Source organism: Phyllobates terribilis, unplaced genomic scaffold (assembly GCF_046119375.1).
Source record: "Phyllobates terribilis strain yellow unplaced genomic scaffold, ASM4611937v1 Scaffold_2__4_contigs__length_985480577, whole genome shotgun sequence".
Lineage (NCBI taxonomy): Eukaryota > Metazoa > Chordata > Amphibia > Anura > Dendrobatidae > Phyllobates > Phyllobates terribilis.
The window spans coordinates 827,952,274-828,240,631 of NW_027362762.1; the positions used below are offsets into that span (position 1 = coordinate 827,952,274).

Below are 288,358 nucleotides of genomic sequence, written 5' to 3' on the forward strand. Positions count from 1 at the left end.
CCCTTTTATATCTCCCTAACGCTCCCCCTGGTGGTCTGAGGTGGAAGGTGGAGATGTGTGAATGGTTATGGGGGCCTATTGTGGAGGAATCCTTCAATACACCCTTCTAGGATTTGTGATGCCAAGCACAGCTGGGCTTCACAACAGTTTCCACACATACCGGAGACACTGACACACACAGACCCATTCAAATGAATGGGTCTGTGCACATCTCAGTGTGTTTTAAGGGACCATGTGTCCGTGTGCTCCACACGGAGACAAGTCAATTTTTTTTGCGGATACACGGTCCGCAAAACGTACCACACGGATGACATCTGTGTGTCATCTGTGTGGCATGTACAGGCACCTGGGAATGGCACTGTTCCCAAGCGCCAGTGCTGAACGCTGCGATCAGCACCAGCAGGGACCATGATGAGGGTAGTGGTAGTCTGCTCCCGATGTCCCCATCTGTTAAAATAAGAATAAAATAATAAAATCCATATACTCACCTCTCCTAGGTGTCCCCCACTGTAATCCATGCGGCCGCTGCTGCTGAGGAGCCGGGGAGAATAAGTGGCTCCGGCTCATTCTCCCCAGCTCCTTGGCAGCAGCGGTCGCATGCGTTTCCGCAGTGACAATTACGCTGCAGAAACGCTTAAAAAATGCTTGGTAGAAGGTCTGCAATGTTCCCCAATGATAATCCGCATGTGCTGTGCACATGCTGCGGAAATTTGCGCTGCGGATTATCATTTCGGAAAAATCCGCAGCACTACCAATTATTTCGCGGAATCGCGGCAATTTGGCCGCCATAGACTTGCATTGAATCGCTTAATATCCGCATGACTACATGTGCACATGTGGATATTAAGCGATTCAGCGTGCGGATGGTACCTGGGTTTGGAGAAGAGGAGACTCTCCTCCAGACCCGGGTACCATAGTACCTGTAAAAAAAAATAATTTAAAATAAAAAAAACACATTATACTCACCTTCCGATGTCTTCTATCCGGTACGTCTTGGCTCGCGATGGAGTAAAAGGACCTTCCATGACGTCATTCAGTCATGTGACAGGTCACGTGACCTCCGACATCAGTGGTCGCGTGACCTGTCACCTGACTACATGATGTCATGGAAGCTCCTTTCACACCACCGCGAGACACCGGGAAGACCGGAGAAGGAGACCGAGGGCCATCGGAAGGTGAGTATAATGTTTTTTTTTTTTTTTAATTTTTTACCATTTTTTATTCTTTTTTTTAACTAAATTGGTCACACTATATAAAATCTATGACGGTTGCATGGATTTATATAGTGTGACCAAGTTGTCAAGCACTTTCCAAGTGATGCTAAAATCGCTTGAAAAGCGCTTGACAACCCGCATGCGAAATCGCATGCTAAAAACGCCTCACAAACATTTGTCCCTGGCTGAAAAAACGCATGTAAAATCCACATGCGTTTTTTCTGCCAGGGAGATGCAGAAACGCTCAGGAAAATTCCGGAGCATTTCTGCATCGTGGGCACATAGCCTAAGAGAGTCTGCAGGAATCCTTCCTGATCTTCCTGACCTGCAGAGAGCTGGGACCAACGTTACACAGGCTACACAGGCTAGTAACACACTACGCCGCCAGGGACTCAGATCCTGCAGTGCCAGATGTGTCCCCCTGCTTAAGCCATTACATGTCCGGGCCCGTCTGAAGTTTGCTAGAGAACATTTGGATGATCCAAAGGAGTATTGGGAGAATGTCATATGGTCAGATGAAACCAAACGAGAACTGTTTGGTAGAAACACAACTCGTCGTGTTTGGAGGAGAAAGAATGTTGTGTTCCATCCAAAGAACACCATACATACTGTGAAGCATGGGGGTGGCAACATCATGCATTGGGTCTGTTTCTCTGCCAATGGACCAGGACGACTAATCCATGTACATGAAAGAATGAATGGGGCCATGTATCATGAGATTTTGAGTGCAAACCTCCTTCCATCAGCAAGGGCATTGAAGATGAAACGTGGCTGGGTCTTTCAGCATGACAATGATCCCAAGCACACCGCCAGGGCAACAAAGGAGTGGCTTCGTAAGAAGCATTTCAAGGTCCTGGAGTGGCCTATCCAGTCTCCAGATCTAAACCCTATAGAAAACCTTTGGAGGGAGTTGGATGTCCGTGTTGCCCAGCGACAGCCCCAAAACATCACTTCTCTAGAAGACATCTGCATGGAGGAATGGGCCAACATACCAGCAACAGTGTGTGCCAACCTTACTTATTTTCCACCAAAATTTGAAAAAAATTTCTTTCCAAATCAGACAATGTGATTTTAGGATTAGTTTTCTCATTTTGTCTCATAGTTGAGGTCTACCTATGATGTCAATTACAGGCCTCTCTCATCTTTTTAAGTGGGAGAACTTGCACAATTGGTGGCTGACTAAATACTTTTTTTTACCCACTGTACATAATTAGGACAGATTATGGAGTAAGAATTTTTAAGAGACTACTTCTTTAAAATGAAGCAAACCTAGTGACTCATAATATAGTCTTAATATCCAGACACTGAATACAGCATTCTGTCCAGAAGCACTAATATAGGCACAAAGGCTTCTAGAAATATTGAATTACAACGCTGAAGATTTAGGATGATTTCCATGAGTGACGCGATCAGCTGATCTGTACTTTGGTGTTACCGTTTCACTTACACTTCATACAAAACAAAAAGAACATCCCTACTTTTACAGCAGCTGCAAAATATCAAGCAAAGTCAAACTAGTAGAAAGGAAAATAGCAGCAGAACTGATCTATCAGGATTCTGCATTCACAATCATTGTCATCTGAGAGGAAACAGAAATGAACAAAAACAGAACTATTCACCCATAACGTCTCTGACAAACTCCGGGGCGGATCTGGGTGTCCATTCTTTTGGTTTTTCAGGTATTGGAGCAGCCTTATCCTGTAATAAACAGAATTTATTGTAAGCAGTCTGATTAAAACAATCCATTTCTCAATAGGCTGTAGATGTCTTCACTGTTATCTCGCTGCTGCTGCTGCCTGGGTCCACAATGCACCAGTTTATAATTCCTACCATAACTGTTATGTGAGCCGGCACTGATGGAACAGCACTGCACAATCATTGTATTCAGCAGCTATGTGCCCTACATAAAAACATCACCCCTGAGTCAGAGAGACTGACTGCAGCGGTCATATGACATCACTTGCAGGGCTGGTGGCGAACAATAGAGGGGCAATATAGAGGCAGCGTGGAGCATCACGGGTAATAACATTTCTCATTTTTATACATACTACTATATTGTATCATAAGCCTTGAAACTCTATTTAACCCTCATTAGTGACACCTGCCATGCATGGACTTGTATGGAGGGCTCAGAAACTGAGCGGGTGTCGACCCCGTTATACAACTGGCACCCGAGAGTAACTGATGCCATTACACTTAGCTCTGATAGCAAAAGTTTAATCCCTTAAATGCTGTTTTCAAGGGTGACAAAGGCATTTAAAAGTCTTCAACATGGCAGCTATCAGTCCACACAAGACACGATCAGGGTGTCATCTCAGACCTCAGACTCAGACTGTCTGCCGGACTTCATAGGAGATCATCAATTTCACAAGACCGTGCAATACTACAGTATTGTTGTGTATTGTATAGTTGATCACAGGTGCAAGTCCTGTGATCTACTATACAATACACTGCAATACTGTAGTATTAAATTAAATATTGTAGTAATAAAAATCATGTAAAAAACAAATATACATACACATACATACGCGGTTAGGGGGTGATTTTTTGTTTTATGTTGACGTGCAGGTCATTGTAAAGATGTTGATGGATTTCCATTTCATCCTCTGTTGCTACATTTTCGAGTAATTAGCAATTTTATTCATAAGCAAATTAGGGATCAAGTGCTCTGGATGTAACAAAGCACTTCCCAAGCCTCTGCCTCCAGAACTTGTTTCCCCACTCACCACCAGCTTCTTTAACTTGATTGATGGCTCACTGTCTGATTTTGTTGCCTAACATTACCAGAGCTGGGCAAGGAAACAAGCTCTGGAGGCAGAGGCTCGGGAAGTGCTCTGTTAGGCCTCAGACGTCCATGTTTCATCCATTTTTCTCATGAGTATGACTCGCCCACTGGAATATGGGGTGACTCGGTACCCGGGCCTTTACCTTCTTGGGATGTCACGGCGGTCGGCTCCTGGGCCCGTACCCTGGGGTCACTCTTTAAAAGGGGTTGTTGCGTGAAGGGATGGTAAACGGTTTTGTCTCGTGACGCCACCTGTGGCTCCCGGTAATGGGTACCAGCGCTGCTGCAGACCTCTGGAGCAGGTGTTAGGGCAGCTGGGTTGGTGCGGCTCTCCAGAGGCAGAGCACAGCTCCAGGGCAGAGTAGGTGCAGATGGTGATGCTGGGCATTGTAGTGCAGGAGCGATAGCATGGTAGAAAGAACCGACAAACAGTGGGGTGCAGTCATCCGAGTTTACTCACAGTTATTCAGGTTCCTCAGGTAGCACTAGATAGCTGACAGTCTCCCACGTCACGCTGCGCTCACCAGGCAGGGGTTCAGCACTCCCTCAAGTATCTCAAGAGCACTTAGCGGGACCCCTCTCTGTATGTTCCTTTCTTAGCCGACTTCCCGCGCTGGGTCTCTCCCTCCTGCCCTGCGCCCCGCCACACAAAGTCCTGATCGGGTACCTTGAGATCCCTCTGGGCAAGTTGAAGTTCCCGGACCTGGCTTGGTGCCCTTTTCGGCGGCTTAGGTGCGAATGTGGCAACTGCACCTTGAAAGTACAGAAGCCTCCGGTTTTCTAGCTGAGACGTAAAGTAACTCGGCTAGCCCAGGGACCGGTTCCCTTCTTGCGGCCTGATCCCTCTGACGCTTGGCAGATTCAGGCGTAAGGGTGCCATCCTGCACTCACCGTACCCCCTGGGATCCCTTCTGTTACTGGAACCTTTCTCCTCCGCTCCCCTCTCACTCTTGGGCCTCTGTTACTAGGCCCCACTCTGGAGCAGAGCTCCTGAAGAGACTCTGTTCCTCAGACTGCTCCTCTCCTCTTCTCTCTCACTGAATCCACTCCTACACATGATGGCTTCCCTTCTTATAATACTCCTGACAGTGCTCCCCTGTTTTGCGACCTCCACCCACACCCACTACATGGTTCCCCCTCACTTTTGGTTCCCCCCACTCCAGCCAGGGACGGGGCTGCAGAAGAAGTGCATAATGCCCTTCCAGCCGGCCTGGAGTAGTGTAGTGTTGGGGTCCCGGGCAGTACTCCATCCTTACTTGAGAGAAGGAGATGCCACACCTCTGGGTGAGGTGCAGTACCTTTGTGGCGACTGAACCCTCAGGGGCGCCACAGATACAGCAGGTACCCATTATAATCTATGGTGCTATTCACATGTCCAGGTTTTTACACGGATCGCTTGTCTGTGCAAAACTAGTGGAGACAGGTCTGTTTTATTCCAGTATCATGGATGACAAGGGGCAATACAAGTCTATGGGTCCGTGAAACCACGTACAGCTCACGGATGGCATCAGTATGCAGTCAGTGTGCGGTCCATATTTAACATATCAAAATGATAGGAGAAGCTTTGTCAATTATTTATTCATCACACACTGATGCACAACACTCATGAGTCATGACACCAGAACTACACTGCTCAAAAAATAAAGGGAACACTCAAATAGCACATCCTGGATCTGAATGAATGAAACATTCTCATTGAATACTTTGTTCTGTACAAAGTTGAATGTGCTGACAACAAAATCACACAAAAATCATCCGGGGCAACACAGAACAGCACAGAGCGCAGTCATCCCCGGCCCTGCCTCTTTGTAACGTCACTGCAGCGCGCGATCTGGGAGGGAGACCGCCCACTTCTTGATGTCTAGCGTGGACGCAGTGAATTCATGGCGGCGCCCACAAACATGCTGCTGAAGCCGCTCGTTACTGGGTAACTCCACTCCATTGCCACATCCGCTACCACACCACAAAACGGTGAGAAGTATGATTATAATGGGTACATTGGGCCATAAGACACACCCCCTTTCCTCCTCCAAAATTTTTTGGGAAAAAAGTGCATCTTATGGTCCGAAAAATACAGTATATTCAAAAGCATTTTGGTTAAAATTAAGGACTTGCATGATGACAACTTCATGCACTTTCAGTTCATCACCAGGCAAATGGCATCACAACAACCAGACAGAAGTAAATCACACTTTGAAAAAAAACTCAAAACTTTTGGTCACCACTGTATATCTCCATTTATCTAATATGTGTGGTTTTCGGTCTTTGATTTTTGCTTCTTTGTTATATGTATGTAATAAAATGCATGAGGAATATTATACACTGCTCAAAAAAATAAAGGGAACACTCAAATAACACATCCTAGATCTGAATGAATGAAATATTCTCATTGAATACTTTGTTCTGAAATCACACAAAAATCATCAATGGAAATCAAATTTATTAACCAATGGAGGCCTGGATTTGGAGTCACCCCAAAAATGAAAGTGAAAAAACACACTACAGGCTGATCCAACTTTGATGTAATGTCCTTAAAACAAGTCAAAATGAGGCTCAGTATTGTGTGTGGCCTCCATGTGCCTGTATGACCTCCCTACAATGCCTGGGCATGCTCCTGATGAGGTTGTGGATGGTCTCCTGTGGGATCTCCTCCCAGACCTGGACTAAAGCATCCACCAACTCCTGGACAGTCTGTGGTGCAACGTGACGGTGGATGGAGCGAGACATGATGTCCCAGATGTGCTCAATCGGATTCAGTCCATAGCTTCAATGCCTTCATCTTGCAGGAACAGCTGACACACTCCAGTCACATGAGGTCTGGTATTGTCCTGCATTAGGAGGAACCCAGGGCCAACCGCACCAGCATATGGTCTCACAAAGGGTCTGAGGATCTCATCTCGGTACCTAATGGCAGTCAGGCTACCTCTGGCGAGCACATGGAGGGCTTTGTGGCCCTCCAAAGAAATGCCAGCCCACACCATTACTGACCGACTGCCAAACCAGTCATGCTGAAGGATGTTGCAGGCAGAAGATCGCTCTCCATGGCGTCTCCAGACTCTGTCACATGTGCTCAGTGTGAACCTGCTTTCATCTGTGAAGAGCACAGGGTGCCAGTGGCGACTTTGCCAATCCTGGTGTTCTGTGGCAAATGCCAAGAGTCCTGTACGGTGTTGGGCTGTGAGCACAACCCCCATCTGTGGACGTCGGGCCCTCATACCACCCTCATGGAGTCGGTTTCTAACCGTTTGTGCAGACACATGTACATTTGTGGCCTGCTGGAGGTCATTTTGCAGGGCTCTGGCAGTGCTCCTCCTGTTCCTGCTTGCACAAAGGTGGAGGTAGCGGTCCTGCTGCTGGGTTGTTGCCCTCCTACGGCCCCCTCCATGTTTCCTGGTGTACTGGCCTGTCTCCTGGTAGCGCCTCCAGCCTCTGGACACTACACTGACAGACACAGCAAACCTTCTTGCCACAGCTCGCATTGATGTGCCATCCTGGATGAGCTGCACTACCTGAGCAACTTCTGTGGGTTGTAGAGTCCGTCTCATGCTACTAGGAGTGTGAAAGCACAACCAACATTCAAAAGTGACCAAAACATCAGCCAGAAAGCATTGGTACTGAGATGTGGTCAGTGGTCCCCACCTGCAGAACCACTCCTTTATTGAGGGTGTCTTGATAATTGCCAATAATTTATATATATTGTCAACTCCATTTGCACAACAGCATGTGAAATTGATTGTCAATCAGTGTTGCCTCCTAAGTGGACAGTTTGATTTCACAGAAATTTGATTTACTTGGAGTTATATTCTGTTGTTGAAGTGCTCCCTTTATTTTTTGAGCAGTGTATTTTTTTTTACATGTGTTTAAATGGAATCTGTCATGTAAAATAACGTTATTAACCTGCCGATATGGGATTAATCTGCAGGTTAATAGCACTCTGACTCCATGCATCCGCCGCACCGAGAGCCCCACTGCCAGGAGGAAATTACCTTTATTTCCCCCACGGCAGCCTCGCTCTCTGTCACAGAGGTGATGCCAGCACGATTTTGGTCACTGCTCAGTGCATAGAGTGCAATGGCTGTAACCGCGCCCTGCACCGGCTGACTGCGCAGCACAGCACAGCACCGACTGCGCAACACAGCACAGCACCGACTGCGCAGCACAGCACCGACTGCGCAGCACAGCACCGACTGACTGCGCAGCGCAGCACAGCACCGACTGACTGCGCCGCGCAGCACAGCACCGACTGACTGCGCCGCGCAGCACAGCACCGACTGACTGCGCCGCGCAGCACAGCACCGACTGACTGCGCCGCGCAGCACAGCACCGACTGACTGCGCCGCGCAGCACAGCACCGACTGACTGCGCCGCGCAGCACAGCACCGACTGACTGCGCCGCGCAGCACAGCACCGACTGACTACGCAGAGCAGCACAGCACCGACTGACTGCGCAGCGCAGCACAGCACTGACTGACTGCGCAGTACAGCACCGACTGACTGCGCAGCACAGCACCGACTGACTGCGCAGTACAGCACCGACTGACTGACCGCAGGATCAGCAGAGACCCCAGCAGCCGGGCTCTCAGTGCGGCACACACGGTGTCAGGACGCTGTACACCTACAGGTTAATGGTGTTATTCTACATGACAGGTTCCCTTTAAACACGGACGTCTGAATGAGGGACAGGAGACCAGCAGCCCCTGCGCCCTACAGAGGATACTCCCCGGTAACTAGTGTGGGAGCGGAGCCCTGCAGCCGCTGTTGCTCTGTACGGAGCTTGACAGCCCTACATAGTGGCAGCAGCTCACCGGATTCCTCAGCAGCCTCTCCAGCTTCAGCCTCTGCTCGTCGGTGGCATTTTTCGGGATAATGAGCGGCTGCGGTTCCTTCTTCGGTTGCGCCGGCTTTGTCGCCCCAGTCTCCGCCGCCATATCGATAATTTATTTACAGCGACCGGAACTAGTGACGTCATCCACAAGGCGCCTTCTCTCCACGCGCACATTTATTTGTAACAGAGCGCGGCTGCCTCAAGTGGTCAAAAGTATAAACTACAACATGAAGTGTATAGTGTGAGAAGCGGTGACCGAGGGGCCGCTGTGTGCGCAATGCAGAGCCGCTGTGTGCGCAGTGCAGAGCCGCTGTGTACGCAGTGCAGACCCGCTGCTTGCAGAGCCGCTGTGTGTGTACAGTGCAGAGCCGCTGTGTGCAATGCAGAGCCGCTGCTTGCAGAGCCGCTGTGTGTGTACAGTGCAGAGCCGCTGTGTGTGTACAGAGCCGCTATGTGTGTAGAGCCGCTGTGTGTGTACAGAACTGCTGTGTGTGCAGTGCCACTGTGTGTGTAGTACAGAGCTGCAGTGTGTGCAGTGCAGAGCTGCAGTGTGTGCCGCGCAATGCAGAGCCGCTGTGTGCAGTGCAGAGCTGCTGTGTGCGCAGTGTAGAGCCACTGTGTGCAGTGCACAGCCACTGTGTGTGCACAGCCACTGTGTGTGCAGTGCAGAGCCGCTGTGTGTGCACAGCCAGTGTGTGTGCAGTGCAGAGCCGCTGTGTGTGCACAGCCACTGTGTGTGCAGTGCAGAGCCGCTGTGTGTGCACAGCCACTGTGTGTGCAGTGCATAGCCGCTGTGTGTGCACAGCCACTGTGTGTGCAGTGCAGAGCCGCTCTGTGTGTGCAGTGCAGAGCCGCTGTGTGTGCAATGCAGAGCCGCTGTGTGTGCAGTGCAATGCACAGCCACTGTGTGCAATGCAGAGCCACTGTGTGCGCAGTTGACGTGCCCAGGGGATGGGGACGACTCGGCGCCCAGGTCTTGTTGTTGCCTGATCTTGGAGGATGTCGCAGTGGTCGGCTCCCGGGCCCGTACCCTGGGGTCACTCTTAAAAGAAGGGGGGAAGTTGTATGGGATAGGGATGTTCGTGACGCCACCTGTGGTGTCTGGTGAGGATCACCAGCGCTGCGACAGTCCTCTGAAGCCGGTGTTTAGGCAGCTTAGTTGGTACGACTCCCCACAGGTGGAGCGGGGCCTCAGGGCAGTGTAGGTGAAGGATGCAGGACAGAGGAAGAATATGCACACACACAACAGTTCACTTCAGCACCTTTACTGGTGGTGTTTCAGGCACGATCCAGGGCACTTTAGGATGAAGGGTGCATATCAGGACTCTCCCCAGTGAGCGGGTGTGGGTCCTCCTGTTCCTTGCCTTTCCTTGATAAGTTTCTGACCTGCCTGGAGCTAGGCCTAACTTGGTCTCTGTCTTGCACCTGCTGACCTGGTGGTAGGGCCTTCTGTTGGAGTTCACACTCCCCGGTCTCTGGGGCCTCCGTAACTCCTGACCCTGGTATAACAGTCAGCTTCTGGTGAACCTGGGACGTATAGTTCTCCAGGGGTTCCGGTTATTCCTGCCGGGGATATAGGCCCCCTGTAGTCGTGGACCCGGTGTCCGGAAAATGGTTTTGGGGTGAGCTGGTTAAGCTCCTCTGCCCCCTATGTTGCTTGCTTACTCCACTCGCCGTCGGCCACGCTCGGGGCCCTCACACAGGCTTCACACGGGCAGTAGGCCTCGCTACTCTTCGCCGCTCTCTGAGCGTCGGCACGCTCCTGGCTCACTAATCTGAGCTCCTGAGTCTGAACTCTCTCTAGAGGAACTGACTGACCTCTCTCAGGCTCATCTTCTGCAGGAACTGGAACTAACTCTGTCCCCTGAGGAAACTGTTCTCTAGACTGCCTGCCTAACTCCACCCTCCAGTATATATATCCCTATCCAGGCTCCATCTGGTGGTCTGAGGTGGTAGGGTGGAGGTGTGTGAATGCTATGAGGGCCTCTTGTGGAGAAGTCCATCCATGCACCCCACTGGGATCGGTGGCACCAATGTGCAGCAGGGCGCCACACAGTGCAGAGCCGCTGTGTGTGCAGTGCAGAGCCACTGTGTGCAGTGCAGAGCTGCTGTGTGTGCAGAGCCGCTGTGTGCAGTGCAGAGCCACTGTGTGTGCAATGCAGAGCCACTGTGTGTGTAGTGCAGAGCCGCTGTTTGTGCAGTGCAGAGCCGCTCTGTGTGTGCAGTGGAAAGCCGCTGTGTGTGCAGTGCAGAGCCGCTGTGTGTGCAGTGCAGAGCTGCTGTTTGCGCAGTGCAGAGCCACTCTGTGTGTGCAGTACAGAGCCGCTGTTTGCGCAGTGCAGAACCGCTGTGTGTGCAGTGCAAAGCCCCTGTGTGTGCATTGCAGAGCCACTCTGTGTGCAGTGCAGAGCCGCTCTGTGCCGTGCAATGCACAGCCACTGTGTGCAATGCAGAGCCGCTGTGTGTGCAGTGCAGAGCCGCTGTGTGCGCAGTGCAGAGCCGCTGTTTGCGTAGTGCAGAGCCTCTCTGTGTGTGCAGTGCAGAGCCGTTCTGTGTGTGCAGTGCAGAGCCGCTGTTTGCGCAGTGCAGAGCTGCTCTGTGTGTGCAGTGCAGAGCCGCAGTGTGCAGTGCAGAGCCGTTGTGTGCGCAGTGCAGAGCCACTGTGTGTGCAGTGCAGAGCCGCTGTATGTGTACAGTGCAGAGCCGCTATGTGCATGCAGTGCAGAGCTGCTGTGTGTGTGCAGAGCCGCTGTGTGCGCAGTGCAGAGCTGCTGTGTGCAGTGCAGAGCTGTTGTGTGTGTGTGCAGAGAAGCTGTGTGCAGTGCAGTGCAGAGCCGCTACCTGTGCAGAGCCACTGTGTGTGCGCAGAACCGCTGTGTGTGCTGTGCAGAGCCGCTGTGTGTGCAGTGCAGAGCCGCCGTGTGCAGTGCCGCTGTGTGCGCAGTGCAGAGACGCTGTGTGCAGTGCAGAGCTGCTGTGTGCAGAGCCGCTGTGTGCAGTGCAGAGCCGCTGTGTGCAATGCCACTGTGTGCAGTGCAGAGCCGCTGTTTGTGCAGTGCAGAGCCGCTGTTTGTGCAGTGCAGAGCCGCTGTGCGCAGTGTAGAGCTGCTGTTTGTGAAGTGCAGAGCCGCTGTTTGCGCAGTGCAGAGCCGCTCTGTGTGTGCAGTGCAAAGCCACTGTGTGTGTGCAGTGCAGAGCCGCTGTTTGTGTGCAGTGCAGAGCCGCTGTGTGTGTGCAGTGCAGAGCCGCTGGGTGCAGTGCAGAGCGGCTGTGTGTGCAGTGCAGTGCAGAGCCACCCTATCATGGGCTGTACCTCTGCTCCGTGTAACCTTTCCTGGTTCTGTGTCAGTAATAAGCACTGGTATACATATTGGATGTCTGTTGGATGAATGCTCATCCTTCTGATCTCTCCTATCGTTTTATATTGGGAAAATTAAAGGGGTCGTCCACCTCCTGGGACAATTTATTTTTAACTTAACATGTATTTGGGGTAAAAATGATTTGTGTAATTCAGTTTCATAACTATTGCACCGTTTGCTTTTATGGGCTTTTTGATTCTCTGCACATTTAACGCTGATGTGGTCTGCGGTCATAAATCAGATAAAAGACAAATAAAAAAACAACACAGACAAGGCCTTGTGCACACCATGTCTTTAATCTCAGGCGAACCCTGAGTTTTTTGAGCAGAAAATGCTTCAGGAAACTCTTTTTTTTCTGAAGAGTTTCTTGTTTCATTTTTTTTCTGTCATTTCCTGAGAGTTTTTCCCAGCGGTTTTGGCTGCCGACGTTTATTTGGAGGGTTTTCCACTATTTTTGTTATGTCTTTTTTTTTTTTCTGTTGTTCTCCAGTCGTTTTTTTTTCACTCTTGAGAAATTATGAAACTGTTAGTAAAACTTTCCCAAAGATGTCCAGCAGTCTTCCAGACGTCTTTTGAGCTTTTCCATTAATTTGTATTGTAAAGCACAAAATGTTGCTGCTAAGGGCAGCTTCGTCAGGGGTCCCTTAGCAGCGACACATGTAGGGTTCTTACCCTCCACAGGTATATTGCCTTGGTTCATCTTGTAAGACTTGACTTTTCTTCAGCACTGATGACTGCCTTGAACTTGTACTAAATTGTGAGGAGCCTTATGTTCAGGCTCGTATATGTCTAATGTGTTTGCCACTCATATTTTGCATCATGTTTTGTATCTGTTTCAATCAGTCATAGTATATATGATTCTCTTATTATACTAATGGTGAATTATCCAATTTAATATATACCTGCTGAAGAGATAATTTTGTTGGACTATATGTTCTGCAGGACGGGTATCTACCATTATTTGGTTACCATGATGACTGTAGCGGACGTCATGACAACCTTGCAAAACTATGTCAATATACTGTTTGCAATCATGGAGAGTTCCTATCTATATAGAACACTGCAAAATTCATGCAAAGCAATAAAATAAATAAATAAATAAATAGAAATAAATTAATTTAAAAAATCACAGAATTATAACTCCAGACTGTCCCTTTAAATTGCAGTACATGTTCCCAAATTACAACTCCATCATCCCATTCCTGCTAGGAGTTTTAGTCACTGCATTCTATGACATCACTGCATTCTACGACATCACTGCATTCTATGACATCACTGCATTCTACGACATCACTGCATTCTACGACATCACTGCATTCTATGACATCACTGCATTCTATGACATCACTGCATTCTACGACATCACTGCATTCTATGACATCACTGCATTCTACGACATCAGTGCATTCTATGACATCACTGCATTCTACGACATCACAATGACATACTGCATAAGATCATCATACACAGTTGGAACTGCTCATTAGTTCACAAATAGGCTGAAAGCAGATGAAGCAGTAGATCACTTTGTTGGAATAAAGAAAGGAGAGGAATCCACCAGGTATGTAGGACAGCAAAACCACCATTATCTACTGTAGAGAGCTCACATACTGTATGTTTTGCTGGAGAAGCCCAAGGATCTAGTGGAGAAATATCTGAACTTCTTCCAGAATCACAGAATCCAACATCTCCAACGCTCCAAAATAGGGAAAGTCTTGTAATGGATTCTAGAATGTATCATGTGAGGAGCAGAATAATCTCTGTAGATTTCATGGTCAGAGTCCGGACACTGTACATTTCCAATCTCTCCCGTTTGTAGGATCGTTCCTCCTCCATCTTTCTGTACCCGTCACTTCCTTCATGGCTGAATCTGTGATGTCTTTAAGATCTTGTTTTCTTATAAGTTTGGATTTAGTGGATCCTGAGGTTCCTGAACATCCAGTAATACAGAATCTTTTCTTACAGACGCATCAATTGTTGGACCTTTCCTATCTTGTATAAAGCTCGCAAAGCAGGAGGAGGGCTGCAGCAGGTATGTATGGCGACTTCTCCATCAGTATTCCTAGGGCACGGTTATAGATCTTCTTCCAATCTGCTTTTAATAAGCTTCCCATAAATTTCAATGGAAAAAAACATAGTATACATGTATAGTAAGTGATGAGAGCTGCAGATCAGGGGGGCTGATATTGGGGGAAGGCAGGTGGTACCTGGATATATCAGCAAAGCGTGTTAGATATGGTCAGTAACAATATGGCGCCATTATAGTCTTCACTGGAGAGAATAATGATGAAGGAAACTTTGGGAGGTTGAAGACTTATGTTTTAAATAATTGGAGACCCCCCCAGGGGTTGTAATGTCCCAAATCATTATCACCTTTGTGATTTCTCTATATTTGGGAATTTTTGATGTGAAAAGCACTATTTTTCCATCATTCATGTCTCCTAATAAAAATTCTCTGATTTCAGTTCCCTTAATAGCTTTATACGAGCGAAACCACAAACATCGAGTAATTCACCTTCTGACGTCTGAAGAGGAACCAGAAGATTAGAGACATCACAAGATGAAGATAAGGCAAGAGTAAGGCTATGTGCCCACGTTGCGGAAATGAAGCGGAAAATTTGCGCTTCATTTCCACATGTCCTTTCCCGGAAAAACGCATGCGGAATTTCGTAAGCGTTTTTCGCGCGTTTTCGACAATCGATTGTTTCGTCCTGCAAGAACATATGCAGACAACGCTCATTCTGAGTAAGAGGATGTCCGGCGATCTTATTAATAAACTGCTCTAGTCCTTGCCGTCGCTCTTCAATGAAAGACTCTTCAAAAATGCCCTCATCCCCTCGGAACGGAAGCTGTCTCTTCAGTGCTTTTCCTGGCAATGGCGGTACAACAATCTTACTGTCTCTCTCCAGCTCATTCTTCAGCCACTCAAAGTCACTGTTAGTGCAATGAAAAGGCAATTCCGCATGCGGAAACGCAAAATTAATTGACATGCTGCGGATTTTTGTGCGCATCAAAAACGCTGCGGAAAAATCCGCAGCATGGGCATAGAACTTGCGGATTCTCATTGGGGACCATGGGGGGCGGATTAACAAGCGTTTTACTAGCGTTTCCGCTGCGGAAATTCCGCATCAAATACGCTTGTAAAACGCTACGTGGGCACATACCCTTAGAGTATGATCACATTGTGTCTTTTTCCTTCTGTCAAAAACATCCATTTTAAAGTGGAAGATGCTTCATTAATCCCTCATTTCTGGTATTTTCTCAGTGTCTTGTTAATCTGAGCAATTTATGTTCGTTAGCTGAAGTGCTTTGACGTTTTTTTTGCTGGCGTTTTTAGATTTCGTTTTCTCACCGTTTTTTTTGCGACTTTTTATCGGCATTTTGCGCTCAAATAAAGAAACCCAGGCATCTCCCAGGCGTTTTTTAGCCTTCCCATTGATAATCTTTTAGTATAAATTTAATTAACCCCTTTATGTCCTTAGACGTATAGGTACGTCCAAGGTCGCCTCCCTCCCTTTGATGCGGGCTCCGGCGCTGAGTCTGCATCCTTCCCGGCACATGACAGCTGATTTGATCAGCGGTCATGTGCCCCTAACAGCCAATCCACCCATGGCTGTTAACATGTTAAATGCCGCTGTCAATCTCTGACAGTGGCATTTACCTCTCACAAACCGAATGTGCATCATACAGTGCATCATGTGCATCATGACAGGGGTTCCACCCAGCTGACCCTCTGTCACGTGATTGTGGGGCGCCGATGGGTTGGCATGATCTGCAGAAGACCCCCGTGCTTGTCATTGCAGATCCCCTATGAACGCCACCCCCGTGGCCAGCGTTCATGGAAGATGATATCTCGGCGCTTAGAAAATAAGTCCTCATGCGGCCCCAGATCCCAAAAAATGGAGACGCTACAGGTCTCTGAAAATGGTGTCATTTGTGTTTTTTTCATCATTTAATTAAAAATTCTTACAAAACAGTAAAAAAAGTAAAGATTCCGTAGATCTCCTTCCGGTGTTTTTGGAAATGGAAAGTAAAAAAAAAAGTACGGAAAAAGATGCAATACATACCTTAACACACAACAAGACTAAAACATCAAAAAGATATGGCCTTACAACACAAGACAAAGACAGACATTGCAAGACATGCTAAAGACAGAAATCCCAAGACATGATAAAGACTGAAATCCCAAAACGAGATTAAGACAGAAATCCCAAGACGAGATAAAGACAGAAATCCCAAGACGAGGGAAAAGCCAGAAATCCCAAGACATGATAAAGACTGAAATCCCAAAACGAGATTAAGACAGAAATCCCAAGATGAGATAAAGACAGAAATCCCAAGACGAGATAAAGACAGAAATCCCAAGACGAGATAAAGACAGAAATCCCAAGACGAGATAAAGACAGAAATCCCAAGACGAGATAAAGACAGAAATCCCAAGACGAGGTAAAGACAGAAATCCGAAGACGAGATAAAGACAGAAATCCAAAGACGAGGTAAAGACCGAAATCCCAAGAAGGGATAAAGAGAGAAATCCCAAGACGAGGTAAAGACAGAAATCCCAAGACGAGATAAAGACAGACATCGCAAGAAAAGACAAAGACTATAGACCGGGTTCTCCCGTTTCCTCCCCCACTCCAAAGACATACTCAAGGGATTGTTCAGTATTGGAAAAACTTGGTTGTCTGATGTATTTGTTTTAAAATAAAACAGTTCAGATCTATTGGGCAAAGTTCACACCTTGCATATTTGGTGCGAATTTTACTCACATAAAACTCAGCATTTTAGTGTCTCACAATTTATGTTGCGGATTTTACAAAAATCTGCAACATGTGAATGCCACTTAAAACTGAATGTCACAGATCAGCATGCAATCATATTTTTCCAATCCTGGAGAATCGCTTTGATTCATTTTATTTATTTTAATGAATTGCAAGCAATTTATTATATATAACAGCATAACTTATCAGTATTGTATATAGATACATTATTATCATTATTGTTTCACTGCCTATTGCTAATAAAGAATTTTTAACAAGAACCGGTTCCGCTGTCTTTCTTCTCCAGGATTATTATATCACACAGTTAGCAGGATGAATATAGACGATAATTCTCCATATTCCTGACTAGTCCCCCTGTCCATCATTCACTCTCCAGGTCCACCATGTCCGGCCGATAATGTAAGGCTGTGGTGACAGATTATAATATTTCACTACAGCCAGAAATGCAATATCAGAGAAGGAAATGTAAAATTCCTAGTCACACATTGCATTATCCTCCGGGAACAAACGTTGGAAATATCGGAAGTGCCACCATATGAATTAGTAATGGCCTCAGTGACACTTTTAAAGTAATAAAACCACTTCAGTGCCGGCTTAAAAAAATAAATAAAGCCCTTTAATGGGATTGTTCAGTAGTGAAGGGAGTTAAAATCAACCTTTCGTTAATGGTAAGTTGGTTATGGCGAGGAATCGGCTCTTCTCTAAAAATAAAGGATTGGTTTAAATTGGCAAAGTACACTTTCAAAAAGTGAGGTGCTGAGCCAGCCCTCTAAGAATGTAAGGGATATTTTACTGTTAAGCACATGATTTGGGAGGGAAACAAAAAAAAAATGTTTTCGAAAATGACTGCGTGGTAGGAGAACGTGGCTAATATTCTTCTTGGTCTTGGTTTAAATTGGTTTAAAAAAATTAGAAGATGGATCAAATAATAAAAAAAGGAAATGTTTTCAGTGTGGTAGAACGGCTTGCTCAGCAGTACACGGAGGTAGACACCTAACACTGTCTCTTTAAGGTTTGGATTGCTTTATTAAAAGTCATAAACCAACCTAGAGTTCATAAAGTAAACACAGCCCATTCAGCATAAACAGCAAAGCAAAATAAAAGATACAGCACAGTCCGTATATCGGCCCGGGTCCGACCACTCAGGGTTAATGTTACACGCACGCCGCTAGGTTCAAATAGAGCGAGACGGGTTTCATGAATTGTTTGGAATCCTGGGGGAACCATTACTCAGGGCGACCATAGGCGGCAGCTTCTCTCAGACACACGATAGATTCAATTGCTGACCAGACACATCTGACAAGAGTCTTTTAAACAGTTTAACAGTGGAATTTAATCTGAAGCAGGGCCAGTGCAATTCAGGGATATTACAGCAACAATTTTCATTACAGTACAGTCTGAGTTTCTTGAGCAATCGGCTCCAGTAACAATACAGTAGTTTCTTCACAAGGCACATTATTACAGTCTCTTCAGTAGCATAATTCACTATAGATTACATCTCTTAGCAGCACACTTCTATGCATACACAACCACAGGCTTTTCCTTCACAAGGACACAATAGTGCACAGCATTCTTTATCCTGCATGGAGATGGAGAGCGGGATGGTTTGATGAGGGAGATGATCCCTGTGACACAATTCCTTCCAGTCCTTATCTTCCTGCCCGATAATAATCTGCACTCTTAGTTCAGGGAGTTTATCTGTGTTTAGTTTCTCTCCTGATCTGAATCCTGTCCAGTTGCCTTCTGTCAGATACAGATAACACACTACCTTTCTCTTCGTCTTCAGCAAGACTACAATAACAAGTTTGCCACAATCCTACTGGGGCTCTGCTAAAACACTCCCTGTCTCCTATGACTGTGTTAACCACTCTAGTTGCTGGATGATTCTGAAGCAAAACACTTCCTGTCTCCTGTGCTTGTGTTATTTGTAGTGTTGAGCGAGTATGTTCTGTCCGAGTATGCTCGAGCCGAGCTCCGAGTATTTATAGCTGCTCGTGATAAGGTTAAATCGCTCCCGTGTGCATGATTTGCAACTGTTTGACAGTTTTATTACATGTGAGGAATGTGTAAGAAATAGATATTCCTCACATGTAATAAAACTGTCAAACAGTCGCAAATCATGCACACGGGAGCGATTCAACCATATCACCGAGCAGCTATAAATACTCGGAGCTCGGCCCGAGCATACTCGGCAAAAGGGTTAATAGAACATACTCGCTCAACACTAGTTATTTGTAATAGTTGCTGGATACTTTTGAAGCAATGGCACTACTTCTGCATGTCACACTCTTCCCTCCTTTTTGAATGTCGTCCTCGACATTCGTCTTAATTGGTCAATCTGACCAATTCTGAGACAGTGGTGAAAGTTGAGTAACTTTTATAAACAAATTGTCATTGTCAAATTGGCATAACATTTATAAACATTTATAACAACCTATTCTACGACCTTTTTCTTGTAGTACTCCTGTAAGAAATAAACAATTAACACAATCAGCGTCTATTCAGCTGGAGCTTTTCGTACGTCTTCAACCAGCTCTCTCTCTCACTAGGCCTTAACAGTTCTTTGTTTCCACAAAGTCTTTTAAGGAAAATCAAAGCATGAAAACAAGTCTTTCCACCAGGCAACATCTTCCATACTGCCTCTCGGTGGTGAATACCACTCCAGTGGGCTTACCTGGTCCATAGGCAGAGATACCTGTTTGCAGCCGACAGTCCTTGGCACTTGACTCGGTTCACCAAGTGTCTCATACGTCAGCATCACAAGCCTCTTCGCTTCTCGAGTCAACATCCTCCTGGTGGATTGTTCGTTAGATACCACGGGTTCTTCGGTCACAGGAGTTTCTTCCACCGCACTCATTTCCCGTGCTTCCTCAGATGCTCCTGGAACTGCCTCTGTAAGTTCCTGTACTTCTCCGGAATCGCCTGGTTCCACACAGTCTGGTAATTCCGCTTCTCCTGAGTGTCGATTGGTCTCTCCAGTGACCGGTGTTCGATCATCAGATCTGAATTGGACTTTATCTCTACTCCTTGGTACAAACTCTGGAGCCTCGGGACTTAGTTCACTCTCCTGAGGATGGTACATCCCTCTCCTTGTCGGTTCGAGAAATACAACGGTGTTCTCTTCTTCATCGGAACTTTCAAGGTCACTATCCACCACCGGAGCTTCAATCTGTAGTGGTCTCTTAGTCGATCTCGGTCAATATCGGTCTGCTTCTGGGAAGTCGTGTTGTGGTGGGAGATAATCACAAGGTAGTAATAAATTCCGATAGACTATTCTGGTTTTCTTGTCCCCTCTTTCCAATCGTTTTTCATACACTGGACTGTCATCGGCTTTCCTCTTTACGACCACATACACCTTGTCTGCCCAGTACAATCAAACTTTTCCTGGACCACCTTTCTCACGTTCGTTCTTGACTAGCACCTGGCTTCCCAGTACCAATTCTGCTCCATAATATTTTCAATCATAGTACTCCTTACTCTTGCTCTGTCCTTGAGTAACCACTTTGGACGCTATGTTGTATGCCTCTGCCATCCGTTCCTTCCATTTCCGAACGTACTCAGGATACATTCTGTAAGACACCAGAGTATCGAACATGATGTCGATTGACAGTCTTGGCGATCGTCCATACAATGGGAAGAAGGGTGAGTAACCCGTTGCATCGCTCTTTGTACAGTTAGAGGCATGTACCATTTTTGACAGAAAACTCTTCCAGTCTTTCTTCTCGTTAGCTGTTAAAGTGCACAACATCATCAATAATGTCCAGTTAAAATGTTCTACTTGTCCATTACCCTCTGGGTGATAGGGCGTTGTGTGGGATCTCTGAATTCTACAGTACTTTCCTAGCTTGGCAAAGAGATGGTTCTCAAATTCTCTTCCTTGGTCGTGGTGTAACCTCATAGGGAACCCAAACCTCAAAGCAAAATCATTGAAGATCTTCTCTGCCGCTGTTCGACCAGCTTTATTGGTGGTGGCATATGCGTGGGCAAATTGAGTAAAATGGTCCATCACCACCAATATGTATTCGTAACCACCCTTGCATGTAGATGTAGAAAGTCTATTGAGACCATCTCAAATGGATACGTAGTTTGGATGTTACCCATAGGTGCCCGGGTTGATGTGTTGGGACGTTTATCTTTCAGACGTTTATCTTTCAGACACCCACACTCCCTGGTCACATGCCTCTCAATATCTCTCTGCATGTACGGCTATGGCAAGAAAAAACGTTCACGGATCAAGTTGGTTGTCCTGTCCACTCCCAGGTGTCCCATGTTTTCATGGAGTTCTTTGAAGACCAACCTACGGAATACTCTAGGTAGTACCAATTGCTGGTGACATTCTTTAACTAAAACAGATACTGCTGGTGACTCATTATCTCTCTCCCGTTTATGTGGACCAAAATCGGTTTCCAAGTAGAATCATAGAATGGTAGAGTTGGAAGGGACCTCCTGGGTCATCTGGTCCAACCCCCTGCTCAAAGCAGGATTCACTAAATCATCTCAGACAGATGTCTGTCCAGCCTCTGTTTGAAGACGTCCATTGAAGGGGAACTCACCACCTCTCGTGGCAGCCTGTTCCACTCATTAATCACCCTAACTGTCAAAAAGTTTTTTCTAATATCTAATCTGTGTCTCCTCCCATTTAGTTTCATCCCATTGCTTCTAGTCTTTCCTTGTGCAAATGAGAATAAAGATGATCCTTCTACAATGTGACAGCCCTTGACATATTTGTAGACAGCTATTAAGTCTCCTCTCAGTCTTCTTTTTTGCAAGCTAAACATTCCCAAATCCTGCAACCGTTCCTCATAGGACATGGTTTGCAGACCAGTCACCATTCTGGTCGCTCTTCTCTGAACTTGCTCCAGTTTGTCTATGTCTTTTTTAAAATGTGGTGCCCAAAACTGTACACAGTATTCCAGATGAGGTCTGACCAAAGAGGAGTAAAGACCAATAATGACTTCACGTGATCTAGACTGTATGCTTCTGTTAATACATCCCAGAATTGTATTTGCCTTTTTTGCTGCTGCATCACACTGTTGACTCATGTTCAGTCTATGATCTATTAGAATACCTAAATCTTTTTCACATGTACTGTTGCTTAGCTCTATTCCTCCCATTCTGTATATGCTTTTTTCATTTTTATTGCCCAGATGTAGTACTTTGCATTTTTCCCTGTTAAAAACCATTCTGTTGGTTGCTGCCCACTGCTCCAGTTTACTTAGGTCTTTTTGAATCCTCTCTCTCTCTTCTCTAGTATTAGCTATCCCTCCTAGCTTTGTGTCATCAGCAAATTTAATCAGTTTACCCTCAATTCCTTCATCTAAATCATTGATAAAGATGTTGAACAATACAGGTCCCAGGACAGAGCCCTGTGGTACCCCACTTGAGACATTCATCCAGCTGGATGTGAAGCCATTTACAATCACCCTTTGAGTCCGATCACTAAGCCAGTTATGAATCCACCTAACAGTTGCCTGGTCCATTGCATACTTGGTCATTTTTTCAATAAGGATGGTGTGAGATACTTTGTCAAATGCTTTGCTGAAGTCAAGATATACTATATCTACAGCATTTCCCTGATCCACCCAGTCAGTGATTCTGTCATAGAAGGAAATTAAGTTAGTCTGACATGACTTGTTAGTTATAAACCCATGCTGACTCTGGTTAATCACTTCATTCTTATCCAGGTACTTACATACATGTTGTTTAATAATTTGTTCAAAGATCTTTCCTGGTATAGAAGTAAAGTAGTTTTCTACCAATTATCTGATCTTATGCTCTACGGATTTTTCCTTTTGGTAGTTGTTGAATGGACAGGGGGTGATCTTGTTCTCTCGCTTTTATGGTGGTTTCCACCGTCAATGGACACCACAATGGTGTGTCTTCCTCTTGATAAGCTTGCACTGCTTGGGTAGTGCTCTCAATTGCTTCCAGACTGACTTCCTCCAAGCATTCTTGCATGAACTCCTCAGGCTCTAGTGGCATTCTCGACAATCCATCAGCATCCGTATTGCATTTTCCTGGCCTTTACTTGATGCTGAAATTGAAGTCAGCTAGTTCAGCGACCCATCTCTGACCCGTTGCATTCAGTTTGGCTGTAGTGAGGACATAGGTCAAAGGGTTGTTGTCAGTGTATACCTCAAACTCTTTGCTGTAGTAGAGATAATCTCTAAATCGTTGACAGATAACCCATTTCAATGCCAGGAACTCCAATTTTCTGGAATGTAGATGGTAATTCTTCTCGGCGTCTGTCAACGTTCTAGAACCATAACCGATGACTCTCAATTTTCCATCTTGATGCTGATGCAGGTCAGCTCCCAGTTCAACTTGAGAAGCATCACAATGAAGAACAAATGGTAAGTTGAAATCAGGATATCCAAAGATGGGTGGCTTTACCAGGTAGTCTACTAGTTTTTCCAATACCTCCTGGTGGTCTGCTGTCCAGAGAATGCGCTGTTGGGACGAAACAGCGTTGTTTCTTTAAGCCCGGTCCTACCCGCGTTCTTCTTTTTCTCCGTGGGTGTTGTTGACTCTGTCGTCCCCCCCAAGAGGACTTATAGTGGGGCGGCAATCCTGTAGAAGTTCCGAACGTAAGTACAATAGTAGGAGAGGAATCCTAATATCTGCCTCAACTCCCCGACAGTAGAGGGCCACTTGTCTTTTAAGGCCAGTACCGGAGCGATTTCTGCTGGGTCCATGGTATATCCTTCTCCAGACACAATTTTCCCTAGAAATCGAACTTGCCTGTTGAACAGTTCACACTTCCTTGGGGTCAACTTAACTCCGTGTTGTTGATGCCGCTGTAATACGATAATCACATGTTCAACATGCTCTCGGAAGGTTTTGCTGTGTACCACATTGTCATCCAAGTATGGCTGGCAGATATCGTCCCTCAATCCTTCCAAACAGGTCTCCATGCTCCTCTGAAATTCTGCTGGAGCTGAACTGAGCCCAAACGGTATGCGGATCCACTCATATAACCTCCACAGTGTGATGAATGATGTCAAGGGTCTACTGGACTCTTCAACAATCCCTTGATGGTGTGCTTTACCCTGATCGAGGACAGAGAACCAGGTATTTCCTAATATGCTATCCAGCATATCTTGAATCTTCGGTATCGGGTGCCGATCAGGTTCTGACTTTCGGTTTAGTTCCCAGTAATCACAGCAGAGTCTCAAAGTACCGTCCTTCTTCCTAACACAAACAATAGGAGAGGAATAAGACGACTTCGACTTTTGGACCCAACCTCTGTTGATTAGATCTTGTAAATACTCTTTCACTTTATGGTGTAATGGTTTCGGCACAGACATGTAACTTCTGGTTACTGGGGTCGTGTCTTTCAAATTAATTTTCAATTGCAATGACGGGATGCAGCCTATATCAGAGTCATCTTTAGAGAATGCATTACACTCTTCTCTCAGTATCTGTTTTGCTACCACTCGATTTTCAGCACACAAGTGTTCCAGGGATACTGGGGGATCCCAAGAACATGAGGTGGGTCGTGCAATTTCCTCTCCTGTGCAACTCCTGTTCCTTGGTGGGGAGACTGATTTCACGGTAGACCCCTGGACGGGTCTCACACTGGCTGGATATAACATTTTAACGCTTTCGATGTGACTTAACACAGTCTTTGCATCCAGTCTAATTTCGTGTTTCATTGTATTCATCACCGGTACTGTCACTCGAGCAAACCCACCAGTAGGAATCGTAAGCACAGTCTGATCTTGAACTAGGCCTTCCAGAATTTCTGAGGAGTCTTTTGGCACGAACAGTCTTTCCTGGACTTTTCTTCCTGGTTCTACCCAGACCTCACACCTCACCCCCACCATTTGGTTTGCAGGGATGATGGTTGGGCGCTAGCCTATCTTGACTTCTTTTAGGTCCATTGTATTCTGTGCTTCTTTACTCTATGAACCACATTTTCCGCCACGGCGTTGGGTATGGCAAGCAATGTGGCAGTTGCATCCACCACCAGCGTCCCTGACTTGTGTTTCGTGATGACCTCACTGATTACATTATAACCGAGGATAGGATCCTCTGCCACGTTCTGATCACTGGTCATGAGAAAAGGTACCAAAAGCTCAATGGTGTTGCTGTTCTTCGTTGCCCTCAGTTGGAAAGTCACTTCCACCCAGCCTATGAAAGGGATTTTGGTCTGGTTGACAGCTTTCCCGTGGAGTTCCACTGGTCCTAAGAGTTCTTTTAATGACCGAAGGCAGGTATGTAGCAGGTAGCGCCTTCTCCATTCATTTAAAAGGCTCACTTGGGCTCCTGTGTCCCACAGTGCTTTTACCAGGAGTCCATCTAGCTGGCACTGTATAAAGCACCTTTCACCGATTAGGTGGATAAGGCTATCTTTACTGACTGACCTCCTCCATGTCGCAGTTACCAGTCGCCCTGCACTGGCAACCTCCTGTCTTTTAACCCAAACGACCGAGACCATTGGCATTCCTTGGCATAATGTCCTTCCTCACCACATTTTAGACAGTGGACACACACCGTACTCTGATTTGATGAAAGGCACGCTTCACAAGCCAGGTATCTTCTGTTTTGGAACCCTTTCCTAGGTCTGTGGGATACAGGTTCTGGCCTGGAATGAATCAACTTTTTCACCTCAATCAACTTGGCTCGCAGTTCTCCTATTACTTCCTCCCAGGCGGTCCTCTCTTTTGTTGGTGATTTAAGGTTCCCTCTCGGAGATGGTACTGGGGGTCTCAATGATGATCTTCGGACTGGCCACCAGGGGTCTCCAACTGTAGCTGACTAATTTTAGTTTGGTGATTTTAGGAGCAGAGCCTTTCTTTAACTTCTGTTAGCTCTCTGACTCCAAACTAGCTGCCTCATTCAGTTTTTCAATTAGGACTTCGTCCAGAATACCAGAATCTTCTAGGTACTGTTTCATCTGCAACTTGATGTCTTTGCTGATTAATCCCGTTCTCAATGATCTCAAGAACTTCTTCTGGACTTGTCCAGCATCAAACTTCTTCTCCGCTTCTACATCTCTGCATGCAAACAACAGTCTATCCTTCAGTTCAATTGCTCTGAACAAGAAACTTTGGGGTGATTCATTATTTTTCTGCGAGAGGTTAATGAGTCGGTGAAACAATTCTGAAGTACTCTTCTTTATAGTGCCCTTTTAAAATCATCTTCAGCTGTTGCAATGTCAATTGACTTTTCATTTGTAGTATACTACGGAGGTTCAGTCCTGTGCTGATCGTTTTCACCACCCCCTCGACGATCTCATCTGACTAGTAGCCTTTCTGTAAGCCTGCATAAATCTGGTGCAACAAGTTCATATAAGACAGTCTCTCTTTCTGTTCACACTCTCCAATCTGTCCCAGGATCTTGAATTATTTCTTTATGATGATTTGTGGTGTTAGAGAGGACTGTCTTCCTTATTTATCTATCCCAAGCAGTGTAAAAGTTCTGTCTGAGTCTGTCATTTGTTCAGAGATTTTGGATGATTTCTGCAGGGCTGTTGTTAGGGCTTCCTGTAGTTCTGTCTGCGGACTGAGATTTCCGCTTTTGGTAATTGGTGCCGCCCCTCCATCCTCCAGCTTCAACCTGGTTAGAAACTGTGTTAGCTCCTGGAGAAATGTCCCCATGATGTCTTCAGCTCATTTCTCCCCCAGCTCATCCATTTTTACATTAATGGCAACTAACAGTTGCCTGCGGTTGTGTGCTTTAGAAATCTGTTCTTCTGACATCTTTATATGTTCTGCTACTGTTCTCAATTCTTCACAGGTTAACTGAAGAAGCAACTCACTAATTCTGTCCATTTGTATTTCCACATCTATTGCTGCTAGTGAGTTTTCTTTAGGGCTGGTCCCCTTTAACTGGTGTAGCAGAGTTGAATTGAGGTGCTGTGCTGCTGTGTTTTTCCAGGCACTTTTCCTCTTCTCCCTCTACACGCTAATTCCTGCTCAGGATTCCCCGTACGGGCCATCAATGTTACACGCACGCCGCGAGGTTCAGATAGGGCAAGACGGATTTCATGAATTGTTTAGAATCCTGGAGGAACCATGACTCAGGGCGACCATAGGCGGCAGCTTCTCTCAGGCACACGATAGATTCAATTGCTGACCAGACACATCTGACAAGAGTCTTTTTAAACAGTTTAACAGTGGAATTTAATCTGAAGCAGGGCCAGTGAAATTCAGGGATATTACAGCAACAATCTTCATTATAGTAGAGTCTGAGTTTCTTGAACAACTGGCTCCAGTAACAATACAGTAGTTTCTTCACAAGGCACAGTATTACAGTCTCTTCACCATAGATTAGATCTCTTAGCAGCACACTTCCATGCATACACATCCATAGGCTTTTCCTTCACAAGGACACAATAGTACACAGCATTCTTTATCCTGCATGGAGATGGAGGGGGGGGCGGGGTTTGATAAGGGAGATGATCCCTGTGACACAATTCCTTCCAGTCCTTATCTTCCTGCCCTGTGTTTAATTTCTGTTACGCTCATGCCCGGACTGACTGGCGTGAGCTTGGTTAGTGGTCCCACTGGGCCACGAACCGAGGAGTGCCTGGAGGGGTGTGACTAGGGGCCTCGCCAGATCCGACCACAAACACATGGCGGCTTAATCGACTCCGTGGTCCGAGGAGGGACATGGGAGGTGGCCCAGGTGCTATTCCAGGTCAGACCCAGGTCACAGCTGTTGACCCACACCGGGGAATGCAGGAACGGGCAGGTTAGGCTGGTATGCAGACAGGTGGGTACTGACAGGCACGACTGGTATGCAGACAGGTGGGTACTGGCAGGCACGGCTGGTATGCAGACAAGTGGATACTGGCAGGCACGGCTGGTATGCAGACAGGCGGGTACTGGCAGGCACGGCCGGTATGCTGACATGCGGGTATGGGGAGGCACGGCAGGCATGCAGACAGGCCGATACTGGCAGGTAGGAAAGCAGGCTGGATAGGGACCAGTGCAAACTGGGATACAGGAACAGAGGCGCAGGTGCGGTGGACAAGCAGAGCAGAGCAGAACCGCAGGCGCAGAGGACAAGCGGAGCAGAGCAGAATCGCAGGCGCGGAGGACAAGCGGAGCAGAGCAGAGCAGAACCGCAGGCACGGAGGAAAAGCGGAGCAGAGCAGAACCACAGGCGCGGAGGACAAGCGGAGCAGAGCGGAACCACAGGCATGGAGGAGAAGCGCAGCAGAGCAGAGTGGAACCGCAGGCATGGAGGACAAGTGGAGCAGAGCAGAGCAGAAACGCAGGCGCGGAGGACAAGCGGAGCAGAGCAGATCCGCAGGTGCGGAGGACAAGCGGAGCAGAGCAGAACCGCAGGTGCGGAGGACAAGCGGAGCAGAGCGGAACCGCAGGTGCGGAGGACAAGCGGAGCAGAGCAGAGCGGAACCGCAGGTGCAGGCAGACAGGACAGGGCTCTGTTCACATGGAACAGACTGGGAAACACAGGAAGATAGCTAGAACACAGGAGGTAGATACGGAGGCAGGGAAATGGGACAAGCAGAACCAGATACACACAAGGTACTTGCAATGAAGTAGCGAGTGGACACAAAACTCACAAACAGAAGTACAGAGACAACGAGTTGGAGTTAGGGGCAGGTTCAGACACTGCAGGAAAAGGAAAGGATCGGACATAGAGACAAACAGGTAATGGGCTAGGACACAGTTCAGACAGGAACTGAACCTGGAACAAGATACAGGAAAGAGCTTGGGTACTCAGCCCCCAGGGTGGCGGAAACAGACTAAAAGTCACAGATACAGGTAAAGGGGCTGGGTACTCAGCCCCCAGGGTGGTGGAAACAGACAAGATACAGGACAGGACCTGGCAACTCAGTTGCACAGAACACACTCCTGCTGAGTGGAGGGGGTTTAAGTATCCAGTGACTCACAGCAATAGGCTGGGGATGCATTAGGACTGCACACACTGTAACTTTAAGAATCAGGAAGTAACAGGGCCGCCGCCCTAAGCAATCAGGAAACAGACATGCACACAGCAAGTAATGGAGCAAAGTGTGCTGCCTGAACTAATAGGTAAGTTGGCGGTCTTGCATCGTGGGAGATGGTAAGCCATGCCAGCACGTCACCAGGGATGTTACAGTATCCCCCCCCTTTACGCCCCTCTTCTTCAAGCCTGCAAGGATTTTCTGCAGAGATTTTGGAGGCCAGTCCTTCTCTTCAAGAATATTACCTCTTCTGTCCACTAGAGGGAACGAGACTGGTCTCACCATCTTGGTGACTAGGATGCTTCCTCCCATTGAGCCGTCCTCAGCATCAGATGAAGTGGGCGAAGTACCAGGAACAGGACACAGGAAAGTCTCTCTCCATTTGTTAATATCGGGTGGCACCCCAAAGGATTCACGGGACAACTGGAGATCCTCCACCGGGTTGGAGGGGTGCAGAGACTCGGGGGTAACCACCACCTTGACATACACTTTGCCAAGCTTACTGGATGAAGTGGGTGAAGTACCAGGTACAGGGTGTAGGAAAGTCTCTCTCCATTTGTTATCAGGTAGCACCCCGGAGGATTCAAGAGACAACTGGAGGTCCTCCGCCAGGTTGGAGGGGTGCAGAGACTTGGAGGTAGCCACCGCCTTGATGGACTTATTGCCAGATTTATTAGAGATGGAGGATCCTTGCTTTGGGACCATCTTCAGTCTGGTTTCTGAGATGACACGTCTGCAAGGCGTGGCGGTACCTGAAGCCAGATCATTGGTACAATCGTCGAGACTGTGTGGAGACATTGCCTCCGCTTCCCTTCCTTCCGAGACTTCAGCGCACAGCGAGTCAGCGACTAGCAGATCTGGTGAAGAAGAAGAAGACATTGCTGACTGTCCTGAAGGTATGGGGACTGGACACCCCTTGTACCTCAGCAGTCCCCCAGGAAACACCATGCAGGATCTCCAGACCTGAGAGGGCACTAGATCTCTTGGCTCTGGACGACCTGTGGGTAAACCAGACAGCACCTGGAATGTGAACTTCTTCATGTGTAATGCTCCAATCTGGAGCTTAATTTGTACAATCATATTTTGACTGTTTCCGAGTAGGGATCTTCCTTCCGCTGACAATGCCCAAACCGGATTCTGGAGTTGTCGGACGGGAATCAGACACCGACTCTTCAAGGCTTTAAGCCCGAAACTTCCGGTTAATCCGAGGCCTTCACTTGCCACGGAGACAGTCATGGTCATCTGTGGAGAGGAAACACTAATGCCAAGGGCAGCCTCTCCTACAGGCCTAATGTCTTGGTACTCTCCAACCTTCTCTGGACAAAAACCGTCAGGGTGACCCAAGCAACCGCAGCGGGTCCGCAATCCGATTTTATGACTGAATTCCGGCCTCTGCTTTGCCTGACGAACATGGTCAATCTTCATGGATTCTGTGCGGATAGCTGCATCTACAGGCTGGAGAACAGGAAGTCTTTGGGAGGACAGAACCTGACGTGACAGTTTACCTCTACACCTAACACATCTGCACTGCCTCTTGAGGTTGGGAAGAGAAGTATTCTGCCGAGCATTGTCATCCTGTGTGGATTCTGCGTGGGCAGCAGCCTCTTCAGGCTGGGGAACTGGTGGGCTACCTACATGCATCACCCATCGGGACTGCTCCAGGATATTGGGAAGGGAAGCTTTAGCAGAAGCTTCAGGGTTAGGGTCATCGAAGACCATTAGAAAGGCCACCAGGAAGGCCTGCAGGTCAGAGACGATCGGATCCCATGCTTCCCATAGGGGGTGATCCAATTCAAGGCATCACCTGCTAGGTAGGACATCAGAAATGCTACTTTAACTCGATCGGTGGGAAAATAGTGAGCATAGAATTTGAAATGCAGCATGCATTGCTCCACAAATGCACGGCTTTATTTTGGATCCCCATAGTACCGTGGTGGATCCGCAGGAACAAGTGCTGATAACTCCATTTGGACTGGTGCGTAAATCGCCTGGACCTTAACTTGAGAAAAATTCTTTCCTTGGTGCACGTATTTGCCTGACAAGGATTCAAATGTCTCTGAGAGCAAAGGGCCGTGGGGCTCAACGGGGACCATGGCCTGAGCAAACTGTTACACTCACGCCCGGACTGATTGGCATGAGCATGGTTAGTGGTCCCACTGGGCCACGAATCGAGGAGTGCCTGGAGGGGCGTGACTAGGGGCCTCGCCAGATCTGACCACAAACACACGGCGGCTTAATCGACTCCGTGGTCCGAGGAGGGACGTGGGAGGTGGTCCAGGTGCTATTCCAAGTCAGACTTGGGAAGCACAGGAAGATAGCTAGAACACAGGAGGTAGATAGGGAGGCAGGGAAACGGGACAAGCAGAACCAGATACACACAAGGTACTTGCAATGAAGTAGCGAGTGGACACAAAACTCACAAACAGAAGTACAGAGACAACGAGTTGGAGTTAGGTGCAGGTTCAGACACTGCAGGAAAAGGAAAGGATCGGACATAGAGACAAACAGGTAATTGGCTAGGACACAGTTCAGACAGGAACTGAACCTGGAACAAGATACAGGAACGAGCTTGGGTACTCAGCCCCCAGGGTGGCGGAAACAGGCTAGAAGTCACAGATACAGGTAAAGGGGCTGGGTACTCAGCCCCCAGGGTGGCGGAAACAGACAAGATACAGGACAGGACCTGGCAACTCAGTTGCACAGAACACACTGAAAGAAAGCATTGCTGAGGCACCTCCTACTGGGTGGAGGGGGTTTAAGTATCCAGTGACTCACAGCAATAGGCTGGGGATGCATTAGGACTGCACACACTGTAACTTTAAGAATCAGGAAGTAACAGGGCCGCTGCCCTAAGCAATCAGACAACAGACATGCACACAGCAAGTAATGGAGCAAAGTGTGCAGCCAGGACTGATAGGTAAGTTGGCAGTCTTGCATGGTGTGAGATGGTAAGCCATGCCAGCATGCCGCCAGGGATGTTACAGTTTCTCTCCTGATCTGAATCCTGTTCATTTGCCTTCTGTCAGATACAGATAACACCCTACCTTTCTCTTCAGCTTCAGTTAGACTACAATAACAAGTTCCCCACAATCCCCCTGGGGCTATGCTAAAACACTCCCTGTCTCCTGCTGGATACTTTTGAAGCAACAGCACTACTTCTGCATGTCACATTAACAATAGCACACGGTCCAGGTTAGCACAAAACACAAGCTCCTCTCTCTCAGGAGCTAGCTTCCCCATACACTGAACATCACCTGAGTGAAAAGGCTGGCTATTTAAAGCCCAGACCACATACTGGGGTAGAGATATGGTGAATGACCTCCCGCCCACACTATGGCCATTCACCTATAAAACATGCCTGTTTAAATGGCTGATTAACCCCCTCTGCACCTACTATGCAGGAGAAGACTTCCACGTTTCACATCACTGAAGCTAATAGCCTCAGTGAAACATATCTTCCCTCCAGTATTCCGCCAGTGACTTTGCCACATCAGATATAGGCTAGCATGTTTCAAGGAACAATCATTCCCTTAATTATTTATTCTGAAGATCTAAAAGATCTAAAGTTCCTCCCCCCACCCTCCTCTCTCCTGGAGGGTGGGATACTGGGTGGCTTATTATTTGTGACTTTTTCTTTATTTATACAGTCATTCTGTTTAGATAAAGTTTGAAAAAAAAGCCCCTATTAAAATAATTCTCTTATCCACTGCTGAACAACATCTTCTTGAGGCTATGTGCCCACGATGCAGAAATGAAGCAGAAAATTTCTGCAGCATTTCTGCATCTCCCTGGCAGAAAAAACGCATGCAGATTGTGTATGCGTTTTTCCTGCAGAATACATGCGGATCCACATGCGGATTCACATGCGTTTCCGCATGCAGATTGACAAGCGCTTTCCAGGCGATAGCATCACTTGGAAAGTGCTTGACAACTAGGTCACACTATATAAATCCATGCAAACAGCATGGATTTATACAGTGTGAACCGTAAAAATTAAAACAAATAAAGCTATACTCACCCCCGAGGCCCCGGTGTGTGCTGCAGCGCTCGTTCCTGTCTGGTTCCCGGCTGCCGGCATATCGCGAGACAGAGCGGTGAAGGGCCTGCGGTCACATGACTGTGACGTCACTGCAGGTCCTCAAGTGATGCCGGCATTCAGAGAGAAGACGCCGGACAGGTGAATATAAACTTTGTTATTTTATTCTTTTTTTACAGGTACAATGGTACCCAGGTCTGGAAGAGAGTCTCCTCTCCTCCAGAACTGGGTACCATCCGCACATAGAGACGCATAGAAGTCGCTTGTAGAAATGTACAGTCGTGGTTTCTATGCGTTTCAATGCAAGTCAATGGCGGGAGTTCCGCTGCGTTTCCGCAAAATTAAATGACATGCTGCGGATTTTTGTACGCAGCATAAACGCTGCGGAAAAATCCGCAGCATGTGCATAGAACTTGCGGAATCCCCTTGGGGACCATGGGGTGCGGATTACCTAGCGTTTCACAAGCGTTTCCGCTGCGGAAATTCCTCAGCATAAACGCTTGAAAAACGCTACGTGGGCACCCAGCCTAACTGTGGTTTACAAGAAAATCTAGACACCTCTCGGACCGGCAACGCTCCTTTAATTTCTCCACAGTCTCATCATTTTACGTGACTGCTGATCGGCTGCAGCTTTCTTCTTGAGGATGAGAGAAGGCTGCAGCCGATCAGCAGCATTACACCTCGGAGGGAAGATGGGAGGAGTGTCACCAGACTTGGAGGTGGGCATATTTTATTTTACTTTTTGCTGCTATTTAAGTAGGAGTTGTGCAGAAGTAAACAATCCATTTAAGTACATCCTTTAAAAATAAATAATTCCCAGAATTTTTTATCAAGTACCTCAATAAAGTAATAATGGCCATGAGTGCCCTCCTGGGGATGACAATACAGCTGAGAGCAGCACTCACCTGAGCAGACAGCCACGAGCCACTTGTTTGGGACCCCTGATACAGGCTGTAATTCACGATCAGTGCAAGAAAAGTAATAATCCCCCTCCCAATAACTAGGTCTGATTACTAGATGGTGATTAACCCTTCAGCTTCATCCCTTTAGTGAGAGGTCACTGACCAAAACTTCTTGGCCACTGTTTGTTAAAAAAAAAAATACCGTATCTTTTGCACTATTAGATTATTTTTCTTCTATAAACCAGGCTGCAATGTTCTGCTGCGTCTATTAGTCAGTATGCAGCAGGAGAGTAAGGTCCCGTCAGGGCAGTGTGTGGACGCAGCACTGTGCCTGGTAATGCCATGTGGCACTATTGGCCAGTATTGTGTGGGGAAATTTGGCTGATGTCATCTAGGGGTATCGTGATTGGTAGCACGATGGGCACTTTGGGTAATATTATCAGGGAGCACTGTGGGTCCAGTGCGTCTGGATATATGATGGGGCACTAACAGGACGTAAAAGATTTGCTGCGAATGCCTTGTTAGCAGATACCACTGTTCAGAGGTCTTATGGAGTCCGTGACTGTTTTGGCAAAACGAAGGGAACTTACACAATATTTGGATAGTTTAAAAAAAAAAAAAAAAAAATAGGTTGCCATGACAGCCGGGGGTCTGCTGAACACCCCCCGTGTTTGTCATGATGATTCTCCTATGAAACTTTGCCTGTAGCTGGCGTTCATAGGAGATCATTATTTTCTCTATGCATGGTAGTGCTCATGCACAAACGATCAGACGATCATAACTTTAAGTCCTTAAGGGGACTATTAAATACAGTAAAAGATTTTAAAAAAAATAATAACAGTGATAAATAATATATATCAAAAGTGATGCCACGAGCACAATCAAAAAAGGTGAAAAATGTTGAAAACGCAGAGTTAAAAAAAAGCTCCGCAAATAACGCAAAAAAACATTGGTAAGTAGTTGTATTCAACATAGGTAGCTAAATGAATATAGACAAATACATGTGAGAAAAGATATGTGGGGGCAATCTACAAAAATACAAACTGTATTATACATTTATAAAAAAAATTAAAGTACAATAAGAGGTTCAGCGTAGCCATTTTTAAGGTCCCAGGGTCCCCGTATGTGTCTGATACTTTGCTTATGGGAATTTGGGCTGGTCGTGGTCTTTTTAATTCTGCCTTTTTGATTCATGCAGATGGGTCTTTTTTAACTCGTTATCAGTCTTTTAGAAATGATGCGTCTGGTGGCGTGGGTATTTCTCGTTATAGAGGTCATTTGTTCAGGATAGGGGCTGTGACAGAGGCTGCCAGAAGTGGTTTAAGTGATGAGGTTATTAAATGCTTGGGGAGGTGGGAATCTGTGGGGTTTCGTTCCTATGTTCGGCCCCCCCTGCTATGAGGTAGGACCTCTGGCCCAAGGTTATGAGGTTACATGGGGACGTGATGGTGTGCATTTGAATGTAATAGGCTTGGATGTTTGGTCTTTGGCAATCCAAGAAGGGATTGAACTTGGTCTAAAGTTATGGAGGGTGTGGTAGAGCGGCTCACTCGGCTGCACATACAGGTAGGCACAGGAACACTGTCTCTCTAAACCTTCCGTTGGTTTATTAAGAGTACCTGACCGCTGTTCCATCCTTACAGCCGCCATCACTCAGGACATGCAGTCTGTCCACAGCCATCACACTTGCTTCCTGGGGATCTTGTCCGGACTTCTAGCACCAACTGTGGTAGATCGATTCACTCGGCTGCACATAGAGGTAGGCACAGGAACACTGTCTCTTTAAACCTTCTGCTGGTTTATTAAGAGTATTACATAAAACCACGGCAATGTTAGCAAAACAAAAACGGTCTTCCCCACCTAACAGGAAAAACAAAGCATAACATATGGCACAGTCCTTGTTGCTACGGGAAACTGCCCACTCCAGAAACAAACAACTCAAGGTTTAGCTTTCCTTCACATGACAATACAGCTCCGGAGCTTGTGCCTCCAGACCCGCCCCACACACATTGCTCTAGAAAGCTGGGTATTTATCCTCTGGACTCTTCCTACTCTACAGATGTTCAATCATCCTAGCACTAAACATGGCTGATTAACCCCTCGGCAATTTGTGTGCTGGATCATATTTCCTAGGTTTATATTGCTGAAACTACGCTGGTATACTCACTTTAAATGACACGAGAGGTTAAGGAGATAAAAAATATATTTTTATTTTTATTCATACAAAAGCTAGTTAAAATAAGGATAAAATATGAGGCTAAAAATTCCCAGAAGAAGCGAGGTTCGATGGAGGAATATGAGCGATAAATCAGTGGATTATTCTTGGTATGTCCAGGACGTACAGGTACCTGTGAAGGGTATATATACTATGGTAAGTATAGGAATAGTTGGCAGATTATCTTATTAGTATATAGAGATTTTAGTTACCTGAAACGTAATTAGGTGGTGGAAGAGTAATCACATATGGATGCCTCTGGCTAGTTCTCTTGAACCTGTCAGCTGTGAGTAAAAAAAGGGGGGGGGCTAATTATTAAGAGACAGGGTATTGCCACGTTTGGAGTTTGAGTTTGGGTATTTTACCTGTATAGTAGAAATCTTAAATAAATGGAGGGGTCTGTATATATCTGGTAGGATTAGGGGGGGTACTCCCCTGGGTTACTGCAGAGACTATAGAGTACTATAAAGTGGAAATAGAAAATTAAAACGTTAAAACGTATATAAATCTGAATAGCACACTTATCACAGTTTATCTTACCCGTAGGGAAGTAGTTTTGTGGATCTAGAGGGTAGTAGTTGTCCAATGGTGGTGGATGTAGTCACAGTATAGTCATCCAGACTAGTGTAGTCAATCAAGATTAGTTATACCACCTAGGGGAGCTATGTGTCAATTGTGGTTATTATAAATAATAACTATTATAAATACAGTACTCATAGGTAAAAAGAAAAATAAAATGATCTCTTATGTATATATATATATATAGAGTTACGTACTGCTGCAATAAAATGAGAGGTCTTACCACTATTGGCTCTGTGTGATGGAGAAAGATTCAGCTTTGGAGTAGGTTGAGCTGTATAGAAAAAATCCTGGTTTGTAGCAAAAGGTAGAGAGCGCTGGTAAGTGTTTTAAAGCTTTTTCTTTCAACAGTGGTGCTGATAAGGATTCCTTGGGGCGGTGGAGTCTGTAGGAAGTGTGGCCTCTCCTGCTCTCCGTCTCCCAGTCACGTGACTAGTAGGACCTTACGCTACGCAGGTCCTACTGAGATCATCATCTTTCTTTTCTCGGGTGCTGCACGCAGGTGCCGGAGTCTCCGGCCGGGACTCCGACGCCCTCAGCCCTGACATCCAGCAGTCCCGTCCCCCACGAGGACGCCGACAAAGATAACAACTCCAGCAGCACGTGCCCATCCGGGACTACACGTGCACGAACGACAGACTCCACCGCCCCAAGGAATCCTTATCAGCACCACTGTTGAAAGAAAAAGCTTTAAAACACTTACCAGCGCTCTCTACCTTTTGCTACAAACCAGGATTTTTTCTATACAGCTCAACCTACTCCAAAGCTGAATCTTTCTCCATCACACAGAGCCAATAGTGGTAAGACCTCTCATTTTATTGCAGCAGTACGTAACTCTATATATATATATATATACATAAGAGATCATTTTATTTTTCTTTTTACCTATGAGTACTGTATTTATAATAGTTATTATTTATAATAACCACAATTGACACATAGCTCCCCTAGGTGGTATAACTAATCTTGATTGACTACACTAGTCTGGATGACTATACTGTGACTACATCCACCACCATTGGACAACTACTACCCTCTAGATCCACAAAACTACTTCCCTACGGGTAAGATAAACTGTGATAAGTGTGCTATTCAGATTTATATACGTTTTAATTTTCTATTTCCACTTTATAGTACTCTATAGTCTCTGCAGTAACCCAGGGGAGTACCCCCCCTAATCCTACCAGATATATACAGACCCCTCCATTTATTTAAGATTTCTACTATACAGGTAAAATACCCAAACTCAAACTCCAAACGTGGCAATACCCTGTCTCTTAATAATTAGCCCCCCCCCATTTTTTTACTCACAGCTGACAGGTTCAAGAGAACTAGCCAGAGGCATCCATATGTGATTACTCTTCCACCACCTAATTACGTTTCAGGTAACTAAAATCTCTATATACTAATAAGATAATCCGCCAACTATTCCTATACTTACCATAGTATATATACCCTTCACAGGTACCTGTACGTCCTGGACATACCAAGAATAATCCACTGATTTATCGCTCATATTCCTCCATCGAACCTCGCTTCTTCTGGGAATTTTTAGCCTCATATTTTATCCTTATTTTAACTAGCTTTTGTATGAATAAAAATAAAAATATATTTTTTATCTCCTTAACCTCTCGTGTCATTTAAAGTGAGTATACCAGCGCAGTAGATCTCGTTTATTTTAGGTTTTATGCTTATGTGGTATATGGTGCCCCTTACTACGTGCTGCAGGTTAACTTAACTATACCCACCAGCGCCCTTAAGAATTTTTTTATATTGCTGAAACTAACAACCTCAGTGCTACATATCTCCCCTCCAGTACTTTGCCAGTGACTTTGTCACATATCCCCGCCTCTGCCCAAAGTCGGGGGTTTTGGCACCTTCAGTCACCAAACAGGGAAGTCTAGACAGTGCATCTGCGATGCCATGCAGCTTGCCATGCCTGTGTTCCACCTGAAAGTTGAAGTCATGTAGCCCTGAGTTTCAACTATTGGAACGCCATCTCTGCTTCAAGAGACCATTTGGCTATTGCCGTCTTGGTGCCCTTAAGAAGATCGGTCTGGGTGCGGCTGTCATGACGAAATTCTGGATACACCGCTGATAGTATCCCACCATTCCTAGAAATGCACGAACTGCTCCATACAGCGCAATGGGCCCCACCCAGCGCTCCATGCAGCGCAATGGGCCCCACCCAGCGCTCCATGCAGCGCAATGGGCCCCACCCAGCGCTCCACGCAGCACAATGGGCCCCACCCAGCGCTCCACGCAGCACAATGGGCCCCACACAGCATTCCACGCAGCACAGTGGGCCCCACACAGCACTCCACGCAGCTCAAAGGGGTCCCACACAGCGCTCCACACCTTGTAATGGGCCCCACATGGTGCTGCACGCCGTGTAATGGCCCCATATTAAAATAATAATAATGCAACGCTGATCTGGAATTCACATATTACAGTCCTACCTGTGGGCACATGCTCCATCTCCTCACCCTTGTCAGCACTTCACTAGTGCCGCAGCCACTCTCCTAGGCTGCACGCCTGGCTCCCATCAGGTCGCGTGCCTGGCTCCCATCAGGCCGTGGCTCAAGTGAGAGGGGGATGGTGCCCGGGCTGAGAAGAGTGGTAGCAGTGGTGAGGAAATGGCGCACGTACCAACCAGGACGGCTCTGGGTGCCCCCTCTGGCATGCATGCCATAGGTTGGCCACCACTGGACTATTGCATCAAACCTCTTCATGTGTATTTTGCCCATTTTAAAATGTTTTACATTTTTTTGTCTGAGTTGTTTTTCACTGTCAATCATGTTTAATACAATTTTGCATTTTTTGAGATATCTGGGTGTGCACTATGATCCTCCTGCGTCTTTCTCTCTCTATTACATTGCAGGGATCTCTCTGTAGCACCCCTTATTATAAGCTTAGTTGTGCCCACTAGTCCGCTTTTTTTGCAAGTCAGTGAGTATCTCACCACAAACATTTATCACTTGTCCACAGGTGATAGTCGATAAATGTGTTATCACTGGGACCCCCATAGATCACTAGAATAGGCCTCCAAACTCTCTGTTCTGGAAGACTTTGAATTTGGAGGTGGTCACCCACATCTGATAACACACAATGGTAATAGACTTATGGACGGAACTGATGGAAATAGCCGAATACAAAGCTCCATTTATAGTCCTCCAGAATGGCAGGCGAGGGACTGAAATAAATTAACTTTTTGATGATATTCTAATTTTGTGAGAAGCACCTGTTTTACCACCACATAGAGAATGAATAATACCCCATACAAGGGAGAAATACTGCCACACCGTGACCAGACCACATATTACCACTACATAGTGACCGAATAATACAACATACAAGGAACAAATACCATCACACCATGGCCAGATCACATATTACCACCAGATAGTCATTGAATAACACAATACTGATCATTAATAAAAAACACAATACTAATAACACTAATATTACCACTGGTGACATTATACACAGCAGCTCTGTATCTAGTGTGTAGTGTACAGGTAATTGTTATGCACCTGCCCCGGTCCGCTGGATTTTCTTGTGCTCCACGTAGGGCTTTGAAAGTAGCCTGTCGTTCTCAATGTGTTGTATTTCCTAGGCCTATATAAGGCCCCCCAAGACACACATTGTATTTTGGCATTGTAATAAAACTTTCTAGTAACTCTCTTAGTTTGATTGTGCACAGTCTACAGTTTCCAGTAACCTTGCAACCTGCCAGTGGTGTTCAGATCTTCACCTGTTTGCCTGCAGCTTCCATGCTATTTAACTTTCAGGTTACTCTGGAGATCTGTCTGCTACCTGTTCCCGGTCTTCTAGGACCTTTGCTGTTTGTCCAGTGGTTTTCAGGACGCCTCCTATCTGCCTGCGGCTTCCATGGTGTTTAGACTTTCTTGTTACTCTGGAGTTTTGTCTCCTGTGCCCTGAACTCCTTTATGACTTTCAGGTTGCCTCAACATGTTCGCTTGCGGCTTCCAGGATCCCATTCAAACTTTCAGTTCACCTCTACATGTCTGCATGCAGCTTTCAGGTCCCTTTTAAGACTTTTAGTTTGCCTCCAGGAACTCTGCTGTTTTCCATGTGCAACACCCACATGCTGCACTGACGCCCGTGGCCTGTATGCCCACATGGACCTTGGGCTTGGAGGATCCACTTCACCTAACGTGCCCCCTTTCTGTAACAGTAATACAGGGATCACAAGTGACATTATACACAGGAGCTCTATATATAGTATAAAGTGTATAGTGTAAGTGTACAAGTAATAGAGTGACTTACTAGTGATGTTTTTAAGTGAAGTCCTTCATCTTCGCTTTTCTTCTTCATCCGGAGCAAACCACTATGTCTTTTTCCAGCCAGGACTCCTCTCTGCAGAAAGTAACAGGCACTCATCTATAGCTTTTACAGCACATTCCCCACTTTTTCCCCCCCGACTTCTACACTGTGCCAGATGGCGAAAAAAAGCAACATAGTGCCGCCCTGCAAAGTAACAGGACCTCCCTTTTGTCCCCCATATGGAAAACAGTATCCTCAAAAGTAAATTAAATTACAGTAGTAATAATGTCCCCTGATTGGCCCCTACCGTAATTAGGTCTCCAACTTGCCACCACGAACCAATAATCTATGTTCCTCATGATGGCCCCCATACAGTAATTATGTCACCCATCCTGGCTCCATCCTGTAATAATTTCTGCCATACTGGCACCTTCCTGTAATAATGACCCCATCCTGGGCCCCCATGGTCTCTTATCCTGGGCTCCTATGTCTCCCATCCTGGTCTTGTGTCCCCCATATTGCCTCTCTTCTGTAACACACTCACAAATAAAAAAACAAGATCTTTCTTACCTGCCAGCATTCCCATGTCATCCTCTTCCTGCTCCATATACGGTGCGTAAAAGCCGTCAGGTGTCATTGGCGTATGACATTATTGCCCCCAGTCTTCAGTACCGATCAGGGCATTGCTTCTTGCCAGTTTGGGAGGTGGCTAGCAATTTTAACTCAACCGGTTCCCCCAAACCAGGGAGAACCGGCTGAATACCACCCGTGGAGAGTGGAGAAGGTCACTGCAAGACACCTATATTAGAAGCTTATCGTCTCTGAAAACAAAAAGATTTGGCATTGAAATTTAAACTGCCTGATCCTGTGCAGATTTCAGACAACAGCTGCTTATCTTCTCTGAAACCCAAAGGGTCACCTGGTGAAATTCCACCTTCTTGATTTTTGTGTTCTCCGATATCAGCTGTAGATGGGGAGGTACCCAAACACATCACCTGGTTGTTCAGTCTCGCCTAATTTGGCAGATTTTACAGACTTTAGATATTATCTAAGATGTTGCTAAAATTTGCAAAAGAGACTCTTAATATGACAATTCATATTGGATAAAATAATTGGATGATTGACCGATAAATTACGCTGCAGCTCATATTGGCTGTTGCAGTCTTTCAGTCTGGCCATACATATTCAACCAACAATTTTTAAAGGGAAATTATTTCAAGCAAGGGAACGATCTTCCATTCAGCTATCAGACAAAATAATCTAACACGGCCAACTTTAATTCCGATGACAATGGCCTGCGATTGGTCCGCTAAAACGATCATTCGTTGTTACATTTTATCTGACAAATGTTTATTATGATTTATATAGTCTATTCTTGTCAACGTTTATGTGTTGTGTACATGGGCACTTTTATTGAAAGGACTATGAATATTGCATTGTATTGAGTTAACAAATTCAGGTCCAGGCGTTTTCCACATGTTTTTATCAACTCTTCTTGCACGTTACATATGAAATTAACAAGACGTAATTAAGCATCTTTTCTTAACGACTTTAAAAGCAACGAACACTAAGAGAAAGGAAACATAGAAATAGTCATTACCTTACCAAAACCTCTGTTTCTTACATGTGTATTTTGGCAGTTTTTAAATTATGTAACAATTATACAACAACACAAATGTTTACACTTGGTCTACATGTACACAAGGTTCTCTAAAAAATGAAACATAGTAATTATTGACTGTCTTCATTGTGGTAACAGAATTCATATCAAACCAAAGGTGCTTTTATTCTCTTGAATATGTAAAATAAAGCCAAATGATAGAACTAAACACAGAGTCCATCTGACTAGTTAATGCCTACTCTCCATTCACAGTACTAATCCAGTGGGGTCTTATAATGCACAAATAGAGCCGGGCTTCAAATCTACCAAACAATGAATTTCTGAGGTCTGCAGGCTTTTCTTCATAGATGGTGACCACATATGGTCAGAGATCATGGGCTACTGTGGCCACCAGATCATATGGGGAGAAATAACTAAAAACTTTAGATGTCGGACAATACTTTGATCCTTTTTTTGTTACTAGCTAATATAATATATATACTTTGTTTCATAAAAAACTAAAGAACAATACCTTACAGCAGGATTCTGCAGAGATGTTTCTGACATCATTACAGCTATGGCTTTCAACTGTCTTAATGGGGTTTTTCAGGATTTTTATGGCATAGTGATAGGATAATATCAGATCAGTAGGTGTATGACTTCCTCAGCTACCATAATCATAAGAGGCTTCAGATGGTTTACATCATCACAAGTATTGGACCTTTTATGAAAACATATTTGATCATACCAGGAATACCGATCAAACTGATAATTTGCTATGTACACTTAAGGGTTTTGTCCATTATAGACCAATCATTTCTGGCTAAAATGATCCGCCTAATGGTAAAATGCTCCCAGGACATCCCACTGCTGATGGTTGTAGAGCTAGGCTTTAATTGATGAAAGACCCTGGAAGTTAGTGTTCACTTCCCCACCAGCCCTACCACATGGGAAATGAAGCATCGCATGTTTCCCATTGAAGTCCATGTTTTTTCTTACTAAGCAATGCTCTTTGTAGCCTCCTTCCGATCTTCCTAAAAGATGATGCTTCCAAACAGAGTATGCCCCTAAGGGCATTTAAAAATTGGTGATCACAGCCTAACATCCCCTTTAACAAATTGGCAACTAATATTTTTTTTTTTTTAAGTATAAACAACTGATTTCATAGGATAATTTTATCATTGATCTTTGGGCAAATATTTATTTCCACTTATGTTATTGTTGTTAGGAATAGACATTTACCAGTATTATATTTGATAATGTATCATTACAACTCGGAGATCATAAGATAAAAGCTGGACACTTAATGCAACAAATCACAAATAAATAATAAAAAGGGTATCTTTTTAATTAATGGTGCAAGCAATTAATCAAGTTAATTGCAAGTTTGCTTTTCTGCTCTCTTTTTAGCGCTGCAAAATAAAAAGAATATTGTCTTGCAAATCTGAAACGTAATATTTTAAATATTTTCAATTAGAACGTTAGATCAAAACTTTAATGTGGTCATGGTCGCATTATTGATTTATGAATCCGTTTTTTGTGCTGTAACCAAATATTAATATATATAACTAAGCCAAGATGCAATGTAAGAATATTCCTATAATTTGTTTAATGACTAAGGCGACGTTCCCACGATGAGCTTTTGATGCGCAGATTTTTCTGCACCATTTCTGCTCCCATTAAGTAAAATAATGGGAGCATACACAGCTCACCAAAAACTCATTGTGGGAACGTAGTCTCTATGGAAATTTTACCACTGAAATTAGAGTGAATGGGTGAGGAACCTGATAAGTTTATAAATCAGCATTTTATTCTATAAGAAAAATTACAAAATATTTTACCTCCAGTTATACTATTGAGTTATGGAAGGCAGTTTTATAATACGGGGTACACTTTAATAAACATTACCATTCGATAAGCAACATTTATTAAAAAATACATACCGTGCTTTATAAGAACAGCACAGGGGCTACAAGTATATCTGCTCAATTACCCCGGACCCATGTAGACCTACAATTTACTCTGCTGGTGCTAATCTGGCAGACGCTGGAGAGTGGAGCCGCTTGCTGACTAGTTACACAGCACTATGTAACATGATGCATGTGGATGACCTTTGAATGGCCCGATTTCCATAGCAGAGGGTCTGTGTCTCTTCTATGAAAGACTACAATCTACAACATCTTTTATGGGGTTTTTGTGACAATGGCCCAAGTTCATGAAAAGTCAAGGTAAATGGTGATGAACACACTAGATTGCACTTTTAACACAACTTAAAGGGGTATTCCCATCTCCAAGATCCTATCCCAATATGTAGTAGATGTAATAATATTAGTAAATACTTCCAATTAGAAGTATAGTATAGTTCTCCTGATTCACTATGTCACTTACTCCATGTGCAGGGCATTGCAGTAGGTTAGGTATCCATGGTTAAGACCACTAACTAACTGTCACTATATGAGTGGTCATAACCATGGATACCTAAGCTACTGCAATGCCCTGCACATGAGGTAAGCGACATAGCGAATCAGAAGAACTATACTATACTTCTAATTGGAAGTATTTGATAATATTATTACATTTACTACATATTGGGATAGGATCTTGGAGATGGGAATATCCCTTTAAGTGTGTGAGCAGAATGAAATGTAAGTTGTGTCCATAAGCACTGCAGCTGCCAGTGTCAGCAGTATAGTCATACTTGTTGCCTAAACCGTGCAGGAATGAGTTGTGCTGTGCACCTTTGTGCTTTTGCTACAAGAAATGAGGAGGATTAGATTTTAGATGTTCTGAGTCATTGTGTGTGAATCAAAGGAAAAGAAACATGGTGGGGACAGGGGTCTCCAAAGTGCGGCCTGTGGCAGCTGCTGAAGGTCGCTGACACTTCTGTTATATTCCCAAACTTGCAATATACAACTATATATTAGCCTTTCTGATAAGGACTGGAATTAAGCAGTCCTTATCATAATTGAGCAGAACACGTAATCCATGTTCAACACATGATGCACTAATTTACAATATATGTATCCATTTAGACAACTAAGCAAAAGGTTTTGCAGGATCCAGGTACAGAGTCCACATCGATTGTCCGTGGCCACCGGATAAAAACTCTTCAAATTCCTCCTATATGTCCTCATCCCTGGCACCTCTTCTGATTAGTACACCCGGTGCCACATCATGCATGCATTGTGCCACAACCACTGTTGTACTGGGCCTACTATTCAGAAGAAGGGCCAGGGAAGTTGGCATTTCGAAGTTCAAAGGGCTCTAGTACGGTGTCCATCGACTACTGATACGCCGCAGCCTTACCAGTGTCCTCATAATCTTTTTGCTCAACGCTAGTATTCAATAATCTGCAGCCAACTTCAATTACAACTGGACCTCAAACAGGTAAAATGGGGCATTACTACCAGCCTATGCCACTTCCATGGCACCAGTTTCTCATATAACTGGTAATACAGTTTGGGTTCTGTTATTGGTTTGGCTTCTAATAACATCAAATGGCTTACTAATAATTATCGCCCATATTACTCAAATTATAAATGTGGAAAACTATTAGTGCTGTGATTTAAAATGGTATTTTTCAGTAAAAAGAATATTGATTTTCGACAGCTCTTGTCCTACTCCGAGACCCATCAGTTTCATGGTAGTCTTCCGTGCTTCCATTAGATGATTCTAGCAAAAGCTCAGCGCTGTTGCTTCGACTTCTGGTACCAAGAGTCCCTTCCACTCTGTGATATGCTGGGTGGGGAGTGGAAGATGAGTTTTCTGGAGGAGTTACAGGTTGGATGCTTGTTCCACCAGAAGTAGAGAAGTAGTGTTGGGATTGGGTTTCAGTCCTGCAGATTTGTTGCTGGAAACCAACACTAGAAGGTCCAGGTTCTTAAAAAGAATAAAAGACATGATTTATTAACCATCAGTTGCACCGTTGTAATCAAAATTATTGAACCCCCCCATTGTAAGTTAACTAATTAGATTTATTAGAGAAATGTACAAATTTTTTGCTGTTTGCAATAAACTAATGAAACAAGAACAATTTAAATAGCTTGACACAACTAATATAACAAGTGGTTTGTCAAAATGTATCCCAAAATGCTTCTTTTAATGACTGCTGCAGTTTCAGAATTGTTCATCCCCTTTATAAGTGTCTTTAGTACTGAAGGGAAGATGGATGGGGTCATGTATCGCGAGATTTTGGCCAACAACCTCCTTCCCTGAGTAAGAACATTGAAGAAGGGTCATGGCTGGGTCTTCCAGCAAGACAATGACCCAAAACATACAGCCAAGGCAACAAAGGAGTGGCTCAGAAAGAAGCACAGTAAAGTCATGGAGTGACCGAGCCAGTCTCCAGACCTTAATCCCATAGAAAACTTATGAAGGGAGTTGAAGCTCTGCGTTGCCAAGAGACAGCCTCAAAATCTGAATGATTTAGAGATGATCCGCAAAGAGGAGTGGACCAAAATTCCTCCTGACGTGTGCGCAACCCTCATCATCAACTGCAAACAACGTCTGACTGCTGTGCTTGCCAACAAGGGTTTTGCCACCAAGTATTAAGTGTTGTTTGCCAGAGGAATCAAATACTTATTTCTCACTGCAAAATGCAAACAATGTATCTAATTTATACAATGTGATTTTCTTGATTTTTTGGGGGGATATTCTATCTCTTAATGTTAAAATTAACCTACCGTTAAAAGTATAGACTGTTCATGGCTTTGTCAGTGGGCAAACTTACAAAAACATCAAGGGATCAAATACTTATTTCCCCCACGGTATATGACTGCTACTTTGGGAAAAGTGCTGCATCTTAACAATGTATCTACGCCTAAGGGCTGAATATTTTTGGCAAGAGGGCTCATGTGGTCCCCGGGCTGCTAGTTTGATATCACTTGTCTGTACACTGTCCATATTAAACAAAGTGGCATAAGATAGGAGCAGAAATGCAAAGAAAAACCATATAGCAGTTGCACAATGTACGTAAGTAAAGAATAATTTCCTGTACAGGTTCCCATGCAGCTCATGACATCTGCTCTTTGGGACCTGGACAGTCAACTGTGGTGAAGAAGCCGCTCACACTAAAAGTGGTGGTGGGCTCACATTCCTCCGGAGATTTCAACTTTTCTCTAGATGGTTACTGTAAAGCAAACCAGCAAGTCTTACCGGCTGATGGGTTCTGTGCAACAACATAACTGCGCAGAGTGATGTCCGCAGAGCCACCAGATTCCAGAGGTATTGGATGGGAGTGAAAGTGTTTCAGCATATCAAATATGGTCTGGAACCAAAGATGCTGCACATGACACTGACCATTCTCATTCAGCGACAATCGCAGGTGCTGAGAAAAACAAAGGAAGAACACTAAAAACCTGTACAGTTATTATTTCAAAAGCCTTTTCACCGTATTAATAGTACAAACTAAAAACTCATGAAAATATCGACTTTAACATATGGAGTTCTATGATTAGAGTTAAGCGGTTATCCTCATGATCCCCATGTTATAAAGGAATAGCACATTGCTAGGATATACCATCAGTTTATGACCATTAGGTGTCACATGCCAGGGACCTCCCATAGTCGGACCCCCACTGATCATAGAATTATGGCATATCCCAGCAATACGCCATCGCTTGACAGTATTATCCCTTTAACAATGACAGTTACATCTATGAGTGATCAGGCGCCGGCAATCTACATCATGAACACATTTTCTAGATGTACAATTCTCCACACTGCTGCAGCCGTCAGAAAAGTATGGAAAGTGTAGTTGTTAAAGTCAACAATTAAAAAAGACAAACAGAAAAACAGGTTTTGTTATATCACTTGCTAAAGCGGATGTGTGAGCAGATTTCACAGTATAAGATGCATACAGTACATCTTTCAGACCTGATGAAGCTGGTGTACTTCCTTTGAAAATCAATGTCAGATTGGCTGTATAATCCTTAAATTAAAATTTTATGAGTCCAGAAATAGAGTTAGAGAGTTTGAGTTCTAATCTATTCAGTTTCTGCTCTCACCGCCTGACTAACATCTGCAGCTTGTATTTAGCAGTGTGAGATCTCAGCAGCGAGGAGGGACACTGACTTGCAGACATGCACACAATCTGGTACATGTGGGGTGGAATAGCTCCTAACAGCGGCTCATGCAAACAGGATGAGGACTGGTTCTAACAAAGATGAACGTTTTTTCCAAGACCTGATTCGGAGGGCTGGACTTTACTTAGATTGTTCTGCATTTGCTCAGTTCACATGGCGGCACACCCGATGGTGACAAGTACTACAGATTTATTTTGCTCACATTTCTTACTATACATAATAGTAAATTATAATACAGCTATAATAGTTTAGTGTAAGACTGCTAACACGGTATATGACCATAGGCTATCCATGAGGCAGCCAATAACAGAGTCTGGGAGTTACTATCGTATATCATACCGCCAGCTAAAGACATACGGCAGCTGCCAACAAAACTAATGTTAGACCACTTGTTTTCTGCCTTCATTGACTTCACTTTGCTCAATGAAGAAAAAGTGTCCTTGTAGTCTGTTAGAGGAAATGCCACCACTTGTGATAGATCCTCACCTTTTTTTTTCCTAAACAGACCATTTCTCTAGGCCACTGTATAGAACAATTAGTGCCTCAACTTTAACACAACCATGAGGACCACTTGAATAGACATGTTAGGAGATCAGCAGTCGCCACACACCTATGACATGTAGCTTGTCACCAGGAAAACAAAAGAGTTGAGTAGGTTAACTGGGTTTTCCACCTCTCCTCTAGCAGCAGTTGGTTAGAAAAACAAAAATAACCACAAAACTTTCCTTTACTTACCCTTGTTGGATCTCGCAATGAGTCTCCGCCACTGCTCTCAGTGTCTGTTATTGTCTGCAGCGCTGATGTCACCTTGACAGTGCTGCAGCCAATCAGTGATCTCAGTGGCTCGTATCATTAACTTCGGCAGAGCCACTGAGCTCAGTTATTGTCTGCAGCGCTATTGACGTGATGTGTGCACTGCAAACAATCACAGAAACCGGGAGCATCAGCAGAGACTCAGTGCTGGACCCGGTGAGGGTGAGTAAGGCAAAGTTTGTTTTTCTAAACACTGCAGCCAGTGAATGGATTTTCAGGAAACAAAAATCACCATTAAAATCCAAATCTTCGAAACACTTGTTTCTCTTGAAGGTAGAAGTCAAGCAGCGGTAGATTGTGCCCATGCACACAGAAAATACTGGAGGACCATGTACAAAATAGAATGATTTACTGACAGAACTAGAATTTGCATGGTCAGATAGAATAGAAAAAGCTGAAGGGGAGACGGCTTCGCTTTTACGTGGAAGGCCTACAAAATGTGTTTGGTCTTTGAAGGACCAAAAATGTACACAATTGACAGGAGGTACTAGACTTATCCATACCTGGCAACTAAAAGGGCCAGAGACTCAATCATCCGCTAGCTCAGTAGGACGTATGTGTCACTTATGGGAGACAGATTCTGAATCAGAACCAGTACTGGTGGTCAGAATGGATAAATCCAAGTCACAAAATAAAAAATATGACAATATAAAATAAACCTGGTCTTTGATGACAAATTCCCATGAGCTCATGAACAATTCACGTCAATGTAGATTAAGACTACGCTCTAACGCTAAGGATCAGAGTAGGGAAATTCTGTGTGTTTTTTAAAAGAATCAGCAGTAGAAACTGGGATTTCTGTAACGAATCTGCACATTGGTTTTCCATGCGGTATCCGAGGAAATGTTATCCACATTGTAGAATGTAAAACCTGCAACGCTTTTATTATTCTGCACAGAAATAATATATAAAATACTCCATTCATTTGCATTAGTTGTGGAATTTCAAAAAATTGTCTCAGCATTTGGATGTGGAATCCTAACAGAATCCAGAATGTAAGAACTTTCCGCACATTCCTCAGCAAAGACTGCAAAAACACTAGTGCATGCCCTCATCATCTCCAGCCTCGACTACTTCAACCTCCTGCTCTGTGGCCTCCCTTCTAACACTCTCGCACCCCTCCAATCTACCCTAAACTCTGCCGCCCGACTAATCCACCTGTTCCCCCGCTACTCCCCAGCCTCTCCTCTCTGTCAATCCCTTCACTGGCTCCCCATTACCCAGAGACTCCAGTTCAAAACCCTAACCATAGCATATAAAGCCATCCACAACGTGTCTCCTCCATACATGTGACCTCGTCTCCCAGTACTTACCTGCACGCAGCCTCCGATCCTCACAAGATCTTCTCTACTCCCCGCTTATCTCCTCTTCCCACAATCGCATACAAGATTTCTCCCATGCATCCCCCCTACTCTGGAACTCTGTACCCCAACATATCAGACTCTCGCTGACCGTGGAAACCTTCAAAAGGAACCTGAAAACCCACCTCTTTAAAGAAGCCTACAACCTGCAGTAACCCTTGCTCCATTATACCGCTCCACGACCAGCTCTACCCTCACCTACTGTATCCTCACCCATCCCTTGTAGATTGTGAGCCCTCACAGTCAGCGTCCTCGCTCCTCCTGTACCAGTCGCTGACTCGTTTTGTTCAAGATTATTGTAAGTGTATTTGCTATGTATACCCCTTCTAAACATGTAAAGCGCCATGGAATAAATGGTGCTATAATAATAATAATAACTTGGCCTAAGTAGGAAACCTGACCAATTACTTTATGAGGAGCATATTTAAATTGGGATTTAAACAGAAAGTTTTCATCTTGAATGGAGCATACGCAACTTACGGCCTCTCTTGCGATAATTTCAATAGATTGGAAGAATTTTTCCATAGCACACTTGCCTTTGCTTTGCCTTGAAAGTTGAAAGTGAGCACATACTCTCCTGGACGCGTTTCACTTTGCCTGATGACAAACAGACCATGACTCCGACTTCCACCAGCGAGCACAAGCTGAGCGGCCTTTATTCTCGACAGTGTCCCATGGAACCATGGATACTCCAACAGGTTTATCTCTGCGTCTTTCTCCCCTTCTTCATCTAATGCCACAAAGGTTTAAAATACGTTATTTCATCACTAAAATACTACTATCGTTTATTGACTTGCATTATGCATTCTCCAGGGGATTAAGGGGTTCTTTACTTTAAGCAGTACCTATTTGTTAGAAGGGGAAAACACAGAAAGGAAGTGTGACACCCCAGGGGTCTGGTTGCCACAGTGATAGAGATATTACGTCTGAGAGCAGGTGGGAGGTCCTTTGGTCAGGGATCCTGTGCATGCCACACCTCCTGCCCAGTCTTGGGAGGGGAAGGACTTCCCCTATATAAACCCGGGGCTGAGGCAGAGTGAGGGAGAAAGAAGACAGAACAAGAGTAGAGAAGAGAAGCAGCATAGCAAGAAACATCAGGAGCTCTGTGGGGAGCAGTGTTACAACGAGTCAGGGGCTGGCAGCTACAGAGCTCGCCCTGACTGAGAAGATTTCTAACCGGACCCGGAGTCCGAGGCTGTGGGGACTAACTCCTACCCAGCAGCAGAAACCGTCCGGCAGAGGATTTCAGGTCCTCTGGCCCAGAAGCCCGAAGGCACGGTCACACGCGTGGGACCAGCACCGCCATCGTGGAGCGGAAGCCATTAGAAGGCCCCGAGTCACCGGCCATACGGGTGAGCACCACACGGTACACTCAGGGACGTGGGCTACTTATTCCCGCCTCTAGCAAGGTAGCCAGAAGAGTACAGTTAGTTGGGAAGGCCTACAACTCCGCCTGGCCAGGGGAAATCCCATCTGCTCAAGGACTGACCAGGCCCCTATCACTAGCAAGTACTCCGGGAGGGTCTATCTTTGTCACCAGTAAAGACCCTGAACTACACCGCACCGTCTCTGAGTGGTTCCTGCTACCCCCATCATCCACGTCGGCTGCCCTGAGGCCATACCCCTCCCGTTGGGGGTTATACCATCCACGCTGCACCATCCTTCCACCGGCCTCAGCGGTCTGCCCCGCAGCGGCAGCTCCATAGCTGCATTCAACGGGTGGCGTAGTCACCAACCATCTACTGCTAGTACATCGCCGCTCAGTTTGACTCCCTGGGCACGGACCGGGTCGCCGCCACGAGACTACAACCCTCAAGAGATCCGGCTCCGGGTAAGCTCCTGCGTGCGCAACGCAGCGCGACACAGGCCCAGGGGCGCGTCAACTTTGGCGTAGTCGGCAGGATTTCGTGCCCGCAACCACCGGGTACTGCGTGCCTGAAAAGCAAAGACTGTTCAAACTTACCAGTGGTGAAGATTCCCGCTATCCGTGGAGGTTTCCCGCCATCCGGCGCCATCTTCTACCTTCTTCCCGCCATCCGCGAAGTTTTCCCGCCATCCGGCGCCATCTTCGACCTTCTTCCCGCCATCCGTGGAGTTTTCCCGCCATTGGACGCCATCTTGAGGACGCCGCACGGGAAGAAGAGGGGCGTGGACTCCGAAAGCGCGCGAGAACTGAAGCCCCGCCTCACGTCCGGACGTTGCGTAAGGTCCTGGAAGTAGCCCAGCAGACGCCGACGTCACCGGAGCGCGACGGAAGGTCCTCAACCCTGACGATCCACTGCGGAGCCGCGGCCTACGGAACAGGATCATCGCAAGGTAGGCCACGGTCCACTAGGGGGGAGGAAGATGTCGGATACGGAGGAGAGCTTCACTGCCTCAACCCCCGCCAGCGCCACCGCTGCTGCAGTTATGCCCTTCACCATGCCCTATATCCCGGGAGCAGCTTGGCTACCCCAGTACTCAGGGGAGTCACATACCCTGCATGACTTTAGAGAAAAGCTGGATAGCCTCTTCCAGGTGTACCCCCTCACAGAAGAGCAAAAAGTGAGCATCCTGGTGGCCCAACTAACCGGGGCAGCCAAAAGGGAAGTAAAATCCTGGCCACCTGGGAGGAAGACTGTCGCAGGGATACTAACCCGGCTGAAGGACACCTTTGATACCCGCACCTCAGCCGAGATTAAGCTTAGATTCTACGGGTGCAAGCAGCGAGCGCATGAGAGTATAAGGGACTATGCACTAAACCTACAAGAGGCCCTGAGGGCCATAAAGCAGACCGACCCTGATGGGGTGGGAAACGAGGACAGGCTGTTGACTGAACAATTTATAGAGGGTTTATATTGCAATGCCCACCGAACCCAGTTGCGGGCAATGGCCTTACAAGATCCCCATCTGGACTTTGCACAGTTCAAGGACAGAGCCATCCGGGTGCTCCGAGAACCGGCACCGGGTGGCGTTGTGACCCACAGGCGCCCAGCTATCACTTACCACCAGGAGGCGGCGCCCTTGTCGGCAGGGCCTGTGGGAGCTGATGCGCAGGCTTTGGACAATGACCCGGCTCCAGACCTACGCCATCAGGTCCAAGAGCTAGCTAAGAGCGTTGCTGCGCTAACCCGAACTGTGCAGTCTTTACAGGTTTCCACCCCAGGGAAGATCCAGCTGGCATCCGGACCGGAGGACATCCCGTGGCGTCGACCAAGGAGGACCCCACCGGCCAGAGGAAGACCCAGTGACCGATACAGCGAGGACGGACGACCCATCTGCCGCCGCTGCAATCAACCCGGACATATGGAAAGGTACTGTTCTTTAAACGGGCACAACCTGGGGTAGAGGGCCAACCCCCAGGAAAAAGATCACCAGGCCCATCGAACTGGCGCGACAGATATGTGGGAGGACGTCCAGTCTTGCCTGTGGTACTGGATGGCATTCCCATGAGTGCCCTACTGGACACCGGGTCACAGGTCACCACCATCCCGTACGTGCTCTTTAAGCAGTACTGGAATGACTCGGATATTACCCGCTACCCTGACGACGACTTGAGTATCATCGCCAGCAATGGCCAGCCCGTGCCACAAATCGGATTTAAAGAGGTGACCATCAAAATCGGTAGAGTCGAACTGGCAGCACAGGGACTGATCATTGTAGACATTGACAAACATGAGAGCCACCCAAAAATAACTCTAGGAACTAATGTAATTGAGAATTGTCTTGCAGAAGTGATTTTCCTTCTACAGCAGGTTGCCAAGAACGCCAGCTCCGGCGAGCAGCGAGTGCTCCAGAAAGAGATCCGGGCACTGATGCGACGGCAACAGGTGGAACTCTCCGGCGGTGAGATTGGTAGCGTAAGAATGTGTGACCCTTTCCCTATTGCCATGCCCCCAAAAAGTGAAATGATGATTTGGTGCCGGGCAGCTATTGGTCTGAGAGGTAGAGATTACCAGGCAATGGTAGAACCAGTTTACTCAGACAGTAGGCCCACCATTTTGACAGCACGGGGGGTGGTCAATGTACGCCATGGGAGGGTGCCCGTTCGCATAATCAATATCGGGGAGAGGGAAGTGTACCTGCCCCGGTATGCCACGCTAGCAAAATTATATACCATCAACCAAAACTCTATACAGTCTGTGGAACCCTTGCCTCCATCTCACCCGGAGGAAGGTAACGGCTCTAAGAAAGTAATGGAGGATTGGTGTCAGCAACTACACTTGGGAACTGACTCCACTCCCTCCCACCAGAAACAGGGAGTCTACCGGGTGGTTCAAGAGTATGAGAGAGTGTTTAGTAAACACCCGTTAGACTTCGGGCGAGTCAAGGGGGTAGAACACCGCATCCCCACGGGAGATCATCCTCCCATAAAAGAGAGGTATCGACCCGTACCCCCTGCACATTACCAACACGCCAAGGGGATGCTTAGAGACATGAAGGAGGCTGGGGTAATCCGGGATAGCTGTAGCCCCTGGGCAGCCCCGCTAGTTTTAGTCAAAAAGAAAGACAACACCATGAGGATGTGTGTAGATTACCGGAAAATCAACCGTATCACACACAAGGATGCGTACCCCTTACCAAGGATAGAGGAGTCATTGGCTGCTTTAAGGTCTGCTAACTTCTTCTCTACCTTGGATCTCACTAGCGGGTACTGGCAGGTTCCTGTAGCAGAGGCGGACCGGGAGAAGACCGCATTCACCACCCCGATGGGACTTAGCGAGTTCACCTGCATGCCGTTCGGACTCTGCAACGCCCGAGGAACCTTCCAACGATTAATGGAGTGCTGTCTGGGCCACAGAAACTTCGAGACGGTCCTGTTGTACCTGGACGATGTCATTGTATACTCCAAAACTTATGAGGACCACCTGAAACACCTGGCGGAGGTGTTCGAAGCTCTGGCGAGTTACGGCCTAAAGGTGAAACCCTCCAAGTGTCACCTCCTGAAACCAAAGGTGCAGTACCTGGGACACGTGGTGAGCGCTGACGGAGTGGCTCCCGACCCCGATAAGATCACCGCAATTAAGGGATGGCCAAGCCCCTCCAGCGTAAAAGAAGTGCGGCAGTTCCTCGGGTTGGTAGGCTACTACCGAAGGTTTATTCCCGGTTTCACCAAAAAGGCAGCGCCTATGCAGGACCTCCTGATAGGCCAGTCCCGGAAGGCCAAGAACCAAAAGCCGCCCTTCAAATGGGAAGAGCTAGAAGAAGAGTCCTTCCGCCAGCTGAAGATGGCCCTCACGGGGGATGAAATCTTGGCGTACCCGGATTATAGCCAGCCCTTCATCCTCTACACCGACGCCAGTAACATCGGGCTAGGAGCCGTACTGTCCCAGATCCAGCAGGGGAAAGAACGAGTAATCGCCTACGCCAGCCGAAAACTGCGACCCACTGAAAGGAACCCCGAGAATTATAGCTCATTCAAGCTAGAGTTCCTGGCCGTGGTATGGGCAGTCACTGAGCGCTTTAAGCATTACCTTGCTTCTTCCCGGTTCACCGTGTACACGGATAACAACCCGTTGACACACCTGGACACGGCAAGACTCGGTGCCCTGGAGCAGAGGTGGATGGCCCGTCTGTCCAACTACGAGTTCATAATCAAATACCGGGCAGGGCGCTCCAATACTAACGCGGACGCCCTGTCCAGGATGCCCAACCTGCCGGACGAAGGAGAAGATCCGGAGGGACTGGAAGAGATTGAACTCCCTGCGTTCCACCGTCATGGGACTATCCAGTATTCCCACCGGGTAAGGAGTAAGCAGGCTGCTACGTTGAACCCCTTACCTCACTACAACTGGGCGGAAACGCAAGACAGCGACCCTGCCGTCCGACTGGTGAAGGAGATGCTGACTCGGCCGGAGGCTCGCCTTGAACCAGACGCTCCGGAGGAAGCCAAACAACTATGGGCAGAGAAGAGTCGACTGTTCCTTTACAAAGGGAAGTTGTGCCGCAGAATGGTTAACTCCCGGACGCATGAATTACTCTGGCAAGTAGTGGTGCCACGAAGAGACGCAGCCATGGTGATGGAGGCATACCACGACGGAGCTGGACACTTCGGGTGGAAGAAGCTGGAGTTCCTGCTGCGTGAGCGATTCCACTGGGTAGGCATGAGGGGAACCATTGAGAAGTGGTGCAGAGACTGTGGCCCGTGCAACCTGAGAAGGAAGGACCGCGCCAGCCAGAAGACTCCCCTGCAGTCCATCGCCACCCGGCAACCGTTGGAACTGGTAGCCTTGGATCATGTAAAACTGACCCCAAGCAGAAGTGGCTACGTCTACGCGTTAACCATCGTGGATCATTACTCCCGGTTTCTGGTTGTCGTCCCCGTCAAGGACTTAACGGCTCAAACAGCAGCTAGAGCCTTCCAGCAGCACTTTTGCCGTCCACACGGGTACCCGGACCAAGTGCTGACGGACCAGGGACCTGCCTTTGAAGCGGAGGTCTTCCAGGAATTCTGCAATCTATATGGCTGCCGGAAGATAAGGACGACACCCTACCATCCGCAGACTAACGGACTTTGTGAAAAAATGAACCAGGTGGTAATGGATCTTCTAAAAACGTTGCCCCTGGAAGAACGCAGTCTGTGGCCTGAAAAGTTGCCCGATCTGGTGGACCTATACAACCACATCCCGGTAGGTTCCACCAACTGTACCCCGGCTTACCTAATGAGGGCAAGACCTGGTAAGTTACCTGTTGACCTGGAAATGGGAGTCCTGACACCCGAGGACACTTCACCAGAAACAGACTGGGACACAGAGAGGCAGCAGCAGTACCGGAGAGTACAGGAGAGCGTGGAGCGAAGTCTCTGTCAGGCTAGGGAAAGACAAGAGAAAACTTATAACCAGTATGCTCCCGCTGTTCCCCTGGTACCCGGAGAGCAGGTCTTGAAGAGGAAGAGACGGCTCCACAAGTTGGACGACCAGTGGGAGAAGGACCCGTACACCGTACTGCCCTCAAGCCACGAAAGCCCGAAGGTCTGTACCATCAGTAAAGACGGAGGGGAAACCACAGCCATTGTATCCCGGGACCACCTGAAGAAGTGTCCCGAACAACTGAGGAACCCTGAAGAGGAACAAGAAGACCATCGACCCGTAGAGGAAAGGGAAGATATGGTTAGTACCGTGCTCGGGGACTTCCCTCGGTCTTGGACTCAAGTCAATGGTGCAGTTGTGGTACCCGTACTCACCTTCCTCCAACCATCATCCCAAGAACCTACGGAGCAACCGGTAGAGCTGGAAGAACAGCCGGTCCAGGAGGCAGAAGACTCTACACAAGCAGACCCGGAAAGTCAACCCTCTGCTTATAGTGAGCCTGCCATACCCCTAGTGAGCCAGAGGGCCCATAGACAGCTGCCCAGTTTACCCTTGACAGCTCCTACACCCTGTAGTTCAGGGCCAGACAGTCAGCTCCGTAGGTCCACTAGGGCCACTAGAGGCCAGCTACCCGCACGTTGGAGGATCTAAATGTTTAAGCTATCTTATAATGTTTACTTGTTTATAGTTGCTTGTGTATAATTTTGTGTTTCTATTCTTTTTAGGAGTCCTTGGTGGATTTATCGGGAATCCTTGTACATAGTTGGAGCGTAACCCAGGATGGACTAAAGACTGTTAAGGACTCGGGGCAGGACAGGCCCCTACCTGGTTACGTCTCCCTGTTTTGGTGAAATGGACACCTTGCTTTTCAAAACTGCACCCGGTTGCGGACACGCCGTAACCATCTTATGTGTTTTTCTTGTTGTATTGTTATTGCTATACCTTGTTATGTTTTTCTAAAAAATATGTTTAGTCCCGGAGTACTAAATTTCACTAGGGGGGAATGTGACACCCCAGGGGTCTGGTTGCCACAGTGATAGAGATATTACGTCTGAGAGCAGGTGGGAGGTCCTTTGGTCAGGGATCCTGTGCATGCCACACCTCCTGCCCAGTCTTGGGAGGGGAAGGACTTCCCCTATATAAACCCGGGGCTGAGGCAGAGTGAGGGAGAAAGAAGACAGAACAAGAGTAGAGAAGAGAAGCAGCATAGCAAGAAACATCAGGAGCTCTGTGGGGAGCAGTGTTACAACGAGTCAGGGGCTGGCAGCTACAGAGCTCGCCCTGACTGAGAAGATTTCTAACCGGACCCGGAGTCCGAGGCTGTGGGGACTAACTCCTACCCAGCAGCAGAAACCGTCCGGCAGAGGATTTCAGGTCCTCTGGCCCAGAAGCCCGAAGGCACGGTCACACGCGTGGGACCAGCACCGCCATCGTGGAGCGGAAGCCATTAGAAGGCCCCGAGTCACCGGCCATACGGGTGAGCACCACACGGTACACTCAGGGACGTGGGCTACTTATTCCCGCCTCTAGCAAGGTAGCCAGAAGAGTACAGTTAGTTGGGAAGGCCTACAACTCCGCCTGGCCAGGGGAAATCCCATCTGCTCAAGGACTGACCAGGCCCCTATCACTAGCAAGTACTCCGGGAGGGTCTATCTTTGTCACCAGTAAAGACCCTGAACTACACCGCACCGTCTCTGAGTGGTTCCTGCTACCCCCATCATCCACGTCGGCTGCCCTGAGGCCATACCCCTCCCGTTGGGGGTTATACCATCCACGCTGCACCATCCTTCCACCGGCCTCAGCGGTCTGCCCCGCAGCGGCAGCTCCATAGCTGCATTCAACGGGTGGCGTAGTCACCAACCATCTACTGCTAGTACATCGCCGCTCAGTTTGACTCCCTGGGCATGGACCGGGTCGCCGCCACGAGACTACAACCCTCAAGAGATCCGGCTCCGGGTAAGCTCCCGCGTGCGCAACGCAGCGCGACACAGGCCCAGGGGCGCGTCAGAAGTCATTTATAATTTCTCTGAAGCGCCCCCACAGGGAAAATTAGGCACTACACTATGCCCATCCAAATGAATAGGTTGCCTGCTTAATACAGGACAGGTATTACCACTGTGTTTGCTCTGTTCTTCACTGTGATTAAGAAATAAGGATTCTTAACAAATGACCACCGTCTATTATCTTACAATTCCCTAACAGGGAATATGAAAATAGGTTCTAAACTGGATAAGCCCTTTAAGCCAAGGAAACCACTTTACAGATATGACTTAAAGGCCACGGCCCCAATATCAGTATTTGGTCAGTATTCGGTCAGTATTTTTTCTCAGGAGTGGGAGCCAAAACCAGGAGTGGGTGATAAATGCAGAGTTGGTGACTTGTTTCTATTATACCTTTTCTCTGATTGTTCCTCACCTGGTTTTGGCTCCAACTCCTGAGAAAAAATACTGACCGAATACTGACCAAATACTGATAGTGGGGCTGTGGCCAAAGGAGAATTTTATTTGCATGCAGCAGAGAGAAAACCACAATGCCTGATTGAAGAACAAAGATGTGCTGAGATAAGCTGACACTCAGTAAACGAGCGTTTGTAAGAATGCACGATCCTTATTATTGGTTAGCTATTATTATTATTAGTGTAATCATGTTGATCAACTGATAAACTAGCAAAACACTTATTCGTTGGGTGATTGGACCATTGTATGAACCATCAGCAGCAGCAGGAAAGTCCCTTTAACATAAGGTTTGGTACCCGCAGTGTCAGGTCCGAGTCTAAGGATCTCGTATCTACTAAAGATGGAAAAAAACACATTACTCAATCCAAGAAAAATCAGCTATGAAAAGCTTTATTTACCCCAAAACACTGCAATCTTTGTGCCTCAATACTTGGGATGAAATGTTGTGGCATTTTTGGGTGAATAAAGCTGTTCATAGCTGAATTTTTCTTAGTCAGCACTTTTTTCTTCCATTTTTGGCGTAACCATCATCTTTTCTTGGCAGCACGTCATGCAGTGTAAACAGGAAATTTGCTGCCAATGACATGATGCTGTATGGTGACAGAACAATCATATTAACGATCGTTCCATTCCCATCAGCCTGTGTAAATAGGCCAGTAATAGAGAGTTAAATTGAAATTGGTTTTAAATCTGTTGCTCCAAAAAACAACTTTATTGTAATCTACAAACGAGGGTGAAGCAGAAAAAAATACCGTGTATGACTAAGGGCTTCGGCCAGAAATGCGTCAGTAGGACGGCAATACTTTATGTACGGATATCCCTACTTTTGCTTTTAATATGATGGAATAAAGATCAGAATTTTTTAAGAAACTCACGCTCTCTTTTTTCTACAAACGAGCGTGCTCCGTGCAGTCTTGGCATGGCTAAATGCCTCTGTACAACATTCCACCCACTTGTTTAGGTTATGGTCACTCTTGCTATGTTGATTGACAGCACTGGCTTTCCCAGAGCCAGCATTGTCTAAAGATAAAACTTGTGTGCATTGTTACCTGTGCAGAAGTGAAAAGTCACATCACTCTCTCCTCGCTGCAGTCATCGCTTGGGTAGAGCTGTGTAGTGAGCAATGTCAGATGCAAGAAGAGAGTGATCTGTGTGCCCATTCCTACACTGAAGTGATAGCAGAGAAGCAGGGCTGCGCCGGAGAATCCTCAGAGAGCAGTGTGCGCAATGTGAGGATTCACAAATCTGCAGTCACATAGACTACAAGTTTGGAGTCTCTCTAAGGCCGGACAACCCCTTTAATCTGAACAAATTTCTCCAACCTTTACAAAATCACAGACACATCTATTTTTTTTTTTACGGACAGGGGAAAGAACGGCTTTACTTTTATGGAGAGTGTCCAGGAATTTGACAGCTGTCAACCCTGCAGGGAGGTGGAGCGATTTCAGCAGCGAGTAGAGAGTGATGTGTGTCCTCACTCCTGCCTTGAAGGGAAAGCAGTGATGTCAGCAGCAAGGAGAGAGTGAGGTGTCTTCTCGTTTCTGAACAGCGATAGTGATGACATAAAGGAGGTTTATCTTCATCCAGCGCTATCAATTTAGAAGGAGTAGCCATAATCTAAATAAATGGGTGCAACATTGCACAGAGCCATTTAGCCATGCCAAGAGCGCACTGAGCACCTTCATTTGCATATTACAACAAAGTAGTTTTTCGAGGAATAGATAAAAAAAAATAAAAATAAAGATTTTTTTTTTTTGTTGCTGCATGTGCTCTACACAGATCTATTCTCTGATCATCGTTCTAATATTTTAAGAAGAAACTGGGAGCAAGACAAAGATTGCTAGATGTCGGTAAAGTTCGCCACACATGATATGGTACAGTAACTAATTAGATGCTATATTTGCACAAACATTAATTAATTATAACAAGTTAGATCTAAACTAGTTACAACAGTGCAGCAAATCATTTTAGTTCCATAAAACTAGTTATTAATGATCTCATTCTTTCTTTTTGCTGTTTCCATGGTCAGCTCATCTGCTGCAGCTACACACTTCAAGCCAGCTCCAGACAATTATTTTTTCTTTTTAATTAAAAGAACAATCCGGGTGATCGTTATTGAGATGAATCGATTTCTAAATAGCTGCTTAGTGTACCTGCTCCTTGGTTAGATGCAGGGGTCTCCAGGGTCTGCAGAAAGTTCTCTAGAGGGACATGTATCAGGTGGTCTGCTGAGGCATGCTCCCGGCTCCGGATCTGAGGAGTTACAGCAGGTGGCGGATGAGGAATGGCAGACATTGCAGAAACATCCTGACCACACATTTCAAGCGGTCGGTAAGATCCTGATATAAGTAGAAGAATATCTTGCTCAGTGCATAATGCATGCACCACATTTTACATATTTCATTTACTGAAACCCATCATACATTTACAAGGATTGATACAGAACTATAATTGTATGTCAGTGGGACCATCTATTTACTAGAGCTAAATTACTAAACCAAAGTGCAAACAAGGCAAAAGTCAAATCGAAACCACGGAATCAAATATGTAACAATGGCTACTAATAAATCAAAATATATTAGTGCATAAAATTAACAGGTTTTTTCTCATCCCGCTGAATTGTGACTGTGTGGTAACAGCAGAGCACCATCCTGTATCCCATATGTTCTGTTTATGGATCCTGCACATAGAGCTAATAACAGGATCATTAATCTTTCTAAAACATGGCAGAAATGAGAAAAGTTATTGCTTTCCGCCGTGAGGGCCAAAAACTAGACAGATCATATTAATATTCATGGTTAATTACAAATATGGCTGCTGTAAGGTCTGACATGACTCTGGTTAATCATTGATACAAACAGACTAATGATTTTATCTTCCCGCTGTCTGTGCTCTTACTACTGTGTAAAACTGGCAATACACATTACAATCTCTCCTGATCATGTTCTCTATGAGAGAGCCGCTGCCTGGATCATGCTCTCCATGAGAGAGCCGCTGCCTGGGTCATGCTCTCCATGAGAGAGCCGCTGCCTGGGTCATGTTCTCTATGAGAGAGCCGCTGCCTGGATCATGCTCTCCATGAGAGTGCCGCTGCCTGGGTCATGCTCTCCATGAGAGTGCCGCTGCCTGGGTCATGCTCTCCATGAGAGAGCCGCTGCCTGGGTCATGTTCTCTATGAGAGAGCCGCTGCCTGGGTCATGCTCTCCATGAGAGAGCCGCTGCCTGGGTCATGTTCTCTATGAGAGAGCCGCTGCCTGGATCATGTTCTCTATGAGGGAGCCGCTGCCTGGGTCATGTTCTCTATGAGGGAGCCGCTGCCTGGGTCATGTTCTCTATGAGAGAGCCGCTGCCTGGGTCATGTTCTCTATGAGAGAGCCGCTGCCTGGGTCATGTTCTCTATGAGAGTGCCGCTGCCTGGATCATGTTCTCTATGAGAGAGCCGCTACCTGGATCATATTCTCTATGAGAGAGCCGCTACCTGGATCATATTCTCTATGAGAGAGCCGCTGCCTGGGTCATGTTCTCTATGAGAGAGCCGCTGCCTGGGTCATGTTCTCTAGGAGAGAGCCGCTGCCTGGATCATGTTCTCTATGAGAGAGCCGCTGCCTGGGTCATGTTCTCTATGAGAGAACCGCTGCCTGGGTCATCAGGCATGTGAATGCCAACTGTCCAATCATTACATCCCCCAACATCATCTGTTAGAGGACAGTCAGGGTGCACCCTACAAATCAGACGGTCTTCCGATCCTGCTGAAATTGGCAGGTTTGGGCTACTTTTATCTACATTTAATCCAGTTAAAAGATAATGACAGAGATTTTGGTTGTTAGTGACCAATGGTAATTACCGTATTTTTTGGACTTTATGACACAGTATTATAAGAACACCTCAGGTGTAATTATCAGAGAATAGAAAAAACATATTTCCTACTAATTAAAAAACTTACCTGGTGGTGTAAAGAAGTGGAGGGGTCAATATCACTGCATTAGGGTAGAACAGGGAGGTAGTTTATGGCCACAGCCCCACTATCAGTATTCGGTCAGTATTTTTTCTCAGGAGTGGGAGCCAAAACCAGGAGTGGGTGATAAATGCAGAATTGGTGACTTGTTTCAATTATACCTTTTCTCTGATTGTACCTCACCTGGCTTTGTCTTCCACTCCTGAGGAAAAATACTGGCCAAATACTGACCACATACTGATAGTGGGGACGTGTCCTAACAGTGTTTCTCTGCAGCATGTGTATTATACATATAGCTTTACAGCATGCACATTATGTACACTCTCTACAGTGCACACATATACACAACACTGCTGCAAGCATACTGCATGCATACTCAGCTTTGCTGTATATACACGCACATTTCTGCTACATACACACACGGTCCTGCTACATACATACACAACCCTATTACATTCGTATGCACACATACAGCCCTGCTACATAAACAAACAAAAACACACAAATTTTAAGTGAAGTGTATATGTTACCACATTTTGAAGTTCCTTCCAAGTATGTCACTGATCACATGATCAGAAAAGTCTTTAAACTAATCATGTGTGGATGTGCAGGTCCTGAAGGCGGTCTCTCCTGCCCTCAGACGGATCAGTGTCAGGCTGGAGGAGAGAGAACTGCACTACTGCATAGTTCTACTAGTGATTGGGAAGGTCCCTATGTCAGTGTTCTCCTCGATCACAATAAGCAGCCTCTAGGCAATAATACACACACACTTTTTAGCAACAATTTTTCTTGCCAACAGTGCATCTTATAGTCCAAAAAATACAGTATAGAAAATGTGATGATCCAAGGATTGAATTATACAAGGTTATTTTTAAAATAAATCAAATAACCAAAATCTTGGATATGCTGCAGATGCTACGCAGGACACTGCTAATTGTTGTCCTGAATCTATACCTGCATGCTTCAAACTATCTGCAATGACCGGTACACCCTGCGCTCCACCATTGGCTGACCCACACATGTAATGGCGCCCTTATTTTATCTGGGTTTTCATGTCATGGATGCTGTATGATGTGGACACCATGTAAGCATGCAGTGACTAATGGGTGCACGATTTTGAATCGTGCTAATTAGCTGATACATGAAGGTGTGCTTTTTGGCCATATATAAGAGATACAAACTGAAAACCCAACTTTAAATGTACATCCTACCAGAGGAACCTCTTTTTTGACTGAAGAATCACTGGAGAGAACCTGATAGTAACAGGTCTGTTAGCTGTCACCCCCAGCAATCCGCTCAATGACTGGTAGGCTGTCTGCGGCTTCACATTTCCCATGCAGTGCTAGCTGAAGGAAAAATACAGTACTAGGTGTCCATCCAAATAAATAGGCGGCAGTGTATTTACCTTGTTCTTCATTCTACTTTTTGGTTTATAAAGTGTGTTCTGCGTGCGGCACCCCTCCTCTCTTTAGTAAGGAGCAAGGAATAAGTGATGTGAGGAGCAGAAATACCCTGCAGACGTGTATGATGCTAGTCACTACCTAGGTCACTGACTTTACAATGCTTTTTCAGTACTGGCTGCTGGTTCATTTTAATCAGCATCATGAAATAAATCCTTACCTTCAGCAAGAAACTCACAGCTACATGATGAGACGCGACTGGGCAGACATGCGCCCTGCTCACAAGAAGAAAGTTCTATGTCATCTCCACTATCTCTGCAAGGAAAGAAACTATAATTTACCTGCGTTCCTAATGTCATTGGCGATTTATGTATTTTCAGGATCATAAGACGCATTAACTATACAATCTACCATCTTTCCTACGGAAATAATTCTAATGTGACATCCAACATGGCAACATCTCCTATTGTCGCATTGGTTAATATTGCAAGTTCAATAAAACAGAGAAATGCAAATATTTCTGTAAAAGAATTCTAATTATAAAAATGTAAGGACATGTGTCCGAAACGCGCGTCAGGGTTACGCCGCTTGGTGCCGTTCATACATGCTGGACTAGTGTGCAGGTATATACTTTAAACTCTTTTCATGATTTGAGTCAGAATTCTGGAATTATTATGACTATCACATAAATATATATGGGGCACATGAATGGTCATGGATATGGAGCATATGGAATTTTCCTCTCCGTAACATTAAGTATATTTACATGATTTGGCCATTCATATTCTACCTGGAGTTGATTGTTTGGTGATCTAAGCCTATTTATTACTTCTTTTCCATCAATGGTATAACTGATCATCAGTCCTGCATTTACCTACCTCTGGTATTCACTAGCATATTTCATAGTCCAGCACAAATTGTAATATAACAACACTGTACAGAATTTTGTTTGGTCACTGTAATGCGGCTTTCCTTGTGCATGTAGTGCCACTTTAACCATAACTCCAATAAAGGTATTTATTTAAATCAGTATGTTTGATTGGACCTATCATTCGGTGGTTCTCCTTTTTCATGTGTCTTACCGAATGGTCTGCCATTCCACATTGGTCCATATAGCAAGTACACGATTATTGATAGGCCTGTTGAATTGCGGGTCTGAATATGGTCAGTGTCTTATACTGCTACATTCAGTGTTGTGTGTATCTTATAAAAATGTTGCTCTGACTTCTGCTTCATCAGTAGATGGCCATTTTTAGATAAAAGGTGTTTTCCACTTTAAAAACAAGGTGGCCCTCAAAGAATTGCAGACGTGTTTTGAAACATCACCGCTGAAGCCAATCACTGAGCTCAGCAATTCTGCTGATATAGACAACATGAGATGCTGAGCTCAATGATTGCCTGCAGCAGTGATGTGTGCTGTAGTTGTGATGTCATCACTGCCGCCAAAACACAGAGACTGATGTAGCGGCAGAGAGCCAGCTCTGGACCCGACGAGGGAGAGTACTATAGTGGAGGCCAAAAGTATTGGCACCCCTGCAATTCTGTCAGCTAATACTCAGTTTCTTCCTGAAAATGATTGCAAGCACAAATTGTTTGGTATTATCATCTTCATTTAATTTGCTTGCAAGGAAAAAACACAAAAGAGAATGAAGCAAAAATCAAATCATTGATCATTTCACACAAAACTCCAAAAATGGGCTGGACAAAAGTATTGGCACCCTCAGCCTAATACTTGGTTGCACAACCTTTAGCCAAAATAACTGCGAACTACCGCTTCCGGTAATCATCAATGAGTTTCTTACAATGCTCTGCTGGAATTGTAGACCATTCTTCTTTGGCAAACTGCTCCAGGTCCCTGATATTTGAAGGGTGCCTTCTCCAAACTGCCATTTTGAGATCTTTCCACAGGTGTTCTATGGGATTCAGGTCTGAACTCATTGCTGGCCACCTTAGAAGTCTCCAGTGCTTTCTCTCAAACCATTTTATAGTGCTTTTGGAAGTGTGTTTTGGTTCATTGTCCTGTTGGAAGACCCATGACCTCTGAGGGAGACCCAGCTTTCTCACACTGGGCCCTACATTATGCTGCGAAATTTGTTGGTAGTCTTCAGACTTCATAATGCCATGCACACGGTCAAGCAGTCCAGTGCCAGAGGCAGCAAAGCAACCCCAAAACATCAGGGAACCTCCGCCATGTTTGACTGTAGGGACCGTGTTCTTTTCTTTGAATGCCTATTTTTTTTTCCTGTACACTCTATGTTGATGCTTTTTCCCAAAAAGCTCTACTTTTGTCTCATCTGACCAGAGAACATTCTTCCAAAACGTTTTAGGCTTTCTCAGGTAAGTTTTGGCAAACTCCAGCCTGGCTTTTTTATGTCTCGGGGTAAGAAGTGGGGTCTTCCTGGGTATCCTACCATACAGTCCCTTTTCATTCAGGCGCCGACGGATAGTACGGGTTGACACTGTTGTACCCTTGGACTGCAGGGCAGCTTGAACTTGTTTAGATGTTAGTCGAGGTTCTTTATCCACCATCCGCACAATCTTGCGTTGAAATCTCTCGTCAATTTTTCTTTTCCGTCCACATCTAGGGAGGCTAGCCACAGTGCCATGGGCTTTAAACTTCTTGATGACACTGCGCACGGAAGACACAGGAACATTCAGGTCTTTGGAGATGGACTTGTAGCCTTGAGATTGCTCATGCTTCCTCACAATTTGGTTTCTCAAGTCCTCAGACAGTTCTTTGGTCTTCTTTCTTTTCTCCATGCTCAATGTGGTACACACAAGGACACAGGACAGAGGTTGAGTCAACTTTAATCCATGTTAACTGGCTGCAAGTGTGATTTAGTTATTGCCAACACCTGTTAGGTGCCACAGGTAAGTTACAGGTGCTGTTAATTACACGAATTAGAGAAGCATCACATGATTTTTCAAACAGTGCCAATACTTTTGTCCACCCCCTTTTTTAGGTTTAGTGTGGAATTGTATCCAATTTGGCTTTAGGACAATTCTTTTTGTGTTTTTTCATTGAAGACAAATTAAATGAAGATAATAATACCAAAGAATTAGTGATTGCAATCATTTTCAGGAAGAAACTGAGTATTATCTAACAGAATTGCAGGGGTGCCAATACTTTTGGCCACCACTGTATGTGTGTTTGTTCTTTGAGATGTCGGTAATAGTTTGGGGACAGCTTTTTTGAAAGTGGAAACCCCCTTTAGGCTGCGTTCACACATTGCGTATTTCCCTGCGTTTTTTTACGCTGCGTATGTTCCTGCTTTTTTTACCTGCGTTTTTTTATGCAGGTAAAAAAAGCACCTCCATTCACACACTGCGTAAAAAAGCGCAGCAAAAAACGCAGTGTGAAATGAAGGGTGACATGTGTACTGTCTGTGTCTGTGTGTCGTGTGTGTACTGTCTGTGTCTATGTGTCCTGTGTGTCTATGTGTTGTGTGTGTGTGTGTGTGTGTGTGTGTGTGTGTCCCTAGCAGTGTATGTACAGACTATGGATACTCACCTACCCGATGGATGAGAGACGCGTCTGCTCCGTCCCGCGCATGCAGCATCTGCCGTGAAGCGATCAGCAGACTGTCAGCTGACCGGCTTGTAATCAGCTGACCGTCCGGTTACAAGCCGGTTAGCTAACAGCTGATCGGCTCACCGGAAGATGCTGGAAGCGCGGGATTGGAGTGGACCGGACGCCTCTCTCCTGACATCGGGTAGGTGAGTATCCATCCTGCGCCTCCGTAAAAAAGCGATGGAATTACGCAGTGTGTGAACACCGCTGCGTAATTCCATCGCTTATAATGGGCACAATAGTGAGAAAGCGCAGGACGCAGCTGCGTAAAGAATTGACATGCCAATTCTTTACTCAGCTGCGCTTTCCCACTGCGTAAAATTACACAGTGTCTGAACGGCAAAGTGAATTTGTTATGATAGGCTACAAGCACTAAGGAAAGACAGGAGATCTGTCCCTACAATAGAACTAAGCTAGATCCCTACGATGTAACGGGGAACCTGATCCTGCGATCAGACCTGCTAAAGTCCTCAGCTAGTCTGAACGAAGACCTATAGATGTGAGGGAGGGATCCCTACAAGAACTAGGGACTGGGAGAAAGATGGACACCTCCTAGCAGAAATTGTAGCAGTAAAAAGACAAACACACAACATAGAACATAAAGGTCAAAAGACCTAGCTAAACTGACTGAGAAAGGTTACAAAGCACCTGGCTAGCTTAAGAGTAGAAATTACAATGAAGTCCAGCATGGCCAGAAGGGCGGAGCAGGATTAAATAGGCAAAAAGGTCATGTGACCAGCAAAATAGAAAAAAACTAACAGGAGAGTTCTAACAGTACCCCCTCTTCTATGAGGATCCTCCGGATCCCCTAGGCCCAGGCTTATCAGGAAACCTCTTGTGAAACGCTCTGACAAGTCTGGAAGCAGAAACATCATCCGCCCTCACCCATGAGTTATCCTCGGGACCGAAACCCTTCCAAGCGACGAGATACTGCAAACTCCCTCTATAAAGTCTAGAATTAAGGATGCGGGAAATTTCATATTCCCCGTCCTCCACCACCGGAGGAACAGTGGCAGTGGCGTCTCTATCTGATACATCAGCTTTTTTCAATAGAGAAACATGAAACACCGGATTAATCTTCCAGGAGGTAGGAACCTCCAACCTAACAGCAGATTGGTTAACCACCTGAAGCACCTTAAAGGGCCCTACAAACTTGTGACCCAATTTTTTAGAAGGAATCCTCAACCGCAGATTCCTAGAGGACAACCAAACCATGTCACCAACAGTAAACAAAACCTCTTGACGTTTCCTGTCAAAGTACCTCTTAGATTTTTTGTTAGCCTCCTGAAGATTACCACGCACATCCGTCCAAACTCTCTCCAAATCACCGGAAAAACTCTCCTCCTCAGGCACAGCCGATACCAATTTGGAGAATGACCCAAAAGACGGATGTCTCCCAGAACAACAAAAAAAAGGCGAACACCCAGCAGAAGAGGATGTATGGTTGTTAAGAGCAAATTCAGCAAGCGGCAGAAACTCAGACCACCCCTCTTGATTGTCAGGATGATACCCAGATGAAAACGACAAATGAACTCCCAACCTGTCACAAAAGGCACGCCAAAAACTAGCCATGAACTGAGGTCCCCTATCAGAAACAATGTCAGTAGGAACACCATGGAGTCTGACAATTTCCCTGACAAAGCCCTTAGCGAGTGTCTTAGTGCAGGGCAGTTTGATGAAGGGAACCAAGTGACACATCTTGCTAAAACGGTCCACGACCACCCAGATGACCGTGAAACCCTCAGAGGAGGGAAGGTCAGTAATAAAGTCCATAGCCAGATGTGTCCAAGGTGCACTAGGAACCTCCAGAGGGCAAAGCAACCCCGCAGCAGGAGTATGAGAAGACTTAGATCTAGCACACACAGTACATTGACGCACCCACTTAATGACTTCCTTCTGCCATCCAGGCCACCAAAAACTGCGACCCACAAGTCTCTTGGTCTCAGAAATTCCTGGATGACCTGCCAACCGAGACTCATGACACTCAACAAACAAATCTCTCCTAAAGGTCCTAGGCACAAACAACCTCCCATGGGGAGTGTTAGATGGGGCATTCTCCTGAGCTTTAAGAATCTCATCTTCCAAAACGGAGTCCAATGCAGCAATCACAACACCTTCTTGTAAAACGCTCTCCTCCTCCTCAGCACCGACCATGGGAGAAAAGCTGCGAGACAACGCATCAGCTTTAACATTCTTGGTACCCGGGATGTAAGTAACGGAAAAATTAAACCGCGAAAAAAAAAGTGCCCACCTAGCCTGACGGGCATTCAAGCGCTTGGCAGCATCAAGATAGATCAGATTTTTATGATCAGTGAAAACCTGAATGGGAAATTCAGCACCTTCCAAGAGATGACGCCAGTGTTCAAATGCGAGTTTAATAGCCAGCAATTCCCGATTACCAATGTCGTAATTAAGTTCAGTCTCAGAAAATTTTTTTTGAAAAAAAGGCACAGGGATGTACTCCATCCTTGTTTTCCTGAGACAACACCGCACCGACCCCCACAGAAGAAGCATCAACCTCAACCAAAAACGGCTTAGTCACATCAGGCTGCATAAGGATGGGGGCAGAGCTGAACCTCTCCTTTAGAAACACAAACGCTTCAATGGCCTCAGTAGTCCACTGAACCGTATTAGCACCTTTCCTGGTGAGATCGGTCAGTGGTTTAACAATAATAGAAATTTTTTTAATGAATTTTCTGTAATAATTGGCGAAACCTAAAAACCTCTGTATCGATTTCAAACCAATAAGCCTAGGCCATTCCTGCACAGCTTGAACTTTCACCGGGTCCATCTCAAAGCCCTCGCTGGAGATAATGTAGCCCAAAAAACGAATTCTCTGTACAGCGAACTCACATTTCTCCAGCTTAGCAAAAAGCAAATTGTCAATTAATAACTGTAATACCTCACGTACACTCCGCCAATGAGACTCCAGATCAGGCGAATAAATCAAAATGTCATCCAAATACACAACCACATTTTTGCCGATCAAAGGTCTAAGGATGTCATTAATAAGATTCTGAAAAAATGCTGGTGCATTGGTAAGACCAAAAGGCATAACCAGATTCTCAAAATGACCCACAGGAGTGTTAAAAGCAGTCTTCCATTCATCACCCTCCTTCATGTGCAACAAATTGTATGCCCCCCGGAGATCAATCTTAGAGAACCACTTGGCCCCCACTAACTGGCTAAACAAATCAGGAATCAATGGCAGTGGGTAAGGATTACGTACAGTAATTTTATTAATCTCGCGAAAGTCCAGACAAGGACGTAAACCGCCGTCCTTTTTTTTAACAAAAAAAAATCCAACAGCCACAGGTGACTTAGAGGGTCTGATATGACCGGCGGCCAAGCTCGTCTGTATGTATTCCTCCAAAGCCTTTCTCTCAGGAATAGTAAGATTAAATGAACAACTTTTAGGAAGAGTCGCTCCAGGGACAAATTCAATGGTACAATCATAGTCTCTATGGGGAGGCAAAATTTGCGACTCCTCCTCAGAAAAATCTTTCCAAAAATCCTGAATAGGTACAGGTAATTCCCCTTTATCCACAGCAGCAATGCGCCCGTTACAACACTTGTCATAACACTTAGGGCTCCAGGACTTAATTTCATTAGCAGACCAATCCAGTACAGGATTGTGCAATTTTAACCAGGGCAGCCCCAAAATTACTGGAGAAGGCAAATTATTTAATACTACCAAATCCAAATTTTCTTGGTGAATACCATTAATAGTGAGGGGAAATTCAAAAACCTTGTGAGTAACACATTTCAAGGGAGAGCCATCGACAGAAACCACGGCAATAGGGGATGACAAAGGTTTGGGTTTTAATTTAAGTTTTTCCAAGAATCCCCCATCAATCACATTCAGAGTAGAACCACAATCCACAAATACCCGAAATTCAATTAATTCTTCCTGAGCTGCAGTAGTAGCAGAAAGAAATACCCCCTTAGTATTTAAACAGGCTATACGGGCGTAACTGACCTCTTTTTTTTTTTTCTTTGTTTATACGAAGCACACAGTTCTTAATGAAATGGTCAGATTTTCCGCAATAAAAGCACAAACCTTCAGAAAACCTGCGGTCTTTTTCCTGAGAGCGGGGTGACATCACCCCAATCTCCATCGGCTCTCCAATGTCAGTACAGACTCTCAAGACTAGGAGCTGACATGGCAAAGGATTTACTCTCATTAACCCTTGCACGCAGTCTCCTGTCCACCCGTATAGCTAATTGCATTGCCTCCTGCAAGTTTCCAGGTGTAGGATAAGCAATAAGCAGATCCTTAACCCTTTCACCTAGCCCAGCAAGAAACAAACTTTTCAGAGCTGAATCGTTCCACCCCACCTGAGCAGACCACCGACGGAAGTGAGTACAATAATTTTCCACATTATCTGATCCCTGTCTCAAAAGTCTCAATTCCGTCTCAGCTGATGAGACACGATCAGGATCATCATACAACAACCCCAAAGCAGAAAAAAAACTATGCACTGATCTAAAGCATGGATCACTAGGTTGGAGAGAAAAGGCCCATCCCTGAGGTTCTTTGCGCAAAAGTGACATTATGAACCCTATGCGCTGTGATTCATCACCAGAGGATCTGGGTCTCAAACGAAAATACAACAAACAAGCATTTTTAAAGGAAAAAAAATCTTGTTGTTCACCAAAAAATAAATCAGGCAATCGTACCTTTGGCTCCACAAAATGCGCTCCAGAACAGCTACTCACGTGTTGCTGGAGCTCGGCCACCTCCAGAGAGAGTCCCTGCAGGCGTTGAGCCAAATCCTGAACCGACACCATGATGGAAACTGGAGGTCTTTCCTTAGAGATATTTTTGGGCTGGACTTACTGTTATGATAGGCTACAAGCACTAAGGAAAGACAGGAGATCTGTCCCTACAATAGAACTAAGCTAGATCCCTACGATGTAATGGGGAACCTGATCCTGCGATCAGACCCGCTAAAGTCCTCAGCTAGTCTGAACAAAGACCTATAGATGTGAGGGAGGGATCCCTACAAGAACTAGGGATTGGGAGAAAGATGGACACCTCCTAGCAGAAATTGTAGCAGTCAAAAGACAAACACACAACATAGAACATAAAGGTCAAAAGACCTAGCTAAACTGACTGAGAAAGGTTACAAAGCACCTGGCTAGCTTAAGAGTAGAAATTACAATGAAGTCCAGCATGGCCAGAAGGGCGGAGCAGGATTAGATAGGTTTTTTTCTATTTTGTTGGTCACATGACCTTTTTGCCTAACAGGAGAGTTCTAACAGAATTTCCCCATTCACTTTGCTGGCAGACACAAAGCACATTGCGTATTTTCAAAAAGCGCGCGCAAAAAAGCGCGCGAAAATACGCAATGTGTGAACGCAGCCTTAAGCATTTTCTCTGACGAAGTAGTACTTTTATAGAGCAAGCAATATACGGACATCACTGTCAGAAACAATCTATAATACTTGTTTTTCATCACTTTCAGTTACACATAATATCTTGTGACAGTAATATTCATGATATGTAAAATACAGCAGGAAACAAAGAACAGACTCAAGAACACCCAAAACTAAGAGTGTATAGTAAACATACTACTAATGTGCCCATACACATTATATTAACATCAGTTGACCCCACTAATTTCAACAGGACTGGATGAGCATTTAATGTACAACCCAAAGTCTAAAAATGTCAGGACGCTGTGCAAAATGTAAAGAAAACAAGAATACAATGGATTTGAAAACCTCTTACATCAATTTTTTATTCACAGCAGAACATAGGACACAGATCAGAAGGTGAATGTTGGACATTTTTCCATTTTATTTGAATAAATTAACTCAATTAGATATTGACGGCAGCAACACATCTCAAAAAAGTTGGGCCAGGGTGAAGTCTACCATTGTGTAACATCTCCTCTCCTTTTTACAACAGTCTGTAAACGTCTGGGAAGTGAGGAGACCAATTGCTGGAGTTTAGGGAGAGGAACGTTGATTGATATCTGGAAATATTCCTGAACACATGCAGTAATTTGTATCATGTATTTGTATTGTGCCTGTATTATGCCCATTTTTAATGCAATGCCTCCTTAAGGTCTCGTAGATCAAAATTGACGCGCCCCCTGTATATGCTGGCGGTTGTAGTCACCGTGGCGGTGACCCGGTCCGTGACCCAGGTGGTCAATCTAAGGGTAGTTTATCTATAGGTTTATAATGTCCGACTACGCCACCTGTGGAGTGCGGCTAATGAGGCCGCCGCTGCGAAACAGTCCTCTGAAGCTGATGGGTTGGCAGCAAGGGTGATATAGCTCCTCACAGAAGAGTGTAGCTTCAGGGCAGTGTGCGTGGATGATGGTGGTTGTGCAGGGCGTTCCAGTGCAGTGTGTGCTGGCGCAGCAAGGAACACAGAGACAAGATAGTGCAGTCCCAGGGTCTTTACTCACAGTTATTGCAGTTCAAGTTACAGACGCCCAAGCAACTTCCCACGTTGTGCTGCGCGTACTCAGTGAGGGGCTCAGTCCACTCTCAGGTATCTCTGGAGTATTTAGCAGGACCCCCTTCTGTGTGTCCTCTCTCTGGCCTGCTCCCTGCACCTCACACCTAGCGACACTTCTATCCGGTACCCCCGGGCCTTGACGGGCGACGTGTGTTTCGTCCCCTGGGTCCTATGTGGCTACCTTCTTAGTGGGACTGGTGTGGACTTCTGACTTACAGCACATGAAATACTGCAGCCTCCGGTTTCTAGTTGAGCCTTCGTAGTTTTCTCCACTAGTTGAGGGACCAGTTCCCCTTATCTGGCCTGACCCCTCTACCTCCTGGTAGCAGCAGGCGTACGGGTGGCTTGCCGCACGGCCCGTACCCCTAGGGTCCCTTCTCTCCTCATTCCTGGAGCCGTCCTGCTCCCTCTCCTTCTCTTCCCAGACTTGGGCCTCACTGTCCAGGCCCGCCTCTGGAGCAGAGCTCATACAGAGCCTCTGCTCCTGTCACTTCTCCTCCTCTCACTGTCTGACTGAACTAAGATGGTGTCTCTATTTTTATACCTCCTTCTACAAGTGCTCCCAGGATCTAAGTCCTCCACCCCATCCACTACATGATTCCCCCTCTCCAGGTGGTTCCCCCCACTCCAGCCAGGGATCAGGGACTGTGCTCTCCCGTAGGAGCAATCTCGCCCTGTGCCCCGGAAATGTGGTGTAGTGAATGCAGGTGTTAGGGTCCCGAGCCATACTCCTTCCATACCTGAGAGTGAGATACCACACCTCTGGGTGAGATGCAGTACCTTTTTTTTTTTAAATCCCTCAACTTTTTTTTTCAGATGCAGTTATTCATGTGGAGCCCCTGAGGGTTCGGTCGCCACAGAGGTACTGCACCTCACCCAGAGGTGTGGTGCTTCCCTTCACTCAGGTAAGGAGGGAGTGCTGCATGGAACCCCAACACCTGCATCCAACACTACACTACCCCAGGCCGGCTGGAGGGACAACATGTAGAGCACAGCTGCTGAGCCCTGACCCTGGCTGGGGTGGGGGGAACCCAAAGTTAGGGGGAACCAGTAGTGGGTGTGGGTGGAGGAAGTAGTTCATGGGAGCACTCATACAGTAAAGATATAAAATAGGGAAGCCATCTTAGGGTGGGTGAGAACAGAGAGGCTAGTAGTTGGAGTACAGTCAGGGAGCAGAGTCTCTCTAGGAGCTCTGCTCCACTACAAGGGCCCAGGACTGAGGCCCAGGAGGGGAGCAGAGAGTAGGCTCCGATCTTCAGAAGGGATCCTAGAGGGTATGGCGAGTGCGGACGGCACCCGTACATCCCGAACCTGCCAGGTGTCAGGAGGATCTAGGCCGCAAGAAGAGGACCGGCCCCTGGCCCAGTCGTGTAGCTTCAAGCCTCGGCTGGAGAAACCGGAGGCTTCTGACTTCTATAGCAGGAGACAAACTCTCACTTCAATCCAAGAGTAAGGTTGAGCAGGTCTGAGCAACTCCGACGGACAGGGGGGACCTCGCAGCACCCGAATAGGATTCACAGTGAGAAGCGCAGGGCAGGAGGGAGTAAAGACCCAGCGTGAAGTAGGTCTAGGAAGGTACATATGAAAGTGGGGTTCTGCCAGGTACACCCGAGCTGCCTGAGGAAGGACTGAACCCCTGCCTGGTGAACGCAGTGCGACGCGGGAGGATTGCACCAGTACTGTGCACCTGAGGAACTTGAACGGAACTGTGAGTAAACTCGGATGACAGCACTGAACTGCCTCCGCTCCTTCATTTCGCCAGTACCTTTTCCCTCCCTGTACTACAAAGCCCAGCGCACCTCCTCCATATATCTCCTACACTGCCCTGAGGCCTGCTCCACCTGTGGGGAGCCGTTTCATCTTAAGCTGCCCTATCATCTGCCTCAGAGGACTGCCGCAGCGCTGGTGATCCTAACCAGAGACCACAGGTGGTGTCACGACAATTTCCCCCAACCAATAAGTTCCCCTATTCAGTGACCGCCCTGGGCCACGGACCGGGCCAGCCACCGTGATATTCCCCCGGCTACCGGAGGCCCGGCTGCCGAGTACCCCATGGCCCTGGGGGCGCGTCATTCACAGATTGGAGAACCTCTGACCATCTTTGCTTCTGAGAGACTCTGCATCTCTAACATGCCTTTTTTAACACAGTCATGTGACTTAGTTGAAAATTGACCCTCCAGCTGTTTTTCATTAGTACCACTTACTTTTCAAGCCTTTTGTTCACCGTCCCAACTTTTTTGAGGTGTATTGCTGCCATCAACTTCTAGATGGGGTAAGTTTTTTTCAAATAAAATGGAAAATATGTAACTTTTACCTTCTGATCTGAGTTCTATGTTCTGTTATAAACAAAATATGGCGATAAGAGATTTCCAAATCATTGCATTCTTGTTTTCTTTACATTTTACACAGCGTCCTGACTTTTGTAGAATCAGGGTTGTATATGGAAGTGTCCCAACTCTCCCACGATGGCAGATGTGTCAGGTAGGGGGGATTTTAACATGCTCAATCCTTCATTCTCCTAACAGAAAGGCTGCCCCCAGAGCTGTCTGGCATTAACTTATTCTCCTCTTACCATTGAGAACACATGCATGCTCTGCCAAATCAAATGTGCATGTGTATAGAGGGACAGGAGGAAAGGCCATCTAAAGTGTATCGCCAGCTATAGACTTATTACATCAAATTCCCTCATCTAAAAAGATAGACCCCATTGTTCATGGAGTCTCTGCTTCCAGGAGTAGAAAACATTTACCATTTTTTTCATCCATCATTTTCCATGTGTCAATGTATTGTACAGCCCAGCCAAGTCAATGGTCAGAATTAAATACATTACAATTGTCACATGCACTAAGAGGCTTAATGGGTCAGAAAACCAGAAAAGGACTTCTGAAATTGTTTGACATAATAAAATAATTTGGATTTGATCTAATTAATAATGTGGATTTCATATCTCTCAAGCCTTTACCTACCTGACATTGAGGACGTATCCCAAGGATAATACAAAAAACTGACCAGCACCTCTGAACAGGATAAAGCAAGTGTGAACAGGTGCAAGCTGCTATGACTGCAAAATGTACAAACAAGAGAATACAGCAGCACTCTAAGCGCTAAGATGTATGCAAACATTAAATATATGAAATTTGAACTGCATTACTTCTATATAGGATAGGTGACCTTTCCATGGTTGATGGGCCAACATGAATAGGTCAATTTGTGTGCTAGGTAACTTTATTTTTAGAAGTATATTGTATATAGAAGTAATGCAGTTAAAATTTCATATATTTAATGTTTGCATACATCTCAGCTCTTACAGAGTGCTGCTGTATTCTCTTGTTTGTGTGTCCTAAGGATACATCATAAAAGCTGAAAATAAAAAAAAATGGTGAAAATTATTATCTCGAACCTACGCGCATCAAGGGTTAATATATTTGACATAATACTCACCCTGGGTCTATACAGTCCTGTATATCAGCCACCCAAGAATGCTTCTGAAGAGAATCAATGGTTTCTAAAATATACTCTGCGCTATTTTCTACCTGAGGAGTAAAAATACATAAATCGTGTTATCCTATTTTGCCACTTTTATAACTTGAATAATAGCATTTGATATTCAGTACAATTCTTCATAATCACAAATAATACCCATGGAGTGTGATCCTGCTATACACATGTGTGTAAGTTTATATATATTTTTAAGCATGTTGTGTAAGTTATAGAGACAGAATATAAAGGTGTGTATGTCCAGTGGTGTGAAAAAGTGTTTGCCCCCTTCCTGATTTCTTATTCTTTTGCATGTTTATCACACTTAAATGTTTCAGATCACAAAACAAGTTTAAATATTAGACAAAGATAACACAAGTAAATACAAAATGCAGTTTTTAAATGAAAGCCCTGCACATATCACCCACTGAATAAAGCTGTATGTATAGTCATCCACCTCACTTGTTTTTGTGTTCCCATTTATATAAATGGTTACTCCCCAAAAAGCAAGTTATCATAACTAGCTGATTGTGGAGCGTTCGGCACTAGGGATCCAGAGATCGTGGCCTCTGTACCCTCGTCTTCAATGGAGCAGGGATGCGCATGCTTGATCTCCGCTCCATTCATTGTATAAGGGACTGCAGGAAATAGTGTGGCGCCCCTGAGGGTTCAGTCGCCACAGAGGTACTGCACCTCACCCAGAGGTGTGGTGTCTCCTTCTCTCAGGTAAGGAGGGAGTGCTGCCCGGAATCCCAACACCCCCATTCAACACTACACTGCTCCAGGCCGGCTGGAAGGGCAAGATGCACTGTATTTCCTGCTGAGCCCTGTCCCTGGCTGGAGTGGGGGGAACCCAAAGGTAGGGGGAACCAGTTTAGGGGAGCACCATAGTAGTAGGTATAAAAGGGAAGCCATCTTAGGATGGCAGTGCAGTTGAGGTGAGGTTAGTCAGTGGAGAACAGTCAGGGAGCAGAGTCTCTTTAGGAGCTCTGCTCCACAAGCAGGGCCCAGTCCTAGAGGCCCAGGAGGGGAGCAGAGGAGTAGGCTCCGTTCTAAAGAAGGGATCCCAGGGGGTACGGCGAGTGCAGGACGGCACCCGTACGCCCCGAATTTGTCAGCAGACAGAGGGATCGTAGGCCGCAAGAAGGGGACCGGCCCCTGGTCCAGCCGTGTTACTGTAAGTCTTGGCTGGGAAAATAGGAGGCTTCTGGCTTATATAGCCAGTTGCCGAAGCCTCATTCTAATCCTCGTGAGGGTCAAGTAGGTCCGGGAACTCCAACAAGACAGGAGGGACTTCAGAGCACCCGAGCGGGATTGAGAGTGGGAAGCGCAGGGCAGGAGGGAGAAGACCCAGCGTGAAGACGGTCTAGCTAGGAACACAAGAAAGTGGGGTTCTGTCAGGTACTCCTAATCTGCCTGAGGAAGGGCTGAACCCCTGCCTGGTGAATGCAGCGCGACGTGGGAGGCTGACACCTGTACAGTGCACCAGTGGAACTGTCATAAGAACTGTGAGTAAAGACTCGGATGACTGCACCGTACTGCCTCCGTCCATTCTTTTATCTGCGCCATCTTTCCCTCCCTGCACTACAACGCCCAGCGCAACCTACACTTACTACACTACCCTGGAGCTAGCTCTACCTGTGGAGAGCCACACCATCCCTGCTGTGGTAACACCAGCTCCAGAGGACTGCTCCGCAGCGGCGGCACCCTTTAGCCGCAATCCACAGGTGGCGTCACGAACACTTTCCAAATCCCCTATAAATTCCCCCCTTTTGATTGACCGCCCTGGGCCACGGACCAGGCCAGCCACCGTGATATCCCCCAGCAACCAGAGGCCCGGCTGCCGAGTACCCCACGGCCCTGGGGGCACGTCAATAGCTGTGAGCTGTACTTGGCAGTCCTATAGTCAATGAATGGAGTGGAGGCTGAGAATGTGCACCTCTGCTCCATTCAGGACGAGATTCTACAGAGCCCCATCCTCAGGTTCCAGAGCCCTGATCTTGGGATGTTAAGGATCCCAAGGGTTGGACCCCCCAGCAACCAGCAAGTTATCCCCCATCCCATACATAGGGCCAAGAGCGGACACAGACAGAAGAGTGTCCTTGTGGAAGAACAATATATGGGCCCTTTGCAGTACCATAGCTTATCATAATGCACAATTGCCAATGTTTTGGAGATAGAAGTGGGCCCCCTTACCTCTGGGGCCCCTGTGTGACTGCACAGGTTGCACTAATGGTAGGTCCACCCCTGCATAGAGCCTAACTTCCTTTTTTGGATCTTTACCTGTCTAAAGTGTAACATACCTGGCGGCGTCCTTGCATAGTGGTCCATTTCCCACTGTGCAGGAGCGCGCACTTGATCTCCTGTCCGGAATGTCTCTCTGGCTTCCCTCCATGCTGTCTGTTTGTGTCTGTCTCTGCTGCTTAAGGGTGGCGCCCGATCACTTCCTGCTTTTTGTACCTGCTGTGGGTCACACCCCTTGTGCGTCCTCAGCCTATTGCTGTCTGTCACTTGGTATATAGCTCAGCAGCGCCCTTCTATCCCTGCCTGAGCATAGTGTTTCCTTCAGTGTGTGCTTGCACTCTGAAGGTGCCAGGTCCCGTCTCTTGTCTCCTGCTTTTTGTATCAGTTCCCGTGTCTGAACTGAGTCCTGTATGTCTCCTGCTTTGCGGTATCAGCTCCCGTGTCTGAACTGAGTCCTGTATGTCTCCTGCTTTGCGGTATCAGCTCCCGTGTCTGAACTGAGTCCTGTATGTCTCCTGCTTTGCGGTTTCAGCTCCCGTGTCTGAACTGACTCCTTTCTGTGTTCTCTTGTCTGTCCTGTCTGAACACGCTCCTAGCCTGTTCCTCTCGCCTTCTAGTGGCCGATTTCCTAGACCCGCTCCTGTGTCTGGTCTGTCCTGTCTGAACACGCTCCTTGCCTGTTCGTTCCGCCTTCTAGTGGCCGATTTCCTAGACCCGCTCCTGCGTCTGGTCTGTCCTGTCTGAACACGCTCCTTGCCTGTTCGTTCCGCCTCTCTGGGGGCCGTATTCCCAGACCCGCTCCTGTATCCCTCTGCAGTGTCGGTCTCCTCCGTACACTCAGTTCCAGTCTGAACTCTCTCCTGTCCTTTACCTGTTTTGCCTCTATGTCCGTTCCCTTCCTTTTTCTGCAGAGTCTGAACTCGTACCTAACTCCTGCTTATTGTCTCTGCAAGTACTGTGTGAGTATCTGGCTCTGTCTTTCCCTTCCTGTCTGTTCCGTGTGAACAGAGCCCTGTCCTCCCTGCTCAGCCTTGTCGGCACTCTAGCTGTGCTTGCCTGTAACCCTCTGCCTGTATTGTTCCTGAGTCCCGGTGTGTACTGGGTCCTATCCCGCCTGTGTTCCTACCTGCTAGTGCCTCCCTGTCTGCACTCTAGCTGTGCTTGCCTTTACCCCCCTGCCTGCATACCCGCCTGCCTGCATACCAGTCTGTGTGCCAGCCTACCAGCCTGTTCCTGTATTCCCCTGTGTGGGTCAACAGCCGTGTCCGGGGTCTGTCCTGGAGTAGCACCTGGTCCCTCTGCTCGGTTCCTCCTTGGTGCACTGGCGTCGTATGCCGTCGTGCGACCCTGGTCGGATCGGGTGAATACTTAGTCACGCCCCTCCAGGCATTCACTCTCCGGCACGGTCCAGTGGAATCACTACCAATCCCACGCACACGCCGCTTAGCCCGGGCGTGTGCATAACATAAAGCCTTGTTCATGCATTTTTTTTTGCCATGTTAATATCTTTCTAATTCATTTTACTATTTTGATTTATGTTTTTAGTCATCCTACGGGACTTGAACATGAGACACTTTAATTGCTTGTACTATATAGTGAAATTAAAGATCTGTGACTAAGCTTTATGGAAGACGGTGGCAATGGTGAAGTTCAGAAGCCCCCGGGAAGACATGGTAGGACATCAGCACCTTGTATCGCAGGAGGGACATGATGTGCACACACGTAAAACCATATAAATGTCGCTCTCAGACTGACAGCAGCATCTGAATGGTTAAACAGCAGCGATAGGAGCTAGGTATACATTCTATGTGGGGAAAAGATTAATAATGCTATTAAAAAAATGGGTCTGTTTTTTTTTACTTAACCTTTTTTTGTTTGGTTTTTCTGACGTTTTCCTGCCTATATAAACACCTATTTCACATTTAGGGCATACGGTGTTAGAAAAATGCTTGTGACCCAGAAAATGCAGCAAAAGCACCAGAAAAAGAGACCACACAATTGATGCTATACTTCTCTACTGGCTTAATACGAAGATGTGGCAGTAATTTATTTATTTTTTTTTGTAAAAAAATAAAAAAAACAAAAAACCGAAAAAATGCTGGTAGAAATCTACAGGACAAATACAGCAATTTTCTAAAAAAAAAAACAAAACCAAAAAACGCTGTGTGTGAAACCTAAGGGCGTCAAGTAGATTCCCCAATTCACCCACTACACTGACACTTAGTCCTGACTCACAGAAAATCTCTTCTATGTACCTATGTGAAGATCTATTAACCCTGGATTAATAAAACATCTGCCTATTATATTGATCTATACCATGTAATTATATAAGATGTAGGATATAGACACTAATTCCGATACTACTGCAGTAATAATACCTGTTACGTAATCAGTAGCTCAGGCTGATAGACTTCAGTCTCCTTAGTTATGAGCTGAATTCATTATGGACGTCAGTCTTCTCATGGTTTTTGTGGTGGACCGTATCCTTAGTTCACCTTATGAGATCTGTTTAGTCCCATTCATACATCAGGAAATGCCAGAATACCCATAGACGAGCTCACCAGAGAATGAATAATATGCCACGGGGTGGGTTGTCTTGCCCTTGTCCCCCAAGTGCTCCCATGTCTGCTGACAAATAAGTTTAAGGGCTCGCTCACACTGGCGTATGTTCTCTTATGTGTGAGAATCGGGCTGATTATGGTAATGACACTTGACTCAATCTCTGTCAGAGTGTGATCCAAGTGTCACCTTAGTGTGATCCAATTTTACCGCAAGAGAAGATGGAGAACTTAATTGCTCCCTCTTCTCCATGGTCTCTGTGAGCATACAGTACAGACCAAAAGTTTGGACACACCTTCTCATTTAAAGATTTTTCTGTATTTTCATGACTTTGAAAATTGTACATTCACACTGAAGGCATCAAAACTATGAATTAACACATGTGGAATTATATACTTAACAAAAAAGTGTGAAACAACTGAAAATATGTCTTATATTCTAGGTTCTTCAAAGTAGCCACCTTTTGCTTTGATGACTGCTTTGCACACTCTTGGCATTCTCTTGATGAGCTTCAAGAGGTAGAAAAATCTTTAAATGAGGTGTGTCCAAACTTTTGGTCTGTACTGTACATCGGACTGTACTCGGATGACATCTGAGTGCAGTCCGATGTTTCACAAGCACCCTTAAACTTGTATCAGTGCACATGATCCAAGGTATCGGAGCCACTCGCACTGCTCCATAGTATAAAATTGGGCCGAGTGCTAACCGATAAAACATGGGTATGTGCACACAATGTCTTATAGTCACACACATACCTGCATCATTTTTGAAGACACTTCAGGAAAAGGCTGGAGGTGTCTTCTCTGAAATGTATTTTCTGACGTCTGTTTGGACGTCTTTTGTGGTGGCTTTGCCAGCGCCATTTTTTTTCTTTAATTCCACATGTAACATAGTGAAAAATGGACAGGTGACTTCTTTTAAACACTTTATGGCTTTCAATGCCTAAACAGTTTAAAGAAGTTATATATGATGGAACATATGCACAGACAGTTATTTTGACATTGCTGAGAATATGTTCATTTTATTGGTATTTTTTTTTGTTGTGCTTTTTTAGGCAGAATTCAAATACCCTCAGGTTCACATGAAATGGAGATGCTGAGGATTTTCCATCCAGATTTGGGGACAGACATTCCTTGCATTATTACACAAACAGGTTTGACCGTAACACCGCTGATACATGATGCCTGTGGATTGTGCAGCATGGATCCGCTGTCAGGTTCACTTTAAGGACCTATTGTCCATGGTTTACAGCATTAGTGAGACAATTCTGGTTGGAATTGTACAATATATTGGACTGGACAAAATTAAGTTATTGAGGACCACAGTATTTAGTATCATTATTTATTCTTTCTCATAATTATACTAATAATAATGTACAGTACAGACCAAAAGTTTGGACACACCTCATTTAAAGATTTTTCTGTATTTTCATGACTATGAAAATTGTACATTCACATTGAAGGCATCAAAACTATGAATTAACACATGTGGAATTATATTCTTAACAAAAAAGTGTGAAACAACTGAAATTATGTCTTATATTCTAGGTTCTTCAAAGTAGCCACCTTTTGCTTTGATGACTGCTTTGCACACTCTTGGCATTCTCTTGATGAGCTTCAAGAGGTAGTCACCGGAAATGGTTTTCACTTCACAGGTGTGCCCTGTCAGGTTTAATAAGTGGGATTTCTTGCCTTATAAATGGGGTTGGGACCATCAGTTGTGTTGTGCAGAAGTCTGGTGGATACACAGCTAATAGTCCTACTGAATAGACTGTTAGAATTTCTATTATGGCAAGAAAAAAGCAGCTAAGTAAAGAAAAACGAATGGCCATCATTACTTTAAGAAATGAAGGTCAGTCAGTCCGAAAAATTGGGCAAACTTTTAAAGTGTCCCCAAGTGCAGTTGCAAAAACCATCAAGCGCTACAAAGAAACTGGCTCACATGAGGACCGCCCCAGGAAAGGAAGACCAAGAGTCACCTCTGCTTCTGAGGATAGGTTTATCCGAGTCACCAGCCTCAGAAATCGCAGGTTAACAGCAGCTCAGATTAGAGACCAGGACAATGACACACAGAGTTCTGGCAGCAGACACATCTCTTCAACAACTGTTAAGAGGAGACTTTGTGCAGCAGGCCTTCATGGTAAAATAGCTGCTAGGAAACCACTGCTAAGGACAGGCAACAAGCAGAAGAGACTTGTTTGGGCTAAAGAACACAAGGAATGGACATTAGACCAGTGGAAATCTGTGCTTTGGTCTGATGAGTCCAAATTTGAGATCTTTGTTTCCAACCACCGTGTCTTTGTGCGACGCAGAAAAGGTGAACGGATGGACTCTACATGCCTGGTTCCCACCGTGAAGCATGGAGGAGGAGGTGTGATGGTGTGGGGGTGCTTTGCTGGTGACACTGTTGGAGATTTATTCAAAATTGAAGGCATGCTGAACCAGCATGGCTACCACAGCATCTTGCAGCGGCATGCTATTCCATCCGGTTGGAGTTTAGTTGGACCATCATTTATTTTTCAACAGGACAATGACCCCAAACACTCCTCCAGGCTGTGTAAGGGCTATTTCACCAAGGAGGAGAGTGATGGGGTGCTACGCCAGATGACCTGGCCTCCACAGTCACCAGACCTGAACCCAATCGAGATGGTTTGGGGTGAGCTGGACCGCAGAGTGAAGGCAAAAGGGCCAACAAGTGCTAAGCATCTCTGGGAACTCCTTCAAGATTGTTGGAAGACCATTTCCGGTGACTACCTCTTGAAGCTCATCAAGAGAATGTCAAGAGTGTGCAAAGCAGTCATCAAAGCAAAAGGTGGCTACTTTGAAGAACCTAGAATATAAGACATATTTTCAGTTGTTTCACACTTTTTTGTTAAGTATATAATTCCACATGTGTTAATTCATAGTTTTGATGCCTTCAGTGTGAATGTACAATTTTCATAGTCATGAAAATACAGAAAAATCTTTAAATGAGAAGGTGTGTCCAAACTTTTGGTCTGTACTGTATATATTTATAAAAGTTATATCTTAACTACTCATACATTCACAACCTTGTCCCACCTTTATCACAGCAGCACACAGGGAATATGATTTTAAGAAATCTCATCCAAATGATGAGAAAACAAATCCACACTTTTTATATTTCTTGCGGTTTTAATTTTAATAGCAGACAGAACATATCAGAGGAAAAGAGGTGGTTAGCGTTTTTTTTAACTTTTTGTGCATCTTCTATTTTTAGCTAAACCTATTTTTTCCCCATAAACAGTGTCACTCTTCCTAATTGGCCATGTCTGGTATTGCATGTTCTAAAATGGAAATGAGCAGCTACAGATCAGACAGAGACCATGGACAGGGGTAGCACCATTTCTTTAAAATGTCATTATGGTTTATTAAATAGTAGATGCAGCCGGTAACAGAAAGCAGCGTTCACCACATTTTTAGTCCCTCCCGCCACAAGAAGCATAAGAAGGAAACATTACATACATTTTGTAAGCTAACTTTGGACACAGTAGTGCTGTATTATTTATGATTTGATCTAAGTTTGTTAAGAAAATGTCTGATGTTTTGATCTGTGAACCGGAGATGTTCACGTTTATTTCTATTCTCTTACACATATCTGCTATCACATCCCCTAGATGAAGCACTAAGCGAAACGTACGTCGGGAGTACGTGCATCCTTGTGGTTCTGTGGGTAAGGATATTCTCCTATTTCTATTATCGTTTATATTAGGTTGTATTCAACATTTTGGGCTTATGTCTGGATGAATCTATTGGGTTACAATTTGCACACCTGTGCTTTTGAAAAATATTTGTGAGATTATTGACTGGAATGCATATGCAGATATACTCATATTTCCACATACTGCTTTTTTTTACCTATTAAATTGTTATATTGATATTTGAACCGACTCTATTATAAGTATTTACCCCAACCCATAGATGTCTAATTCTTATATATTTCCCTGGTTTTATTATATTTGATGTTTTTCTGTTTTAAAATGATCCAATGAAAATTATATATATTTTATTATATTAAATAGCGTGACACAATTTTCTTAAAGGTTTATAAAACCTACCTGCTATCACACAAATTGCTTGGATGCATTTAAACAAGCTGTTTGTGACCATTAAATGACCGCAGATCAGCTACATGTAAGACGAACAGTGCTCATTTAATGGACAAGCTCTTCCTTTTGCACAGCACGATTGTTATGAAGATCGTTCTGCGCATAGAATATTGCTGTTCTCAGCAGCAGATCACCTGTTTACACAAGATAATGTGCTACTGATAGTTATGATTATTAAGCAAGCTTAAAAATCTTTTCACTCAATAAACTAGCATTTTACTCATTTAAAAAAGGAGTGAATAAATTGCTTGATACTAATGGAATAAAATTTGAAGATTTCATCTATTTTTTGGATGTGATGATCAACTTTACTTTTCTTTTAGACATTTTGCTCATTTGGCGTGTGATTGAAGGCCTGTTTAGGAAGGACGATAATTGGGATTGAGCATTTCTAAGATTCACAATTATCTGACAATGGAAATGCCCCCTTATTTAGTTGATGGAGACAGTAATGACACGCCCCCAGGGCCGTGGGGTACTCGGCAGCCGGGCCTCTGGTTGTTGGGGGAAATCACGGTGGCTGACCCGGTCCGTGACCCAGGGCTGTCAGTAAAAAGGGGGGGGGGGGGAGATATTGGGGATTTGGGAAAGTGTTCGTGACGCCACCTGTGGATTGCGGCTAAGGGGTGCCGCCGCTGCGGAGCAGTCCTCTGGAGCTGGTGTTATGGCAGCAGGGATGGTGTGGCTCTCCACAGGTAGAGCTAGCTCCAGGGAAGTGTGGGAAGAAGGTGGTTGCGCTGGGCATTGTAGTGCAGCGAGGGAAAGGTGGCGCAAATAAAGAATGGACGGAGGCAGTGCGGTGCAGTCATCCGAGTCTTTACTCACAGTTATTATGGCAATTCCACTGGTGCACTGTACGGGTGCTAGCCTCCCACGTCGCGCTGCGTTCACCAGGCAGGGGTTCAGCACTTCCTCAGGCAGATTAGGAGTACCGGACAGAACCCCACTTTCTTGTGTTCCTAGCTAGACCGACTTCACGCTGGGTCTTTCTCCCTCCTGCCCTGCGCTGCCCACTCTCAATCCCGCTCGGGTGCTCTGAAGTCCCTCCTGTGCGTCGGAGTTCCCGGACCTGCTTGACCCTCCTGGGGATTAGAATGCGGCTTCGGCAACTGGCTATATAAGCCAGAAGCCTCCGGTTTTTCCAGCCGAGACTTGAAGTACACGACTGGGCCAGGGGCCGGTCCCCTTCTTGCGGCCTACGATCCCTCTGTCTTCTGACAGATTCGGGGCATACGGGTGCCTTCCTGCACTCGCCATACCCCCTAGGATCCCTTCAACAGAACGGAGCCTACTCCCTGCTCCCCTCCTGGGCCCTAGTTGTGGAGCAGAGCTCCTACTGAGACTCTGCTCCCAGACTGTTCTTCTGAACTGTCCCCTCACTGATCTGACCTGCCACCCCAAGATGGCTTCGCCATATATACTCCTACCAAAGTGCTCCCCTAACTACTTCCTCCACCCACACCCACTACTGGTTACCCTTACCTTTGGGTTCCCCCCACTCCAGCCAGGGTCAGGGCTCAGCAGGAACATACATTGCGTCTTGCCCTTCCAGCCAGCCTGGAGCAGTGTAGTGTTGGATGCAGGTGTTGGGGTTCCGGGCAGCACTCCCTCCTTACCTGAGAGAAGGAGACACCACACCTCTGGGTGAAGTGCAGTACCTCTGTGGCGACTGAACCCTCAGTGACGCCACACTCCCCCCTGGTAAAACATAGCACGTCCGCGGGCTGGAACAGAGTAAAACAGGGTATATTAGACATGCAAAATTTTTAGATGGAAATTTTTAAGATTGGAAAACACAACATTTCTTCCCTTTATGGGAGGCACATCACTTCAACGTTACAGGTTACATTTATCGCACATTATAAAACACTTTTCATAAATGTTTCTTGTAACAGGTTACAGTCCATGCTGTAACCGGGTGTCCATTTTACTTTTAAACAGATGCAACAAGTAGTAGCATGAGGGACCCATCCGCAAACCCTCAACGTAGGCCCTGGGCGTGGCTGCAGGGCATAGATGATCCGGGTGTAGGACCACGTCTTCCGCCACGCCAAACGGGTTTTTCTTCTGAGGTCATTTGTTGCTGATATAAAACCAATAGGGTGCACCTTAAGAGGTGCAATTATATACAACGGAAAGTTTTTAGGGAGATCACCGTCCTCTGCCCTACTGTCTTTTTATACCCTTACGGGTAATTATATACACACTGTCCAGTCCCACTTACTAAACTAATAGTGGGGTCCCCGCCTGGGGTACGGCTGATTTTTACCTAACCCAGCCGGGTCATACGGTATGTCCTGGGGGGGGGGGTGTCCTCGATGACGCAGTACACTTGCAGAGCATACCACCCGCGTTCCCCGTGGTGACGGGTGTAGGTGACCTTGTCACCGGAGTAGAGATTCCGGTTGGGGTGGCCCTCTTCCAACTCGGGCTCAACATCCCGCCGGTTAACGAAGATGTCCCTCGCAAAGTTGGGATCTCTTATAAAGCCCCACCCAGCCTTTAGATCAAACTTTACCACGACTCCTTCGTTGCGGGGGCTGGGGTGGGCTGACTCTGCCTGGCGGACCTGGGCCTTTGTGGCCTTGTCCCGGGCCTCCAGGCGTTCACAGCGCGCCCGCCGAGCGCGCCGCTCCTTTTCTAGCTACCGGAGCTCCCGCCTGCAGAACTCCTTCCTCTGCAGGGCTTCGGCCTGGGTCTCCCACGGGAACCCCATCAGGTCCCCCCCCCTGGTTGTCCCAGCAACACTCCTCTCCGCCGGAATAAGCAACCAGGGGTGCTGGTATCGGGAGTAGCATGCTCGGCTGCTGGTCCTCGATCCGGGCGGACCAATCGAAGACCGGCGCGCCGTACACCCACTCGGGTGCCGGAGGTGGGGGCGCCGGGAAGGAACCAAGTAGAAGGCTCCTAGTTTCCATGCCCAGGAGTGAAGGTTCTGGGAGGGCACTAAGTGGAGGCTTCTCAAGGTCAGCGCCCCGGGGTGGAGGTTCCGGGCTGAGCAGCTGCTCCAGGGAGGGCATGGCGGCATACGGGGAGTGCTGGTGAAAGAGGCCCAGGAGCAGGTCGGCGCTTGCAGCGCCCGGGAAAGGGGACTCTTTCCTACCTGCTCTTGTGCTGCATCCAGCCTCCTGGTACTCAGCGGGCTCCGCCGGGGCTGGGGTGCCGCTGCCGGCTTCAGGTGCTGCTTTCCGCCGTGCTGCCATCTTCTCTAACAGCTCGCTCCTCCATCTGGAGACCGCTGCCTGCTGAGCCTGTTCCACTTCCCGGCTCAGCTCCAGGACTTCACTTTGGAGGAACTCCGCGTCTTCCTGGGACAATTTTCCAATTTCTCCCTCCTGGGTGAGGGGATTTGCTTGACACTGCAGCAGGCCAGAGGCGAAGGCTTCGTCTTCGCGTCCGTCCATGCTGGCTGCCGGGTGCGGTCTGTCTAGACTGATTAAGACCACACCCTTTCTCCATTCCTTTTTCTCCTCCTCCTCTCTTCTTTCGGGGGCGGTCCCATGGCAATCTGCTGTCTGTCACTCCCTGTGACGGCCTCCCTGCCTTGACGGACACATCTATGCGGACAGTCACTGTTGCAAGGGGCAGGGCTGGCTTTTGGCACCATTCCGGGACAAGGCCCACGATGGGAGGTTCCATTTTGTTGTCTTTGAGCACGCACATAATGGCGCCCGTTCTTCTGGGGCGGACGCCACATTCAGTAACATCACACAGTTCTTTTGGCACACTTCACCCGCCAGTACGGGCTGGTCACGTATCCTGTTCGTGACGTCAAAACATGACGCGCCCCCAGGGCCGTGGGGTACTCGGCAGCCGGGCCTCTGGTTGCTGGGGGAAATCACGGTGGCTGACCCGGTCCGTGACCCAGGGCGGTCAGTAAAAAGGGGGGAGATATTGGGCATTTGGGACAGTGTTCGTGAAGCCACCTGTGGATTGCGGCTAAGGGGTGCCGCCGCTGCGGAGCAGTCCTCAGGAGCTGGTGTTACGGCAGCAGGGATGGTGTGGCTCTCCACAGGTAGAGCTAGCTCCAGGGAAGTGTAGAAAGATGGTGGTTGTGCTGGGCGTTGTAGTGCAGCAAGGGAAAGGTGGCACAGATAAAGAATGGACGGAGGCAGTGCGGTGCAGTCATCCGAGTCTTTACTCACAGTTATTATGGCAGTTCCACTGGTACACTGTACTGGTGCTAGTCTCCCATGTCGCGCTGCGTTCACCAAGCAGGGGTTCAGCACTTCCTCAGGCAGATTAGGAGTACCGGACAGAACCCCACTTTCTTGTGTTCCTAGCTAGGCTGACTTAACGCTGGGTCTTTCTCCCTCCTGCCCTGCGCTGCCCACTCTCAATCCCGCTCGGGTGCTCTGAAGTCCCTCCTGTGCGTCGGAGTTCCCGGACCTGCCTGACCCTCCTGGGGATTTGAATGCGGCTTCGGCAACTGGCTATATAAGCCAGAAGCCTCCGGTTTTTCCAGCCGAGACTTGAAGTACATGACTGGGCCAGGGGCCGGTCCCCTTCTTGCGGCCTACGATCCCTCTGTCTTCTGACAGATTAGGGGCGTACGGGTGTGTTCCTGCACTCGCCGTACCCCCTAGGATCCCTTCAACAGAACAGAGCCTACTCCCTGCTCCCCTCCTAGGCCTCTGACACTAGGCCCTAGTTGTGGAGCAGAGCTCCTACTGAGACTCTGCTCCCAGACTGTTCTTCTGAACTGTCCTCTCACTGATCTGACCTGCCACCCCAAGATGGCTTCGCTATATATACTCCTACCAAAGTGCTCCCCCTAACTACTTCTTCCACCCACACCCACTACTGGTTCCCTTTGGGTTAACCCCACTCCAGCCAGGGTCAGGGCTCAGAAGAACATACATTGCTTCTTGCCCTTCCACCTGGCCTGGAGCAGTGTAGTGTTGGATGCAGGTGTTGGGGTTCCGGACAGCACTCCCTCCTTACCTGAGAGGAGACGCCACACCTCTGGGTGAGGTGCAGTACCTCTGTGGCGACTGAACCTTCAGGGGCGCCACAGTAAACCCAAGATCGGTCTACTGCTCCACCACAACAAAGTGTCACCTTGTTAAACTATTCAACTCACACTTCAATTCCACTGTACAGAAAAAGGAAGTCAACCGTGACCTTGTAATCATCTCCAGAAATATGGAAATAGTTTGATTTGGTTTGGGATCCACAGGGCTACTAGCTGTGCGGTAGTTCTAAAAAAAAAATTCATTATTTCCCTTTTGCGCGAAAAAGTTATGCCACATGTCAGAATTTTGCAATCTTACTGCAAATCCAATGGTAAGAATATTTTTATTGCAATTCAAGTCACAGTAATGCCACAATAATATTTTTACTCGCAGGAGACACTGTATTGCCATGTTGTGTTAACCTAAAACAATATAAAATCTAATTATTCTAAAAGAAAAGTAAAATAAAAATGCTTACTTATTGCTTACATTTCTTCACAATTGATTGTCATACTTTAAAAAAGGTATCATCATACTCCAAGCTATCTCCTATCCATTCCATCTAATGAGTTACTCCCATCTTCATAGATGGATATTTTCGGATAGTGGTTGTAAATCTACGGTATATTAACGTTTGCAGCCATTCTTGAGATATTAGCAGACCGACCACCTCTGCTGTCTAGCTTGTAAATAATGAACTGAAGCTGGCTGGGATTAGGAGGTAACCGCATGCTCCAGTAATCCTTGCCAACTTTAAAATAGTGGTCAGTAGAAAAGAGCTTGTAAGCACTGCACATGTTCTGCAGTCTAGCAGTGGTGGTCGGTATCTAGGGCAACGAGTTACAAACAAAAGAAAAAAGTGTTAATATCTCAAAATCGGCTGAAAACTTTTAAGCAGTAAATTGAAAAAGTGATTCCGTTTACAAGCACTATCTGGCAATACCCATGTATGAAGATGGGAATAACCCTTTAAGGAATGGCCATGAATAATAGGTGAGGTACAGACTTTTGGCACAGCAGCTAATCAGCTGTTTGAAGAGACTGTGGTCTCCTTCTTTGTTTACTATAAACAGCTCACTACTTCTACTAGTGGCTGTGCCTGGTATTGCTATTCACTTGAATGGGACAAAGTTGTAGTAATGGAAAATAATAAAGGGGACATGATGGTGACCACAGCGCTGCAGTCCCCTCGATCAGCTAATAGGTGAGAGGGAGTCAGGGGTCAGACCCTCAATGATCTGATATTGCACAGACCTAAGGAAAGGGATTTAATTGTGAAGAACGGATTAACTTCTCAGTCTCCTGGGCGGCCTAACACTGTCACCTTTATAGGGTGGAGTAAGTGAAGACCCTACATGATAGGAATGTCAGTATGTATACATGTGTCTGCAAAAAAAAGTTTTACCTTCAGTACAAACGTGTTGTCCTTGTCAGGCATCTCCAGCGGCATCGTAGTGCGGACCTCGATGATCGCAGAGAGAGGAATGCTTACTTTAGGCTTTGATGACTGTAAGAAATAAATAAGCGGGTTATTACCATATAGAAGTATGGCTCCAGTAGCTCAATTCTTATTATTGGCATAATCATGAATGTAAAGGAAAGCAAAAAAAAAGAAATTTCTCCACTGCCATAATAACATTTTTCTCACAGTGCTAGCGGTGATTTCACTGATGTCACCACAGTTCAGGGGCCCGCTCGCAGAAGCTCATTCTCCCCTGGTTTTCAACATGAACGGTCACAGCATGCCACTGTTTATTTTGAAAACCACATGTCGCACAGGTGGATTATGGTGTAGGACAGTGGGTTATCCTCACGTCGGACAGGTGAGGGATATGGTTGTTTATTATTTTTGTTTTTTTACAGGGGAAATTGGCTTCAATGGATTAGGCGTAAAGGTGAGTATAACTGTGCTTTTTATTTTTAATAAATGTGTACATCAGGGTGTTGACTTTTCTTTCAAATAAACACACAGCAAGAATAAAATCCTTTATTTCAAAATTACTATGGGGTTAGTAATGGGGGCGTCTTATAACCGCCTCTCCATTACTAACCCCTGGGCTTGATGTCACCTGGCATTACAAAGCTGACATCAACCCCAACCCTATTACCCCACTTGTCACCACAACAGGGCAAGTGGCAAGAGTGAGGCCAAGCACCAGAATTGGCGCATTTTATTGATGCGCCATTTCTGGGTGTGCTGAGTGCTGATCCTATTAGCCCAGGAGGGCCATGGCCCCTTCCCTGGCTATTAATATCATCCCACAGCTGTCTGTTTAGCTTTTGCTGGTTAGAATTTGTAGGGGGACCCTACATCATTTTTATGGGGTTCCCCTGTAATCTAGCCAGTAAATGCTAATCAAACAGCTGTGAGCTGTTATTAAAAGCCAGGGAACATTTTTGGCTAATGGCCCCTTTCCCTGGCAAGTAATATAAGCCTCCAGTGGACAGCTTTCCCTCTGCTGGTTATGAATAATTGGTGGGAGCCCATGCCATTTTTTTTTAAATTAATTCTTCATTTTACACAGGATGTACTCAGCGGGTGCTGCTTACAGCTCCCATCATTGTCTCCTGGTCGTGCTGATGTCAGCACGACCAGGTGGCAATGATGAGAGCTGCCTTCAGCAGCCAGCGCCTGGGATCAGTACGAACTGTAATGCTTTTTCCCAGGCGCCATAGATGTCATCCGTGTGTCATCAGTTTGCATGGGTGCGGCACGCATTTTGCAAGTGCTGCGCAAAAAAACCTGACATGTCTGTGGGTTTTTCACATGGACACATGGTCCGTGTGAAAAACCTGACATTTGCGCACACCCATTGAATACAATGAGTGTGCCTATGTCCATATTTGCGGTCCTTAAAAAACGGGCCACATACGGACATAAAAAACTGAGGTGTGAAGGAGGCCTTAGGCTGTGTGCTCAAAATGAGTTTTTGATGCTGTGCATTTTTGCTGTATCCAAAACACAGCGTCTTACAGTTCCTGCAAAGTGGATGGGATTTTTACTGAAAAGGAAACAAAATTCCAAGTGCAGTGAAATAGTGAAAAAATGTTATTAAGACATTTATGTTTGTGTGGTAAAATGATTATTTAAGTCAGTACGACTACGTTCACACCAAACTTGACACTATAGTAATTTTATATTTCTGTAGTTAAATAAATTCATAACTTTGCAAAAACAAATTGTGTTTGTGTGTTGCCATTTTCTGAGACATGACTTCTTTCTTTCCATGGAGCTACGTGAGGGCTTGTTTTTTGGGTGGTGAGCTGTAGTTTTTATTGGCACCACTTTGATCGCTTTTTATTCCATTTTTGGGTGAATGCGAGATATTAAAAAAAAAACGCCCAATTTAGGTTTTTCGTTTTTTTTTTTCCCCATGTTATACAGTGTTTGCATTATGAGTTAATTAATTTTCAATTTTTTGATGTAGAGGACTCTTTTCAGTATTGCAGTATATAGTAAATATATATATGGTCAAACAGCGTCAATCACAGACAGCTCCGGTCATTGCTGTTAGAAAACACAGGTGTAGGTTGTATGGCACAGCCGGCACAAGCCCTGTATGGACAAGGTTCAGCTCCTGAGCCCACTCCATATAGCCGCACATGACATAAGAGGTATTGGTAGGGGGAAGGCTGAAATAAACACTATGCGTATCAATCTGATGGCATACATATAAACACGCTTGTCTAGTAAATTAGGGTGTATGGGAACATCAAAGTATACTCTGGGAGATTTTTTGCAGCAGATTTGTAGTGAAATTCACATTGAAATTTGCAGCTCAGAGTCTTCCTAATATGTCTACCGTTATTTTAATACACACAGATATAGTAGACTTTGGATCTGCAATTATTGGCTGTGGCATATTGGTCCCACCAGAGAAAATCATTCCCGGGGCCCACTATGTAGCTACATAGAAATAATACAAGCCCACCAATTGTGAGATAAAATGTGCTAATATTGTGGTGTAACATAAAAACACAATGGTTTATCAAAAATGGCAAAATTTGAGCCAAATATACTCTACTATTCCATATTTATAAAATTTTTACCCCTAATGATAAATTTGGTGCAAATTATTTAACACAACATTGTAAGCATGGTAGGTACACTTCTCAATGTTAAAAAAGAGCTGACATCCAGTGAGTCAAATGTTGCATAGTTATATAATTTTGTACGAATTGCAACTTTTTATGCATGTAAAAATGGTTTTAATATAAGTGCATTTGTTCTGTGCCTTTTTAAGACAGCCAGTGCTGTGATAAGGGCGCTCCTCTCCACATGCACATACATAAAATCAATTCAAAATATTAATCTCTTGGCACAGATGAACATACAGTACCAGTATGTCCACAGCAGGATCTGCATGTGTGGAGTAGGCTCAGCAGTGGAGCCCTCTTCACACGCAACATACAGCCTGTATGGTGACCATTCAGCTGTGCGCCCCTATCTTGATACTCCTGTGAAGTCCAGCATTAGGCTGGATTCATATGAGATCATTATTCCCACTATATACTGCAATATTGTTACTGTTATATTAAAATATACCAAACAAGCAGGGGCGTAATGATCGCAGTCATAGAGGGTGCAACTGGGACCAGACCCATGCTTGAGCGTGGCCTGATGCATATTCTGCTGAAATGTATTGTGACACAGAGACCCTCTGATTCTCTGCAGTGAATTACACGATGCCGGCCAGTCAGAGGCTGGCAGCACATTTCGGCTTGCCAATGATGGGTTGCACATTGCAGTGATGTCTTGCGCTGCCCTTGGAGGCCTGCAGAAGTCAGCTCCGGGCTGGGGGAACATTATACCTGGATGGGGGACATTATACCAGGATGGGGGACATTATACCAGGATGGTGGACATTATACCAGGAAGGAGGACATTATACCAGGATGGCGGACATTATACCAGGATGGCAGACATTATACCAGGAAGGCGGACATTATACCAGGAAGGCGGACATTATACCAGGAAGGCGGACATTATACCAGGAAGGCAGACATTATATCAGGATGGGGACATTATATCAGGATGGCGGACATTATATCAGAATGGAGGACATTATATCAGAATGGAGGACAACATACCAGACTGGGGACATTATATTAGGATGGGGACAATATGGCAGAATTGGGATAATATATCAGAATGGGTGACATTACACCAGGATGGCGGACATTATACCAGAAGGGGGACATGGTTATAGCATGGGGCCCAGGATGGGGGACATTATACCAAAATGGGGACATTATATCAGTCAGGGGTGGTACAGTGTGGGCTCAGTCAGGGGTGATACAGGGTGGGCTCAGTCAGGGGTGATACGGGGGGGATCCTCAGTCAGGGGTGATACGGGGGGGCTCAGTCAGGGGTGATAAGGGGGCGCTCAGTCAGGGGTGATACGGGGGGGTGCTCAGACAGGGGTGATACGGGGGGGTGCTCAGACAGGGGTGATACGGGGGAGGCTCACTCAGGGGTGATACGGGGGAGGCTCACTCAGGGGTGATACGGGGGGAGGCTCACTCAGGGGTGATACAGGGGAGGCTCACTCAGGGGTGATACAGAGGAGGCTCACTCAGGGGTGATACAGAGGAGGCTCAGTCAGTCAGGGGTGAAACAAAAAAATTAGGGAAATCCTCCCTTAGTGACTGAGCCCTCTCAACCTCTATCACCAATGAGTAAAGTCCCCTATAACACTCACTGTTGGTGTTGGCGGGGGCTCACTTAGTTATGGTCGATAATCCTGCTCAGCTACATATACAGCTGTGCTAAAGAGTTTACATACCAGAGCAGAATTCTTCCTTTCTTGGCCTTGTTTCAGAGAATATGAATGGTAACAAAAAAACTTTTTCTCCACTCAAGGTTATTGGTTGGGTGAAGCCATTTATTGTCAAACTACTGTGTTTTCTCTTTTTAAATCTTAATGACAACCAAAAACATTCAAATGACCCTGATCAAAAGTTCACATACCCCAGTTATTAATACCGTGTATTGCCCCCTCTAACATCAATTTGAGCACAACTGTATCTAACCTTTGGTGAGTGATGTAGCAGACAGCCATCCATCTCCCTGTGCTTCTTACTGTCAGCCTGTGACACAGTGGGGAAGCAACACTGTTACTCAGTACAGCATGGCTTATTACTTAAGCCGTGCAGTCAGCGCGGGGGAGAGGCCACAAACAAAACTAACACTGATTGGCTGCACTGCTGCCAATCACTGTTAGACTTACCAACACCAGCACCGCTCTCCCTGGTTGTTCCAGGTGCGGTATCGCAGTGACAAAGATCCAGCATTATTGATCAGCGATCTGTACGAGAAGTGAGCTGCTGTCTGCACTGCAGCAGAAGAGATTCAGTGACCCATGGACTCCGCCAGGATGTGTAATGAGATGGCCACATTGCCTTAAATGGGGACATCATGAGGGAATAAGCCCCTAATGTATTACATGGTCAAGTCAGGTTATGAGGTAACTGACAATATTACTGGGAACTTTCAGAAGTGGTACAAATCTGGCCTTAACTGGTTTTTGAGCGGGAAATGGAGAACAGCTGATTGGTTCTGTAAGGGGGGGAGAGTGGGGGCATATGCCTATATAAGGTGACGGCTCCTGTCAGGAGGGGTCAGTTTTACCTCAAGAGCTGAAGAAGCCTGAAGACGGGATGGAGGAGCTCCTGAGCCGGCTGTTGGAGAAGGCGAGCGCTGGGGGAGGTCGGGACTGGCTTCTGCGGTGCCTGGAGGAAGATTCAGCGGCACAGGAAGAGGCTGTTGAGGGGGCGATTGAGGAGCCCGAAGATGGCGAGATACAGGACGGAGCGCCGGTTCCCCGTCGCAGTGCGAGACCCAGGAAGCTGCGACGCTGGTCCCCATCACCGCCGCCATCAGGAGGCAGGCGGAGCCAAGGCAGGAAGAGGCCGGCGGCATCGCTAAGCGGGGAGCCTGTCAGCAGGCTCTCGCGTAGTCCTACGAGGGGGCGTGGTTCCGTGAGCCAACCGGCATCCGGGTCCCCGGAGCGCAGGACGGATGAAGACAGCGGTGCAGCGGTAGTGGTCACGACCGCTCCGTGGAGCCGGGGCGCCAGCTTGCAGCCGCAGCAAAAGAGCTGTCAGGCGGCTGCAGCTGTGTCCCAGGAACTGGAGCCCAGCGGTTGTGGCTAGTACCGGGATGGCCCCTTTCACTGAGACCGCTCAGGGGTCTGGTGGGAGAATAGAGAAGACATCAGTAACGCAAGGACAGATGCAGACATCTCCGGCACGATCTTCGGATGGTGAGATACTAATGCATAATGACAGTTTAATTGATAATGTTATTTCTAGCTCAGCCTCTCTTAAAGAGATAATTAATATTGCTGTGCAGGATGCCCTTAGGGGATTTTCTAAGTTTGATATGGGGTCCTCCCTTAAGGTTTCTCAGAGGCCTCATGTACCTGCAGCTTGCTTCAAGGAAGCATTGTCCTGCGAGGTTTCCCCTTTGGGTTTTCACTTGTCTGCGTCGGTGAAAGAAAGGATCTGGGCTGGGGAGTATTTGGATGTTTTTTCCCTGCTTCCCGGTAAAGATGCTTTTCGGACCGATAAATCGGATAAGGAAAAAAAGAAAATTTTTAAATCTTTTCATTCGTGGCTACAGGCCTTCTTAATTTATGCGGCCGTGTTGGGGGAGAAATCCGCGTCTCTTTGCTGTGGACTCCTTCAACATATAGATATTGTATTGGAGGCTTACCGCCATTTTGGCGGTACTGCTTGGCTGCTGTATGATGAAGCCTTTAGGCAAAAATTGTCTGTTCACCCTTCATTAAAATGGGGGGTTAAAGACATAGGCCTATGGCTACAAATGATGGTCCCACAGAGGCAACCTAATATTCTTAAAAACCCGGTTTCTCAACAGATTCGGAAAGGGTTATGTTTCGCGTTTAATGAGTCCTCCTGCAGATGGCTGCACAATTGTCGTTATAAGCATGAGTGTTCCATTTGCGGGGGGGCTCACCCAATGAATAAATGCTTCAAGAAATTTACTCAGTCGCCTCAAAGGGCTATTGCAAAAGAGCCATTTCTTAATGGCAAAGACACCGGTGAAGGTGGTAGAAATGCTACCGTTTCTAAACAAATATCACGACAGGGAGAAATCCCTGCTACTGTTTAAAGGTTTCACAGAGGGTTTTTTTGTACCTAGTTTTGAAGGGTCTGGTTGCAAGGTAATTGAGAATTTACCTTCAGCCAGGCGTTTTCCTGAGGTAGTGAGAGAGAAAATTGTTAAGGAAATTCAGCTCGGTAGGTGTTCTGGTCCATTCATTGATCCCCCTTTTTTGAATTTTAGGATCACCCCATTAGGGGTTGTTCCAAAAAGAGAGCGGGGTTCCTATCGCCTTATACATCATTTATCTTTCCCTTCCGGCGATTCATTGAACGACCAGGTGGATAAGACTAAAGCATCTGTCCATTATGCCTCATTTGACATGGCCGTAGATTTATTACGGAATGTCGGCGGCAATGCCATGCTAGCTAAGACGGATATTCAAGCCGCTTTTCGCCTGCTTCCTGTTCATCCGTCTGGTTATTGTTCATTGGGTTTTGTTTTTGAGGGATTTTATTTTTTTGACCGATGTCTCCCAATGGGTTTTTCGTTATCCTGTTTTTATTTTGAAATGTTTTCTTCCTTTTTGCAATGGTGTCTTCAATCTATTTTTCCACAAGGACATGTGTTACATTATTTAGATGATTTTTTATTCTTAGGCCCCTCTGGTTCTGACATTTGTTCTCAATTGTTGACACGTTTTTTGTCCATTATGGCTATTTTTGGGGTCCCCATTGCCGCAGATAAGACGGTTTTTCCTTGTACGAAACTGGAATTTTTAGGGATAGAGTTAGATTCCAATGAAATGGTATGTAGGCTGCCATTGGATAAAGTGATTAAGCTGAAATCACTAGTCTACCTTTTTCTGCGACGGGACACTGCTTCTTTGAGGGATTTTCAATCTTTATTAGGAGCATTAAATTTTGCTTTGCGCATAATACCTGTTGGGAGAATTTTTTTTGTACGATGCTATCAAAGGCCACACCTCCCCGACGTCCTTGATTATTATTTCTCCTGATCTGAAGGAGGATTTATGGGTGTGGGCCCCGTTTTTGGACGAGTATAATGGTGTGTCTTGCTGGCAGTCAGAATTTCAATCAGCGGATAAACTGCAATTGTTTTGTGCAGCTAGTCTTTCCGGTTTTGGGGGATTTTTCCGCGGTGCATGGATTTCAGAGCTTTGGCCGGGTTTTTTCTGCGGTAAGGATTTTACTATATCATTTTTTGAAGTCTTTGCAGTTTTTGCTATTTTTTCCATTTGGAGTTCTCGTCTCGATAATTGTAGAATTTTGTTGCGCTCCAAATCTCCGGGTCTTTGTTTTTCACTTAACACTATGTCTTCTAGAAACGGGTTGATCTCTAAAATTTTGAGGCATTTGATGTTATTACTTCAGCATAACATTTGGCTTAAAGCCTGCGTTTCTACAGAATATAGTAATGTAATGGCGGATCTTCTGTCTCAGCAGCGGGTGGAAGAATTCCTTGCGCGGTATCCAGAGGCAGAAGCGGACAGAACGAGGCTTCCCACGTCCCTGTGGGATCTGGTTTAATTCATGTTCCTAAATACATTATTCATTCCTTAGCTCCGCGCACATGGGCGGGTTATACATGCGCGTGGGAGCGATGGCGGGGATTTTGTCAAGTTAATGGCTTTGATCCTCATGCATGTTTTGCTACTTCAGCCTTGTCATTTTTAGACATGTTAGTGAATGAAGGGTTGTCTCACTCAGCTTTGGCAAAAAGTATAGCAGGGATATCATTTTTCTTAAAGTTATATGGGTCAGCTCCCTTGTCGTCATTATTTGTAGTAAAGCAATTTTTAAAGGGTTTTAAGCGTAATTCTTTTTCTGCAGATACCAGACGACCAGTTACGATTGAACTTTTGTCCAAATTGTGTTCACTGGTTTCTGAGGTTTGTTTCAACCTTTTTGAAGCAACTCTTTTTAGGGCCATTTTTATTACTTTATTTTTTTCAGCAATGAGGACAGGGGAGTTATTGTCAGATAATGGGCTTCGGCCTACGGGGCTTCTGTTTTCTGACGTTTCAGTACTACAGCACAGTATGGTCCTTTTCTTGAGGAGGTCTAAGACAGATCAGTTGGGCAGGGGCACTAAAATCATAGTAAGGGCAATCAGCCATTCTCCCTTATGCCCTGTGTCTAACATGAGACGATGGCTGTCAATTCGCCCCCTTGGTTTTTCCCTTCTATTCATTCATAAAAATGGTAGCCCAGTAACTAAATTCCAATTTTCTTTCATATTGAGGAAATGCTTGGGCGATCTGAAACTGGGGAATTTACATATTACAGGTCATTCGTTTAGGATAGGGGCAGCAACTATGGCTGCCCAAGCTGGCCTAGATGAGAATTTGATTAAGCAATTAGGGAGGTGGAAGTCAAATCGATACCAGTTGTATGTTCGCCCTGACTTGTTATTTACATGTTGATTCTTTTTATTTTGTAGGGCCCAGATGTATATGGATTATTGGGCACTCTTATGTTTATTGGGCGCAGAGAAGGGAGAGTAAAAGAAATTATTCTGAAAATTTATCGTTTAGTTCATCCGAATTTCAAATCTTCTGGCATGGTATTCGTGGTATGCGTTGGTCACAGTTGAAGAAAGTATTATTAGATTTATCTTTGCATTATCCTATACCTGATTTTTTAATTTTACATTTATTGGGTAATGATATTGGTGTTAGAACCTTGCTCTTAGTTTTTTTTCCTTTGCTGGTCACATGACCTTGTTGGCCTATTTAATCCTGCTCCGCCCTTCTGGCTTTGCTGGACTTCATTGTATATCTACTTTCTAGCTAGCCTGTGCTCTGTGTCTTGCTCTGTTAGTTTGCTTGGTCTACTGACCTCTATGTTCTATATATTTTGTTTGTTCGTCTGTCTGCTACTATTTCTGTTAGGAGGTGTCCCATATTCCTCCCAGTCCTTAGTACTTGTAGGGATTCCTTCCTCACATCTATAGGTCTCCGTACAGACTAGCTTAGGACTTTAGCAGGTCTGATCGCAGGATCAGGTTCCCTGTTACATCGTAGGGATTAAGCTGAGTTCTATCGTAGGGACAGATCTCCTCTCTTTCCTTAGCTCTGGTAGCAGAACATAACAGTAAGTCCAGCCAGCAAATTCTCTAAGGAAAGATTTTTCTGTTCCATCATGGTGTCGGTTCAGGATTTGGTTCATCGCCTGCAGGGACTCTCTCTGGAGGTGGCCGAGCTCCGTCAGCACGTGAGTAACTGTCCTGGAGCACATTTCTTGGAGCCTAAGGTATGTTTGCCGGATTTATTTTTTGGTGAACACCGAGAATTTTTTTCATTCAAAAATGCTTGCTTATTGTATTTTCGTTTGAGACCTAAGTCCTCTGGGGATGAATCCCAGCGCGTAGGGTTCATAATGTCACTTTTGCGCAAAGAGCCTCAGGAGTGGGCCTTTTCTTTGCAACCTAGTGATACATGCTTCAGATCAGTGGATAGTTTTTTTTCTGCTTTGGGACTATTATATGATGATCCTGACCGTGTCGCATCAGCTGAGACTGAGTTGAGACGTTTAAAACAAGGATCAGGTAATGTGGAAAAATATTGTACTCATTTCCGTCGTTGGTCTACTCAAACAGGGTGGAACGATTCTGCTCTGAAAAGTCTATTTCTTGCTGGGCTCAGTGAAAGGGTTAAAGACCTGCTAATTGCTTATCCTACACCTGAAGATTTGCAACAGGCTATGCAATTAGCTATACGGGTGGATAGAAGACTGCGTGCAAGGGTTAATGAGAGCAAATCCTCTGCTATGTCAGTTTCTGGTTATGAGAATGTGTGTACTAACAGTGGTGAACCGATGGAGATTGGATCGGTGGCACCTCGCTCTCAAGAAAAAGACCGTCGATTTTTTGAAGGCTTGTGTTTCTATTGCGGAAAATCTGGTCATTTGATTAAAGGCTGTGAGCTTCGTATGAAGAAAGAAAAAAAAATGGTCAGTCATGCCCGTATTGCCTGTTTAAATTCCAAGGGTGTATTTTTAGCTGCTTCCACGATTGCTCAGGAAAAATTAATGGAATTTCGGGTGTTTGTCGATTGTGGGTCTACTCTGAATGTTATTGATGGGGGATTCGTGGAAAGACTCAATTTAAAACCTGAACCTTTATCATCCCCCATTGCTGTGGTTTCTGTGGATGGTTCCCCTTTGAAGAATATTACTCTCAAGGTCTGTGAATTTCCTCTCACTATTAATGGTGTTCACCATGAGAAATTGGATTTGGTAGTGTTGAATAACTTGCCTTCTCCAGTAATATTGGGATTGCCCTGGTTAAAATTTCACAATCCTGTACTGGATTGGTCTACCAGTGAAATTAAATCCTGGAGCCATAAATGTTATGACAAATGTTGTAATGGGCGTATTGCAGCTTTGGATAGGGGAGAATTGCCTGTTCCTATTCAGGATTTTTGGAGAGTTTTTTCTGAGAAGGAATCGCAGGTTTTGCCTCCCCATAGAGACTATGATTGTACCATTGAATTTGTCCCTGGAGCGACTCTTCCTAAAAGTCGTTTGTTTAACCTTACTATTCCTGAGAGGAAGGCTTTGGAGGAATACATACAGACAAGTTTGGCCGCCGGTCACATTAGGCCCTCTAAGTCTCCTGTGGCGGTTGGATTTTTTTTTGTAAAAAAAAAGGACGGCGGTTTACGTCCTTGTCTGGATTTTCGTGAGATTAACAAAATTACTGTACGCAATCCTTACCCACTGCCATTGATTCCTGATCTGTTTAACCAGTTAATGGGGGCCAAGTGGTTCTCTAAAATTGACCTTAAGGGGGCATACAATCTGTTGCGCATGAAGGAGGGTGACGAATGGAAGACTGCTTTTAACACTCCTGTGGGTCATTTTGAGAATCTGGTTATGCCTTTTGGTCTTACTAATGCTCCTGCATTTTTTCAGAATCTGATTAATGACATCCTTAGACCTTTGATCGGCAAAAATGTGGTTCTGTATTTGGATGACATTTTGATTTATTCGCCTGATCTGGAGTCTCATTGGCGGAGCGTGCGTGAGGTATTACAGTTATTAATGGACAATTCGCTTTTTGCTAAGCTGGAGAAATGTGAGTTCGCTGTACAGAGAATTAGTTTTTTGGGCTACATTATCTCCAGCAAAGGTTTTGAGATGGATCCGGTTAAGGTTCAGGCTGTGCAGGAATGGCCTAGGCCTATTGGTTTGAAATCGATACAGAGGTTTTTGGGTTTCGCCAATTACTATAGAAAATTCATAAAAAAATTTTCTAGTATTGTGAAACCTCTGACTGATCTCACCAGGAAAGGTGCTGATGCGGTTCAGTGGTCTTCTGAGGCCATTGAAGCTTTTGTGTATCTCAAGGAGATGTTCACCTCTGCTCCCATCCTTATGCAGCCTGATGTTACTAGGCCGTTTTTGGTTGAGGTTGATGCTTCCTCTGTGGGGGTTGGCGCAGTATTGTCTCAGGATAACGGGGATGGATTACATCCCTGTGCCTTTTTTTCAAAAAAATTTTCGGAGACTGAACTGAATTACGATATTGGTAATCGGGAATTATTGGCTATTAAACTCGCATTTGAACACTGGCGCCACTTCTTGGAAGGTGCGGAATTTCCCGTTCAGGTTCTTACGGATCATAAAAATCTGATATATCTTGATGCTGCCAAGCGCCTGAATGCCCGTCAGGCTAGGTGGGCACTGTTTTTCTCGCGGTTTAATTTCTCCGTTACTTACATCCCTGGTACTAAGAATGTTAAGGCGGATGCCTTGTCTCGCAGTTTTTCTCCCATAGTCGGTGCTGAGAAAGAGGAGAACATTTTACAAGAAGGTGTTGTGATAGCTGCTTTGGACTCCGTTTTGGAAAATGAGATTCTTAAAGCACAGGAGAATGCCCCTTCTAACACTCCTCATGGGAGGTTGTTTGTGCCTGGGACCTTTAGGAGAGATTTGTTTGTTGAGTGTCACGAATCTCGGTTGGCAGGTCATCCCGGAATCTCTGAGACCAAGAGACTGGTGGGTCGCAGTTTTTGGTGGCCTGGATGGCAGAAGGAAGTCATTAAGTGGGTGCGTCAATGTACTATATGTGCTAGATCTAAGTCCTCACATACTCCTGCTGCGGGGTTGCTTTGTCCTTTGGAGGTTCCCAGTGCTCCTTGGACACATTTGGCTATGGACTTTATAACTGACCTTCCCCCCTCTGAGGGTTTTACTGTCATCTGGGTGGTCGTGGACCGTTTTAGCAAGATGTGTCACTTGGTTCCTTTCGTCAAACTGCCCTGCGCTAAAACTCTCGCTAAGGCCTTTGTCAAGGAAATTGTCAGACTTCATGGCGTTCCTACTGACATTGTTTCTGATAGGGGTCCTCAGTTCGTGGCTCGTTTTTGGCGTGCCTTTTGTGATAGGTTGGGAGTTCATTTGTCGTTCTCGTCCGGATATCATCCTGAATCTAATGGCCAGACAGAAAGGAAAAACCAGGATGTTGAGCAGTTCTTGCGTTGTTTTGTGGCAGACAATCAAGAGGGGTGGTCTGAGTTTCTGCCACTTGCTGAATTTGCTCTGAACAATCATACATCTTCTGCTGGTTGTTCACCTTTTTTTTGTTGTTCTGGGAGACATCCGTCGTTTGGGTCGTTCTCCAAGTTGGGATCTGCCGTGCCTGAGGAGGAGAATTTTTCCGGTGATTTGGAGAGAGTTTGGACGGATGTGCGTGGTAATCTTCAGGAGGCCAACAGAAAATCTAAAGACTACTTTGATAGGAAACGACAGGAGGTTTTGTTCGCTGTTGGTGACATGGTTTGGTTGTCCTCTAGGAATCTGCGGTTGAGGATTCCTTCAAAGAAATTGGGTCCCAAGTTTGTAGGGCCCTTTAAGGTGCTTCAGGTTGTCAACCAATCTGCTGTTAGGTTGGAGGTTCCTACCTCCTGGAGAATTAATCCGGTATTTCATGTCTCTCTGTTGAAAAAAGCTGTTGTATCGGATTGTGACGCCTCTGCCTCTGTTCCTCCGGTGGTGGAGGACGGGGAATATGAAATTTCTCGCATCCTTAACTCTAGACGGTATAGAGGTAGTTTGCAGTATCTTGTGGCCTGGAAAGGTTTCGGTCCCGAGGATAACTCTTGGGTGAGGTCGGATGATGTTTCCGCGTCCAGACTTATCAGAGCGTTTCACAGGAGATTTCCTGATAAGCCTGGTCCTAGGGGATCCGGAGGATCCTCTTAGAAGGGGGGGTACTGTTAGAACCTTGCTCTTAGTTTTTTTTCCTTTGCTGGTCACATGACCTTGTTGGCCTATTTAATCCTGCTCCGCCCTTCTGGCTTTGCTGGACTTCATTGTATATCTACTTTCTAGCTAGCCTGTGCTCTGTGTCTTGCTCTGTTAGTTTGCTTGGTCTACTGACCTCTATGTTCTATATATTTTGTTTGTTCGTCTGTCTGCTACTATTTCTGTTAGGAGGTGTCCCATATTCCTCCCAGTCCTTAGAACTTGTAGGGATTCCTTCCTCACATCTATAGGTCTCCGTACAGACTAGCTTAGGACTTTAGCAGGTCTGATCGCAGGATCAGGTTCCCTGTTACATCGTAGGGATTAAGCTGAGTTCTATCGTAGGGACAGATCTCCTCTCTTTCCTTAGCTCTGGTAGCAGAACATAACAGTAAGTCCAGCCAGCAAATTCTCTAAGGAAAGATTTTTCTGTTCCATCATGGTGTCGGTTCAGGATTTGGTTCATCGCCTGCAGGGACTCTCTCTGGAGGTGGCCGAGCTCCGTCAGCACGTGAGTAACTGTCCTGGAGCACATTTCTTGGAGCCTAAGGTATGTTTGCCGGATTTATTTTTTGGTGAACACCGAGAATTTTTTTCATTCAAAAATGCTTGCTTATTGTATCTTTCCTTAGCTCTGGTAGCAGAACATAACAATTGGCAAGTTTCGGTCTTCTGATCTGCTCTGGCAAGTCAAACAGGAACTTCTTTGGATTACTAGTTTTTTTCCTGCTGCTACGATTGCCTTTTCGGAGATAATATCCCGCCTTCGTTGGAAATCGGATGGGGTATTTTTTCTTGAAAAGATCAAGCGTAAAGTGAATAGAGATCTTTCCAAATTTTTGCCAAGCCTCAACGGTTTTTGCTATAAGCACAGAGAGTTGGAGGGATATGTAGTGGGGATGTATAGTAGAGATTCCGTTCATCTTTCTGATGTCGGTTATGACATTTTGAATTTAGACTTTCAGACTATGATTGAGCATTGGTCGGGTGGCTTTGTGGGGGGGGCCTCTGCTTTTTAAGCAGAGTCCTGGTGGATGGGTCACCCAGATACTTGGGTGGATCCGTATGGAGATAATTATTAATGAGTTGTTTATTAAATTATTTATTTATGTCTGGAGCAGTTTTAATATTTAATGTATTTGATTATTCATGGATTTACTATATTGATTATTTTATTAAACTTGACAAAGGTACCCGACCAATAAATAAGTTTTACTCCATATATAATAGTAGTGTGGTTCTTTTATTAATTTAAGTATGTTTATCATTTGTGGGCTTTATGACTTCATGGTGGGAGGAGCGGTGAATAGTAATCAGTAGCACTAGCACGTGTGAGCTGCCGTGCTGGCAGCATGTCATGTGCTAGTGCCACTAGTTTGACCATTATATATATATATATATATATATATATATATATATATATATATATATATTACACACACACACACACACGTGTGTGTGTGTGTGTGTGTCCCTATAATTATAGTTTTATAGTTTTCGATAATTACTATTGTCCCTTCATTGTCTGCGCCGTTGCATCCAAATAACCTGTTCACAAAATGAAAGTATGTCTTTGGTTTGGAAGAGGTTTTGATGACATCACAAAGCACATAAACATCATGTGACATCACAATTGGTATATAATATACAATGTGTAACACCTGAGCCATCTTGTTTCATTAGAGCCTGACAGCTTGAAGGAAACAAGTCCAGGTAGGGAACTCTTCACTTACGACCTCACTCACACATTGTATAGATGGGGGGTTAGTAGGGGGATTCAGAACTGCATCATTAACCTGAAAATCTCAGCAGATGGCGCTGGATCATGTGTCCTGTCCTGTGATAGAATCATTATAACAATGATTTAAAAAAAAAATGTTATTGACCAGATTCCTAGGAAAATCTGCACATTTGGGTGCTTTAGTAAGTCAGTGTGAGCCCGGCCTAACAGGAGTTACCAATCTGGACAACCCCTTCCCTAAATGAGGACTTGCTGGTCGATCCACTGATCATCTGTCAGAGGTCTTGAAGACCCTCAGCAGTTGGCTGGTTTTGCCCTCTATGACACCCATGTGCTCTAATAAAAGCACATAGAAAGGGGTGGGCCAGTTGAGACAACTCCATTTGGCTCCATTTTTGTGTAGCTTGCCATTGATGTTGTCAAAACATAGCGTTCATAACATAAATGTAATTGCAGACTGCTCCAGTTCTCCATTGTCAGCTCTCTTGGTCCTGTTGGATCAGGGGTGACCTGGAGCTGACGGTTTATCGTGATCAGGGATTGCAGTATGGCGTTCTGAGTTTTCCTTTAGTTCATAGAACAGTAGGTGATGCGGATTAGAATAGACGGGTGGAAATGTTTAGGTTATAACATGCGTCATGACTTAATTAAAAATGGGGCTGGTAGTTATTTGCAGCCTGTGATTTTGTTTTATTAATTCAACTCTTCCTTCATGTTGGAAACTTGATGCATAACACAACAGTGGCAGTGGGGGTATGTGCCCACGATGCAGAATTGAAGCAGAAAATTTCCGCAGCGTTTCTGCATGTTCTTGGCAGTAAAAACGCTTGCGGATTTTACACACGTTTTTACATGTGGATTTGACTTGCGTTTTTCAAGTGCATTTCGACCTCAAATCCGCATGCGGAAACGCACAAATAATGGACATGTTGCGGATTTTTCCGCAAGGAAAATCCGCTGTGGAAAATTCCGCAGCATGGGCACAGAACATGCAGATTTTCATTGGGGATCATGGGGCACAGATTACCAAGCGTTTTGCAAGCGTTTACGCTGCGGAAATTCCGCATCAAAAACGCATAGTGGGCACGCAGCCTTATTACGACATCACAGGGGATATGACATCACAGGGCACATGACATCATAGATATCACATGACATCACAATTGGTAGAGAATGTATAAGGTTCTAATCCTGAACCATCTTGTGTCCCAGAGGCAGCAGCTTGAGGAAGACAAGTCCATGTAGGTAGCTGTTCACTCAACACTAAGGCCCAATTCACACCTTGTGTAGCTGTGGGGTGTTTGTGATGAAGTTTAGAACTGCACCATTTACCCCTAAAAATCTCAGCAAACTTCTCTGAGTGAGGTGTTCTCTGTTGTGTATCAGGATTATTTCTTATATAGGACCTATCATTTAATCCTCTTTTTTGTAATGATAGGTGTTATGTCTCATCTAGTTCAGATGAGCAGCTGTAATGGAGCACGGACAGATGATGGCGGCGCAGCAGGATGGCCGAGCAGAAACAATGGAGAACGTATTAGCTTGACCAGAGGATCAGAACTGGACCCACAGGAAATCATGAGCAGAATTGAAGCAACGGCAACTGGCGTAATAGAATTACAGACTCTGATCAGACTTTGATCAGAGTGGCATCAGTTTTTCTCGGACGTGGAGAGGAGAAATCATAGGTTTCTCACCTTCTCCCTTCTGTCAGTAGGTGAAAATAGGACCACACTCAGCTGTCATCAAAGCACGGTCCAATTTTTTCACAGACCCATAGACTTGCATTGCCATTACCATATTTTGCTGACTATATGACTATAAGACGCACCGAAACATAAGATGCACCCCAAATTTTGGGGTGGAAAATATTTTTTTTAAATAAAATGGTGGTGCCTCTTATAGTAAGTTTAATGGTAGGTTACCGGGGGTGGTGGAGGGCGGCGGTGGCGGCAGTGGAGCGGGGTCGCAGGAGGCAAAAGGGGCTCTGCTCACCGGCGCCGACATCTTATGAGAGCCCAGGGCCCCCGCCGACTCTGGCCTCCTGAAGCAGCGACACTGCCTCCTGTGACCCCGCTCCACCGCAGCCACCCCTCGTTAAGCTACCTTCAGATATTGTATATTAGATTGTAAGCTCCTAGGACAGGGTGTACATTATTCTGCATGCCCTCAGGAGCAGCCTGTATATTGTATATTAGATTGTAAGCTCCTAGGACAGGGTGTACATTATTCTGCATGCCCTCAGGAGCAGCCTTTATATTGTATATTAGATTGTAAGCTCCTAGGACAGGGTGTACATTATTCTGCATGCCCTCAGGAGCAGCCTGTATATTGTATATTAGATTGTAAGCTCCTAGGACAGGGTGTACATTATTCTGCATGCCCTCAGGAGCAGCCTGTATATTATATATTAGATTGTAAGCTCCTAGGACAGGGTGTACATTATTCTGCATGCCCTCAGGAGCAGTCTGTATATTATATATTAGATTGTAAGCTCCTAGGACAGGGTGTACATTATTCTGCATGCCCTCAGGAGCAGCCTGTATATTATATGTTAGATTTTAAGCTCCTATTTACCAGGGTGTATTTGTCTTTTCCTTCCCAGGGTCGGCTCTCCTGAGCTTATAATAAATGCAGATTTACAGCAATATGCAGCAGGACAGACGTGATCCAGGGAAATATCCGATCGCCACAACTGGGGTCAGGAAGGAATTTTTTCCCCCTCTGAGGCAGGACTCTCCGGGGGGTCTCTTCACCTTCCTCTGGATCTTTGGGTCCAGTGTCTCTCAGTCGGTCCTCAATGATCACAGCCAGTTCTGTGGTCTCTATGGGGCCTGACCTTAGAGTCATTGTGATCACAATTTACTTTCTTAAAGGGCCAGTAATATTTTTATTACAATGTTGCTTATTGCTATTCCAATAAAAAGTAAAAAGAAAGAAAATAAAAGTGTCATGTGAGTGTCATTTTTTTTTTTTTTTTTTTTTTTTTACACAGTTACAATGATGGGAGTGATCATTACTACCCTCAATATTCCTCAAGTAGAACCAGGAATTATGTGGGCACCATTTACAGATGGCAGACCACATATATCTCCACCATTGTGGTATCATAATGTCAGCTCATGTCCCAAGTTACATTACAACTGTTAGGGGGGCCGATCTCTGTGATGGGGGCAGGGTACTAAAATAGTTTATGTCCTACACAACAAACTACCTGATAGAAGAATGAAGACAGGGACACCGAGCCGGCGAATACAAGAGACACGAGCAGTGCCGGACTGGGGTGCCAAGGGCCCATCAGTAACCAACTCCACGGCCCCACTTTTCATCTACATGCAACTGTGACATTATCCTCAATCACAAATTTATATAACAATAAACTGGGTAGATTGATAAATGAATATGATGCTGCCTTTGTATATTGTATATTGTGCCAAGTGCTGCTCATATCAGAGGGTGGTGGCCACTCTTGCACAGGGGCCCACCGGAGGATTCTCCTGTTCTCCTGTGGGCCAGTCCAAGCCTGCATAGAGACAATCTGATGGTTTCCCTTCAGAGCAGACAACTCTTCTGAAATATGCTGCAGGCAGCTGCCACACGAGGGAGCTAGCTGCACATGTATTTATAGTGTCATTATGGCCTTCAAAGATGTATTTACAGGGATTTAAAGAAGACCAGAAGAATACTGAATCTCTAGCTAAAAGGTGTGAGTCTAAAGCCCCTCTAATGCGTATTACATTCATATCTTTCTAGTAGAATTTTTTTTTATTCTCAAGAACATTCTTCACTCACTAGCTCTGCTGTATTTCGCCACCCAGCACCGGCCTCCGGTCGTTGAATAGAAGGTCACTTTTCCCTCATAGACCTGTCTCCCCTGTGCAGGCGCCATTATTCCCCTGGTTCATTTAATCAGAAGAGGAGGTGCCTGAGCTCCTGATGATGTTGGGTACACTGATCTTGCAGAATTACTTAGGAAACTTAGAATGGCAGCTCCTAATTAGCTCCTAAGTATACAAGTATTTAGTAACCTAGAGCCAGTAATAGACATTATGCCCCAATTCATGAAACACTGTCAGAATTCTGACATAAAAGTATTTGAAATGTCAACTCATAGTGGTGTAACATTTTTTTCCTACTTTTGGCGTTTTTACACTAGTTTCGGCCAATTTAACCAAGTGAGATGTGTGCAAATTCATTATAATTTAAGCCAGTTCCTGACTGGAGTAGACTTCTTGTGGTGGCACACGGCAGCTGAAAGATGTGCCAAATTCAGTCCCATGCCTCCTAGTGTATTGGGCACACCTTACTAAATCACACTGTCAATCAATTAGAGCATACAAAATGCCAATCTTGGCGAGACTGGCCTTGTATATTTTATGTGTATATCAAACTTTTGCTTATGGTTCATTTATTTGTCAGGATTTTCTTGTGTATTTTTGGCCTCCTGATGAAGCTGTTGATGCTGCGAAACACGCATAGAAGATAGTAATAGATACTATTTCTATTTGTAATGTCACACGGTAAGGCGTTACAGTTATATAGGAATATGTGTGTGTTAGATCTCTGTATACTCTATTATAGTGAAATGTTCTATCTTGAGATTCACCAGTGTATTTAGCTCTGCATTTAGAGTATCAACAAGGGTAGAGATCAATAAAACAAAACTTTTAATGATAAAAAAAAATCTATGGGAACATACCCATAGAGTATAATGGGCATTAGTTCTATCTTCAAGAAACAACAGACAGAACATGAATGTAGAACACCAATGTGTGAATGGGGCCTAAAATTCAGAAATTCAAGGGAATAATTTCTCAGAGTATTAATTCCGTATGACGGCAGCTCTGACCCCAGTTTTGAATAAAACCAGACAATCCCTTTAATTTATTATGAGAAGCCCCTAAAAATCAGACAAGTTGTCTCATCTGCGATCTGTTCAGGAAAGGTTTTCCTTACAGGCGACAGACAGCTGGGAAGCAGGCAGCCACATTGTAATTTGCTAACAAATCACTCTGCACAATATGTGTCTGGATCTGTACAATTTATGTTTTCACGTATGTCACCAAATGTGCCATGTATATGATCATTATATACCAGACCATCACATATGCCACTGATATCTCCCAAATGGCACAAAAAGTCATCAAAGGGTCAAAACAAATCTCCTAATTTCTGAGAGGAAAGAAGCAATCACTTAATGAAGACTTCACAGGGTAGAATTTCTTTGAAAGAATCCAAAACAGACAAAAATAATCCTGGGGAAAACAAATCTCCAGGGAACAATTAATTTTATCAGAAGGTGCGAGGAGCGTCTGTAATGTAAAATACCCAGTCGCTCTCCCAAATAAGAAGACAATGCATTATGGAAGGAATTAGCATGTCTCCTATGACCCAGCACAATATCGAGAGCCGATGACGAGGGCTTATACATAATTCACACACACGTTATGTTACAGTCTGTGCCTTAGGCAAATCTCCCAGCCTCCAGCACCAATTATACACAATTGTAATGTCTCATACAGCACGTTGCATGGATTATTATGTTACCATTCACATTATTGTCAGTTAAAAGTGTTGGACTATTTAGCAGATCTGCAAAGTACATCAGAACATATCGGGCTATGTTGTGTAACATGACAATCAGTGACTTAACAGATGTAGAACAAGAATAGTAATGTTTAGTGTCTTCCTAATTCTCTTTTTATTTAAGCCTTTCTTCTCATATCTATAGATCTTGTAACAAAATTCTGATCTCACTAGTGCCCTCTATTGGTGGTAGCTACTCTGTGCATCAATGTCCGATCCTTTAAACTTTAAAGCACCACTCCAGCGTTTGTTTTTTTTATTACCGCTGGAGTGATGCTACTAATCTATGTTCCCTATCAATAGTATATTACTCACCAGCCGCCGTCTTCATCTGTTCTCGGCACCGCTCCGGTTGGTATCCAGCAGTTTGTGACCTGCTGATCTCTCTAGTGTTTGTTGGGTGAGCAGGAAGTCACTACTCAATGTAAGTCTATGACAAGGCCAGAAAGGGGATCCCATAGACTTACACTGAGAGATTGTGACCATTAACTCTGACTTCCGATCAGTCAGAAGTTGTGGTCATAAGATGGATGTGTAGCACCCTGAGGATTCGGCTGCTACAGGGGTATTACACCTCAAGCCAGAGGTGTGGTATTCCACTCCCGGGTAAGGATGGAGTGTGGAACTGAGCTCAGTTAGCTGCATGCACTACACACATCCCATTTCCGAGGAACAGACCAATGGTACTCCCACTAGAGAAATGTGCAGGTACGACAGTGTCTGTTCCTGGCTGGAGTGGGAGGGGGGTGGAACATCCCAGTAGTGTAGGGGCAGATAGGGGGAGCAGCCTGGGTAATGCTAGGAGCTCATTGGGTGCTGGTCACCTGAGCTCACACATAGAGGGAGTATATAAGGTGGGCACCATCTTAGGACAGGGTCTTTTGCAGAGTGAGGTCAGTCTGTCAGTCTTTTGTCAGAGCAGAGCAGAGGAAGAGAGCAGAGGAGAAGAGCAGCTCCAAGGCCAAGAGAGAGAGAGAGAGGAGAAAGAAAGACCCAGAGGGGGAGAACGAAGGAACTCCAAGAGCCCAAATTAGACCAGAGGGTGAAGAGTTGGCAACAGGGTACCGGATCCCAAGCTGGCAGAGGCTACAGCACACCTTAGCCAGGAACCGGAGGTCGTGGGCAGGACCGATCTGCCACGATCACCCACTAAATCCACCCGGAAGGCAGACCAGGAATAGGGTCAGGGAACCCAGAGACAAGGGTTTACCACCAAGAGGCCCGAGGGAGCCGGACATAGGTGGATCCCTGGTGGGGAAGGCCAGGGAAGAGGACAGGACAGAAAGGGAGCTCAGGACCACGCTCCAGAATCACCTGGGGGTTGGCTGAGTCCAGGACCTGGTGGACGCAGCACGGCTCGGGTGGTCACTTAAGGCCGGAGTGACCAGAACAACTGCAGTAAGTAAACAAACCCTGAACTGCACAGCCCGACTCTGACTCTCATTTCCATCCCCGCTGCACCACCACAACCCCCATCCTCTGCAACTGACCCCCTGAGGCTATACCCCTCCCGTTGGGGGTTATACTACCTGAGCTGCACATACATCACCAGCCTCAGCGGACCCTGCTGCAGCGGCGGCCGTACTGACCGCAAATCAACGGGTGGCGTAGTCGACACAAAAGAACATCTAGTAACATCATAAGGACTGCCACACACTGAGCTTGACACCCTGGGCACGGACCGGGTCACAGCCACTCGGAGACTACAACCCCCATCTGATCCGGCTCCGGGTATCCCCAACAACACTGGCCCAGGGGGCGCGTCAGATGCACGGGCCCGGGCCGGTGCAGGGAAGAGCAGAAGACGGAAGCTGGTGAATATAAGACTAGGGTCAGGAACTTTATGTTAGTCGCACCACTCCAGCGCTGAAATAAAACATAATGCTGTGTGGTGCTTTAAAAGGGAATAATCCATCAGAAAATTACCTATTTTTTAAAATCAGGGATTTATGCTAAATATATAATTTTAATTATTGTTTTTTTTTTTTTATTTTATTTACAGTTTTTATATTACTATCAATATATAAAAAAAATTCTGACATCTTGCAGGTTTATAATCGACTGATAATTCCCGAGACGTTTCAAAAGTCTCATTATCATTACAGACAGGATTGCAATGAAAGCTAGCATCTGTATATACAATAGATAACGCAGGATCCGCCATTCTTGCTCATTACAGCAATACAACTCAGTACAGTGAGTCAGTCTGTTGCTGCTCATGTCCACGTGCCCAACAGGAGCAGAAGTCTCATCTTAGACTTTGTTTCCAGTGTGAAACAACATTCCCAAGCCATGCAACACCCAGATGTTTTCACATGGAGCACTGCCAATAAGACTCTATACTCAGCGGTCTCACGGATGGGTATCTGGCTTGGCCAATATCCTTGATCATGCAGCAAGACTCCATAATGTGTTGTATGCTGACTTACAGGGTAGCTACCACCACAGGTAGCACTAGCAGGATAGTTTTCCTTAATTCAAGAATAGAGCTATTTTGCATGTTTTTCCCATTCAACATTGTCAATATGACTTCACAATCAGCTGATCTTCTTAAAGAGAATCAGTAGGATCAACCCTCCTATATGGGCATGTAGGGCATAAGAAGTTGATAAAACAATACTTTGATAGCCGCGATCTGATGTCTTATTCCAGAGAAATTCACATTTTCCTTAATATGTAAATGAGCTGTTAAGATCTATGGGCTGGATACTGATTTCCCTGAGAATCTGCCACCAGAGATTATTTTAAATGAAAGGGGGAGCTACCAGTGTGAGACATATAATGACTGACAGCCTGCTCTCCTGATCTACATTTCTCACGCTTGTAATGACACCTTTCATTGCCATCAGAGTGCAGTTCGTGTGCTATCCGTTATTAGATGGATGCTCTGAAACTAACATTTATTTTAATTCTAATTACCTCTATATTTTATGTAATAATTTCATCTCTTTTCTAATATATGTTAATTAAAATGTCACTATCATTCCCTCACTACGCTATTTAACTGCTTCATTTTTTTTTTTTTACAATTGAAGACTATTTTCCTTTGACGAATCGTTGTCATGGTCACTGCCGCAGCCTCTGCTCTCACCCTGAAATGAAGCATCATCAGTGCTGTCCATTTCAGGAGCTGGGCTAGTCCTTGCTGTACTGAGCATGCGTTGGTTGTCAATTCTGATGTAAGTTCAGTAGGATCTTGTCTCTATGCAATATGTACAGTAACAGTGCGCTTGTGACGCGCCCCCTGAGCCTGTGCTGTGGCAGGTGGATACCCGGAGCCGGATCGCTGGGGGTTGTAGTCTCAGTGTGGCGGTGACCCGGTCCGTGCCCAGGGCGGTCAAACCAGTGGCAGTCTTAAGTACTAACAATGTCCGACTACGCCACCCGTGGACTGCGGTCAGTGGGGACCGCCGCTGCGCTGCCGACCGCTGAGGCTGATGTTGTTTGCGCAGCCGAGTATGGGATAACTCCCCACGGGAGAAGTATTGCCTCAGGGCAGCTAATGTGGATGATGGGAGTGATGGTGTGAGTGTCCCAGTACTGATGGTGCTGGTGTGGCGATGAACCACAGAGACATGCAGTTGCAGTTATCAATGCTTTACTCACAGTTCTTTATCAGGTCACTTGTGCGCAGTTAGGACCGCCCGAGTCATGCTGCGTCCACCAGGTGAGGGGCTCGGTCAACTCCCAGGCAATTCCAGAGCGTGGCACAGGGCTCCCTTCCTTTCCTTTCTCTGGCCGTCCCCACCAGTGACCCACCTTTGTCCAGCTCCCTCGGGCCTTCTCTGGGCACGCTGATCTCTGCGTCCCTGACCCTATATGGTATGCCTTCCTGGTGGATGTAGTGAGGGGTCGCACCAAGATGAGGTAACAACCTCCGGTTTTGGCTGAGGATTAGTCGCCTCCACCAATTTGGGTTCGGGTACCCTGCTCTGCCAACCCTTCACCCTGTATCTCCTGGGCATATGGGGTTCCTTCTGTCCTCGTATCTCTGGGCCTTTCTCTGTGTTCCTTGCTTCCTTTCTCCTCTGTTCCAGTTCCTTTCTTACTTTCCTTTCCGTTCCTTCTCCTCTCTCTTTCTGCTGTTTCTGGCCTCCACTCCAGGCCTGCCTCTGGAGCTGGGCCCAGACTGAGCCACAGCTCCCTGTCAGCCCTCTCTGGCTGAGCTCCTGTCTTCTTCTCCTCCTCTCTGAACTGAACTCTGTCCTAAGATGGTGCCCACCTTATATACCTCCCTCTATGTGTGAGCCCAGGTGACTAGCAACCAATGGGCTCATACCTATGCCCAGAGACCCACCCCTATCTGCTCCTACACCACTGGGTATTCCACCCCCTCCCCACTCCAGCCAGGAACAGATGCTGTCGTGCCTGCACTTCTGTCTAGTGGGAGCACCGTTGAGCTGTCCCTCGGAAATGGGGTGTGTGTGATGCATGCAGCTTACTGAGTCCTGGTCCACACTCCATCCTTACCCGGGAGTGGAATATCACACCTCTGGTCTGAGGTGCAATACCCCTGTAGCAGCCGAGCCCTCGGGGTGCTACACTTGCTCGCCGGCTCTGATCAGAAGCAATGAGCCAGAAAGAGAGTGCACTGTCAGTGCACATTGTAAGAAAAAAACGAGTTAGCTGAGACCAGTCTTGCCCCTGCCACTGACATCACTTGCAAGGGCGGGACTGGTCTTTTGCTTGCTCGTTCTCTCTTTACAATTATACAAATATTACACAGTGACAAGATCCTAATGAGCATATGTCCGAATTGACAACTGATGCATGCTCAGTACAGCAGCTACTAGCCCAGCTCCTGAAAGGAACGTCACTGATGACACTTTGTTTCAGAGTGGGGACATCGTGCTTGCTTGTATCCCAGCATGCAATGGTATTCTCAAACAAAGAGTCATTAAAAAGAAAGGAGTTTAAAAAAAAAATAAAACAGTTGGTGTAGTGAGGGAACAATAATGACTTTTTAATTAAAGGTGTATTAGAAAAGAGATTCAATTATGACATGAAATAGATAGGCATTTAGAATTAAACTACTAATTTTCAAACATGAATATCACTGATGGTAAAAACTGACCAAATACTGATGACACTTGAATCCAAAACGCTAAACTGTTCTTTTGTGTATGAGGGAAAAAAACAGTGATATCTGAATGATCTTTTGAAGTGAATACATTTTAATGAATAATTTATCCAAAAATGGTGCCATTAAAAAAATATCCATTATGAAAAATCAAATCCTCAAGTTGATGGAAAAATAAAAAAGTTCTTTCTGTTGAAAAGTTATAATTAAAAAAAAAAGTTGCTTAATCATCAAAGCACAAAATGCTCATTATATCACAATAAGTCAGACATGGAGATGCTAATCAGAACCAGGGAAACTATAAGTATAGAGTGCGGGCTGGAAACCATATTGCATTCTTTATTGCACACACATCAGTACATTAGATCGGTCTCGCTGTGTGCTGCTTTCAGGCTAAATAAATCCTGGAGACAGCACTGTAAGTAGTGACCCAGAGCCTATTGATCTAATGGAGCTTATTGATCTTGTACGCTTCACTGCGGTGTATCTTACTAACTAGCGCACTTCTCGGGATACATTTTAATAGTCTTTTCTTTGTTCTCATTATTAGCTTTAGTATATGTCAGATTTAGGAGTGAATGACCTCTTACTTACAACAAGCTCCATCCCCTTGTTGTGTTGTGGAAATGTGTCCTAAGACTCCTGGGAATTTGGGGTCATTCTTCATTCCTGTTCTGAATTTATTTAACTAATTCACCATCTGCCTCCCCTAAAATACCATCTGCCCCCGCACTAGAATAGATTACTTGGTCATACTTGAAAGCCTTCACATACTTACCCAAATTTAACAAAAAATAAACAAAACAAAAAACACACAAGAAGTTGTACAATTTCATCTGTATCTCAGTTGACACCCGCATTATGAGGACCTGAGCTATAGTTTGTGGATGTGACCCAGGGTTTATGTAATAGACCTTTGCATTTTGCTTGTTATATGCTGTTTATTTCTTACCTTGTTTGATGTATATGCCTCCAGCATTTGTAAAGATCTCTTTCAAAAATTACCTTTTCCCCTTGGGTTTTCGAGTGTACTAAACAAGTGTGACCCCAAATGATTTGTCTGATAATTCCAGGTTAGATGTTATTATTTACACATTTGTTTTAAAGGGTTACTCCTGCCAAAATAGGAAAGGGGAAAACTTAATGATTGTTTGAAGTCCGAACACTGGGATTCCCACTGATCCCTAAAAATGGGGCTGCGGAACCAAGAGAACACCCATCTTGAATGAAGCAGAGGAGAGCATGTCTATCTCCGCGCATCTGAGTGTAGCCCATGGCTACATCTGCCAATCCCACAGACAATGAATGGGGTGGTGGTCAATCATCCTCAGCTCACCTCTTCTTCATTCAAGACGGGTGTTCTCGTGGTTCCGCAATCCCATTCTAGGTATCGTTGGGGGTGCCCATGGTCGGAGCTCCATCGATCACTAAGTGATCCTATATTCTGTAAATAACCCTGCAATTAACTGCATCAAGGAATACAAATTAATCTTTACTTGGAATATGCCAATATATTTGAAACATGACAGCACCCAGAGATATGCTCTCTAGTAACCTTCATGCGTCTGTAATTTAATACCATCGTATTTTTTCACTTAGACCCAAATCCCAAATTATTTGACTGTATCAAACTTAAAAATATAAAAATCACTAAACTTCTATGGCAGACAAGGCCCACAGAGAGTTCTTTGCATATTAGTCCTCTAATCCCTGCATAGCGACCAATAGAAATAGCTTTCTGTTCTGTTGGTCAGGGAAGGAGCACAGCGGAAGTAAGGAAGGGACAATATTCTCAGATGCCAGAGGGGGAAGGAGACTGATTCTATCTAGGACCCAGCAGCAAAGATGAGCAGTGGCACCAAGGAAAGCAAATTAATCTGAAAATTATGATAAAGATATTTTTATGCTAGGAATACTAAAAATTACTTTTAAAAATAATTAATAGAAAAAAAAAGTTGAGGCATGTTCTGCCACACAACATTTTCCCTTGTCACCACCATTCTGTAATTGTGGTCATATACTGTATAGAGACATTTAACATGTACCAAAGAAAAAACAATAAAGGACAGAATATCCATATGATCTATGGGTCTGCTCACATGTCTCCATGATTCTTTTGCGGAGTCATGGATCAAAATTACCCATAAAAGTTTATGGCTCCATGAAAAATCACTGACAGCCCATACTGCAATCCGTGTGCTGTGCATGATTAACATTTTAGTGCATTGGACAAGCTTTGCAATTTATATTTTTTTTTCATATGAGAAAACCACTGATGGTAAAAACCGACACACAGACCAAAAACCGATGAAAATCGGACCATTTTGAGCACCAAAAACATCACTTAAAGCACCACTCCAGTGTTTTTAGTAATTTTTTTTCAACGCTGGAGTGGTGCTTCTAATGTAAAGTATCAGCCACTGGTCTTATACTCACCCCCTTGTGAGTGCAGCTTCTGACTGGCCGGAAGTGAGAAATTACGTCACAAGCTCTCAATGAAAGTCTATAAGAGGCAGAACGAGGCCAGAAAGAGGCCAGAACGAGGCCAGAAGGAGGCTGTCATACACTTACACTGAAGAGTGACCCCTGGCTCGCTCCATGAAACACTGGAGCAATCTGGCAGGTCACAATCTGCCAGAGACCGACGAGAGCGGCGGCGATGAAAGGAGAAGACAGCAGCGGATAACTATAAGGCTGGGGGCAGGGACCTTAGATTCAAAGCACCACTCCAGAGGTAGAAGAAGAAAAAATGCTGGAGTGGTGCTTTAAGTCTGAACAAGGCCTATAAGGGATATATAAAATGTATTGTCCTTCTACCTAAGATATATAAAATGAATGAAAATGATCTCACTGTGTCTCTGAGGCTTCACACTCCATGGTAAATGAATTAATGGAAGGATTTTATTCCCCCAGTCTCACAAGATGTACAAACAGAATATTCAACTAGTGTCTCTTGGCATCAGCTGCTCTTCTCACAGCCATACACTTTGTTTTGTGGTTGTGCTAATTGATCTGGGTGGGAGTATCATGAATTCAATGGCAGCCTTAACAAAGGCAGACACCGTGAAAGAACCTACTACACGGAGTAAAAAGCTGTTTAAGTTTTTTTTTTTTATGTGTGTCAGACCATTAAGAAAATCACAGAGGTTCATTGTCCAGGCAAATAATTCCTCTTCTAGCTCAGACTCCGATTCAATAATGAGACTTTAGTTATTTTATTTAGCTGAGAGAATTACACGCTCGATACGGTTTTCTTATTTATGGTTTTATATTATGGTATAAAGGGCATATAGGAGATGCTATTATGACAATTAACCACTTAAAGGGAAAACCTGTCACCAGGTTTTTGTTGACCCATGTGAGAAAAGCATGATGTAAGGGCAGAGACCCTGATTCCAGTTATGTATCACTTACTGGGCTGCTTGTTGTATTTTTTATAAAATCACTTTTATCTGCTGCAGATCTAGCAGTGCTCTGAATGCTGAGCTCTGTATAATCACTGATTGGCAGCTTTCCGTGTACACTGTGCATAGGCAGAAATCTGCCAATCAGTGGTGGGGGCGGGGTTATACAGAGCTCATGAATATGGAGGACTACATGGCAACAGGTTTACTAGTCCTCTAGTGATAAAATAACTGTTTTATCAGCAGATTATTAAAACTACAGCAAGCAACCTAGTAAGTGACACATCACTGGAATCAAGGGTGGCTCAGTGGTTAGCACTGCAGCCTTGCAGAGCTGGGGTCCTGGGTTCAAATCCCACCAAAGACAACATCTGCAAGGAGTTTGTATGTTCTCCCCGTGTTTGTGTGGGTTTCCTCCGGGTTCTCCGGTTTCCTCCCACACTACAAAGACATACTGATAGGGAATTTAGATTGTGAGCCCCGGTGGGGACAGCGCCCATAATGTCTGTAAATTGTCTGAATTGTAAAGCGCTGCGGAATATGTTGGTGCTATATAAATAAAAAGATTATTGTTATTATTATTATTATTATTATTTAAGGACACAGACAGTTTTCATTTGTGCTATTTCTTGTTCTACCAAGTACCATAACTTTTCTAGTTTTCGGTTAACAGCCCTATATTTTTGCTTTTTTTGGCAGGATCAATTATAGTCTAGAATTATTATTATTATTATTTATTATTATAGCGCCATTTATTCCATGGCGCTTTACATGTGAAAAAGGGGTATAATACAAGAACAATTACAATAATCTTAAACACAATGTGACAGCGACTGGTACAGGAGGAGCGAGGACCCTGCCCACGAGGGCTCACAATCTACAAGGGATGGGTGAGGATACAGTAGGTGAGGGTAGAGCTGGTCGTGCAGCAGTATGGTGGAGCGGTGGTTACTGCAGGTTGTAGGCTTGTCGGAAGAGGTGGGTCTTCAGGTTCCTTTTGAAGGTAGGCAAGAGTCTGATATGTTGGGGTAGAGAGTTCCAGAGTAGGGGGGAAGCACGGGAGAAATCTTGTATGCGATTGTGGGAGGAGGAGATAAGAGGGGAGTAGAGAAGGAGATCTTGTGAGGATCGGAGGTTGCGTGCCGGTAAGTACCAGGAGACCGGTTGTGGATGGCTTTGTATACCATGGTTAGGGTTTTGAACTGGAGTCTCTGAGCAATGGGGAGCCAGTGAAGAGATTGACAGAGAGGAGAGGCCGGGAAATAGCGGGGGGCACAGGTTGATTAGTCGAGCAGCAGAGTTTAGGATAGATTGGAGGGGTGCGAGAGTGTTAGAGGGGAGGCCACAGAGCAGGAGGTTGCAGTAGTCAAGGCGGGAGATGATGAGGGCGTGCACCAGTGTTTTTGCAGATTCATGGCTGAGGAATGTGCGGATCCGGGAGATATTTCTGAGTTGGAGTCGGCAGGAAGTGGAAAGGGCTTGGATATGTGGTTTGAAGGAGAGTTCAGAGTCCAGGGTTACCCCAAGGCAGCGAGCTTGAGGAACTGGGGAGAGTGGGCAGCCATTGACATTGATAGATAGGTCAGTTGGGGGGGTTGAATGAGATGGTGGAAAGATGATGAATTCTGTTTTGTCCATGTTAAGTTTTAGAAATCTGGCAGAGAAGAAGGATGAAATAGCAGACAGACATTGTGGGATTCTGGTTAGTAAGGAGGTGATATAGGGTCCAGAGAGGTAGATTTGTGTGTCATCAGCATAGAGGTGATAATGAAAGCCATGAGACTCTATGAGCTGTCCCAGGCCGAAGGTGTAGATGGAGAAGAGCAGGGGTCCTAGAACTGAACCTTGGGGGACACCGACAGATAGGGGGCGAGATGAGGAGGTGGTGTGTGAGTGGGAGACACTGAATGTCCGGTCTGTTATGTATGAGGAGATCCAGGATAGGGCCAAGTCTGTGATGCCGATAGATGAGAGAGTCTGTAGTAAGAGGGAATGGTCCACTGTGTCAAAGGCAGATGACAGGTCTAGGAGGAGGAGGACAGAGTAGTGTCGCTTAGATTTGGCGGTTAGTAGGTCGTTTGTGACTTTAGTCAGTGCAGTTTCAGAATGACACCATTCAATTTAGCATTTACTGAAAAACAGGAAAAAAAATTCCAAGTGAGGTGAAACGGTGGGAAAAAAAAGAAAAACAAAAAATCATACATGTGCGCATGGCCCCATAGAATAACAGTGGTCCGAGAGCAATCCGATGTTGTCGAATCGCATTCGTGCTTGAGCCCACAGGGTGAGAATTATGAATGTGCAGTGTGTGACTAGATTTATCAGCAGGGCGCACACCCTGTTGATTAATCAGATGCTGAACTACACACATGGTCAAAATTGTTGGTACCCCTCGTTTAATGAAAGAAAAATCCACAATGGCCATAGAAATAACTTGAATCTGACAAAAGTAATAATAAATTAAAAAATCTATGAAAATGAACAAATGAAAGTCAGAGATTGCTTTTCAGCCCTGCTTCCACAGAATTTAAAAAAAAATTAGACTCATGAAATAGGCCTGGACAGAAATGATGGTACCCCTGAAAATAATGTGACAAAAGGGACATGTTAAATCAAGTTGTGTCCACTAATTAGCATCACAGGTGTCTACAATCTTGTAATCAGTCAGTGGGCCTGTATATAGGGCTACAGATACTCACTGTCCTGTTTGGTGACATGTTGTGTACCACACTCAACATGGACCAGAGGAAGCAAAGGAAAGCGTTGTCTCAGAAGATTAGAAAGAAAATTATAGACAAGCATGTTAAAGGTAAAGGTTATAAGACCATCTCCAATCAGCCTGATGTTCCTGTGACTACAGCTGCACATATTATTCAGAAATCTAAGATCCATGGGACTGTAGCCAACCTCCCTGGACGTGGCCACAGAAGGAAAATTGATGACAAATCAAAGAGACGGATAATACGAATGGTAACAAAAGAGCCCAGGAAAAATTCTAAAGAGATTAAAGGTGAACTTCAAGCTCAAGGAACATTAGTGTCAGATCACACCATCTGTTGTTGTTTGATCCAAAGTGGACTTTATGGGAGATGACCAAGGAGAACACCATTGTTGAAAAAATATCATAAAAAAGCCAGACTGGAATTTGCCAAACTGCATGTTGACAAGCCACAAAGCTTCTGGAAGAATGTCCTATGGACAGATGAGACAAAAATGGAAGTTTTTGGCAAGGCACATCAGCTCTATGTTCACAGACGGAAAAATGAAGCATATCAAGAAAAAAACACTGTCCCTAATGTGAAACATGGAGGAGGCTCTGTTATGTTCTGGAGCTCCTTTGCTGCATCTGGCACAGGGTGTCTTGAATCTGTGCAGGGTACAATGAAATCTCAAGACTATCAAGGGATTCTAGAGAGAAATGTGCTGCCCAGTGTCAGAAAGCTTGGTCTCAGTCGCAGGTCATGCAACAGGATAATGACCCAAAACACACAGCTAAAAACACTCAAGAATGGCTAAGAGGAAAACAATGGACTATTCTGAAGTTGCCTTCTATGAGCCCTGACCTAAATGTTATTAAGCATCTTTGGAAAGAGCTGAAACATGCCGTCTGGAAAAGGCAACCTTCAAACACGAGACAACTGGAGCAGTTTGCTCATGAGGAGTGGGCCAAAATACCTGTCGAGAGGTGCGGAAGTCTCATTGACAGTTACAGGAATCGTTTGATTGCAGTGATTGCCTCAAAAGGTTGTTCAACAAAATATTATAATAATAATAATCTTTATTTTTATATAGCACTAACATATTCCGCAGCGCTTTACATACATTATCGTCGCTGTCCCCATCGGGGCTCACAATCTAGATTCCCTATCAGTATGTCTTTGGAGTGTGGGAGGAAACCGGAGAACCCGGAGGAAACCCACGCAAACACGGGGAGAACATACAAAATCCTTGCAGATGGGGACAGCGACGATAATGTATGTAAAGCGCTGCGGAATATGTTAGCGCTATATAAAAATAAAGATTATTATTATTATTATAATATTTTGTTGAACAACCTTTTGAGGCAATCACTGCAATCAAACGATTCCTGTAACTGTCAATGAGACTTCTGCACCTCTCGACAGGTACCATCATTTCTGTCCAGACCTATTTCTTGAGTTTAAATTTATTGAAAAATTCTGTGGAAGCAGGGTTGAAAAGCAAAGTCTGACTTTCATTTGTTCATTTTCATAGATTTTACATTTATTATTACTTTTGTCAGATTCAAGTTATTTCTGTGACCATTGTGGGTTTTTCTTTCATTAAAAGAGGGGTAAAAACAATTTTGACCGCGTGTGTATATTAGTTCAGACTAATTAAAAAAGTTTAATAAACCTCCGGTGAAAAATTATGACCAATCCACATTGATCGGTGGGGGTCTGACCGTTGGGACTGATCGGCAGAACGGGGCACTTTTATCCATTTTAGAATGTAGCTGTAGTGTATATGATCAACCGCTGCTCCATTCACTCACTCCCTATCCTGCCGAGTGCTTCACTTTTTCTGGCAGTACCATATAGAATGAATGGAGTGGCATTCAGACATACACACTGCTACTCCATTCTGAGCCTGCCGGGAGGAATAACGTTCATTTCCTCCTGCCAGTGGGGCTCTCAGTGCGGGCGCCAGGCAGGTTCAGAATGCAGATTAACCTGCAGATTAACCCCATATCTATAGGTTAATAACGTTTTTTTTCCCATGACAGGTTCCAATTAAAAGCTTATGCTATAGCTGATCTCTTGGGCCAGCTCAATACAGCCGCATGACCTCCATGACATATTGTTATGTAATGGAGTGTCAAGGGGTTAAAGTGGACCTGACGGTTTCCTCACTGTTTATTTTGGTAAATATACTTGTATTTCCCATGAAATACCAATTTTGGATAATGTTTTCACAAACGGACGTTACCGGTTTGGTGGCGTATCGCTGCCCCCCAGTGAGCATGACTTTTCATGAAATCACATCCACGTTACGTGAACTGTTAAACGCAGATTTTTCTGCACAGAAAAATAAAGTGGAAAAAAAAACTGATTTTACCCTAGATGGGAACATGGACCCTGATTCATCAAGAGCGGCATGAATAAATGCGTTCTTGATGAGGGGTCGTATTGGAGTCAGACGCTCCTGATTCATTAAGTGGGACATGCCTCTTAATGAATCTGGCAAGTCTGGAAAGTGGCTTGTGCCTAGCCATAAATTTTACTCCAATCGATTAAACTGGAGTGAAAACACAAAAATTGCAACATTTTTGTACAGCCTTAAATTGCACAAAAATTATGTGACTTAGTGTTTTATGACAGAATTCTGGCAAAAACTCTTTGATGAATCAGGGCCGTGGCTTAAAGGTTCGTTTGTTATTTTATGCCATTTCCACAATTTAGGCATTTTTCTTCAGATATATGAAAATTCCATTAACTATATAACAACTCCATATACTACACATGCCCTCTATACAGTATACCTATACCATGGCACGTCTATGCAGCGGGGTAGGCACGCATTTGCACAAGTCACAACGTACATTCAGAACTAGCTGAAACATTATAGGAAATTTGACACCAGGTTTTTGCTATGCAATCTGAGAGTAGCATGATATAGGGGCAGAGACCCTGATTCCAGTGATATGTCACTTAGGCCAGGTGCACCCGTTCAGTATTTGGTGAAGTTTTTTACATCAGTATTTGTAAGCCAAAATCAGGAGCGGAGCAGTCAGAGGAAAAGTATAATAGAAACACGTCACCACTTCAGTATTTGTAAGCCAAAACCTGGAGTGGGTGAAAATTACAGATGTAAAATACTGACCAAATACTGAACGTGTGAATGTGGCCTCACTGGTCTGCCTGGTGTAGTTTTCATACAATCACAGTTTTCTTCTGCTGCAGATCTAGCAGTTCTCTAAATGCTGAGTCCTGTATAATCCCGCCCACCCCTCTGATTGGCAGCTTTCTGTGTACACTGTATATTGATAGAAAGCTGCTAATAAGTGATGGGGGAGGGGTTATACAGAACAGTTGACTAAGAGGCAGGAGACACCTAGTCCTGTAGTGATAACCTCCTGCTGATAAAACACTGACTGTATTAAAACAACAAAAAAAAGCCTAATAAATGATACATCGCTGGAATCACGCTCTCAGCCCCTATATCATGGTGCTCACAGATTAAATAGCAAAAGCCTGCTTTCAAATTCCCTTTAAAGGTGTGACTGTAGCATTAGCTGGATATGACAGCTAACCCTTAAAGGACAGAACAATTTTAGCAATTTAACCTTTTTAAAATAATTGGGAGTTTGCATTCTTTTTTTTTAATAAAGTTGATATGTTATGCAAAGTTCTTTTGTGAAAATTCATTTTTGCCAGTTCACATGCTAAAGCTGCAATAATTGTCTAATAACGTACCGTATTATAAAACTAATCTCCACGGTCTGCTTAAGCTTGTGTAGGAGGACCACAGATATTCAGCAGCTGGACAAAGCCCCCTTGGCTTCACAGTATTCCGTATTGTCTGCCAGAACAGACAAATGCTCATGCACCACTGGCAGAATGAGTTTGAGGTTTGCTGCCAACGTCATGCTCAATTATTTCTTCACGGCAGATATAGATTTTCATGAGTTTTTAGTGTGGATACACAGACTTCATTACATAGATCTATTTCTCCCAAAATTCCTCATCAAACTAACTTGAATTCAGCAAGAAGTCAGAAAAACTTATAGGCAATACTCTATGGGAAAACAATACAAACTTTGAATCTGTAGGAGAATAGGTTGCACATAAATTGGCTTTTGCCCCTCATCAGTACATGGCATGAATCTGGATAGGATTGGAATGTACCATTAAAGAGAATGAGGTGGTATGGTTCTGGAAGGGGGGGGGGAGGGTACCCCGAAACTCAATAATACAGAGAATAGCTAATCTACACTGTTCTCGTAGACTGATCTCATTACTTTATAACATTCTCTTAGACATTATATTGACAAACCAGCCTATACGAGCAAAAGAGAAATGGGAGAGTGTAATGGGACCCATAGAGGAAAATCACTGGTCAGATATACTGGAAAGAGTTCCATAGCTGTCTTTAAGTGAATCGTATAGACTGTCCCATATGTATGTGATACACCAGGTATACAGGGCACCTCAATTCTTATTTAACATAGGATTTCGTTCAAGCTCCCACTGTCCTGGATGCAAAACTAACATAGCAGATCTGCTTCATATGATGTGGAACTGTCCTAACTTGGTGTCCATTTGAAAGAGTGTTGTAGCAAAGATTAACAGGGTTTATTCAACTGACGTAGAGCTTTCACCATTAGTATGTATACTGGGATATGTTGAAGATCTGATTATTGATGAGTACGGCAAAACTGCAGCGGCACGTATGTTATATATGGCAAGAAAATTGATAGCCCAAAAATGAATAGCAGATCAGGAGCCTATGATATCAGAATTTATTGATAAAGTTAACTGGCTAGTAAATTTGGAAAAGGGCATATACATAAGAAGAGATGCTATCTCTAAATTTGACAAGATATGGGGTCTATGGATTGATGGCTCAGGTTTGACATCTAGGGAACTGAGGAGATTTCGCCTTGGCTTGCTTTGAGTTACCTTTATATGATGCCTCAAATTAAACTTCTTTGAAAATTAATAAAAATGTTATTATAACTTGTGGAAGTACTATGTAATTGGATTGACTATTGTAATTATGTTCAAATATTTGTTCATCTAATTATGCTGGTTTTGCAGAGCCAAGATGTATAAATAACCCATGTTTAATGGTCCTGAAGGTTGGGGGGTGAAGAACTGTGTTTCTCCAATGTTTGTCTGGTTGTTGTTGTTTTTTTAAATTTTTACCTTTGTGAAAAATCTTTATAAAAAAACATTTGATTTAAAAAAAAAAGAAAAAGAGAATGAGATGGATGGTAAGGAGAATCTCCCAGCTAACCAGATGCCGTCTCTACGATTAGGTGGTCCAAAGACCAAAATAGTTGACATGTTGAATGTAGAGTTAGCACAAATCGATTTGCATATCCCACTTCATAGGCCATGATAGTGGTCTGCGATTGCTGCATGGGGGAGGGAGTCCCGCCTCTGACTTGCCAATATCCTTGGCTCTGCTTTTGATTAGTCGGCATGGTGCGACATCAGATGTGCGTCATACCCATAGGCGGATTATAATGAGGGCAATCCGGGCTACCGCCCGGGGCCCCGGGCCTGCAGGGGGCCCGCGGCTCCGGGCGGGGTGTCTAATGCCGGACAGCCCTCATTATATGTGCGGGCCGCCGCGGCACATACCGGTAGCAGTGGCGGGAGGGGGGACCCCGGACCGCTCCCCCAGCAGCGGCCACCGCTACTTCTTCATCGGCCGGGCCAGCACTGCAGCAGTTATCTTCCCTGTGCTGGCCCAGCCGCGTCACTGCTAGGAGACACGGCCCTGTGCGCGGCCGTGTCTCCTAGCTGTGACGTCACGCAGTGCGCGCCCGGCCTGCACTGCTGCAACGGAGAAGTCAGAGCAGGCAGGAGGAATGGAGCCGGGGGATGGTGAGTCTGTGTGTGTATGTGTGTGTATGTGTGTGTATATATGTGTGCGTGTGTGTGTGTGCAGGCAGATATCATTGTGTGATGTCTGTTTATATGTATTTTTGTGTTTCAAATGTGTTTATGCGTGTATGTATATGTCTGTATATGTTTGTGTGTGTGTGCGTGACTGCATGCGTGACTGCGTGCGGCCTCCTGCTGAGTATAGTTGGCGCCGTGCGGCCTCCTGCTGTCTCTGGGGGGGGGCCGTGCGGCCTCCCACTATGTATAGATGGCGCCGTGTGGCCCCCTGCTGTGTATAGATGGCGCCGTGCGGCCCCCTGCTGTGTATAGATGGCGCCGTGCGCCCCCCTGCTGTGTATAGATGGCGCCGTGAGGCCCCCTGCTGTGTATAGATGGCGCCGTGCGGCCCCCTGCTGTGTATAGATGGCGCCGTGCGGCCCCCTGCTGTGTATAGATGGCGCCGTGCGGCCCCCTGCTGTGTATAGATGGCGCCGTGCGGCCCCCTGCTGTGTATAGATGGCGCCGTGCGGCTTCCTGCTGAGTATAGATGGCGCCGTGTGGCCTCCTGCTGTCTCTGGGGGGGGCGCCGTGCGGCCTCCCGCTGTGTATAGATGGCGCCGTGCGGCCTCCTGCCGTGTATAGATGGCTACATGAGGCCTCCTGCTGAGTATAGATGGCGCCGTGCGGCCTCCTGCTGTCTCTGGGGGGGGCGCAGTGCGACCTCCCGCTGTGTATAGATGGCGCCATGCGGCCTCCTGCTGAGTATAGATGGCGCCGTGCGGCATCCTGCTGTCTCTGGGGGGGGCGTCGTGCGGCCTCCTGCTGTGTATAGATGGCGCCATGCGGCCTCCTGCTGTGTATAGATGGCTAAGTGCGGCCTCCTGCTGTCTCTGGGGGGGGCGCCGTGCGGCCTCCCGCTGTGTATAGATGGCGCCGTGCGGCCTCCTGCTGTGTGTAGATGGCGCCATGCGGCCTCCTGCTGTGAATAGATGGCTACGTGCGGCCTCCCGCTGTGTACAGATGGCACCGTGCAGCCTCCCGCTGTGTATAGATGGCTACGTGTGCTCAATATTGAGTCATACAATTAATGTAAGGCTATGTGCCCACGATACAGAAATGTTTCGGATTTTTTTTGAGCGTCTCTGCATCTCCCTGGCAGAAAAAAAGCATGCGGATTGTACATGCGGATTTTACATTCAGATTGTAAATGCGTTTTCCTGCCAGGGACATGCGGATGTGAAGCGCTCTTCACTTGCATTTCCGCATGCGGGTTGACAAGCGCTTTCCAAGCAATTTTAGCATCACTTGGAAAGTGCTTGACAACTTGGTTACACTATATAAATCCATGCAAACGGCATGGATTTATATAGTGTGACTGTAAAAGAATGGTAAAAAATAAAAAATATATACTTACCTTCTGATGGCCTGCCGACGTCAGCGGTCGCGTGACCCGTCACATGACTAAATGACGTCATGGCAGGTCCTTTTCAGACCATCGCGAGCTGCCGGCAAGCCAGAACGCATCGGATAAAGACACCGGGGGCCATCAGAAGCTAAGTATAATATTTATTTTTTATTTTATTCTTTTTTTACAGGTTCTATGGTACCCGGGTCCGGAGGAGAGTCTCCTGTCCTCCACACCCGGGTACCATCCGCACATTGAAACGCATGGATTCCGCATCTACAGATGCAAGGATGCGGATTCCATTTGTTCTAATGCAAGTCAATGGCGGCGAAAATGCTGCGCTTCCGCAAAATAATTGGTAATGCTGCGGATTATCATTGGGGAACATGGCAGACCTTCTACCAAGCATTTTTTAAGCGTTTCTGCAGCGCAACTGCCGCTGCGGAAACGCTTAAAAAAAGCATAGTGGGCACACAGCCTAAAAAAAAATATCATAATTAATATTGTGCCAAATTAATTTCACGTGAACTATCATATGATCTATCACAGGGGATCATGTGACATGTGATACATCAGGTGTGTGTGTGGGGGGGGGGGGCGCGCCTTCTAAACTGCCCGGGGCCCTTGCTACTCTTAATCCACCCCTGGTCATACCGCAACAATGACACTGCGCCAGGCAAAAGTGGGACGTGCAAATCAATTTGCACCAACTGTAGTAAAAATCGTTTGCCCATCTCAGACATTCATGGTATATACATAAAATATAAAATATAATAAACCCTACTTTCCTGTACTTAGCAGAAAGTATGAGCCAGATGCTTTTCCCGGCATGTATTTCAATCTTACCATAGATGAACATTTACTAGACAGTGGCTACATGTATGTTCTTTTCACCCCTAGTCATTATCTGTCTGTGTATTGGTTATTGGGGTGTCTTTTTTTGACATTTTCCAGTCGTTCAGGAAATTGCAGCTGACTGTACAAAGAGTCACCACAAATTAATTTCTTTATTTGCAATGAGTCCCTTTGGTGGACGAATGTCTAGGTATCTATTCAGACTGGTCACTATTGGGTGTATACCTCCTGGGAGTATACACCTGACAGTGGCCACATACACAGTGTGCACAAAGCCTTACTATTCCCTTTCATAACACTCATAGGCTGACAGCTTGTGACCACCTCAACCCAATGACATATCCTCTTCAAGCCCTTTGAGGGCACTTTAGAGGTGAAGTTCACCCTTATAAAAGAGCGTTAGTTACACATTTCTAGTGTGAAGACCATTCATGTAGTGATCGTTAGCTAGATAGTTGTTAATGGTCATTACCATTGATACCTAAACTGCTGCAATGCCTTGCACATGGGGTAAGTGACATAGCGAATCAGAACTATTCTACATTTCTAATCGGAGGTGTTTTCTATAATTAATATTACACCTACTCCATATTGAGATAGTAGCTTGGAGATGGGAATACCCCTGTAATTCACTTTATTTTAATTTTGGGATCATGCACTAATATTGTCCTGCAGCCGTTTTGCACAATCAATACGATTCTTTTTGCTAGAGAATTGCAACCAGTCTTCATTTCAGAAATAAATGCAGTTTAGGATCGACATATTCTTATTTCTTACCTTAGGAGGCACATAAAACTCAAGGAGAAATTTTTCCCCTTCCATTTTCACAGCTTTTCTCAAAAGCAAACGGCATTTTTGCCACTGAGAGCTTCCAACGCAATTGGTGTCATCGGCAACCATGTACCTGAGCGTTCCTTCTCTCTGGATATCGACAGCATCTACCTTAGCCGCTTGCATTTTTGATAGGCGCAATTTGTGAGTCCATTTTTCCCGAGGCTCCACTTGTTCCTTGTTGCCTGATGGGCAATGTTCATGTTCTGACCGCTTCATTGTTCCATTGTCTATGCCAGGCTCCGGAGAGGACTTTCTGTGCCACATCTCCTTCATGCCATCCACCACACATAAACTCATATTCCTCAATGAGAAACCCTTTTTAAATTTTGCCTTGGAGCTTCCATGTACTGAAACATCCTCAGAGCTTCGCGAGTGTCCATAGGATGAAACTTTGTGAGCCCTGGCTTGAGTCCGATATTTATTCGTCATAGCATTCTCCATGCTATCTAATGACTCTGTGGAAGTTTCCTCTTTCCTGGAGACAAAATCCCTTGCTAAAGGCACCTGGCAATTTTGTAGTCCTACAAAGGGTACAATGTTATATTTTGTTGGCGAATCAGATACATATACCCTGCTAACTTCAAAACTGAAGAAATCTAAAAAATTGGCAGCAAAATGGTGGGAAAATGAGGTCTCTGCCCCCGGAGCATTATAGTTAGGGTTCTCCTTTAAAAACTGGCAGAATTTCTGAGCAAAGTCCACGGCCGCGGCTTGAGCGTGAAGCTCACAGAACTCCTTCCAGTCAGGAAGCTGGGAGGAAGAGTCTTGATTAAGTGCATCACCATTCATGGCTGTTCCATTCCTCTCCAAGAAATCTGCAAGGCAAAATGAAGAAAATGACCAACTGGAAGAGAGAAAAAAAGCTGGAGGGCATTTATAAAATCTTGTGTTGATTTGGTGTCAATCATGGGAGAATACAGAAATCGGCTTATATTGTGTTAGCATTTATTAGTATATTTGTAGTGGATAAGTACATGACACAAACAACGTAAAATTAATGTGTAGGCATCAGGTTTTTTGCTACTTTTACATAGTAACATAGTTTTTAAGGTTGAAGGAAGACTAAGTCCATCTAGTTCAACCCATAGCCTAACATGTTGATCCAGAGGAAGGCAAAAAAAAACCATGTGGCAAACACTAAGCTCCACATTGGGGAAAAAAATTCCTTCCCGACTCCATAAGACAATCAGACTAGTTCCCTGGATCAACGCCCTATCAAGGAATCTAGTATATATAACCTGTAATATTATACTTTTCAAGAAAGGCATCCATGCCCTTCTTAAATTTTAGTAGTGAATCACTCATTACAACATCATGCGGCAGAGAGTTCCATAGTCTCACTGCTCTTACAGTAAAGAATCCGCATCCGCGATTATGATTAACCTTCTTTCCTCCAGACGTAGATGATGCCCCCTTATCCCCGTCTCAGGCCTCAGAGTAAAAAGATCAGTAGAAAGGTCTTTGTACTGTCCCCTCATATATTTGTACATAATAATAAGATCACCCCTAAGCCTTCGTTTTTCCAAACTAAATAACCCCAAGTGTAATAACCTGTGTTGGTATTGCAGACCCCCCAGTCCTCTAATAACCTTGATCGCTCTTCTCTGCACCCTCTCTAGTTCAGCTATGTCTATCGTATACACCGGAGACCAGAACTGTACACAGTATTCTAAGTGTGGTCGCACTAGTGACTTGTATAGAGGTAAAATTATGTTCTCCTCATGAGAATCTATGCCTCATTTAATGCATTACATTATTTTATTTGCCTTTGCAGCAGCTGCCTGACACTGGCCACCAAACGTGAGCTTGTCATCCACCAATACACCCAGGTCTTTTTCAGTGACAGTTTTGCCCAGTGTTTTACAATTAAGCATATAATTATATATTTTATTTCCTCTGCCCAAGTGCATTACCTTACATTTATCCCCATTAAAGCTCATTTGCCATTTATTAGCCCAAGCTTCTAGTTTACATAGATCCTCCTGTAATATAAAATTGTCCTCCTCTGTATTGATTACCCTGCAGAGTTTAGTGTCATCTGCAAATATTGAAATACGACTCTGTATGCCCCCTACAAGGTCATTAATAAATAATGTTAAAAAGAAGTGGGCCCAATACTGACCCCTGTGGTACCCCACTGTTAATGGAGACCCAGTCTGAGTGTGTTAATAACCACCCTTTGTTTCCTATCACTGAGACAGTTCTTAACCCACATACATATATTTTCCCCTATCCCCATTGTTCTCATTTTATGCATCAACCTTTTGTGTGGAACCGTATCAAAAGCTTTTGAAAAGTCCATATACACAACATCCACTGCATTTCCTTGGTCCAGTCCGGAACTTGCCTCCTCATAAAAACTGATCAGATTAGTTTGACAGGAACGGTCCCTCGTAAACCCATGTTGATATTGGGTCATGAGGTTATTCTTCTTCAGATACTCTAGTATAACATCTCTTAGGAAACCCTCCAGGATTTTACCCACAGTAGAGGTTAAGCTTACTGGCCTATAATTTCCAAGTTCGGCTTTTGTCCCCTTTTTGAATATTGGCACCACATTTGCTATACGCCAGTCCTGTGGTACAGACCCTGTTATTATGGAATCTTTCAAGATTAAAAATAATGGTCTATCTATGACGTTACTTAATTCCTGCAGTACTCGCGGGTTTATCCCATCCGGGCCTGGGGATTTGTCAACTTTAGTTATTTTTAGACGCCGCCATACTTCCTGCTGGGTTAAGCAAGTGACATTTAATGGAGAATTTTTGTCATCACTAATCATGTTTTCTGTCATGCGATTTTCTTGTGTAAATACTGTTGAAAAAAAATCATTTAGCATATTGGCTTTTTCCTCATCCTCACCACCCAGACTATTTTTAAGGGGGACAACACTATCATTTTTTTTAGTTTTTTTTACTATTTATGTAGTTAAAGAATATTTTGGGATTATTTTTACTTTCTCTGGCAATGAGTCTATCTGTCTCAATCTTTGCTGCCTTGATTTGGTTTTTACAGAATTTATTTAAATTTTCTGTATTTATTTAATGCCTCATCACTACCTACTTGTTTTAGTTCTCTAAATGCTTTCTTTTTGTCACTTATTGTGCCCCTTACAGCTCTGTTTAGCCATAGTGGTTTCCTCCTATTTCTAGCATGTTTATTCCCATAGGGTATATATTGTGCACAGGTCCTATTCAGGATGCTAATAAAGGTCTCCCATTTGCTTTGTGTAGTTTTATGTCTCAGGATATCGTCCCAGTTTATTGCACTAAGATCATCTCTCAACCGTTGGAAATTTGCCTTCCTGAAGTTTAGTGTCCTTGTAACCCCTCTACTACACATCTTATTAAAGGATACATGAAAACTTATTATTTTGTGATCACTATTACCCAAGTGACCCCCTACTCGTATATTTGATATGCGGTCTGGCCTGTTGGTTAATATTAGGTCTAGCAGTGCCCCCCTTCTTGTTTGGTCCTGAACCAGTTGTGAAAGGTTATTGTATCTCATAGTTGTCAAAAACCTATTACCTTTGCTTGAACTACAGGTTTCTGTTCCCCAATGTATTTCAGGGTAGTTGAAGTCCCCCATAATAAGGACTTCTCCTTGAGTCGCTGCTTCATCTATTTGCTTTATGAGGATATTCTCCGCTGCTTCCATTATTTTTGGAGACTTATAACAAACCCCTATCAGTAATAGAGTTTTTTTTTCCCCTCCCCTTTCTCCACCCACAGGGACTCTACATTTTGAATAGATTCACATATATTCTCACGCAAGATGGGTTTTAAGGATGATTTTACATATAAACACCCCCCCCTCGCATGTTTGTACGGTCATTTCTGAACAGACTATAGCCCTGTAAATTAACTGCCAAGTCATGGCTCTCGTCCAACCATGTCTCAGATATCCCCACCATGTCATAATTATTTTCCAACAAAATTAATTCTAATTCCTCCATTTTGTTGGTGAGGCTTCTGGCATTAGTGTACATGCATTTTATGTAGCTCTCTGTACCTCTATTTTTTCTTACTATATTGACTGTTCTAACCCCACCCCCAATTTCTTTATTTGTGCCCAGGTCATTATCTGCACTATCTTCCCCACCTATAAAATGAATACCCTCCCCCCCAATCTCTAGTTTAAACACTCCTCCAACCTTCTAGCCATTTTCTCCCCCAGCACAGCTGCACCCTCCCCATTGAGGTGCAGCCCGTCCCTAGCGTAGAATCTGTAGCCAACTGAGAAGTCGGCCCAGTTCTCCAGGAACCCAAACCCCTCCTTCCTACACCAGTTCCTGAGCCACTTATTTATCTCCCTAATCTCCCATTGCCTCTCTGGCATAGCATGTGGTACAGGTAGTATTTCAGAGAATACCACCTTGGAGGTCCTTGCTTTAAGCTTGCAGCCTAATTCCCTGAAATCATCTTTAAGGACCTTCCATCTACCTCTAACTTTGTCATTTGTGCCAATGTGCACCATGACCGCTAGGTCCTCACTAGCCCCTCCCAGTAATCTGTCAACCCGATCAGCGATGTGCCGGACTCGAGCGCCAGGTAGGCAGCACACTTTTCGACGATCCCTGTCTTTGTGACAGATTGCCCTATCTGTTCCCCTAATAATTGAGTCTCCCACTACCAGCACCTGCCTGGCCTGCCCTGCTCTCCCATTTCCCCCCTTACTGGAGCTGACACTCCTCCGGCTTTCAGAGGACATGCCTTGCTGCAGCAGTGCTACCCCTGTACCGACACTCCCCTCATCTGCCAACTTTGCAAACTTATTGGGGTGTGCCAGATCAATAGCCTCCCTGGCACTCTTCCCTCTACCCCCCTTCTAACTGTCACCCAGCTAGATGCCTCACTGTCCTGCAGCTCCCTACTACCACCCTCCCCCACATCTACCCCAGTGAGCAGCTGCTCAGTGAGCAGCAGACTCCTTTCCATATTGTCAATGTCAGCTGCTCATTTAGATCCAGTACCTGGGCTTCCAAACACACAACGTGCACACATCTCGCACAGCAGTATGCATCCACGACCGGCGGTCCAAGGATTGCATACATGTGGCAAGATGTACACTGGATAGCATTGTCAATAATGGAGCTCATTTCCTAATGGGGATTGCACTAGACAGAAATGTTAAGTAAAAAGAAATGTAAAGAATTAATAAAATACAGACAGCAATTCAGTCCAAATTCCTCCCTTCCAAACTCCCTGAATCGAAGTCACTGAAAAACAAGTCACACACTTACTTCCATTTGCACTTACGCTCCGGTCACACTCGCTAAGGAAGAAGATTGAGGCTATGTGCCCACGATGCAGAAATGCTCCGGATTTTTTCCTCAGCGTTTCTGCATCTCCCTGGCAGAAAAAAAGCATGCGGATTGTACATGCGTTTTTCCTGCCAGGGACAAGTGGATGTGAAGCGTTCTTCACATGCATTTCCGCATGCAGGTTGACAAGCGCTTTCCAAGAGATTTTAGCATCACTTGAAAAGTGCTTGACAACTTGGTCACACTACACTCTGTGCAGAATTATTAGGCAAGTTGTAGTTTAGAGGATTATTTTTATTATTGATCAACAACTATGTTCTCAATCAACCCAAAGGACTCATAAATATCCAAGCTTAATATTTTTGGAAGTTGGAGTGTTTTTTTTTAGATTTGGCTATCTTAGGAGGATATTTGTTTGTGCAGGTAACTATTACTGTGCAGAATAATTAGGCAACTTAATAAAAACCAAATATAATCCCATCTCACTTGTTTATTTTCACCAGGTAAACCAATATCAGTGCACAAAATTTAGAAATAAACATTTCTGACATGCAAAAACAAAAACCAAAAAATTAGTGATGAATATAGCCACCTTTCTTTATGATGACACTGAACAGCCTTCCATCCATAGATTCTGTCAGTTGCTTGATCTGTTTTCGATCAACATTGCGTGCAGCAGCCACCACAGCCTCCCAGACACTGTTCCGAGAGGTGTACTGTTTTCCCTCCCTGTAGATCTCACATTTTATGATGGACCACAGGTTCTCTATGGGGTTCAGATCAGGTGAACAAGGGGGCCATGTCACTATTTTTTCTTCTTTTAGACCTTTACTGGCCAGCCACACTGTGAAGTAGTTGGATGCATGTGATTGAGCATTGTCCTGCATGAAAATCATGTTTTTCTTGAACGATACCGACTTCTTCCTTACCACTGCTTGAAGAAGTTGTCTTCCAGAAACTGGCAGTAGGTTTGGGAGTTGAGCTTCACTCCATCCTCAACCCGAAAAGGTCCCACAAGTTCATCTTTGATGATACCAGCCCATACCAGTACCCCACCTCCACCTTGCTGGCGTCTGAGTCGGAGTGGAGCTCTCTGCCCTTTATTGATCAAGGCTCTGGCCCATCAAGAGTCACACTCATTTCATCAGTCCATAAAACCTTTGAAAAATCAGTCTTAAGATATTTCTTGACCCATTCTTGACGTTTTATCTTATGTTTCTTGTTCAAAGGTGGTCGTTTTTCAGCCTTCCTTACCTTGGCCATGTCCCTGAGTATCGCACACCTTGTGCTTTTTGATACTCCAGTAACGTTGCAGCTCTGAAATATGGTAAAACTGGTGGCAAATGGCATCTTGGCAGCTTCACGCTTGATTTTCCTCAATTCATGGACAGTTATTTTGCGCCTTTTTTGGCCAACACGCTTCTTGCGACCCTGTTGGCTATTTGCCATGAAACGCTTGATTGTTCGGTGATCACGCTTCAAAACTATGGAAATTTCAAGACTGCTGCATCCCTCAGCAAGACATTTCACAATTTTGGACTTTTCAGAGCCCGTCAAATCTCTCTTCTGACCCATTTTGCCAAAGGAAAGGAAGTTGCCTAATAATTAAGCACACCTTATATAGGGTGTTGATGTCATTAGTCAACACCCCTCCTCATTACAGAGATGCACATCACTAGATTTACTTAATTGGTAGCTGGCGCTCAAGCCTATGCAGCTTGGAGTAGGACAACATGTATAAAAAGTATCAAAGTGATCAAAATACGCATTTGCCTAATAATTCTGCACGCGGTGTACATAAATCTATGCCGGTTGTGTGTGACCGAAAGAATGGTAAAAAATAAAAAATAAATATATACAGTGCTGGCCAAAAGTATTGGCACCCCTGCAATTCTGTCAGATCATACTCAGTTTCTTCCTGAAAATGATTGCAATCACAAATTCTTTGGTATTACTATCTTCATTTAATTTGCTTGCAAGGAAAAAAAAACACAAAAGAGAATGAAGCAAAAATCAAATCATTGGCACCCTCAGCCTAATACTTGGTTGCACAACCTTTAGCCAAAATAACTGCGAACAACCGCTTCTGGTAACCATCAATGAGTTTCTTACAATGCTCTGCTGGAATTGTAGACCATTCTTCTTTGGCAAACTGCTCCAGGTCCCTGATATTTGAAGGGTGCCTTCTCCAAACTGCCATTTTGAGATCTCTCCACAGGTGTTCTATGGGATTCAGGCCTGGACTCATTGCTGGCCACCTTAGAAGTCTCCAGTGCTTTCTCTCAAACCATTTTATAGTGCTTTGGAAGTGTGTTTTTGGGTCATTGTCCTGCTGGAAGACCCATAACCTCTGAGGGAGACCAAGCTTTCTCACACTGGGCCCTACATTATGCTGCAAAATTTGTTGGTAGTCTTCAGACTTCATAATGCCATGCACACGGTCAAGCAGTCCAGTGCCAGAGACAGCAAAGCAACCCCAAAACATCAGGGAACCTCCGCCATGTTTGACTGTAGGGACCGTGTTCTTTTCTTTGAATGCCTCTTTTTTTTCCTGTACACTCTATGTTGATGCTTTTTCCCAAAAAGCTCTACTTTTGTCTCATCTGACCAGAGAACATTCTTCCAAAACGTTTTAGGCTTTCTCAGGTAAGTTTTGGCAAACTCCAGCCTGGCTTTTTTATGTCTCGGGGTAAGAAGTGGGGTCTTCCTGGGTATCCTACCATACAGTCCCTTTTCATTCAGACGCCGACAGATAGTACGGGTTGACACTGTTGTACCCTCGGACTGCAGGGCAGCTTGAACTTGTTTGGATGTTAGTCGAGGTTCTTTATCCAACATCCGCACAATCTTGCGTTGAAATCTCTTGTCAATTTTTCTTTTCCGTCCACATCTAGGGAGGTTAGCCACAGTGCCATGGGCTTTAAACTTCTTGATGACACTGCGCACGGAAGACACAGGAACATTCAGGTCTTTGGAGATGGACTTGTAGCCTTGAGATTGCTCATGCTTCCTCACAATTTGGTTTCTCAAGTCCTCAGACAGTTCTTTGGTCTTCTTTCTTTTCTCCATGCTCAATGTGGTACACACAAGGACACAGGACAGAGGTTGAGTCAACTTTAATCCATGTTAACTGGCTGCAAGTGTGATTTAGTTATTGCCAACACCTGTTAGGTGCCACAGGTAAGTTACAGGTGCTGTTAATTACACGAATTAGAGAAGCATCACATGATTTTTCAAACAGTGCCAATACTTTTGTCCACCCCCTTTTTTAGGTTTGGTGTGGAATTATATCCAATTTGGCTTTAGGACAATTCCTTTTGTGTTTTTTCATTGAAGACAAATTAAATGAAGATAATAATACCAAAGAATTTGTGATTGCAATCATTTTCAGGAAGAAACTGAGTATTATCTGACAGAATTGCAGGGGTGCCAATACTTTTGGCCACCACTGTACTTACCGTCTGATGGCCCCCAGTGTCCTTATCTCAGCTTGCCGGCAGCTCGCGGTAGACTAAAGCAGTGATTTTCAACCTTTTTTGAGCCGCGGCACACTTTTTATACTTAGAAAATCCTGGGGCACACCACCAACCAAAATAGCACAAAATGACACTAAAACAGTCATATTATACATATAGTTAATAATATAGATTCTAAATTTATTTTACTCACTCAGTGTGAAACCTGGGCCTGTTTCGATAAACACAAAAGGGATATCCTGGCAGGAATGGTGGAAAGACACACACGAAGCTCTTCCTCAACAGTTCTCAGTTTCTCCCTGTTTTTAGTTTTTATCGCAGTCAAGCTTGAGAAGCCCAGCTCACATAGATATGTGGTTGAAAATGGGAGCAATGTCAAAATAGCTTTGTTGGCCAGAATGGGGAACTCCTTGGCAACAGATAACCAAAAACTGTCCAAAGGAAGATCAGCAAACTTTAGCTTTAAACCGCGATCTTGCTTCAGTTCAACGAGTTCCTCTTGCTCCTTTAAAGTCATGTCCTTTCCAGCAACGGATAATGAGCTGTATGGGTCCCTAACCCAGTCAAGGCATTCTGTGAAGGCTGAAGAGAAATAGAACGATAACTTCTCCTCAAGAGTTTTCAAATGTCTGCCAATCGCTTTGCACATTGCAGCAGTATTGTCATCATGCAGTTTCTCGGTGAGTGGGAACATCTGAAGGTTGCCACCCTGCACATGTTGTTGCCAGAGCTGCACCTTTAAACGGAATCCGTTCATTTTATCAGTGCTTGTAAGCAGGTTTTCATTTCGACCTTGCATCCGTGTGTTTAGTTCATTCAGATATTGAAATATATCAGCCAGGTATGCCAGCTTTGCACACCACTCATCACTTGCAAGCAGCTTTGAATAATCGGACCTCTCGTTTGTAAGAAATATTTTAAGTTCCTCTCGCAACTCATACACACGGGCCAGCACTTTGCCGCGTGACAGCCACCTGACCTCCGTGTGGAGCAATAAGATTTTATGTTCCGCTCCCATTTCTGTACACAAAGACGCAAATAAGCGACATCTCAAAGGTCGCGTCTTCACAAAGTTCACTATGCGCACAACATCATCCAACACAGGAGCTAGATCTGCTGGTAAGGTCTTTGCAACGAGGGCCTCACGGTGCAAGAAACAGTGGGTAGCAAGAACATCTGGGTTTCTTTCTTTAACCCTACTTACAAAGCCTTTGATGCGCCCGACCATGGCTGCGGTTCCATCAGTGCAGACACCTGTGCAGTTTTCCCATGTAAGTCCACTTTTATCAAGATATTCCGATGTGACTTGGAATATTGCCTCTCCTGTAGATTTTTCTGTCAGTGCCTTGCAAAATAGGAAGTTTTCACTAATGGCTTCACCATCCACAAAACGCACATTGGCCAACAACTGACAATGTCCACTGATATCCGTCGACTCATCAAGTTGCAAGGCAAATTTCTTACTGATGCGCACCTTTTCCAAAACAACTGTTTCAATGTCCGCAGACAAGTCATCAATCCGTCTGGCAATTGTGTTATCAGAGAGAAGCACTTTAGCTATCTCTTTAGCTGCTTCAGGGCCAAGCATCTCATTTACAATAGCTTTACAAGCTGGTAGTATTAATGTTTCTGCCACAGTGTGGGACTTTTTTGATTTAGCTATGAGTTCAGCAACAAGGTAGCTAGCTTTGAGGGCTCTCTCATTTACCTTTGTGCTTTTTCTCAAAAAAGTTGCCCCTTTCTCATTGTTTGTACGTAAGCGTACAAAATACTCCATCGGTTTATTTTGAACGGAAGGGTGTTTCGTTTGGAGATGGCGTTTAAGTTTGCTTGGCACCATAGCGCTATTGGAAAGCTTCTCACCACACACCAAGCACAGTGGTGTTGGTGCTGTCGCATCCCCAGTGGAAGTAAATCCAAATGAAAGATAGCTTTCACTGTATTGCCTTGAGCTCACCGTCTTGTCTTTTTTCTTTTGTCGAACTCTCATACTAGGGCCTTCATTTGGGTTAGAATTGTGTCCAGGGTCCTGTTCGGCATTTGCCTTTTCCATTCTCAAATACTTCTCCATCACTGCTGAGATAGTGTGCGCAGCCACACACTAAAATAGAAGAGTATTACATTATCTGCCACACTTAAAGGACCTCTGCTAGGCATATTTCATTCCTGAGGGCTTAAAAAGCAGCTCTCGTGGTGACAAGAAGCTGATTTAAACCCCCCAAGAGTGAACTTCGCGAGAGCTGTATGTGTGTGATAATAACTTATATTACTACGGTCTGCATTTCCTGCTTGAATTGACACTAGTGACGTAGCACTCAGCTTTCTCTATAAGTAGAATAGAGCCGGCTGCCAAGTGCTACGCCACTAGAGTCAATTCAAGCAGGACATGACTGCTGAAGAACGGTACTAATATCATTTATTATTCCATACATACAACTCTCACGGAGTTCACTCTTGGGGGTTTTAAATCAGCTTCTTACCACCACAAGAGCTACTTTTTTAGCCCTCAAGAGTGAAATATGCCTGGCAGAGGTCCTTTCAATAAATTATTTATTTTAAAAAAGGATAACCCCCTCATATATTCAATCCCATGTAACCTCATAAATACAGTCCCACGTATATGAGCACATGATTATCAGCATCATATACTGTGGTGATGTGCACTGTACAGCGCCACAGTATATGGTGCTGATTATTATGTGGCTCATATACTGCAATATAAAGGGGTACAATGAGAAGTACTATGGCCATGAGGCCAGAGTACAAGTGCCAGCTCATATACTCAGCATATGAGCTGGTACTTGTAGTACTCCAGCCTCATGACTATAGTATTTCTCATTGTTATATGCAGTATACTGCTGGAGTACTAAAAGTACCAGCTCATATGCTGAGTATTCTGCCAACAGTTCATATACTCAGGCAAAAGCTCATATAGTCAGCATTATTGGCGGGCATTACCTTGGCGGCGGGCAAATGCGAGAGTCTCTCCGCTCTCAGGATGACGCGCCGGCCTCAGTGACGTCATTAAGTTGCGCGAGGTTCAAAGCTTGCGCATGTGTTATTGTACACGTCTCCTACATTGTAAGAAGGCGTGACTGCGCATCGAGCGCATTGCCGGGAAACAAAACACAGGGGGCACCATAGTTTGGGGAACTTTCCCCGCGGCACACCCGACCATGTGTAGCGGCACACTAGTGTGCCGCGGAACACTGGTTGAAAATCACTGGACTAAAGGACCTGCCGATGACAGTGGACTAAATGACGTCATGGCAGGTCCTTTTTAGACCATCGCGAGCTGCCGGCAAGCTAGGACGCATCGCTAAGGACACCGGGGGCCATCAGAAGGTAAGTATAATGTATATTTTTTATTTTCTTCTTTTTTTACAGGTACTATGGTATCCGGGTCTGGAGGAGAGTCTCCTCTTCCCCAAACCCGGGTACAATCCGCACATTGAAACGCATGGAAGCGCATCTGCAGATGCAGTGATGCGGATTCCATGCGGTCCAATGCAAGTCAATGGCGGCGAAAACGCAGCGCTTCCGCAAAATAATTGGTAGTGCAGCGGATTTTTCAGCAATGATAATCCGCAGCGGATTTTTCAGCAATGATAATCCGCAGCGGAAATTTCCGCAGCATGTGCACAGCACATGCAGATTATCATTGGGAAACATGGCAGACCTTCTACCAAGCGTTTTTTAAGCGTTTCTGCAGCGGAGTTGCCGCTGTGGAAACGCTTAAAAAACGCATAGTGGACACACAGCCTTAAAGAGGTTTTTTTTTCCCCTTTTAGCAGCAATCCACCCTACAGCTCAATGCACTTCCAAAGGACTGGATGCCCCAAACTGCTGCCCCTTATAAACCCTTAATTATGACCCCTCACCCTTAATTAAACCCTTGTGAGTATAGCTACACCTCAGGATTTAAATGCAATGCAGTTAACCCTTAAATACACTGGTAGTAAAATAAGAGACTGTAAAACTGTAGAGAGAAAATAGGTTTTAAAAAGCCCAGTAAAACTAAACAGGTAGAAAAGCACTCAGCAGTTCACAATTCAACAACTCACACAGGTATTTTCTGCAGGATTCCCAAATACCTCTTCACTGAAAAACAAGTCACACACTTGCTTCCGTTTGCACTTACACTCCGGTCACACTCAGCTTGTTCACACTCGCTAAGGAAGAAGATTTAGGCTATGTGCCCACAATGCAGAAATGCTCAGGATTTTTTCCTGAGCGTTTCTGCATCTCCCTGACAGAAAAAAACGCATGCGGATTGTACATGCGTTTTCCTGCCAGGGACATGCGGATGTGAAGCGTTCTTCACTTGCTTGACAACTAGGTCACACGATATAAATCCATGCAACTGGCATGGATTTATATAGTGTGACCCGAGAGAATGTCAAAAAATAAAAAATAAACCTATACTTACCTTCCGATGGCCCCCGCAGTCTTGCTGCGCTCCTGTGCTGGCTGCCAGCAGATCGCGGCACGCTGTACTGAAAGACCTGCCGTCACATGACTGTGACATCACCGCAGGTCCTTCAGTCCTGCGCAATCTGCAGGCAAGCACAGGGAAGGAGTCCGGGGGCCGTCGGAAGGTGAATATAATCTTTATTTTTAATTTTATTCTTTTTTTTACAGCTTTTAGGGTACCTGGGTCCGGAGGAGAGTCTCCTGTCCTCCACACACGGGTACCATCCGCACATTAGAATGCGTCAATTACGCATGTACAGATGCAGTCTTGCGGAATTGGCGAGTTCTAATGCAAGTCAATGGCGGCGAAAACGCAGCACTTCCGCAAAATAATTGGTAGTGCTGCGTTTTTTTCCACAATGATAATCCGCAGCGGAAATTTCCACAGCATGTGAACAGCACATGCGGATTATCATTGGAGGACATGGCAGGCCTTCTATCATGCGTTTTTTAAGCGTTTCTGCAGCGTTTTTGCCGCTGTGGAAACGCTTAAAAAACGCATCGTGGGCACATAACGTTAATGAGTTGTTTTTTTTTCTTTCCCTTTTAGCAGCAATCTACCCTTCAGCTTAATGCACTTCCAAAGGACTTTTTTTTCTTTTATTTAAATAGTTAAAAATATTATGTGCTCATTAAATCCAGAACATATCTTTTTCAAAGGGGGGTCAAAGCTCCATTTTTCTTATAAACAACCATATCCTCTGCTTCCCGTCACACAGTCCTCTGACTTACATCATAACATTCTGGCTGCATGCATCCACCAATAGGGGGAGCTCTTGACACTAATTGTAAATCTGTATTTAGTAAACCAGGTTGTGAGTGCTTTATTTCGAAATATGTCAAAATAGTATTAAATTAGTTGTTTAGCTTGAAAAATAAGTAAGAAATAGATAACATTTACTAACTGTCACATACACTCTTCTTAGCATGTGAGGTGGAGTGTGCCTGAACGGGTTAATTAATCTCTTCTTACTCAATCCAGCACTCAACCTCTGTTTTAGGCTATAAATTGAGCATAAATCATATCCCGACATTCAGCACACCCCGATTTCTTACACTGCCACCACTCATCAAACACACTGTGTGATGAGTCCGCAAAATCTATGTTATTGTCAGACAATCAAAAGGTCACACATTATCTGCAAGGCTATTGGATTCTTTTAGAGCATACAAGGTCAAACTTATTAAAGATTTTAAGCTTTAATATAAAAAATATACAGTGCTTACAATAAAAGCTATAAAAAGATTAAAAAAAATGACACAAATATGCAAAACAGTTATAAAATAAAAAGGGAGAAAATAACAGAAATACCTACTGTCCTTCTGTTTCCTTGGGGGAAGGAGAAGATGAATTATGGATCACAAGCAGCATCTGCAGCCCCCACATGTGAACCCATTCTCTTTGTGTCACCTAGCTTTTTATAGTCCTGACCATAGGCAAATTTTTCCTGGATGACCCAAATTAGCTCATTTAAACTTTGCTGTTTGTGACTGCACACTTGGCTAAGTTGTGGCATTTCAAATACCTGTGTCTCCCCCCTTCTCTTATACAGACAATAGCAGATATTCTTTCTTAGTTAAAATCCATCTGCTAGCTCTTTGAAGTAAAGGCTCCCTGAGCGTCTGAGAGCGCATGCCTGTGACGCCATGCGCTGCTCAGATGCTGACATGAGCTGCTGCAGCAGAACAGGATGCAGCACTGGAGCAGAGGTGAGGAAGGAAGGCGAGTACAAGTGTTTATTTTTTATGTGTGCGGTGATGGGGGGCCATGTATACCAGGATTGGAGGATGAGGGGGCCATGCATACCAAGAATGGGCGATGAGGAGGCCATGCATACTAGGATTGGGGGATGAGGAGGCCATGCAAACCAGGATTGGGGGATGAGGAGACCATGCATACCAGGATTGGGGGATGAGGGGTGCCATACATACCAGGATTGGAGATGAGGGGGCCATACATACCAGGACTGGAGATGAGGGTGCCATGCATACAAGGAATGGAGATGAGGAGGCCATGCGTACCAGGATTGGAGATGAGGAGGCCATGCATACCAGGATTGGAGATGAGGGTGCCATACATACCAGGATTGGAGATGAGGAGGCCATGAATACCAGGAATGAAGATGAAGATGCCATACATACCAGGATTGGAGATGAGGGTGCCATGCATACCAGGATTGGGGATGAGGGTGTCATGCATACCAGGATTGGGGATGAGGGTGTCATGCATACCAGGATTGGGGATGAGGGGGCCATGTATACCAGGATTGGGGATGAGGGGGCAATGCGTACCAGGATGGGGAAATTTACCAGTAGCTGGCAGCTGCATTTCCCACCCTAGGCTTATACTCGAGTCAATAAGCTTTCCCATTTTTTTTTTAGGTAAAATTAGGTACCTCAGCTTATACTCGGGTCGACTTATATTCGAGTATATACGGTATATCTAAATTCAAAAATTGCTTTTTTTGCTTCAGGTGCCGGAAGATTCACATGTTTTATTTGTCCCTGTAGAGAGCCTCCTGCATTGGCAGATCAACAGTGTTGTGTGTAAAGGGTGCTCGTTTTAATAGGTAAGCCAGCACTCTTCTCTGCTGATGAAGATACAGTGGAAGTGGACTGGCTTAGCTATTGGGATAAGCCATATACCTTCACACACAGCACTGGTCATATGCCAATATAGGAATCTTTCACTTGTGTGGAATTAAAAAAATGGAAGTGCCGAGACTGGACCTAATCTAATAAAATCGGGACAGATTTTTTTTTTCATGGCTGATATGGAGATAACTCTATTCAGATATCACCACAATCATTTTTATGGGAGTTATGGTATTGGTATAGCTCAGGCTCTCCTGGCTAATTTGTGGCCCCTGAAGGAAGGACCAGCACTACTGCTCCTAAATTGTACCTGCTTGAGGAAAGGACGGTAGCAAAAAAACCTTAGCACCGAAATTATGAGAGAGAGCGAAGATTTTGATGCAATGACGGAGTATTTTATTTTGATCCGACAAGAACAGGTCCAACGTTTCGATCAATAACGGTCTTTATCAAGGACAGTAGAATTGTACGGGAGCTGGGAGTATGGTAGATATGGCTGTGTGCAGGCTGTGGCTTATGGTCTGCACACAGCCGCATCTACCTGACAAGTGGCTCCTCTACAATACAAATGTCCTTGATAAAGACTGTTATTGATCGATAGGTTAGACCTTTTCTTGCCGGATCAAAATATAATACTTATTGCATCAAGATCTTCGTTCTCAATCATCATTTTGGTGCTGAGGTTTTTTGCCTAAAATTTGTCCTCCACCACCAGTGGTCTGAGCTGGATGGTTATTCCCGTTTTAGCAATGAAAGGCTGAGATGGGAATAACCCTTTAGAAAAATTACTAAACTTTTTTTTCTAAAATTATTCATCAGCCTTTCCAAACATATGAATTTTGCGACATATTTCATTACCTTGTTGTGCCTCCTTGTCTCCCAAACACTATATAGTATAGAGGTTCAGACAAGGAGACTCCCTAACACAGATTTTGTGTAACTAGAGTATGGACTCTTTTTCATCTTTTTTCACATTACAAAAAACAAGACTATTTTTTTTCATGCTGGACACCCATAAAAACCATCATTATTTTCTGTGTAATAATATCATAATCACACTATACTGAGTACATCGCAACGTCATTTTCTTTTCTCGATATTAACAATGATTCTCTTAATGGTCTCCAAAAATAATTTTAGCAGCGATGTGTATGGTGTGAACTGAACTGGAGCAGTAATAAGCAAAAAGACACTTCTGCCAGCTTTGGGCAACCTATTTGAATTACATTCATTTTAATAGCTGTAAATTTTAGCAGGATGACCTACAGCAATGGCGCACAGTACACTGTCAAGAACTGTTCAACTCAATTTTTTTGAAAGGTTCAGTGAGTTCAAGGAGTAGCAAATAAAATTTGCATTTTCAAGATATTTAGCTTGGCCAAACTTTTGCTTTCCATAGCGCCTGATATTCAACAACAGTATTTGTGCATTAAAAGCTAAACTTGGAGAAAAAAAAATAGTTTTACAAATATATTTTGGATCAATTACGGTAATAAGGTTTCTTCAAACGTATCAACGTTGTAGTCAGGGAATCAAAGTCTATAAATTAGGAGAATGGGAAATAAATTCTACTAAATCAATTATGAAAAGTTGTATCAGCCTCTCGGAAATCACACAAAGGTTAGCAATATAGCACCCTAACTTGTGACCCTTCTTGGCTACTTCTCTCTATAACTAATTATTCATTCTTATTCTTTTACATTAAGAAGTATGTATGTATCAGTAAATTCAAGAAGAAGACATTGATGCTTTTCGCCAATTACTACTGACTATGGTCATCCTAGCAATACAAGTTTAAATGTGTATAGACAAGAGCATTTTCATAATATCTGTGATCCTTGGTTGGCGGTCGACCCGGACCCAAACTTCGAAGAGTTGTCTCTCTTTCATTGTAGCTAATTTTCAACCCAATTGATCCTTGCATCATTGCTCCATGGTCCTTAGACTAATATATATTTAAATCACTTTTGTGCATTATGTAAATCTCTGTGCCCTAAATCCCCATTCCTGTCCACTATTACCTTCACTTTATTCTTGTATTGTAAAAATATATTTATTTGACCCCCTGCGAGGGGAGCCATTTCTAGAAAGCGACTTTATAATGTGTATCTCAAAAAGTTTGAAACTAAATGCGAATAGACATATATGACGAACTAGCAGGGCTAGTGATTGGTATCTGTACTGAAAATGCCAGGGGCTAACTAGGAATGGAAGAAAATAGGGCAAGGGGTGGGTGGGGGGGGGAGAAGCACAGTAGAAAAATATAACCTAGAAACGAATGTCCCTGAAAACACACACTTTTGTCAAAATGCTGCAGAGAACAAAGGGAGATATTTCCGGCTGAATTCTTTTAGTTTCATCTAGTGATTATGGAGTTGCTTAGCCAAGGAGTTCAGACTTAAAAATGCTTGTGTGACAAAGCAGAGAGGGGAGGCTCCTGCTGCAGCCAGTTGTCTTACAACTTGATACAACAGAGTGAGGTGGTGGAGAGAGGGAATAGATGAGCTCCTATGACAAATTAAGAAAATGTCTGTGCATATTTCTCAATTTTAATAAAAATAGGAGACAAAATAGGATCAAAAGAATGAGGTGGTAAATTTATGATCAAGAGAATTTGGTCCAGTGTCTCCTACATGAACAAAGCTGAGGTCATGTGCAGTACTGCTCTATTCAATGTCTATGGAACAGAAGGAGATGGCCAAGCACATGGCTAAATCACCTCTGACTGTCATGTAGTCTTTCCCACACTGTGCATGACAATAAGGGAAACACGAAGGGATGAGGGATGAAGCCCAGACACTAAGGAAAGGGGGGGTGGAGACCCCTAGGCAGATCTAATATCACTCTGCCTACCCTACTGTCCCTGTATTGGTTCCACACCAATCGTCAAGCAGGAAACCTAAGCCCTGTATATCCCTAGAGCTAGGCCCTAGATAGGGAAGGGGGGTGATCACTGATCAGTCCCCACTATAAACTAAAGACAACAAGGGAGACAAACAAAGGGGGAAAACTTAGCTTGAGCAGACACCAGAGAGATAACACCAAACATCCTCCAAGGGCACCAGAGAGGAAGCTAGCCGACTGCTGTATCTCGAAGCCTTCACAAGGGGAAATGTGAATATCACCGGCGACTCCCTGCAGCAGACTGAGAGTTTATAAACACCCAGACCAGGTGTGTCAATTACAGCAGCAGGGAGGTTGCCACAGGGTCCAAAAGTGAGAAGGATTTGGGAAAGGCGTCTGCAATGCCAAACGCAGTGACCTGATGCAGAGCGACTGTCGGTCACATTACACATAGACTCTGACTAGGACGGAAATGAAAGTCCCTGGCGATCTTTATATTCCATCAGTGATAAAACGTTAAGGGATTAAACAGGTGACTAAATGTTTGATTTTTTTATACCATTTCCTGCTGCCAGATTAATTTCTTAAGTCAGTTGACCCCTTTAAAAAGGTCACCTAATTTCCCCCTTCACTCAAGGACTAAAAAACACGAGGCCTTCATAACATGGTTCACAAAGGTCAGGGTATTTTTGTAACAAACAATATAGATGATCTGAGCAATGCGGAAAGAAAATGGTCCTGTAAGATTTACAGTAATTACAATTCTTATTAGTAAATAGTCTCTTGTCTTTCCTATGGACATTACAAGAAATAGCGTCATACTGTAATCCAAGAAAGTGTGTCCGATTATTCATATACAGTGTTCTCGAGAAATCAGCAACTCTCCTCGTACTTCCTCAATCTTGTCAGTCCCCAGAGAAACTGGAAAGACCCCAGCAAGAAGTACGACAATGAGTCAGCGTATGCAAGAATCATAGGGACAGTAATACAAAGCCAAATCACGCAGCACAGCGCCAACCCTGTATAATGGTGAATGGCTGAGGGAAGTGGGAAGAGATCACGTCAATCAGTACAGTACAGCAACTTCCTCATGGGGAAGAGATGAAAGATTCTTTCATTAATGCTAAGAACAGGAATTAGTAGTTGTCTATGGTCTCAAAACAATTCAGAAACATTTAAAAATGAGAAAATAAGTGAAAAGCTAAATCACTTCCCCAGATCTTGATAATGTTTAGGGCTCGTGAACACAATCGTATTTTCGGTCTGAATGCTATCCATTAAAAAACAGATCAATGTTATTCAATGGGGCAGTGCAGATGAAAGATTTTTTTCACTGACTGAATCTGCATGTGAAAAAAAAAAATATATATATTATATATATATATATATATATATATATCGCAGCATGCACAATTTTACTCCGAAAATTGGATGAGGATCACCCATTTAAGTCTGAGTGTGAGAAAAAAAAAATCGGATGCCATATGGAGCCACAGTTTAGCATCTGATTTTTACAGATACAGTTTCCTAACTTACAGAACTGCAGTGTAAGGCCATATGCACATGTTGCGTTTTTTGACACTTTTTTTCTGATGGATTTGTTACCAAAACCTGATGCCAGCAAAGTGAATGAAAAACCTCGAGTGTCATGCACACATTGAGTATTTTTGACTTGCAGATTTGGTGCATTTTTGCCTGCGATTTTCACCCAGGGAATGCACTGAAAAAACGAGGCAAAAACCGTGACAAAAAAGTGACGTTTTTGAGGCTGCGTTTTCCTACCAAGAGATGCAGAAATTTCTGTAAAAAAAATACTCAACATGTGCACATACCCTAAATGGTCCTGTAAATGATTTATAGCTGCTGTAAAAAACGGATTGTACAAGGATGAGAAGTGAGAAAAAAAAATCGTCCCATTGTTTGGATGAAAATCAGACCAATTTTTTATACTGTCGTGTGACCCTAGTCTTAGGGTAGGTCATCAGTATCAGATCTGTGGGGGCCAATAACCGGCACCACTACCGGTCAGCTGTTATTAGCTCCAGTGGAAGCTTGATGTAAACGCTGAAGGGAGCTGCACTGCACAACTCTGTAGCAGTCGCTGCCAAGAAATGCAGATCAGGTCCTATTATCTTATATAGGAGCTGATGTGAGTACTAATCAGCATCCGCAGTGCACTGAACGGAGCTGTGCTGTTCTGGCTCTATACAATGTGTGTATCTGGCTGCTGCCGGAGCTAATAACAGCTAATTGGTGGGGGACTGAGTGTTGGACTCTCACCAATCTGATATTGCTGACCTATTCCTGTCACTTAAAGAAGCACTCCTCCCGTCAAAGCTTTAATGTCCTTAATATATTGCAGTAATCACATTATATAACGCTGTGTACTTACAATTGTTCATTTTGCCCTTGTAACTAATTCTTCTCTTTTCCGTCTATAACATCGTGTGATTAAAAACTGACTAGCTGAATCCTTCTAAGCTCTATGTAGAAACATGAAGTCTCTTTTCTCTACACGAGTCATCATTAGAACTACAATTCTACATAACTGCAAAGTCCCCAACAATTCGAAGAACTAGGACACTGAAGAGCCTTATGTGAATGGAGCGGTGATCGCTCATGCACATTGCTGCTCTGTTCATTCTTAATGGAAGTGCTGGAGATAACCGAGCGCGGCGCTCAGCTGTCTCCAGCGTTACCACTAAGAATAAATGCAGAGACAGAGCGCATGATCGACCACCGCTCCCTTCACACAAGGCTCTTCGGTTCTCTGGATTGGTGGGGGTCCCAGCGGTCGGACCGCCAGCGATCAAGCATAACTTCCAAACTTGAGAATTCCTTTAACAGCTTATTAAGCAGCGTACTAAATCTATGCTGACTGTTCTACATTTGTATTTGGCTCCTTAATAGCATTCAATCGTCCTTGCTTTTTGGGCACACAGCCCTTTTCATGGCACTGCGGTTGATACATGCATCACAATAAAGCCAGAGATGACTCTGGCCAGTGAAGCTTTCCTCTGGGGGAGAACTTTCTGTGGTCTGCACTCCTGTTTTGTGTTTGGCATGAAGGCTGTGTGCTCATCTTTTATTCAATGTTTACAGCTCTGCACATGCCGGAGTCTCATCAGTGGCCCCTAGCAATGCCACTTCACAGTCCCTTGAATGCAAATGTAACACTATATTCCTGTCTAATGGTAAGCTTCTGGTTTTGAAATTTATGAAGCAAACCATAAGATTCATGCTCGAACATTCCTGGGCTTTCAAACAAGGAGTCTTTTTTTTCAAGCTATTTTTCTTCCACAGTGTTGCATCTATTCATTCAGCTAGTTTGGATCTCTCATGTGTTGCCTTTGCTGACTTATCTGGAAAAAGATCAATATCTTTTATTGATTTCTTTAGAAAACAGCATTAAATATTTACGTGAACATTTTTTTTTTCAGCCACGTAAACTTCATGTTAGAGGAAAATATCAAGAGCATAAAAGTAATAATCACATTATAGGACAATATTTCTACAGAATGAGCTTTTTATTTGGAATCCTATCTGGAATATTATGGTAAGCTGTGAAGCACAATGTGAGTATAATAATATTTTATGGTGTTATAATCGATCTATACCAGTGACAATCTTTCTTACCTTGAGATCCACATGCAGTTCCGAGAGACAGTCATGAACCCCATCCAGTGCACCCACCCGCCCCCATCGAAGTATCACCCAGAGCCCTGATTACTGGTATAATGACAGCCATAGCCCCCCACAGAAGGCACCTTGTACCATCCTCCCTTGCGGGCAGTATACTAACAGCCAGGGTTTCCCACTTTACATACATTCAGAATTCTCACCGAACTATCGCATCCAGCTTCCACACCCCTCTAATAGTATCCTCAGCTTACCATATTTATTCCCACACCCGCCAGTATATGTGCATCCAGATCTGCTCTTCTATGCAGGACAACTCACAAAAGTCACCATCTGGAGACCTCTTCATAGCAGTTTGACAGACCTTATGTTATAGCACCAAGTTGGCAGTCGCGAGCCACACTTAATGGCCCCAAAAGCCACATTTTGCTCCTAAACCCCAGGTTGGGGACCCCTTATCTATACAATAAAATTTCATTCAGACATCAGTTTTTTTCTCATATGTAAAAAAAAAACGGACTGATTTCCATTAGTGTTTTGGATCAGTTTTTCATCAGCATTTGGTCAGTATGTCAGTTTTTACCATCAGTGTTTCATCACTGATTTTCTCGTATGTCCAAAAATACAATTCGCAAAGCTTCTTCAACTCATTACAATGTTAAATATGGACAGCTGATGGATTACACATGGATGGCATCAGTCGTCTGTTATTTTCTTGGACTTTGCAATCTGTGACTCAGATAAAAAAAAAAACGGACATGTCTGTGATATTTTGGTGGACGGGTGTTCGGCAAATAAACACAGACATGTGAACAGCCCATAGATTATAATGGGTACGTGTATTATCTGTGAAAAACATAGATTGAACGTGGAAAGAACCAGACGACTAAATTAAGGCTAATAGCTGAAAAGCACAGGTGTTCAAGATAATGTGAACTAAGGGGGCTTTCACACTGCGTTCTTTGCCACGTTCAATGGTCCTGTCGCAGCTTACGTCCCCCTGCAAAATGAGACTCGGCGTACATGTCGACAGGGCCACTGACTATTGACTATAATGGTGCAGACGGAGTCACCATTTGCTCTATCGTGCATCATTTTCGGGCATAAACGCCTACTGGAGACAGACACCCAGACGCAATCTATTAAAGAAGTTGTCCAGTACTTTAGGATTACCCCCCCCCCCTCCCAATGTATCCCCCTGGGGCCCATAAGGATTTTTGTAATTAGCTTACGCTGCTGATAATGCCTGTGAGTGGCGCTATCGGTGAGGCATGACTCAGCGCTGGGGTCCCCGCGGTGGCTACTGGGTTGTGGGCGGGGTTACGCCCCCACGTCATACCCAGCATCCACCGCGTGCTTTCCCAATAAATGGGGAGAGCGCACGGTGGATGCCGGGTGTGATGCGGGGGGGTAACCCTGCCCTCAGACCAGCATCCACCATGGAACGCGAAAGACAGAGACCCCCGGCTGCTGCCAGCACTTGTCGTGACATCAGCGGATGTCAGAGCCGGCTGCAGCCGGGGGTCACGTGATGCCTGTGAGCGGCCAATGATAGCGCCGCTCACAGGTAGTATCTGCAACGTAAGCTAATTACAAAAATACTTAGGCGCTCAGGGGGATACATTGGGAGGGGTAATCTAAAGTACTGGACAACCCCTTTAATTGTGGGTGTCCATCTCAAGTAGGCTTATACATCCGAGAATGATGCATGACAGAGCAAACGGTGACTCCGTCTGCACCATTATAGTCAATGGCCCCTTTGGCGCATAATCCAGTTTTGCGGAGGGTTCAGACACAAACCCCGACAGAGCCAGTGAACGTTGTTAAGGACGTAGTGTGAAAGAACTCTCATAGTCAATAGCAAGACCTCATTCAGACATCCATTTTTCATAGATAGAATATATTGGATAATCTATGGAGCTGTTCACGTCTGTTTTTCCCTCCTGTGGAAACAGGACATGTGTCGCAGACAACCATGACAGTTCATGTGCACAGAACAACCAAGTTAACGCAGGTTGACTAGTCTAATTCATCCTGAAAGCAGCCAGTTCACAAGGTTAGAAAATGAGCAAATGTGTGGTTGGTTGCCATAGGCTAAATAAGGTTTTTCGCTATGAAAGGTGAAAATGACTTAACTGGTGACATGGAAAATTAATTGGCGGAATGAAACAAGAATATGAAAATAGAAAAAAAAGGTAAGAGAATGAAAGGATAAAAAAGCAGGATGGCAAAAGAGCCTTTAAGAGAAAAATAACCAAATATTTCCTATTAGGGCTTACGGATGTCACAGAATGCCAACTTTCTATTTCCCATATTAGTCAGGGCCTTCTTGGGGGTCTCAGCCCAGTCATGTATCACATAGATTTCTATTCACTTACTTTTCATTGACAATCGGTTTCAGAAAATGGGGTGGGTTGTGATCTAAGAGAATGTGGACGTATGATAGATTAGGGAGGCAAAATACAGATAATTGGGACGAGGTAAATTAGGTTAAAGACTACCTATTTGCAAAACCTCTAACGAGTCATCATGACATGTCAGGAATTTTGATCAGTGGAATCTGTGTTGTGAGACCCTCATTAAAAGCTAAAATAGAAGCACTCAGCTAAACGATGTGCCCCTTCATTTCTGCCCTGTTCATCTGATGTGTTATACAGATTCATACGATGTCCAAAGACTTCTCTGCTTCTGTTGACAGCTACTTACTCCTCTACCCCTTTTCTTCTCTATAGACTTCTTTGGGCAACTTGTGTCCTTAAAGGTGTTGTCAGGTACTTTAATATCGATTGTCTATCCATAGGATAGGTCATCAATACCAGATTGCTGGGGGCAAAACACCCGGACTCCCCCACCGATCACCTGTTCCTGGTGCCACCACCAGCTGGATGTAATCAGTTGCTGAGCTGCACAGCAAAACTCCGTCAACAACATAGTGGCCACAGCCAGGTACTGCACATCCGCCTCCTATTTGAATTATGCAGGTGACGGAGCTGTACTGTTCCACTCCGTAACTAAGCACATTTGGCCACTGCTAGCACCAATAACAGCAGATCAGTGTTGCACCCCGCACCGATCTTGTATTGATGACCTATCCTAAGGATAGGCTATCACTATTAAAGAACTGGACAACCCCATCAATCCGCAGTGAGCTTAAAGCTCGTCTCCACTCTCAGGAAGAATTTTAGCAGTGTATCAGAGTGATAAGATTAGGGGGCAGAGGAGGAGGAGAAGAAGCTTTTGATATGTGAAGAGGCATTTTCCCTACATTACAAATTTTTCTTGGCTCTTTGTATTACTGATTTAAGCAAAGCTTAAAATGACAGAATCAATTTACCGTAGCTTATACATTTGTTTCCTTTGTTAGACAATTTGCACATTTTCAAAGAGTCAAGAAGTCAAAAATATGGTATCAACGTCACACAACAGTATCTCTCTCTTTTTTTCTCTCTCTCTCTCTTTCCTACCCCGGATCTCCGAACATTGCTACGGACTCCCGGGGAAAGTCCGTGTTCGGCATTTAGCACCGGACACTAACAGCAGGGCTGTGGAGTCGGAATCGGAGTTGGAGTCGGTATAAAATGGACCAACTCTGACTCCTAAAAGATATAATAAATTGGGTACAGTACTTCAATGCAGTTTGTGGGGAATATTTTTTCATAAGAATTTGGTAAAGTTATGAAATGTCCTATAAATGTCTGTCCTATTCCTGATCTAAGGGTCTAGACTTTTAGCTGAGATGAATCTGTGCTACAGTAAATTTATCACTTAAACATGAGCCATGTATGAGGGAGTCGGAGTCGTGGAGTTTGAGTCGGTGTCATGGAAATTGAGGAGGAGGTTTGGCTTACCGACTCCACAGCCCTGACTAACAAACAGTCTAGTACAAACGCCGAACTCAAGAGTTCGGGTTCGCCCATCTCTACACAGCAGTATATTGGTCAGTTTTTCATCAGTATTTGTAATCCAAAACTAGGATTAGATTCCTCAAAGGGAAAGTATGCCAAAAAAAACATGTGCTTTTTCTGGGCTGTTGACCCATTCCTGGTTTCGTCTTAGAAATACTGATGGAAAATACTGACAAATTTCATATCACAATGAATGTGTCTTCATTACATCATATTCGTTCTTTGAACACTGTTTGCATCCTTAGGTATAAAGGTGAAATTAACTAAAGATATGTTCTTGACATTTTGCACAAAATAAAATACAACTCTCCATAGATTGCAGTAGGTGCCACCAGCGCTGATTGGGCTCAGGGCTCGTTTGACGTAACAACTTCACATGAGCCCTGGGAACGCAAGTGCCAACACTGCTGGAATGGTGCCGGCACAGGAGTATAAGTTTTTATTTTAACGGGGCCAAACACGAGGAATGAGAAGGGGTTGTCCTATTAGTGGACAACTCCTTTAAGACTTTGGTGGCTAAATTTGCATCCTAATATATACTACTGAAAAGATGCGGACAGGAACACAGTTGTTAGTGTTACACTGTATTCCTTTTGAGAGAGCGGTACCTTTTCAACTAACTTTAGCCCATAGACTCAGAGAGAAGTTAAAAAAAATTATTGTGTTTAAGGCTATGTGCCCACGTTGCATTTATGAAGCAGAACATTTCTGCTGCATAAATGCAAGTCCTCTCCCGGAAAAACGCATGCGGAATTCCGCACGCGTTTATCGCGCATTTTTCACGCGTTTATCACGCGTTTTCCACATGCGGAATTGCCTTGCGTTTTTTATGCATTGGACAAAGGCAATTCCGCTTGCGGAAACGCAAAATTAAATGACATGCTGCGGATTTTTGAACGCGGCATAAACGCTGCGGAAAAATCCGCAGCATGTGCATAGAACTTGCGGAATCCCATTGGGGACCATGGGGTGCGGATATACATGCGTTTTTCAAGCGTTTACGCTGCGGAAATTCCGCAGCATATACGCTTGAAAAATGCTACGTGGGCACACAGCCTTACTTAGCGTCCCCAGATTCAGCCTGCATTTTCGCCTCCACCCCAATATCAGCTGCAGCGTTGACGTCAGTGCTGCGATTAATCACTTAGCTCATCTACATCAGCTGACCTGCTGAACTCAGTGATTGGCTGAAGCGCTGTAGTTGTGACATCACCACTGCAGCCAGTCAACAAAAACTGGGGGATGAGCTGAGAAACAGTGCTGGACTTGAAAGGGTTAGTAAAGCTCAGTTTGTTTTCATACTCATCACTGAGATTATGGGTTAAACTTAGTAGAAAGAGATAGCCCCTTTTAAATCTCGATAAGCTGATTTTATTTTTTGTATATTTTCACTTTATTTAGTTTTTATCTTTCAATAAATACAAAGACCATTAAAATAATATATAATATGGTGACAATCATGGAATAACATACACAGGTTATCATTCAAGATGTTACAGGCATTACATCATGAATGATGATCGCTACTTTGTTTTACAGTATAACTGAGTGTTTTGTGTTTGTCCCTCGCAATCCATCCTAATTTCTATATAATTTACTTACTACAACTTAGAACACAAACAACCAACACACAACAATACTGATTTCATGGGACGCAAAACCTCATGTCATCGCTCTTTTATTTCTAATGTTCCTTATCACTTGTATCTATGGCAGTAATTCCTGGAACAGAGAGATCTCTGCCAAGCAAGAGCACAGGAGTGCCAATTAGTAACAGAGATTGATGATATAGCCTGTGTTAATTGGTTTACCAATATTAGGCTTTGTGATGGCCATGTTGGATGAGAGGAGCGGTTATTCATGGAAATCAATCAGCTTTTATGATCCTTTGTCATGATTAAAACACTATACTGTGACTCAGTTAATATTTTCATAGCCTATGACTCAGAGTTGTCCAAAAATCTGCTGCTTTGACATCCTTTGCAGCATTTTTTCTACACCTGCCTAAAACTTTTGCCTAGTACTGTATATTATGGACACTCAACCACTTACTTTGGCTATTGCAGCATGGAACACTTACTTTCTTACTTTTGTTAGTATCTACACTTACATAAGCAATTTCTTTTAATGCTTTCAAAAAATAGAAGCGTCAATAGTTTATTTTTATCAATTACCAAAATGCAAAGTGAATAAAGAAAAGAAAAATCAAAATCAAATAAATATTTGGTGTGACCACCTTTTGCCTTCAAAACAGCACTGATTCTTCTAGGTACACTGTACGAGGGGTTAGCCTAAAAATACAAGAATTACTTATTTAAAATTTTTTCATTCAAGACAAAAACAACGGTTCGTCACCCCTCTTACTCGTACTTAACAGCATTAGTTCAGAAGAATATAAAACATGCTTCAAACAGTGGAAAAACTGTTGGGACAAGTGTATAACTTCTAATGGACAGTATTTTGAAGGGGATTAATGTTTTCAAGATGTTATCTTGAATTAAAAAATATTTAAGTCATTATTTTTTTATTTTTTTTTGGGGGGGGGGTACCTTCTCACTTGCATACAGTTTTTGTTGAAACTTGGCAGGGAAATTGTTCCAAACATCTTGGAAAATTAGCCACAGATTTTCTGTCGATCGCGAAGATCCTTCTGTTTCTTCATGTAGTCACAGACAGGCTTGATCATGTTGACATCAGGGTTCTGTGGGGGTCATATCATCACTTCTAGGGCTCCTTGTACTCCCCTATGCTTCACTGCTGCCTGTAGGCACACATTATCGTACTGCTCTTCAGCCTTCAACGAACAAACTGCCTTCTATTACAGCCAAAGATTTTAAATTTTGACTTATCACTCGAGTGAACCTGCTGCTATTTTCTGCACTCTAGTTACTATGATTATGTACATAGTTTAGTTGCTTCGCCTTGTTTCCATGTCTAAAGTATGTTTTTTTGGCCACAATTCTTCCATGAAGTCCACTTGTAGCCAGACATATTCAAACAGTAGGACGGAATAGCTGGGTCTCACTGGTAGCTGCAATTCCTGAGCTGATGGCACTGCTGGACATATCCTGATTTTAAACGGAAGCATTATGTGTTTTCTACGTTTCTTCGGCTAACCCACTGCATTTACGGTTCTCAATGTTGTCTATTTCTTGGTGCTTTTTCAAAAGAGCTGGAAAAGCACATCTTGAAATCCTAGTCTGCTTTGAATTTTTTGCCTGAGAGAGACCTTGCTGATGCACTATAACTACTTTGTGTCTTGTTGCTATGCTCAGTTTTGTTATAGTGAATGATCTGCGATATGAAACTATTCCGGAACCTCACCTTTGAAGCAGAGTTTACCTTTTTCTCATCCAGTTTTAAGCCTCCTACATATTAAAATGATGATCACTATCCCTCATCTGGTATAACTGGTTACTCATACACCTGACTACAATCCTACAAAATCCCTGAATTTATGCAGGTGTACCTGCAAGAACTGATGTTTTGAAGACAAAAGCTTGCCACGCCGAATATTGATGTAATTTAGATTTCTGTTTTGTTAATTCACTTTGCATTTTGTAAATTGATAAAAAATAAACCATTAACACTTCTATGTTAAAAGCATTCTCACTTTGTAGCATGTTTTCCATAACTGCCTACAACTTTTGCACAGTACTGTTTATATATTTTTAATCACCAGAGCTTAGTATTTTTACACTTAGCTCCCACCAGGCCTATAAGCTTACTGCATGGTTTTATTATGGCGTTCATTAAATAGACAGTACAAAATAAGTTCACTGGCTCCCTCTAGTGGCGGCTACAGGTAGCCAGGCTTGTCAGTTTACTCTGTTTCCAAGTAGATGATTAGGTTCTCGGTGTCTGAAAAACTAAGCTTAGCTTTAAAAAAATATTAAAAGGGGTTTTCCTTTATATTGATATTAGTGACCATTCCTTAGGCCAGGTCATGAATATCTGATTGGTAGAGGGTAGGCACAAGGCATCCTCATGATCACCTGTTATCTCAGGTAGCCTTTGGATGCAAAGTGTGTAGTGTAAGACCACTGCTCCAACACACTGTTTAGTGGCTGTTGACAGATGCCACAGATTAGATCCTATTCAAATAATAGGAACTGTTGCCCCTCGCCCATTAATCTGCTATTGATGACCTATCCTATAGATAGATCATCAATATCAATGTAGTGGAAAACTCCCTTAAGAAATATCCGCAAAATTTTGGACCGAAAACATAAATTTTGGATGATTCAACACATTTTTCTTTAATCTAAAAAGCTCAAAAATGTTATGCCGATTAATTTCCTAACATCTCTTTATAATGGCGGACTGTATCTAAATGAAAGCGATCTTCTAATTTATTGTTTTTAGCCTTTCAATTGTAAGATAAGACACAACAGGAATAAATAAGGGGGGTGATATAACTATTAAGTCTCATTTAGTAGTCCGAGTATGGACTGTAATGCATGGACTGGTCACGGGTCTCCTGCCCTGAACTTGACATATGATACAGGGAGGTCTGAATGAGACTTTACTAGTCCTGTTGTCTTAGTTATGTGTTAAATTTAGCTACTTTTTAAAGGTGATCAGTCACCAGGTTTTTGCCACTCCATATGAAAGCAGCATTATATAGGGTATCGGAGACCCTGATTCTAGAGAAGTGCCACTTACTGGGCTATTTTGTTTGCTGCAGTTTTGTAAAAATCACTGTTTTATTTATTGCAAATCTACCCATCCACACCACTGATTGACAGCTTTCTGCATACACTGTGCATAGGCAGAAAGGTGCCAATCAGTGGTGGGGCAGAGTCATACAGAGCTCATGAATATGGAGGGCAATATGGCAGCAGGTTTACTAGTCCTCAAGTGATAAAATCACTGTTTTAGCAGCAGGAGATTATCAACACTACAGCAAGCAACCCGGTAAGTGATATATGGCTGGAATCAGGGTCTCTGTCATATATTATGCTGTTCTTAGATTCCCTTTAAGCCAAGTCTTTGAAAACTATGCGTAATACTGAAATTAACAAGTCTTAAAAAACAAAGATGGCCTTTGACAGAAAAAAGGGTAAAAGATCCAGCTCCACTGAAAATATAAGTTTCTTTCATGTTCAATAAAATAACAAATGGGCATGAATTTCCTTTTTAACTATTTTTAATTCATCTTTGTGATTATATTGACAATGACATAAACTTGTATTTTCATTGGAGCCTTTTTATCTTCTGACCACATTTTGGGACCCGGACCACCGATTCATGCACCAGCATTACTAGTCACTGGATAACTACCAACTTTTTTGTTGATGATGGTTTTTGCTTTTCTGGCATCCTGACACCCATATGGCTCCAAGCGCCCCGGCCCAGGCCAAAAGACTCTCAATTTGGTTTCCATCAGGCTGGTATATGCAAAAAAGAAAAGTATGGATACGGTATTAGACTGCGCTTTTAGAACTGTATAGTGAACTTTTTGCACAATAGGACCCTATGGATAATGTACCTTAGTTTATGCCTATGCAGTGAGATATGCTGAAGTCCTCTGTTCGAGGTATGTGTCGGAATGTGAACAAGGCCTAACGATGACATTCTGTGCTCAGCAGTAGCAGACACAGAAGAGGGCCCCTGTGCCAGAACTGTATAAGGGCCCTTTGTAGTCTAATGTATCATCATAATGTATAATTCCACCTGCTTTGGAGGTGGTAGTGGCCCCCTTACCTTTTGGGCCCCTGCGAGGCTGCACAGGTTGCACCAATGATATGTCCGCCCTTGGTGGCCAAGTAAATAATGCACACATTTTCCTAAAAGTACCATGAGATTTGCACGTTTTTTGTGCTGGCTCTGTACACCCCTGTATTGCTGGCAAAACTTGCAATGTCTTACTGATATTACCAGCCTTACATTAAGTTGTCCAAGTGCCAATGGTCGTCTCAGTTCTCAGCATCACTAAGAATTTGGTGAGATGGGAGAAAGGACACCTGGGAAAGTGGCCAATAACCAGAACTGACCTTACGGACCCTCTGATTACTTGAGAGCCATATTAACAGACATGAACAAGTTTTACAAGGCAAGGAGCTGAGATTTCAAAGAAATATACCCAAAACTTACATACATTCCAAAATCTGGCAAACATGAATCTTAATTGTGTCACTAGAAATTCAGTACGTGATCACAGGTCTCCATCTCCATAAAACATCTGTTTTAGTGATAAGCGGTTTACCCTGCCCAACGTGTGTCTCTCCTGGCAGTCAGCTATAGAAATCCTGGCAGTTGAATGCACTGCTTGACCGAACATAGAAATAAGCTGAACAGGTGCAAAGTATGGCAGCGGGATCTTTCGGTGTCTCTGCAGAATGCCATTTCCTTTAAAAGACTATACCACCTTTTTACAATTTGCATAATATAAATCTGTGTGTTGTAAATTTATTGCAGGATTCATCTTGTATTAATCCTGAGTTATAGCCTGTCTTATAGTAAGAGATTTGCTAATTGTCGGATCCATTTCTAAAACCTTAAAAGGGCTGTTCCGGTTTCTGAGAACCCCTTCTTCCCCAGCTGCAGTTTGTTTTAACACAACAAAATGTGATTTACTAAATCTCCCCAATAACTGAGCTCAGTGGCTCTGCCAGAGTTAACAGCATGAGTGCTCAGGGCTGCTACGTTCAGTTATTGGCTGCAGCGTCGTCAATGTAACAGTAACGACCATTGCCAGCGCCCCCGCATGGTTCCCCTGCTCTCTCTATGCAGGAACGCCGACATACTCCCTGCCCCGTCCCTGCGCGCCTCACACTCCTTGTGTGCACGCTGCAATGACTTCCGGCGGCACGTCTAGTGTGCAGGTGCTTCCCTGCTCTTAAAGGGTCAGCACACGTACCTGCAAAGATTCCCCTAGCCAATAGCTGGGAGGCATCTTGTATAAAAGGCAACCTCCCTAAAAAGGAGGTGCCTGAGCAACCCCTATAGGTTGTTAGTGATAGTGTGTGTGTAACTTTATATTGCAAGGTCTCCCGTCCTTAGTTCATTATAGTAATTTTCCTGTCCTGTACTGTTCCTGTAGACCTGTGCAGTTTATACGTTACCCTCCTGCGGTACCTGAACCCTGTGGCCTCAGCAGCTGTATCTCAACCCTTTCCCGAGACCTGTGTGTCTGAAAGAGGGCCTAACCTCGAAGTCCACATTGTCCGTCAGTCTCCAAATCCTTCCGGTCTGTGACTCCACTCCTGAGCCCCCATCCAGTGTAACCGACCCCTGGGATCGGCAACTGTGGTACCAGGGGCTGCCTAGGAGTGGTACCTGGCGGCTACCTGCAGCTCAAGCCTGACTCCATCATTAAGAGCTCCAGTGAACACCAGGTAGCCGCTTAGCTACGCCCCTCCTAGGAAAGCCCAACCCGGTGGCACAGTGGGTCCACAAACCACGTGCACCACCAGCGAGCGTGACAGTAACATAGTGAACAGAGGAAAAGAATTAGCGGTGGACTCAGGGAGGGTAAGTAAAAGACCATTTGGTTTTGTTTTTCTTTAAAGGAACAGCAGCTGGGGAAGAAACCAGAAAACCCCTCTAAGTCTTGTTTACAATGGTTGATGTTGGCCGTTAAAAGTTAGCTGACTGGTTACATGTTTGCCGATCGGCAGTCTTTTAAACAGCCTGTTTAGAAAGGCCAACTGTGCATACCATACTCACAGAATGATCAGTAACAGATCGTTCTGTGCGTACAGACTTATACTGATCTCGGCAGCACATGTGCTGTTTACACAGGAGGAAGAGCTGCCGGGAACGATTATTTTTTAAGCAGACCAAAATATCATTTCATTTGAAAAATTAGCATTTTGCTCCTTCGTCGGGTGTTTGGTTGCCTATTTATACTGTACAATTATCGGGAAAAAGAAATGCTTGCTCTTGATAATCGACCAGTGTGCATGCTTACTAAGCTGTGTCTCCTACATCAGAAAACTGTACAGTGTTTGATAAAAAAAGTACATTTCCTAGAAAGCAAAAGCAAGCGAAAAACATATAATGCTGGACGATTTAAGCTCTGAAGCCTGAAGAATTGTAAATTCAGCTCTGAAGTTTACAAACAATATGGAAACTGTAAAAATCATGTCAGTGATGTTGAATATTTTCCTTTACTAATCCTAAACTGGTTCTAAAAGAAATTTCATAGTACTTGTATTATCTCTAGAAAGAAGAGACGTGTATTGCCATTAAGCACTTTAATAGATACAATACATCTTTTTCGAATCACACAACTGTGTTTCCAAAGTGGCAACTTTTAGTGGTTGTAAGGGTTAACAGACCCTTTTTTTTTAAATCAGCACAAGTACCGCATACTTCTTTGATTTAAGGTTCCAGACATCCTTCCACAGTAAACAATAAAATTCAGTGTAAAAGGAAAAAAAAAAGTGTATTAACTTTAATACTGTACGTGAATACTACTAAGAGCGAGACAATAACAGTTTTTTCATTGTGCACGTTCATGCATGACAGAGGAGCTTTTTTTTGGTTATGCAACCACAAAGAAAGTAGAACTGAAAATCTGATTTAACAAAAATAATTTCAAAAGGGAGTTATGTAAGTTCTGAAAATAGATGTGCTGAAAGATGCTAAACTGTTCACATACAAATATGCTACCCAAAAAGTAAACTAAAAATGTGATCCATCAAAGACACAGCAGTAGTTCAGACATAGTGAAGGGTTTTTATGGATAGTCCTATTGTACGTCTGCATGTCTGTCTATGATGAGGTTATATTCACACTATGTTTATCGCTTGAAGAACAGGACAATTATTTTTTTATATTATTTAAATTGAAACATTTCTTATTACATTTTTCTTAGATGCACGGCCAATTGTAAAAAAAAAAATGTGCAGAAAAGCATTGTCCTGCTGTCCTTATTCAGCACACAATAAAACAACTTTTGATGCACATACCAGACCAATATGTCCAAAACGTTCCCAATTCTCATGCACACTAACTTGTAATCCACGCTTGTAGAGTGGTAGATTCCTACCAGCACTATAGGTGCTAGAACTGCTTCTCCCTCGTTACACAGTTTGCAACTGCCACAAATGGCTTGTCTCCGCTGAACTGAAAATGTACCTCTCTGCTATGCCATTATACCAGTTTGAAAGAGAGCAGACCAGGCGCTGAGAAAATAAAAGTGGCAAGACTAACGTTGATGGAGTAGAAGGCTCCAAATTCATTAAACAGCACATGCCACTTAATGAATCCAGCACCTCTTCTGAGTTGCAAGCGCCTCTGTGCGCAAACTAGAGTATCATTTCTGGTGTACAAAACGCAGACATTTGATGAATTTGACATGCGGTCATGTCCTTTCACCGGCTACTCCTCAGCTCTGCCCATTTTGTTGGAGCTGATTTTTAAACTGGCTTGAAAATGCCAAAAGTCTCAACATTTTAGCATGACACCGCCTATGATTAAGGCTAACTGTGCAAATTACAGTTCAAAATAGTCAGTGGACAGCAGGTTTGACAGAAGGGATACACTTAGTGGTCAGAACTTAAAGGGGTTTTCCCAAGAACAAAGTACATTGTAATCAATAGATCTTGGAATAATAATAATTTCCACAATTGGATGTGTTTAAATAAAATGTTCCTGTGCTGAGATAATCTTATAAATGTGCCCCTGCTGTGTCCGTGTAATGGCTGTGTCTGACCGTACAGGAACAGGGTGTGATCATACCACATCTCCTGGGCAGGGGAGGATGCAAAAGATTATACAGACATTACAGCATAGGATAGTAAATGATTCTGTCTTTGAAGTAAAACATTATTTAAAAACAGACAGTGAAATGTTTTACTTCACAAAAAGAATCAGCTGTGATCCCCTGCTGTCATATCTGTATAAATCTTTTCCTTCCTCCCCTTCCCAGGAGCTGTGGTATGATCAGACCATGTTCCTGTACGGTCAGACACAGCCATTACACAGTACACAGCAGGGACACATTTATAAGATTATCTCAGCACAGGAACATTTTATTTAAACACATCCAATTGTGGAAGTTATTATTATTCCAAGATCTATTGATTAAAATGAACTTTGGTTCATGGGAAAAACCCCTTTAAGTTCTGATCACATCTCTTCTGTTTTTAGAACCCTAAAAACAGGACTGAAGTGGAGGTGGGCATGTGCGGCATCCATGCCATTAAATGTCTGGGGAACTAGCGGAGCGCTGATCTTGGCAGTCCCAAAGATAATAAATGGAGCCGAGGCCACACATGCACACCTCCACTTCATTCAGGACGTTGCAGATCTCCGTTCTAGGGATTGCTAGTTGTCCCAGCTTTTGACCCTCCTGAGATCAGCAAATTATCCCACATCTCATAGTTAGGGAAAAACTTGTTTTTTGGATGAATAAACCTTTAACTTCCATATGATATCAAGTGGTCTGAAAGTGCAATGAGCTAACCATTAAAGAAAGCATTAGAAAAAGTGAAAAATAAAAACGATCAAGGTGGTATTGAATTACTGAACAGGATTTTTAATGCAGCAAAAAAATAAAATACAGTGTAATAAAATCTTATTGAACTAGGCTGATAATAAAGCCTTATTCTGGGGATAATGGATTGAGGCACTGGAACCGCTGGCTGGCTATATACACATGATCCACCCTCCCATCCCTGCTCTCATGAACAGAGGATGTCACATAAAGAAGACTTGTGGGTTGGGAGCTAAAATCTGCATCATTTCTTTTTAATTTTCAGACTTTGATCAGGACTCATTGAGGCCTTTGCAGTTGTTTTGAATTTGTGACAGCCTATAAGCAATAGATACAGATTTAGTTTTTTTGCATAGTGAGAGGTAAAGGTCTTTGTATAAAAATAGGTAGATAGATAAGACTGGAAATTTGAAAACTGACCCACAAGCAAACTACAGGCATATGTAAAAGCTCCTGGGCCCAAATGCAACAACCATGAGGGTATGTGCACACGGTCCGGATTTGCAGCGGTTTTGACGCTGCAGAATTTCTGCACCATTTCCGCACCGAATACATAAATTAGGCTAATTGCGGTATTTACATGTGGTTTTGCCGCATGCGTTTTTTTTATGCATGCGTTTAATATGTCTTCATGTCAGTTCTTAATAAAGACTATTGAAATTTGCAAAGTTTCAGACAATAGGGTTTTTTTATACAAACTTTATTGATCATCATGTAGCATTTTTGTGTGCATTTCCACTGCGGAGACGCTATTGAAATCGGCATGCGTCCCCGCAAGAGAAGTTGACATGCTGCGGTCTGGAAAGACACGCCTCATGTCAGTTTCCATTGGTGATTTGCAGGTGCACATAAATGCATAGTGGGCATGGGATTTCTAGAAATCCATCCACTGTGCTAGAACATCTGACCCCTGCGGTTTTGATGCTGCATAAAAATGCAGAGTCAAAACTACAGCAAATCCGGATCGCGTGCACCAAACCCTAAAAGGTCTCATTCACATAGCTGGAATTTTTCTCATATGCAAAACCTGTCCAGATTCATCACTGTTTTGATCAGAGAGTCATCAGAGTTTGGTCAGTGAGTCAGTTTTTTACCATCAGAGCTTCATCTGTTTTTCTCAGATTTAAAAAAAAAAAAAAAATTGATGGAAGTTTTTTAAGTTTCTATCAAACAGTCCCCAAAAATGTACAGTACATGATGGTATCCGAGTGCTATCCGAAATTTCCACTTAATACTTGCACTGGTGAATTTGATCCAACACTTGGGCCAAGTCTCCATGCTTTTGTGCAGATCACTCAGTCTGATGAAATGTGAACTACCCAATAGACTATCATAGGTGCGAGAAATACTGATGTCTGAATGAGCCCATACAGGGGCCCCTACTTACCAAGGGTCATTTATAACACTGGGTTCTACAATGTGTGAGCAAAAAAAAAGAACCTCATTCTATTTTGCCATCAAAAACGCTGAAAAAAACGCTGATGCAAATTTTGCTGCGTTTTTCTCACCACCCATTACTTCCTATGGGTGAAAAAAGGCTGAAAAAGCACTGAAAGAAGTGACATGTGTGAACAGAGAATTTTGGTTTCTCATAGACTTTGGTACTGCAAAACACAGCTTAAAATTTGCATAAAAATCTGCAGCAAAAAACGCTGAAAAACCCAACATGTGTGAACATAGTCTAAACCTCCCATATAAGAATGGCCCACAAATTCTCAATGGGGTCTCTCCTATCTCATCAGTCCATAAAATCTTTGAAAAATCTGTGTTCAGATATTTCTTGGCTCAGTCTTGATGTTTCACCTTCGGTGTCTTGTTCAGTGGTGGATGGGTGCAGCCTCCCTTATCTCGGCCACGTCTCTGAGCACTGAACACCTTGTAGTCGGCACTCCGGGGAGGTTGCAGTTCTGGAATATGACAGCGCTGGAGGATAATGGCTTCCTGGTCGCTTCATGATTGAGTCTTCTCATATCTTTGGCAGCTAATGAGTGACTGTGATGACTGCAACAAAACTTTTGATGGTTCTGTGGTCGCATCCCAATATCGTAGCAGTTTCAGGAGTGCTGCATCCTCTGTAAGACTCTTAACAATTTTTGACCTTTCAGAGTCGTTTAAATCTTTTTTGGCTCATTTTGCAGCCTAAAAATTCTGCACACACTGATAAATGGTGTTGCATCCTTAGGCCTCACTCTCCTTCATTTCACCTTGCGTTTGGAGTTAAAAATCTGCATATAAATTATGATATGATAAACATACTCACTTGCCTGATAATTGTGTACACCGTGTTTTTATAGACCACTAGGCACCAGGGATAAGGTATTGATTATTCATTAGCCGCAATGGTCACAAAGACATATAGCACTGTGCGCTGTGGGGATTCGCCGGTTTCAGACCCGGGACTGGAGGGCATGTATGAGTTATACATACTCACGGCCATTGGACACTTGTATGGAGAGAGGCCATGCCCTTTAGTCGGACACGCCCACTAGACGGCCACATCACTAGACGGGGTGTGGCTTCGGCTCAATACAAGTGAATGGAGCGAGGCCACGCCCACTGGCCGGGGGCATGTATAATTCATACATACCCTCTGGTCTCGGGTCCGAAACTGGCAAATCTCCGCAGTGTGTGCGTGTGCTGGGGGGATTCATAAGTCTGCAGTCACACAGAGTGACTGCAAACTTAATCAGTTTTGACCAGGACGACCCCTTTAAGGAAACAGACAGGAAGGGGGGGGGGGGTCACCATAATCGGAAGCACTGAAGAAGCCAGAGATTTAGCAGGTAAGCACTTTTTTGTGTTTTAGCATTCCCTGCTGTTGGGAAAAAAAATATTTAATCCTGAACAACCCCTTTAAATAGAGAAAAAAAATGTACATTGTAAGTTATATTTACTGCCACATTCCTTTGTTGGTTGTAAACTCTCGAGGACAGCATGCTCCTATCTTGCTCTGTACCAGTCTGTTATTCCTTTAGTTTATGTTTATTCTACTTGCTTTCTACTTTATGCTATAAATTTATGTATACTCTGTTATGCATCTTTCTAATACAGCATATAAAGTGCTCAGCATAAATGAGTGCACCCCCTTTAAAAAGTAAGATTTTAATCTCTATCTCATTGAACACAAGACGAATTTCCAAAATTTTTCACAAGACTGAGTTTCATAGAATCTTTATTTTAACCCATAGTGTGATATAATCTAACTTTCAGTACAAAATCTTCAGTTTTTCTCAGATTAGGTGATACAAAATACTAGATGTATTCAATTTGTTTCTTGCTTTTGCAAGATTAGGGAGGTCTCCACCCCTCCCTTGTGAGCCATGCACATAAATGCTGTTCTCTGCAGCATGTCCACATTGGACATTACCTTTCAGATCTGCTCATATAGGTACTATACACATGATCAGTTTTTAAATACATCAGTTAGGGACTGCTCTGATGTGGGTTACCTTGACGTTTAGTAGAGAGGCTTAGTATACATTTTTTGCAAAAAAAGTGTCAACCAAATACCCTGTTTTTTATCACCTGTTTACTGTTACTTTTTTTTACAACAGAGTATGTTTATACGTTTGTTTTACTGTGTCTTTGTGTGTTTCAGTCTTTTGGTGGTGTGAACACTGTCCTACAGACTTGTTCACTGTGTGCATGGCCCATGTGTTTGTGTTTAAAATACTAGATGTAGTTGTTTTTGATGTGGGGTGTAATCATTCTGCATGATCTCCATGATCTTTAAGGATAGGACCAAGTCTTCTAGGCATAGAATGATCAAGCTGGCAACATCTTTTTCCATTCTTCAAGAACGACCTCTTTTAGAGCCTGGATGCTGGATGGAGAGTGATGCTCTTCTTGTCTCTTCAGAATTCCCCATTGGTATTTGATTGGATTCAGATCAGGAGACATACTTGGCCACTGAATCAATTTCACACTGTTCTTCAGAAAAGCAACACATGCTTCTGACGCACCCCCTGGGCCATGTGCAAGGGATACCCGGAGCCGGATCTCGATGGGGGTAGTAGTCCTTGTGGCGGTGACCCAGTCCGTGCCCAGTGTGTCAAACTAAGTGGCAGTCTATGGCAGTAGATGTTAATTTGATCGACTACGCCACCCGTTGAGTGCGGCTTTGAAGCCGCCGCTGCAGAACAGTCCGCTGAGGCCGGTGGTATATGTGCAGCAGTGATGGTATAACCCCCAACGGGAGGGGTATGGCCTCAGGGCAGCAGGTGTGGATGATGGGTGTAGTTATGTTGTAGAAAGGAGAGTCAGAGACTTGAGGTGCAGTTTCAGGGTTTTTACTCACGGTTGTTCTCTCAGTCACTCTGGCCTTGAGTGACCACCCGAGCCGTGCTGCGTCCACCAGGTCCTGGACTCGGCTAACCCCCAGGCAGTTCTGGAGCGTGGTCCTGAGCTCCCTTCTCTCTCTCTGTCTCTGGCCGTTCCCACCAGGGATCCACCTTTGGCCGGCTCCCTCGGGTCTCTTAGTGGTCAAACCTCCTCTGGGTTCCCTGACCCTATGCTTGGTGTGCCTTTCTGGTGGATTTGGTGAGGGTCGTGGCAAATCTTGACCACGACCTCCGGTTCCTGGCTGAGGATAAGTGGCCTCCACCAGTTCGGGTTCCGGTACCCGTGTCCGCCAACCCTTCACCCTTTCTGGTCTGTTTCTGGGTTCTTGGGGTTCCCTCTGTCTTTCTCTCTGGGTCCTTCTTTCTCCTCTCTCCTCTGCAGGCTTGGCTCTGGAGCTGGGCCCAGCCGGAGCCACAGCTCCCTGTCAGCCCTCCTGGCTGAGCTCCTCTGCTCTGCTTCTCCTCCTCTCTGAACTGAAACCTGATCTAAGATGGTGCCCACCATATATACTCCCTCTATGTGTGAGCCCAGGTGACTAGCACCCAATGAGCTCCTAGCTTTACCCAGACTACTCCCCCTATCTGCCCCTACACTACTGGGATGTTCCACCCCCCTCCCACTCCAGCCAGGGACAGACGCTGTCGTACCTGCACATATACTTGGTGGGAGTACCGTAGTTCTGTCCCCCGGAAATGGGATGTATGTAGTGCATGCAGCCTACTGAGCTCAGTCCCACACTCCATCCTTACCCGGGAGTGGAATACCACACCTCTGGAGTGAGGTGCAATACCCCTGTAGCAGCCGAATCCTCAGGGTGCTACATTCCCCCCTGGTAAACCACAGCACGTCCTCGGGCTGTAAAAGAATAAAATATCCAAAAACATACAATTTTTTTTTCAAAACATCATAAACATATAAAACACTATATATATATATCAGCAGCATAATACTCTTCATATAAAACTTTTCATTATAAACATTCTTGTTCCTCCGGCCACGGTGCAACTTGTGACCGGGTAAAGTGCAACAGTCTCTTCTGAAAAAAACACAGTTCCTTCTAAAACCAGTAGGGGGCGCCTTAGGAAGCGCAACTATATACAAGGGAAGGTGGCCGCTCTCAGTCCTCGGCCAGTGGGATTAGGGATGGCTGCTCACAGTCCTCAGCCTGTTAAGGGATATGGGACACACTGGAACAGTTCACTGGTCCCAACGGGGACTATAATGGTAACAGTTCCTGTACCCTAACGGGTAACTATTTTACAGTTCCATTTACCGTACTTTAGTAGCGGCGTCCTCCTGATGCTTCCTCCCTGTATTCTTCAGACCCGTCCGGGTCCTCTTGCTCCTCCTGACACCTCAGCTCTTTCTCTGTCAGTCGGTGTACATGAAGGGCATAGGGTCCTTTGGCACATTGGTGCCGGGTGAAGGTGACCTCATCACCCAGGTAAAGGTCACGACCTCTGTGTCCCTCCGGTAGGTGGGACTCGACATCTCTTCTGGTCACGAAGACGTCGCCGGGGGTGTGATGATCTCTGATGAAGCCCCAACCGTGCTGCAGTTGGAATTTGATTACAGTCCCGGTGGCACGGGGACCGTGGGCTGCACGGGGGTTCCTTCGGGTCCGGCTCTTTTGTTCTGCACTCTTTACTTGCAGCCGCTCCTCGCGGACCCGTCTCTCTCTCCGTTCTCGCTCAAAGACTTCCAACTGCTGGCGGCAGCACTCCGCACGCTCAGTTGCGGCCGCCCGGGTCTCCTGAGTGAACCCGATGAGGTCTCCTCCTGCGGGGTCCCACTCAAACTGCGCCTCCTCTAACGAGAGCGGGGTCATCTTGACGGGCGCCGGAGCCGGGATTAGGGGTTCATCCAGGGGTCTTTCTTTCCGGAGTCGGGGATGGTGGTACTCCGGTGGCCACGCAAAGGGCTGCCCATCCGGGCAAGTGTGCTGGGCAAACAAGTCCTCACCCAGGTGCGGCACAGTGGAAGTTGAGGGCGCGGTGGTGGCAGCGGCGCCCGGGATCACTAGGCCTTGCGACCAGGCTTCGGGTACCCTGAAGGTAAAGGGCACCGTGAAGACGGCGGCGCCCGGGGGCACTCGGCCCTGCGACCAGGCCGGTGGCGTCTCCTGCTTGGCCGCGCTCAGGGTTGAGGCGCGTGACGTCACAGGGGGCGTGGTCGCGGCTCCTGCTTGGGGCCTAGTCTGGAGCGGTAGCGGTGCGGCAACGGGCACGATCAGTGGGACTTCGGGCTCTGCAACGGGAAGCGGGGGTAGGCTTACGGTGGCTGGGCTTGGGGTAGTAACGTCCCCTTTACTTGCCTCCGTCTCTTCAGCTCCCTCTGCGGCGTCGTCTCCGGCCTCCGTCCCTTCTGCATCCTCTTCAGGGGCAGGCGTGCTCCTCGTTGCGGGTGGTGTGCTCCGCTGGCGGGTTCCAGCCTGCTGGGCCATCTCCCTGCTCCATTCCGTCAGCGTTTCTCGCTGCACCTGGGCCATCCTCCGTGCGAGGCCCTCCAGCGCGGTCTGTGCACGCTCCCGGTCTCGGGGGAGCTGTGCCAGGATCTCCACCAGGTCTTGTGGGGTGGTGGCTTGCATCATGCTCCTGACCACAGGGTCGGTGCTGCCTGCCTCTCCCTCCATCTCCGGGTACGGCTCCTCCAGACTCCTCCAGGCTGCACCCATCTTCTCTGTTTTGTTCTCTCTCCGCCCCCATTCAGGGTGGTTCCGGGGCAACTTGGTGATTGTCAGTTCCAGGGGCAGACCCCCCACGCTGATGGACATCGCTAGCATCGCAGCCTCTGCTGGTGGGGGCGGTCTTCGTTTTTGGCGCCATTCTTGGTCCTGGCCCACGATGGGAGGTCGTCTCTTACCACCCTCTGGCACGCCCATAATGGCGTCCGCTCTGCCAGGGCGGGAAATCTTCTCAGATGGCGGGAATCGTCTCCCAGTGGCGGGAAACTCTGTGGATGGCGGGAAAAGGCTGCAGATGGCGGGCAAACGGCGGGAACCGACCCGTGATGGCGTCCGATGGCGGGGACCCTCCGGAATTGGCGGGAGACTTCTTTTTACGGTACAGATAAACTTTTCTTCAGGCACGCAGTACCCGGTGGTTGCGGGCATGTTATCCTGCCGACTACGCCAAAGTTGACGCACCCCCTGGGCCATGTGCAAGGGATACCCGGAGCCGGATCTCGATGGGGGTAGTAGTCCTTGTGGCGGTGACCCGGTCCGTGCCCAGGGTGTCAAACTAAGTGGCAGTCTATGGCAGTAGATGTTAATTTGATCGACTACGCCACCCGTTGAGTGCGGCTTTGAAGCCGCCGCTGCAGAACAGTCCGCTGAGGCCGGTGGTATATGTGCAGCAGTGATGGTATAACCAACGGGAGGGGTATGGCCTCAGGGCAGCAGGTGTGGATGATGGGTGTAGTTATGTTGTAGAAAGGAGAGTCAGAGACTTGAGGTGCAGTTTCAGTGTTTTTACTCACGGTTGTTCTCTCAGTCACTCTGGCCTTGAGTGACCACCCGAGCCGTGCTGCGTCCACCAGGTCCTGGACTCGGCTAACCCCCAGGCAGTTCTGGAGCGTGGTCCTGAGCTCCCTTCTCTCTCTCTGTCTCTGGCCGTTCCCACCAGGGATCCACCTTTGGCCGGCTCCCTCGGGTCTCTTAGTGGTCAAACCTCCTCTGGGTTCCCTGACCCTATGCTTGGTGTGCCTTTCTGGTGGATTTGGTGAGGGTCGTGGCAAATCTTGACCACGACCTCCGGTTCCTGGCTGAGGATAAGTGGCCTCCACCAGTTCGGGTTCCGGTACCCGTGTCCGCCAACCCTTCACCCTTTCTGGTCTGTTTCTGGGTTCTTGGGGTTCCCTCTGTCTTTCTCTCTGGGTCCTTCTTTCTCCTCTCTCCTCTGCAGGCTTGGCTCTGGAGCTGGGCCCAGCCGGAGCCACAGCTCCCTGTCAGCCCTCCTGGCTGAGCTCCTCTGCTCTGCTTCTCCTCCTCTCTGAACTGAAACCTGATCTAAGATGGTGCCCACCATATATACTCCCTCTATGTGTGAGCCCAGGTGACTAGCACCCAATGAGCTCCTAGCTTTACCCAGACTACTCCCCCTATCTGCCCCTACACTACTGGGATGTTCCACCCCCCTCCCACTCCAGCCAGGGACAGACGCTGTCGTACCTGCACATATACTTGGTGGGAGTACCGTAGTTCTGTCCCCCGGAAATGGGATGTATGTAGTGCATGCAGCCTACTGAGCTCAGTCCCACACTCCATCCTTACCCGGGAGTGGAATACCACACCTCTGGAGTGAGGTGCAATACCCCTGTAGCAGCCGAATCCTCAGGGTGCTACACTTCTTTCAATATAGAGCAGTATATCTGTGAATTCAAATTGTAGGCAGACTTTTTTGTGCATGGGTTTTAGGAGAAGCTTCCTTTGTGAACGACACCCATGCATGCCATTTCTCTGCATTGCAAGCCATATGGTCTCAAGGGAAACACTCACCCCGGTTTAGCTTTCTACTTCTTCAGCTAACTGCTGTGAACTTTCATGTTGATTATTTTCAACCCTTCTCATCAGAAGATGCTCCTGTTTAGTTACTAACTTCTGTGGCTGGCCTGGACGTCTCCGTGAGATGGTTGCAGATCCGTCTTTGTTAAATGTTTTTATCACTTTTGCTTCAATATTTTGACTGATAAGTAAAGCTTTCCTGACATTCTTGTAGCCTTCACCTTTCTTGTGTAAAAAAATTATTTTCTTTCTCAGGTCGTGACATTTCTCTTCCATGTGGTACCATTACTCACAGCATGAAGTTGGAAGGGCTTTTCTTTAAGTAATGCCCATTTATAGACAACTTTCTGCTGGACAGCTGTTTAATGAAAATTACACTTATCTGTGGTTGAACTATTGTTAAAGCACGCTCAGCTATATAATTTTTTAATTAAATGTGCGTATATATGTGTAGCGCCCCGAGGGTTCGGTTGCTACAGGGGTATTGCACCTCAACCAGAGGTGTGATATTCCACTCCCAGGTAAGGATGGAGTATGGACCAGGGCTCGTTAGCTGCATACACACACTCACCCCATTTCCGGGGGACAGCTCGACGGTGCTCCCATTTATATATATGCAGGCACAACTGACCATGTCCCTGGCTGGAGTGGGGAGGGGGGAGAGAACCCAGTGATGTAGGAGCAGAAGGGGACGGTTTCTGGAGCATAGGAAGGAGCTCATTGGGTGCAGGTCACCTGAGCTCAGACACAGAGAAGCAGATAAAAGGTAGGGGCCATCTTAGGAGGCAGTTCGTTCAGTCAGAGCAGGAGAGAGAGAGCTGACAGGGAGCTGAGGCTCAGCCTGAGCTCAGCTCCACGAGGCAGGCCTAGGGTGAAGGCCGGAGCCAGAGAGGAGAAGAGAAGGAGAAGAAGGAACAGGAGAGAAGGAGAAGAGACAGAGAAGTAGCAAGGCTCCAGAAACAAGAAGGCAGAAGGGACCCTAAGAACCCACGAGATATCGGGTGAAGGGTCAGGCAGAATAAGGGTACCGGATTCCCAAGTTGGTGGAGGTAAATTATCCCTCAGCCAAAAACCGGAGGTCGTGATCATCTATTGGTGCAACCCCCCGCCAAACCTGCTAGGAAGGCACCATATAGGATAGCGGGAAACGAGGCCCACGTTTGCCCGCATACATCCGCGGCAGCTGGACAGAAGTTTGGTCACTGGTGGGGCACGAGAGGCCAGAGAAAGGCCAGAGAAAGGACAGAAGGGGGTCCTGTGCCATACTCCTGAATTGCCTGGGGGTTGACCGAGCCCCTCACCTGGTGGACGCAGCACGGCTTGGGCAGTCATTGCCGGCAGAAGTGACTCTGATAACAACTGTGAGTAAAAGACCCTGGACTGCATCACTGACTCTGTGTGATTAATGCTGCGTCTGCACCATCACCCCCAGCATCCTACTACACTGCCCTGAGGCTACACTCTTCCCGTGGGGAGTTATACTATCTCAGCTGCACACACCATCAGCCTCAGTGGACTGCCTTGCAGCGGCGGTTCATAATTGCCGCAATCCACGGGTGGCGTAGTCGGACATTCCTAAATCTAAAAATAGACTGCCACAGCATTTGGTCTGACCACCCTGAGCCACAGGATCGGGTTGCCACTACTACCCCCATCATCGCACTGAGGCCCGGTTCCGGGTACCCCACGGCCCAGGGGGCGAGTCATATGCATGCAATATAAAGATATATTTTTCCTGTAATGTAGTGTGAGAGTATTAATTTACTCAACTACCGTTGTTTTCTCCGGTGTCCAATGCCATTCTGCTCCAGCTCTCCGTGATGTCAACGCTCTGCCGGACCTAAAAGTGGCCTTGACAATGTAAGCCTATGGAGCGTCAAATCGATGCATCATAGGCTTACTTTGTAAAAGAGACTTCTGGCTCACACAGAGTGAGCTAGGTAGTCGGAATTGCAGTGACGTCACTGAGAAGTGAAGCAGAACGACGCTGGACACACTCAGAAAAAGCAGCAGTAGGTGAGCATATTATTACACTCACACAACATTAGGGCTCTTTCACACGTCCTGATATTTCCGGTGCTGGAAAAATTAGTACCGGAGATATCTGTGTCCATGTGTACCTTTGTGGCAACCGTGTGCCGCATCAGGATCACACGTACCAGCGCCTGGGAATCAGCGGTACACTTAGCGCTATTACCAATCTGCAGTGCAATAAGCAGGGGACAATGATGAGAGATACCTCTAGCACCCAGTGCTTGGGAACAGTGCTAACTGAACCCATGTTTCCCAGGCGCCAGTACGTGACACACGGATGTCATCCATGTGTCATCTGCGTACACGTGTGGGACGTTGTGCGGCGCGCAAAAAACGGACATGTCAGCGTGTTTTGTCCACGGACACACGGTCTATGTGTGTATGTGTCTCCAGTACGTGAGAAAATTGTCACAAGTAAAGGAGTGCTTCTTTAAATTAGAATTTTGGAGTCTAAACTTTAGCTTTGCTCCTAAGACTTTCATTGCAATGTATTCATTTTTGCAAGATAGTCTTAAATAAATTTGTTAAAAAAATTATTTTTTGGGTGTGCAAAATAACAAATCTTGTTTGCAATCAAAGGCCCACACTGGTGGGAGTATTTTGTAGTATGGTATCCCATACAAAATGTTGATTCTGAAAAGAAACTAAAGATTTTCTGACAAATCTATTGGAGTGTACTCATTTAGACTGAGCACTGTAGAACACCCTGAAATTCAAGGTGCTTGAAATAAATAGGAAATGTGCCCAAGATGCAGATTTGAAGCAGAAATTTCCTGAGCATTTCTGCATCTCCTTGGCAGAAAAACGCATGTGGATTTCACATGCGATTTTTCAGCGTTTTTACATGCGTTTAGACATGCGTTTTTTTTCAAGCGTTTTTCCAAGTGATTTTGAGCATCACTTGGAAAAGTGCTTGACAAGTTGGTCACACAATATAAATCCATGCAACTGGCATGGATTTATATTGTGCGACCTGAAATTTCTACTTCAAATACTGCATCTGAAGTAAAAAAAAAAAAAAAGAATTAAAAAGTAAAAAGAAAAAAAAAACTTATATTCACCTCTTCGGCGGCCCTTGGTCTCCTCCCAGCAGCGTCCTCTCTCCTTGGCGGCCCGCGGTGTACTGGAAAGACCTGCGGTGACGTCATTTATTCAGCTGATAGTCACGCGACCATCACCTGACCGCTGACGTCAGCGGTCGCGTGACCATCAGCTGACTAAATGACGTCACCGCAGGTCCTGCAAGTATACCGCGGGATGCCGAGGAGAGAGGATCGCCGAGAGGAAACCGGGGGCCGCCGGGGAGGTGACTATGAATATTCTTTTTTATTTTTTACTTTAGAATTCTTTTTTTTAACTTGCAGGTACGATGGTACCCGGGTTGGAAGAGAGTCTCCTCTTCTCCAGACCCGGGAACCATCCGCGCATTGAACCGCATAACATTCGCATGTATGCATGTATACATGCAGATATTATGCAATTCAATGCAAGTCAATGGCCGCGATTTCGCCACGAAATCGCACCCAAATTGGTCGTGCTGCGGATTTTTCCGCAATGATGATCCGCAGCGGAAAAGCATTAAATCCACATCGTGGGCACACAACCTAATATAATTATTTATATTTACCGGACCCACAAAGGAGGCAATGTATTGAACATGCAAAATGTGCGCTCTCTTCTATGGTAACCTTGCAGCCTACACAGTTAGCAGTCCTATTTCTGGGTATGAGCCTGTATAATATATGTTTATTGTGACACTTATGTCTGTATGTTTACTTGTTATATTTCAGCATATAACTCCCCTGTTCTCCTTTTTTGCAATGTTACATATTTTGGAGTTGTTTTGTGCCTTTCTAAGCCATTCTCCAATTATTCTAACTGACGTACACATTTACATGCAGATTCCCATGGAAAAATGAGAAGTTATTATAAATAACCAGTTTCCATTTTCCTACGTTTGCATAACCATCAAGACTGATCTGACAAGACAATAGAATAAAAGCAGAAATAGATTTGTATTACATTATATGTAAAATAAAGGTACTAGATGAATATTTCTGACCAATCTTCCTGGTACATGAGCAGAATAATAGTTATGTCAGAATTCCTAAACATGATGTCATCGTCAGACTAGTCAATTCTATAACATGATCTCACCTACGAACTAGATTACTTTCCAGGAATAATGTAATTTATGGATGCACCCACGACAATTCACCAATTAATGTCACTTGTGTGCTTAGACTCCTGATTAAAAGGGTGGCCTAAAACTAACATTTATTTTAATCCTACAGTGGCTTGCGAAAGTATTCACTCCCTTGGCTTTTACCTATTTTGTTACATTACTACCTGTATTTAAATATTTTTGTAATCCGATTTGTGTGTGATGCATCAGCATTAAATAGTCTAAGTTGGTGAAGTGAGATAAATATAGGCATTAATTAAATTTATAGAATGAAATAACTAAAAATTGTGATGTGCATATGTATTCACCCCTTGTTTGCGCTGAAGCCCTTATAAATTTCTGGTGCAAGCAATTACCTTCATAAGTCATATGCTTAGTGAAAGGAAGTTCACCTATGTGCAATTTAAATGTCACATGGTCTGTCAGTATATACACCCCTTTTCTGAAAGGCCACAGAAGCTGCAACACCATTAAGCAAGAGGCACCACTAACCAAACAACTCCATGAAGACCAAGGAGGTCTCCAAAAAAGTCAGGGACAAAGTTGTTGAGAAGTACAAGTCAGGGTTGGGTTATAAAAAAAAATAAAAAAAAATCCCAATCTCTGATGATCCCTCGGAGCACCATCAAATCCATTATCATCAAATGGACAGAACATGGTACCACAACAAACCTGCCAAGAGACGGCCGCCCACCAAAACTCTCAGGACGGCAGCCCTCCTAAGGAGGGCATTAACCAGAGAGGCAGCACAGAGACCAAAGGTAACCCTGAAGGAGCTGCAGAGTTCCCAAGCAGAGACTGGAGTATCGGTCCATTCAACCACAATAAGCCATACACTCCATAAAAGTGGCCATTATGGAAGAGTGGGCAGAAAAAAGCCTTTACTTACACACAAAAATTTTAAGGCTCGTTTTGAGTTTGCTAAAAGACATGTGGGAGACTCCCCAAATGTATGGAGGAAGGTGCTGTGTTCAGAGACCAAAATTTAATTGAACTTTTTGGCCACCAACGTAGAAGCTATGTCTGGCGTCAAATCAACACAGCTCATCACCCCAAGAACAACAACCAAACAGTGAAACATGGTGGTGACAGCATCATGTTTTGGGGATGTTTTTGGCAGGAGGTTCTGAGAAAATGGTCCGAATCGAGGGAAAGATGGACTGTGTAAAATACAGGGATATTCTTGAGCAAAACCTGTTTCAGTCTGTCAGTGATTTGAGACTGGGACGGAGGTTCACCTTCCAACAAGACAATGACCCAAAGCATACTGATAAAGCAACACTCGAGTGGTTTAAGGGGAAACATGTAAATATTTTGGAGTGGCCTAGTGAAAGGCCAGATCGTAATATAATTGAGAATCTGTGGTTAGACTTGAAGATTGCTGTTCACCAGAGGAAACCATCTAGCTTGAAGGAGCTGGAACAGTTTTTCCTTGAGCAATGGACAAAAATCCCAGTGGCAAGATGTAGAAAGCTCATAGAGATTTATCCAAAGCGACTTGCAGCTTTAATTGCTGCAAAAGGAGGCTCTACAAAGTACTGACTTTCGGGGGGGCGAACAGTTATGCACACTGAAATTTTCAGTTACTTTGTCCTATTTGTTGTTTGCTTCACAATAAAAGAAAACCAAATGTTGTAGGCATGTTCCTTACATGAACTGATGTAAACCCTCAATAAAACCAGTGAAATTCCAGGTTGTGAGGTAGCAAAACACAAAAAATGTCAAGGGGGTGAATACTTTCGCAAGCCACTGTAAATGCCTATCTATTTAATGTAATAATCTAATCTCCTTTCTAATGTACTTTAATTAAAAAATCCCTATTGTTCCCTCACTACTAGTGTTGAGCGAGTATGTTCTATTAACCCTTTCGGCGAGTATGCTCGGGCGAGCTCCGAGTATTTACAGCTGCTCAGTGATAAGGTTAAATCGCTCCCGTGTGCATGATTTGCAACTGTTTGACAGCTTTATTACATGTGAGGAATGTCTATTTCTTACACATTCCCCACATGTAATAAAGCTGTCAAACAGTTGCAAATCATGCACACGGGAGCGATTTAACCTTATCACCAAGCAGCTGTAAATACTCGGAGCTCGGCCCGAGCATACTCGGACAGAACATACTCGCTCAACCCTACTCACTACGCTATCTTATCTGCTTTAATGTTGTTTTTACCTACTTGCTGTTTGACGCTTCATTTGAGAACCCCTAGTGCATCCTTAGATGCAGGCCCGGGGTCAGCACCCAGGCAAGTGCCAGGGCCCTGAGCAGGCGGGGGGGCCCACTCACCGTTGGGCACCCCAGTGCGCTATGGGACCCGTGAGCAGAGGAGAGTGGTGCCAGAGCCCCCCCACTTGCTTCCTCAGGGCCTCGGCAGCCGGCACAATACTTGCCTCTCCTCGTGCCTCCGCAGCAGGTCCTGTCTCTTCTGCGGCTACTGCACTGTGACTTCTCTCCACCGCGTCCTCTCCTGAGCCGTCATAGCGCAGAGTGGGAAGACGGCGACGCGGGTGAGGAGTCCAGAGCAGAGGCAGCAGGTGAGAAGTGAGGTGAGTATTTGATTTATTTTTACGTATGGAGGCATGGGGCATTATATGGGGGCCCAGCATGGGGCATTATATGGGGGCCCAGCATGGGGCATTATATGTGGGCACCTGCATGTGTCATTATATGGGGGCATTATATGGGGAATCTGCATGGGGCATTTTATGGGGGCACAGCCTGCATGGGGCATTATATGGTGCATTATATGGGAGACAGTATTCTGTATGGAGGGCTGTGTGGGGCCCATAATACTGTATGGAGGGCTGTGTGGGGCCCATAATACTGTATGGAGGGCTGTGTGGGGCCCATAATACTGTATGGAGGGCTGTGTGGGGCCCATAATACTGTACGGAGGGCTGTGTGGGGCCCATAATACTGTACGGAGGGCTGTGTGGGGCCCATGATACTGTACGGAGGGCTGTGTGGGGCCCATAATACTGTACGGAGGACTATATTGTCCGGTCTGCATTGTGAGGATTCGCCGGTTTCTGAGCTATTGTAGAATTTACAATAGATATCACTCCTGTAATGTAAGAAGTAAATGACATCTTTGGCATTGTACTATATCTATATTTCTCTGCGGTATCTGTGCATCATGAATCGTGGTATGTGTTAAAGGGGCCCACTGAGACTCTTTCGCCCAGGGCACACAAAAACCTGGAGCCGGCCCTGCTTAGATACTCAAACATGATGTCATGAGGGGGCAGAGACTGTAGTCACTGCCTCAGCCTCTGTCCCCACCCTGAAACAAAGCGTCATAAGTGACGTTTGTTTCAAGGGCTGGGCTAGTGCCTGCTGTACTAAGCAAGCATCAATTCCAACGTATGCTCAGTAAGATCTTGTCACTGTTCTAAATATTCTTTTTAATGCACAGTGACGGTGCGCTCCCTCGCCGACTCTGATGAGAAGCGACAAGCCGGCAAGTAGGCGCACTGTCAGTGCGTATTGTATCTATTACTAAATATGTCATAATATTTTTGCACAATGGAAACATTTTTTTTAACCAGTTCATGGCCATTTTTCCCCTTTCCTGACCAGGCACAATTTCGGGTTGTATTGCACATGCTGTTTTAAACAGCTCTATAAATAATTTTTGCTTGGATATTCATTTTTATATTCCTTTGTTTTAGCTGATGTTGGGGGGAAAATGTAAAGAAAAATATTAAATACGTGTATTTTTCATATATTTGTTTTAATTTTTTATGACTATATAAGGACCACTAAAAATATTTTATATTTTAGAAACTATTTTTATATGTTGGTCATTTTTTTTGCCAGGTAGATGCAAGAAACAACGAATCAGACGAGTCTCTTTTTCTATTTTTTTTTTTTTTTTGGTTTTCTTATGCTTTTTTTTCCCAATCTCTTCAACTTTACAATTTTTTTTTTTATTTAAATTTACACTCTGTGCTCCCCATAAGGTCTTCTAAGACCTTTGGGTGTATTGTAACACATTAATACATTCTTTTTACTGCTGATTTTCCCTGTACCTGTGACTGGTATATTAGCCCCAGTTACAGGGGAATTTCTTCTATGATCAAGCAGTTGCTGCTCTCTTTCTATACCCAATGATAAAGTAACCATTGAGTCCATTGAATGACACACAGTAATCTCTTGCTAATCTATATTAATAAGCACTGGATCAGTTTTTGTATATAGTAATGGAGAAGATAAACACCATAATAATCCATGCTTATCTTCTCTCTGAGAAGTCTGGCTGTGTCAGACAGCCGGCTCCCCACCCCCACAGCTGCACGATTTTGTGCTAGCTGCTTAAATTACAATGATGTTTTAGAACGCCAGTGCACAGTAAAGTGGGGATTGCCCAGACATTTATAGTCTATGGGAGGTCCGGAAATAATTAAAAAAATACATACTGTATTTATATTGTTATGTTAAAATATTTTTATTTTTCTGTCTAGGGAGCTGGGTGAGGGACTTTTTTTGTGGAATGAGCTGTAGTTTTTGTGTGTGCTATTTGGAGGTGCACAGAATTATTTAATCAATGTTTGTGTTTTCTTCATATTTTTAATTTTTACCGTGTGGATTAAAGAATATGGTTTAATAGAGTTGTTGCAGATGTAGGAATTTCAATGATATTTATAAACTTTTTATTACATTTTACTTTTTATACTTTAACATTAAAAAGCATTTTAAACCTCTTCACGCTCCATGATGGATATATACATTAAGTAGCATATGAAAGACGCAGAGCTATAGGAGAAATAGATCCAGCTCACTAAACGTCCAAAATTTAAAATTCAAAAAATATTATTTTATATTTGTCAGGTATTCCACAGTGACGACACAGGGGAGACCACACAATATATCACCGTTGCTGTCACGCTGTCAAAATTTCGTCAGGGATACGCGAGCACACGATCCAGGCTACTCACTACGTAAGTATAGGCAAGCGACCAGTGAGCGCATGGCGTCACACCTCCGGATTCTAAAGCATGGAATATGTGTATATGCCCCCGTACGGTCAGTCAGCTTTATGATAGGCCAATTACTATTATTCTCTGCCACCACCGTCCAGATTTGTATTATAATACAGGCCTGAGCGGACACCTGCATTCTGGCAGCGTATATGGCTTCGGGGGGGGGGGGGGGGACAATTACAGGACAAAAGAAACAGAACTATTACATTTTATATTTAATCCAAAAGGGAGGCAGTGTTTAGGAAAATTGTACAAGATTTTACAAAGGGAGACAATTACAATACAGTATAGACAGTTATATAAAATAAACAGGATTAAAGCAGAACCTTACTCTATACAGATCGCTCTCCTCTGACCGTTCAGCGAACAGGATCCGTTGGTATATTAAATATAACTCCCGCAATGAATGTGGATCTATCTTCAGTTGGCTCTTTTATGCACAAGGGGAGATCTGCCCACACACCCCTGTGGTGACATCATGTGGGCTCAGGCTCCACCCTTCATGTTTTTATTAAAATAACTAACTTCTGCAATAACTTATCCCTGGCTGCTCGCAGAAGTTTGCAAGTGATGCCATTTATTCCATTATGGATTTACCTTTCCGTTAAGACCACACGTGGCATAGGTGTGTTCTGCTATTTTGCTACTTTTGCGCCACAGCACCCTAGAGGGGCTTACGGCTATGGGAAAATAAGCATATTTCTCCTTGGCTGACTCTGCCACTAAAAATACAGGTCCCATTATTATCGGAATTATGGAACTTACAGTATTCCATATTGATGCCAGTCTGACTATAGATTTCCTTTTGAAGCTCGGGAGTACATTTTCCTCATCTCACTGTAAATTATTGCAAGCCTGTGTCTAATCATCCCCTGCTTCTGCCAGGGAGAAGGACCATCGCATTTTAATTAGGTTGTAGCACTTCTTGGCTGGCATTTGTTTACAGAGCACTTCTCAGGCGTGTGTTAATTGCATACATACAGACAGAGCTCTCAGTTCTCTTCTTGTGACAAATGGTGGATAAGGGAGGGGTGACGAGGGGCTTGGGAGAAAGACTTCTTAATATCTATGACAGGGGGAGAAAGAATATTTTCAATATTTCCCTGACTATATTAAAAAATCCATCTTGATGGTGTGAACAATCAAAAATCCATATCTGGAATTAGGGTAACATGGGATACAATGCTGAATACCCTACATGTTTCGAACAGCACTTGTTCTTAAACTTGGTATAAAGATGCAGAGCCCACTCCACACAGGCAGATGCTGGCTATATTGTATAGGCGGCATCTGCTTCTAACAGCAGTGATTGGCATGCCTGTTGATCACTGCTGTTAGCCTTTTAAATGCCGCTGTCAAAGAATGATAGCGGCATTTAAGCGCCACGATACTGTCCGGACATTAGATCAGGTGCTCATTGACACCACCCCCCCACGCTACGTGAATGCGGGGAGCTAATGAACTGATATGACAGCTGGGGGTCCCAATGTCTGCCATGTGATCTCTCCTGAGACATGCAGCCTCTAGGTGGATGTCAAATGAGACTGTAATTTTTACTATATACAGCAATGCTAACAGATCTTAGGTTCAATATTGTATAATTGTATAAATATAATCACCAGCTTTCCACTAAAAAAACAAGCATCCACACAGCTCCACTGATGGTGATATGAAAATGTTACAGGTCTCAGTAAATGGCAAAGCCAACCAAATTTTTTTTTAACAAAAATTTAGAATTTTTTTCCTACAATAAAATAGAAAAAAAAAAAACCTATGCATCTTTGATACCACCGTAATCGCACTGACCTGAATCCTGTTTCAGGGTCATTTTTACTGCACAATGAACACTGTAAAAGTTGAACAAAAACAAAATGGCTGAATTGCATTTTTTTTTTCACCATTTCACTGCACTTGGATATTTTTTAAGTCAGGTTTCCTTACTCTATATAAGCTAACACGAATGACGTGTGTTTCAAACATAAAAAATAATAAAATAAAAAAGTTATGGCTATTTGAAAAAAAAAAAGGGGGAAAAATTTAGACTGCAAAAACTGTCCTTAAGGGGTTAATAATAAAAGCAATTTTTTTTGTGGATTTATTTTATATATATTTTGCTTTTCTTTTTTTGTTCCAGTAGGAAATTTGAACTTCAGTGAACTCTGTTGTTCACATAATACGCTGCAATACTTCTGCAACACACTGACAGCCATTCTATAACACCATGCAGATGGCAAGGGCTAATAGAAGCAATAAGATGTGGCACACATCGGAAACATTGTTAGGCACCTCCAGCTGACATAGCAACCCATTGGCACCCATGATCACACTCCTTGGGGCCGATGGGCAATAGACTGTGCCCCTTTCATCTGTCTAATCAACTAGTAGCTGCAGTTGCTATTGGTTAAATAATAAAGACCCACTGATCTCACGGGTGCACTGTCAGCACTTGCGAGATCAGACTGAAGCCAGGGTCACATGAGCATAGATTCTCTCTTCCGAGAAGGAGAATCAGAGAATGACACTCAAATCAAACTCTAATCAAAGTTTAATCAGAGAGTGTCAGCTTAGTAGGATCGGATTCGCTCGCATGAGAATCGTATCACAATTGAGAAGACGGAGAACAAAATATCTCCATCTTCTCCATTGTGTGAGTCTGTAGATGTCATCTGAGTGCAGTCCGATGATTTCCATGCACCCATAGACTTGAAAGGCCGAGTGCAATCCAATTTGTGCTGCAATTTTTTTCTCATGCTGAATCGGTATGAAAAAAAAAAAAACGCTGATGAGCACTGCCCCATAGTGTAACATTGGGCTGAATGTTATCTAATAAAACATCAGCTAGCATTCGACCGAGTGAGCCTTGATGAAAATTTACATTGCGGAGCTGGAACTGGCACCCGGTTGTGATGTACATTATCCCTGTGGTTCAGGAAACAGCACACCTGTCTAGATGGAACTATGCTTTAGCAGATATGATGTATTCTAATAGGTCCAAATGGCCCTGTACAATCATATCCAGTAGCCCACTACTAATACGCCATCCACTTCTAATTATCCCCCTCATGCAGCTCTGCTGGGATGATTTTTTCATTAATTTCCTTGGCTTCTCATATTTCTTTCTTGGATGTCTCCAACAACGACGAGTGTCTAAACACATAGGGTCCGATTCATCAAAGCTTTTAAGCCAGTATTCTCGAATAAAAGTTTTTAAAAGTTGCATAATTTTGGAGTAACTCAAGGCTGTGCTGAAATTTTGTGACTTTAGGTTCTCTCACACCATTTTTGCTCAGTTCCAACAATGTGGGCAGAGCTGGGCGGGATGGCACATTCATGACAAGCGGCGGAATTTGCTATACCACAAATCATACTCCATCAGGGACTGGAGTAGGATTTGTGGAGAGGCGCACACATAGGTGTACACCGCTCGGCTACATTCATGATTCCTCAAGAGTTGTATGCCCCTCATGAATCAGGAGTGTATGACTCCAGCACATCTCCTCATCAAGACCGGTGTGAACAACGTCGGTCTTGATAAATCGGGTCCATAGTTGTTTTTGTTTTTTTAGCAACAGCCACCAATCCATTTTATACTGCAGGAACAGAAAGGTCCAGAATTTGACCAGCAGGACAGTTGTGTGTTTCTGTGAATGAACCTGTGTTACATAGTTGAACACACAATACTATTGCCCTTTGCAAAGAGTACCAGGGAAGGATATAATGGACCTCATTCACTTCTTACCCTGCTCTGATAAAATGAAGCTGAGCTCTGATCATTTTGTTCTTGTGCATTGGGATGAATAGCGGAAGACATTAGGCCAAATAAGGGACTATCCATGTATAAGTGCAGGGTACCTACTACTTATCTTACCAGTAAAAAATGCTTTCGAGAATCAGAGATGACAGCGCTGAACAGGAAACATGAAAATATAGTTACTATAAATATAGCAACATAATATCATCACAAACAGGAACAATAAATACATCACACAACTGACATATTACTTGTACCAATCTAATGACACTAAAAGACGTTAATTAGTAATTACAGTGATAACTTAGCTAGTAATTGAATGCGTTCAGTGGCCCGTGTGCTGCACATGATCAGAGCTGATGGCTTGTGAGATATTGTGCTAAACTGAAAATACAGCAGCAGATCTGCCTGGACTACTGGCCTCATGTCTTCAGCTTTCAGAAGAATGTCTTACTGCAAACAATTCTTTGGCCAAATCTTCAAATAGCAAGGTAACACTGAGCAAATGTACATTTTGCCCGAATTATAGTTTTTAAAGGGAACCTGTCATCTGATTCCAAACCATGGATAGAATCAATCAGATCTTTTCTGCATGACTGTGGCCAGCTTATACTTCAAAGGGGTATTCTCTTCTCTAAGATCCTATCCCAATATGTAGTAGGTGTAATAATAATAGCAAATAATTACAATTAGAAATGTAGTATAGTTCTTCTGATTCGCTATGTCGCTTACCCCATGTGCAGGGCATTGCAGTAGCTTAGGTATCCATAGTTACGGCCCCTTATATAGTGACAGTTAGTGGTTAGTGGTGGTGCATGGTGTCAGTGCAACGTTCCGCCCCCCCCTCCCCCATTTACCACTAAATGGCGACTGACTCGCTTGGTGAAAGCGAGCGCTGCCTGTAGAGAGATCTATGGTTTGTGAACACACAGGGTTACTGCAGACGTGAATGCAGCCCGCTCTCTTCTCCGCAGCAGCCCGCTCTCTTCTCCGCAGCAGCCCGCTCTCTTCTCCGCAGCAGCCAGCTCTCTTCTCCGCAGCAGCCCGCTCTCTTCTCCGCAGCAGCCAGCTCTCTTCTCCGCAGCAGCCCGCTCTCTTCTCCGCAGCAGCCCGCTCTCTTCTCCGCAGCAGCCCGCTCACTACACTGATACACCATCGCAGCATAGAGGAGAGAGGGCTGTGCTTTCTCCTGTGATAGTACCATGAGCTCACACACCAGAGATTTCTTTTCACCAAGCCTATGTTGCATTTAATGGTCCTCATTTACAAATCGGACAACTTTTTTTTATGCACATCAAAGGCAACAGTTATGACACCAAAGTTATGATTTTTATAGGAGCTAAATCCCCTATTTGATCATTTGGTTTGTTTCAATTGTGTTTATGGGGTGACAGACTTCCATTAATGTATTTATAAATGTATCTTTTTATTTATAAATTTGCAGGAGGAGTACCAGAGGAACCGGAATCAAATACACACATGGGTTCGCCCAGACCTTCTCCATAAACTTACTAAATACTGTCACAAATTGATGACCATAGGCAGCCGGTGGCTTAAGTGCACCTACATTTTCCTAGAGCTTTATAAAAATCAATAAATGTCCCAAAAATCAATTTGCTTTTATTCCCCATTCCATGTAACTTCCCTCCTGTGTGTCCAGCAACTGATGATGTCAACTGGACCAAACCTTTGTTTCTTCAAGTCTTAGGCTATGGTCACACATCATGGTTTTTTCAGGGGTTTTTTTTGTGCATAAACCAGAATGAGATTTTTTTTTTGCACTGAATTTTATGTACATGCACAACAGAGACAAAAGGACAGTGAAAAAAAACGCACCAAAAAAAAAAAAAGCAAAAAAACAGCAACAAAAATCCTGAACAACCTCCTGGCAAGAGATCAGATTTTGCTGCAGAAAAAAACATGATGTGTGAACATAGTCTTAAACAACAACAGAAGTGCCTGAAATCTAGGTAAACTCTTCCTCCTTGTTTTGAAACGATTTACATATCAGTCATCAAGGTAGATTCTTATCTAGACTGGCATGTTATAGTCTTGATCCAGGGTCTGCTAACTGGCTGCTGATTGCGGCTCTGTGACTCCCACGTAACTTACACTACAGCGCTACTTGTTCACATTTCCTGTTAAAAACGCACCCCACCAAGAAGTCTGCACCAGAGGTGATAATTAGGTCTTTTTCACACAGTACTTTTTCAGAATTTTTTAACAGTTCTAAAAAAAAAAAAAAAAATGGCATGAATTTCTTCAAGAGAATCTTCAACGATGTTTATAATTTTGAGACATTTTTATTTTAAAAAGTCCTGGGGAAATAAATAAAAATAAAATAAATACCACTACTGAAACAAAAATAAGCCAGAAAAAACCCAGCCCAAACACTGTGCATGCTTTCCAATATACTCTTCTGTCTGTCAGCAGCAGAGACACAGACAGGAGGACAGAGAAGCACAGATAATATAGAAGCAAAGCAAACTGTCTGTTATCCTGCACATCGGCATAAGGGTAGGGTCACATGAGATCTAGGAAAAATGGTCCAATTATTCTGATCAGAGTGGCATCAGTTTTTCTCAGGAGGAAAGAAAAAAAAAAGTTTCTCCACCCTGTTCATTCTGATAGGCCATGAAAATTGGACTACACTCGGATGTCATCTGAGTGCAGTCTGATGTTTTTCACAGACCCATAGACTTGCATTGCTATTTTTGATCTGACACTCGGATCAAAATCGGACGTCTCCAATTTTTTTTCTCGGGCCATTCTGTGAGAGGAAAAAAAAAATAAAAAAATCGGACATGGGTACATCCGTGAAAACCACAAATAGCACTTATCCGATATAATCGTTCATGTGCACAAGCCTTGAGACAGGTTTTCAGTTCAGGGCAGGTAAGTCACTGGATATTGGCGGGAGCACTGCATGTGGAGAAGTGAGGGAAGCATTTCCAGCACCTAAACTACTGGCAGAATGCTGATGAAAAGTGGATGGCAAGTTAAAAAGCATGAGAATGAGGGATGGTCCTAGGACTTATTAGACTGGCATGTGCCCCAGAAGCAGTTTTAACTTGTTGTGGAGGATGAGGGAAGCAATGCTATGTTTTTATACAGGTTTTGTGTAAAAGGACAGGAACACTTTTAAGAAGCAGGGATAATTTGGATACAAAATTGAAAGGAATATCGAGGATTCTTCTGCACCCTTGCTTTAAAATGTGATGTCCCATCTTCTTGTGTAAGATAAACCCCCCACAGTCGATGCTCATGTTGTTAATCTCTGGTCTGTTGTTGACCCCGAGAGACTGTAAATTCAAGATCACAAAGCATATGTGCTCAACGCTAATTATACGACATTAGATAAAACAGCCGGTTTTACTGACAGGCGAAAGGGCGGATGTTTGGAACACAACTCCATTTTCTAAATACATTCAATTACTTAAACCATTATATCAATTCCCTTATGTAATGTAAAATAATTCACAATTCTGGTACACGCTGCAATAACAAACCTGAGCATAAACAACAATGACGTGGTCCAAAACAAGGCAAAAGAAGTCATTATCACGATTACCACCACCGTCTGGACAAATCCTATGTAATTAAAAGGCACAGAAAACCGCAATATTTTCATCACAAATGTTCTGATCTTCTACCTATAATTCATCATCTGTGTGTTTATCTCAATGGCTGCAACCATAAATCTTTGAGAGGTATTTTCCTAAACAAAGGATCTAGTAAATATAAGTCCTTGAGTCCACTTCTTCTATGGCAACTTATTTTGTTAACCCTTTAAGGACCAGCAATTTTTTTGGGAGGAGGGTGGGTTGGGTTTTCATTTTTCCTTTGCTTCTTTAAAGAGCCATGACTTTTTAGTTTTTCTGTCTGCAATGCCAGCTTTTTGTCGTTTTTTTTGTAGTTTTTATTGACCCTATTCACTTTACCTTATAACTTACTGGAAAACATAAAAAAAAAAACTTACCAAAGGTTTTACAATGATGTAAAAAATTACAATTCTGTTTTTTTTGGGGGTTTCGTTTTTTCGCAGTGTTCAGTGTGCGGTAACAACGTACTGGAAACATGATTCTCCAGTTGAGTGCGATTACGGCGATACCAAACTTGTATAGATATTTCAGATTTTAAGGTTTTAAAAATAAAAAAAAAATCTTAATTTTGTAAGAAAAAAAAATGGTGTCGCCATATTCTGAGAGCCATTGGTGAGCGCTTGTTTTTTGAGTAGCAAGATGTTATTTTTTTCCTGGTTCATTTCAGGAAATCACTTTAGATTGCACTTTTTGGAGACGCTGATCAAAAAACTGTAATTCTGGAATTTCAAATCGCCTTTTTTATTACGCAATATACCTTATGGGTTAATTAATTTTAAATTTTCATAGATCAGCCATTTTCAGACCGTGATACCCAATATGCGTATATTTTTATTTCTTTACTTTCAGATGAATAAAAGATAATTCGAATGTGGGTTTTTTTTAAAAGATTTTTTAAAAAATATTTTTTATTTTATTTGACTTTTTAATTCCTCCTGAGAACTGCAGTATATATTATATTACATATAGTTGTAAAAATAATGATCTCCTTCGAAATCCAGCCACAGCAAGCCTCTGGCTAAGCTTCATAGGTGCACAGGCAGATGTTGACTGTAAAAAAAACAACTGTTACACATCGAGTGATGATGGATACCTGACCTGTGACAACAGTATACATCAAAAGTCGTTTAGGGGTTAACCCTCCCCCCTCCCTGACCAGGCCAAATTTTATAATTCTGACCACTGTCACTTTATGTGGTAATTACTCTGGAACGCTTCAATGGATCCCAGTGATTCTGAGACTTTTGTTTCGTGACACATTGTACTTTGTTAGTGGTAAATTTATGGCGATATTTTTTGCTTATTTGTGAAAATATCAGAATTTTGGTGGAAATTTTGAAAATTTCTCAATGTTCAAACTTTCAATGTTTATATCCTTAAACCAGTTAGTCATGCTGTACAAAATAATTAATAAATAACATTTCCCATATGTCTACTTTACATCAGCATCATTTTTAAAACATTTTTTTTAGGCAGTTAGAAGGGTGCTCAAAACCACATTCAAGAAGTTTATTAACCCTTTAGGCACTTTACAGGATTAAAGCAATGTGTAAGGAAAAAAAAATTTCCCACCAAAATGTTGATTTAGCCTCAAAATTTGCATTTTTTAGAAAGGTACCAGGATAAATTGAACCATACAATTTGTTGTGCAATTTCTCCTGAGTACACAGATATCCCATGTTGTGGAAAACTACTATTTCAGTGAATGGCAGGCTCAGAAGGGAAGGAACACCATTAGACTTTTGGAGTGCAAAATTTCCTGGAATAGATAGCTTGATGCCATGTCGAATTTGCAGAGCCGCTGATGTGCCTAAACAATGGAAACCCCCCACAAGTGACCCCCTTTTGGAAACTACCCCCCTCAAGGAATTATTCTAGAGGTGTGGTGAGCTCGTGGAACTCCCAGGTGATTCACAGAATTTCATTAAGTTGAGCCATGAAAATAAAAAAAATAAAAAACACATTTTTCCTCACAAAAATGTTGCTTTAGCGCCAAATTGTTAATTTTCACAAGGTTAATAAGAGAAATTGGAGAATACAATTTGTTGTGCAATTTTTCTAGTGTTCGCCAATATCCTATATGTGGTCGGAAACTACTCTTCAGGCACAGTGCAAAGCTCAGAAGGGAAGAAGCGCCACATTGAAGTACAGATTTTGCTGGAATAATTTACGAGTCCCATGTTACATTGACTCTATGGGTGTTTTCCAGAAACAAAACACGCAGTTGAAGTTGCTGAGTGAAAAATATGAAAATATGCCATTGTAGTGCCCAATACATAGTCGTGCCCATACATTGTATTTGAATTTGGGAGCGCAATTTCACTGGACTTCATTTAGAGGGAGACATGTCGCTTTTCCAGAGCCTTTGTGCTTTAAGTAACTTGGATACCCTGTATATTTCTGTTAAAAGGTGACAACCATCGGTCATTGCGGGGGCGCCGATCAGACAGGAGAGGGAGCCTCATCCCTCTCCCAGCCTTGTAACTGTTGCAATCGCTATTGATCGTGGCATTTAGATGGTTAAACAGCCCAGGGCAGTGCGGGCACTGCTCATGGTAGTGACAAATTGGTCTCGGCCATCACTTAAGTCTAGCTCCATGCGGCGATCGCGTTGGCACATCTCCTGTGCCCTCACAATTGCCATGACGTACCGGTACGTCCATTTGCGGGAACGCACCGTAAAATATGACATACCGACAAGTTATACAGTACAGACCAATGTGGCGCCCCTGAGGGTTCGACCGCCACAGGGATGCTGCACTTCTTTAATGGAGTGTAGTGTTCCTCCTCTGAGGTAAGAACAGTGTGACGGTCAGGACTCCACCTCCACATCCAACACCACATTTCTCCACCAGAAGGGACCAGAATGCACTAGGTGCTGCCCTCCTGGTTACAGGGAGACTGGGGAACCAAGAGTTAGGGGAACCATTTAGTGGGTGAGGGTGGAGGACTCACATTCTAGTGACACTTTAAATTTCATAGTTAATAAAAAAGCCATTTTTGGTTCTGGGTCTTTGCATTGTGATCTACCTCCCTGAGCGTGGATCCTGTGTGGGCCTGCAGAGGACGGTGACACAGCCCTCGTACCTTAGCCTTGGGTCGAGGGGCAGGTTGCAGATAATGGATGTCTCAACCCGGTCAGGGACCATGACCAACCAGGCCCGGAGCTTAAGAGTGTAGCTCCATAGCAAATGGATCCCAGGGAGGATGCAGACGGAGCGGAGTACGCCACCTGTCCTCGCCTACCTGATATATTCAGAGGGAGTCCGGCTGCAAGAGGGGTACCGGCCCCCGACCTTGCAACTCTACGTCCTGGTCGGGAAAGCCCGGTAGGCCCTGAGGATCCCACTGGGTATCGGAAGGAGCGGAGCTGCCACCCGTGACCTTTTTCTGAGAGGAGTTCAGAGGGAGACACGGCCTATCTACACACACAGACAGGAAAGGATACGGTCTGTAGTTCAGGAACACTCTGGTGCGGGGTCCTGATTGAACGTTGGACTTACTCGGAGGTTGTCGGACCCCCGTTCCTGGTGACCGCAGAACTCTGCGGGGAGCAGGGAGTCGCCTTCCTTCTGCCATCTCTTATGTGAGTAAAGCCTTGGAAGTTCACCCCTATGGCCTCCGGACTTTTTATTCTGTGCTACACCGCATTACGCAGCACCCGGTCTCCTCTACTACTACCCCCTCCATCCTGTCTCTCTGCCCTGAGGCCTTGCTCCGCCTGTGGGGAGTAGTAACAACCACGGCCGCCATACCACCATGCCTCAGCGGACTGCAGCGGCGCTGGTGGCCCCTCACCAGGTGCCACAGGTGGCGTAGTCGTAACCAGCCACTCAACCCGGATAAGCCCCTACCATCCTTTTTAAATTGTGACGGCCCTGGGCACGGAGCGGGTCCAGGCCACGGCTGCACCCCAACTCTCCATCATAGGACCCGACTCCGAGTCCCCCATCTCCCAGGGTAAACAAGGGGCTTCCGAGAAGAGGCGTCACACGGGCACTGCTCATGGTAGTGACAAATGGGTCTCGGCCATCACTTAAGTCGAGCTCCATGCGGCGATCGCGTTGGCACATCTCCTGTGCCCTCACAATTGCCAGGACGTACCGGTACGTCCATTTGCGGGAACGCACCGTAAAATATGACATACCGATAAGTTATACAGTACAGACCAAAAGTTTGGACACACCTTCTCATTTAAAGATTTTTCTGTATTTTCATGACTATGAAAATTGTACATTCACACTGAAGGCATCAAAACTATGAATTAACACATGTGGAATTATATACTTAACAAAAAAGTGTGAAACAACTGAAAATATGTCTTATATTCTAGGTTCTTCAATGTAGCCACCTTTTGCTTTGATGACTGCTTTGCACACTCTTGGCATTCTCTTGATGGAGCACTATCCCTATGCCATGCAGGCAGTCAGCGCTGCACAGTGAGAAGATTGTTTAGTCATGTACTGCGCATGACCAAAAAATCTTCCTGCTGTCTGGTGACCCGGATGTTGTCATGACGACATCGGGTCGTCATGGCAACACCCGGGAAGCCGCGGCAGACAGCGCTGGAGGCCGGAAGAGGAGGTGAGTATTGCGATCACCTCCCCTTAGCCACCGCAATGCTGCGATCGACTTCGATCACAGCATTGCGGGGGTTAATGTGCCGGGAGCGGTGCGGGACCGCTCCCTGCACATAGTAACGGGTGTCATCTGACACCCGGCGGCGATCGCGCCCGCACAGCCTGTGTGCGCGCGCGATCGCGATGACGTACTAATACGGCTCAGGCTCTTAAGTCCCAGGGCACAGACATGTATTAGTACGTCATGGGTTTTAAAGGGGTTAAACAGAAAAGGCTGATTAAATCAATAGGTAATTTCTGATCATATCTTTCCTTTAAAGGGGTGGTCCGGCACAGAAAATGTATTTTCTAACTATCTTTACACCCTAATCACTTTTGTAATTTGCTTTATTACTGTTATGATCTGCAACAAGTACTAAGGAAAGAAAGGGGAAAGCTATCCCTACAGTAAGTCTAAGCTGAATCCCTACGATGTAGCGGGCTGCCTGTACCTTGCGAACAGACCCGCCTTAGTCCTCGGCTAGTCTGAACGAAGACCTATAGAATAAAGGGAAGTTGTTGCAGATAAACTGACAAAAAGGTACTAGAGGTCCCAGAAGGACCAAGCGAACTGACAGAGATAGCACAGAAGCACCTGGCTAGAAAAACAGACAAACAACACAGAAGTCCAGCACAGCCAAAAGGGCGGAGCTGGAATATAAAGGCAGATTGTCACGTGACCGCAAAACACAAGATGGAAAAAACAAACAAGAGGGTTCTAACAATTACACAATTCCCTACACTTCTTCCTATCTACTTAATCTCTAAATGTGTTTTTTACTCTACTTCCTGTGATGTTTCGTTTGGGAGGAGTCTCAAACGTGACGTCACAGGCGGTTGAGGCTGTATTCACTCCCTGCAGCGTCCATCGCCCCTCCTGGAACAAGACATCACAGTGGGCAGCGCTGCAGTTACTCACTACTTTCTTGCGTAGCTGACCCCTCTGAAGAGGTCTTGGATCTTGGATGATGGACACTGTGGCTGATGCGAGTGCAGCGCTGCCACTTTGCGTCTATCTCTGCCGCCAACCGTAGCTTTTGTGAAAGATGTCATCATGGGGTGGAGATAGAAGCAGTGTGTGACCCCAGTGCTGCCCCACAGCTTCTACCATCACCCTCAAACAAATCGTCATCAGGGGCGGTGCTGGTGCCACTCACTGCTTCTATCTCCGCCCTCTGGTGGTGATTCGTTTGAGGGTGGTGTTAGAAGCTGTGGGGGCAGCGCTGGTGTCATTCACTGAATCAATCTCCGCCCTCTGACGTCTTCTTTCACAGAAGATACAGCAGTGGCAGAGACAGAAGCAGGGAGCTGGTGCTGCACTCAGATCTCCCACAGCGTCCATCACCCATGATTCAAGACTAGTGTTGAGCAAGTATGTTCTATTAACCCTTTCGGCGAGTATGCTCGGGCCGAGCTTCGAGTATTTATAGCAGCTCGGTGATATGGTTGAATCGCTCCCGTGTGCATGATTTGCGACTGTTTGACAGTTTTATTACATGTGAGGAATGTCTATTTCTTACACATTCCTCACATGTAACAAAGCTGTCAAAAAGTTGCAAATCATGCACAAGGGAGCGATGCAACCATATCACCGAGCTGCTATAAATACTCGAAGCTCGGCCCGAGCATACTTGCCGAAACCATATCACCGAGCAGCTATAAATACTCGGTGCTCGGCCTGAGCATACTCGGACAGAACATACTCGCTCAACCCTATTCAAGACCTCTTCAGATGGGGCATCGAATCAAGAATCTAGTGAGTAGCTTTAGCGCTGCCCACTGATGACATCCTGTTCCATGAGAGGCAATGGACACTACGAGAAGTGCAGCCCCAGCCTCCTGTAACGTCATGTTTAGGACTCCTGTCAAACGAAACGTCAAACTACAGTAAAGCTATGTGCCCACGATGCAGAAATGCTCCGGATTTTTTCTTGAGCGTTTCTGCATCTCCCTGGCAGAAAAAACGCATGCGGATTGCACATGCGTTTTTCCTGCCAGGGACATGCGGATGTGAAGCGTTCTTCACATGCATTTCTGCATGCGGGTTGTCAAGCACTTTCCAAGCGATTTTAGCATCACTTGGAAAGTGCTTGACAACTTGGTCACACTATACACTGTGTTCCAAATTATTATGCAAATAATATTTTCTCAGATTTTCCCAAATTACCTACAGTGCTGGCCAAAAGTATAGGCACCCCTGCAATTCTGTCAGATAATACTCAGTTTCTTCCTGAAAATGATTGCAATCACAAATTCTTTGGTATTATTCTCTTCATTTAATTTGTCTTCAATGAAAAAACACAAAAAGAATTGTCCTAAAGCCAAATTGGATATAATTCCACACCAAACCTAAAAAATGGGGTGGACAAAAGTATTGGCACTGTTTGAAAAATCATGTGATGCTTCTCTAATTCGTGTAATTAACAGCACCTGTAACTTACCTGTGGCACCTAACAGGTGTTGGCAATAACTAAATCACACTTACAGCCAGTTAACATGGATTAAAGTTGACTCAACCTCTTTCCTGTGTCCTTGTGTGTACCACATTGGTCTTCTTTCTTTTCTCCATGCTCAAAGAACTGTCTGAGGACTTGAGAAACCAAATTGTGAGGAAGCATGAGCAATCTCAAGGCTACAAGTCCATCTCCAAAGACCTGAATGTTCCTGTGTCTTCCGTGCGCAGTGTCATCAAGAAGTTTAAAGCCCATGGCCCTGTGGCTAACCTCCCTAGATGTGGACGGAAAAGAAAAATTGACGAGAGATTTCAACGCAAAATTGTGCGGATGGTGGATAAAGAACCTCGACTAACATCCAAACAAGTTCAAGCTGCCCTGCAGTCCGAGGGTACAACAGTGTCAACCCGTACTATCCGTCGGCGTCTGAATGAAAAGGGACTGTATGGTAGGATACCCAGGAAGACCCCACTTCTTACCCCTAGACATAAAAAAGTCAGGCTGGAGTTTGCCAAAACTTACCTGATAAAGCCTAAAACGTTTTGGAAGAATGTTCTCTGGTCAGATGAGACAAAAGTAGAGCTTTTTGGGAAAAAGCATCAACATAGAGTGTACAGGAAAAAAAAAAGAGGCATTCAAAGAAAAGAACACAATCCCTACAGTCAAACATGGCGGAGGTTCCCTGATGTTTTGGGGTTGCTTTGCTGCCTCTGGCACTGGACTGCTTGACCGTGTGCATGGCATTATGAAGTCTGAAGACTACCAACAAATTTTGCAGAATAATGTAGGGCCCAGTGTGAGAAAGCTGGGTCTCCCTCAGAGGTCATGGGTCTTCCAGCAGGACAATGACCCAAAACACACTTCCAAAAGCACTATAAAATGGTTTGAGAGAAAGCACTGGAGACTTCTAAGGTGGCCAGCAATGAGTCCAGACCTGAATCCCATAGAACACCTGTGGAGAGATCTCAAAATGGCAGTTTGGAGAAGGTACCCTTCAAATATCAGGGACCTGGAGCAGTTTGCCAAAGAAGAATGGTCTACAATTCCAGCAGAGCATTGTAAGAAACTCATTGATGGTTACCGGAAGCGGTTGTTCGCAGTTATTTTGGCTAAAGGTTGGGCAACCAAGTATTAGGCTGAGGGTGCCAATACTTTTGTCCGGCCCTTTTTTGGAGTTTTGTGTGAAATGATCAATGATTTGATTTTTGCTTAATTCTCTTTTGTGTTTTTCCTTGCAAGCAAATTAAATAAAGAGAATAATACCAAAGAATTTGTGATTGCAATCATTTTCAGGAAGAAACTGAGTATTATCTGACAGAATTGCAGGGGTGCCAATACTTTTGGCCAGCACTGTATATGAATTGCAGTCATTGTAATTTTCCAGTCAAATAACTATTAGAGTACAATTGAAAAGTTTTTGTACAAACTACCTATGATAACAGTATATTTTTAAAAAAATAAAAAACTCAAACTGCACTCAAAATGCATGTTCCAAATTATTATGCACAGCAGAGTTTTCAACCTTTTCATTTTAATAAAGAACAAAAAAATGGTCATTTTTGAAATTATAAGCATTAGCAGGTTATTACAAACTGAAGTCAAACAGTTTTCAACTCAAAACTTTATTCTAGGTGATGTAACATTTGCACATAGGACCCCTTGTTCGAAAGGAGCTTCTGAACTCTCTCGTCCATTGAATTTGTCAGGTTTTGGATGGTTTCTGCTTTAATTGTTTTGCATGAGGACAGAATACCCTCCCAGAGCTGTTGCTTAGATGTGAACTGCCTCCCGCCATCATAGACAGTCCTTTTGATGATGCTCCAGAGGTTCTCAATGGGGTTGAGGTCAGGGGAGCATGGGGGCCACACCATAAGTTTGTCCCCTTTTATGCCCATAGCAGCTAGAGATGCAGCTGTGTTATGTGCAGCATGAGACGGGGGGCTGCGCACAGGGTCCCCGTCCCCCAATTCTGCGCACAAGAACCCCGTCCCCCCATACTGCACACAGGGTCGTCCCCCCCCATACTGCGCACAGGGTCCCAGTCTCCCCCCCCATACTGCGCACAGGGTCCCCATCCCCCCCATACTGCGCTCAGGGCACCCGTCCCCCCCCATACTGCACTCAGGGTCCCCCACCCCATACTGCGCTCAGGGTCCCCCCCCCATACTGCACTCAGGGTCGTCGTCCCCCCATACTGCGCTCAGGGCGCCCATCCCCCCCATACTGCGCTCAGGGCGCCCCTCCCCCATACTGCACTCGGGGTCCCTCCCCTCCATACTGCACTCGGGGTCCCCGTCCCCCCCCTATACAGCGCTCAGGGTCCCCGCCCCCCCCCCATACTGCGCTCAGGGTCCCCGTCTCCCCCCCCCCATACTGCGCTCAGGGTCCCCATCTCCCCCCCCCATACTGCACTCAGGGTCCCCATCTCCCCCCATACTGCGCTCAGGGTCCCCGCCCCCCCCCCATACTGCGCTCAGGGTCCCCGTCTCCCTCCATACTGCGCTCAGGGTCCCCGTCTCCCTCCATACTGCGCTCAGGGTCCCCGTCTCCCCCCATACTGCGCTCAGGGTCCCCGTCTCCCCCCCCCATACTGCGCTCAGGGTCCCCGTCTCCCCCCCCATACTGCGCTCAGGGTCCCCGTCCCCCCCCATACTGCGCTCAGGGTCCCCCCCCCCCCAATACTGCGCTCAGGGTCCCCGTCCCCCCCCATACTGCGCGCAGGGTCCCCGTCCCCCCCCATACTGCGCTCAGGGTCCCCGTCCCCCCCCATACTGCGCTCAGGGTCCCCGTCCCCCCCCACATATTGCGCTCAGGGTCCCCCCCCCATACTGTGCTCAGTGCCCCCCCCCATACTGAGCACAGGTCCCCTGTGGTGTATTTCATATGACAGAGAAAAAAAAAAAAGATTCTAACCTGTCCTCCATTCCCTCGGCGTCCTTTCTGCACCTGTGGCAAGCAGGCACAGACCCCATAACGATCGCGGCTCTCTCCAGCATCCGCCGACATCAGCGCTGTAATGCAGTGTATTGCCGCGCAGAGACCGGCTCTCTGCACAGCAATACCAGTGTCAGCCGCCGGCCTATCAGAGGCCAGCAGCTGATATCTGCGTCCCAGCGCAGCGGAGTATGACGTCACTGCCATGCGCAGATGTCAGCTGCTGGCCTCTGATAGGCCGGCGGCTGACACTGGTATTGCTGTGCAGAGAGCCGGTCTCTGCGCGGCAATACACTGCATTACAGCGCTGATGTCGGCGGATGCTGGAGAGAGCCGCGATAGTTACGGGATCTGTGCCTGCGGGCCGCAAGAAGCAGCCGGAGGGGCCGCATGCGGCCCGCGGGCCTCGTGTTTGGGACCCCTGCCCTAGATTATGTATAGGATGTGGTAGATGATGGATAGATATCCCCACCAAATATCATCGGCGATACTGACGCTCGGTCCAGCGGTGAAGCAGGGCAAATACATTTTTGTTTATTCAATCATGCTAACGTCGCCCCCTGCAGTCTGCCGTCGTAGGCACCCGCTATAAGGTGCCCAGGGGTAAATACAGCCCTGTGTTACGCCCCATTTCCTTAATCTGTGGCCTCGTGTCCCTCGTGCAGCGACCTGTCCTGTCAGGATGATGTTCCCGTCTATCACATGGCTGCAGATGCAGCATTCCACAGCCAGCCAATCAGAGCGCTCGCTCACTGATCTATGCAAATGAGCTGGTGGCAAAACCAACAACTTTTCAACTAATTTCCCCTAAATATTCAGCAGGGGCGGGACATTTTGCCGGCAGGGTTGGGGTCACTGTCACCAGGGGCGGGGTCACTGTCAGCAGGGGCGGGGTCACTGTCAGCAGGGGCGGGGTCACTGTCAGCAGGTCACTTTAGATATTTTTTATTTAAGTCTCCCTAAGGTAAAAGTTTCTGCCATCACGGGCACATAAATAGAGCTGAGGTTTACCTGTATAATCGGGTGCAGTGCAGAGATCATGGTAGTGTAATAAAGAAAGCATCTGCCAGCAAGCCAGATATCTATCAGAAGATAGATAGGATAGATAGGCGGCAGATCGGGAGAGTTCTCCTATGTGGCTTGCCCACCACATACAGTACAGACCAAAAGTTTGGACACACCTTCTCATTTAAAGATTTTTCTGTATTTTCATGACTATGAAAATTGTACATTCACACTGAAGGCATCAAAACTATGAATTAACACATGTGGAATTATATACTTAACAAAAAAGTGTGAAACAACTGAAAATATGTCTTATATTCTAGGTTCTTCAAAGTAGCCACCTTTTGCTTTGATGACTGCTTTGCACACTCTTGGCATTCTCTTGATGAGCTTCAAGAGGTAGTCACCGGAAATGGTTTTCACTTCACAGGTGTGCCCTGTCAGGTTTAATAAGTGGGACATATTGCCTTATAAATGGGGTTGGAACTTTCAGTTGTGTTGTGCAGAAGTCAGGTGGATACACAGCTGATAGTCCTACTGAATAGACTGCTAGCTGCTTTTTTCTTGCCATAATACAAATTCTAAGTAAAGAAAAACGAGTGGCCATCATTACTTTAAGAAATGAAGGTCAGTCAGCGCAAAAAATTGGGAAAACTTTGAAAGTGTCCCCATGTGCAGTTGCAAAAACCATCAAGCGCTACAAAGAAACTGGCTCACATGAGGACCGCCCTAGGAAATAAAGCCCAAGAGTCACCTCTGCTTTTGAGGATAAGTTTATCCGTGTCACCAGCCTCAGAAATCGCAGGTCAACAGCAGCTCAGATTAGTGACCTGGTCAATGCCACACAGAGTTCTAGCAGCAGACACATCTCTTCAACAACTGTTAAGAGGAGACTTTGTGCAGCAGGCCTTCATGGTAAAATAGCTGCTAGCAAACCACTGCTAAGGACAGGCAACAAGCAGAAGAAACTTCTTTGGGCTAAAGAACACAAGGAATGGACATTAGACCAGTGGAAATCTGTGCTTTGGTCTGATGAGTCCAAATTTGAGATCTTTGGTTCCAACCACCGTGTCTTTGTGCGATGCAGAAAAGGTGAATGGATGGACTCTACATGCCTGGTTCCCACCGTGAAACATGGAGGAGGAGGTGTGATGGTGCTTTGCTGGTGACACTGTTGGGGATTTATTCAAAATTGAAGGCATACTGAACCAGCATGGCCACCACAGCATCTTGCAGCGGCATGCTATTCCATTCGGTTTGCTTTCAGTTGGACCATCATTTATTTTTCAACAGGACAATGACCCCAAACACACCTCCAGGCTGTGTAAGGGCTATTTGACCAAGAAGGAGAGTGATGGGGTGCTACGCCAGATGACCTGGCCTCCACAGTCACCAGACCTGAACCCAATCGAGATGGTTTGGGGTGAGCTGGACTGCAGAGTGAAGGCAAAAGAGCCAACAAGTGCTAAGCATCTCTGGGAACTCCTTCAAGATTGTTGGAAGACTATTTCCAGTGACTACTTCTTGAAGCTCATCAAGAGAATGGCAAGAGTGTGCAAAGCAGTCACCAAAGCAAAAGGTGACTACTTTGAAGAACCTAGAATATAAGACATATTTTCAGTTGTTTCACACTTTTTTGTTAAGCATATAATTCCACATGTGTTAATTCATAGTTTTGATGCCTTCAGTGTGAATGTGCAATTTTCATAGTCATGATAATACAGAAAAATCTTTAAATGAGAAGGTGTGTCCAAACTTTTGGTCTGTACTGTATGTAGCTGGCAGGACATTGCCAGGGACTCCAAGACATGAAGTGGTCTCAGCCAAAGCACAATTTTTTCCTACAGGTTTCATGGCTCAGAGCTTAGTGACGGGCACGGCGCTGGGTTGTGGGTTCAAATCCCACCGTGGCCCCATCCACACAGTATTATAGGCTCGTGCTGCTTTTCTCCCATCTGTTAAATATTAATTCACAGGCTTAATAAATTCAAAGCAGGATTCGGTCATATGCACTGACAGGGCCATTGACTATAATGGTGAAGGTAGAGTCAATGGTCCTATCTGCACCATTATAGTCAATGGCCCTGTCGGAGCATATGCACGAATCCTATTTTGCGGGGGGTTCGGACGCAAGCCCCGAGTGAACGTGGTGAAGAATGCAGTGGGAATGGCCCTAAGACTATATGGACCGTGATTTCCAGTCCGACTGTGAATCTCCGGACCCCACACTCCACATCCTCAGGCACATATGAAGCTGTTGGGTTCTGGTGAGGAGACTCGCAGCCAGTCCTGAAAATGCATTATGTACCCAGACCATAAAACACAGGCATGGAATGAATCCTCAGTATAATTATTACTCTTTCATTACATGGTTGTTCTTGTTTTTGAGAAGGGTTGTCCTGGTAGTATGTGTGAGGGAATAGGCCCCGACAGTCCCTCAGGTATAGACAGCACATCCATGCTGTGGACAGAAAGCTACCTGGTGATATTACAAAATGTATCAACAGAGACAATTGGTGTATACACGGCACCACCCCGGAAGAGTAAATGCGGTACCCGTTATAACCTAACCGGGTGTCCATGCAAAACACATGGAGACAGGTCTGTTTTTTCTTGCAGCACGGATGACAATGGCCAATACAAGTCTATGGGTCCGTGATAAACACGTACAGCTCATGGATGGAGTTAGTGTACCATCAGTGTGCTGTACGAGTTTAACCCCTTTATGACGTTTGCCGTAATAGTACGACACACATCACAACCCCCTGTTTAGCGCGGGGTCTGGTGCTGAGCCCGCACCTTTCCGGGCACATGTCAGCTGATCTATACAGCTGATATTTGCCCGCAACATCCGCGGGTGGAATCGCGATCCACTCGCGGCTGTTAACTTGTTAAATGCCGCTGTCAATCTCTGACAGCGGATTTAACTCGCACTTATCGAAAACGCATCGTTGGCTCCGCCCATCGGCGACCCCATCACATGATTGCGGGTCGCCGATGGTTTGGCATGACAACCCGGGGTCTGCAGGAGACCCCTGCAATTGTCATTGCCAGATTGCTATGACCACCACCCAGCAGGCGGCGCTCATAGCAAGTGAGCAATTCTGCTACACACAGTTGATCTGATAATCACCTGTGTGTAGTAAAGGAGAACAGAGAACTGCAGCTTCTAGTCTCCCATGGAGACATTGAATCAAGCAAAAGGTAAAAAAAATGTTTTTGAAAAAAAAGTATAAAAGTTTAAATCACCCCCTTTCACCCCATTCAAAATAAAACAATAAAAAAAACAAATATACACATATTTGGTATCGCCGCGTTCAGAACCGCCCGATATATCAATGTAAAAAAGAATTAATCCGATCGGTAAACGGCGTAACAAGAAAAAAATGTAAAACCGCAACATTTAAATGAAATGCAATAACGTGCGATCAAAACATCGGATCTACCCCAAAATAGTATCAATAAAAACGTCAGCTCGGTGCGTAAAAACTAAGCCCTCACTCTGCCCCAGATCCCGAAAAATGGAGACACTACGGGTCTTGGAAAATGGCGCCATTTTTTTGTTAACAAACTTTGGATTTTTTTTACACCACTTAAATAAAAAAGAACCTATACATGTTTGGTGTCTACGAACTCGTAATGACCTGGAGAATAATAATGGCAGGTCAGTTTTAGCATTTTTTGAACATGGTAAAAATAACCCTAAAATACAACCGTGGAATTGCACTTTTTTTTGCAATTTCACCGCACTTGGAATTTTTTTCCCGTTTTAAAGTACACGATATGGTAAAACCAATGGTGTCATTCAAAAGTACAACTCGTCCCGCAAAAAATAAGCCCTCATACGGCCATATTGACTGAAAAACAAAATAAGTTTGGCTCTGGGAAGAAGGGGAGCAAAAAAACGAAAAAGGCAAAATCGGAAAATGCCCTGGTCATTAACAGGATAACATTGTGAAGTTTAGGAGAAGCTTTGTCATTTGTTTATCCATACTGGAAAAACACTGATGACTACAATGATCGTAAAAACGGAGACACGGATTAATAACACGGATGGCACCAGTGCCGTTATTTCACGTACGTGTTTAAAACACTGATGTGTGAAGGGGGTCTAGCGCCAATATATATATATATATATATATATATATATATATATATATATATATATATTTATTATTATTATTGCCTAAGGCCTCCTTCACACATCAGTGTTTAAACACGGACGTGAATTAACGGGACTGGTGCCATCCGAGAAGTCTATACACACACGGGCCCCTGTGCTTTTATCGGTGGAAGTGGCCCCTGTGAGGCTGCACCAATGATATGTCTGCCCCTGTGTATATTATATACCCTTGTAGTGTAATAAAGGCAATTACAAAAGTGGTTAGGGTATAAGGTCAAATAGTTAGAAAACACATTTTAGGTGCTGGATCAACCCTTTAAGCCCTGATTAAGATATGTAATGGCAACCCTAATAGTTATCACTGAGCTTTCATAGAAATCATATAATTGATGGTGGCATTGCACAATGTGTATAATGTTTCTGAGCTTATATAAGTTTGCAGTGTACTTAGGAGGAATACTTTAGGAAATACTCCCAGCAAAAACCTGTAATGGTTTAGCGAAAACGTAGTTAAAACATGAGCAAGGAATGGGGAGAATAGTCATTGAGGTGGCTCCCCGCTGACTTCTCCCTGCTCAGCTTCCTTTTTATGTGTAGCACCTCATGGTCATCTTACACCTTTATTAGGCTGTTAATGGACATCACACCACATTTTACTTTTTGTCTAACTTTTCTACAGGGAAAACAAATTCTAAAATCAGCAGAGCACTATTAGTTTGGATTGGTAGAATCATAGTTCACTTTCACACCACGTTTGAGCCCCCTTCCAGACTCCACTGATAACTTTCATCTGAAGCCCCCAAAAACCAAGATTTTATGGAACACCCAAAGAAGTCAAAAACTTTAATTAGACAAGAAAATGCAACTTTAGATTCCATTTGACATTTTTTCAGATCATCCATTAAGGCAGATACAATTGTGTAGTCTGGAGATAGATTGATGTACCTTCAGGAACTGCAACCACTTAACATACTTTGTATTTCAATCCCTAATAGTTTTCAAGATCTTGCTTTCTGTCAGTGAATGGAAGGAAACATTCTTGAAAGCTTGTCTTGCCCTTCAGCTGCCATCAATGAGGGTTTGTTAAAATATTGCAACTCTTGAATTTGGAATATAAAGTCACCAGCTGAGCCTGCCCCATTTTTTGTCTCTTCATCAACCGTGACAGTAAAGAAGACTGGCTTAGCTACTGAAATCAGTCACTCAAACTGCCAGCCCCCTTTGATACAAGTCACTAGTCATATATGTTGGAAATGGTGCAGAATTGGCGCCACAATTGGGACACTGTGGGCTGAAATCATAAAAGTATTCTAGTACTTTGTATAAATTAGCCTTTTTTAACACTTTTAGTGTAGTTTCACATGCAACATTTTTTGGATTTTTTTTCTCTAGGTGTTTTTGCAGGCAGATATTAGCTTTGAGTCAACAGGAAAATGTTGGGAGCATTTCAAACAGTAGCGGTTTTTGTGGATTTTTTTTTTCAAATTTTTGGTGAGCGCCTTTATGTATGGTGTTTTTTTTTTCATGCATTTTCCAAAATGTTTTTCTTTATAAAATAAATAAATAAATAATGCTTGGGTGAATTAAAAAAAAAACATCAAAATATACAATAAATTACATTTTGTGAAGTTAGCAAGTTTTGTTTTTTTTCTGGCAGGACAACTCCTCCAAAAGGGATTCTTCTCAGGACCACCTTGATCAACCAGAATGCTCTGGAGGGTATAGCCTTTCACATATATGCCGCATCATGTAGCATTACCTTGACATGAGACAATACAATCCATGTAAATGAACAGCATATGTGCTTAGCGTTGAAGCAATACAGGAGAGCTGGTGAAGACAGCCATGATGTTTGTCAAACCAGTTCTCCCAGAAAGATGTGAAAAACGAATTAATTTTTCAACAACTTAATGGAAGAGGATTACTCATTGATTTGTTTTCATCTTTTCTTTTTCTAAGACAAAATAAAATTGTCACATAAGCCCTCTTAACATTTCTAAGGGTGCTTTCACACTGCGTTTTGGCACCCGCTCATTGGCCCAGTCGGACCTTACAGGATTCTAGCGTATGTGCCAACGGGGCAATAGATTATAATGGTGTCAACAGAGTGAACGTGAGATCTATCGTGCATCATTTTCGGGAGAGTACGCATACTGGATACGGACACACAGATGCAGTCTACCACAGTGTGCGCGATGTGAGGATTCACAAGTCTGCAGTCATCTCCTACTATGGCAGGTAACTATCCCAGTACTTGACTTTTCTACCTGGCGCTGGCTCACAGTGGTCACGGGCTACTCCTGCTGGCAATTCTGATGCTTCACGTCCACAAAGTAGCTCTTGACTCTTCTATCGATGAGGCGTAACTGCCAAGGTCATGCTGATTGACAGCCGGCTTCCAATCAGCATGATGTTTGCAGTCATGCACCATCAACAGAGCAGAGTGGAAGAGAAGATGCTGCTCTGTTGACAAAACGTCGGAATTGTCGATAGGAGCGGTCTGGGATCATTCTAAGCCAGCAGAACAGGCAGGTAGTTAGCAACTACCTGCCTACAAGTGCTTAGGCCCAGAGTTAAAAAAAATAAATCATTTAGGGGTCCCAAAATAGTCCCGGATAATGATTTAAGGGGTCAATACAAAGTAGCAATGGCCACTCCATGTACAAGAGTACGGTGTGGGGATTTCTACTTAAAACGTCCAAAGTAAATTACATTTTTTGTTTAGCCATGAATAGATTAAAGTGAACCTAACAGCTGATATATGCTGCCTGTGGATCAGGCAGCATGTAACAGACAGTGGCTGCAGGATTACAGTCATATATGTTCAACTCTGAAACGCTGCAGCATTTCAGAGAAGAACATAATTCAATGGCCGCCAGGGACCGAGCCGGGCTAGAGACTATTTGGACAGTTGGGTCCTCGGCAGCTTCACCCCACCCGCTGCCCTGGATTGACAGGCGTCTGTCTATACACGCATGTAGGCATAAACCTGTCATTCCAGGGCACGAGGTGGGGAGAAGCCGGCGGCTATAAAACTATGTTTTTCTTTGAAACGCTGCATAGTTTCAGAGTTAAACATATATGGCTGGGATTCTGCAGCCCCTGTCTGATACATGCTGCTTGTGGATTGGGCAGCATGCATCTGCTGTCAAGTTCCCTTTAAGATAATGAATGAAGGAATACTCACATAGTCTGGTGAAACGCTCCTCTAGTCACAGGACTACTGCAACCGATTACTGGCTGCAGTGGTGCTGGGATTTCCAAAAGGGCAGACAACACTTCTGGAGACGGTGGAGATCTCCAGAGGGGCCTGCACTGGATCCGCTGGAAGGCAAGTCTGCCTCTGTTTATTATTTTTAATCAATCCATAGCTAAAAAAAAATAATAATAATTTACTGTCGGACAAACCCCATTAAGTTCTTTCCTTTTAGGTTGTAATCGTTCATTCTCATGGGGGCCTTGATGCAACGTCCTCTTATGATGAATAAAAGACATTTAGAGAGGTCTCCCTTTATACCCGACATGTATGCTATAAGATGAAATATGCAAATAAAACCTGTACAGTATGGTCCGAGAGGTGTATGGTCGCCATATCATAGACCCGCAGAGGAGGCTGAATACTGGGGACATGGGATCTTTTCTCCGCTGATCAGTGAATCGCTCTGCAGATTCCATATCTTTTACAGGGAATGTAAAATGCCCCAAAAATCAAGATGATAAACCCTTTATATCTAACAAGCAGATATGGTATATTGATATGACTACTATTAGTATCAGGGTGCTTCCATTCTGATTTGTAGGATGTTATTGTTTTTGGAAGTAACACAGACATGCAGTATAATGATCCTTTCCCGGCATCCTTCACAGCACACGTAGACCACAGGGCTGCTAGCATGTACTCCGAGCAGTTTTCCATTTCCGCAGTCAATACTGGAAGAGTGATAAGCTTTTATGATGTACAGTACAGCAGCTGTGTGCCGCACATCCAGCAATGAGACCCATCTGCTGCAGGATGATGTGAGCGGAGTCTGCCTGGACCTTTCCTACCAGTCATTATCCTAAATACATTAAACCTATAAATGACCACTCAGCTTGGCCAACGCAGTTATGAGGAAACACTGAAGCCATTAATTCAATAGAAACAGAGATGTTTTCAAACTGAGCTCCATGTGAATGAAGCCTCTACTGCCAGTGACCTCTAGTATGTGTAACACCGCCTGCTCGCCTCCGTCCGATACGTCCATGTGCGCTGGAGAATAAGATTATGTTTCACGTCCACGAAATAACAAAGCAGCCTCTTATCCATTATAGCCTATAGCCATGTTTATTTAGGTAAATGGGCAATAAATGTCCAGATGGCCCCCGCTACGGCTATAGAAAAGCAATCGCTGCACTCTGTAGTGAGAGCTTTGTGAATGGGTCCTGTCATAGGTGTTAATGTAGTATTTAATGGAGCGCTTATAATGTAGCCACTATGTCTACAGTAAAAGAATGATCAAGAGGGCGGTAAGTGTCAGCAATCCAGTGATCGGGTGGATCAATGTGTCCCCTACAGAATGGTCATTATTCCCTATAGTTATAGACAAATAATGGGATTTTTGGTGCACCACCCTGCCGATGACATCTTAAATATGGAAAGACATCGCCAATAGTGCCACTCATCTTAGGAGGATAGAGCAGATCAGTCATTGTAAAAAAAATTCTCTCCATTTTCGCCAAAGATTTTAATATTAACTAAACTTTTCATTTTTTTTTTTTTACTTATTTATTTCTTGTATGTCCTTTAATTCACTGCGTGGTCCGATCACTGATCACTGAGATGCGCAGCTCTGGAGGCATAGGAGCACAGCTCTGGAGGCATAGGAGCACAGCTCTGGAGGCATAGGAGCACAGCTCTGGAGGCATAGGAGCACAGCTCTGGAGGCATAAGAGCACAGCTCTGGAGGCATAAGAGCACAGCTCTGGAGGCATAAGAGCACAGCTCTGGAGGCATAGGAGCACAGCTCTGGAGGCATAGGAGCACAGCTCTGGAGGCATAGGAGCACAGCTCTGGAGGCATAAGAGCATAAAAGCACAGCTCCTGCCTGCCGGAAGTCAGCTTTGTATTGAATCCATACTCCACTGTGCGATTCTGCCTCCTGAGCGGCAGGAAACAACGGTTTATAAAATATTAAAATAAAATTGTCAAAAATTTACTTGATGTTTGTTCATTTTGGAGGACTATGACACATAGATCGTGAAAGCAACAGTTTTCAATTTGTACAGGTGACACTACTGATAATGGCCCTATATGCTCGACACTCAGAGAAGGACAGATTGGTTAGGACTTAGGATGAATACAGCAAGTAAAAAAGGGTGACCCCATTAGTGTGGGCACAAGACATATAGGGTCTCAAGTAGGGTCCTGGCCAGGTAAAGATCAATGACAAGAGCCAGCTGTTGATTTTGCAGCATAGGGGTAGACCTACAGCCTAGGGGTAGACCTACAGCCTAGTGTGTGGGACTGTATGGTTTTTAGAGACATGAAGTATATAATAAAGTTGGTTAGCAGCCATATAATTTGCCCTAGTCATCTGGTGTATGTGTCAGAGGTGGTGAGGGGAGACTATACATCCACAAGTCAGGTACACTGGGTTTGCACAATCCTCTGTGGATCTTGGCATGAATCTGCAGAAGAGGTACATGCAGATCATCGCAGATGATGCATCGCAAAATATATAAAAGTTTTTTCAAAACAGGTCAATCTGCTTAGATTTGGTCAACTCTTATTTGCTGGTTTTATGATATGCTGAGGATTTTCCACCTAGAAAACCCAGATGGAAAATCTGCCTCCCCATGTGAATCCGCACATAGATTTTGTGCACACTGAGTTTTTAAAAAAAAAAATGTCTAAAAAATTGCTAAAAAGAAACACTTGAAAGACTCTTCCTATACACACACGTCTATTGTAAAATCACTTGGCTATTCATATGTTCAGTCTTTTCTTCAAATTTAGAAAAACATCTAATGGTAAAAAAGGATATGCATGTCACTACTATGAAGCGTTATCTGATGGAAAAACGTCCAATCAAAAGGCTGCAAAAAAAAAAAAAAACTCCTCAAAGAAAAACTTTGAAAGGAAGCAGCGTTTCCTGAGGCGGTTTCCACTAGAAAACGCGTCGTTTTTTGACAGCCTTATAATCCCCCCCTTGTGCTCACACCCTGAGGGCAACAGCATGTGGGCTCCTCACAAAAGCAACAGTTCTAGCAATGTCACCCACCGGGCACAAGCGTCCCCTATACATGGGGTCTCTCCGCTCTCCAGAAAAGTCCCTGACTGTCCATACAAAGTCCCGTATTCCGGTCACGGCTGATACATGGAGCATGGGGTGGCCCAGTCTCCTCCAGGCAGCACAGAGCTGTTTACACATATTTCTCTCTGTTATTCCATGAATGTGAGGCTGTCACACAACATTCAGCTCTCCATGATCCTGTGCAGTGGCAGCAGGGCATGTCCTCCCCCAGAAGGGCACACACATCTACAATGCTGGGGGCAGCGGGGGCACAGGGGCAGCACTGGCCACGATGGATGCAGCTCACTGGGGATGCTCCATCACTGACACAGGAATAGCAGCAGCTCAGCCCTACAGACGTGCACTTGTCCCTGGAGCCCTCCCAATACCCCCGTGTCCCCGGCAATGCCTTGCCCAGTGAGTGAGGGCACAGCCGGGTGCAGGGTCACTTACCCTGTGATGGGGATCATTGCTGGTGCACGATGCGCAGGGGGATTTACATCCCTGGCTTTGTAGTCAGCAGCATGCTCCACTATTGCTGTCACACTGGCGACAAATAACACGATCACACAAATCCCTTTCTTGTTTTCCACACCCCCGGAGCTGGAGGCGGCGCCCGCTCGCTGCACAGCTCTTAAAGGGCCAGCGCCATGTCTGCGCCGCTGCTCCTGCTTAGATTTTCTCACCAGCATCTTCATCAGTGGCTGGTATAAGGCAGGGGGCTGCTTCCACTCAGTATTGCTCTAGTGGGGGCTCTGACCCATAAAATTATCACCCACACTCTGTACAGAAGGCTCTATCACATCATACGCTGCTCAAAAAAATAAAGGCAACACTCAAATAGCACATCCTAGATCTGAATGAATGAAATATTCTCATTGAATACTTTGTCTGTACCAAGTTGAATGTGCTGACAACAAAATCACACAAAAATCATCAATGGAAATCAAATTTATTAACCAATGGAGGCCTGGATTTGGAGTCACCCCCAAAATTAAAGTGGAAAAACACACTACAGGCTGATCCAACTTTGATGTAATGTCCTTAAAACAAGTCAAAATGAGGCTCAGTATTGTGTGTTGTCTCCACGTGCCTGTATGACCTCCCTACAATGCCTGGGCATGCTCCTGATGAGGTTGCGGATGGTCTCCTGTGGGATCTCCTCCCAGACCTGGACTAAAGCATCCGCCAACTCCTGGACAGTCTGTGGTGCAACGTGACGTTGGTGGATGGAGGGAGACATGATGTCCCAGATGTGCTCAATCAGATTCAGGTCTGGGGAATGGGCGAGCCAGTCCATAGCTTCAATGCCTTCATCTTGCAGGAACTGCTGACACACTCCAGCCACATGAGGTCTGGCATTGTCCTGCATTAGGAGGAACCCAGGGCCAACCACACCAGTATATAGTCTCACAAGGGGTCTGAGGATCTCATCTCGGTACCTAATGGCAGTCAGGCTACCTCTGGCAAGCACATGGAGGGCTGTGCGGCCCTCCAAAGAAATGCCACCCCACACCATTACTGAACCACTGCCAAACCGGTCATGATGAAGGATGTTGCAGACAGCAGATCGCTCTCCACAGCATCTCCAGACTCTGTCACGTCTGTCACATGTGCTCAGTGTGAACCTGCTTTCATCTGTGAAGAGCACAGGGCGCCAGTGGCGACTTTGCCATTCCTGGTGTTCTGTGGCAAATGCCAAGCGTCCTGCACAGTGTTGAGCTGTGAGCACGACCCCCATCTGTGGACATCTGGCCCTCATACCACCCTCATGGAATCGGTTTCTAACAGTTTGTACAGACACATACACATTTGTGGCCTGCTGGAGGTCATTTTGCAGGACTGGCAGCGCTCCTTCTGTTCCTCCTTGCACAAAGGCGGAGGTAGCAGTCCTGCTGCTGGGTTGTTGCCCTCCTACGACCCCCTCCACGTCTCCTGGTGTACTGGCCTGTCTCCTGGTAGCACCTCCAGCCTCTGGACACTACGCTGACAGACACAGCAAACCTTCTTGCCACAGCTCGCATTGATGTGCCATCCTGGATGAGCTGCACTACCTGAGCAACTTCTGTGGGTTGTAGAGTCCGTCTCATGCTACCACGAGTGTGAAAGCACAACCAACATTCAAAAGTGACCAAAACATCAGCCAGAAAGCATTGGTACTGAGATGTGGTCTGTGGTCCCCACCTGCAAAACCACTCCTTTATTGAGTGTGTCTTGATAATTGCCAATAATTTCCATATATTGTCTATTCCATTTGCACAACAGCATGTGAAATTGATTGTCAATCAGTGTTGCTTCCTAAGTGGACAGTTTGATTTCACAAAAGTTTGATTTACTTGGAGTTATATTCTGTTGCTTAAGTGTTCCCTTTATTTTTTTGAGCAGTGTATATTCCTGGCACAGGGTGACAACCTGAATGGCTGCAGCTTCCTCTCTAGTTGTCACCCAGCTTTTCTCAATGGTAAATGTACACAGTTATGCAGGAGACAAGGATGTGTCACTGAAAGCTGGGTGACACCCATAATGCACTGATGACACCCATAATGATCATCACACTCATAGTAATGCATGGTGTCAGCCATCTAAACTGGAGACCCCAATTCACCATTTGCAGTTGTCTCTTTTTTTTCGTGCTTGCCGATTTTCAGCCAAATTTAACAAAATAGGCGAATAATGTTTCCAGAATTGATGAAAATTCAAAGATCCTTATTTTTTGTCTCTGACTCTTTTTAGGTTGTGTGCCCACGATGAGTTTTTGATGCTGCAAATTTTCTTGTCTTAGGCCATGTTCACACATTGAGTATACAGTGAGGTTTTTTTTTTACATCAGTATTTGTAATCCAAAACCATAGAGTGGGTGATAAATACAGAAGTGGTGATTTGTTTCTATTATACTTTTCCTCTGATTGTTCCACTCCTGGTTTTGGCTTACAGATACTGAGGTAAAAAACTCATCAAATACTGAACGTGTGCACGTGGCCTTACAGATTTCTCATTCCCACTGTCCTTTTTTGTTTTTAATCAGAGTAAACTGACCTGCGGTGCGTGTTTCAAATCCGTAGCACGTCAATTTCTCTTACAGGTACGCTGAGTTATATGTGAAGATTTTCCCTATAGACTTGCACTAGATACGGAAAATTCGCAAGTAAAATACACACGTTTTTAGTGCATTTCTGCTGCGGAAACGCATTAAAAACACTTGTAATCCTCACCCAACTATATCAACATTTTGTCAAAGCCAAATACCAGGAAGTATGAAAAACGAAGCAGCTGTCTTTAAAACATGACATATTAAAAAGAGACAAAACCCACAGCGTCAAAAATGCGACAAAAACGTATGAAAAAAACACTCAAATGCAATGAAAAAAATGCAAATAGCCTAACCTACTTAAAAGGGGTTGTCCACTACTTTATATGATCCCCCCATGTATTCCCCTAGGGCCCATAAGTGTTTCTCTAAATACCTTGTGGTGCCTTTTCTGCCTGTGAGTCGCGCTATCACTGGTCGCTCACAGGCATCATGTGACCCCCGGCTGCAGCCGGCTCTGACATCTGCTGACATCACGACAAGTCCAGGCTGCAGCTGGGGGTGACTCACTTCTGCGTTCCAGGGTGGATGCTGGGTTATGGGTGGGGTTACCCCCCACGTCACACCCAGCATCCACCGCGCGCTCTCCCTCTCCTCATTCATCAGGAAAACGCGCGGTGGATGCTGGGTGTGACGCACAGGGTAACCCCCCCTCACAGCCCAGCATCCACCACGGGGAGCGCGTCACTGATGTCACGCCTCACTTGATGTGACATCAGTGACGGGTCACGTGATGCCTCTGAGCGGCCGGCGATAGCGCCGCTCACAGGCAGAAAAAAGGCACCGCAATGTATTTACAAAAACACTTCTGGGCCCCGGAGGGATATATTGTGGGGTTCATATAAAGTAGTGGACAACTTCTTTAAGAGGTGCAGAAAATCTGCAATATCAAAAATACACCAAAAGCTCATAGTGGGAACAGAGCCTTGATGTAAGGTTAACACTTTGTGTTTTTTCCCCTCATCCATGACAGCACACCTTGAGAGAGGGATCCGCCTCATCAAGGACAGGAAAGCGTCTGAAATAAAAGGGCGGTACCTCTTCCTCACTTCAGTTGGTTTCCTGTCCTTGATGGGAACCTGTCTGGAAAACAAGACTTACTTGGGTCTGTTCCTGTGTGGAAGAGTGGGTACTGGCCTGTGCACCGGGTTCCAGCCTCTAGAAGCGCCGTCCGCAGCTCCCTTGGGTCCTGCGTCCGAGCGGGCGCACGCGGTGAGGCAGGCTCTGGCTTCCCGTAGACCACTGCGCCGCCCTCCCCCTACCGCTTCTGTCGGCCGTGTTCCGGAGCGGCAACTTCTGGGTATGACGCGCCTGACGTCACGGCACGGGGCACGCTGGGAGAGGCGTGCCAGGTGATGTCAGGGGGCAGCGCCCGATCCAAGATGGCAGCGCCCTGTAAAGCGCTCCCGGGCCGGTTTTTCTGTTTGGAGCCTCGGCCTGGGAAGGAGGGGGAGGGCCCTTGAACCAGAGGAGGTTCTGGATGGTCCTATATTATGGGGGAGGGGTTATCCTGGGAGCGTGGCACACTTCTGCAAGATGGCGACCAGGATAGTCAAGAGCAGCAGCTAACCCCCCCACCTCAGCAACGGAAGAGGCAGACGGACGCCTCTCTCACAGACAGCCGCTCAAGCAATCGCAGTGGCAGCCGCAGGAGCAAGGTATCAAACACCTCTGGACCATCCAGAAAGGAATCATCGCGTGTTCCGCTACAGCCTCCGAATCCGGAGCCTAAGAAGAGTAGCGCCAAGCAAAAGCACAGGATTTGTGCCCTATGCCAAACTTCCCTTCCCATAGATTGGCAAAAGCCGCTTTGCCGGAACTGCATTAATAAAACTATAGCAGAAAATTCTCTGGATTTCGTATCCAATCTGAAATCCATAGTCCACGCAGAGGTTCAGGGGTCCCTGAAGGGGTTGTTTAGAGGGAAGAAAAGATCCCATAGAGATCTCTCCTCCAACTCTGATTCCTCCCAGTCCGAGGATTTATGGCTGAGTGATTCATCATCCTCTTCCTCATCGGATAACGGTAGACCCTGCTTCCCCATTGAGGGTACGGACAAACTGGTCGGAGCAGTCAGATCAACCATGGGTCTGGGGGAGGAGAAAGCATCCAAATCCCGGGAGAAAAAAAGAGAAGCTCCTTCCCAGTAAACACTAAAATTCAGGGCCTCATAGACCGAGAATGGAAGAAACCAGAGAGATCAGGGGCCTTACCCTCCTTCTCTAAAAGAAGGTACCCCTTTGAGGAGAAGGACTCTGAGCCTTGGGATAAAATCCCCAAAGTTGATGGGACTGTAGCCAGGTCATCCAAAAAATCTTCCCTACCTTTGGAGGATTCAGGTGTCCTAAAGGATGCCCTTGATAAAAAGGCTGACTCCTTTCTACGTCACACTTGGGAAGCTGTAGCAGGAGACCTGAAGCCTGCAGTAGCCGGCACCTGTGTGGCATGGTCTCTCATGGTGTGGCTCCAACAATTGGAAGACCAACTTAGGGATAAAAAGATCCCTAGGGATAGAATCCTTTCAAATCTGCCCCTAATGCAGGCAGCGTCGGCCTTCCTGGCAGACTCTTCAGCGGACTCTGTTAGACTCTCGGCTAGATCAGCAAGTCTATCTAATGCTGCCAGACGGGCCTTGTGGCTCAAGGGTTGTCCAGGCGACCTACAATCCAAACATAAATTATGTTCCCTCCCGTGTGACGGCAGACTCCTGTTTGGCCAGAAGCTGGATGACTTCTTAGAGAAGGCTGGCGATAGGAACAAAGGGTTCCCAGGATTTTCAGGGGACTCAAAAAGGTTTAGTTTTCGGAAGAGAAAATTTAATCGGGGTTGCTCTCCGAGAGGCAGTAGAAGATGGGAGTCCAAATCCGAGAAGGAGTCAGGCTATATGTTTGGAGGACCGTCCTCCAATACAAAAAAGTCTTCCCAATGACGCCAGGCCGGAGGTAGGGGGGAGGCTTTCCCACTTTATTCCAGCTTGGGAAGCCATTACATCAAACCCCTGGATTCTGAATATTTTGAGTGGTGGCCTGAAGATACGGTTCAGCCAGAATCCTCGCCGGACCTTTATGATTACCACCAAGAGGAAGGTCCAGGAAGAACAGATAGCCCTGGAGTCAGAAATATTAGGGCTAGTAGAGAAACTGGTCCTTCTCGAAGTTCCGATACCACAAAGGAGGAAGGGATTCTATTCCCCTCTATTCATGATAAAAAAAAACCAATGGGTCCTTAAGGACCATCATCAACCTCAGGAGTCTAAACCAGTTAATAGAGAGCCAGACTTTCAAGATGGAGTCAGTGAGCTCGGCAGTGAAGCTCTTGCACCACAATTGCTTTATGGCAGTAATAGACTTGAAGGACGCATATTATCACATCCCAATTCATCCAGACTACCAGAAATATCTGAGAGTAGCCCTGTTCATTCAGAAAGAGCTGAGGCATTTTCAGTTTACTGCCCTACCCTTCGGCCTCTCCATAGCCCCGAGAATATTCACGAAGTTAATAGCGGAAGTAACAGCCTTTCTACGAATCAAAAACGTAGTGATCGTTCCCTATTTAGACGACTTTTTGGTTATAGGAAAATCAGAAGTCCACTGCTCCAGTCAACTTCTAGAAGTCACGGCGTTGTTGCAACAGCTAGGGAGGTTGGTAAATACCCAAAAGTCAAAATTAACCCCCTCAAGAACTCAGGTCTTCCTAGGTCTAATCCTGGATTCTCGGTTCCAAGCCTGCTTCCTCCCAGAAGACAAGGTCCGCAAAATAATCAATTTAGTCTTGAAAGCCATGCGGTCTCTCGGTACAGGGTCAATGGGCATACCACGAGATGGGGGCATCCTCAAACTTAAAAGAACTTTGGGCAGTGGAGAAATCCCTGATAGGCTTCCTTCCTCACATTCAGGGTCACCACGTCCAGGTCAGGTCCGACAACCGGACAACAGTGGCCTATGTAAATCACCAGGGAGGAACAAGGTCACGCTCCCTGATGGCTGTGGCAGACAGAATTCTACACCTGGCAGAGCAACATCTCCCATCCCTCAGTGCCCTTCACATAAGGGGGGTGGAAAATGTAAGGGCAGATTTTCTCAGCCGCCACACCCTAAGACAGGGGAGTGGAGCTTAAACCCGCGGGTCTTTCAACAGATTGTCCAGTTATGGGGACAGCCAGACATAGATCTGTTCGCCACAAGAGCAAACAGGAATGTAGACAGATTCTGTTCCTTAAACCCAGCAGAAAATCCCCATGCTGTAGATGCCCTCCAGATTCCTTGGAAGTTCAGGAAGGCCTATGCCTTTCCCCCATTAGTAATGGTTCCAGCAGTGGTGAGGAAGATTCGGGAGGATGGCGCAAGGAAAATTCTTATAGCCCCTTTTTGGCCCAAGAGGCCTTGGTTCTCCTTGCTTCGACTAATGTCGGTTTCAGATCCCTGGGTTCTACCAGAGAGGCCAGACCTTTTCATTCAGGGACCAGTATTCCACGCTCAAGCCAGAGGATTCCATCTTGCGGCGTGGAATTTGAGAGGTCACTACTAAGTAACAAGGGGTTTTCACCAGGGTTAGTCTCTACCTTGCTGGGTAGTAGGAAACCAATAACGACTAAAATTTATAACCGAGTCTGGGGGAAATTCCTAGATTTTATAGATGCCCCGTTATCAGACAAGCCTCCAATCAAGGGAATCCTGGAGTTTCTGAAAAAGGTGCGTGACCTGGGTCTAGCCACGGGGACTCTTAAAGTTCAGGTGTCGGCCTTGGGGGCGCTCTATAATTGTAACTTGGCTGGAAACAGGGGGGTCTTGTCACGCTGTCTCTGTATACTGGAGGTAGGGGGCCTAAGCTGACCCTAAGCTGGGGCCCTGACTAATCCCTCAACCTGGAGGTACTGTTAAAGGTACAGAGGTCCAGGCCGCCAGCGTAACCCCTACCTCCTGAGGATCCCTGCACCTAAGTAATCTAGTCCTGAGAAGGACCCCGATCACAACACAAGAGGACAAGTAATAATATGCCCACACACAGTACTTAGACGAACGAGACATTACAAGGGAAAAACCAAAACCACCTTGCATACAAAAACTACACAACTACAACTGAGGGAACACCAACGGGAAAGGAGAAAAATGATAAAGCGAGGAAGGGAAAAAACACTCCAAATACACTTATCTCAGAAACTCCAAATACCACGATCCGCTCTGTAAGTCTGTATGAAATGCTTTCACCGACACTTCCCAAACAGACCAGCAGGTATTTGAAGGAGACTCACTACAGCAGCATTGATTGCAGCTGGGCGAGGCTGGACCTCGTCTAGCACAGAGAGAGAGAGAATTAACTCCCTCACTGCCGAAAACACAAAGCACCAAAAAGTCAGCTGTGAGAAGTCAGGCTGTGTAATCGTGACGATCTTCGTGGCGACACACCCGTGACAGTACCCCCCCTTCTACGAGGGGCCTCCGGACCCTCAGGGCCAGGTTTATCCGGGTGAGTCGTGTGGAAGGCCCGAACTAATCAGTCTGCGTTAATATCCGACGCAGGAACCCACATCCTCTCCTCAGGACCATACCCTTTCCAATGAACCAGTTACTGAAGGGACCGGCGATTAAAACGTGAATCGATGACCCTTGATACCTGGAACTCCAAGTTACCATTGACCACCACTGGAGGGGGAGGTAAAGGTGACGGTACCACCGGCGCCACATACCTCTTAAGCAACGATCTGTGAAACACGTTGTGAATTTTAAACGTAGGGGGGAGGTCAAGACGGAATGCCACCGGATTAATAATAGAACTGATTCTGTACGGCCCGATGAACCTGGGACCCAGTTTCCAGGAGGGAACCTTAAGTTTAATATTCCTGGTAGACAACCATACCCGATCGTTCACACTTAGGTCCGGACCAGACACTCTCCTCCTATCAGCCATACGTTTGTATCGGTTCCCCATAGTATTCAGATTCTTCAGCACCACTCTCCATACTGAAGCGAGTGATGAGGAAAATCGTTCCTCCTCAGGAACCCCCGAAGAGCCCCCCCTACTGAAAGTACAAAACTGGGGGTGAAAACCATATGCCCCAAAAAACGGGGACTTACCAGTGGACTCGCTCCGCCTATTATTAAGAGCAAACTCTGCCAGAGGTAAGAAAGAAGCCCAGTCCTCCTGGTTCTCTGACACAAAACACCGGAGATATGTCTCCAAGCTCTGGTTCATACGTTCCGTCTGACCATTGGTCTGAGGGTGAAAAGCCGATGAGAATGACAAATGCATCCCCCGCCGTGCACAAAACGCCTTCCAGAACTTGGACACAAACTGAGACCCCCGATCAGACACCACATCGGAGGGTACCCCGTGAAGCCTCACAATCTCCCCAATGAACACCTGCGCAAGAGTTTTAGCATTAGGGAGAGCCGGAAGAGCGATAAAATGTGCCATCTTGCTGAACCTGTCCACTACAACGAGTATGACCGTTTTACCCGAAGACGGAGGGAGGTCCGTAATAAAGTCCATAGACAGATGAGTCCAAGGACGCTCCGGGATCTTCAAAGGTAAGAGGGCCCCAGACGGACGGGTATGTGAGGTCTTAGAGCGCGCACAAACCCCACAGGACGCGACAAAAGTTACCACCTCCTTATGTAAGTTAGGCCACCAAAACCGACGCGAGAGGAGATCCACAGTTGCTTTACTCCCCGGGTGTCCTGCCAAAACTGAGTTATGGTGTGCCTCGATCACCTTTTGTCGCAACTGATCTGGAACAAACAGTCTCCCCGGAGGTCCAACAGGGGCGTCCCCCTGAGCCTCCAATACCTCCTCCTCCAGCTCAGAGCATACTGCCGAAACCACCACCCCCTCCTGAAGGATAGGAATCGGGTCGTCCGTATTCCCGGCCCCAGGGAAACTGCGAGATAAGGCATCCGCCTTTACATTTTTTGACCCAGGACGATATGTAACGACAAAATTAAACCTGGTAAAAAACAATGACCACCTAGCTTGTCTGGGATTCAGACGTTTCGCGGACTCCAGATATAGCAGGTTCTTGTGATCGGTGATGACGGTGACCGGATGGACTGCCCCCTCCAAAAAATGGCGCCACTCCTCAAAAGCTAACTTAATGGCCAAGAGTTCCCTATTGCCGACATCGTAATTCCTCTCAGCGGACGACAATTTTTTAGAGAAAAAGGCGCACGGATGCCACTTACCAGGGGACGAACCTTGTGACAATACTGCTCCCACCCCTACCTCGGAAGCGTCTACCTCTACAATGAATGGCTGTGACGCATCAGGTTGAATGAGTATGGGTGCCGAGGCAAAACATTTTTTCAAGCAGGAGAATGCTTGACAAGCCTTGTCAGACCACCTAGAAAAATCCGTCCCCTTTTTAGTCATGTCTGTGAGAGGCTTAACCATGGACGAGAAATTACGAATGAACTTCCGGTAATAATTAGCAAACCCCAGGAAACGTTGTAGTGCCTTAAGATTCTCTGGCCGATCCCACTCAAGAACTGCCCGCACTTTCCCAGGGTCCATACGAAAACCGGACGCTGAAACCAGGAAGCCTAAAAACTGGAGTTCCTGTACGGCGAACACACACTTTTCCCATTTGGCATACAGTTTATTATCCCGCAAGATCTGTAACACCTGCCTAACGTGCTCCTGATGAGACACCAGATCCGGCGAGTAAATTAAGATATCATCCAGATATATGACAACAAACTGTCCCACCAGGCGGCGAAAAATGTCATTAACAAAGTGTTGGAACACCGCCGGGGCATTAGTCAGACCGAATGGCATGACAAGGTTCTCATAATGCCCCTCCGGAGTGTTAAACGCCGCCTTCCACTCATCCCCCTCCTTCATCCTAATCAGATTGTACGCCCCCCTGAGATCCAACTTAGAGAACCATTTGGCGCCCACGATCTGATTAAAGAGATCGGGAATAAGTGGGAGTGGATACGGATCTCGGACCGTAATCCGATTAAGTTCACGGAAATCCAGGCAAAGGCGTAGGCCTCCATCTTTCTTCTTAACAAAGAAGAACCCCGCAGCCACCGGTGAAGATGAAGGTCTAATATGCCCCTTAGCCAGACTTTCTGAAATATAATCCTTCATGGCCTGCCTCTCAGGACCAGAAAGGTTATACAACCTAGCTTTAGGTAACTTGGCCTCAGGGAGCAGTTTTACAGAACAGTCATACTCGCGATGAGGAGGTAGTTCCTGACACCCTTTCTCCGAGAATACATCCTCAAAGTCCGCCAGAAATGGAGGTAAGACCCAAGGAGTAACCGCACCGATGACCGTGTTCATGCCGTTTTTATTACAGAATTTACTCCATTGGCTTATCTCTCTGCTTTGCCAATTAATAACCGGGTTATGCTTAGTTAACCAAGGAAGGCCCAACACTATAGGAGTGGGAAGACCCTCCAACACGTAGCAAGACAACAGTTCTTTATGTATCGCCCCCACTTGAAGTTTTACGTCATGCACAGCTTGCAAAAAACTTCCCTGACCGAGAGGCCTGGCATCGATCGAGAATATGGGGATGGGTTTAGCCAACTCACTCAATCGCATACCTTGAACCCGGGCAAACCGAGCATCAACCAGATTAGCCCCGGCCCCACTATCCAGAAGAACAGATATCCTCTCAGTTCTCGTACCCACCACCACCTCCGCCGGTACGAGAAACTGAGACGAACCTAGGGACGAAATACCTACTCCCAGATTGCCGTCCACCACACAACCTGGGATCAACAGTTTTCCGACGACTCTTCACTCTGCAAGGGACGGGATGGACACCCCCCAATAAAATGTCCCTTTCTCCCGCAGAAGAAACACCTTCCTGTCTTATGGCGCACCACCGGTCCCCTCCCCCGAAATGATGTCCCTCCTAATTGCATAGGCTCCTCTGGACTGACCAGGGGAACCACCATATGAGGGGACCTTGTAGGAGGTGGAGTCATCACAGGGGGTCGAGTTATCCCGCACCTCTCCCGAAGCCGTCTGTCAACGCGAATAGCCAGGGCCATAGCGGCTTCCAGTGACGCGGGAGAGTCATACTGTGCCAACACATCCTGTAATTTGTCGGATAAACCTTGACAAAACTGGCTCCTAAGAGCCGGGTCATTCCACTGGGTGTCCGTGGCCCACCTACGGAACTCCGAACAGAATTCCTCCGCCGGACGATCTCCCTGCTGGATCCTACGTAACTTAGACTCAGCAAGGGAGATCCGATCTGGGTCATCATATACGAGTCCCAGAGCAGCGAAAAACCTATCCACTGACTGGAGAGCCGGGGAGCCCGGGGGAAGAGAGAACGCCCAAGATTGTGGGTCCCCTTGTAGGAGCGAGATGACAATTCCCACCCTTTGTTCTTCACTCCCCGATGACCGAGGCCGCAGCCGAAAGTACAATTTGCATGCCTCCCGGAAAACAAAAAACTTGTCCCGCCCCCCAGCGAACCTGTCAGGGAGAGCTACTTTAGGTTTTGGTCCGGCTTGCTCCAGGGGATGCAAAACCTTGGACCTAACGTCCGCCAGCTCCATGGACAAACTCTGCAACTGCCGAGCTAGACCGGCTACTGGATCCATGGTAGCTGGAGAAAAACTAAGTGGGTCGGTGAAAATGTCACGCTGTCTCTGTATACTGGAGGTAGGGGGCCTAAGCTGACCCTAAGCTGGGGCCCTGACTAATCCCTCAACCTGGAGGTACTGTTAAAGGTACAGAGGTCCAGGCCGCCAGCGTAACCCCTACCTCCTGAGGATCCCTGCACCTAAGTAATCTAGTCCTGAGAAGGACCCCGATCACAACACAAGAGGGCAAGTAATAATATGCCCACACACAGTACTTAGACGAACGAGACAGTACAAGGGAAAAACCAAAACCACCTTGCATACAAAAACTACACAACTACAACAGAGGGAACACCAACGGGAAAGGAGAAAAATGATAAAGCGAGGAAGGGAAAAAACACTCTAAATACACTTATCTCAGAAACTCCAAATACCACGATCCGCTCTGTAAGTCTGTATGAAATGCTTTCACCGACACTTCCCAAACAGACCAGCAGGTATTTGAAGGAGACTCACTACAGCAGCATTGATTGCAGCTGGGCGAGGCTGGACCTCGTCTAGCACAGAGAGAGAGAGAATTAACTCCCTCACTGCCGAAAACACAAAGCACCAAAAAGTCAGCTGTGAGAAGTCAGGCTGTGTAATCGTGACGATCTTCGTGGTGACACACCCGTGACAGGTCTCTAGATTTATCAAGTCCTGTGCCAGAGCCAGACCGGTTCGGTCCCTTAGAGTTCCTTCCTGGGACCTGAATTTGGTCTTGAACGCACTTACCAGTGACCCGTTCGAGCCCCTACAGGACGTCTCTCCAAAGATCCTCACCCTTAAGACCATCCTTTTAGTGGCCTTAACGTCAGCTCGTAGGGTGGGTGACCTGCAGGCCCTTTCGGTTGATCCTCCGTACACACAAATTTATGATGATAGGGTCACCTTGCGACCAGATCCAGAATATCTTCCCAAAGTGGTATCTAGATTTCACTGTAACCAGGAGATTGTACTACCCTCGTTTTGCAGCAATCCAAAAAACCCAGGGGAAGTTAGATTCCATAACCTAGATGTTAGAAGATCCTTACTACAGTACATTAACATGACTAGTGTATGGAGGAAGGACTATTCCTTGTACCTGGCCTTTCAGGGGAATAGGAAAGGTCACGGGGTGTCCAAGGGAACCATTTCTAGGTGGCTTAGGGAGGCCATTTGTTTAGCATATACGTCCACAGGAGTTCAGGCCCCGGACAATGTCAAGGCTCATTCCACCAGAGCCGTCGCAACCTCCTGGGCGGAGAGGGCAGACGTCTCAATCGATCAGATATGTAGAGCTGCTACTTGGTCTACACCATCCACGTTCTATAAACAGTATCGGTTGGATCTGTCCTCCTCTGACCTTACCTTTGGGAGAAGGGTACTTCAGGCGGTGGTCCCTGACTAGGGTGCTCATAATTCTCCAAAATTCTCTCAAGGTGTGCTGTCATGGATGAGGTGTAGCATCGGCGTCTCTGCCCCCTGCCAGCAGCCCCCTGCTGCTGCTGCTGGTGCACGCAGCTTCCCGGGCACTGTGCTTAGGGCGCGCGCTCCCTCCCTCTTAAAGGGGCCACGTGCGCCATCCTAAAAAGTCCCCAGCCAATGGCCGCAGGACTTTCCCTATTTAAAGCACCTCCTCCAATATGGAGGTGCCCGTGCAAGGTTGTTGTTCTGTGATTCTTACTGTTGCTTCAGCCCTCAGGTCCCTCTGCAAGTCAGTCCTGTCCGCCAGTCTGTTCTTCAGTCCAGCCCGCCAATCTGACTACTATCCAGCCCGACAGTCTGTCTACAGTCCAGTCCGCCAGTCTGTCTATGGGCTCTGCCCGCCTGCTTACCTGGAAGCACCTGCCTGTTACCTGCCGTGCCCGCCAGCCTGCTTACCTGGAAGCACCTGCCAGTTACCCATTGTGCTCGCCAGCCTGCCTACCCGGAACACCCATCTGGCTATCAGCCGAATCAGCCTGCTTGTCTACCCGGACCACCCGTCAGCCTGCCTGCCGTGCTCATCCGCTGTACCGGTCAGTTCCTGCCATCTGACCCGTGGGAATCACCAGCTCTCATACAAGGTCGGTCCCAGAATGGCACCTGGTCCGTCTGCTCGGTCCCTCCCTGGTTCACGGAGTCGATTGAGCCGCCGTGCGACCTTCGTCAGGCCGAGTAGGTACTTAGTCACGCCCCTCTGGTCCCTCCTTGCACCGCAGCACAGAGGTTCCACCACCCAGATCCGTAACCTGAGGGGAAAACACCAAGGTTACTTACCGGTAGCCAGTTTTTCCTGAACCCATGACAGCACCCTTAGTTCCCCCCCCCTTCTTTTCTGTTTGTCACACCCTGGTGTGCACTGTTTGGGGTGTTATATATTTTGTAGGTGTTGGTTATATGTCTAACCTTTTTGGGAGGTCCTTTCAATGGTCTGTAAACAACTGAAGCAAGGGAGAGGTACCGCCCTTTTATTTCAGACAGTTTTCTGTCCTTGATGGGGCGGATCCCTCTCTCAAGGTGTGCTGTCATGGGTTCAGGAAAAACCGGCTACCTGTAAGTAACCTTAGTGTTTTCTGCACGTTTTCTGCACCAAAATCTGCACGAAATCTGCTGAGAACTTTTCTCTGGCAGGAGATTAGCTGCGTCAAAAACGCAAGTTTAGCTGTGTTTTTTGTTGCATTTTTGTTGCGTTTTTGGTGCATTTTTTTCACTGTCCTTCTGTCTCTATTTAGTAATGCACATAAAGTTCTGTGAAAAAAAAGACTCCCATTCTATTTTGCCATCAAAAACGCTGCAAATACGCAGCAAAATACGCAGGTGCATTTTTGCTGCGTATTTGTAGCGTTTTTTCATCCCCCCATTACTTCCTATGGGTGAAAAAGCGCTGAAAAAATGCTGAAAGAAGTTACAGCGTTTTTCTAATCACTGAAAATATGCAGAAAACAAAAAGCAACATGTGTGAACAGTGAATTCTGGTTTCTCATAAACTTTGCTGGTACTCCCAGAGGCAGCTGAAAATTTACATAAAAATCTGCAGCAAATACGCAGCAAAACACAACGTGTGTGCACATACACTAAGGCCACGTGCACATGTTGAGTATTTCTTCTTTTACCTCACTATTTGTAAGCCAAAACCAGAAGTGGTGACGTGTTTCTATTATACTTATCCTCTGATTGTTCCACTCCTGATTTTTGTTTACAAATACTGATGTAAAATACTGACCAAATACTGAACGTGTGCACATGGCCTTAGGCTGTGTGCACACGTAGCGTTTTTCAAGCGTATATGCTGCGGAATTTCCGCAGCGTAAACGCTTGAAAAACGCATGTATATCCGCACCCCATGGTCCCCAATGGCATTCCGCAATGTCAATGCCCATGCTGCGGATTTTTCCGCAGCGTATATGCTGCGGTCAAAAATCCGCAGCATGTTCATTAATTTTGCGGAAGCGCAGCGGAATCAATGTGCGGATGGTACCCAAGTCTGGAGGAGAGGAGACTCTCATCCAGACCTGGGTACCAAAGAACCTGTAAAAAAAAGAATAAAATAAAGTTTATACTTATCTTCTGATGTTTTCCCTCCGTCGCGCTGTTGTCTGAAGGACCTGCCACGTCATTGAGTCATGTGACCCACCACATGACTCAATGACGTCACCGCAGGTCCTGCACACAACAGCGTGAGCCGCTCAAGCCTCCGGACGGGGCAGAGAATGCATCAGAAGGTGAGTATAAAGTTTATTTTTTTATTTTTTACCATTCTGAACAAGTTGTCAAGCACTTTTCCAAGTGATTCTTGGAGAAGTGCTTGATAACCCGCATGCGGAAATGCATGCAAAGACGCCTCACAAACGCTTCTACCTGGCGGGAAAACTGCATGTAATATCCGCATGCGATTTTCCCGCCAGGGAGAAGCGTAAAAAATATGCTTCAGGTCCGCAACGTGGGCACATAGCCTAAGTCAGCAAAATAAGTTTTTGACATAATTTCAATTTGCAAAAAAAACGCAGCATCTTAGGGTATGTTCACACATGGGATTTTTGCTGCTTAGTTGGCGAGTAAAATATGCAGTGTTTTATAGTAAAAAAAAAAAAATCAGCTTATCAATGCACTAGCAGGATGCAGCGGACCCCATGATAAAGGCAGGGTCAGCACAGGTGCAAAATACTGATACAACAGCCACACACTAACCTACCAATTCATGGAGGGAGGGGGGGCACGCAGATGGGGCTTGCATACACTACAGGGATTGGTAGTCCTCTATAATGAAATAGTGAATGCAGATCAGTAGCTACAGATTGCCTGCAGTGGTCATGTCACAAAAACAATGTTACGTTAACACTGGGGGACACATCACTGCAACTGAAGGAAGGATACACATCCTTTTTTTATTTTACAGCACACAGTGGACCTTTTGAAGGCACTCTGTTATCAGGCATTTGCTATGTAATCTGAGAGGACCATTATGTAGGGGAACAGAGCCTGATTCCAGTGATATGTCACTTACTGGGTTTGTTTTGCTGTATCAATACAATCAGTGTTTTATCATCAGCAGGAGATTATCACACCAGGACAACTGGCCTAGTGCTTGCTAGTCCAACCACACCCCCAGCACTGATTAGCAACTCTCTGTCACCCAACAATGTACACAAATGCTGTGCTGTTGGTGGGGATATACAAGGTTCAACAACTGAGTTCTGCTAGATCTGCAGCAGAGAAAATTGTGACTTTATTATAACTGCTGTATCAAGCAAACTAAGTGATACATCACTGGAATCAGGGTCTCTGTTCCTACCTCATGGTGCCATTGCAAAAACCTACTGACAGATACCCTTTAATATTTGCTGAACACAAAGATATTTTCACATTATTATTGCGGTCATTGAACCTGACATGTAATCTACAAATTTCAGGAGTTTTTTTTTTTCAACCTAAAATATGATCTTTTTACGAAGTCTAAAAAATAATAGTCACACATCTCTAAATTATCTTCCTATATGTGTTTTATAAAAAATAGTCATGGAAAAGTTTAATTTTGTGAGCAAATTTCATGCGCACGATGTGTGTATAATATGCGCAGCTATGTGAGATATGCAGTATTTTATTTTGTACTTAAACTTATCACTAGCGCAGACCCCATTAACTGAGGGAGATAATGTGATAATTATGAACTACGCGGTAATATTGTAATTTACAAAATATCCTCTATTCCTATTTAAAAGCTTTCAAGGGGCTTAGTCTTCTTGGCATTATAGACTGGTCTATAAGACATCTAAGTGGTTTGAAGCCTCCACTCATACACATTAGAATATACAGTATGCATCCTTTATTGCAATAGTATTGTAGATAAAGCCAACAATAGCATTTAGGAAACGCAAAACCAGGCTATTGCCCAATCTTACAAGTTCTGCAAATATTTTAATCAGGTCATGTGCATTTATGGGAAAACCCTTATTTTGCAATCTGACAGACTTACAGAGTATTCTCCTGTTAAAATTGCTCAGTTAATGTCAGGACAACTATGGGAGAGGACCTCTATGACATCAAGGAACATTTTTGTTTTACTGTGTGATCCTCAAAGCCTTTAACCTTCAGTTTCATAGCCAGGTTTGGGGTTCAAGTCTGCAGTCACTCTATGTGACTACAGACTTGTGAATCCTCACAGAGCGCACACTGCACACTGTCAGGATTCTTCAGCGGGGGCAGACGGGCATGTGATCGCAAGCATGGGATTTGCATATGTGGCACCCCGAGGTCTGGTTGCCACAGTGGCAGCAATGTCATGTCTGAGAGCAGGTGGGAGGTTCCCTGGTTGGGAACAATTAGCATGTAGCACCTCCTGCCTCAGTCCAGGGAGGGGAGAAACCTGCCCTTTATAAACTGGATCTGGGGCGGGGTTAGAGAGTCCAGTCCAGTCTAGTGAAGCCAGAGACAAGTTCCAGTCTAGTTCCAGAGATAGGGACAGGTCAGCAGCAGGCTGAGGAGTCCCTGTATGCAGAGGAGGAACACGAGGCCAGGAGGGGAGCTAGAAGAGCTCATCCTGACTAGAGACTTGAAAAGCCGGACACTGGAGTCCGAGGCTGTGAGGGTTATAAGCCCAGCAGCAGAAAACCACCACGCAGGGGACTTCAAGTCCTCTGGCCCAAGGAAGCCCGGAGGCTCAGCCACACTAGAGGGACCACTACTGCCCTGGAGGGGTGAGAAGCACGGAAGGCCCGAGTCGCCAGTCATACGGGTGAGAACAACACGGTACACTCAGAGACGTGGGCTACCACTACACTACAGCAGGATAGCCAAGAAAGAGTGAAGTCAGCACGGTAGGCCTACAAACTCCCCCTGACCAGCAGGATTTCCCAGTTGCTCTCAGACTGACCAGGCCTCCATTGTTAACCTGTATTCCGGACGGGTCCCTTAATACCACCAACAGTAAAGACCCTGAATTGCATGACAGACTCTGTGTGGTTACTGCTGCTCCCGCGCACCATCACCACCAACATCCCCATTTACTGCCCTGAGGCTATACTCCTCCCGTGGGGAGTTGTACTACACTCTGCTGCACCCACAACACCAGCCTCAGTGGTCTGCTCTGCAGTGGCGGTTCACCCTGACCGCAATCCACGGGTGGCGTAGTCGGACATTAGTATATAGACTGCCATTTAGTTCAACCACCCTGAGCCACGGGACCTGGTCACCGCCACGGTGACTACAACCCCCAGCATCTACAAAAAGGCCCGGTTCCGGGTTTCTTACGCGGCCCAGGGGGCGCATCAACTTTTGGCGTAGTCAGCAGGATTTCGTGCCCGCCACCAACGGGTACTGCGTGCCTGAGGAAAGAATGTAAAACTTACCTTGATGGAGTTTCCCGCTATCCGCAGCCGTTTCCCGCCATCCGCTGCCATTTTCCCGCCATCGGGCGCCATCTTCGGGATGCTGCGCGGGAAGAAGAGGGGCGTGGATGACGAAAGCGCGCGAGTACTGGAGCCCCGCCTTACGCACGGACACTGCGCAAGGTCCTGAAAGGAGCCGAGCGGACGCTGACGTCACCAGGACGCGATGCAAGGTCCTCAACCCCGACGGTCGCCTGCGGAGCCGAGGCCTACAAAAGAAAAGCAACGGAAGGTAGGCCACGGTTGACTAGGCGGGAAGAGGATGACGGAAGCGGAGGGAACAGTCACCGCCAGCGCGGCCGCTGCCGCAGTAATGTCGTTCACGATGCCTTATATCCCCGGAGCGGCCTGGTTGCCCCAGTACTCAGGGGAGTCGCATACCCTGAGCGACTTTAAAGAGAGACTATATAGCCTATTCAAGGTGTAACCGCTGACGGAAGAACAGAAAGTGACCATACTGATAGGCCAGTTAACCGGCGCGGCCCAACGAGAAGTAAAGTCCTGGTCAGTCAGGGACAAGGGGACCGTGAAGTAGATTTTGGCCCGTCTAAAGGACACTTTTGATACCCGCACCTCAGCAGAGATCAAAATGAGATTTTATGGGTGCAAGCAGCGGGCCCAAGACAATATCAGAGACTATGCTTTGAATTTGCAAGAGGCCCTGAGAGCCATCAAGCAGGCAGACCCTGACAGTGTGAGGAATGCAGATGAACTGCTGACTGAACAATTCATTGAGGGTCTGCTGTCCAGCGCCCACCGAACCCAGTTACGCCTGATGGCCCTGCCGACTTTGCACAGTTTAAGGACAGAGCCATCCGGGTTCTCCGAGAACAAGCACCCGGTGGCGTTGCGGCTTCCAGGTGCCCTGCTATCACTTATCACCAAGAGGCGGCGCCCCAGTCTCCAGAATCTGCAGGAGCCAACGCACAGAATAGTACCCCGTCTACAGACCTGCACCATCAGGTTCAAGAACTGACTAAAAGCGTTGCTGCACTAACCAGGACTGTGCAGTCGTTACAGGTATCCTCTCCAGGAAAGATCAGCTAGCTACCAGTCCGGAGGACGTCCCGTGGCGCCGACAGAAGAGGATCCCGCCATCCAGAGTGAAGCCAACGGACCGCTACAACCAGGATGGACAACCCATCTGCCGCCGCTGCAGCCAGCCAGGACATATTGCGAGGTACTGTAATTTAAACGGGCCCAACCTGGGGCAGAGGGCCAACCCCTAGGTGTAAGATCATCAGGCCCGTCAAACTGGCATGACAAGTATGTGGGGGGACGACCGGTCTTGCCTGTGGTACTGGATGGCATTCCCATGAGTGCACTGTTGGACACCGGGTCACAGGTAACCACCATCCCCTATGTACTTTTCAAGCGATACTGGGATGACACAGATATTACCCGCTACCCAGATAATGACTTGAGCATCATCGCCAGCAATGGTCAGCCCGTGCCGCAGGTGGGGTTCAAGGAGGTGACCATCAAGATTGGTAAAGTTGAACTGCCAGCGCAAGGACTGATTATTGTGGACATTGACCGTCGTGAAAGGCACCCTAAAATAACCTTGGGTACTAATGTAATTGAAAATTGTCTTTCAGAGATAATTGTTATATTACAGCAGGTCACAATGAATGCCAGCTCCAGTCAACAGCGTGTCTTACAAAAGGAGATCAGAGCCCTGATGAAGCGGCAACAGGTAGAACTGTCTGGTGGTGAGATTGGAAGCGTTAGGATGAGCGACCCATTCCCTATCGCCATGCCCCCAAAAAGTGAAATGATGATCTGGTGCCGGTCTGCAATCGGGTTAAGAGGTAGAGACTACCAAGCTATGGTAGAACCCGTTTACTCAGACAGTAGGCCCACCATTTTGACAGCACGGGGGTGGTTGATGTCCGCCATGGGAGGGTACCAGTCCGCATCCTAAATATTGGGGAAAGAGAAGTACACTTCCCCGGTATGCCACTCTAGCCAAATTGTTCACCATTAACCAGAACTCTGTAAAGGCCGTGGAACCCTTGCCTCCATCTCAACCAGAGGAGGGTAACGGCTCCAAGAAACAAATGGAGGACTGGTGTCAGAAACTGCATGTGGGCACCGACTCCACTCCCTCACACCAAAAACAGGGAGTCTACCGGGTGGTTCAGGAGTACGAAAGAGTCTTTAGTAAACACCCGCTAGACTTTGGGCAAGTAAAGGGGGTAGAACACCAAATCCCCACAGGAGACCATCCACCCATAAAAGAGAGATACCGGCCTGTACCCCCTGCACACTATCAGAATGCCAAGGGTATGTTACGAGAGATGAAGGAGGCTGGGGTGATCAGGGATAGCTGTAGCCCCTGGGCAGCTCCTCTAGTTCTTGTAAAAAAGAAAGATGGCACGATGAAGATGTGTGTAGATTATAGAAAGGTCAACAGAATAACACACAAAGATGCGTACCCGTTACCTAGGATAGAGGAGTCTTTGGCTGCATTAAAATCTGCTAACTTCTTCTCTACTTCGGATCTCACTAGCGGGTACTGGCAGGTTCCTGTAGCAGAATCGGACAAGGAGAAGACTGCCTTCACCACCCCGATGGGTCTCAGTGAATTCAACTGTATGCCGTTCGGACTCTGCAACGCACTAGGGACCTTCCAGAGGCTGATGGAGTGTTGTCTGGGGCACAGAAATTTCGAGATGGTCCTACTCTACCTGGACGATGTCATCGTATATTCTAAGACCTATGAGGACCATCTAAAGCACCTGGCAGAGGTGTTCGATGCCCTGGCAGACTTCGGCCTAAAGGTGAAACCCTCCAAGTGTCATCTACTGAAGCCAAAAGTACAGTACCTGGGACACGTGGTGAGTGCTGACGGAGTAGCCCCAGACCCTGACAAGGTCACGGTGATTAAGGACTGGCCAAGACCCTCCAGCATAAAGGAAGTGCGGCAGTTCCTCGGGTTGGTAGGCTACTACCGAAGATTCATCTCCAGGTTCACCAAAATGGCAGCCCCTATGCAGGACCTCCTGTTAGGTCAGTCAAAGACTAAAAGTCAGAAGCCGCCCTTTAAGTGGGACAAGCTGGAGGAGGAGTCTTTCCGCCAGCTGAAGATGGCCCTCACGGGGGATGAGATCCTGGCCTGCCCTGATACGGCCAGCCTTTTATCCTCCATACCGACGCCAGTAACGTGGGGCTAGGAGCCGTACTATCCCAGATCCAGCAGGGCAGAGAACGGGTAATTGCTTATGCTGGCAGAAAGCTGAGACCCACAGAGAGAAACCCTGAGAATTATAGCTCCTTCAAGCTAGAGTTCCTGGCAGTGGTGTGGGCAGTCACCGAATGCTTCAAGCATTACCTGGCTTCTTCTAAGTTTATTGTGTACACGGACAACAACCCGCTGACACACCTGGACACTGCAAGACTTGGTGCCCTAGAGCAGAGATGGATGGCCCGGCTGTCCAATTATGAATTTACCATCAAATACCGGACAGGGCGCGCAAATGCCAACGCAGATGCATTGTCCAGAATGAATCACTTGCAGGACGAGGGAGAGGATCCAGAAGAACAGGAAGAAATTGAACTCCCTGCATTCCACCATCATGGGGTCACCTAGTGTTCCCACTGCGTAAAGGAGAGGTGCTCTGCCACCGCTACGTTCAATCCCTTACCCCACCACGGCTGGGCCGAGACGCAAGATAGTGACCCCGCAGTCCGCCTGGTGAAAGAGATGCTGACCCAGGCTGATGCCCACCTTGATCCGGATGCTCCGGAAGAGGCCAAACAGTTGTGGAAGGAGAGGAGCAAGCTGTTTCTCTACGAGGGGAGGCTGTGCCGCAGAACCGTCAACTCTCGAACACATGAGCTGATCTGGCAGGTAGTGGTCCCAAGGCGGGATGCGGCTATGGTCCTAGAAGCATACCATGACGGCGCAGGGCACTTTGGATGGAAGAAGTTGGAGTTCCTGTTGCGTGAGCGGTTCTTCTGGGTAGGCATGAGAGGGGCTATAGAGAGATGGTGCAGAGACTGTGGCCCGTGCAACCTAAGGAGGAAGGACCGCGCCAGCCAGAAGACTCCCCTGCAGCCCATCATCACAAAGCAGCCCCTTGAGCTGGTTGCCCTGGACCACGTAAAGCTGGCTCCAAGCAGATCGGGATACGTCTACGCCCTCACAATCGTAGATCACTACTCCCGGTTCCTAGTGGTGGTCCCTGTCAAAGACTTAACAGCTCAGATGGCCGCCAGAGCCTTTCAGCAGCATTTCTGCCGTCCACACGGGTATCCGGAGCAAGTGTTGACTGATCAAGGTCCAGCGTTCGAGGCTGAAGTCTTCCAGGAATTCTGCAACCTGTATGGCTGCAAGAAGATAAGGACAACGCCTTACCACCCCCAAACCAACGGGATGTGTGAGAAAATGAATCAGGTAGTAATAGACCTGCTCAAGACGTTGCCCCTGGAGGAACGCAGCCTGTGGCCTGAGAAACTGCCGGATCTGGTGGACTTGTATAACCATATCCCAGTGGGTTCAACCAACTGCACCCCGGCTTACCTAATGAGGGCAAGACCTGGTAAGCTGCCAATTGACCTGGAGATGGGAGTCCTGACACCCGAGGACACCTCACCAGAAGCAGACTGGGACACAGAACGACTGCAGCAGTACCGGAAAGTACAGGAGAGCGTGGAGCGAAGTCTGTCTCAAGCCAGAGAGAGGCAAGAGAGGGATTACAACCAGCATGCTCCAGCTGCTCCCATGGCACCTGGAGAGCAGGTCTTGAAGAGAAAGAGATGGCTGCACAAGTTGGATGATGAGTGGGAGAAAGACCCCTACACCGTATTGCCGTCAAGCCATGAGAACCCAAAAGTGTGTGTTATCAGTAAGGATGGAGGAGAGACCACAGCCACTGTTTCTAGAGACCACCTGAAGAAGTGTCCCGAGCAGCTGCAAAGCGCTGATGAAGACCAAGATAGCCCTCAACCCGCAGAGGAAAGGGAAGAAATGGTCAGTACAGTGCTCGGAGACTGTCCCTGGTTCTGGACACAAATCAACAACGCTATAGTGGTACCTGTCCTTACCTTTCTCCAGCCAGCCCCTCAAGCACCTGCAGAAGAGCAAGTAGTGTTGGAAGAGCCAGTGGCCCCGGAGGCAGAAGAGTCCATACCAGCAGCTCAGGAGAATCAACCCTCTGCTAGTAGTGAACCTGCCATGCCCGTGGTGAGCTAAAGAGTACGCAGAAAGCTGCCCAGCCTACCCGTAACATTTGCAAGTACCTCTAATGCAGCCACTAGCACACCCAGTACACAGGGGGTGGAAACAGGGGACCCAAATAGAGTACCACCAGACAGTGGGTTACGTAGGTCCACCAGGAGCACTAAAGGTCAGGTACCCGCTCGCTGGAGAATCTAATATGTCATATTTACCTGTATATTGCCAATGTCGAAAATGTTTAATGTTTGTGTTACCTGGACAGTAATAATGTTTTTCCAGTTTTTCCTAGTTCAATGGACTGACAGGTCATGGACACTGAATGGCCGGAACTGTCTTGTAGATAGTTGCACCTGGTGTCCTCTTGCGAAGATGGCCACAGAAGAAAAACCTGTCCGGCGTGGCCCCCTTGTGGCCCAAAGTAGATAGCTCGGCCTTGTCACCACGCCCAAGGCCAGGAACTTGGGGTTTATGGAGACAGGTCCCCGCACCGTTCAAGACTTCACCTTGTTGGGTGATATGGACACCCGGTCACGGAAGCGCCGTGACCTTAAGGACAAAATGTACTTGTATATATGTTTATGTTATCGCTTATACCCTGTATTTGTGTTTTCTTGAAATGTGTTTAGTCCCGGAGTACTAAAATTTCACTAGGGGGGAATGTGGCACCCCGAGGTCTGGTTGCCACAGTGGCAGCAATGTCATGTCTGAGAGCAGGTGGGAGGTTCTCTGGTTGGGGACAATTAGCATGCAGCACCTCCTGCCTCAGTCCAGGGAGGGGAGAAACCTGCCCTTTATAAACTGGATCTGGGGCGGGGTTAGAGAGTCCAGTCCAGTCTAGTGAAGCCAGAGACAAGTTCCAGTCTAGTTCCAGAGATAGGGACAGGTCAGCAGCAGGCTGAGGAGTCCCTGTAGGCAGAGGAGGAACACGAGGCCAGGAGGGGAGCTAGAAGAGCTCATCCTGACTAGAGACTTGAAAAGCCGGACACTGGAGTCCGAGGCTGTGAGGGTTATAAGCCCAGCAGCAGAAAACCACCACGCAGGGGACTTCAAGTCCTCTGGCCCAAGGAAGCCCGGAGGCTCAGCCACACGAGAGGGACCACTACTGCCCTGGAGGGGTGAAAAGCACGGAAGGCCCGAGTCTCCAGTCATACAGGTGAGAACAACACGGTACACTCAGAGACGTGGGCTACCACTACACTACAGCAGGATAGCCAAGAAAGAGTGAAGTCAGCACGGTAGGCCTTCAAACTCCCCCTGACCAGCAGGATTTCCCAGTTGCTCTCAGACTGACCAGGCCTCCATTGTTAACCTGTATTCCGGACGGGTCCCTTAATACCACCAACAGTAAAGACCCTGAATTGCATGACAGACTCCGTGTGGTTACTGCTGCTCCCGCGCACCATCACCACCAACATGCCCATTTACTGCCCTGAGGCTATACTCCTCCCGTGAGGAGTTGTACTACACTCTGCTGCACCCACAACACCAGCCTCAGTGGTCTGCCCTGCAGCGGCGGTTCACCCTGACCGCAATCCACGGGTGGCGTAGTCGGACATTAGTATATAGACTGCCATTTAGTTCGATCACCCTGAGCCACGGGACCGGGTCACCGCCACGGTGACTACAACCCCCAGCATCTACAAAAAGGCCCGGTTCCGGGTTCCTCACGCGGCCCAGGGGGCGCGTCACATACATGTGGTCAGGTGCCAACTAGACATGCGCAGCCTCACTCAATTTAATTGAATTGAGCAATGCTGATACTTTTAATTGGAATGTGGTCAGAAGTATGCAAATCGCCCTGCAGAATCCTGACAGGAGGCATTAAGCGCAATGTGAGGATTAACACAGAGTGACTGCAGACTTGAACCCCAATCCTGGACAACACCTTTAAAGGGGTTATTCACTACAAGACAAACCCTGCTTAATCAATTCAGGACCTCAATTAGAACTAAAACAATGAATACTCACCTCTTGCTCCGCCGCCATTCCAGCAATTTCAGTGGTATTGTTCCTGGCGGGTGACATCGTTGTGTCACCTGACTGCTGCAGCCAAGCAACATCCGCCGATTGGCTGTAACCCACTAATGTTCTGTCAGAGTGGATGTCCGCTCTGATGAAATAGTAAGGCAATGTACGCACATTCAGGGAAGTTTGGGAACGTGGCCACGATCAGGAGCAGCTGCAGGTTTGATGCTGTGTGTTTATACAGCGTCAAACCTGCAGCGTCCAGATGTTACAGTATAGTGGATGGGATCTCTAGAAATCCCATGTCCACTATGCTTGTATCTGAGGCTGCGGATCACCAGTGGACATTGACTAGCGGCATGTCTTTCAGGACCGCAACATGTCAAGTCCTCTTGCGGAGTCGCTAGTCTCTGTAACAGAAATGTGACCACTAGAATGTACTTAATGCGGTAAATCCGCTTGGTTCAGTGAACACATGTGGATTTACCTGCATTCAATAGAATGCAATGTTTAGGGCACAGCAAAAATATGTGTCCAAAGCGCTGCTAAGTCTGAATCATGGGTACAGATCCGCTGGGAGCTGATATTAGTAGCCGGGAATGGGGCCAATAGCCAAAAATGTTCCCTGGCTATTAATATCAGTCCACAGCTGTTTGCTTAGCCTTTAGTGGCTAGATTACAGGGGGACCCCAGAAAAATATTGACGTAGGGTCCCCCTATAAAATCTAACCAGAAAAAGCTAAACAGACAGCTGCGGGCTGATATTAATAGCCAGGAAAGGGGCCATGGATGTTGGCCCCCTCCACGGCTAATAATATCACTCCTCAGCAGTCCCAGAAATGGCGCATCCATAAGATGTGCCAAATCTGGCGCTTAGACTCCGCTCTTCCCACTGCCGCGTACTGGTGGCGAGTGGGGTAATGGGGTTGGGGTTCATGTCAGCCTTGTATTGGCGGCTGTAATGAAGCCCAGGTTAGTAATGGAGAGGCGTCTTAAAGACGCCCCCATTACTAACTGCGTAGTAAAGTTTTTGCCACTTTTTCAATAATAGACACAGCCAAAATAAAGTATGTTATTGAAATAAAATGACACATGGTTTTAATAATTTTTTTTTATTGCACGCCCAGTCCCTGAATCCCTCGATCTTCTGTAAAAAAAAAAAAAATTAAAAACGACCATATCCCTCACCTGTCCGCTGTCATGACGTAATCCAGATTGTCCCTTGTAAAACGACAAAACAAAAGATAAATGATAGCACAGTCCATGGGTGTGTGGGGTTCACCCCCACAGGTTGTAGCACAGCCTTCAACTCGTTCCTGAGCTATGGCTACCCAGACTGGAGACCTTGCATCTCCAAACACAACAACAGAAAAAAAAATAGTGACTGATCACTTAAGCTCGCTCAGCCACACGCTGAGGGGAGATGTGGTGAATGACTTCCCACCAAATCTCTGTCATTCACACAAAACCACACCCTTCAAAATGGTGATTACACCCCAACACATAACATGCTCGGCAAAAAGTTCTGTTCTAGGTTCAGTTTACACAGGCTAACAGCCATAGTGACACATACCTCCCCTCACATATAACACCAGTGTGTGTATACAGTATGTGTGTGTATGTGTGTGAATATACAGATTATATATATATATTGTAAGGTGGCTGCCGGACAGGTCGTGGACGGGAGGTATGTGTCCCCGAAGTGCCAAGCTTCGGTGATGTAGGACCCGGAGAAGCAGGCTCCAGCACACATAGTGCTGAGAGGAATTTAATGGGCCCGGATTACAGGGCCGGGTTTTACGAGCAGCTGAAAGAGCTGGGGGGGAACAGCTGCTCACTTACCTCCAGTCCAGGTCTTGGAAGGCTGATTTAAGACAGCTGTGCTTGTCTCAGTCTGTCTGTGTGGGTTGGGCAAGGTGAGCAGACCTTGCATGTGTTTCTTAGACTCTGCAGGAGGCAGAGAAAAGGACTTTGTTTAAACGGCTGAGGCTGTGCTGCATGGACTTGTTATTTTGAGCTTTGTTCTGTTATTCCTTTTTGTGCCTGGAAAAGGCTGTTACTTTTGTTTCCTCACTGGTGTATGGACACTAAATAAACCACCAGTTTGTTTGAACCCACGGACTGCATCACTGTGTGAACCCGTGCCTACCTCCAACGCGGCTCAGTGAGTACAATTCCCTACAATATATATACACTACCGTTCAAAAGTTTGGGGTCATTTACAAATTTCACTATTTCTGAAAGAAAAGCACATTTTTTTTCACTGAAGCTAAAATTAAATGAATCAGAAATACACTCTATACATTGTTAATGTGGTAAATGACTACTCTAGCTGCAAACGTCTTGTTTTTATTGCAATATCTACATAGGTGTATAGAGGCCCATTTCCAACAACCACTACTCCAGTGTTTTAATGGTACATTGTGTTTGCTAACTGTGTAAGAAGGCTAATGGATGTTTAGAAAACCCTTGCACAAGTATGTTAGCCCAGCTGAAAACGGTTTGGCTGATTTGAGAAGCTATAAAATTGACCTTCCTTTGAGATAGTTGAGAATCTGGAGCATTACATTTGTTTGTTCTATGAAACTCTCAAAATGGCCAGAAAAAAGAGAACTTTAATGTGAAACTCGACAGTCTATTCTTGTTCTTAGAAATGAAGGCTATTCCATGCCAAAAATTGCCAATAAACTGAAGATTTCTTACAACGGTGTGTACTACTCCCTTCAGAGGAGAGCACAAACAGGCTCTGACCAGAGTAGAAAGAGAAGTGGGAGGCCCCGCTGCACAGCTGAGCAACAAGACAAGTACATTAGAGTCTCTAGTTTGAGAAAAAGACGCCTCACAGCTCCTCAACTGGCAGCTTCATTAAATAGTACATGCAAAACGCCAGTGTCAACGTCTACAGTGAAGAGGCGACTCCGGGATGCTGGCCCCCAGGGCAAAGTGGCAAAGAAAAAGCCATATCTTAGACTGGCTAATAAAAGGAAAAGATTAATATGGACAGAAGAAGATTGGAAAAAAGTTTTATGGACAGACGAATCAAAGTTTGAGATGTTTGGATCACACAGAAGAACATTTGTGAGACGCAGAGCAACTGAAAAGATGCTGGAAGAGTGCCTGACGCCATCTGTCAAGCATGGTGGAAGTAATGTGATAGTCTGGGGTTGCTTTGGTGCTGGTAAAGTGAGAGATTTGTACAAGGTAAATGGGATTTTGAATAAGGAAGGCCATCACTCCATTTTGCAACGCCATGCCATACCCTGAGGACAGCGCTTGTTTGGAGCCAATTTCACCCTACAACAGGACAGCAACCCAAAGCACACCTCCAAATTATGCATGAACTATTTAGAGAAGAAGCAGGCAGCTGGTATTCTATCTGTAATGGAGTGGCCAGCTCAGTCACCAGATCTCAACCCCATTGAGCAGTTGTGGGAGCAGCTTGACCGTATGGTACGCAAAAAGTGCCCATCAAGCCAATCCAACTTGTGGGAGGGGCTTCAGGAAGCATGGGGTGAAATTTCTCAAGATTACCTCAGCAAATTATCAGCTAGAATGCCAAAGGTCGGCAATGCTGTAATTGCTGCAACGGGAGCATTCTTTGACGAAAGCAAAGTTTGAAGGAGAAAATTATTCTTTCTAATAAAAATCATTATTTCTAACCTTGTCAATGTCTGGACTATGTTGCATCGACGTCTCTGCCTCCTGCTAAGCAGAGACGCCGTCCCTCTCACCTTCCTGCCCAGCGCGCGGCGTCCTCCTGCGCTCCTTCCCTCGCTGCTTCCCGGGCACTGTGCTTAGGGCGCGCGCGCGCTCCCCCTCTCTTAAAGGGACCGCGCGCGCCGTCCTAAGGAGTCCCTGGCCAATAGCCGGAGGACTTCCCATATATAAGGCACCTCCTCCAAAATGGAGGTGCCCGAGCAAAGTTGTTGCAAAGCATACTCTCCTCTGCTTCAGCCCTCAGGTCCCTTTGCCAGCCTGACTTCCAGTCCTGTCTGCCTGCTTGTCTTCCCTTCAGCCCGACAGTCTGTCTCCTGCATCCGCCAGTCTGTCTATGGGCAAGTCCACCTGCGGAACAGGAAGCACCTGCCAGTTATCAGCCTGCTACCTGCCGTACCTGCTAGCCTGCTCACCTGGGAGCGCTCACCTGCTACCCGCCTGCTAGCCTACCTGGAGGCTCCGCCGTCACTTGCTGTGACCACCTGCCTGCCAGCCAAGAGACTCTTACCCGCTCACCTGTGAGCGCTCACCTGCTACCCGACTGCTAGCCTGCCTGGAGGCTCCGCCGTCACTTGCCGTGACCACCTGCCTGCCAGCCAAGAGACTCTTACCCGCTCACCTGGGAGCGCTCACCTGCTACCCGAGTGCTAGCCTGCCTGGAGGCTCCGCCGTCACTTACCGTGACCATCTGCCTGCCAGCCAAGAGACTCTTGCCTGCTCTTCCGTCACTTCCCGTGACCACCCGCCTGCTCACCCAGAGACTGCTACCTACCTGTTGTGTCCACCCGCTACTCCGGTCAGTCTCAGCTATCTGACCCGTGGGAGCCACCTGCTCTAATACAAGGTCGTCTTCAGTATAACACCTGCCCCTCGGGGTCCCTCCTTGTTCCAGGGCACAGAGGTTCCACCACCCGGCCCCGTTACAGTTTTCTCGGGCCATGGAACCCGGTGGCGCCCAAGCTCCCTCGCTCTCTGACTTGTTCCACGAAGTCTCCCGTCAGAGATCCCAACAGGAATCCATCCTGAACCACCTGCGTAATGTCACCTCCCGCCTGGACACACTGACTGCTTCACCTGGACCTGCCTCCAGTCGTACGACTCACGCCCCGGCAGCGCCGCTACCCATCAATGCCATGGTACCCGGTCCGGGTCCCCGGCTCTCTGCACCGCCTCGTTTTGGTGGAGATCCCGCCTTGGCTCGAGGCTTCATTAACCAATGCACCCTGCATTTTGAACTTTTGGCACATCACTTTACCACCGACCGGGCCAAGGTGGCTTTCATCATGTCCCATCTCACTGGGGAAGCACTGGCTTGGCTAAATCCCCTGTGGGAGAGAGGGGATCCCCTGGTATCCAACTTGTCAGCTTTCCTCACTGCTTTCCGGAAAGTCTTCGATGAACCGGGACGAAAGACCTCGTCAGCCTCCTCTCTCCTACGTCTCCACCAAGGGAGTCTCACCGTAGGCCAATATGCCATACGGTTCCGTACCCTCGCTTCTGAGCTTGCCTGGGATAACGAGGCCCTGCAGTCCGTCTTCTGGGAGGGTCTTTCCGCTCGGATTAAAGATGAACTTGCCAGTCGGGACATCCCTACCACCCTAGACGACCTGGTGTCACTTGCTACCCGGATTGACATCCGGTTCCAGGAACGTACCAAGGAGACCACCCGTGAGAGAAGGTTTCCCCGCCTTGCTCCTAACTTCCAGAGACCTGTCTCTTCTTCAGTCACTCCCCGGGCGCACTCACCCGAGCCCATACAGGTCGACCAGACCAAGTTGGTCAAATCCCGCCAGGAGTCACGCCGGGCCGAGGGGAGCTGTTTCTATTGTGGCAGCAAGGAGCACCTGATCCGTTCCTGCACGGAGAGGCCGGGAAACGCCGGTGTCTAGGATCGCTCGGAGAGGTCGTCCTAGACAAAAGTAAGTCCTCTCCCTCCCTGACTTTGTCTGTCTCTCTCTCCTGGGGAGAGGATCGGCACTTTGAAATCGCCCACCTGGACTCTGGAGCTGCTGGGAACCTCATCTCCCAGTCCTTAGTAGAGAGATACCATATTCCCACCAAGCCTCTCACTGAAACTTTGTCAGTTGCCTCCGTGGATGGTAAACTCCTTCCAGTGCCCATCCTGCTCGTCACTGAACCCTTAACTCTGCAGCTGGGAATGCTGCACTCTGAGAAGATCTCCTTCCATGTGCTATCCGGACTCTCTCACTCCCTGTTGCTAGGTCTACCTTGGCTCCAGACACATGAACCCGTTTTGAACTGGCGATCTGGTGAAGTACTCCGGTGGGGTCCAGACTGCCATAAAACCTGCCTGGTTCCGGTCCGTCCAGCTCGCCCTCCGCCTACTCCAGCTAATCTACCCGGTCTCCCGGTCTACTGGCCCTATGCGGACGTCTTCGGTAAAAAGGAAGCAGAGACTTTGCCACCCCATAGGCTATATGACTGCCCGATCGACCTGGTACCTGGCGCCACTCCTCCCCGTGGGCGTATCTACCCGTTGTCTGCGGCCCAAAACCCGGGCCATGTCTGAATACATTGAAGAAAATCTGGCTAGGGGATTTATCCGAAAATCTACCTCCCCGGCTGGAGCCGGATTCTTCTTTGTCAAAAAGAAAGACGGCTCACTACGTCCCTGTATAGACTACAGAGGACTCAATCTAATCACTGTAAAAAACAAATACCCCCTGCCGCTCATCTCCGAATTGTTTGACCGTCTCAAGGGCGCCAGGATCTTCTCCAAGCTGGATTTACGAGGAGCATATAACCTGGTCCGTATCCGTCAAGGAGACGAGTGGAAGACAGCTTTCAATACCCGGGACGGTCACTATGAGTACCTTGTGATGCCCTTTGGTCTATGTAACGCCCCCGCTGTCTTTCAAGAGCTGGTCAACGACATCTTCCGTGACCTCCTGTACTCCTGCGTAGTGGTATACCTGGACGATATCTTGGTCTTCTCTCCGGATCTCCCCACACACTGGAGGGATGTTCGTCAGGTCCTGCTTAGGCTTCGGCAGAACCACCTCTATGCCAAATACGAGAAGTGCCTCTTCGACCAGACCTCCCTTCCATTCTTGGGCTACGTTATCTCCCAGACAGGTCTGCAAATGGATCCCGAGAAGCTCTCTTCTGTTCTAAAATGGCCCCTTCCAGAAGGTTTGAAGGCGATACAGCGATTCCTGGGCTTCGCCAATTACTATCGTCTTTTCATCCCACACTTCTCGTCCCGGACTGCTCCCATATCTGCGCTTACTCGTAAGGGGGCAAATCCCAAGGTATGGTCGCCTGAAGCCGAGGAGACCTTCCTTTCCTTAAAGAGAGCCTTCGCCTCTGCCCCCGTCCTGCCCCGTCCGGACTGTAATAAGCAATTCTACCTGGAGGTTGATGCCTCCTCCTCCGGAGCCAGAGCGGTACTCACCCAAAAATCTTCTACCGGGAGAATGGTAACCTGCGGCTTCTTCTCCAAACTCTTCTCCTCGTCTGAGCGCAACTACTCCATAGGAGACCGTGAATTGCTAGCCGTCAAATTGGCATTGGGGGAGTGGCGCTATCTGCTTGAAGGGGCTCTTTACCCGGTAATCATCTACACGGATCACAAAAACCTGGCATATCTCCAAAATGCCCAGAGACTCAATCCTCGCCAGGCCCGGTGGTCGTTTTTTTTTGCCCGCTTCGACTTCATTCTTCATTTCCTCCCGGCGGACAAGAACGTCAAAGCTGATGCCTTGTCCCTGTCCTCCGATCAAGAGGAGGAGCCTACGCACATCATTGACTCCTCCAAGGTGATGAATGTGGCCCCCTTGGATCTGACTGGTCTTCCACCCGGTAAGACGTTTGTAGCAGTACCAGATCGGGAGAGGGTTCTTCGCTGGGGACATTCTTCTAAACTAGCTGGCCATGCTGGCCAGAAGAAGACCTTCCAGCTCATTACCCGGCATTACTGGTGGCCTACCCTGCGTAAGGACGTTGTAGACTTCGTTGCGGCCTGTTCATCCTGTGCCCGTAACAAAGTTCCCAGACATCTACCAGCTGGCCATCTCCTGCCCCTGCCCGTACCTGCTCTTCCATGGCAGCACATTGCTATGGACTTCATCACCGATCTTCCTGTTTCTGCCGGTTGTACAGTCATTTGGGTGGTCGCTGACCGCTTTTCTAAAATGGCCCACTTCATTCCCCTGCCTGGTCTCCCATCTGCACCCGAGCTGGCTAAAGACTTTATCTGCCACACCTTCCGTCTCCATGGCCTACCCCTCCACATCGTGTCGGATCGTGGGGTTCAGTTCACCTCACGCTTCTGGAGAGCCACATGTAAGCTGCTAGACGTCACCCTGGATTTCTCCTCCGCTTACCACCCACAGTCCAATGGTCAAGTGGAGCGGATCAATCAGATGCTGACCAGCTACCTCCGGCACTTCGTTAATGCCCACCATTCGGATTGGGTGGATCTCCTACCATGGGCCGAGTTCTCTTATAATAACCATGAGAGCGAATCCTCTTCCAAATCCCCGTTCTTTATAGTCGGTGGCCAACATCCCCGGATTCCAGTTCCTGTCTCCGCTTCTGTGGAGAACCCTGCCGCAGAGTCTCTTGTCAGCGAATTTTCTACTATTTGGGAGAGTACCAGGTCCGCTCTTCTTCTGTCCTCCGAGCGGATGAAGAGATATGCTGATAAGAGACGTCTGGATCCACCTCAATTCTGTCCGGGAGACAAGGTTTGGCTCTCTTCCAAACATGTGCGGCTCAAAGTACCCTCCTACAAGTTGGGCCCTCGGTTCATCGGACCCTTCGAAGTCCTCAGGCAAATTAACCCAGTGGCCTACAAATTAAAACTCCCGGCCACCCTACGCATTCCCAACTCCTTCCACGTATCCCTCCTCAAACCCGTTGTCCTTAACACTTTTTCCGACTATCCAGGTACTCCTCCTACTCCGGTTTCTGCTGAGGACGTCTTTGAAGTGGAGAGTATCCTCGCCACCAAGAGGGTAAGAGGGAGAACCTTTTTTCTGGTGGATTGGAAGGGGTTTGGTCCTGAGGAAAGAACTTAGGAACACAGGGAGAACATCAACGCTCCGCTTCCCCTTGAGCAATTTCTCTCTGGCCTAAAAAAGGGGGGGCCTAAAGGGGGGGGGGTACTGTTGCATCGGCATCTCTACCTCCTGCTAAGCAGAGACGCCGTTCCTCTCACCTTCCTGCCCAGTGCGCGGCGTCCTCCTGCGCTCCTTCCCTCGCTGCTGCCGGCGCGCGCTCCTTCCCGGGCACCGTGCTTAGGGCGCGCGCGCGCTCCCCCTCTCTTACAGGGACCGCGTGCGCCATCCTAAGGAGTCCCCGGCCAATAGCCGGAGGACTTCCCATATATAAGGCACCTCCTCCAAAATGGAGGTGCCCGAGCAAAGTTGTTGCAAAGCATACTCTCCTCTGCTTCAGCCCTCAGGTCCCGTTGTCAGCCTGACTTCCAGTCCTGTCTGCCTGCTTGTCTTCCCTTCAGCCCGACAGTCTGTCTCCTGCATCCGCCAGTCTGTCTATGGGCAAGTCCACCTGCGGAACAGGAAGCACCTGCCAGTTACCTGCCTGCTACCTGCCGTACCTGCTAGCCCGCTCACCTGGGAGCGCTCACCTGCTACCCGCCTGCTAGCCTACCTGGAGGCTCCGCCGTCACTTGCTGTGACCACCTGCCTGCCAGCCAAGAGACTCTTACCCGCTTACCTGGGAGCGCTCACCTGCTACCCGCCTGCTAGCCTACCTGGAGGCTCCGCCGTCACTTGCCGTGACCACCTGCCTGCCAGCCAAGAGACTCTTACCCGCTCACCTGGGAGCGCTCACCTGCTACCCGCCTGCTAGCCTACCTGGAGGCTCCGCCGTCACTTGCCGTGACCACCTGCCTGCCAGCCAAGAGACTCTTACCCGCTCGCCTGGGAGTGCTCACCTGCTACCCGCCTGCTAGCCTACCTGGAGGCTCCGCCGTCACTTGTCGTGACCACCTGCCTGCCAGCCAAGAGACTCTTACCTGCTCTTCCGTCACTTCCCGTGACCACCCGCCTGCTCACCCAGAGACTGCTACCTACCTGTTGTGTCCACCCGCTACTCCGGTCAGTCTCAGCTATCTGACCCGTGGGAGGCACCTGCTCTAATACAAGGTCGTCTTCAGTATAACACCTGCCCCTCGGGGTCCCTCCTTGTTCCAGGGCACAGAGGTTCCACCACCCGGCCCCGTTACAGACTATATTTTCTAATCATTTTGCAACTCATTTGATAAATAAAAGTATGAGTTTTCATGGAAAACACAATTATGTGGGTGACCCCAAACTTTTGAACGGTAGTGTATATATAATCTGTAGCTTTGTCGCCATAAAAGGAGGGGTGGCCCAGACACATTTCTTGCCAGGGGCCCCAAACTGTTAGTATCCGCCCTGGATTAAGCCTTTTACAAGCATCTGTGGACTTGTCTCCCATCAAGCACATCTGAGTTAACAATTGCTAAAGGATCTGCCAGCAGTGGATTTTGTTTATTTTCCCAAGTGCATTCCGCATGGCAGAACATTCCTCAGATAACCATTAATAACCTCATTGATGGCAGGCAAAGCATATAAGTGTGTGTATTTCTATGGCGCTTATAATCGATGCTGACACATGTCTATCCATCTTATAATTTCCACAATTCGACAACTCTTTGTTACGGGTCTGGATGGTGGAACCACAGTGCCGTGGTACAAGGAAGGACCAGAGGGGCGTAACTAAGAGCCTACCTGGACCGACCCTGGCTACACGGCGTTTTAGTCGACCGTGAAGTATGGACCGGAAAGGTGGACCAGGTGCCACTCTGGGACCAACCTTGAGAGAGCAGGAGATTTCAACGGGATTGGCAGTCGAAGCGGACAGGCATGGCAGATAGTCTGGACGATGAGCATGGCTGGTAGGCAGGTAGTGCAGGAAGACGGACAGGTTCGACTGATAGGCTGGCGGGCAAGCACTGGGACCTGAGGGCTGGAGAGAGTGTTAGAAAGACAATCTACAACATTGCACAGGCACATCCATTTTGAAGGAGGTGCCTTATATAGCAGATGTCCTCCGGCCATTGTCCGGGAACATTTTAGGACGGCGCGCTCGGCTCCTTTAAGAAACGGGGAACGCACATGCCCTATGAACAGTGCCCGGGGATCTGTGTGTGGTGTGCTCACCCCGGGCAGACACGGCATGGGAGCAGGAGGCAGGAGCGGAAGATGCCAGACCAGGGCTGCGGCGGTATGGGGAGCGACATCTCTGCCGGGCCGGAGGCAGAGATGCCGACGCTACACTCTTCCTCCATGATGTCGGAATTTCAATGCTGAAGCGTGTAAAAACCACCAAAATTATAAATGCTTAATCTTCGGGGCATCCAGGGTCAACTACCCCAACCAGTAGCACCCTATTTTGGAGGGCACCCCCAGAGAGGAGGTACCGTCAAGTTTAGGAAGCTGACCGACTACAGCGAGGTACAGGTGCTTCTCACAAAATTAGAATATCATCAAAAAGTTAATTTATTTCAGATCTTCAATTCTAAAAATGAAACTCATATATTACAGTCAATGAAAACACAAAAGTCATTATCTCAGTAAATTTAAATAATTAACAAAAAACACCTGCAAAGGCTTCCTACACGTTTAAAAAGGTCCCTTAGTCTGTTTTAGTAGGCTCCACAATCATAGGGAAGACTGCTGACTTGACAGATGTCCAGAAGGCAGTCATTGACACACTCCACAAGGAGGGTAAGCCACAAAAGGTCTTTGCTAAAGAAGCTGGCTGTTCACAGAGTGCTGTATCCAAGCATATTAATGGAAAGTTGAGTGGAAGGAAAAAGTGTGGTAGGAAAAGGTGCACAAGCAACCGGGATAACCGCAGCCTTGAAAGGATTATTAAGAAAAGGCCATTAAAACATTTGGGGGAGATTCACAAGGAGTGGACTGCTGCTGGAGTCATTGCTTCAAGAGCCACCACACACAGACATCTCCAGGACATGGGCTACAAGTGTCGCATTCCTTGTGTCAAGCGACTCATGACCAATAGGCAAGCCCAGAAGTGTCTTACCTGGGGCAAGAAGAAAAAGACCTGGACTGTTGCTCAGTAGTCCAAGGTGTTGTTTTCAGATGAAAGTAAATTTTGCAGTTCATTTGGAAATCAAGGTCCCAGAGTCTCGAGGAAGAGTGGAGAGGCACATGACGCGCCCCCTGTGCTGCGTCCGTTCTGCTGGGGCGGGCGCCATTTTCAATACAGTGAAACAGTCTCTTTTCAGGCACGCAATACCCGTTTGTGGCGGGTTGGTCACAATCCTGTCGACTATGCCAAAAAGTTGACGCGCCCCCTGGGCCGTGTGTGCACGTGTGTGGGTTACCCGGAGCCGGGTCTCTGGGGTTTGTAGTCTCCGAGGCGGTGACCCGGTCCCGTGGCTCAGGGTGGTCAGACCAAGGTTGTGGCAGTCTCTGTAACAGTTTAATGCAATGTCCAACTACGCCACCCGTGGATTGCGGTCAATAAGAACCGCCGCTGCTGAACCGACCTCTGAGGCTGATGTTGTGAGGGCAGCAGAGTGTAATATAACTCCCTACGGGAAGAGTTTAGCCTCAGGGCAATGTAGAGCGTTGATGGTGGTTGTGGTGCAGGGCGTCCCAGTACTAGTAGTGCTGTACGCGGTGAGAAAGCACAGAGACAAGGTGTTGCAGTTCAGGCTTTTTACTCACAGTTCTCATTCAGGTCACTTGTGCACAGGTAGGACCGCCTGAGCCGTGCTGCGTCCACCAGGCAGGGGGCTCGATCAACCCCCAGGCAATTCCGGAGTGTGGCACAGGACTCCCTTCTATCCTTTCGTCAGCCGTGCCCCACCAGTGACACCACTTCTGTCCAGCTGCCTCGGGTTTTCTCCATGGAGAGCTGGGTGCCCACTTCCCTGACCCTATCTGGTGTGCCTTCCTAGTAGGTGTAGTGAGGGGTCGTACCAGTAAATGATCACGACCACCGGTTCTTGGCTAAGGATTAGTCACCTCCACCAACTTGGGATCCGGTACCCTGTTCTGCCAACCCGTCACCCGCAATCTCCTGGGTCCTTAGGGTTCCTTCTGCCTTCGTGTCTCTGGGCCTCTCCTGGTGTTCTGCTCCTTCTTACTTTCCTTTTTGTTCTCTTCTCTTCTCTCAGGCCCCGGCCTCGACTCTAGGCCTGGCCCTGGAGCAGAGCTCCTGCAGAGCCTCTGCCCCCTGCCACCTCTCTTCACAGACTGCACTTCTTCTCTCTACAACAACAACAACCACCCTGATCTAAGATGGTGCCCACCTTTTATACCTCCCTCTCTGTGTATGAGCCCAGGTGACCTGCAACCAATGGGCTCCTACCTATGCCCAGAAACCAGCCTCTATCTTCTCCCACATCACTAGGTTCCCCCCCCCCCTCTCCAGGCAGGGAAACAAGGTCACTCATGCCTGCATTTATATTAATGGGAGCACCATCGAGCTGTCCCCCCTCTCCCCCGATTGAGGAGTGTAATGTGTGCAGCTACCTGAGCCCTGGTCCACACTCCATCCTTACCCGGAAGTGGAATATCACACCTCTGGCAGAGGTGCAATACCCCTGTAGCGGCCGAACCCTCGAGGCGCTACATTCCCCCCTGGTAAACCACAGCACGTCCTTGGGCTGGAGAAAGAGTAAAAACAGTTAATTGTACAAGACATGCAAAAACATTTTTTTTTTTTTTTTTAACCACTGTTGTCAGGTAAAGCCCCTTTATGGGAAAACACTTCTCTCCCTGGTTACACCTTCACAAAACATTTGGCCAATGCCTCCGGAACTCTTTTATAAAACACTATACAAAACTTTTGCATTATTATCTATCAGCATATAAAACTTTTCAAACATTTTCAAGTAAAACATATTCTTGTGTACTGGCCGCGGTGCAACTTGCGACCAGGTGTTCTTTCTCTTCTGAAGGGTGCAACAACTTCTTCTGAGGTAGACGTTGCAGTTCTTTTATAAAACCAGTAGGGGGCGCCTTAAAAAGCGCAACTATATACAGGTACGGCCGCTCTCAGTCCTTGGCCAGTTGGGGAGGGGGATGGCTGTTCTCAGTCCCCAGCCAGGTAAGGGATATAGGGGGGGGCAACTTTCAAACAGTCAACATCAGTTCTTTATCAGTCCCAGCGGGGACCACACTCTAAGCGAGAAGAGTCCCTTAAACAGTTACATAGTTACATAGTTACATAGTTTATAAGGCCGAAAAAAGACAAGCGTCCATCCAGTTCAGCCTATTTCTTGTGCACTGCAGCTATTCCGCTATTCCTATACCATGCGGTATAGGCCAATTTACATCATTGAGGAAAAATTCACTTCCCGACACCAATCTGGCAGTCAGATTAAATCCCTGGATTAATTAACTAAGCATAAGATGTAATTTTATTGTTCTCAAGAAAGGCGTCCAGGCCTCTCTTGAGCTCATTAAGTGAGTTGGACATCACCAGTTCTTATACCCTGACGGGTAACTATTTACATAGGCACATTTTCTCCTTCTTACTACTGATGGTGTCTTCTGTATGCGCCTTGCTCCTCTGGGTAATCTTCAGGCCCGTCCGGACCCTCTTGTCTCTCCCCGTAGTAGTATTGCAGCTCCTCCTCTGCGAGCCGGTGGACGCGGAGGGCGTACAATCCCTTTGCGCCCTTGTGCTGGGTGTAGGTGACCACGTCACCAGGGTACAGATCTCGTCCGCGATGTCCCTCTGGCAGGTGGCTCTCGACGTCCCTTCGGGTCACAAAGACGTCGTCTGTGGTTTCAGGATCTCTGATGAAGCCCCAGCCGTGCTCCATTTGAAATTTCACCACGGTTCCGGTGGCTCGGGGACCGCGGGCGGCCTGGGGGTCCTGTCGGGCTCTACTCTTTTGCTCCGCACTCCGTGCTTGGAGCTGCTCCTCCCTGATACGCCGCTCCCGCCGCTCCCTCTCAAATGTCGCCAACTGCTGGCGGCAGGACTCCAGTCGACGGGCTGCGTCCGCCCGGATTTCCTGGGTGAACCCAATCAGGTTTTCTCCAGTGGGGTCCCACTCGAACTGGGCGTCCTCCAGTGGGGGATGGGTTATTTTTCTGGGCTTAGGAGCCGGTATCCGGGGTTCACGTGGGGGCTGATCTCTCCATGGGTGGCTGCTGGTTAGGTCGGCCGGCCATACTAGGGGCAGTCCATCCGGACCGGTGTGCTGGGCTAACAGATTCGCGCCCAGGGGTAGTATGGCAGGGGGCCCCGGTTGGGGAGCAGCGCCCGGGGGCACTCGGCCTCGCGACCAGGCCGGTGGTCTTCCGATCGTGTCCGGGAGTGGCGCAGTCAAGGAAGGGGGCGCTGGCGAGGCAGTGGCGCCCGGGTGCACTAGGCTTTGCGACCAGGCCTGTGACGTCAGTCTTTCGACCGCGCCCGAGGTTAAAGGGTATGGCGCGGGCCGGGGCGTAGCCGCGGCTCTTACCGCCTGAGGCCTAGCCGGGAGTAGCGGAGGCGCGGTGGCAGGTATGGTTCCCGGGGCTTCGGGCCCCGCAACGGGAGGCGGGGGCAGGCTTGCGGCCTCAGGGCTTGGGGTGATGATGTCCCCGTTACCTGCCTCGGTCTTTGTGGCCTCCTCCGCGGCGTCGTCCTCGGCCACCGGTCCACCTTCACCGCCCTCGGAGGCAGGCGTGCTGCTCGGCCCTGGTGACGCCTCCTTCTGGTGGGTTACAGGCTGCCGGGCCAACTCCTCCTTCCACCCGGCAAACACATCCCGCTGCGCCCGAACTATCCTCCGGTCCAAATCCTCCAGCGCAGCTCGCGCACACTCCGGGTCCCTGGGGAGCTGTGCCAGCAAGTCTGTTAAGCTGCATGGCGGTTCAGCCTGCAACAGGCTACGGGCCAAGGTGCTGGTAGTGTTCGGTGCTCCTTCCATTTCTGGGTGCGGTCTATCCAGACTGATCCAGACTGCACCCTGCCCCACAGTTTTCTTCTCTTTCCGCCCCCATTGGGGTGGTCTTGGGGCCATCTGCTGACAATCACCTTCAGGGGCAGCCCCCCCACGTTGATGGACATCTCCACAGCTGCACTCATGGCTGTTGGGGGTGGGCTCCTTCTTTGGTGACATTCTGGGACCTGGCCCACGATGGGAGGTGGCTTCCTGTTGTCTTTTGGCGCTCACATTATGGCGTCCGTTCTGCTGGGGCGGGTGCCATTTTCAATACAGTGAAACAGTCTCTTTTCAGGCACGCAATACCCGTTTGTGGCGGGTTGGTCACAATCCTGTCGACTATGCCAAAAAGTTGACGCGCCCCCTGGGCCGTGTGTGCACGTGTGTGGGTTACCCGGAGCCGGGTCACTGGGGTTTGTAGTCTCCGTGGCGGTGACCCGGTCCCGTGGCTCAGGGTGGTCAGACCAAGGTTATGGCAGTCTCTGTAACAGTTTAATGCAATGTCCAACTACGCCACCCGTAGATTGCGGTCAATAAGAACCGCCGCTGCTGAACCGACCTCTGAGGCTGATGTTGTGAGGGCAGCAGAGTGTAGTATAACTCCCCATGGGAAGAGTTTAGCCTCAGGGCAATGTAGAGCGATGATGGTGGTTGTGGTGCAGGGCGTCCCAGTACTAGTAGTGCTGTACGCGGTGAGAAAGCACAGAGACAAGGTGTTGCAGTTCAGGCTTTTTACTCACAGTTTTCATCCAGGTCACTTGTGCACAGGTAGGACCGCCTGAGCCGTGCTGCGTCCACCAGGCAGGGGGCTCGATCAACCCTCAGGCAATTCCGGAGTGTGGCACAGGACTCCCTTCTATCCTTTCATCAGCCGTGCCCCACCAGTGACACCACTTCTGTCCAGCTGCCTCGGGTCTTCTCCTGGGAGGGCTGGGTGCCCACTTCCCTGACCCTATGTGGTGTGCCTTCCTAGTAGGTGTAGTGAGGGGTCGTACCAGTAAATGATCACGACCACCGGTTCTTGGCTAAGGATTAGTCACCTCCACCAACTTGGGATCCGGTACCCTGTTCTGCCAACCCGTCACCCGCAATCTCCTGGGTCCTTAGGGTTCCTTCTGCCTTCGTGTCTCTGGGCCTCTCCTGGTGTTCTGCTCCTTCTTACTTTCCTTTTTTTCTCTTCTCTTCTCTCAGGCCCCGGCCTGTACTCTAGGCCTGGCCCTGGAGCAGAGCTCCTGCAGAGCCTCTGCCCCCTGCCACCTCTCTTCACAGACTGCACTTCTTCTCTCTACAACAACAACAACAACCACCCTGATCTAAGATGGTGCCCACCTTTTATACCTCCCTCTCTGTGTATGAGCCCAGGTGACCTGCAACCAATGGGCTCCTACCTATGCCCAGAAACCAGCCCCTATCTTCTCCCACATCACTAGGTTCCCCCCCTCCCCACTCCAGGCAGGGAAACAAGGTCACTCGTGCCTGCATTTATATTAATGGGAGCACCATCGAGCGGCCCCCCCCCTGATTGAGGGTGTAATGTGTGCAGCTACCTGAGCCCTGGTCCACACTCCATCCTTACCCGGAAGTGGAATATCACACCTCTGACAGAGGTGCAATACCCCTGTAGCGGCCGAACCCTCGGGGCGCTACACACACAATCCAAGCTGCTTGAGGTGAAGTTTCCACAATCAGTGATGGTTTGGGGAGCCATGTCATCTGCTGGTGTAGCTCCACTGTGTTTTATCAAGACCAAAGTCAGCGCAGCCGTCTAGCAGGACATTTTAGAGCACTTCATGCTTCCTTCTGCCGATAAGCTTTTTGGAGATTGAAATTTCATTCTCCAGCAGGACTTGACATCTGGTCACACTGCCAATAGTACCAATACCTGGTTTAAAAACAACAGTATCACTGTGCTTGATTGGCCAGCAAACTTGCCTGACCTTAACCCCATAGAGAATCTATGGGGTATTGTCAAGAGGAAGATGAGAGACGCCAGACCCAACAATGCAGACGAGCTGAAGGCTGCTATCAAAGCAACCTGGGCTTCCATAACACCTCAGCAGTGCCACAGGCTGATCGCCTCCATGCCACTCCACATTGATGCGATGCAGTAAATGATGCAAAAAGAACCCCGACCAAGTATTGAGTGCATTTGCTGAACATATATTTCAGTAGGCCAACATTTCGGATTTTAAAAACATTTTTCAAGCTGCTGTTATAAAGTATTCTAATTTACTGAGATAATGACTTTTGTGTTTTCATTGGCTGTAAGCCATAATCATCAACATTAACAGAAATAAACACTTGAAATAGATCACTCTGTTTGTAATGACTCTATATAATATGAGTTTCACTTTTTGCATTGAAGAACTGAAATAAATTAACTTTTTGATGATATTCTAATTTAGTGAGATGCACCTGTATGTGGCCAGGTTACCGGATTGTCCAAACCTGGGTTATCCAAACAAATTTGTGGACTCCGTGTTGGGCAGTGGAGCAGTTCTGTATTCCACCAGCTGGAACCATGGTCCCTAGGCTAAAATTCTGTAGAATCACACTGGTGACAGGAGCTGGCCGTTTATATACCCTTCAGCTCCCATTTCAGGGCATTGTGTTACACAGGATTGGTGGAAGATAATTCTGGCTGTTCCCTCAATGTTCGCTAGTTCAATTAGACTGCATAATTGTCCTCCAAATGATGCAGACTAGTACACTGCGGGGGGCTGATGCAATCCATAATCAGCAGGCATTTGACAAATTAGCATGCAAAAAACACAAAAACCGCTCTCCCCCTCCTGTATCGGGTGAACAGCCTGAGAAGCCGTGTGCTGATTTTCATAAAGAACCTTTCTTTTGTGGTATCCGCCCGCTAGGGTCACATCTTGACCTGGATACCAAGAAGAAAATTTGGGACAATCAATACGTTGACATATGGTCTCTAATTTCTGCAGACCAGCACACGGTTGAAAAAGAATGCAGGTTTACGGCTGAAAGGTCTTTTGACAGACATACAAAAGTAGCGAAAACTATGAGTAATTAGCTCTAAGCTTTTGCGGTGCTCGGCTGTGTTATGGGTCAGCAGCACCCCAAACATTGTTCTGAATTATTTATATATATGGATGTCATATTGTTAGAATCCTCCTGTTGGTTTTTTCCCATCTTGTGTTTTGTGTTCGTGACCATCTGCCTTTATATTCCAGCTCTGCCTTTTTGGCTTTGCTGGACTTCAGTGTTGTTTTACTGTTTTGCTAGCCAGGTGCTTCTGTGCCTATCTCTCAGTTCGCTTGGTCCTTTGGGACCTCTAGTACTTTTTTGTCAGTTTTTATTTTGTTTTCTGCAACATCTTTCTCTGTTCAGGAGGTGCCCCTTTTTGTTCCAGTCCTTAGCTCTTTTAGGGACCCCTTCCCTTTATTCTGTAGGTCTTTGTTCAGAGAAGCCTAGTATAAGGCGGGTCTGTTCGCTAGGAACAGGCAGCCCGCTACATCGTAGGGATTCAGCTTAGTCTTACTGTAGGGAAAGCTTTCCCCTTCTTTCCTTAGTTCTTGTTGCAGATCATAACACATATATAATATATCATAATATATAAAAAAAGCAGTGCATGGCATAGGTACAATGAGGAATTTAGGAGACGTCTGTCATTGCAGCAGGGTGTTGGGTGGGGGGCCAAGGCCACGGATGTGGGGCTCAGATTGATGATGTCACAAAGGACTGTTTCCTTTCAATCGCCAGCCACCGCCTCCTCTTCTATCTCACAAGGGGCGGTGGCCAAACAGAGTGTGCTGGCTTTTCAATGAAGGACATTGCAGGTTCTATAGTCTCTGCAAGTATAGGCATGAATGTTCAGTTTGCGGAGCTCAGCACCCAGCGGTTCGTTGCCCAAAAACAGGTAAGACACCTGGTAAGCCAGTAAGTGCGAATGAAGGTAAGGACGCCGGTGAGCGTTGCCGCGATGTTGTCATGGCTTGATCAGTACCCCAGTAGAGACCAAGTGTCTCAGCTTTTGCATGGTTTTTCTTTCATTTTTTTCATCCTTTTTTTCTTCACCAGCGAGCCACCTTGGCGAATAATTTGAAATCTGTCAGAGACAATTTAGGTGTTGCAAAAAAAAAAAAAAATTCAAAAGAAGTAGCATTAGGCAGAATTCTGGGCCCCTTTTCAGAATGGAAATGAGTGGTGTCTTTTTGTGGGTCAAAAACTTGGCGATAGAGATGTTTCTTCCCTTTTAGGCAACATACTTCAGTATTTTTTACACCTGAGAGATTCGGGTGTATCCGCTACTGTAGCACAGAGAAAGTTAGCAGGCTTAAGTTTTCACTTTCGCTTACGGGGTTTTGCGGATCTCACTGAGTCTTTTCTTATACAGCAAGCCTTGAAAGGCAGGAAAAAAGAGTTAGTCCAAAAAGAATGTCGACGCCCCATTTCCTATCTTTTGTTGTGTCAACTGATCTCTGCGACTCATACAGTCTGCAAAGATGAATATGAGGCAGCTCTGTACAGCACAGCTTTTTAGTTAGCTTTTTTCGGGGCTTTTGGGATCGGCGAGCTCCCTGACGAAGGTACGCCGAAACACGCGTAGGGGGGGGCGTGCGCCCACCTGTGGAGAGTGTTTGCCTATAGCTCTTTTATCCCAACAGGTATTTGACATGTTATTCTAACTAGTGGTTTCTGCAATTTTTGGGTGGAGTATCAATCATGTAGGGACACAGGAACGATTGATATGTTATATCCATGAGTGAGCTGCAAAGCTCTTATTAGGTAATTACTTTGGCATACCATTTAGTGTATCCTGGGTTGGGGTACACGCCCACTGTGTCTTTGTTTTTAATTGCATACTCTGTTGCCCTGAATTCCTTTATACTGTGAACTGTCTAATATATATGTTTAATAAAGACAATATTTTTATATATCTTTCTCTCTTGATGGGGATTTTTTTGCTAGTTGTTTTTCTCTGGCATTCTGGGTCGGCGAGCTTGTTGCGCCTTCTAAAGAAAAGGCAGGGGGTTTACAAAGAGACAACGTTTTTGTTAGCAATGATTCTATTCGGCTTCGTATTTGTCAGTCAAAAACGGATCAGTTTGGTCACTGTTTTTGGATCCCGTTGAAGCATGTTCAGGGTCCTGCATGACCTATACGCAGGGTCCTTAATTATTTGTCTTTTTTCCCAGTGGGAAATTTTTTTTATACCATGCTGATGGTAGTTCCTTGACACGTTTTCAGTTAGTGTCCATCTTAAAGCGTTGCCCAGCCCTAGCAGGCGTTTCCCCCAGTGATTTTTGTACCCATTCTTTTAGAATCGGCACAGCTACTGAAACGTCAAAGGCGGCAGGCCTTTCGAATGAGGATGTTCAGAAAATTGGTCGTTGGAAATCAGAATGTTTGGCAAGTTACATTCGGCCTGAGCTGTTAAATTAATGACGCGCCCCCAGGGCCATGGGGTACTCGGCAGCCGGGCCTTCAGATGCTTGGGGGAAATCACGGTGACTGGCCCGGTCCGTGGCCCAGGGCGGTCAACAAAATGGGGAATGGTTATATTTATAGGGGTTTTAGAATAATTTGTGATGCCACCTGTGGATTCTGGTAAGAGGTTACCAGCGCTGCGACAGTCCACTGAGGCTGATGTTAGGGGCAGCTTTGATGGAACGGCTCCCCACACGTGGAGCAGGCCTCAGGGCAGTGTAGAGGTGTAGAAAGATGGTGGAAGCAGGAGAGAGATGGCAGGACGGTCCCAGAGGAAGTACAGGCACACACACAAGAGCAAACTTCAATACCTTTACTGGTGGTGATGCAAGTACGGTCCAGGGCACTCAGGGCGAAGGGTACATTTCTGGACTCTCCCCAGTGAGCGGGTGTAAGGCCTCCTGATCTGTGTCTTTTACTCTCTAAGCTTCGGGCCTGCCTGGAGGTAGGCCTGGCTTGCTTACTGCTTACTTCTTGTACCTACTGACCTGGCGGTAGGGTTTTCTCCTGGTTCCCACTATTCCTGGTGGCTGGAGCCTTAGTGGTACCTAACCCTGTTGCTGTGGTCAGCGGTTGGTTAACCTGGGACTTGTAGTTCTCCAGGGATTCCGGTTGTTCCTACGGGTCATAAAGATCCCTGTAGGCGCGGACCCGGTGTCCGGTATAGAAATCGGGGTGAGCTTACTATGCTCCTCTGCCCCCTTAGTTCCACTTGCCTTTGGCCGCTCGGGGCCCTCACTAGGCTTCAGGGCTGCTGGAGGCCTAGCTTGTCTCACACAGCAGCCTGCGTGCAGCTACATCCAGTCTCTCTGCAGACTGAACACTGACTGAGCTGCCTGGCTCCACCTTCCCTTTATATATCCCTATCAGGGCTCCCTCTGCTGGTATGAGGTGGAATGTGGAGGTGTTTGCATGTAGTGAGGGCCTCTTGTGGAGAAATCCATCTATGCACACTTCTAGGTTCTGTGGCACCAATGTGCAGCAGGGGCGCCACATTAACCTATTTCTCTTTTCGGTTCTCAAAGGCCAACGGTATTTTTTTTAGGACATTCCTATGTTTTTTGGGCGGCACAGAGGGCCGAATGCAGACCCGGTGGAAAGAATCTGGGATTTCAGAATGTCTACGTGTTTTGGAGAGGAATAAGGGGTTTAACTTTGTCTCAGGCATTACCTGAGGCTTTGGAAATCAGCAAAATATCTAGTTCTCCTGTACTTTTGATTATACATGCCGGAGGCAACGACCTCTGTTTTATTAAGATGGCAGAACTCATGACCTTGATGCGAGCTGACCTGTAGCGTATAGCGGGGCCAGGGATGCTTTAGCGGTGGAGAGCGCACGTAGGACAGTTAACTGCCATGTTTCACGTTTTGTTAAATCCAGGGCGAGTGTGGTCATTTGGCACAGACAGCTGGAGGGGGATAACAGACGCCTTATGGCTCAGTATGGGGTTCCCCTTAATGATATAGACCGGGAAATACACTGCTCAAAAAAATAAAGGGAACACTCAAATAACACATCCTAGATCTGAATGAATGAAATATTCTCATTGAATACTTTGTTCTGTACAAAGTTGAATGTGCTGACAACAAAATCTCGCAAAAAAAATCAATGGAAATCAAATTTATTAACCAATGGAGGCCTAGATTTGGAGTCACCCCCAAAATTAAAGTGGAAAAACACACTACAGGCTGATCCAACTTTGATGTAATGTCCTTAAAACAAGTCAAAATGAGTCTCAGTATTGTGTGTGGCCTCCACGTGCCTGTATGACCTCCCTACAACACCTGGACATGCTCCTGATGAGGTTGCGGATGGTCTCCTGTGGGATCTCCTCCCAGACCTGGACTAAAGCATCCGCCAACTCCTGGACAGTCTGTGGTGCAACGTGACGTGGGTGGATGGAGCGAGACATGATGTCCCAGATGTACTCAATCGGATTCATGTCTGGGGAATGGGTGGGCCAGTCCATAGCTTCAATGCCTTCATCTTGCAGGAACTGCTGACACACTCCAGCCACATGAAGTCAGGCATTGTCCTGCATTAGGAGGAACCCAGGGCCAACCGCACCAGCATATGGTCTCACAAGGGGTCTGAGGATCTCATCTCGGTACCTAATGGCAGTCAGGCTACCTCTGGCGAGCACATGTAGGTCTGTGCGGCCCTCCAAAGAAATGCCACCCCACACCATTACTGACCCACTGCCAAACCGGTCATGTTGAAGGATGTTGCAGGCAGCAGATCGCTCTCCACAGCGTCTCCAGACTCTGTCACGTCTGTCACATGTGCTCAGTGTGAACCTGCTTTCATCTGTGAAGAGCACAGAGTGCCAGTGGCGACTTTGCGAATCCTGGTGTTCTGTGGCAAATGCCAAGCATCCTGCACGTTGTTGGGCTGTGAGCACAATCCCCATCTGTGGACGTCGGGCCCTCATACCACCCTCATGGAGTCGATTTCTAACCGTTTGTGCAGACACATGCACATTTGTGGCCTGCTAGAGGTCATTTTGCAGGGCTCTGTCAGTGCTCCTCCTGTTCCTCCTTGCACAAAGGCGGAGGTAATGGTCCTGCTACTGGGTTGTTGCCCTCCTACGGCCCCCTCCACGTCTCCTGGTGTACTGGCTTGTCTCCTGGCAGCGCCTCCAGCCTCTGGACACTACGTTGACAGACACAGCAAACCTTCTTGCCACAGCTCGCATTGATGTGCCATCCTGGATGAGCTGCACTACCTGAGCAACTTCTGTGGGTTATAGAGTCCGTCTCATGCTACCATGAGTGTGAAAGCACAACCAACATTCAACAGTGACCAAAACATCAGCCAGAAAGCATTGGTACTGAGATGTGGTCTGTAGTCCCCACCTGCAGAACCACTCCTTTATTGAGTGTGTCTTGATAATTGCCAATAATTTCCATCTATTGTCTATTCCATTTGCACAACAGCATGTGAAATTGATTGTCAATCAGTGTTGCTTCCTAAGTGGACAGTTTGATTTCACAGAAGCTTGATTTACTTGGAGTTATATTCTGTTGTTTAAGTGTTCCCTTTATTTTTTTGAGCAGTGTATTTCTTTCTGGTCCCCAGGACGGAATCGAGCAGGCCCTATCGGGGCTCGGTGTAGGTTTACATGTGCCCCTTTGTGGTTTTAAATTTCATTGTTCTGAGCTTTGAGCGAACTGAAGACGGACTTGCCCACCGGGAGTCCGCTGGTGCATACCGTTTCAGTTCGATAATGGTTAAAGATAAAAGGTATACAGTTTGGTTAAATTCATCTTAAATAAAGCTGTGGCCGACTCCGTCCATTAAAGAAGTAAAACTTGTGTCAGTGTTATTCTATAAAAGGGGAGTATGTTTACTGGGTTCAGGTTCTCTCATATCAACAGTCTGTGTTTACAGCTTGTATGTAATGTGTGAGTGACATGTGCATCATGTGTCTAATGTGTGAGTAAAGGGTGCACCATGTGCCTAAATTGTAAGTGACGAGTATAATGTGTCTTAATTCTTATGTGTGAGTGTCGTGTGCGCACATTGCATCTAATATGTGTGATGCGTGTGCATCATGTATCTATTGCATGAGTGATGTGTGGATTATCTTTGCACTGCGTGATTTGTGTGCTTCACTGGTGAAATGTGAGCAATTCTTGTGGCATGCATCTAACATGGCATACAGCTTCATATGCCAGGAAGGACTTCAAAGCTGAGTGATCATTGCTAGCAGCAAAAAGAATCTGTGACTAGTCCTAGCTGCAGCACCATCTGGGTGACTGGAAGGAGCGGTGCTCTGTGATTTTGTAAGTCTGTTTCAAAGCAATCACTAAGAGTGCCAGGGTTTTCTACAATGGTAGCAACATGATAATATCTGCCAGAACAATGTTCCCACCTATGCCTAGAAGTCAACAGGGGGAGACAGATACCAGAAGGTTTGCTGTGCAAGTTTCTGGGATGCTCCATCATGAGACAAAGAGCCTTGTGTTTGAGAGGAGGTGTGACATGCAGAAATAGTGTTGTTGCTTTAAAAGCATTCAGCAACTATTACAAGTAACACAAGTGTGGCACCCCAGGGGTCTGGTTTTCCACAGTAACAGCAATGTTATGTCTGAGAGCAGGTGGGAGGTCTCTTGGTCAGGGATCCTATGCATGCCACACCTCCTGCCCAGTCCTGGGAGGGGAAGAACTTCCCCTATATAAAACTAGGGCTGAGGCAGGGTGAGTGAGTAGAGAAGAAGCAGAGAAAAGAAGCAAATATAGGAAGAAACAACAGGAGCTCTGTGGGAGCAGTGTTACAAGGAGTCAGGGGCTGGCAGCTGCAGAGCTCGCCCTGACTGAGAAGTTATCACCGGACCCGGAGTCCGAGGCTGTGGGGACTAACTCCTATCCAGCAGCAGAAACCGACCGGCAGGGGATTGCAGGTCCTCTGGCCCAGAAACCCGAAGGCCCCGAGTCACTGGCCATACGGGTGAGCACCACACGGTACACTCAGGGACGTGGGCTACTTATACCCGCCTCTAGCAAGGTAGCCAGAAGAGTATCTTTAGCTTGGGAGGCCTACAACTCCGCCTGGCCAGGGGAGATCCCATCTGCTCAAGGACTGACCAGGCCCCAATCGCTAGCCAGTACTCCGGGAGGGTCTATTTTTGTCACCAGTAAAGACCCTGAACTACACAGTACCGTCTCCGAGTGGTTCCTGCTACCCCCATCATCCACGTCGGCTGCCCTGAGGCCATACCCCTCCCGTTGGGGGTTATACTATCACGCTGCACAATCCTACCACCGGTCTCAGCGGTCTGCCCTGCAGCAGCAGCTCCCTGGCTGCACTCAACGGGTGGCGTAGTCGTCCAACATCTACCGCTAAAACAGCGCCACTTAGTCTGACTCCCTGGGCACGGACCGGATCACCGCCACGAGACTACAACCCTCAACAGATCCGGCTCCGGGTAAGCTCCCGCGTGCGCAACGCAGCGCGACACAGGCCCAGGGGCGCGTCACAAGCACAGGAGACAGGAAGTGTTGTGCTTCAAAAGCATCCAGCAACTAAAGGGGTTAACACAGTCACAGGAGACAGGGAGTGGTTAGCAGAGCCCCAGGGGGATTGTGGGGAACTTGTTTACTATTCTAGCTGCAGCCAAAGGGAGAAGTGGTGTGTGTGATCTGTATCTCACAAAAGTGCAGGAAAGAGAACAGGATTCAAGTCCAGGGTGAAGCTCAACACAGGTCAGATACCCTGCATTGTTAGTTCACGAAGTCTACCATCGAGCAGGAAGATAAGCACTGGAAGGGATACTGTCATAGGGATCATCTCCCTCATCAACCCCCCCCCCCCCTCCATCTCCATGCAGGATAAAGGATGCTGTGTACAATTGAGTCCTTGTGAAGGAAAAGTCTGTGGTTGTGTATGCATTAAAACTGTGTTGTACTGTGCTACAGGATAATAGACACCACTGTTGTGCTGCAAAGGAGATTATACTGTTATTACTGCAGCCTGTTGCTCAAAGAGACATTTACATTGCACTGGCCGTGCCTCATTAAATGTTACTGTTCTACCATTTATGAGGACTCTTGTCAAATGTTCCTGGTCAGCAATTGAATCTATCCTGTGCCTGAGAGAAGCTGCAGCCTATGGTCGCCCTGAGTAACGATTTCCCCAGGATTCCAACGAAGTTATGTAGCCGGTCTCACCCCTATCTGAATTTAGGCAGCGTACATGTAACATTGGTGGCACGTACGCAGAATCCTGAGTGGGAATTAACGTGTAGAGGGAGAAGAGGAAAAGTGTCTGGAAAAGCACAGCAGCACAGCACCTCAATTCAACTCTGCTACACCAGTTAAAGGGGACCAGCCCTAAAGAAAACTCACTAGCAGCAATGGATGTGGCAATACAAATGGACAGGCGGCGTGCGTGTAATAGAGGGGACTGAAGCTTTTGCAGTCATTCTGATTTTGAGTGATGGCTCTAGAGGTCTTCAGGTCAAACACTGCAGCCGTCACTCAATAGTAGAGGGAATTATCTTATATAGTCTGCAGTGTGATAACTATTGTATATGGGCACACTCTGATGGTATTATTGGCTATGTTCCTGCTTGGAGATTGTTAGTGACGCAACCCCCTGGGCCATGTGCAAGGGATACCCGGAGCCGGATCTGGATAGGGGTAGTAGTCCTTGTGGCGGTGACCCGGTCCGTGCCCAGGGTGTCAAACTAAGTGGCAGTCTATGGCAGTAGATGTTAACTTGATTGTCGACTACGCCACCCGTTGAGTGCGGCTTTGACGCCGCCGCTGCAGAGCAGTCCGCTGAGGCCGGTGGTATATGTGCAGCAGTGATGGTATAACCCCCAACGGGAGGGGTATGGCCTCAGGGCAGCAGGTGTGGATGATGGGGGTTGTGATGATGCAGAAAGAAGACTCAGAGTCAGGCGATGCAGTTCAGGGTTTTTACTTACTGGTGTTCTTTTGGTCACTCTGGCCTTGAGTGACCACCCGAGCCGTGCTGCGTCCACCAGGTCCTGGACTCGGCCAACCCACAGGCAATTCCGGAGCGTGGTCCTGAGCTCCTTTCTGACTCTCCCTTCCTCTGGCCGTTCCCACCAGGGTTCCACTTTTGGCCGGCTCCCTCGGGTCTCTTGGTGGTCAAGCCTCCTCTGGGCTCCCTGACCCTATGCTCGGTGTGCCTTTCTAGTGGATTTGGTGAGGGTCGTGGCAGATCCTGACCACGACCTCCGGTTCCTGGCTAAGGTTGGTTTTGGCCTCTGCCAGCTTGGGATCCGGTACCCTTGTCCGCCAACCCTTCACCCTTTTGTCTTTATTCTGGGATCTTGGGGTTCCCTTCTTGTCTCCTCTCTGGGTCCTTCTTTTCTCCTCTCTCCCACTGCAGGCTCTGCTCTGGAGCTGGGCCCAGCCGGAGCCACAGCTCCCTGTCAGCCCTCCTGGCTGAGCTCCTCTGCTCTGCTCCTCAGGCTAAACTCTGACCCTGTTCTAAGATGGTGCCCACCTTATATACTCCCTCTATGTGTGAGCTCAGGTGACCAGCACCCAATGAGCTCCTATCTTTACCCAGACTACTCCCCCTATCTGCCCCTACACTACTGGGATGTTCCACCCCCCTCCCACTCCAGCCAGGGACAGACGCTGTCGTACCTGCACATAAACTGGTGGGAGTACCGTCGTTCTGTCCCCCGGAAATGGGATGTATGTAGTGCATGCAGCCTACTAGCTCAGTTCCACACTCCATCCTTACCCGGGAGTGGAATACCACACCTCTGGCTTGAGGTGTAATACCCCTGTAGCAGCCGAATCCTCAGGGTGCTACATTCCCCCCTGGTAAATCACAGCACGTCCTCGGGCTGTAAAAGAATAAACATCCAAAAACATACAATTTTTTTCAAAACATCATAAACATATAAAACATTATAAACATTATCCTTCAATCATCCCTTTATGGGAGGTACTTCTTACTTATAATGTTACCAGCATCAAATGTTACGGACACATCATATAATAATATTAACTCTTTCAGCATAATAAAACTTTTCCTATAAAACATTTTTGACCTCTGGCCACTTGTGCAAATTGTGACCAGGGAAGTGCCACAGTCTCTTCAAGAAAAACACAGCTTTCCTATAAAACCATTAGGGGGCGCCTTAGAAAGCGCAACTATATACAAGGGGAGGTATGGCCGCTCTCAGTCCTCGGCCAGTGGGGAAAAGGGATGGCTGCTCACAGTCCTCAGCCTGTGGGGAGATGGGACACACTGGAACAGTTCACACTTGTCCCAACGGGGAACATATTTAAATTAGCAGCATGGCAGATACCCTTACGGGTAACTATTTTACAGTTTCAGTTCACCTCTTAATGGTGACGATGCCCTCCTGCTCCTTCCTGAGGGTAGGCTTCAGACCCGTCCGGGTCCTCTTGACCTTCCTCACACCGCAACTCCTCTTCCGTCAGGCGATGTACATGAAGTGCATAGGGTCCTTTGGCACACTGGTGCCGGGTAAAGGTGACCTCATCACCCAGGTAAAGGTCACGACCTCTGTGTCCCTCCGGTAGGTGGGACTCGACATCTCTTCTGGTCACAAAGACGTCGCCGGGGGTGTGATGATCTCGAATGAAGCCCCAACCGTGCTGCAACTGGAATTTAATTACAGTCCCGGTGGCACGGGGACCGTGGGCTGCACGGGGGTTCCTCCTGGTCCGGCTCTTCTGTTCTGCACTTTTTATTTGCAGCCGCTGCTCGCGGACCCGCCTCTCTCTCTTCTTTCTCGGTCAAAGGCTTCCAACTGCTGGCGGCAGCACTCTGCACGCTCCGCTGCAGCCGCCCGGGTTTCTTGAGTGAACCCGATGAGGTCTCCTCCTGCGGGGTCCCACTCAAACTGCGCCTCCTCTAACGAGAGCGGGGTCATCTTGACGGGCGCCGGAGCCGGGATCAGGGGCTCATCCAGAGGTCTTTCTTTCCGGAGTCGGGGATGGTGGAACTCCGGTGGCCACACAAAGGGGTGCCCATCCGGGCATGTGTGCTGGGCAAATAGGTCTTCACCCAGGTGTGGCGCTGTGGACGTTGAGGGCGCTGTTGTGGTGGCGGCGCCCGGGTTCACCAGGCCTTGCGACCAGGCTTGGGGCACCCTGAATGTAAAGGGCACCGTGAAGACGGCGGCGCCCGGGGTTACTTGGCCCAGCGACCAGGCCGGTGGCTCAGTGGAGGTAGAGGGCGCTGTTGGTACTGCGGCGCCCGGGGGTACTCAGCCTTGCGACCAGGCCGGTGGCGTCTCCTGCTTGGCCGCGCTCAGGGTTGAGGCGCGTGACGTCACAGGGGGCGTGGTCGCGGCTCCTGCCGCTTGAGGCCTAGCTTGGAGCGGTGACGATGCAGCAACGTGAGTGGTGAGTGGGGTCTCGGGCTCTGCGACGGGGAGTTGGGGCAGGCTTGCGACCATCGGGCACGGGATGTTGTCGTCCCCATTACCTGCTCCCTTTTCTTCAACTCCCTCCGCGGCGTCGTCTCCGGCCGTCGTCCATCCTGCACCGTCCTCAGAGGCGGACATGCTCCTTGTTGTGGGTGGCGTGCTTCGCTGGCGGGTTCCAGCCTGCTGGGCCATCTCTCTGCTCCATGCGGCCAGTACGTCTCGCTGCACTCGGGCCATCCTCTGAGCCAAGCTCTCCAGTGCGGTCCGTGCATGCTCCCGATCTCTGGGGAGCTGCGCCAGGATCTCCACCAGGCCTTCTGGGGTTGTCGCTTGCAACAGGCTCCTGACCACTGGGTCGGTGCTGCCTGCCTCTCCCTCCATCTCCGGGTACGGCTCCTCCAGACTCCTCCAAGCTGCTCCCATCTTCTCTCTTTTGTTCTGTATACGCCCATACTGAGGGCGGTCCTGGGGCAACTTGGTGATTGTCAGTTCCAGGGGCAGACCCCCCACGCTGATGGACATCTCAATCATTGCAGTCTCTGCTGGTGGGGGCGGTCTTCGTTTTTGGCGCCACTCTTGGTCCTGGCCCACGATGGGAGGGCGTCTCTTACCACCCTCTGGCACGCCCATAATGGCGTCCGCTCTGCCAGGGCGGGAAACTGTCCAAGATGGCGGGAATCGCCTCCCAGTGGCGGGAAACTCTGTGGATGGCGGGAAAAAGCTGCAGATGGCGGGCAACCGGCGGGAACCGATCCGAGATGGCGTCCGATGGCGGGGACCCTCCGGAACCGGCGGGAGACTTCTTTTTGAGGTAAATGTGAACTTTTCTTCAGGCACGCAGTACCCGGTGGTTGCGGGCACGTTATCCTGCCGACTATGCCAAAGTTGACGCACCCCCCTGGGCCATGTGCAAGGGATACCCGGAGCCGGATCTGGATAGGGGTAGTAGTCCTTGTGGCGGTGACCCGGTCCGTGCCCAGGGTGTCAAACTAAGTGGCAGTCTATGGCAGTAGATGTTAACTTGATTGTCGACTACGCCACCCGTTGAGTGCGGCTTTGACGCCGCCGCTGCAGAGCAGTCCGCTGAGGCCGGTGGTATATGTGCAGCAGTGATGGTATAACCCCCAACGGGAGGGGTATGGCCTCAGGGCAGCAGGTGTGGATGATGGGGGTTGTGATGATGCAGAAAGAAGACTCAGAGTCAGGAGATGCAGTTCAGGGTTTTTACTTACTGGTGTTCTTTTGGTCACTCTGGCCTTGAGTGACCACCCGAGCTGTGCTGCGTCCACCAGGTCCTGGACTCGGCCAACCCCCAGGCAATTCCGGAGCGTGGTCCTGAGCTCCTTTCTGACTCTCCCTTCCTCTGGCCGTTCCCACCAGGGTTCCACTTTTGGCCGGCTCCCTCGGGTCTCTTGGTGGTCAAGCCTCCTCTGGGCTCCCTGACCCTATGCTCGGTGTGCCTTTCTAGTGGATTTGGTGAGGGTCGTGGCAGATCCTGACCACGACCTCCGGTTCCTGGCTAAGGTTGGTTTTGGCCTCTGCCAGCTTGGGATCCGGTACCCTTGTCCGCCAACCCTTCACCCTTTTGTCTTTATTCTGGGATCTTGGGGTTCCCTTCTTGTCTCCTCTCTGGGTCCTTCTTTTCTCCTCTCTCCCACTGCAGGCTCTGCTCTGGAGCTGGGCCCAGCCGGAGCCACAGCTCCCTGTCAGCCCTCCTGGCTGAGCTCCTCTGCTCTGCTCCTCAGGCTAAACTCTGACCCTGTTCTAAGATGGTGCCCACCTTATATACTCCCTCTATGTGTGAGCTCAGGTGACCAGCACCCAATGAGCTCCTATCTTTACCCAGACTACTCCCCCTATCTGCCCCTACACTACTGGGATGTTCCACCCCCTTCCCACTCCAGCCAGGGACAGACACTGTCGTACCTGCACATAAACTGGTGGGAGTACCGTCGTTCTGTCCCCCGGAAATGGGATGTATGTAGTGCATGCAGCCTACTAGCTCAGTTCCACACTCCATCCTTACCCGGGAGTGGAATACCACACCTCTGGCTTGAGGTGTAATACCCCTGTAGCAGCCGAATCCTCAGGGTGCTACATTAGCATATACAGTACCTGGCCCTGATTGAAAAAGCAAGTGTGCCTTTTCTTCTAGACTTTTTATTTAGATATTTCAGGAAGAGAAAAATGGCGCAAGCAAGTAAAGCAAAATTAGCTGAATCATGGACTTTATGCCTCTATTTTTTTACAGGGTTTCCGAAGACGGGCAATGTTGTATGTAGACTGGTGGAGTTTGTGTCCCAGGGCTGCTTTTTTAACCCCAGTTTGGCCATACTAGTATTAGTCCGCATCGATTAGCAATTTCCAGGTCCACTAAATTTCAGAAATACTCAATTTAAAGGCCCCCATACACATTAGGCTAATGTCAACTGAGCCTACCAATATCGTCTGTCTCAGCCGACAGAGAGAGGCCGTACTCAGCCACAGGCTTTAGAGGGAGGCAGACATGACAGGGTTAATGCAGGATACAGGGGGAAGGGCTTGCTTAGGTAGGGGTGACTAGGGCTCAGGTAGGTGCTTATCTTTAATTTGATTGGTGTATAGTGTAGGGGAGGGTATTTTTGGGGGTAGGGGCATGTGTGGGGGAGGAGTGGGGTATATAGGGACGGCCATTTGGGATTTGGCAGCCATTTCAGGTTGCCATCATCCCTTAAGCAACATCTTGTTTATTATGGAAGCCATTGAAGGGATACTGCAGCAGCTGCGGGACGCTGCCGGCGTGAACGGGGCAGATTGGCTGCAGGCTTCAGTTCAATGCCTGCTTGGGGGTACAGGAGCCGGTACCGCTACAGCAGCTCCTGAGCCACGACGGCCGCGGAGGACTAGGCCTCCGGCGCGCATTAGCCCTGAAGAAACCCCCAGGGTCCGGCGGCGTATCAGGAGCCCCTCTCGGGGCCCTCCAATCGGGAGTAGGGCTCGCACTGCCGCGGCCCGTACTTCCCGCTCTGGGAGGAATCCAGCGACACGCCGGACCTGCATCAGGAGGAGGAGCCCGCCTCCTCCTCTACAACACGAGGCGGCGAGTCATCAGGACCAGGTACGGCAGGCCACATGCAGCTGCGGGGGCCTGCTCGGCGCAGCACAGCAAGGACGATGCGAGGACGGGGGCCTAACCCGGGGGCCTCTCAGCGTGGGAGCGGTGACGATCGCTCCGCCCATCTTCCGGCAGGCGAGGACGATTTAACAGCGGGCGGTCAGGTTCCGGCCGGCTCCGTGCACATTGCTAGCTCCACCCACAGTGCGGTCGCGGCGGCCGTCATAACGCTGCAGGCATGCAGCGGGCGGCTGGCTCTGTAGATGTGAGGTCAGGCAACAACAGTCACGCAGAGATGACTCAAAGATACGGGCAGCACAGTGCTGGCCCAGCCCCCTTATCTGTTATGACAGCTGGTCACGGCTGTAGCCAGGCTGGCTGCAGCCATTGGTCGCCTTATGCAACGACAAATGTTGGGTCAGGATCAGAGTCGGTAGCGGGGAAGCAAGCCGCTGGCCCCTCAGGTTTCCCTCCCTTGCCACACCGGGGCCCACAAGGATCGGATGATGGATGTTGACTCCAGGATTCAGGATTAGAGGCTGCTGTGTTCACAGCACCTAGGCAGCCAGGTGAGTCGTCGCAAACTTTTCCTTTCAGGCTCCCGTTACCATCTTTAGCATTTAATAGTCAGGACGTCCCTGGGGGGGTTAGCGGGAGCATTAGTATACTCATGCAGGGTTTAAGGGATTTAGCTGTTTTACTGGGGACGGGGACGAATGTGTCACAAGGCATAGTATCGCCTATTTCTGCATGGCTGGGTAATTTTCAATCGCCTCAGCTGGGACAGAGTGGGTTAGGTAGCTCCAACATGGAACTTTTGAGGGACTCCAATACAACGGGCGCAGGGGGAGCTAATCTGTCATCAGGCGAAGCTAACACGGGCATTTCAGGACCTATTGGGGGAGGTGAGGGTGAAAAAGAAAAAGATGATAATGTAAGATTAGATGATATGGCAAAAGGAGAAGTTTATGTTTGCTTCAAGGGGCCTCTGGGGGCTCATTTGAAGTGTTGCGCCCCGAGGGTTCGGCCGCTACAGGGGTATTGCACCTCAACCAGAGGTGTGATATTCCACTCCCGGGTAAGGATGGAGTGTGGACCAGGGCTCGGTAGGCTGCATGCATCACACACACCCCATTTCCGGGGGACAGCTCAACGGTGCTCCCATTAGTAATGCAGGCACGACAGAATATGTCCCTGGCTGGAGTGGGGAGGGGGGAGGAAAACCCAGTGATGTAGGAGCAGGAGGGGACGGTTTCTGGGCATAGGCAGGAGCCCATTGGTTGCAAGTCACCTGGGCTCATTCACAGAGAGGGAGGTATAAAAGGTGGGCACCATCTTAGAAGTTCAGTCAGACAGTCAGACAGGAGGAGGAGAGAAGGAGTTCAGCCAGAGAGGGCTGACAGGGAGCTGTGGCTCAGTCTGGGCCCAGCTCCACGAGGCAGGCCTAGGGTGAAGGCCGGAGCCAAAAGGAACAGAAACAGAAAGAAACAGAAAGGAACAGCAAAGAAAGAGAAGTATCCAAAGTGGAGAGAGGCCCAGAGAAACGAAAGCAGAAGGAACCCTAGGGATCCAGGAGATTACGGGTGACGGGTTGGCAGAACAGGGTACCGGATCCCAAGTTGGTAGAGGCGACTAATCCTTAACCAAGAACCGGAGGTCGTGGGCATCTCGTGGTGCGACCCCTCGCTACACCTACTAGAAAGGCACACCACATAGGGTCAGGGAGGTGAGCACGAAGCGCTCCCAAGAGAAGGCCCGCGGGAGCTGGACAGACGTAGTGTCACTGATGGGGCACGGCCAGAGAAAGGAACAGAAGGGAGACCTGTGCCACACTCTGGAATTGCCTGGGGGTTGACCGAGCCCCACACCTGGTGGACGCAGCACGGCTTGGGCAGTCATTGTCGGTGGAGTGACTTGGAATATAAAGAACTGTGAGTAAAGAACTTGAACTGCAACCCCACGTCTCTGTGCTTCATCGCCGCACCAGCACTACTAGTGCTGGGACGCCCGTGCACCACCACTCCCATCATCCACATTCCCTGCCCTGAGGCCATACTCTTCCCGTGGGGAGTTATCCCATCTTTAGCTGCACACACCACACCGGCCTCAGCGGACTGCCTTGCAGCGGCGGTACACCCTGACCGCAATCCACGGGTGGCGTAGTCGGACATTAATCATAAAAAACACATAAATAGTCTGCCACTGGTTTGGCCGCCCTGAGCCACGGGACCGAGTCACTGCCACGGTGACTACAACCCCCAGCATCCCACAAAAGGGCCCGGTTCTGGGTTCCCCCATGCGGCCCAGGGGGCGCGTCAGAAGCCTGAGGTCAGGGAGAAGATATGGAAAGGGGAATATGTAGACATATTCTCTTTACTTCCATTGGAACGCTTCAATCTAGATAGGGCTAGAAAGGATGATTCCAAGAAAGAGGATGAAGAAAAACGAAGGTACCGCCTGATACCACGGACCTTTACGAACTGGTTGCAGACGTTTGCGATATTAGCCAATGTGATAGGTGAGAAAGCTCCTGAAAATTGTTCGGGGCTTTTCTGTTAGTTAGATGCCATCGGGGAAGCTTATAGGGTGTATGGGGGACAGGGCTGGTTACGCTATGATGAACAATTTCGTCAGAGGAAAGCGGTGCGTCCTAGAATCCGTTGGGACCATAAGGATATTGCCCTATGGCTGAAGGTAACAGCACCGAGCAGGAGTGGTCATACTAATCAGCCCTTTCTCGGGAGCGGCGGCGGTCTCGGACAGTCGGGACACTCGTCAGCTATTCAAAGAGGATTATGTTTCCTTTTCAATAAAGGATCCTGTAAGTTCGAAAATAAGTGTAAATTTAAACACGACTGCTCCTCATGCGGTGGCAGCCATAGCGCATCCAGATGTTTCAGAGGGGGTAAATTCAGAAGCAGTGAAGGCAATGAGAAAAGGGGTGACGCCGGTCAGTCTGGCAGAGATGCAGCTATTTCTAAGTAGATACCCAGACAGGGCAGCGGCCTCGCTATTAGAAGAGGGTTTTGATGTTGATTTTAGCATACTGTTCATTGATAGCAAGAACCAATTTCATGCAAAAAATTTAAAATCCGCATTACAGTTTCCTGAGGTGATTGCGGACAAATTAGGAAAGGAAGTGTCTTTAGGGAGAATGGCTGGGCCTTTTGCCTACAAGCCCTTAAAAAACTTACGGGTGTCTCCATTAGGCATTGTCCCAAAAAAGGAATTGGGTAAATATAGGCTAATTCATCACCTCTCCTTTCCAAAGGGCACGTCGGTGAATGATGGTATTGACCCTGATTTGTGTTCAGTGAGTTATACTTCCTTTGACATGGCAGTTGGTTGGGTTCGGTTTTTTGGAAAGGAGGCATTATTGGCAAAAACTGACATAGAGGCGGCTTTTAGGCTGTTACCAGTACACCCGGAGAGCATGCATTTATTGGGTTGCTATTGGAAGTGTAGCTTTTTTGTAGACCGTTGTCTCCCGATGGGTTGCTCGCTGTCCTGTGCGTACTTTGAAAAATTTAGTACATTCCTTGAATGGGTTGTTAAGGATGTTTCCGGTTTGAATTCCTGCATTCATTATCTGGATGATTTCTTATATGTGGGTCCTGCTAATTCTCCTGATTGTTCGGTGTTGTTGCACACTATGGAGAGTGTGGCTAAGAAGTTTGGAGTGCCGTTGGCTGTCGAGAAGACTGTAGGTCCGGTGACGTCTTTGAGTTTTCTCGGAATTTTAATTCACACAGTTGAAAGGGAGTGTAGGCTTCCCGCTGATAAGGTTGTTGATCTGTTGGAACTGGTATCCAGAGTTAAAAAACTGCATAAAATTACTTTGCGTGAATTACAGTCTCTTCTCGGAAAATTTAATTTCGCGTGTCGTATTATGCCAATGGGCAGGGCATTCTGTAGGCGTTTATCATTAGCAACGGCTAGAGCTAAATCACCTCATCACTTCATTAGGTTGCGCAAGGAATTACGGGATGATTTGGGAATTTGGGCCCAATTTTTGGAGTCTTATAATGGCAAGTCGGTCTGGATTGCCCCAGTCGTGAATGCCAGTGAATTGGGATTGTGCATAGATGTGTCAAAGAAACAAGGTTTTGCTATCCTTTTTCGTGGTAGTTGGTTTGAGGAAAAATGGCCAGCATCATGGCGTGATCGGAATTTGTTGGATAATCATACATTGATCAATCCCCCCATCGTGGTCTCTCTGGCGCTATGGGGTGAGTACTTTCAGAATAAAAAGATTTGTTTTTCTTGCAAGAACCAAGGGGTAGTGATAGCTATCAATTCTCTGTCGGCTGCATCGCCACTGGAAGTAAAAGTGTTGCAACGGCTGGTGCTGATTAGCTTATCTTTGAACATGTGGATAGTGGCGGAATTCAGGTTGGATCCTTTAATCTCAACCATTAATGCTGTTTCTCATTCGCAGTGGGATCAGTTCCGGTTGCCGCCACCTCAGGCATCGTCGACAGGTTTAGTATGCCCTCCAGAACTATGGAATCTTCCTTTCGAGCTGTAAAGAAATTGATCGGTCAATCATTATCTACAAGGACCTGGTCATCATATGAGGTTGCTTGGCAGCAGTGGGAGGAATGGAAAGCTACTATGCGAGATCCTTTAAAGAGTGATAGCCTTTTATTATTATTGGTTGGTCATTGCTGGGAGGAAGGTTGGTCGGTGCCAAAAATTAATAATTTTATGGCTGGCTTGGCTTTTGGTTTTAAATTAAGGGGTCTTCCGGACGTAACAAAAGCAACTTTGGTCCGCCAGGCATTGAAAGGTTGGCGAAAAGGCTGGAAGGTGAGAGACTGCAGGCGGCCCATATCATATGGATTATTGTTAACACTGGGACAACTTCTTGGGTCGATTTGTAAGTCTCCATGGGAAGTCAAACTATTTCGGCTAGCTTTTTCTTTGGCCTTTTTTGGGGCGTTACGTTTAGTGGAGTTGGTTAGCCCATCAAGATTTGTCATTGGGGGTCTTTTGAAGGATGACGTGGACCTATATTCTGATAGGGTAGAGGTTTTCATTAGTTTTTCAAAGACCGATCAATTCAGGAAAGGATGTAGAGTGGTATTGTTCGCAGTCGCTGGGTCTGACATGTGTCCTGTTCGTTGTTTGAGTGAATTTGGGCTAGGTGTAGTGGGGTTCAAATCACCATTATTGGTTCATGAGGACGGTTCCTTTTTGTCTCGCTTTCAGTTGGTAGCCGTGCTGAAGAAGTGTCTGAAAGCTGGTGGAATCTCGCCAAAAGATTTTAGCGGTCACTCTTTCAGGATTGGTGCAGCCACTGAGGCAGCCAGGAGGGGGTTGGGTGACGAGTTGGTTAAGAAAATTGGGCGTTGGGAATCCATATGGTTTTGGTCTTACATACGCCCGGCTTGGGTATAATGAAGAGCATGTTTTAAGTTCTGGTTTGATGTTACTGTTTCTCAGAGTCATATTTTGTTTAACTTTACAGATGTGGGTTCCCGACTCGTATGGATCATGGGCCATTCTTTTGTTTTCTGGGCTGCGCTGCGGGCAGCGGTGAGGCCGGCCGGCAGACAGTTGGTATTTTCGGAGGATGAAGCTATTCTTCGGTGGATTGGAAAGCGGGGAATGGTTTGGCGTCAACTCCTGGCGGAATTCCATCACTTTGTAAGGCTTGATCGGGTCCCTGATTTGCTGGTGTTACATTTAGGTGGTAATGACCTGTGTAAGAGGTCATGTAGGGAACTTATCAAAGATATCAAATTTGATATACTAAGATTGTGGGCAATGTTTCCGAAGGTTTTAGTTATCTGGTCAGACATTGTTCCACGGAAAATCTGGCGAGGGGCCCGATCAAATGATGGAATCAATAGGGCCCGGGTAAAAATAAATAGGGTGGTGACGCGTTTCATGGTGAGAAATGGGGCCTTGGCCATACGTCATTTGGAATTAGAGTCGGGAGAAGGGGAGTTCTGGAGGAGGGACGGGGTACACTTGAACGCGGTTGGTACGGATATGTGGTGCCTGGCAATTCAAGAAGGCATAGAAAAAGGTTTAAGAGTGTTGATTTATATGTTAATAAACGGCTGCTGTGGCCAATTTAATCCAACATATAATGTGTGGTGTGTTTATTTTGAAAGGGGGGTCAGTTAGCTATGGGTGAGTTATATTGAACCCCATGACTCGCAGATACCCGCTGTCATGTAATGTGTATGGGGGCCTCCTGATTCTCCCCAAACAGATGAAGTTAGGGGAGATAGAAATTCAGCATACCCAATTTTGGACTGCTGATCTTTTTGTTCTCTGAGAGATAAGCTGCTTCCATAGGAGTCTCATAGAGAACACAGGAGCTGCCCCCTGAGGAGCAGAAGCTACGGAACAATGATAACACCGGAGAGAACAGAGTGAGTGGAAGTCGGGTAAAAATCCCTGACCTAGCGGGACTAAGGGCTTGCTCACACTTGTGTATAAAACGGACGAGTGCAATCCGATATAAAATCGGATTGCACTCAAACCAATGTTATTCAATGAGACAGTTCGGATCTGCGTATTTATTCTCAGTTGTATTAGGCATGAGAAAAATAAACGCAGCATGGTGCGATTTTACTCCGAAATCTGACATTGAGAGAAAAAAATAAAAAATAAAAAAACGCCTGCCATATGGACCATCAGTGGCATCCAATTTTTACAGATACATTACAATTCTGTAGCATAGAAACTGTATATAGCCCTGTAAAAGATTAATGGCTGCAGAGTAAAAATACAGATTGTATACCGACAGCATACATGCAGCACATGGATGACAAGTGAGAAAAAATTGTTCCACTCTCCTGGATGAGAATGGGACAGATTTTTTATACGCTAATGTGAGCGAACCCTAACTCCTCAAATAGGGACAGTCCCACTGAATCTGGGACGGCTGGATTTGGTCAACCAGCGTGTTTAATACTACACTTGTAGGCAGTGTTAAAGGCAGAGCATCACAAAAAATCAAAATCATAAGTACACAAAAAATATGCATAAATACATACAATTAGACAAATAAGTCTAATCCACTAGATGAATAATCACAGAACAAAAGTAGCCATTAGACAAAGAAAAATTCCTTTTAAATGGCAAAAAAACAACTCCAAAGGAAGTACAATTACAAAAAGGAGAACAAAGGAGTTATATGCTTAAACATGAAAATTATTATTATTACAAAATACAGATATCATTTACAGTAAACAAACTAACAATGATAGACTGGTACAGAGGGAAGAGGACCCTGCCCTTGTGGGCTTACATTCTATAGGAACGGGGAAGGAGACAGTAGGTTGGGGGAGGTTGCAGTAGCTCCGGTGTTGAGTTGGCAGCAAGCAAGGTCATGGCAGGCTGTAAACTTATTTGAAGAGATGGGTTTTCAGGTTTCGTCTGAAGGATCCAAGTGTCGCAGTTAATCGGACGTGTTAAGGCACAGAATTCCATAGAATGGGGGATATTGGGGAGAAATCTTGGAGGCAATTGGGCGAGGAACGAATAAGTGTGGAGGAGAGAAGGAGGTCTTAGGAGGATCGGAGATTACGTAAGGGAATGTATCGGGAGATTAGTTCAGAGATGTACGGAGGAGAGAGGTTATGGGTGGCTTTGTAGGTCAGTATTAGTAGCTTGAACTGGATACGCTGGGCAATTGGGAGCCAGTAAAGGAATTTGCAAAGGGGGTTAGCAGAGGAGTAGCGAGGCAGGAGATGGACCAGTCACGCAGGAGAGTTAAGGATGGACTGGAGGGGTGTGAGAGTGTTAGCAGGTAGGCCACAGAGAAGGATGTTGCAGTAGGCGAGGCGGGAGATGATGAGGGCATGCACAAGTAGTTTAGTAGATTGAGGGTTGAGGAAAGACGGATTCTGGAAATATTTTTGAGCTGGAGGTGACAGGAGGTGGTGATAGCTTGGATGTGGGGTTTGAAGGACAGGGCAGAGTCAAGGATTACTCCGAGGCAGCGGATTGCCGGTACAGGGGAAAGTGTGATGTCATTTATTGTGATAGAAAGATCAGGTGGGGAAGATATGCGAGATGGGGGAAAGATGATGAGTTCAGTTTTGTCCACATGGAGATTGAGGAAGTGAGAGAAGAAGGAGGATATGACTACTAGACATGCTGGGATTCTGGACAGCAGAGAGGTGACGTCTGGGCCAGAGAGGTAGATCTGGATGTCATCAGCATACAGATGGTACTGGAAGCCATGGGATTTTATGAGCTGTCCCAGGCCAAGGGTATAGATTGAGAAGAGTAGGGGTCCTAGGACAGAGCCTTGAGGGACTCCAACAGAGAGGTGGTGGGGTGAGGAAGTAGTGTGGGAGTGGGAGACGCTAAATGTGCGGTTAGAAAGGTACGAGAAGATCCAAGATAGGGCAAGGTCTTTAACGCCAAAGGAAGAGAGGATCTGAAGTAGGAGGCAATGGTCAACTGTATCGAAAGAGAGGACAGGTCAAGAAGGAGTACAGAGAATTGTATGTTAGCTTTGGCTGTAATTAAGTCATTGGTGATTTTGGTAAGGGCAGTTTCGGTGAAATGGTGGGGGCGGAAACCGGATTGTCGGTTGTCGAAGAGAGAGTTAGATGAGAAGTGGGAGGAAAGTTCAGTGTGAACATGTTGCTCAAGTAGTTTGGAGGCAAATGGGAGCAGCGATAAGGGGCAGTAGCTGGACAAGGGGGTTGGGTCGAGGGATGGCTTTTTGTGCATGAGCGTGATTGTGGCATGTGTGAAGGCAGCAGGGAAGGTACCAGAAATTAGTGATAGGTTGAAGAGATGGGTTAAGGATGGGATGAGTGTGGGGGTGAGGTTGGGGAGGAGGTGGGATGGGATGGGGTCGAGTGCACAAGTGGCGAGGTGTGATTTGGAGAGGAGACGAGTAAGGTCTCTTTCCGTGATGTTGGGAAGGGAGGTTATGGGGAAGGGCAATGGTGTGGAAAACAAAGGGGTTGTGGTGGTCGGACAGTAAAGACTTGCCGTGTTTGGTCAATCTTGTTTTTGAAGTGTGTGGAAAACTCCTCAGCAGAGATGATGGAGGTTGGAAGGGGCAGTGTAGGGCGGCGGAGAGAGTTAAGTGTTGAATAGCTGTTTGGGGTTGTAGGATAGGGAAGATATGAGGGTTGTGAAGTAGGTCTGTTTAGCAGAGGTGAGTGCTGATTTGAATGCGAGTGTTGCTTGTTTGAACGCAGTGAAGTCATCTTGAGTATGTGTTTTCTTCCAATGCCGCCCCGCAACCCTGGACGCTTGTCAAAGCTGTTTAGTGAGGTTGTTGTGCCAAGATTGCCTGTTGACTCGTCGCACTCTGCCATGCACAAGATGGGCGACCGAGTCAATAGAAAGCAGTGGCGCTGTCTGTGTCGTGGAGTGAAGATATGGATGTCAGTGGTAGAATAGAGTCAGAGAGTGTGTGAATGTCTAGATGTGCAAGGTTTCTGCGGGGGTGTGCTAGTTGCTGGACATGGGTGACAGGTGAGGAGGACAGGGATGAGAAGGTGAATAGATCTGGCCAGATTGGGATAGGGGGGAGGTTGTGAGGATAGATAGAGAGCAGAGTCGGGTAAAGATGAGGTCTAGTGTTTGTCCTTCT

The 288,358-nt window shown here is 46.3% G+C and overlaps 1 protein-coding gene and 2 long non-coding RNA genes across 3 annotated transcripts; 1 reads left to right on the forward strand and 2 right to left on the reverse strand.

Annotated features, from left to right (window-relative positions):
• Positions 1 to 36,007: 36,007 nt before the first annotated feature.
• LOC141231932 (uncharacterized) lies at positions 36,008 to 37,412 on the reverse strand. Its single transcript, XR_012298207.1, has 5 exons — positions 36,840 to 37,412; positions 36,578 to 36,690; positions 36,403 to 36,499; positions 36,250 to 36,321; positions 36,008 to 36,170 (listed from the first exon to the last, which is right to left on the reverse strand). It is a non-coding gene; the product is annotated as an uncharacterized lncRNA (long non-coding RNA).
• LOC141231921 (uncharacterized) lies at positions 37,035 to 38,243 on the forward strand. The gene is made up of 5 exons (XR_012298196.1): positions 37,035 to 37,416; positions 37,568 to 37,680; positions 37,751 to 37,847; positions 37,930 to 38,001; positions 38,081 to 38,243. It is a non-coding gene; the product is annotated as an uncharacterized lncRNA (long non-coding RNA).
• A 6,840-nt stretch (positions 38,244 to 45,083) lies between these two features.
• On the reverse strand, positions 45,084 to 219,647 carry SH2B2 (SH2B adaptor protein 2). Its single transcript, XM_073667760.1, has 9 exons — positions 219,485 to 219,647; positions 135,527 to 136,398; positions 94,172 to 94,273; positions 78,847 to 78,938; positions 65,580 to 65,674; positions 62,158 to 62,343; positions 51,297 to 51,490; positions 47,658 to 47,829; positions 45,084 to 46,382 (listed from the first exon to the last, which is right to left on the reverse strand). The coding sequence occupies exons 2-9, from the start codon at positions 136,370 to 136,372 to the stop codon at positions 46,084 to 46,086; spliced, it is 1,986 nt and encodes a 661-aa protein (XP_073523861.1). The 5' UTR covers positions 136,373 to 136,398; positions 219,485 to 219,647; the 3' UTR covers positions 45,084 to 46,083.
• Between the last annotated feature and the right edge of the window lie 68,711 nt (positions 219,648 to 288,358).

Coding starts and splice junctions, on each gene's coding strand:
- SH2B2 (XM_073667760.1), bottom strand. CDS start 136,372: ATGAATGGTGATGCACTTAATCAAGACTCTTCCTCCCAGCTTCCTGAC. Junction 94,274..135,526: donor AGTTTTATGTGCCTCCTAAG/GTAAGAAATAAG, acceptor TATTTCTTACAG/TCATCAAAGCCTAAAGTAAG. Junction 51,491..62,157: donor TGCATCTAACCAAGGAGCAG/GTACACTAAGCA, acceptor TTGTGGCATTAG/ATGAAGAAGGGGAGAAAGAC.